This window comes from Podarcis tiliguerta (assembly GCF_965153285.1).
Source record: "Podarcis tiliguerta genome assembly, chromosome: 10".
Taxonomy (NCBI): domain Eukaryota; kingdom Metazoa; phylum Chordata; class Lepidosauria; order Squamata; family Lacertidae; genus Podarcis; species Podarcis tiliguerta.
This window is the reverse complement of record NC_139543.1, coordinates 4,414,487-4,663,229: the sequence shown is the minus strand read 5'-3', so window position 1 is coordinate 4,663,229 and position 248,743 is coordinate 4,414,487. Positions and strand designations below refer to the sequence as shown.

Sequence of the window (248,743 nt, the reverse complement as noted above, 5' to 3'; positions counted from 1 at the left end):
TAGGTTCACCTTTAAATGTGCAAGGAATCCAATTTATCCCCTGTTGCTGTGTTGCAGCCATGAAAAGTAGACTCTCTAGCATATCGAGAACTTCTCTTCACCAGATATACTGGTTGCAATAAATAAATAAAATTAGCTTGATTTGGAAAAGTCTTACAAAATTCTCCCTGGCTTTGGGTGTATGTGGCCAGTGCAAATATTATTGGGAGGTATTAAATCTGGAGGTGGCTGCAGGTCTAAGGGAAGGAAGAGCAAGTGTCAGCGGTGAAAATACCTTTCCCTGGTCACCCCTCCCTCTGCTTGCGGGCTAAGAAATACTCTTGAGGCCAAGGATTGTTGCCTCCTTTGTTTCAGACCACTTACTCCTCAGGTGCACCTATATAAAAGTAACCTCAATAAAATACTCTTAAAACACTCTGCTTTTGTTTTCCTTTCTGTCTTTGTGTTCATGATTGAATGTCAGACTGGATCCAAATGGCATCCATTGGACTAGCTGTGTGTTAGCTCTCAAAGTCCCCATCTGTGCTGCTGCAGACCTTCACATGGGAAGGTAGGGGAGCCCAGTGTTTCACATCCATTTTCATATACATACATCATCTCATAGGCTGCTATAAGAAGTGGGACACTGCACTTAGATTCGCCTTTGGTTCTTGCAGCAGGCCTCTTGTGTCTGGTCCTCAAAACAAACCCAGTGATGGTTCAGCTACAATTGCCATATTGCAAATGGCAGGGCTGAGGATAAAGAATGGAGTTTTTATTTGCTTGCTTACGGTAGTTCTCTTGGTCGTCTACTAACAGATCTGGGTAGATCACAAAGATAAAATAAAAACAGGATATTAAAACTATAAGAAAGTTGCATAATAAAAATATCCAGCAGAAAATGCTAAATCCAAGTTCACCATTGAACTGTAAAAATGCAATTTAGTGCTAAATGGTAGACTGACAGGCATCCCTTATCTGAATAGGCTTTGTTTATGTTCTCAGGACGTCAATTGCATGAAGCATATCTTACTGCGTTGTGGGCAGTATGAGCAAGCGAGGGACCAACTGATCAAAGCCCTACTGGCAAATCTGCCGGGAAAGTCTGAAGCCTCCCATATTAAATATGTGTTGGAGGACAATGATATTACACTGGCCGTGGCAAAGTTTCTTTTGGAAGTTAAAAGAAACAAAGATCATCATGCTTGAGACATAACAAAATGACTGCCTCGGTTTCTCTCTCTCTTGTGGTTGGCTGTCTTAACTGTATTTTGTTCTGTACTTGTTCAATGGGTCTTTGGACCACAATAAAGATTTAAAATAATAATAAAAACGCAATATACAGGCAGTGGGATAAAAATTCAGATTTCACATGGTGTTGAGATGACTGTATTTAAGGTGCCAGACAAGCTTCTCTGAGGAGGTTTATCCATAAGTAGGGTGCTATCACTGAGAAGGCTCTGTCCCTGGTTGTGATGGCTCCCCACAACCTGCGCAACCTTAGTGGCTAAGGTGAAATTTGAGCTGCCCATCTTCTCCACCTGGTCCTGCTAATGCACAACTATAATTCACTTCTGTGCAGGACAAGTAGACTTCATTTTTGTTGCCTGAGATTCTCAGGGCTTGTGTGTTGTGGCTTGTACGCTCAGCACCAGAATCAAATCTTGGCCGTGGCAAAGTAATAAGACATGTTTCCATTTTTAACTAGCCGCAACATGAAATCAAGGCATCAATTAATTGGAACTCTCATTTCCACGTTATCTGGGAAGTGTGAATGTAGAATATGTGCAACTTAAGCAATGACCGCCAGGTGGCAATGCTGCATTTCAAAGTCAACTATTTTCTTCCATACTAGTTCAGATGAAATCTTGCACATTTTCCAGAATGCTGAACACCATCACCTCAGCAAAATGATGAGGTTGAAAGATTTGGAATACTACATGCCAATGGACAGATTCCAAAGGAAGTAAAAGATACAGGATTAATATTGAGAAGTAGTTAAGTAGTAGTTAACACAAGTTAAGGCTGAGCCAGTCCCTGTTTCACAGCTTAAGTGAAAATGCCCAGGACAGAACCAGTAGAACAAGCCAGATTTCTCTGCCATAATCTCACTAGGCTGCATCCAGAATCTCAGTATTTTGTGGGAGGAGTTCAATTGCATGCTTTAAATTTAGGGTTCTGCAATTCAAGTGGATTAAAACTCTGGCACAACAAATCCACTTTAACAGAAACAGATTACTGGTAGTTTGCGGAAGTGATGCACCATAATGTGTGGGTTTATGATTGATAAATGGGGAGGCATAAGATCTCCAGGCAAACTTTTCTGAACAAATGCTCAATAAAGCGTGGATGCTGTAAGACAGTAGTGTCCAAACTTTTTTCAAAGAGGGCCAGATTTGATGAAGCGAAGGGCCGTGAGGGCAACCTAAGGTTGTTGACCTTTTTTTAGGATTGAAGTTGTTGAGGGTTTTTTTAGGATTTTACCCCAGGAAATAAACTGCCACAGGGGCCAGATTAAACTGGATTAGGCCCCCAAAATGGACTTTGGACATGCCTGCTGTAGGATTTCCCCATAAACATTCTGCAAGCCAAGCAGGATGCTGACTTGACTCCAACAGAGGATTGTAAAGATTACCAGGGGATAAAAAGCATGTGAGGGGTTCAAAGCGCTACACAAATGTTGTGATAATATTTGGAGGGCTCCGTCACTTTTATCATGTCTTTTTCGCAAGATATTAGAATCCAAATACAGGCTGCCAATATTTGTGTATGTTTATATTATAATCTAAGGGACGCGGGTGCCGCTGTGAGTTAAATCACAGAGCCTAGGGCTTGCTGATCAGAAGGTCGGTGGTTCGAATCCCCACAACGGGGTGAGCTCCCATTGCTCGGTCCCTGCTCCTGACAACCTAGCAGTCTGAAAGCACGAAGTGCAAGTAGATAAATAGGTACTGCTCCGGTGGGAAGGTACACAGCGTTTCCGTGCGCTGCTCTGGTTCGCCAGAAGTGGCTTAGTCATGCTGGCCACATGACCCGGAAGCTGTATGCTGGCTCCCTCGGCCAGTAAAGCGAGATGAGCGCCGCAACCCCAGAGTCGTCCGCAACTGGACCTAATGGTCAGGGGTCCCTTTACCTACATTATAATGTAATCCAAGATCAGGTTCGTGCAAGTATTATGCCTTTAAAGGTGAGTGTCGAAACAGTATGTGGTCCTTCATGTTTCATTTTGAACTAGTTCCGCCAGCCAACAACTTTGCCCCAATACTGAAGGCCAACCTCTTGCATCTGAAGTCAGCGCAATTAAAGGTAAACTCTACTTTTAAAACTTAGGCACACTGAACAGCTATGTAATATGTTGTGCAACTGGAATTTCTGTAGTGGAACTATTTGTGCCATAATGTGAGTTTTCCCTTTCTGATCAGAGTTTTGAATTTTCTGCTGAGAAACATGAAGAAGTCATGCTGGCCCATTAACTCTACACTTGTCCAAACCCCAGATTATTCAAAGCAGTTGGCCTGTTCTTGCCTGTAATCATTTTTATTCAGAAGAGTTTAGGTTCCTGGGTCTCTGTTCTATTCGCTCCATAATCACCTTTCTACTGTGTACCTGTTGTCTGCAGCACATTTTATGGTTCAGATCTAGGGAAAGGCTTCTGGGTGATTTTTGCTATTATTATTATTATTATTATTATTATTATTATTATTATTATTATTATTTATACCCCACCCATCTGGCTGAGTTTCCCCAGCCACTCTGGGCGGCTCCCAATAAAATGTTAAAAACAGTACAGCATTAAATATTAAAAACTCCCCTAAACAGGGCTGCCTTCAGATGTCTTTTAAAGAGAAGATAGCTGCTTATTTCCTTCACATCTGAAGGGAGGGCGTTCCACAGGGTGGGTGCCACTACCGAGAAGGCCCTCTGTCTGGTTCCTGTAACCTCATTTCTCGCAATGAGGGAACCACTGGAAGGCAGTGGCGTAGCGTGGGGGGTGCAGGGGGGGCCGGCCGCACCGGGCGCAACATCTGGGGGGGCGCGCGCTCGCACTCGTAGCTCTCTGCCCCTACCTGGCTTACTCACTCTCTCTCACTGCAGTGCTGGCTGTGCGAATCCGATCCGAGCCGCCGGGTCGCAGCCCACTGTGGAGGGGAGGGTGCCAGGCGTGTGGTGCTGTGCGGAGAGAGAGCAAGGGACTATCTGGGGGAGGGACAGTGCAGCAGGGGGGGCGCACAAATTACTTGCCTTGCCCCGGGTTAGGGGGCGCAAATTACTTGCCTTGCCCCAGGTGCTGACAACCCACGCTACGCCACTGCTGGAAGGCCCTCGGTGCTGGATCTCAGTGTCCAGGCTGAACGATGGGGGTGGAGACACTCCTTCAGGTATACAGGACCGAGGCTGTTTAGGGCTTTAAAGGTCAGTACCAACACTTTGAATTGTGCTCGGAAATGTACTGGGAGCCAATGCAGATCTCTCAGGATCTGCCAATAGGACTGTTGAATTTTTCAACTTTCAAATTCCCAAAATGAGGGGTGCTAAAAAGTTGTAACATGACTTGGGGATTCAATAGATATTTGGGTTAAATGAATATAATTCAGTTTTGCTTGGCAAGTAAAATGTGTGTAAAATTGCATAGAAATTATTAAAAATGATTGCCAGTTATGTTATTACCTGACACTCTCAGAAGGTAAAACTAAAATTCTTTGGTTTTCCAAGAGCAATTTATTTGCTCCTTAACCAAACAAAGACATACCAAGCTAAATGTCCAGTCACAAAAATAATAGCAGATTTGAATCGCTCACACCCAAAGGCATGTTTTTAAGATCCCTTACTGAAGGGATGTGCAAAAATTGAGTTTCACCCCCTAAAATCACATGCACTGCTCTGCCAGTAATGACCAGATGGTCTTCTAGTTCTTCTCCAATGCTGCTTCGATGAAACTATGGATTATCATTATCTAAGCAGATGCCAATTGATTTGGGGGCGAGGAGAGATAGTGCAGAGTATATTTTGGTTCTGCTTTAGCTAGTGATGCTTAAAACGCCTGGCACTAAGTGGTTTAAATCTGATTGCTTGCTGGCATTTGCTAAAGTGCAAAATAACACTCTGGGGAAGAATTGATTCCTTCTGAGAGCTGCCTGCACTTTTGTTTAGTCCTGGATTTATCAAGACACACCATCTTTGAGCATCTGGAGTAGTAGGAGTCCAAAACAAATTGTCCGCTCCCCACATTGTTTCGCCCTGGCGTGGTCATTTGATTCCTGAGAAATGAACACATTCGGCATGTGCAGAACAAACTCTTCACCTCCAAGAACGGCCGTCTAGCAAACACCAGCTGCAGAGAGCGTTGAGCCAACTGAGCAAGGAGGGGGGAGCCCAAACCCTGTGTTCACAGCTGCATTAGCACTTAATAACCGGGATGCCTTTTAAACACCGACCGAAACTGGCCAGCAGGAATTAGGGGATTTGGGTCTTAGAACAGAAGAACATGACCGGGTTTTGTGACAAGCCCACTTGGATCACTGGGCCAGCAGCCACCCTTTCATATGGTTGCATCACCATCCCAAAGGGATACTAAATCCACCCCCCCACACACACACCTCCTTGGTTTGGACAGAATGGATTATGCAGTGCTTTCAAGTAACAGCCATAAGGTCAGACAGACGTAACGATCTTGCAATCTGTGGTGCAAAGTGCGCCGAATTCTGAGATTGGCTTGTCTACATAGCTCTCCTTGGATAGTTATGGATAGCAAACTTCATTCTATGAAACAATTTTGCTTTCTTAAACTGCCCCAAATTGGCCTTTCTAGTTAATAGCCACTGAAGGTGATGCCTCAGAGATACGGCTGTGATGAGGGGACATTGGACAACTGCTTCATAAAATCCACACAAGGCAACCATGGTCACCATCTTGGACGGTGTTCAAAGAGGATTAGCCAAATTCACAGAGGCTAAGTCCGAGGCAGTGGGAATCCTAGAAGGGGAGAGGGAAGGCTGTTGCCCTCAGGTCCTGTGAGAACAGGATGCTGAACTAGATGGGCCATGGGCCTGATCCAGGAGGCTCCTCCTAGGTTCTTAAGCCCTGCCGTGGCTAGCCGAAGGACATTGTAGTAGTAGTAGTAGTAGTAATAGTAGTATACTGCCCTAGGTCTCAGGGTGGTTCACAGGATAAAACCACAATATAAAAACACAAAATACATAATCAAAATAAGAACAAGAACAACCCAATAACTCACCCACCCCCAACACATTTTAAATGGGCATTGAATGTCAATTAACCAAAGGCCTGGTTGAAGAGAAATGTTTTTGCCTGGTGCCTAAAGGTGTATAATGAAGGCACTGGAGTCACTTGTCACAGAAACCTGGACTGGACTGTTCTCCATTAGTGTGCCCACAGCCTATGTAGGTTGTTTAGGCAAAAACTCATCCTTCCGACCCTCCAAGTGTCAGGGACAGTCTGAGTTTTATAGACGTTGCCTCACTTTCTGATTTGCTCCCAGAATGTCTCATTTTTCCGTAGGACATCCCTATTTTCATCAGAAAAATGTTGGAGTGTATGGAGTTATGTGGTGCCTGAGCCAAGGATCTAAGCAACTATACAACCTTTAGAAGACATCTGAAGGCAGCCCTGAATCATTTTGTTATGTTTTTATAGATGTTGGAAGCTGCCCAGAGTGGCTGGGGCAACCCAGTCAGATGGGTGGGGGTATTATAAGTATTATTATAGAATAAAGGTAAAGGTAAAGGTACCCCTGCCCGTACGGGCCAGTCTTGCCAGACTCTAGGGTTGTGCGCTCATCTCACTCTATAGGCCGGGAGCCAGCGCTGTCCGCAGACACTTCCGGGTCACGTGGCCAGCGTGACAACGCTGCTCTGGCGAGCCAGAGCCGCACACGGAAACGCTGTTTACCTTCCCGCTAATAAGCGGTCCCTATTTATCTACTTGCACCCAGGGGTGCTTTCGAACTGCTAGGTTGGCAGGCGCTGGGACCGAGCAACGGGAGCGCACCCCGCCACGGGGATTCGAACCGCTGACCTTTCGATCGGCAAGCCCTAGGTGCTGAGGCTTTAACCCACAGCGCCACCCGCGTCCCTATTTTTATAGAATAGGACATCCCTATTTTTGTCAGAGCAATGTCGGAGGATATGCATCCTTGACAGAGGAAGCAGGTGGGAGGTTTCTGAGGCAAAGGGATGAGGAACGGGCCTTTGGAAGTACATCTGAGTGACCTTGTTTCTAGCTGTCGGAAGAGTGCAATGTTGAATTTCTCCCACAGTCTATATGGCACTCAAAAAGCTCTCCTCTTCCCTGCCAATAACCACCAGACAGTGAAGCAGCTGCCTTGGGACAGCAGGTGCTGGCCACCATTTAAAAGCCAGCATGCTGTTGGTGCCCTTCCAGCGAGAGTTACATTTTCTGGATTTTCTGCCTTTGGGGTGGCCAAATCTCCCAGTGACCTATTCTGTACGACTCTCTTCAGGAACTGCAACTGGCTTCCTTTCTCGCATGTGCATGGCAGACAGAGTCAAGTCTTGATTCTGAAATGGGCTAATTCTCTCCATGCCCATTCTGGACTAGGGGTGAGGAATGGGATCTGTCCAGTGTCAATCACCCACTGTCAGGCAACCTTTTTGCCTGGAAGTATTTCACGGAGAGCTTTGAAAGGGGCTTCTCATGATTGCCTGTCAGCTGATTGTCGGGTCCTCCTGAACGCCTTGCAAAACACTTTGCAACTGCCTGCATTCAGCTGATTGGCAAGGCCCACACACTCCCTTTTGGTTGAGCCGGGTTTTTACCTGTTTTACCCCAGATGTCATACACAACATCAGGTGCAGGACAGTGGGCAAGACTTGGGCAAAATGGCCTTGTGGGCCAAATGGGGAGACCTAGGAGGTGTAATTTGGTTCCTGGGACAAAGGTTCCCAAAGCTGAAGGGTTTCAACACCTGTGTTTTGGGCTTTTCTTCTTGACCATCAGCTGCTTCCAGGATTTTTAATTTTTTAGTTTTTGCTTGGAACTAACATGATGAAGACAGCAGACAGCAATCTGGACAGGCTTTTTCTTTTTCCCTTTTTTTGTGTGGCAGTGCTAGGAAAACAAACTGAACATGTGACAATCCACTTAGAAAACTTCTCTTAAGGTCTCTCTTCATCTTACAGGCCTGCCAACAATATTTGCTTGCTTCCCTCTCCCCAAGCAGCTGGATGTTGAGGCAGCTGTCTGTGGCTGTGAGGTTTATGGATCAAAACCCCCAGAAAGGTAATTTCTTCCTCTTTGAATTCTTAGATATAAATGTTTATACCACAAGTTCATACTGAAGATTAAAGATGTACATAGAGAATGACATATAGACTTCCTTGCATGTTTCTCCCCTTCCACTTTCTATCCTCCAAACAGTCCTGTGAGGGAGGTCAGGCTGCCAGACAGTGATTGGCCCAAGGTCACCCACTGAACCTTGTGGCTGTATGGGGATTTGAACTCCGACCTCCCAGGTTCTAGCCCAACACTGACCACTGCACCACACTGGATAATGAATGAAGGATGACGCAGAACCAAATACAGATCTGGCTGAGGTAAAACCATGAACAATCCTTTTAAAGCACGTATCCCCAAACTCGGCCCTCCAGATGTTTTGGGACTACAGCTCCCATCATCCCTAGCTAACAGGACCAGTGGTCAGGGATGATGGGAGTTGTAGTCACAAAACACCTGTAGGGCCGAGTTTGGGGGTGCCTGTTTTAAAGTCCTGTGTCAGTCTGCTCGGAAGTAAGTTTGGCTAGAAATCAATGGGGCTTACTTCCAAGTAAGTGAGCATAGGGTGGCAGTTTAAGCTTCTTCCAAAAATAAGGTATTTATTATTTCTTTATTTTATATAATGATACGGTATTATAAGTAATAGTAATCTTAATCATTAAATTGAAAACAAACAAGCAAATACCAAGCAACACATAATTCATTCTTTTGGAATCCCCAAAGCAAATATATGTACGAGCTCATTTAATGTCTCCAAAATAACCCCCTACCACTTTTAAATTGCTTTAAAATTGTTTTATATTGTAAACCACCCTATGATCCTTAGATGAAGGTGGATCCCCTCACCCTCTGCTTTGTATGGCTGTTTGGAAATCTACCTGCTTATTTTTTCAGAACTGCTTTGGAGCATTGGCAAATCATTTGGCACCAGCCCCATCTAGAGACTGTTTCAAGAATCACACCTCTGAACTTGAACTGTTCTAAAAGTGTTCAAAGCAAACTTCCTGCTCTGTTCAGCAACTCATTTCTACCAGTGCTGCATCCGAGTTGGCTAAGTGGCTATGGACCTGATCCGAAACTTGGGTGGAAGACTATTGCAAAGCCTCTGTGTGTAACAGAAGTATAATACTTAGTTTAATTATACTTTGTTGCTATAAAAAAAGTTTTTAAAAAACCATTTCACCCAATTGTCCACTCTAAATGCCTTGCTTGTGTCTGGTACCCTCAATAATCACGTTCTTTCTAATCTACACTGTGTGAGACGGATGTATATCCATAAATGGCATTGGGACAATTTATCATGAATCCCTTCAGCTGTAATCCATGGGAAGCAATAAAACATGCGAGGCACTCAAAAAAAGAAACTTGAATTAACCTTAGAAGGGACCTTTGCTAAAGGGGATTTACTAATGGGACACGTTATGGAAGCATCTTGGTCACAATGAAACACATTGTTGGATAATATAGCCATATACTGTGTGGTGTGTGAAACCTTCAGAAAGTTACAGAAATGAGAAGGTCAAATATCACTACTGAACTGAACACGAACCAGTTGGAGAGTCAGTTCAGTGGTTGCAGAACAAGTGAATATGTTCCTGTCTCACCCAGCCATAACATGATGTGAGCTGTTCTTCATGAGCAGCTGTCCCTAGACAACAAATTGGAAACTTGTGGCCCTCTAGATCAGGGGTCAGCATATTTTTTTCCAGCAGGGGGCTGGTCCACTGTCCCTCAGACCTCGTGGGGGGCCATACTATTTTTTGGAGGGGGGAATGAACGAATTCCTATGCCCCACAAATAACCCAGAGATGCATTTTAAATAAAAGCACACATTCTACTCATGTAAAAACACACTGATTCCTGGACAGTCCGCAGGCTGGATTTAGAAGGCGATTGGGCCGAATCAGGCCCCCAGGCCTTAGTTTGCCTACCCATTCTCTAGATGTTGTTGGACTACAACTCCCATCACTCCTGTTCATTGTCCGTGCTGGCTGGGGCTGAGGGCAGCTGGAGTTCTACAACAACTGGAGGGCCAAAGGTTCCCTCCCCTTGCCTTGGACCAATCTTTCTCATTTTTTCACCCTGATAATGAAGATTAAAAGGATATGGTGGTGGTCAGATTCTTGATATCCTTTAGGGGTCCAATCTGCTCCTTGCAAAGAAGTTGTAAACTTCACCAACTTTGTCTGTGGAGTTAATATATATGGCCACTTGCACCCCTGCTAATGTTGCTGTGGCCTGGCTTTGGTCCAGAGCCTCCCATCTGAACATAGCTGTTTAGAAACAGGCAACACTTTCATCTTCCCTTCAGGCTCTTAGTTTGTTTGGCAAGCGAGAGATGTGGGCTTATGGCTGGTACTGCCTACTTGAGACAGATCCAGTTTCAGCATCAAGTACCAGTTTAATTCACAATGATTAATGTAAAGATATTTGCCCCGGGGTGGTTTTTATTATTATTCAAAAATCCCAACTCTTGGCATTGTGCTATGAAAACTCTCAGGCAACGTTACTTGTATGATTTCCAAGGGCGTTGCTGGCTTGACTTGAAATCGGTTGGGAAGATGTAGAAACCATTTCTGTTCACCTTAGAGCATTTTTCTTTCCCCACTTTCCCATTCCACAGTATCATGCAGTTTAGCTCTTCTTGACTTGCCTTGTTAACAGCAAAGAATAAACAAGCCTGGTGGTTCTTTGCTAGACTAATGGCAACACTGAGAAATGATGTGTAATTTTCCACCCTTTGAGGTGAAATTGGGATGAGTCCAGTGGAAGCAGGTAATTTTCAAGGCTCTTGTGCCTGTGGCCCCCTCCAGAGTGGTGGGGTTGTTGTTTTTTGCTAGCATTGTGCAACATGTTGGTAGAATAATTGTGCGTCAGTGGTGGACTTATTCTGGATTGTCCACACATCATTCTGCTTTATTAGTTCTTCTGTGATGCTTCCCCAATGTTGCTGCTTTATTGCCATCTGGACAGGCCCTCTTGGCACTATAGCGCAACAGAAGCAGGACAGAATACAGAACATCTGTGGTATAAGGCGCAGCAGAGACTGTATTTTTTGAGAATACTAAGGAAAAACCATCTTCCGCAGAAACTGCTGCTTGCCTTCTATCACTGTGCCATTGAGAGCGTGCTCACTTATGGCTTATGTGTGTGGTATGGAAGCTGTACTACCCAGGACAGGATGGGGTTGTGCAGGGTTGTTAAGGCAGCAGAGAGCATTGTTGGCTGCCCACTCTCCACCTTAGAGCAGATTTATGCCACAAGGTGCCATAGGAAGGCACTGGACATAGTAAAAGATCCATCGCATCCTGGTCACTGCCTCTTCGAGCTCTTGCCGTCGGGACGGAGATACAGGACGATGAAGACAAGAACAAGCCATCTTAAGAACAGCTTCTTCTCCAGAGCGATCTCGGCCCTGAATGGGAAGCCCGGACTTTGAAAGTCATCTAATCTCCCTTGCTGTATTTTACTATATTGTTTAATTAGTGTTTTTATGGAGCAGCCAAGTAATTTCGTTGTCCCCGAAGGGGGCAATGACAATAAAGATATTAAAAATAATAATAAACAAAAAATTAAAAATAAACTGTTACAGGATTTCCACAGGAAGTTTTGCATACCCTCCAAGTATCCCGATTTCCCTGGGACATCTCAGAATTACAGAAGCCACCTCAGCTTCTGATCTGATCCTAGAATGTCCTGTTTCCTCCCTCCAGCGCTGCCGCTGTTGAGCTCGGGGAGCAGTATGAGTCAAAGCTTGCAGTGGTGCCACATGAGCCAACTGGCTCCCACAACAGCGCTGTACCAAAAGGCACATGTCCTTTTGCACTGCGCTGCTGCACAGGTCAGCTGGTTCCCGCAAGAGTGCCACACCAAAAGACACGCGTCCCAATTTTCAACAGGCTAATTTTGGAGGGTATGAGTTCTGGGACACGTGCCTATGGGAAATGAAGTGGTATGTCGGCCCTAAAACTCTTGCAGGCACACAGAGTATTAAAGTGAGATTGCCCTGTTCCCATCACAAGCACAAATGGTCACGAATGCCCAAGGAAAAGGACATGTGGAAGAGGTCTGTGTTCCTTCCAGCTCCAGCTAGGATACTGCAGCAATATCCCTTTTGCTTTCTTACTTTTGTTTCCTGACAGGCCAGCAGCTAAGAGGTGCCAGGTTCCACTCAGACAGCAGAATTACTGTACAAGGTACAACTTGTCATCTCAGCCTGCAAGAGATGACATGTTTGACTCCTCCTGTATATTAAAAAATTCTCATTGAATGTGGAAAACGTGCATGTGGTGAGAAGGAAGGACCAGAGGTTCCATATGTGTCATGTGGTATAGTAAATATTTAACTCTGAGACACATTATGGTTACGCTTTAGCCTCTTAATAGGCTTTCAGACCTTTGAAGGCACCATGGGGACAGGCTGCATCGCATCTGTGTACATGCGCTTGGCAAACACTTGTTCATAGGCTCACTTCAACCGCTGAAATGAAGATGTGTAGTTCAGGGGCAGAGCCTGCCACTGCAGTGCTGATTCTTTATACCACCAGTGCGTTCATTTGATATAGCTGGTAATGGGCTTTGGTAGCAATAATCGTGAATTCGGTGGGCATCGTGGTTCATACATCTTTTGACTACAAATTGCAAGGTGCAGGCCACAATAAACTATTTAACTCCCATGACCACACAACCTGCCCATATGAAGAACAACATGGATGCCTTACTGGATTTATGCCTGGATACGTCTTGTGTGCATTGGCTGCTATGCTGTAAACAGTGGACTTGAAGCATGGCTCTTTGGTTGAGATCAAGGACCACAGCCTACCTTGGCTTTGCCCAGCATTAGTGATGGGGCCCCTAACTACTGTGATGGTCTTTACTTGTTGACACTTATTTGTGGGGAATCCAACATGGCGGATGCAGCAGTGCGGCTAACGTGAACAGTTGCGCTGTGGTTTGATTCCAGAATGTCCACCAGCAGAATTTCTGAGGTTGAGCAGCTGCTAATTTAGCAAGCTGGTCATAGGGAGAAACAGATGGTCATCTGTGAGAAACTTTTGAGAATTAGTAGTGGTCTTTTGCTCCAAAGGGTTTGGGAATGGTGGGGTAAGAGTCTCAGTAATTATATGCATCTGATGAGAAACTGCGTGGGACAAATCCGATTGGGCACTGAACAGAATTCATTTGGGGAGTTGGCTGAGCTTTCCTACATCCACCTCTCCCTTGCTAATCTTGGTTCTGCACAGCTGCGTCTGATTAGAAAGATTAACTCTGGTGGAGATGGTGAAATAATCCTAGAGAATCAGCACAATTAACACGCCATTGCAGCTTTATCCCAAGAGAAACACACCCGGATTGATTAATTCATTTGATTTCTCAGCTGCCCTTCATGATGAGATCCTAGAACAGATTACAACAATTTAAAAATACAGGATTAAAAATGGTTAAATCTGATTGCGTGCAATGAAACAGGGTGGACCCTAAAATGTACTGTATATATCAGGTACCAAAGGTCAGAGTAACATCTTCGGCATACAACGAAAGCTACATAGTGAAGGTGCCAGACGGGAATTCAGCGGCTGCCGCAGGGAATGTCCTCTCCTGCGCGGCTACCCCCAAAACCTGTCAGGGTGGTGGAACTACTGGGAAGCTCCCCCTGCTGATCTCAACACTTCAGAGCGTCTGTAGGGAAGGAGGCCCAAGTCATTTAGGGCTTTAAATACTAATTACATATCCTGAATTAGGCCAGGAAATGTACTGACAACTAGTGCAGCTGTTTTAAAACAGGGGCTTCATGAGTTCTAAACAGAACCCTGGCCAGTAGTCTGGCTGCCACATTTTGGACAAGATGAAGTTTCTGAATCATCTTTAAGGCCACCCCGCATAAAGTCCAGTATGAAACTTACCAGAGCATAGGACACAATGGCTAAGTCACTGCTTTTTCAGGGATGTTGAAGAGCCCATGGTCCTAGTTGGTGTGAAAAGATACACTACCCTGGACTGAGTTTTCTACTGCATTGTGTATTTTAAAAACACACACACCTGTGTGTGTTGATGTGCCCGTGTGATTTTAAAAGAACAGGGTGCAGAATAGTATACCATTCTGTTGGGATTTCTGCAACATTTGCATTAAGTGCAAAGAGAAAGAGAGACATGGGTGTCTTCTGATTCAAAGAGCCTGCACTCTCTCCCCCCCCCCCCCCAATCTTGCCTCTTCCAAAGAGGAAGATCAGTGTTTGATGTGGAAAGAGTCCAGAAATGAGTTGCAAGCAGAGGCCAAAGGCTAGGTCATGAGTAAAACAGATCTGAGGCCAAGATGCTTAGAAGACTGTCCACCACAGGCAAGAGGCTGAGGTTTAACTCTATATGTAATTTTCCTTCATTGCTACAAGCTGTCCATTTCCTCTTGACACCCTTGTATACATAATCTCTTAATATGGTAAATATGTTTGCCAAGGTTTAAGCATCTTTTAATTTGTGCCAGTTGGCATGTTTCAACTTGTTCTAGCGTACTTAGCAGTGTAGAATTTTGTTTCAAATCCCCCTTGGCTTTACACGTTAGGCCTACAACTTCCTTTAATGCAAGGGCCAAGGTATCTTCTGGTTCATATTTAAGTCTGGCATTCGGATCTGATTTAATGAAGCGGATACCGTTCGAAGTGCTCACAAAATGCTTATTTGCTCTGTACATTGACTCCAGTACCAATCCCTGAGACACAAATGCAATCCCTTAGTTGACTTGTTCGTAAGGCAGTTTTGAGTTGAACCAATTTTCTTTGCTTCCCCAAATTCCAAATCTCAGCCTTTAACTTCTCATTGGGTAGAAAAAAGTCTGATTGTACATCAATTTATTCCACAGACCTAGGTTAGGAAAGATCTACTTCTCTTTGAAAACTGACAGCTTCTATGCAGAACACAAAAGACCGAGGAAGAAGGCAAGTTATAAAGCTGTTTGGTTGCTTCCTTAGCCTGAAGCCTCTAATGTTTGATTCAGTTGCCATGATAACTTAAGACTGTATTCAGACATGGGGTTTATTGCGCTAGTTTTCCTACTTTTAATGCTAGTGCTTCTGTCCCAATTTCTAACATTCCCTTTGCAGTACCTGTCACATTATGGAACTGTGGCTTTTTGACTAATATGCTGCCATGTCCTTGTTAATTTTAAACAGTTTGAAAGAAGTGTATGCTACCTCATAGTTTATCACATGAAATTACAATGCAAAACTCCTAGAATTTTACAAGTTAGCTGGTTTGCAAATGGATTTTATAATATATATTTTTACAATTAACACAGAAATGAATTCTAAACCTCCACTAGATTTCCAGGACTGGCTTTTGCATCATGTGAAAGGTGGCATAAAACACAGAATTTGTCAGGTAAGGAAGCATCAGGAAAACAGCATAAGCTCTGGCTCATGACTGAAATAGGCCTGAATGCCTATCTTGAAGGCAGAAATGTTTTTCAGTCTGGACTGTGTGAGAAGCGCAAATGTTGACAAGGCCTTAATCAAGCTAAGATAATGCACCAGTGTGAAGAAGGTGCACTATTTGTTACTCCCTATGGCTAGCAGCACTGAGTGGCCTTCATGCCTCTCCCTGTATCCCAATAAGACTTGGGACCATGTCCACCAATGGAAAGCTGTTTCTGCAGATGTTTGCCCCGTGGCCTTTCATTTGCTGATAGAAAGAAGTTACGTTGTGATAAAAAGGAGGAATTAAAGGGAAGCAATCGGTGAGAAGCAAAGGGTTTCTGAGATGTTTGGTAATAGAGAGTTAAGTAGTAGTTAATTTTAATCTGGCATACTGTTCTTCTGTTCTATTTTGCATTTCCATATAATCATTATTTGCATATGCTGTGCATAATTTCTCCCTTACCCAAGATTCATCACCGCATAATGTACTTTTCTTTTTTCTTTGGTATTATGCTTATATCTGAAATGCATTCACTAGTCTTCTGTTGAGGGATTTAAAATGATTATTTCCAAATCGATTTTAGCTGTTTGGTCCTGTTTGGCCGCCATCCATTGGAACAAATTAAGAACATAATTTCTGTCTCATTTTCCGCTCTGTATTACATGTGGTCAAATGTTTCTAGCAAAAGAGTTACATATTCCCCCACAACGACCCCCCCCCATATCCCCCCCATGGAAAACCATTCATAAACTTGATCGAACACCCTTTATTTTTCAGGCAAATAACATTTGGGATATTCAGTTAAATAGTATTGTGTTACTTTTATTTTTAATCCAAGGGCTACTGAGTATTCACCGTAATGGGTTTCATCATGCTAAATTTGTACACATTACCATACTTGGTTGAAAAAAAGGGGTGGTTGGGTTTTTTTTTAAAAAAAATGAAATACACATATCTACAGTAGCAATTATCACAAAGAACACATGGTTGAATGAAGATTTCAATCCAACTTTACAAACGACAACAAAGGCGTCATAAAACAAATTTCGTGCACACCGATGAATAGTATTGACTTTCTTTACATTTGGCAAAGTTATGACCAGAAGACGGCATTTAAAACATTTTTTAAACAAATGCAAATATATACAGGGGGTTGCTTCCAATGCCTCTTTTCTGTTCATGCAGCAGAGTTCCACGTGCACAACAGAACTTCCCCTTCCCTGTAGCTCCCTTCACACCCTCAAAATCTGCTCCAAACAGTTGCAGACACGCCCCCCCCCCCCCTATAGAGCAGATTTTGGGTGTGTTCAGGAAGAGGAGAGGAAGGGGAAGTCATAGAATCCATTGGATACAACCCTTTTGTCAGTATCCTCAAAACAGGAAGACATTAAATAGCAACAAACAAACAAACCAACCAATATTATAAACATAAGTGTTCATGTTACGTATATGGGGATAAACTCTGAACATGTAAAAACTCTAACGGAAACTACCCTGTACATGTAAAAAATAGGTTTGTTCATCACATTTTAGCAACTCTGTGTTCGGAGGTAAACCTGGTGGTAGGGTCTCAGGACGGAATAGGCCAAATATTCCTAAGGTTTGTTGCCCTTAATTCCAAATGAGAACAATGACAAATTAATCATCACATGAGTTCAGTTCAATTGCTTCCAGTGGGACTCCAGCTTGAAGCGTCTTTGTGGGATGGTGTACACACTCGCTAGGAACAAAAAAGAAAAGGTCTGGTTTTCTTTCCATTTGGCATGTGTTGATGGTAACTTGTTAAAGAAGAGGAAGCAGAGAGCAAGAAAAATGGTTAGTTCCCATAATAAAGGGATGTAGGAAATCCTCCACTTGCTTTTTAAACTTGTTCATAAATGATCTGAAGTGAGGGATGAACAGTCACACGACCATTTTTTTGCAGTGGCATCAACTTATTCAGGGTGGTCAAAACAAAAGTGGATTGTCAAGAGCCCCAGAATGATCTCTCCAAGCTAAGCAAACAGGCAATGAAATAGTAAATGTAGTTCCAGGCAAGCAAATGCAATTATCATGCACACTGCACCAAAAAATCCTAATTCCACATATCCACTGATGGGGTCGTGGTTGGCAGCTTAACTGAAAAGATTGACCCAGTGTGTGGAAGCTGTGGATTCCGTGTTTGGAATCATTAGGAAAAGGGTTACAAAACAAACCAGCAATACTGTAATACCTTTATACATAGCTATGCATTGTGTGACAAGACTTGGAATACTATATACAGATCTGGTCACCACATATCAAAGGAGATCTTGTAGAGATGGAAAAGGAAACCAAAATGATGAATGGGTTGCGGCCATGACCACACCTTGGGTTACCTACCATATGTACATATAAGACTTACTCCTGCTATCCATCTCTGACAAAAAAGGATAAACACGTTACTAGATTTGGGCCAAGCAAGCAGGCCTTGCCTCGTACAAGATGGTGAAGGAAGCTAGCATGAGCACAAGACTGGCTTCCAAGCAGGACATTTGGTTTATTTCCATGACCCTCAGGTTGGTCTGCTCCTCAGGCTACTGTAAGCAGGATGGATGAACAAAGCCTTAGACACATTATTGCCATCTAGTGTAAACTATTTCACAGTCATCTATAATGATTATATTTAGCTGAAGACCTGGATTTCATAAATGCTGGAGATCTGTTGCAGCTTGGAAGGCTGGAGTGGCTACAAATCAATAAAAGGTCTTTATCTAGATACATACATTTTTCATGCAGCAGGTGTGTGGGGGAAATGTTTAAGTTTTATCCCTTTGTAACTATATATAAAGCAGCTTTAAAAATATTATTAAGGAAAAGAAAGCTCCACTGATTTTGCTAACTGAACCACACATATTGCCAACATTTTGTTTTTAATAAAGCATGTTAACTGTTGTCATTCCTCAGGCCTAATGGGCGCCTAGTCAGATACAACCATACTTGGCTGTTAAGAGAAATAAATTGTGCCCTTGAAAGCTTATCAGCTGCTGTCCTTCATCTGGAAGCAATTACAACGTTATAAATGATATTAAATGTTGTATCAACTGTACTTTGAATGTGCTTGGGAGAAGAAGAAAAAAGCCAAACAAGTAACTGCAGCACTCAGAAAATAGGACCTATAAAGGACCAGCGTTCAGACTACAGGAGGTAGCTTCATTTTGTGAAGGCCCAAAATATTTTGGTTTTGTAACTTGGATGTCTCTGTGACATTGTTTAGTTTTATACACACACACCCCATGATCCCATCATGCCATAGTTTAGTGTCCCTAAATGTTGCAAGGGAAAGGAGGACAACTCACAATGTGGATTCTGTTTTCAATAGCATCTCATGAGACGCATCAGGCGCACCTCAGTCCTGTGCTTTCCAATTGACAATTTGGGTGTCATGTCTAAGGCTAGAATGCACTGAGGAGCTGTGATGACTGGAAGGCGGATGATGTAGTTTGGCAGAAGTGGTTTCTTCATTATCACTGGGAGAAGAGCAAAACCTCTGGTTGACAGAAGTTATTTGAAGGTAGAAGGAAAGAGTCTAAAATGGCGGCAGAATGGTGGTGGTCTTAAACAAACGTGCTTACCTAATGGAGGCTGTAAATTCTATAAAGTCTCATAGAAGTTTTCAACTTCAAAATTATCTCTCCCCTCATTCAAATATACAAAGGAGGGGAGAGGTGGGTGTGTTTTGATACAGGGGTGGGCAGATGGTAGATCAGTGGGTGATTTGAAGCAGATCAGCGAGGATTTCTGACACTCCATTGCTTAAAAACAATGGCAACAACAAAATGATTTTCCTCTTATAATTATACTGCTGACATGAGTAAAAGGGTGTGACCAAGTCAATTTTTGAATAGGAGGACTGTGAGCTCTGTTCAGTTCTGTTACTCAAAACAAATTCCCGGGCTCTTTTAACTCTAATTCTTTACCTACGGATCCACTTGGTGTGTCTCAGTGTTCCAGTAAGAAAATAAGGTAGATCCCACAAACCTGAAGTCTGCCCTCCCCCATTTTAATGTGTTCAATCTCCAAGTCTGCTGGAGTCATCAAAATTACAACATTGCCAAAACACAGCTGCACTGAGTTCAATAGGGCTGAATCTCAGGTAGGGATGGGTGAATTTATGCATTTGTATGCATTACTTGGTTGTAGAACTGCATTGCAAAATTGTGAGAAGTGCAAACTTTGAATGATGCCTGTGTATGGCTTCCGAAAGTGTGAATTAGGTAGCTTCTCCTTTCAATGCAAACTGAATCAAATTCCTCCCCCATCCCTACTCCCAGGTAAGTGTGGATTGCAGCCTCAAAAGTGCTTAACTTTGGTCCTATTGCCCTCCTGCACCCACCTTTGCTGGTTTCCCAAGGCAAATGCCCCCCCAAAATTGAAATACCAAAGGGCACAGGACTACCAATAGCAGCTCAACACCACCTGCCTCTACAGCCCATGTGATTTTATCCTGGTTTTAAAAGGTATAGTAGCTGCCAGTGCTCTATTCTTGCATTCATAAAGTATATTCATTGCCTACAATTAACTGGCTACATAAGGATCAAATAACACATAGCACAGTTTGACTCCTGAAACCTAACAGTTCTGTCCCTGGACTGGGAATCCAAAGGTAAGCTGCACTGAAGCTTTCTGAGGAAGAAAAAAAATATTGAAAAGCAATAGAGTCACATGACAGAGAGTTTACCATGTCAAAAAAGATTGGGAGTGAGCTGTACATGTAATGAACCCCACTAAGAGGGAAGGAGATATAATCATTACCACTCCCACGTTACATTTGAGAAGCCCTGAGCTGTGTTTTCAATACTAATACGAGAAACGGACTTCTAAGTGCTTGCTTCAGAGCTTTTCAATGCAATGTACCATAAACAGAGACATATATGGAAGAGACGTTCGCACAACACTTAGTACGTCCCTCTTAACCCAAACGCTTCCTTTGCTTTGCCACCAAATTTGAGATCTGGCATGTCTATTTCTGTGTCCCTTCTCAGGAAAAGGAAGATGGCATCTAAACGTCATGCAAGAAAGTGGGTTAAGGCAAACCACCTGGTGTTAAAGTTAAGGATCTATCTGGTTTCAGTGGGCACTTCGCAAATAAATCTCTTTGGATTTGTGGTTTCCCGCCTGCCCTCCTCTTTAGCTTATGTAGGTTGCATTTTGTGATCTTTTATCTTTTTTCGGGCTTGCTTTGCTAATGTTTTGTCTATGCTCTCAGCAGGAAAACAAACACCCCCCCCATAAAAAACCCAAAATCCCTTGAGGGAGGGTATGAAAAAAAGTTTGATGCTCCAAGACGAAACCTTAGGACCCGGGCAATTGATTTCTTCGGTTCCTGCTTTTCCTGCTGTTGATGAGAGCCTTCAACTTGCCATAATCCCCTCTCATCTTCTGGGAATCTTCGGCCTGCTGGCCAAGCTGCCTTGTGTCTTTGCAATATTGATTAATCATCTGCAGTTCCGAGTGGCTGAAGGCTCCCGCCAAGTCCTTTGGATGGAAGGGCAGAGACTGGAGTGAACTAGCCCAGGTCCACGGGGACCACTTTTCAGTCATGAAGGCCACCGTGTCTGAATCTAACACCTTGAAGTTCACCTTTGCTATCGTTTGCTTGAAGCCATTTTCCGTCGCGATGCAGTGATAAAGCCCTCGGTCAGCATCCTGGACAGAGCGAATCAAGAGCCCTTGTTCGGTTGATATGATCCTTTCATTAAGTTTGACCTAGAAGACAGACAGAAAGCATTTGCTCTAATGTCATGGGTTTGAATATGACCAGTATACTAAAAGAAAAATCCATATTTATCTAGATATACAAGCCAAGCAAGCCATTTTCTTTCCACTAGACAGAGACACCCTGCTTGAAATGTATTTCTAAGGGAGAGCTATTAAACACAGCAGTGCCTTTAATATTATTAACTAATAAGTTTAGTCTTGTTTTTACATCCTCATTATTATTTATTAAAGTGATTAGTCACTTTTTTGCCCTGCAACTTGAAGTGACTTACAATATTTTAAGCAAACAAACATTAAAATTGTACATTAAAAGATTTCACCCAAGCAGACAGGCCTGATGGTTAAAAGCCAAGTTGGTTAAAAACTTGGTTAAAAAGGAATGTTTTGGTTTGTCAGCTGAAGATATGTAATGACGGCGCAGAGGCAAGCCTCCCCAGGGAGAACATTACACAAGCAGGGAGCCACCACTGAAAACCTAAGACCTGGAACATACTGTTTCTCGTGTTGTATTTCTGTGTGTCACAGAGGCCATTAGAAAGAAATTGACAACACAGACCTCATGTCCTGGCGAGTCAGGAAAATCATGGGACTTGAACTCACAACTACATACCTCACTGGTGAGGCTTAAACCATAAAAACACATTTTCCAGAAGACAATTTCAAACTGGGGGTGTAAAGCAGAGGTGGGCAACCTATAGCCCTCCAGACATTTTTGGACTTCAGCTGCCATCGGCCTCGGGCAGCCTAGCCAGTGGTAAAGGGTGACGGAATTTGTAGTCCAGTGTTTCTCAAACTTGGGTCTCCAGCTGTTGTTGAACTACAACTCCCATCTTCCCTAGCTAGGAGGACCAGTGGTGAGGGATGATGGGAGTTGCAGTCCAACAACATCTGGAGGGGCACATCTTCCCCACTCCTTTCTGCTTGCTATTATTCAGACTGGTTTATTCACAAAGAACAGGAGCATTTTTCCTCCTGCAGAGACACTGCCTGAGATTTGTAAACAGCAATAATTTCATTTTTTATTTATTTAAGGAAGGATAAATATGGATCCAACTTGGATCCATATACACAATTGCACTGTATATCATAAGAGTTGAAATTTGAGAGCTTTGGAAAGGACAGTAATGGAAAATGTGATTACACAACGGTCAGGAAAATTCTTGTTGCTGCGAGTATTTTTAGTTCAGGCTAAATCCTTGCTACAAAAGCTTTCCATATCATCTTCTCTCTCGGCTCCTCAGACTTAACTCCTCTGTTACGCCTGTTGTTCCTTTCTCAGATTGGCAGCAGGTTTTAACTGCTGGAGACATTCCCATGCTGCATACAGAAGGCAGGATCCAGCCTAAGCCAAGTCCCCACTGAGGTTAAGCACATTTAGTGATAAGAGGATGCCCCGGGGTGGGAGGAGAATAATTCTATTTATTTATTTATTTTGCAAACTGATCAATTTGCATTTCCCAAACCAAAACACAGCTATGGATTTTGTGAAACGGGTCTCCAATCAAAAATGCATACCAGAATTATCTATCTGAGGAAAGTGCATACAAAAATGTTTATATTAGTGAAAGTAATGCACAAAAGTTTATTACATTGAGGAAAAGTGTTTGCTTTGAAAGAGTTTAAAAACATATTATGCTGGTTGTGGGTATATGCTGGTTGTATGTCTAGAGTCTGAGCAACTCAGATGAGTTCGGTGCCTTGTATTTTAAGTTTCATGCTACACTGCCATGGGCATTTGGACACTGGCGTAACTCGAGAGAATATTCTACATGGACAGAAGACCCAGCCTTTATCTTCAGGGTTCCCAGTTGAGTGCACCCTCTTGCCTTCAACCCTCCAATGCTTTTGAGTGAATTTCTCACCTCTTTCCTTCTGTCATTGTCCTTCTGCAAGAGCCATTTAACGGAGGCCTGTGGCGATTTTGGCGTACACTCAAGGAAGGTGGTGTTATTCTTTACTCCGTACTGGATTACCTCTGCTGCATTGCGGTAAGCTGGAATGTGAGAGAGGCCAGATGAGAATTATGCTTCCACTTGACTTGGAAATGCATTGCACTGTTTATAAAACTGGGAAGTGCATGATCACACCTGAAACAAGGAGGATCTCAGGAAGACAATATTCAAGAGCAAGAAATCTGGGGCAGACAGAAACATAGAACTGGAGCTGTTTTAGGAAAATGCTATTTTATTCTATTAATAGCGTGGCTACAATAGATGGTTTAGTCCCGTGGACTAATTCAGGATCCCATTTCCAACACTGCCCCTGTGAGTGGGATGGAGCTGGTAGTAGACCACATAATTAGATGTTAAAATATCCTAGCCTAGATTCCAAATGTATACCAGATAACTGAAATGCAAAATATCCATTGAGTTGTTCAGGCTTCCTAATAGTCCAGTTTAGACAAATTATTCCTGATCACCCCTCTTCCACAAAAAATTCACTCTTCCATTATTTGCTTTAACCATTTATTTTTAATATTGCTTGACAGATTGCATTTTTATCCTGTTCTTCTTCCAAGAAGCTACATTTCACACCCACCCACCCCAAATCTTATCCTTTTCACTCTCAAAAACACCCTGTGATGTGGGTTAGACCGAGATGAGAGTGACTGGATTTGTGGCTGAGTAGGGCATTGAACCCGTATCTCCTTGATCTTAGCTCATATTAGTATAAACATGATTAAAGCAACATGATTGATTAAAGCAACTATGGTATGCAAATCCACTTCAACTCATGAACTCACAGTTCAGGTACCATTGCATCCTGGTTTGCTTTTACCATGGTCACCAAGAAACATGGATCCTATTCTTCACTATGGTTAAATCAAATCATGGGGAGGGGGAGATTTAAGATGAAGGATACAATCATAGTTAGGGGGACAATATATGCATGTACTGGATTGTAGTATCCAGAAATGGTTAGGAATAGCTTAGAACAGCACAAACAGAAGGGTGGGAAGATATTTTGTCCCAGATGTATCCAGAGGCAGGCATTTGGTACATCCTTAGTAAAAAAATAAAAATGTTTTTTTTTTAAAAAAAAATAATTAAATATTTTGGAAGCCAACAGTAATTTAGCATTCCTAATTGTCTTTGTGAACAGAATGTTTGTGTGATCATTAGCAGCCTCCAGCATTCTATTTTTAGAAATTTGTGCTCATTAAAGTCAAAATGCTACAGCTTTATATACTCTTAAATATGGGATCAAGCACAGGTTAAGCATCACAGTTAAAATCCAAGGCTGGGGAGAGAAAACCATAGACTTTGAGCAATAAAAGTAAATGGTGATTTTAGTTTTTGTATTTGTCCATTTAAATTTGTCCAATGACCACTCCAGGATTTTTGGGAGCCTCAGAGAAGGAGCCTCTCATGGTCACCTTTAACAGCAATGGGGGGTCTCTAAAAATGGCTGATCCTAAATCTGAATATATTATCCAGACGTATTTCCCAACCATTACTCTGGATTTACCTTTTTGGGAGGATATCCAATTTTTATTTTTAAAGTTGCCAATTGCAGTATCTCAAGGACCTCCTTCCTTACAGTATTAATTATTCCCCCCATATATATATATATATATATATATATATATATATATATATATATGGAAACACTAAGGAAAATAACAGCAGCTGTACTCCATGTGACCATGGACGTATATTCATTTGTGATGCTGTGATACCATACTGAGACAACATTATAGTCACAGACTATCTCAGGATTAAACCTTTGTTTCTTGCATTGTTGTTGTTTAAAAAGATCAACATTAAATCTCCCAAACAAACATAGCACATGAAAAGGAGAAAGGAATGCTAAAAATACATGGCTACTGTACTAATTTTTACCACTAAGCCACAGGGATATTATGATTCACTTATAAGAATGACCACATGTGTTTATAGCCCGTCATATTTCAGTTCAAATTACCTTTTAGGTTAAATCCTCGGCACTGAGTCATAGGGTTTCCATGCTTCACATCTTGTCTTCGGCTTCTCCTAAGATATTAAGGGAAAGGAGCAAGATGGAATTGCAAAAATGACTTTCAGTTCCTAGGTAGCTTTAAAAGGAAATGCAGTACTCAGGTTATTTCAAACAGTAAGGTCAATGAGCTTCCTATAAATAATTGCCCAGTCTCTATGAGAAGATAAAGTCTCATTAAGCCGCTTTATCCAGATCACGATGAACCCTTACAAGTGATTCTATACAGTGGAAAGAATGAAAGTAACTTGCATTTCATCCAAACATCTGCCTTCAGGTTTTGGGGTTTCAACAAAATGTTGTATTTTGAGCAGGGAAACTAGAAACTAGAGACTTTTGTAATACACCTAAATGTTGCCACTCTTCCACTTTTATGGAGCATAAGCAGTAGCAGCAGATTGTTTACTTGGGCTTTCCATATAGCACTGTCGTTCTGAATCAATGCTGTAATGTTCTGATTGAGTACCACCCACCCACATGTTTACTTGGTGCCATTGCAATTTATGCAGTTCTCAAATACGATGGTAGTCTTTGAACTCAGTGCTCAAAAAGATCCCCATTGGTTTTCCTGTGCCAATGTTTCACCCTCTCCCCTGTGCACATTGTGCATTCTTCCCCACAGCAGTGGCCCAAGTTCTAGAGTGGGAATGGGAAAACAAACCAATTCAGGACAATAGAACTAAACATTACCGAAACATTATCGGAGAAGTGGGAGGAATGGAAATGTCACTTTTGGTAGAATCTCAGTGTCACTTGCAATGTGCAGTTCTAAACTGATTAGCAATATGAAATTTGGAGGAGTGGAACTTAACAAAATTGAACTTAAAGCACTTATGAACATAGGAAATTGCCTTCTATGGACCATTGTCCCATCCAGCTGAGGACTGTCCACTCTGACTCAAACATCTCAGGAAGAAGTCTTTACAAGCTCTTTCTCTGGAGAGGCTTTTAAATTGGCGATCTTGTGGTCTGAACATGGAAACTTCTACGTGCAAGGTGTGAGCTCTGTGGCTGCACAAAGCTACTATACATAAACAAGAAACACAGTGCTATGTAAATATTAGCACCTCAGAAGAAGGATGACAGAATTTCTCAGCCAAACCTTAACTGAGAAAGTTTCTACAAGTTGAATGTTACTCAAGGCTGGCTCAAGATTTTTTGCTGCCTCGGGTGGCTGCACTACAAAATCCATGCAGCTTCCCTATAGTCTTGTAGATGAACTTAAAGCACTTACGCCCAACTTCATTCATGCTCCTCAAAATATTGCTGTCCCAAGTGTCACCTGAGTTTGTGTGCAGTTAGCTGTCACTATATAAACTACATATCTGTGGACTCATATAGTAAGACATTTAGTTGTATTTCATTATTGTAGTCTGTATTATGTAGTCCATATGATTGATAATATTGTAATTATGTATTTTTCATGGAAAGTATCCTCTTTATATGGAAGTGTGGTGATTTCCCTTTCGTTGGGTTGCAGCATCAACAAGCTTACATGGTTTGAAATGCCATGTCTCCTCCACTTCACTTTATAGAAAACTGTCAGAATTATAGTTATGGATCTCCAACACAGTTCTCAGCAGTGTTACAAAACTATAATTCCTACTGTTGTTGTTGGGGAGGGGGAAGATGACAAAATAGTTAAGAACATAGGAAGAACCTGCTGAATCAGGCCAGTGACCCACCTTGTCCAGCAATCAGGTGCCAAGGGGAAGGCTGCAAACAGGAAGAACCCCTCCTGTGGTTCACAGCAACTAATTTTCCGAAGCATATTGCCTCTGACAGGGAGGGCAGAACATGGCAATCAGGTTTAGGAGTCACTGATAGCCTTATCACCCATGAATTTATCAAACTCTCTTTTAAATCCATTCAAGTTGGTGGCCATCACTGCCTCCAGTAGGAGCAAATTCCATAGTTTAACTATGCAATGTGTGCAATGATTAGGCAACTACACTTTCTTTCCTTCAGGGTGGTCATTCTAAGGATTCATCCCATAGAAGGAACCTTTATTTATCCATTCATAAAACCTTGCCTTAACAGAAGCCAGATATATATGGTTCGTCATAGACAGAGTAAGCCCACTGTACTTGACTAAGAGGCCAATTAATTTCAAGGGGTGTGCTCTGAGCTGAATTTACTTGGATACAACACACTGGCTCTTAAAAGAAAATTATTGAACACAAATACTTACATGCTGAAATACAGCATGCTGATCCATGATCTTTAATACTAACAGTCATAACTTGGCTGGGGTTCTCTGATCATCTCAAGAGAATATTGTAAGCAGAAGAAATGAGATGCGTCTACAAATTCTAGCATTGCTTGCTTGTCCCCCCCCCCCCCGAAGTTCCATGCACACACTAATTCATGGAGGAGGGGGCTAATGACAGCTGTTGTCCATGATAACTATGTTCTGCCTTCAGACTTAAGAGGCTCTTGTGCTCAAATCATGCTTGTGGGTTTCTCATGGGCATCTAGCTGGCCATGTGAGGATGGTGGTGGACTAGTGGAGCCATCAGACTGCTCCAGCAAGTGTTTATGTTCATACTGAAATCTGCATTTTAAAGGCGCCTATAACCCTGGTGAAGAATGGACAAGTAGAAACATTTGTTAAGAAAGATGAGTCATGAGTGTATTTTGGAAATAAGGACATGATCAGATATCCTGAATTTTGTTTTGGGAACAAAATTTAGTAGGAATCCAAAGGGCAAAGGAATAACAAATGCAGCCTACATAAAAGCTACTACTACTGTCTAGACTTTGAGACTTGACTTCACTCCAATTACTGATGTTTTCTCAATCATAATCTGTTGTGTTTTTTTAAGATAAAGGAACAACTTATTTCCTAAACATATGAAAACCAGACTTCTGTTTCAATATGCATTTATTTTTTCTCCCCACTATAAAAAGCAAAGGATATGCAAAACATTATCTCAACTAGATGATGTATTCTGCTAACATGCTGGAGGTATTAAGAAACCCATAGGCTTTTGTAAATGTTTGGCTAGATTCAGTCCACACCTATACTGTACTTGACAACTGGATAAAAACATCTGAAACCAGCAATTGCCATATGTCCCTTGTAGGAAGGACATGTTGCCTTATTCCAAAGCACAAGAGCACTGCTGGGAAATAAATTAACTATAATAACACAGGGAACTAAAGTAATGCTCTGTGTCTTAGCTTCCAGAATAGACAAGGCTTTATTGAGCCTTATTTTTTATATGGCTTTAATACCACTTCCAAATGCTGGCAGAGAAAAGAACTTAGTATTGATGAATGCGGTTGTTCATTGGCAGCCACAAATTCTGTTTTTGCTCATTTCAGAATAGGATGTAAATGAGAGGCAGTGATGGCTGGCTGATGAGAGCACATCTTTTGCTCACCAAATGGAGCCTATCAGCCACCAGGTAAGATGGTTCCCTAGGGACTTGTGAAATCACAGGAACAAAAGAAGCTTCCTTATACTGAATAAGGCTAATGATCCAGCTGGCTTAGTGAAGTCTATACTGATTGGCAGCTGCTCTCCAGGATTTTAGACTGGGATCCGTCAGGTTGAAAACTCCTCAATAAAGCAGAATCAGGAAGGGTTCAAATCTGCCTAAATCATCTTCCTTGGCTACGTATTAAAAATGGACACTAGTATTAGAAACTGATGTCCTGTAACTTTAGATACTCCCTCCAGATAGTGGCAAATGAAATCACGACAGCAGCAAAAACAATTTCTGATAGTCTTTTTTTTAAAAAATGTGATCAGTAAACTATTCTGTTGTGTTGATTATCTGTCAGTGAAGAGTCTTCTATGGTTCTATCCAATGCTGCATGATCAGCGTTCCACTCATGCAACAAGATTTGCCCTTGCCCTTCCTCTTCGTCCCCTTCCCTCATCTCCCTGCAACGCCCAAAAATCTGTACCACTGAGGCCCTCAATACTATGGAGCAGATTTTGAGGGTGCCCAAGGATTGGAGCGGAGGGGCAAGTTCTGTTGCACAAGGGGACGAGTGGAATGGCAGTGCTGGATACAACCTCTATATGGAATCTGTTTGGCGGGGAGAAAACAGACCCTCAGTACATTCAAGGAAGTGCAACACCTTTGCAACGCAAAGACTTCAAGTAGCAATGCTTTGCCAATAAAAATGGGTGGTATTTTTTAGCCTTTAAAACATTAGCAGTGAAAAACACTCCATTCCAATATCGTATTAAATGCCTAGCAAAGGTTAAATGTTGTCTTGTGGGGTTTTTTTTTCTTTTTCTTCCAAAGACAATCTAACACTTTGTCACCTTTTCCCTGTTGGGTAGAACCTGGAGCAGGAATTGCCATCCCAAGCACAGTAAGGGTCTCTGGCAAGGCAGCAGTCGGCACAGGCCGTCCCGTAAATATGACAGCGGTGCAAGGAAACCTGGGTGACCCCTTCGTCCGAGCTCACGTACAACTGTTGCTGTTTGACAGGAAAGGGAGAGATTTATTTCAGGCACTGAGATTAGAAGAGGAACTTTAGCCAGGATGCAACTAATAAAGGACTAAGCTCTCCCATTCTTTAGGTATTAACAGTGAAACCAAGAGGTGAGCTACCTATGGGTAAAAGGCCAAAATAAACATAAGAGATCTGTGTTATAATATGCCTATAACATTATACCTTCCTGTTAGAAAATACTTAGGGGAGAATGTTAATGCTTTTGAAACACTGAGGGTCATTGTTCTCCTTTGTCAGGCAGGGGCTGCACTCAGCTTTGGAGATCTGATATGCTACTTCTTTCTAGGTAAGTTAAAGTTCTTGGGCCATTTTACCCAGAATAGACCCACTGAAATTAATGAGCATGGCTAAGTTAGGCCCATTAATTTCAATAGGTCATCCTGAGTAAAACTTACCTGAGTACCACCTATTGCCCCATAAGAACCATTATGCTGCATGTGGTCTTCAGCTCCTACTCCCCCTCCCCCGAATAACATGTCAAAAGAACCACTTCACAATATGAATGATGAATGCACAAATGAAGTTGTTGCCCACAAGCATTCCATAGTATATATGTACAATAGAATGGGCACATGTAGCTGCTTTGGATATGACAGTAAGTACTATGCGTACAATCCAGCCACCTCAAACCACTTTGAGCCCCCCTTGATTTCAATGGCAGAGAATTAAGAATGCATTTTTAAGCCAATGATGTAAAAGAGGATGTAAAAGTGCTCATCTTTGACTGGGTTGTGTCCCATGTCTACATCTACGGAAATCCCTTAATCTACAGCATGGTGACCCACAGCAATATAGTTCAAATTGTTTGAACACGTGAGAGTCTGTTTTAAAGTCCTGCTCACATATGGAGCTTTTTGGCAATCATAGAGCAAGTCACTTTCTCTCATCCTAACCAACCTCATAGGTTGGTGCAAATATAACTTCAAAGAGGACACAATAAAATGGGTTGAGCCCAGACTAAGCCAAATGCATATGCAGTTGAAATCAATGTGGCAAGTTAGTCATGATCTACAATATCTGCAAGTTATACATCTATAGAGATGCATTTAAAATGACATTAACCCCAGACCACAGCTGCTGAATATTATTCCTTTCCTTACCTTTTTAGATGAAATGGCCATTGTTGTTATAGGAACATTATTCTGCAAGACAAAAATAAATGATAGCTCCAAATTCCAGTCTTCTATTTTGGTTAACCACAGTCATAACATTTTCCAGTACATAGAACAGCACCCCATTCTTCTAGAAATACTTTCCCCCCCCCTTCACAGTCTCATCGTTTGCCCCTCACCATTCTCTTTGACAACGTAATGTTTGACATGGATAAAATATTGAGGCAATGCGCATGAGCCCCTTGTCTTGACAGCTTTGAGCCCCTCACCACAAACACTTGCAACTTAGACAATTCGAGATGAAGAGCCCATCAATAGCCACCTCAGGACTGAAGATAGCCAGCTTATGCCTTCAAACCATCACGTTCTGTTTGCAACAAATCCTTGTATTTATGCTTTGAAGATAATAGTAAGGAACATTTTATGCCACAGCTCATATTTAATTAGCACATGAGGAGGATGAAGGGGAATATCTAACATTTCCTGAATGCAATACCTAACGTTGCACACTATTTCATGGTGTGAGCTTTAGATTATCGATGGAAAACGTCAGCATTAAAAACGAAGTGTTGCTCTGTTTGACGTTTTGTTTGCATTTGGGTTATTCAAAGGACACATGGAGTTATCCAGCACATTGCTCTCTTCTGCTCCACTGGCCTTCGGTTGAACACAAAAAGGGCAAAAGACTCCACCAAAGTGTTAACAAGCATGTCATGTTGAATTAGAGAGACAGTATGCACTCTATTTGTATATATAATAGACAAGAGTGTGAATCATTATTCTGGGGCTCAGGGATTAACTAGAATGAGAAAAATGAAGTTATGGCAGATCATGTTGAACTAGATCCAGCTGCATGGAAGTGGAACAGACAAGGCGGGCTAGACAGAAGATAGACTTGTGGTGGCCCATTGGCCAATATTTTGACCACTTAGTATCTGCTGGTTGTTGGGATTCTTGCAAAGAATGCTAGGTGGGCCTGGGTCTGATTCTGCATTCTACTTCTTATGCATGCTCAGGATCACTGAAGACAAATTAGTTATGTCTTAATTGTTAGGCAGCTCTGTGAATGCACTGTTGCTTGTTAAGCAACTCTGTTTGTTGGATGAGAGGGTTTCTTTCTAATAGCTGTTCCGCTGCTGCTGCTGCACAATACAGAAGACTGAAATGGGTCCATGTCTGAGGACCATACTGGGGAACACTTATTTTGACACGAATGATCACATTTGCTGTTTTAAACCTAACATTGCAGGTCATACACAGCAAATGCTTCACGTTGCACCATGGAATATCCCCCTCAACAAGAAAGGCCACAACATTTGTGACTCTCTAAAATGGCAAGTAAGCAGGGGGGTGACAAAAGTTTTTAAAATTTTGTATGGTGTTGAGAAAGTAAACAGAGAGAAGTCTCTCTTCTTCACTCATGACATTAGAATCTCATGAACAGACAAAAAGAAGAACTGCACCAGCCAGGCAACTGAGGGAGGCTCTGGTGAACTCCAAGGTTTGCAGAAGTACAGTGGTGCCCCGCAAGACGAATGCCTCGCAAGACGGAAAACCCGCAAGACGAAAGGGTTTTCCGTCTGCAGAGGCGCTTCGCGGGACGAATTTCCCTATGGGCTTGCTTCGCAAGACGAAAAATGACGGGAAAAAAATCGAATTTTTTTTTTGCTCCAAAACCCCTTATTCTGAATCGCTAAGCTGCTAAAAGCATTTTAGCAGCAAAACCGCTAATCCCCCCCCCCTAAAAAAAGCTGTTTTTAGCCCTTTTTTAGCCAATAGCGCTAATAGCGCTACTCCGTCAATGGGCTTGCTTCGCAAGACGAAAAAACCGCAAGACGAAAAGACTCCCGGAACGGATTCTTTTCGTCTTGCAAGGCACCACTGTACGGTACAAACAAAACCCCTCCTAAACTGTCTGTTTGGGGTGGAAGATGGGGAATATGGAAGCAGGCAGAGAATGGAAAGAATCATCCTGCAAAATGACATAACCAGCTGGGACCTTAAACAAGAGCAGACCGCATCACAACATTTTGTTGTGGAACCCACTTGTTAACTTCTTCTGAACAGTCAGTGGAGTGAGCAAGGCCTACTGGCTTACTATAAACCACTGTGGGGGGAGGAACAGGAGTGGCTCTCACTGCCCTTGCCCCTCTACTGATCTGATCTTACAAAAGGTAGCTGCTGCTGGACCAATTCCAAGCATATCGGCTCCAATTCTGGATATCTATCACAAACATAACAGCAAGGTGAATTCAGGCTCTGATTTAAGAATCCTAAAACCTGCCCCAGACAGAAAGGAAAGCAGAAGAGGATCAGATAGTGACTATTCACCTGCCTCTCGGTTATTTATGCTTATCTTAGATCTCATTTAGATGCATATTTTCCTTAGGAACTAAGAAGAGGAGTGGCAGGGATAATTAGCTGAAAGAAAAGAAGGCTGGATAACAAACTGGTAGAAAAAGGTTGCCAAATGTTCTAAAATCCCCTCCGGCATTCTCTACTCATCTCTGGAAGAGCTTTCAGAAGACTTAATAGTCATGCCAATGAAGTTGTCCAAATTCTTGCCTGGAAACAAGCTTTCTGTGCTTATAAAACCCGCCTTGAAATGACAGGTGAACTGTACACGCCTCAACATTCTTTTGTGGTTTGGATGAAATCCAGGTCAAAGAAGAAATCCTAGTTTCCCTTCCACATCTGTATCCACTGCACTTCCCATCTCAAAAAGCTGTGCCCCACCACACATATGCTTCCCTCTCCCTCAAAGCTGGGAAGTAGCATCCAGAGTTGGGGGGGGGGGGGCGTTGCTTGGCTTTGTTTGTTTATTGTCTCCCTTCCCCCTCCCCACCATTCCATCACACTGGCTAGCAGGATGTACCAGACTGTGAAAGAAGCAATTCTCCCAAGGGCTTCTGATAGGTGGGATAGGTCAAATTTGGATTGGCTCAAAGATAAGCAGAGCTATGTCCTGATTTGGGGATGGGGGTGTTAAGTCCAATTCAAGCAGAAGGAGGCTATTAGTCAGATCCTGGCTTACAAGTAGGTACATTCTGATGAGAATAAATTATAGCCAGGATTTTGTTCTACGAACTGCCCTGAGACCTCAGAGTATAGCACGGTATATAAATATAACAACAACAACAACAACAACAACAACAACAACAATAATAATTATTATTTACAAAGGCAGTCACAACTGCTGAGAGTGAGCTGATGGGAGGCAGATAGTGCCAGATCATCTTCCCTCCATGAAAGAGAATGAGGCAAGTGATGGCAATCTAATAAGCTTCTCTTCTCCTATCAGCTGTTCAGAATGATGATCAATAGGAACATGTTGATCTATTCTGATTTCCAAACAACTAAAGGAAGACTCCTAGCAAAGTGGTGGAACAAGTATACACAAACTGGGATAGGCATTTAGGAACATAGGTACACAAGAAGTTGTTTTATACTGGGTAAGATCATCGATCCATCTAGCTTATTATTACCTACACGATCTCTCCAGGGTTTAAAGGTAAAAACTTTCCTGTTTTGCTCTAATGGAGGAGCATGTCTACCTCTCAAGAAGGGAGCCGTTAAGAAATAATTCACAAGGTATCAGTGAAGTTAACTTTTTATTCCAAGAAACAAAAACAGCTCACCTCTTCCCAGTAGGTCTTGCCCCAATGAGGCAGCTGTGAGAACTGAAGGTCCCTGCTTCCCTACAGCTCCCTATGTCTCCTTCCTTTGGTCCTCCCCAAGTGACCCGAGAACTCCGCTTTATCTGTCTTTGCTCTGCCCTCGTCACACCTCTGCAGGTTCTGGGAGACCGGGGGTGAGGGGACTTGTTCACAGCAGGAGGGGGAGACCTCCTGGCCTCTTCAGTAGCCTGCCACATCTCTACCTCTTGGCCCCTCGTCTCCAGCCTCTGATTCTGGACTGTTCTCTGCCACAGGCCCTTCCTACTCATTAAACCCTGTTACCTCTTCGGTTTCCGGCACCTCCTGCTCCTAGTCTGCTCCCTCTTCTGCCTTGGACCATTCACCATCATCCCACCACCAATCCCTAGGCTCTGAGTCTTCTTTTCTTGGGGGTTCCCAAGCTGGTGCCTCCCACCACTCCTCTGCAACCAGCCAGACACTGCCCTGTTCCATTACATTACGTTCCGTTATAGAGGGATTCAGCAAGATGATTATTTATTTATTTAATTTGTATACTGCCCTCCATCCAAAAATCCCAATGCGGTTCATAGCGGAGAAATACAAAATGACTGACACGGCCTGGTTCATTTCCTTTCTCAACTATTTATCCCAGGTCTATGGTTTTCTAACACCAGGAACATCTGGGCTTTCAATACATACAGGAGAGCAAAACTAAGCTTATTTTCCTTAAGATTTGTAGCTTGCCATCAGAAATCCTATCAGATCAACAAAAAAGCAAGAGAATTTGGCATTCCTCCGCAGGCGGTTGAAAGAAAAATAACAATATAGCAAAAAGGGCTGTTTCTGGAAGCCGTTGTATCGTGGGGAGGGGAGGAGAAACAGTTATCGAAATCCTTTAAGCCAGGATGACAACGTAAGAAAAACAAGCAATTTAAATGCAGTATAGAAGATTTAAGACTCTTCACTTGGAGAACTCCAGCCTCAAAAAAAGTTACACTGTTCCTCATTTGATCTTTTATCGAAGACATTTCAGCCAAACCAGGCTATATTAGATCAAAGTGTTTTGTACAGATGAAGACACCCGTGAGACAAATAAGGCCGAGGGAGAGAGAGACCAACCTTAAAAACTTCCAGTTCTTCTAAGATGAGTTCTCCAGTTGCAGAGGAGTTCGTGGGCAGGACTACAACCTTCTGCACTGTACCCTGGTCTGGAACAGAGAAGGCGTAGCAGGAGAGGGAGGAAAGGGAGAGAGAGGGAGAGAACAAAAAATAATTGAAAGGATGCAATGCTGAAAACAATAGATGAGAGAGCTGTGGCTGCCCTGTGTCTAACAGCATGCAGGGACTTCATGATAAAACCAACGTCTTCCAACCGAATATCTTGCAACTGCTATGGATAATATCTTCCATCATAGTTTTAAAAATACTAATGTATTTATATCTTGCATAACAGGTTGTGTGTGTGTGTGTTTTAAAAATTATTAATATTTATCTCATGTTCTTCCAATGGAAAAGTCCCGTCCCCCCAATTGCTAATTGTTGCATGTGTGGCTAGCATTGCAATTTCCCTTCCTCATACACTGCAGCCCTGACGACAACTGCTCCCCACCCCACAATACTGAACATGACTGCTAATAACATCATCAACGTTAAGTGTAGTTGGGCCCTAAGTTTTTGTGAAATAGCAACCTTTGCAGGCTAATTTGCAAGGCTATGTTCAACCAGGGTCCAAAGCTACAAGAATCATGAACACTGCCAAAAGGAGTGATACTTATAAATCATGCTTTTCAGAAAGGAAAAAGAGTTGGATCAAACATACTTCTCTGCATGCCATTTCTGCCTATGCTGCCAGTGGAAGGAGTCATATTTTAACTCCCCCTCTCACGCCCACTCGGCCAATCCAATCACTGAGGCAACCTCACTAGTATTACACTTCATGGGACTGGTACATAGGAGAGTGTGGTTCAAACTAGAAATGTAGCAAACGCCTTAAACATAGGAAAGCTCCACCACCTTTCCTAAATTTCTTGGTTTGCCAAGGAAGAACCCCCAAATTCACAACCAAAATTCACTTTAGCCTAAAGGTGGTAGTGCCTTTAGACCAGGCATGTGATAGCCTTATTCTCTGTTCACCCCCATGCAATATGCAGACACTCCCAAATTTGCGTACACAAAGCAGATACGACATAAATTGGGGCTTCCCCTGAAATGCAAAGAGTAGCGTAGGATAGGTGTTTTTTTGGGGCTGGGTGGGTGGAGGACTGTGGCAGGGAGAGAAACAGTTAACATTTCCCACCCCCAACCTGCATGATCCCAAGGCTGGTCAGGCTTCTCTGTGAATAGTTTTGCACAACAAGAAGCTAGGCACGTTACTTACTTACTTAATTTCAAGACCACTTTCTATCCATAAGGATCACAGGGCAGTGGCGTAGCGTGGGTTGTCAGCACCCGGGGCAAGGCAAGTAATTTGCGCCCCCTAACCCGTGGATTTGTGCCCCCTAACCCGTGGATTTGCGCCCCCCAACCCTAACCCCCAGATGTTGCGGCCGGTGCGGCCAGGCCCCCCTGCACACCCCACGCTACGCCACTGTCACAGGGTATTCATTCATACTAAGGCACCAATAAAACAGCATTTTAAAAAAACCACACAACACCCATAAGGTCATAACTGAGCCAGTTAATACAACTGTATCATTAAAATGACAACCATTTCTGCAGCAACCTGATGATTTCATTTTCAGATGATTTCATCCCACAACTCAGCTCTCCCATAGTCCTGGGTCTTAAGGCAAGGGTAGAAGAAGCCCACCAACAAAGGTGTCATGTGTGCTTCCGGGGGTGGGAGTTCTACAAGGTTGATAAAATGAGAGAACGAAATTGACAGATTCATCCATCCCTACTTGCAGATGTTAGGACTACATCTCTTATCTGCTCTAGCCAGTCAAGGCTCCCAGATACCATTTGCTCAGTTACAGTCAAAGAACTATGATGGTTTACATCAGGCTACGGTTTGCATCACACTATACACAACACTTAGGTGGTATGGAACACCCAGATGTTTGGCTGTTTATGCAGTAAGTTCAACTTTCTAATTCAAGGGAAAAGTTCAACTCTTTCCATATATTTGTAATATAAGCCAGCCAAAAGAGAACGTTCTAGTCAGTATCTTCAAAAGAGAGACTTCAAAACAGACCTATAAAAGCCATTCCCTAAGAAAACAAACAAACAAGTAAGCAAAAGACAACATCTGAAAGGACAAGCTAAGCCACATCATAAAAACCACCATCAGCACCACAATGGTAAGAAGTGCTGACCCGGGTGGCAGTTTTATGAGGGAACCTTCTCCTTTGTGGTGGTCCCAGTCCCCCACCTCCCAGCCCAAGGATGAGACAAATTACAATTGCAGTTCTGGCTCAGATATGCATGTCTGACCTCAAGGTCAAGAAAACAAAAAGAAGAGAAAAGGGAAAGCCTAAAAATAAAAATAAATTCTGCTTGGAACATTTCTGTCAAGTGAAAGTACAGGGATCCACTGGGATGACAAACGATGCCTCCAGAATCTTCTTGCTGGTCTTGACAAAACTCCCACTCTGCTGCCCTCGGGACTGTTCAGATGTTTCCCATCAGGACCATCCAAAAATTATTTCAGAAACTTGGTGGCAATTTAGGGAGACTTGTGCTCCTTTGTGGAATGTTAATTTATTAAATTTATATCCTGCTGTAGCAGATCCCACCTTCCTGACTACCAGTGGCAGCAGACCCACCGCTCTGTATACCACCACAGGTTTCTGTGCAAAGTAAAACTGATACATGGAGACTCAGGCAGAAGTTGAACAATTACTTTGAATATATAACAGACCCAGGGGATCCCCACTAACTGGATTGAGAGTCTTCTCTTTCTAAAAGATCTCTCCCCTCCTGACTGGAATGAGACCCAAGGAGACTCACAGCTTCTACATCTCCTGCTCAGACTCAGCCCTCCAGTTAACTCCTGTCTCAATACTCTCCGAAGACACTAAACACTGTCTTCCAATCTAAGCTCAGAGTCTCTTGTTGTGGATGTTACACACAGATCAGCTCTAACTCTCCTTCTTTCCCACCTTCTCTCTCTTCAACTATCTCCCTCTCTGAACTCTCTCTCAGGGATGGCTCATTTTACACCCCCCCCCCCAGTGCTGCTCCAGCCCCCTCCATCTTGGTAGCCAATCAGAGAGAGGCTCCAGCCCTCTGGTAGAATCCCAAGTCACTGCATCACCAGACTCTGGTCTGGCTCAGCTGTCCATCACAGCTGTCCTTCCTCCCAAAGTTGCTCCGGGCAGCAGACCTTATCCAAACCCTTTTTTGTTTCCAACTTGACACATGCTGGAAGGTTGCTGCTGAGGCAGACAAGAACGTTATATGGAGTGAAGCAAAAAGGGGGTTTCAATAAGGCCAGCACATTGTTTTTGGCAGGCAAATGTACCTGGTGATGAGCCTTTATTACGCAGTTGCTCCATTTTGCCTCATCCCATTTTGCCACATGAGGTGAATTGATAAGATTCCTCTTTCCCCTGCTGCTACCCCCCCCCCCACACACACACCAAAGCCTTGCTTACTAGGGTTGCACACAGCAGTGAAATTCTGGTAGTTTTATTTTTCATTCTTTCCCCAATGATGTTCTTTGGACATCTTTAAGCAGAGGCTTGACAGCCATATGTCAGGAGTGCTCTGATGGTGTTTCCTGCTTGGCAGGGGGTTGGACTCGATGGCCCTTGTGGTCTCTTCCAACTCTATGATTCTATGATTCTATGATTCTATGATCTTGTGCATGGAATGAGCCTTTTCCCCATCTGCCACACACTTTTGTAAAAGTTATCACTAATGCCCCGCCACATCCCAGCAAAAGCCTGCTTTGGCGTGGGAAAAATGGTCTGATCAACTTGGTGAGCACTTGAACAGCACACTGTGAGTTGACGTCTGCTAGACCGAGTATTTTTTAAATGCAATGGCAAAAAGTGTGATTCACCTTTGGCCAGAGAATCACAGAGTGTCTGTCTGCATATGCTGATGTCTCTGCTTTATTGTCTGATCTGTAAAATACACTTTTGCAGGGCCATGGTGAACATTTCTATTACAGCTTCTCCACCACTTACTACATCTAGTGTCAAAAAATACTTTCCACACCCCGGAGGGACAAGTCACTCCTCTTCCTGTTGCACAGATGGACGCTGAGGCTGGAACTGAACATTTCTGTTTGTTGGTGCTGTGCTGAAACCTCAAAATTTCCTCAAAAGATTTATTCTCCTGCAAAAGATGCTTCTATTTTTCTCTCTCATTCTCAAGAGCACTTTTAAAGTTCTCTCACATTCCTTCAGCATTTTGGGAAGTAGAGGATTGATCTTACTTCATCGTTGCAAGGTGGCCACGGGTAGCATATGTTCCCCTGAACAGCTCTAACAAACCTCCACCTGCAGCTCTGTCCATGAGATTTATCTGCATGAGCAGAGCAAGTCCTAAAGCTACATGGGAGGAGGTATTTCTGAACCTGGCAGGCAAACAACCTAGCTGGAAGAATGACTCACTTCTTAGACCGACAGAGACAGAACTGGCAACATTTCTGTCCCGCTTTGTAACTCATCCATGCTGCCTCGTGTCACCACGCTGCCAATTCCCTCTTGCCCTTGCCAAAGGGATGCCGGGGCCTGTGCCACCCGCGATCAAGCCTGCCAGGATCACACAATGCACTTGTCAACACTCGTAAGAAGGAAATTTGACACAAATCTTTTAATTAACCCATGATCCCCATTCCTTTCGCTCGCTTGCTTTTTGTTGGTGATTGCGTCCTCTGGCAAATCCCTTTAGTCCTATTGAAAGCACAAAACACTGGAACAGAAGAAAAAAATGCCACACCCTTGGGCTTCATTTATTTTTCATCAGTTATTGTGTGCCACCCATGTTCATGACATGAGAGACATGGTTGGAGGTGACATGAGAGCCCTTTTGTGGCTGCTCCCTTCCAAGGCTCCCTCCTCGTTATCCTTCTGCCAGAAGACTAAGACCTTCCTACTCAGACAAGTGTTTGAAAACTAGGTGCAGACTAAATATCTAATATAAATGAGATTACTTGACAAAAGCAAGTTCACACATCTCATTCAGCTTGTATACATACTTAGGGTACATATGTAAGAGGCTTGTTTATAATTATATTTTGGAAATGATTTGTGTTCTTATGTAGCTGCATTGTTTTATACTTTCTGGATGTTCCACAAACATATTATAAAGTAGTTGTGTTCTATGTTATAAATCAAGCACTGCTAGGAGTTGTTTCCTTTTTTTATCAATTAAAAAATTAGTGCGGCATGAGCAAATATTTATTCTGGAAGTGTGGCACAGAAAGAAGAGTTTGAGAACTGCTGCTTTAAATAAATGACAGCAGCAACAATTTTAAGAAAGCAAAGCCAGAGAGAAGAGTAGGGACCTATGAAAAACACTTCCATCATCAGTCTGGACTGGAATATGGATGGACCAGTTCAAAGAAAGAGGAGCCCTTTACTGGTGTCAGGGCAATAAGAGCTAGGGATCTTCCCTGGCTACCAGCAATGCAAATCATGTCAGAGTGTGTGACGTCACACTGACAAGCCCCACAGACCTTAGTCCTGTTTACATCCTTCCATGAGTTGGAGTGTGAATTTGTGAGGGGCGGGGGTCATGCCGGGGAAACAGACAGTGAACAGCCCCCCCCCTTACATTTTGGCAGATGTGTCCAACGCTGCCTTAACCTGATTATTAGGAGAGAAGCCTTGTTTAGCCACTGGTGCTCTGAGAGAATGTTCTTTTAACGGTTGTTAGTAATTATCAAAATGATGGGCAGCGTGAACAAGGAGGGAGGGCTCAGACAGTGCAGTGGATGTAGTGAGGAGGAGACAGGTGGCTTTGCTCTCAAGCACACTATCTCCACGTGCAGCCTTTTCTCTTCTCCTTTCATGTAGAAGAAGGGAAATACCTTGGGCTGGGCTAAACTTGCCCTTGGTGGCTCTAAGCACTGAGAATCATGCATTCACCTTCTTAGCCCCATCTTGTCTTCTTGCAAGCGCAAGTGGTGTGATGTGTGACACAAAGCCCCTCTCCGCAGCTAAGGGCTGGCACACCAGCAGCAACTTCTCCTGGGCAGAAACACATCAGCCAACATTAACCATGCTGTGGCAATGTCTAGGTTAGACTACCACTGTATGTGCTATATTTGAATGGGGCTTCCTTTAGTTATCATAATAGGGCTGTTAGTTGCTGACTGGGACCAGCCAAACAAGACCCCATTTTGCCAGTCCTTAAAACAGTTGCACTGGCTGCTGCTTCCTTTCTACCTCATCCGCTGAAATGGGACAGCTGTGTAACGAAAGTATAACATTTGTATAGACACCATAAGATTCTGCTCTCAGCTGACCAGAGTATTGGCATGTTTGAACACTGGAAAGCGTAGTTGTTCCTGAAAGAAGATCAAGAATTTTCTAGGAGGCTACAGTGTGAAACTATGAGAACGCTGAGCTGGAATGCTGGTTTAAGATTTCTCCAGAGGTGACTATAGTATTAATCGGACTGTATTTTTAAGAAAAACAAATCCAAAGCCTTAAATATGAATACAACTTTAATTCAGAGCAGATGACAACAATCCCCCCTTTAAAAAACTTATTTTAAAACACTTTTAGGAGATCTATAGTATTGATTAAGAGACCTAAAGAATGGGAGGATAACTTTCTAGGCCTCTTTACCTGGCATCCATAACTCTTCTCAGGCCACACCCTTCACTGGCCCTTGCTTTGCACCCTATCCCCCCCCCTCCCTGCAATGTGTCCTTAAATTCTGATTATGCCTGTTGTTTGACTGGATAGAGGATAGAGATGGGTGAGTGCAGAAATTACCTACTGCACAAAGGTGAAATTTGCACCCATTGACAAAAGTCCCCCTGACTACCGTATTGGTGGGGATCGCATCCATATAACAGCAAAGTGGCAGCGGTTGATCCTCAGGCAACCTGTTGTGCAAAACAGATGCCTGTAGATTACTAAAACAGCAGGTGTTTGTTTGTCCTACCTGTTCCAAGAAACAAGACGTGGTATTTTCCATCTGCCGCATTGACACGGTCGACAGCAATCTTTGTATATTTGTAGTCTGTGCCTGTGCGGATTATTAGTGGCCTCTTATGGACTGGATAGATGGGATTAAACATCAAGGGATGGTTCCTGATGAAGGTGACCACATCATCTGGAAACTCCTTGGTGGTCCGTATGTTGGGTGTGAAGGCTCCTCCAGGACACTGTAAAAGAGGCACTGGAAGTCATCACTTAGTAGCTATACCAAGGACCTTTCAATTCCCAGTTCTTTTAAATACCCCCTGAATTGCAGAAATGTGCATTAATTCTCCTTTGTCCTTGGGATAAGGCAGGCAAATCTAAATCAATACGAGAGCATGAGCTGGCATTCAAGCGTTTCAAGGTGTACTTAAGCTTACTTCATCAAAATATGATTTCATTCCCGTGCCCTTAAAGCTGTGTTTGAAGAACCGTAACTACAAAATTCCAGTGAATCCTAAAACTGAATTTGTGAAGTTCCTGCAAATAATATATTTGTGGTGGGAAAACAAACAACCTACTGCTAAATGATACCGACTTGTTCCAGTAAGAATATTAATTAACCTGATGTTGATGCCTATCAAAATGCCAACCTAGTCGCCATTTAATTTGACGGATGCAGAAAAGGCTGCACATCCCTTTACGTGGCTACTAATCACCCACAATAATGTATACTCAAAAGCTGGGCTGGGGCCTTTAACTTGTCATTTGCTCCAGAATGGTACACCAGGACACATAACTGACCACAGATGTACACATGTAACGTACTGAATCTCAGAAGCGATCCCTCTTGCTGTTCTGGCTTCTGGGATAGCTGCGCAGCCTGCATTTGCTCCATAAGACGCACACACATTTCCCCTTACTTTTTAGGAGGGAAAAAGTGAGTCCTATAGAGCAAAAAATACGGTACATCATTTTGGGGAATGGGCTGTTTCTAACACCAGAAACGGGAAGGAAAGGACAGGCCAGGGAAGGACTGCTTTGTTGATCTATTCTGAGGTTTATTATACTGCAAGGACAGTGACAAATCTTAGTGCAGCTGCTCATCTGACTGAGTCTCAAACAGTGTGGTGACCAGGCCCGTCATAGCAACGCTGCATTTTAACAGCTTCCTGTAACTGCTGTAAGAAGGGAATGATTGCAAGATATGTCAGCACTCACTGGGAAACCACAATACAGGCTAAAATGTCCTTGAAAGGCAATGTCAAAGTCAAGACAGTTTAACAAGGTTCTACATTTTGCTTGAGCAAATTATCTGATTGCCAGCAGCTGATGAAAGTATAAACTTCCAAAATAAGAAAGAAAAGAAAGGCAAAAAAAATAAAAATGCAATCCTGTTAAGCATCAGATTGTCTTGTTTTTGTTTTTTTCCCCACCTGTTGTGAGGATTGGAGGTGCAGGTTCCCTACATCCACGGCCACAATTCTAGCTGCTGTTTTAGCATGCTACTTCTGACCCTCTGACTCCTTTCTACTGTTTCAGTATGAACTGGAACAGCCCAAGTAAACCCATCTTATTCATAGAATCATAGAATCATAGAATCATAGAGTTGGAAGAGACCACAAGGGTCATCGAGTCCAACCCCCTGCCAAGCACCTGATTTACACTCCACTTACTTCACAAAACCTTTCCTGGGCCATCATAGCCCCACGGACTCACTCATTACAATATGCTAGTGGCCTGGGAACTGCAGTGACACCAGTCTTTCCTGAACCATAGGGAAGAGATAGCCAATGTGGCACCCTCCAGCTGTGGTTGGACTACAACTCCCACCATCCCTGACCACTGGTCCTGCTAGCTAGGGATGATGGGAGTTGTAGTCCAACAACAGCTGGGGACCCACACTGCCCTAAAACTAAACCTCAGTTGTAAAGGACATGTAGGGGGGTCAGGAAAAGGAGGGCCTTCCAGGTTAGAGGCTGAGAGTCACAGTGGGAGTGCAGACTCAAGACAGAGGAGTCAGAGGTTGTCCTTGCTACCCGGCAGCAGGGCAGTCCGAGCCCTGTTGGCTCGCCTCCTCCTCTGACACCCCCCTCGAGGAGAGTCCTGCACGTTGCTGAGAAATGGGCCAGACAGGCTCATACTCTTGACGCAGCCTTCGTCTGCTTGGGAGGGATCCAGACTGAGAGGCTAGAGGGGGAAGGGAGGAGGGACCAGTGGTCAGTTTCAGCAATGTCTCAGTTGGATTAAGATGTGTTGCTATTTTAGGTTAATAAAATGCTATTTGCATCCCATGCTTTCCTGCCCTGTGGATCACCTGGGCTCACTTGAGAGCTCCTTGACAGGCTAGTCTAACTCAACAGAAGGCAACTTCATTTATCCAACTTTTACTTTACTTTCACATTGAGGGACCAGAGTGGTACTGTACCCGATTCCCTCGAGACAAGTTCCAACAATGCTCAAGAGAGAAAAATCTGTTCCATCTATTTTATGCACACAGAGAGAAACATCACAATCCATGCCAGAAATGGCCAACTTATTGATCACACTTATACATGATGTAAACAGCATTATTAAATGTGATTCCTTGGCAGAATTATTTATACATTTGTCACGGGGCAATTAATACACCAGGGAGACAAAATAAATGGGCCTCAGACCATGAAAAATGACGAGCCTCTTGTACTACTTCAAAGCTACACCTCTATTCTATTCTATTCTATTCATAAATGCAGAATTAGAGACTGATTGATGTAGGAGTTCAGCCTTGGTATGAAAGAGAAGTAACTGGCAGACATAGACACAAGGTAGAGTGTTCTAAGATGGTAGGACTTTAGTTGGTAAGTTGTCGTCTCATGACTGAGTTATCTCATTCATGTCACAAGCACCATGTCTGTGGAAAGTTAATATGCCAAGTTTCTAATGTAGCTTTTTCCTGGTCCAGCTATTTTTCTGCATTTAGTGAGTTATGCACACACTAAGAGGTGTGCAGGAAATATTCAAATATGCAATCCCTTATTTGCTGTACAATTCTAGGAGGACTTGAGTTACTACCTAATGCTTTATCTACACATATGGTTTGGCCGTAAACTGCTCATTTAGGACAGGGATAACTAATATGATGCTCTCCAGCTGTTATACTGCAGCTTTCACCATCCCTGACCATTAGTCATGCTGACTGCGCTGAGGAGCATTGGAGTCTAACAACATCTGGAGGACTCCTATCTCTGACTGAGATGAGCAAACTGGCTTTGCTATCTTTTTCCATAACAATTAATAATGGCTCAATTAGGTCCTTTGGCAACGGGCTGATGCTTTGTTAATGTAAAGAAGAAAGTGCTCTCATGAGCTTTTTCAGAGGCTTCTGCTCACTGAAATGGAATGGTGAACTAGGCAAAGCTCAGGCTGATTCGAGAAGCCAGCACCAACCTCCTACTCATTTCAGCAATAGTTTTACGTGGATTTGAATATGTAACATATTCACTGGGCAAAAGCCAAGCCTTGCAGACTTGGCATTCCTGCAATACATACCAGTCATTGCAGATATTTCTTCGACGATTGAAACATTAATGATGTAACATACTGGTTCATGCTGGGCTGGCGGCTGTGTTTTAAATCTTGTTAGTCAACTGGACTTTATACAAATCATGTCATAGAATACGTTATGAGCCTTACATCATTCCTTGTGTAAGGGAATATTCTTTGCGTCCAGTGACTATATAACTGGTTCATTTCTTTAGGGTATAGAAGAGTTTGCTGCCTCCAGATAGTGATTATTTCAAAGTTGTTTTACGTCTGCAATAAGCCATTCTTTCTGCCAGTTAAGAAATGCAAAGCCAAATAATACAGGAACTCATCTCGGCTGTAACCGAATAACATACCTTTCCCCGGCCAGTTTGCCCTGGGCATACCCACATGCTTTTCTTGGAGATGAATGCTATGTTGCAGTTCCTAGGAGAGGGCTGTTTTTCGAATTGAACAAATACGGGAATGTTTTATCCTCTTCCAAGCATGACCCCCTGCTTAAGATGTGACCACAGGAAAAGTACAGTGTTCTTAACCGTTAGTCTTCTGTCAAACGTAAGAACCAAACTGCATATCCTAAAACCTCACATAGCACAACCTTTCCCAGACTGTACCACTTTGGAGGGTCATGGGTTTGAGCCCTGCGTTGGGCAAACGATTCCTGCATTGCAAGGCATTGGGCTAGATGATCTTTGTGGTCCCTTCCAACTCTACAATTCTATGATTCAATGACCCCAAGGCAGTATATTGCTAATAATGTCTGTGATATTGTGTCAGAAGCTGTTATTCTAATAGGATTACTCTATTTAAAATATTCATAGAGCACAAATGTAACTTTAACATGTAATTTTGTTATGTATATTTGCTTTGAAATTGCTGATTTTATTCATATTTTGATAAATTCCACATCAATTTGTTTTACTTTTCCTGATTTTTTAAAATGCATATTATATAGTAGTATCTCAGTTTACGAACTTAATCCGTTCCGGAAGTCCGTTCTTAAACCAAAAGCGTTCTTAAACCAAGCCGCGTTTTCCCTAATGAGGCCTCCCGCCGCCAGTGTCCTTCCACCATTCGGATTCCATTCTTAAACCAAGGTAAAGTTCTCAAACCGGGGCACTATTTCCGGTTTTGCGGAGTTTGTAAACCGAATCGTTCTTAAACAGGACTGTTCTTAAACCAAGGTACCACTCTATATCTTTTCTAGGTAAACTGCTTATGGGTTTTTTGTTTTGTTAATGTTGTTGATCAAATAGTCTCTCAAACTTTTCAAATAAATAAACAAATGGATATGTGTTAATTATTTGCTTGCATAAAAATGTCCCAACACACCAGTCCTAGGCACAGATATGGTATACATACATAGTATCTCATTGCGTTCCATTCCTTCTGAGCTTGGGAAGAGAGTGTATTTTAGAAGCTATATTCTTTCATATAACTCAACTTTAACTTTTGCATATGGAACATCTGTCTTTTTCCGGAAGCATTTGAACAATCCCAGGCCCACTAAACTTCCCTGCAAAAGGAGTAACTTGATTTGTATATCCCAAGAATACTATTAAAATAATGAACCTCTGCAATGCAAGCTATTCGTTACTATGATCCTTCATTCACCTTTTATCTGTTAAAAATGGCTTAAAGTGTAACCTGCATTCATCTTTATGTAAAGCCGCATTGATACGCTTGGCGCTAAAGGGAATTCCATTTCACTTGTGTCTAGTACTGCTCGCCGTCAAAAACCCCAGATGCAGGAATCGGATCTGTCTAAGCTAATCAAATTATTTTAATCATCAGTGCCATTAACAGCCATTACGCTTCGGTTACAAGTTTATCAGCAAAGCTCTCATTGCTAATCAGCAGAGTAACTGATCTTTGCTAACAAGGCTGCTGCACTTTCTCTATCTGAAATCACTGAAATGTTATTGTAAGTTCCCCCAGGACCAAGAAAAAGGAAGACAGGATATTGAGGAATAAATTGGCCATGACCTTAGTAGAGAGCTGCAATGTCATTCATTTGCTGCTTAAGGAAAACCAGTGTAAGCTATTACCTTCTCCTGTATCTTGGGAAACTGCAGTACATATGAGGTTGCCCTCTGAACACTGATCCGTTTAACCCAGCGCTACTTCAACGGGCAGTGGCTCTTCATCTTCTCAGGCAGATCTCTGAGCCAATCTAGCCATCACAATGAATGGTGCTATCCTAAGAAAGCTTGTGGAGATTTGAGTCTTACAGAGCTGGCCATGCATAGGATTTCAGTCTGAAAGATGGAGACTGAACTGCATGCCCTACTGCTGAGCTCCTTGCTGTTGTCACCGCTGTGTCTGAACATGTAATTATTTCCTATGCGCAAGGAGGAAAGCGGAGTAGCTGGCTGGTTGGCTGTGGCCAGGAGAAAATGCTAAATGAAGGTTGGGGAGCCTAAGCCTCCGCAGATGAGTGTCTCTTTCCGGCCCTTGAGACCACACCCCTCATTAGCATTGCTTGGCACTCTCCTCGGGTGCAACCTGGTTGCAATGTGTACTTGACCTCTGATAATGCCTATTGCCTGCTTGGATACAGGACAGAGAGGCCGTGTGTGATTGTATGCAGAAACTATCCCACTGTAAAAAGGGGACACGGGCCTTCATTGTCCACTTTTGCCTCTGGCCGCTGACTGCCATTGATGGGTAAAGGTAAAGGTACCCCTGCCCGTACGGGCCAGTCTTGACAGACTCTAGGGTTGCGCGCCCATCTCACTCAAAGAGGCCGGGGGCCAGCGCTGTCCGGAGACACTTCCGGGTCACGTGGCCAGCGTGACATTGCTGCTCTGGCGAGCCAGAGCCGCACACGGAAACGCCGTTTACCTTCCCGCCAGTAAGCGGTCCCTATTTATCTACTTGCACTTAGGGGTGCTTTCGAACTGCTAGGTTGACAGGCGCTGGGACCGAACAACGGGAGCGCACCCTGCCGCGGGGATTCGAACCGCCGACCTTTCGATCGGCAAGCCCTAGGCGCTGAGGCTTTTACCCACAGCGCCACCCGCGTCCCTGTGCCATTGATGGAACTGCCCTCATAAGGTCAAACAGAAGGTACCATGGCTCTCAGGCTGAAGAAGGTTCCCCCTTGCACTAAATCAGCTTGAAATCATAGAGTACCACAAGAAAATTGTCTCAGTTCCTCCCCCTTATCTATTTTATCTTTTCTTTCAGTCTTGTCACAAACAGATAGCCCACCTTTTCCTAAGTGAATCCAGAACTTTTAAATGTTTTTGAACATTCTTCAATGTTTTAAATAGGTTTTTATTTGACTTTAAATTGTACAGTTTTAACATAGTGCTGCTTGCCGCCCCAGGCTCCTTTAGGCAGAAGGGTGGGATAAAAATCTAATAAATAAATGAAACTTCCCTAGATAAGTCACTTCCATTAGCTAAATGTTTTTACAGGGCCTTAGTTTGCCTCCCTATGCTGTAGATGACTGTCTTCTAAAAACAGCTATCTTCTCTCTAGGCTAAACACACTGCAGAACTATCCACTTCCCCAATTCTGTCAAAATCACCCACAGCTTCCTTTTATCAGCTTTACTGCCTCTTAATCCTGGCCAATTTGTCCACATGCCTTCTGAAATGTGGCCAAATGAAATAAAACCGAAGGGAGCAGTCCGGGAAGAGACCAAAGCGATGCTGAGTGAAGGATCATGCCTAAGGCTGAAAAAGATAACACAAAGGCGAGTTGGACTTGTAAAGCCATGTTTAGATGAGTACTTACAGTCCCGGGTCGTGGATAAGGAATTCTTCCCTGATAGGGAATCAACTGGTGGTTTGGCCCCTCCTTGTGTGCAAACGGCCCATTGAACACTCTCTGGATATCAGACAAGTGATACACACAGACTGCTGAACCTTTAAATACAGAGCTGGGGAAGAAAAAGATACAAAAAAAAATCTGTTCATGCTACCTTCTTGTTATTGTGCACACAAAATCATTGACACCATTCTAGCTTGCTTACAGAATCAGTTGCAAAATGAAGTATTTAAACTGGGGCGGCCGAAGGTAGCTCTCGGTCTCCTCAAAGGTCCTGAGGTGACTTACTGTAGGCTGGCGAGGATTTCTGGCTCCTAGTAGCAGCCACAAAATGACTCTTTCCTGGCCAAATTAGAAAGAAATGAAGAAAGCTTTGGGGAACCTGGAGTGGAAGGCTGTGAGCTACATTCCGGCATTCCGCTCTGGTACTCAACTTCCTGGATTCAAAATTATTTAATTTTAATAGTATATCTTTTGCACCCAGTTCCCATTGGTGGATCTCAAGGTTATACTAAAATCATCATCATCATCCTGCAAGCCCCAAGTCTGCCACTCTTGCTTTCTACTGTTTTTGTATTCTGCACTGCATTCTGTATCTAGCAACATGTCATATCATTGTGGTGAGTGTTTCCTCTGACTGCACAATATTTTATTTTGCTTTGCTCAAGACTGTGATAGGTCAGTCTTTTGAGGAACTAAAGAGTGGGTGGTCCAGCCTTGCAGTAAATTGGACCGGGGTTTTTTAAAAATGTTTTTTCCTGGTCATTGATTCTGTAATAAACGTTCCTGGAGACATCCCACTGTCTAAGTGCAGAGTCACTTTCAAATTCTGTTGGGAGAAGTTCTTTAGCAGCTGATAGAACCATTAAGCTCATGCTGTGATCCAGCACCACAGCTTCATCCAACCTGGGGCACTCCAGTTGCTTGGATTCTAACGCCCATCAGTTTGAGCTGTGCTGGCCTTGGCTGGCGCTGGTGAGAGTGGTAGTCCAATACATCTGGAGGGCACCAGCTTGGCAAAGGCTGCTATACCCATTTATGTGGGTATATTAGGTTGAACTCAAGGGAACTTACTTCCGAGCAGTCATGTATAGGACTGCACTTTTGAGAGATTGAACTAGATGATGTTATGAAGTCAATTGCTCCACCTGCAATATTGGAATTAACAGTAACAACATTTTTGGAAGATTGGGAAAGGTTATGGAAAATTGATTTAAAAATTACAGATTGTTCTTTGCTGAAAGAAAATTATATGAAGATGATGTATAGATGGTATACGACACTAGTGCAGTTAGGAAAAATGTACAAAACCAGTTCAAATTTATGTTGGAAGTGTAAGAAAAATGAGGGGACATTTTACCATATGTGGTGGGATTGTAATGAAATTAAGAAATTTTGGGAAATGATATACAATGAATTGAAGAAAATGTTCCATCTAACATTTGTTTTAAAACCTGAAGCATTTTTGTTAGGGATTGTAGGAAAACATCTGTAAGGAAGCTGAAAAACATCTTCATGTATGCGACAACAGCAGCGAGAGTCTTAATAGCACAAGGATGGAAGACTGAGGAAATCCTGACTCAAGAATTATGGCAAGAGAAACTGATGGACTATGCAGAACTGGCAAAATTGACACATAAACTACGGGACAGGGATAACTGTGACTTTAAAGAGGAATGGGAACCTTTTACAAAGTACCTAAAGACGCAACAAAGTGAATTGGACTCCTTGGCAGGCTTTGAATAAACACTCACAAATTTTTTATTGATAATAATAAGTTAGATAAATTAAGGACTTATACAATTCTGTAACATGCAGAGAATAGCATTCATAGAGAAACCAGAGACTGGAACTGAGGGAAGTCAGGGGTGGTGGCAGGTTGTTTATGGGGGGAAGGGGGGAGGGGGGGGAAATGAGGGGGGGAAATAATGATGATATGTTTTAAGATATTTTAAGATATTTAAGATGTTTTAAGAGTGTCTCCACCCCCATCGTTCAGCCCGGACACAGAGATCCAGCGCCGAGGGCCTTCTGGCGGTTCCCTCATTGCGAGAAGTGAGGTTGCAGGGAACCAGGCAGAGGGCCTTATCGGTAGTGGCGCCCGTCCTGTAGAAAGCCCTCCCATCAGATGTCAAAGAGATAAACAACTACCTGACATTCAGAAGACATCTTAAGGGAAGTCTTTAATATGTAACACAGTATTGTTTTTAACACTCGATTGGGAGCCGCCCAGAGTGGCTGGGGAAACTCAGCCAGATGGGAGGGGTATAAATAATAAATTAATAATAATAATAATAATAATAATAATAATAATTTGTTTTGTTGAATTACCTAATAAAAAATTAACAAAACAACAAAACAATAACAACATTTTGTTGTGTTTTTCAAGTGTCCAAAGCCCTTCGCCAGCACTATTGAGTTGTAATTCTTACAACAACCCTTTAAGGTAAATCAGCATTATTATCCCCATGCGAAGGATTGAGACTGAGGAGAAGCATCTTGCCTAAGGCCACCTAGTGACTCTGTGGTAGATGCAAGATCCATACAGGATTGTTGTAAGGATTAAAGAAGATTATGAGGAAATACTTTGAATGCTCTGAAGTATTACATTTCTATTGACTATTGACAGCCGCTTTACTTAGAAACAGGGATAAGTAAATTCTAAATAAGATTAATGAAATGTCGATCTTGGTAAAAAATAATATATATTTTTTCATTTCCCCCCAATTTTTCTGAAATAGATTAAATTAAAGCCGAGGCTGAAAAACACGAGAACCCAAAAGGAGACCTGAAAGAATGCAGAGTAATAGAAACCCCTGACTTTTCAGTTGCTTCCAAATGTCTGCACACAGAATGGCTAAGAGGTAAATGGGCTTCATTAAAGGGGTAATTAGCTTTCCCAGGTTGATTACAGAGTTAAAGGATGCAATCTTGGACTGCAGAAGAATTTCCCACCATGTTTTTGATGCATCTTGTTTAATCTTCATTCTCCAGTTTATGCAAATATATCTGCTGAAATGCTTATCATGGCAGCTCGAAGCTAAACACTACAACAAAGTTTTTTTTTAAAAAAGCAACTACACTTAAGCAAATTAGAATTTAATTAAGGCTGCACTCTGAATGATTAGATGCAAATCTCATGCCACTTGGTGATTCTAGACGTTAATAAAATCAGCGATATTGAGTTGGGAGTAAGTGCATTTGAGACTGGAGTTTAAATGTAAAACACATAGATATTTATGTTTGGTAAGACAGTTTAAGATGTAGGACCTTGTGGGGGGAAGGGGGGAGGGGGGGAAATGAGGGGGGGAAATAATGATGATATGTTTTAAGATATTTTAAGATATTTAAGATGTTTTAAGAGTGTCTCCACCCCCATCGTTCAGCCCGGACACAGAGATCCAGCGCCGAGGGCCTTCTGGCGGTTCCCTCATTGCAAAAATTTACATTGTATCTTCCTTACCACCCAAATATTCCCTTCTCTGTACCACCACTGAAGCATGAATATGTCCATGCTGTACAAGTGGATATGTTCTGTGTGAGTCCTTCTTCAAATTTTATGGGAAATGCTGCCAACAGAATGCGGAAACAGAATGTGCATTTTGCTGGCAGTGCTTATTCACTTGTAGCCACTTTGCTTTTCTAAACATTAATCAAATTTTACATAGTACGGTATGAAGCTGTGTGGAGGGGGCTAAAAAATGTCTTTCAGAAATGGAATGGAAATTGGCCCCTGCAGAGAGGAATATAATTGCTCCCATAGTGTTGATGGGCCTCCAGAGACCTAAAGCAGTGAAGTGGCTGCACATCACAGAAATTCCCTCTTTAGTCCAAGGAATAATGTGCTAGACCTGGAGGCATATCATGTAGGCAGATGGAAGTGGCAGGAAAGCCTGCCTCTTAAGGAGGGCAATTCATGTTTCCGGAAGTGGCCTCTTCATGCCTTGTGGAGCAGCTAAGGATCGGAGGTAGCAGGAAGCTGTCTTGCCGACAAGCAAGTGCAAATGATTGCAAACGCCAGTCCTCTCACAGTGTGTGACATGAGTAGCTGCTCTGTATCAAGGTGCTGGTGCCACAACTGGGCATTCAGAAGAGCAAGACCCTTTGAGTAAGGCGGCTCCATTTAGCTATCCTAGTTGATAGTCATTGACAGGCAGATCCATCGTGAAATGGACAGTTCCTTTTCTAAAGCCACCTGCGTGAGAGGCCATCCCTGCAAATTGTGGTACAACTGCTGTAAGAATTACCTATTTTCTCTCTGTGTGAACAGCTGCTTATTTTGTCTTCTCTGGATGCCTCTCAATACAATCCTTAAGGAGGAATGTTGTAAAAGTGCCGCAGAAATAAGTGCCCAAAGGAACCATCTCAATGGCTCTCTACCAGCACACATACATGCATTTGGTGACAGTAGGACATGGCCCAGCCAGGCCAACTAAGCTTCCCACTCATGTGACAGAGACCAATGCCCATGTATACACCTTGGGTTCCTTCACACTACTATGTTCTACCTCTGCAGGCAGAGGCCAGTTGCTGAGGACCACAAGTGGGGAGACTGCTGTCTCACTGAGGTCTTGCTTGTGGGCTTCCTATAGGCTTCTGGTTGGCTACTGTGAGAAAAGGATGCTGAACTAGATGAGCATTGGGCCAGATTCAGCCTCTTCTTAAGTTATTACCTCTGAATCGGTCTCAGGGTGGGTACGACCAGAGGGTCCTAACCCACTAGTTTCTCTGCACATCCGCTGTGTGCACTGAAGAGGGCTGCTGTGTTCACAAAAACAGGGTTTGGCCTAAAGTGCAGCCTAGCTGGAACCAAACAAGCATACGTGAAATGGAAGGCTGTTAACATCCTACATGTGAGATAAAAGAGCTTTTAATAAGGTGCCTAAAAAGCCAAGTAATATACGATGCACTTAAACACAAATGGCGCTGCCATTATGTTGTGTACATGAAAGCAGATGGATCCTAGGCTTATGTTGGAACAGACAGGAAAAAGCAATAGGAATGTACATTGCCTGCACTTTCTTATGTGAGAACCAAAAACAAAAAGAAAGAAACAACTAAAAACACCATTTAAAACAACAACAACATGGGCTCAGAAATGCAGAATATTTACCAGACACTGGACTATGTCCTGCATTTCAGTGCCATACAAACCTTACATCAGGTTCTAATCTGATATTAAAGTTTTCAGCTTACTGACCCTTCCCTTCCCTCTCTGAAACTTGCAAGATGAGCAAATCTGATTCAACATCACATGTGGGTTCCAAGGAACAATGTACCAGGATCTATTGTCCTAAAATCACTGTTCCGTTGCTCATAAAAGTGTGAGCATAAACCAGGTACAAAATGCATTAATCACTTCAGGCTATGCACCCTATGTTGAATTTATTATGTTTTCTTCAGCACAAAAAAAACCTGATTCATTTCAGAAACACCCATAGAAACATGGTCTTCAATTAAAACTAATTACAATCCTGTGTTCTAACATGTATCTGCTGTTTGGAGCATGCAGAGGTTGAAAATAAAATAGGCTCTGCTGCCAAATGAAATCCATTAAGACCTTTAGTTTTAATTATACTGCATGTTTGGAATGGTGTGTGTGTGTGTGTGTGTGTGTGTGTGTGTGATAAGAGAGAAATCCTTAGGGTCTTGTGGAGAAAGAAACGTACAGCAGCATAAACTCCTCCACACAGGACAGGAAACATCTCCAGGGCTTGGAATAGAGTCAGTGTTCCCTTGCTTACCACCTTATATGGCCTGCCTGAGCCTAACCCATTTTCCACTTCGCCATATGCATTAGGCAAACCAATTTCTAGCTCACACATACTGCGTATGTAATCATAATTGTGGTCTTTCTGCCCCCCTGCCTCTACTCCTGCTGGTAAACTTTATTCTTTCACTGTTGACAGTTGCTCAAAAGAAAAAAAGGAGGCTCAGCTTCTTAAATGATACCTTTTTGATTGCCAAGCAATTAAGAAAGAAAGAAAATTATCATATTTATTAGTCTGATGACAACTGAAAATGCATGCTACCAATGTAATTTGGTGATGTGCCTAGACAGGGAGCAGTTTCAGATTATTCAGTACACACACATATAGTACAAACCAAGCTCAATGAAAATTGAGCTGTTAAAGCATTGGGCGGTGGGTCCTTTCAATTTGATTTGTCTTTTGACAGTGAAGTGTCTTACTGTATTTTTTGAGCCCAAGGGACAGAGTGAGTTAGAATTTAAATTATAGGTTATAGATCACATCACTAAGAGATACCTAACTGTTCTCTGTTGTCAACAAAACAGCTACAGTGTTGGCTGATACAGAACAACAGGTAAGAAGGTAGGGAAAGGTTCATCTCCAATTTTAGAACGACATTCATGAAAAGCAATGAGAAGATGGCAGACAAAAATGTCTTCCAGTTAACAAATGTGTGGAAGCCATTTATCTGACCCAATGCCTATTTAGAGACGTCGCTGGAGCACGTGAGACCAGACACATGGGAAAGGTTGAAATGCTGCTCCAGTATCGTGTGACTGGACCAGAGGGAACGTACGATGAATGGTTTCAGGGGGAAACCTCATAAGAAGCTTGGAGAGGTGTGCGCGCAGAAAGCTCTCACTTTTTTCATGGCTGCAATGCCACCCACTGTGCGGTCGAGGGGTCTGTGCTTCCCACTCTTCTCTTTGCTGCATCTCTCGCTCTACCCCCCATTGCCTCAGGCCCTGTGGTCCCCAGAAGTCAGCGAATGAAGAAATACAGTCCTGGGGCTGGAAAAGGTCCTCCATCCCTGGCCTAGGGCAATCAGACCACCACCTTCAATGTCAGGATGCAGCTTTATTGTACAGAAAGCCTTTGGGTGCTGCTATTCCATGATAAAAGCTATACTGTAGTTAAAGCTTTTAGTTAAAGCTCTGGTTTTCCCAGTAGTGATGTATGGAAGTGAGAGCTGGACCACAAAGAAGGCTGATCGCCGAAGAATGGATGCTTTTGAATTCTGGTGCTGGAGGAGACTCTTGAGAGTCCCATGGACTGCAAGAAGATCAAACCTCTCCATTCTGAAGGAAATCAGCCCTGAGTGTTCACTGGAAGGACAGATCCTGAAGCTGAGGCTCTAATACTTTGGCCTCCTCATGAGAAGAGAAGACTCCCTGGAAAAGACCCTGATGTTGGGAAAGATTGAGGGCACAAGGAGAAGGGGACGACAGAGGACGAGATGGTGGGACAGTGTTCTCGAAGCTACCAGCATGAGTTTGACCAAACTGCAGGAGGCAGTGGAAGACAGGAGTGCCTGGCGTGCTCTGGTCCAGGGGGTCACGAAGAGTCAGACATGACTAAATGACTAAACAGCAACAACAACAATTCCATGATAATTTAAATTACGGCAGTATTGGAAACATTTGCTTGCCATGTTATATAAAACCCTGAACTATTCCTTTGTGCGGATATCCCCTTAGATGAGAGGCAATTGTAAAACATGGGAATCGCCTCACCACAACTTCTCTCAGGCGTAATATTTAATCTGTGGATTTTCATTCACAAACGTGCAAGATTACCTGGATGTTGTGAAAATGCCATATATCAGCGTTGTTCTGGGGTTATCTGTTTCTAGCAGGAACACATCCTCTGTGGGAAAGAAGCAAAACAGAGGCTGAATATATCTGAATGTGATTTCCAAACTGCGCCACGCATACCCTGACCTTATTCCATCTGAAGCCAATGGAATTTTTTGTTTAGGCTACAAACCCATGTTGCACAATACTTTTATTATGTCACTGACAAGATAGTCTGTCTGAGGGAAGGAGGAGAAAAATGTTTAAAAGTGTATGTAGCTTATATGATAACCAAATTGGTGCAAGTTTTAAATGGATGACTCCCAATCCTTGATTGCCCTGAGGACATCACTTGCTCTATGATCCTGAAGGCACCTCAGTGCAAATGCAAAAATCAGAGGGAAATTAGAGGAAAAAATATTTTTTCTGTTTAGAAATTGCTACAATTATACACTTTAGCCTGTAATGTGGATGTATCTGAATCTGTCATTTTAGCTTATAATGTGTATTATAATGGCTGATTTTGTTCATGGTTTGATTCTGATTTTAGCACTGACTTTCATTGACAATTTTAATACATATTTCACATGCTTTGTAAACCACTTAGAGGTTTTGGCCACAACAACTAAGCAGGAAATAATAAATTGTACCTAATTCATCAAAGTACGTTTCTGTGCCATCGTCATCCATTACTGAACACACAAGTCTTGCTTTCAAATAAGTTGTCCACTTGTTCACAAGGCTGCGTTGTCCACCAGTGTCATTCTGGGGGTGGGGGGAGCAGAGAAGAAACCACTTACTAACTCCAAAAACTACGCAGACATCTACTAGCACTTTCAACATTAGTTAGTGAGGTGTTTTTTTTAAAAAAATATAATAATCATGAAAATACACCAGCATTTTACTGTCAATTTCTCCTAAAACATGCATTTTTGCAAAGCAATCTTTTTCACCACACGTATATATATTCTAACACACGAATTTTTGTACATATTACTTGGCTGAAGAACTGCTTTGCTAAATCTGGAGAAGTGTGAATTTCAAAAGATGACTGTGTTTTGGTTCTGTGTTTACCTCTTACTGTGAGTGGAAGCAGAACGATGGGGGTGGAGACGCTCCTTCAGGTATACTGGACTGAGGCCTTTTAGGGCTTTAAAGGTCAGCACCAACACTTTGAATTGTGCTCGGAAACGTACTGGGAGCCAGTGTAGGTCTTTCAAGACCGGTGTATGTGGTCTCGGCAGCCACTCCCAGTCACCAGTCTAGCTGCTGCATTCTGGATTACTTGTAGTTTCTGGGTCACCTTCAAAGGTAGCCCCACATAGAGCGCATTACAAAAAATTCCTGTTGCTGACTTCTAGTGAGGTCATCAGATACAGAGCATCACGCACATCCATCCCATGTTCTTTTGAAGCCTGGTTTTGCAAGTTTTGGCATAGACAAATGCAAGTGGAATTGTGCCCCGGGACTTTTAGCAAGTCATCTGGGTTTCATTATGACAATAATGGTTTAATAATATTTAGTGTTTTCTGCCTCTGGGTGCCTTCACAGCAACAACAACAGCAACAACAAAGAAGAACCAGATAAAAGCACAAGAGGCCTTTTCCATTGCTCAGCCCCACCATGGAAATGAAAAGACCCAACTCACCAACCAGTTAGACCATGTGCTAGGGAAACTGTTTGTACCAAGGAGATTTGTGATGCCCAGAAGAAGGACCCTACAATATCATCAATACTTGCTTAGAGCCAGCCGGCCCTGGGCCTTAGGCAACTAGCTCTGATTAAGAATCAAAGATGAGTCTACTGGATAAGACCAATGGCCCATCTAATTGAGCATCAGGCTTTCACAGTAATTAATCCACTCACTAGATACCTGTGGGAAATCCACAAAAAGGACTTAAGCACAAGAGCACTTCCCCCTCATACAGTTTGAAGTAAAATCGACTCATTCCTGCCTTCCTTCCTAAAGGAAAGCACAGAACTATATCTAATTCCAGCCATTTCCAGAGATGTCTGTGGATGCTGCTCCCCCCTTCTGTTGAAACATCATCTCTAGTTATGCAAGGGAGAAGTGATCAAGCAAGTCAATAATGCTAAATAGAAGCTCACGGTAAATGTAGACTCGAGCAGAATAATTTTGCTGACTCAGGCAACTACTCCACCGCAGGAACACTGTGCAAAACCAGGCACAGGGTATTGACAGCTGTCCTTCCTACACCACTCCCTGCTTACCGGGCATATTCTAGCAATCATAGAGTGGATCTGCTTGGTGCTGCCACTGTTGTCCGTCAGTTTCTCCTTGAAAAAGAAGTATACTTTAGCATCGTTGGGGTCAGTGCCATCTGGGATGAGGTGGGCATCCACAAACACAGGCTCTGAAATGACACAAAAACATGCACCATGGAGAGTAAGTATCTACACCACAGACCAACTCTGCAGAAGCCTGCAACAAAATGGGACTCCCTGTGGTCATACTGCTGTTGCCTGCTGTGAGCTGTGGGGAATGTATATTCCAAAAGTCTGATTTGTTACCTGCATGTCAATTATTAATAAATTTATCGAGTCTAACTCAAGAGTCCTGGAGAAAAGGTTTGCTTCAAGATACATTTTCCAAGCATCTTTTTGTCTGAGAAATTATTAATTATGCAAAGTTTACTTTCTCTCCTCTTTCTCTTGTGTAAATTGATAGATTATTTGATTGAGTGAGGCACATTGCAAAATAGACTTAAATCTTAACTTTGAAATCCAAGAAATTTGAAAAGTGTTACTTAGTTTCGAGAGTACTACCTTGGAGTTTGGCTTGTCACACAAACCACATTGCAGATTACACGTCACCTGAACAGAAATGTGTAAAAAGACATGAATACATAGTGTTGGATAGCAGATCAAATACCATGGCTGACAAATCACATGCCTGATATAGTCTGATGACCCATTTGAAAAATTGTATATATTGAAACTTCTCAAATTTGCTAATCAATTTGTCAAATGTGCCAAATTAATCTCTTGTGATTTGTAGTTCTGTTTGCAGAAAAGCCAACCAAGCTTACTTATCTGTTTATAAAAGCATTTCCATGTCACCACTTACGTGCTGCAACATGCACAACAATGAAACTCAAAACCTCAAAGCCTCTTACCACTCAGCCATTTGGAATTGTGTTGGTCGGTCCTCACAGCATTCCGTCTGGTTAAACTGCGGAAAATGGCAGCGTCGGTCCCCATGAAATCAATGTACATCCCTGAAAATAGTTCTTCATCTGCAGAAAGGGAAAAAGAGGGGGGAAATAAATGCATCCTCATTTACTTTGGGACAAATTCAGCAGTCATTTCCTATTTGATCCACGCACACTTTCTAATTCTGTCAGAAGTGGGATGAGAGCGGGGCCTTCCCTCTGACTCACGATTCCAGGTCTGCAACGGAGCATCCCATCCTCATGGAAACCTTTGGGCAACCATATAATTAAACAGAATAGCGTAACCAACCACAAATGTGGAGGAAATGTTTCGCGTGGAAGATCGTTTAGTGGTTGAAGTTGCCGGGGGAGTCAGTTTCGGAAGATGGAAAAAATTAACATGATGCTACTTCCAACAGAAACAGCCATCCCAGTTGATGTGCTAGAAAAGTGGCAAAGTGGGGTGAAGGAGGCTCGAAATAGTTTTGTTTCTGGTGTGGGTAGGCAACGCAGCAGACCAAAGCCACACCCTAGTTCAGTCTCATGGGTGATAGAGTCTAGAGCTATAATCAGGAGTACAACCCGACCCTCAGCATACTTTGCGTTCCCAAGGGCCCCTGCGCAACTGTGCACCCTAGCCACTTACTGTGGCAAAGGCAGAGACTGTCTGACTGTTTACTCCAAGTGACAATCGTAGCAAGGGGAGATGAAGAAGCAAAGATGAGCAAATAAAAGCACACGGCTGAGGTGAACAATGAGGAGGCCGTACCAAAGCTCCTGCTACTGGAGTTCATTAAATACTTGAGTTTGCTAAATACACTGGAGTTCATTAAATAAGTCACGGCTTGTGTTCTGGTGTTCATAGCTAGTGGTCAGAGATGGGGAAGCTCAGGCTTGGGGGCAACATATGGCTCTCCAGGCCTCTCCCTCTGCTCAAGACTCTCCCCAGGTCACAACCCTCCCAAGCCACACTCCCTCCCCACCGGTCACATCCTTCACCATCCCTACTTTGCCCCCTCCTTGAATTTTTTCGCCTGGCTGGAATGTGTCCTTGAATTTTGATGAAGAATCTTGCTTGCCTGCATGGGGGTGGGGGTGTTTAGAAACCAGTCTGTTGTACAAAGAAACATTCACATTCATTGCTCTGCCTGTTTTTGCCTCTGGCCCCACCCATCACATGGGCCCCAAAAGGGTTGTCCAGAAAGAAATGTGGCCCTCAAGCTGAAAACTTTCCTCTACGCTTGCTGTAGATGTCTTCCTCCATGGAAATGGGGGCCAGATAGGAAACCTTTGTAGGCAAACAGCCAATCTCTGTGGTGACCAACACACAAGGAAGAGGATTCAAGAGTCCTGGATCCCGAAATGAGAAATTCTGAATCTGGGCCATTTTGCCTTTGTTTCCCTTCATGTATGATGAACATCTGACAATACCACTGGCCCTTCCGGTCTTCTCAAGGGGCAGAGGCTTGAGAAAGAACTGTGAGCAGAGGGCTGTCCTTTTTCCATTCTCGGGACCCCCTGGGAAACTCACCAAACCCACTGCACCCAGAGCTGGGTGTGGAGAGTGCAGCTGCCTCTAAGGAGGCACAGCAGTGGGCATCCTGAGGATACACCACCCAGCTTGCTGCCTGCCCATAAAAGCAAACTCTGCCCATGGGGTGTTAAAGAAGCTGAAGGAGAAGCAGGCAGAGGCCAGATAAAGAACAATGAGCAGAGGGGGGCCTATTTGTATTAGCAATGTACTAATGCAATGTTTTTATATGTTAACTGCATTTCTAAATATTTATGTTTCTTTAAGTTGTTGGTTGTTGTTTCAGTTTTCTGCACACCGCTTAGAGATTTTTTAATATATATGTTTAGAGATTTGCGGGGGGGGGGGGGGGAGACAGGGACACACATCTCAATTTCAGTGTGGCACTCTGCAGACAGATGCCACAGGAAAGATCTAGCCTTGTAACCTTCAAGTTTCAACCAGCTAATAAGACTGAACAAAAGCTGAACATATTAAATTGGAGCCAAAGTGAATTTCAGTCTCAAAATGTTTCCGTAAAGGGAATTAGGCCTGTAACCTTCACTTGTAATAACAGGATTATGGCCCAAAATTCTTTTGCGCTGAAGGATTCGGCTCATGTATCACAAAGTGTGTACACTGTTCATAGGTATGAATTACAATTCCCCTCCTGTCTGGGGCCCTCAACACAAGTCTGGTGGGTTGGCGAGGCAGTTCACAGAACCAAACCATTAGCAAAAAATAATCACTCACTTTTACGGTTACTGTGAAGAACTGGCTGAATTCCCTCCCCTCCAATGGTATCTTTTTTACTTTGGTTTGCAGATTGCCCACCAGCAACAAGAAATGGCTATTCATCCACTTAACTATTGTTAGTTGCTGTCAAGATCACCAACTCAACACCCACTCTTCAGGCAATCATGGACAACTTTCAGCCTCAAGGCACCTTCCGTTTTCTCTCTTTCAACAAAAGCAGCACGGAACCTGTTGCCGAGAGACAGGGCAGCAGCCGAAAAATGAGCTTTGCTTCTTTGCCCAGGTACATAGAAGCAAGATGGCTTGAGTCATATTGTACAGCTTTAGCACCAGCCTTGAGTGCAAGTGAAGATGGAAAGTTTAAAGCAGCTGCAGCCAATGTGGTGCCTTTCAGGTGTTCTTGGGCTACAACTCCCAACAGCCCCAGTCAGAGTGGCCAATGGCCATGTATGACAGGGTCCAACAATATCTGAAGGTCACTCACAACAACATCTGGCTGCCCCTGGCATAGAGCCTGAGTTCAAATAACTTGCCTCTGCCAGAGGCTCACCAGTGCCTTCTGTAGATCTCTGTAAACTGGATCTCTGTAAACTGGATCTCTGTAAACTACGGTTTGCAACCATGAACCCGTCTTGGGAATAATGCTCCCTTTCCTCTTCAGCACATATCCCATCACACTTTAATCAGCTTTAATCACAGGCTAGCTTAATAGCCAGGCATTTATTTATTTAAATGTAAGTCAATGGCCTGCCTCTTTCCCCCATAAAAGCCTAAAAGTGGCTTATAAAAAAACAAAAGCCTAAAAACCGCAGTAAGTGGGATGAAACATTTCAATTTAGTAGGACTAGTTAATATACAGGGAGGCAGCAGCAGCATACTAATGTCAGCAAACTCAATAGCTACAGAATATTTGCCAATTAGTCATCTGAATTGGCCTGTCAGTTCTTATTGTGAAGGCAGCTCCATAGCAGAGATGCCACCATTGAAATGCTTCTGCTCCTGTTAGGCAGCTACTAGCTCCAGGTGATCTTCCAGTAAAAGTTTCCAAGCTGTCTTAAAACCACAGATATGGTGGCATTTGAACTAGTGGTATTAATAACTGTATCATAAATTGGTATTCTCATAATGAGGCTATTACTGGATTGTAATTGAAAACTAATCAAAATTATTATAAAATAAAATAAAACCACAGATATGGAGAACGACTTTTAGGTCTGATAATGCACACTCCTCCTTGACGTAGGAGATCTATAGGGATAACATTCCCAACCGATGGCTGTTCAGTCTCTGCCTGAAGGTCTCTACCATGTGAGAGAGTATGGCACCCAAGTAAATGGTTCCATTGTCAAACTGCTTTTCTGATTAAAACAGGGGCAAGGAACCTTTGGCTTTCCAGAAATTCTGAAACACAGTTCCCATCATCCCTGGCCATTGGCCATAGCTGCTGGGCATGATGGGAGTTCAGCCAGAGAGGAGTCCAGACTACACCTCTCTTCTGCATCAGCCTAGAGCTTGTACAGTGAAAATTAAGTGCAATATTTCCCTCCTCTTCTGCCCAGGTGAGCAAAGGCACTAATGTAATACACATGATGTCCTGTTCTGTCTTGCTGCTCCCTGGCTGGGAGGTAGGATTGTTCCCTTAATCACTTGCCTACCGAAAGGGGGACAAGTCACTCAACTGGTGGATGGAAAAGATGTGCTCTGTCCATAACAAGGCCTGGATGTCTAGCAAAAACACTGGGACCAGAGCTATTGCCAAGCTCTGAGCCTGCTGAGAGGGAACAGGTTCATCTTCCATCTCCAGTTCAACCATCAACCTATCCATCTTGTCTGGATTAAACATTAGTTTCTTTACTCATTCTTAGGCAAGCAGTTTCTCAGCTCTAGCAATTATTCATAGCGGACCCAGCCATGGGAAGAGGAGACAAAACCAAGGAGCCATCGGTAGTCTTAGCTATAATTAATATTAAATGATGTTCCTGTCTTAACCATTTGCTTATGTTCTCATGTGAAACTAGAGTTTGAGGCAGATTTACAGACCATGGTTAAGAAAAAATCTAGTTAATTGCTATAATCCCTGGCCCTTGACCATTCTGGTTGGGGTTGATGGGAGCTGTGATCCAAAGATCTGGAGACCACCATGTTGGTTAAGCCTGGTGAAAATGCGTATCTCAACTATAGATGGATAACAAGGGAAGGAAAAGAAGATGTACCCTAGATGGATGGGTGGAAGGAAGGAATGAAGGAAGGAAGGAAGGAAGGAAGGAAGGAAGGAAGGAAGAGGAGGTATTGTATGTTCCTGAAGCTGGTTCCTGATTTGTATACCATAGTCTGCCAGTGTTTTGTCTGCAATGAAACTAGATGTCCTTGTTCAAGCTTCTCAGTAGGGCTCGCATCTACAATCTCAGGATCACTCTACTGACCTACAGGTCCTACAGAGTTGTTGTAAGGATTGTTGTAGGAGAAGGGCTTTGGACACTGAGAAAAGGCTATATAAATCTGAAACACATTTTAATTAACCTTTCCACTGCAAACACAATTACCCCATATTTTCCTGTCATTGATTTCCTACAGGATTGCCTGTTACAGCTCAGCTTTATAGTTCTCACAAAGCTCTTATGTTTATCTCTGATCCAGTTTTTTAATATAAAAAATTAAACACTGGAAAAGAACGGTGCTATTCTTAATCCCACTGCATACCAGCTTTATTAGTTATGTCTTAAGCATTCCAAGAGCCTACTTGTCTAATCAGGCACCAATAATATCTGTCAGCTCCACTTCCTTTTGGCTTAATTGTTAAATTCCCCCAAACAATTTGTCTTAGTGAGTGCAGTACCAGCTCACACACTTTGGTATTGCTTCTCTCCAGTGCATACCTGATAAAATCTTAGAATCATTTGCGGTGGAAGAGAAAGAACACACAATTAAGTTTTTGGTTTTTTTCCATTGCCAAAAAGATAGAAAACAAACCATAAACCAGTATTGAAAACCATAGTTTGAATATGGATATGAGGACAACCTGTTAGTTAACCATGGTTACCAATGGTGCACATATTACTCTACACCAGTAAAGGAAAGGAGACCAGAGGAGGAGGAGGAGAAGTTACATGTTATGGTAAACCATGGTTTGCAGGAAGCCAGCATTATATTTGCACCAGACTGTACTGATATATATGTTGAAAAGGTTTAGCTGTTCAAGATGCAAAATTATAACTTGTATTTAAAATCATGTTGATGTGTTTGCATTTGGCTATGACGGATTTTAACACAACTTTCATTATTTATCCTGTTCCCAGTGAACTTTTAGGGTTTCATTAAAAAAAATTCAGTTGACCACCAGTGAATCCCTATTTCTTCATTAGAATAAACGTACATATTTCAGAGTGCTACTGTTGTTGTTGTTTTTAAACTCCTAGGAATAGTGGGAGCTGCCACTCTACAGTATCCCCCCCTTTTCCTTTCTTTTTTGAAATATTCATCTGGCAACCCAGTGCAGAGGTCAAACAAATGATCCTCTTCCCGCTGCCAAACGCCTGTTGATCTTGGTGTGAGCAGAAGGCCTAAAGCTACAAGACATGCTACACTGAAATCACAGAGCTAAACAGCCTCTGCAGTTTGTTTTCAGTTGCTACGAAGGACAAAAACCGTATGCTAAGGTCAATGGCATTCTTTGCTTTGTCCAGGAGAATCTGAAATCCGGACAACGACGGCTTTCTCCTTTGGCTAGGAACGCCAGCGTGCTGTGCTGCTGGCTTAGGGACGGTGGGATTAGATACAGAGTCATGATCCTAGACTTTTGAATCAAAGGTTCTTCCTGCCCCCTGCTGAAGACAGTGCAACTCTTTGCATCCATAGTAGAGAAAGTTGCTGCTGATACATTCATAGGGATGGGGAGGAAATTTGATTCAGCTCACATTTAAAGGCAAAGCTACCTAAATCGCACTTCCTGAAACAATAGGTGAACTGAAGCAAAAGACAGAACTGAAGATTTGCAAAATTTTGCAATGCAGTTCTCCATCCGAATGATGCACACAAAAATGTATATGCTAGTTAAAGTCACGTGCCAAAAAATGCACTACATCAGGAGAAATCCCTTGGTGAAAGTGTGTACTTTGGGCAGAAATTCACACTAAAAGGCTGATGAATCTGCATGAGGACTTTAAAATAATGGCACGCTGATATGTAAACGTGGAGAACTGAACACAAGGCAGGAAAAAAATGAGCAAGGAAGAGAAACTGCAATTTACAGTTCTGCCCATCCCTATTTGAAAATCACGTGTAGGCAATACTGCTGTGGGAATAAGTACACAGCCATTTCCAGCCAAGCAACTAACACAGCTCTGATGATAACTTGAGAACTGTGAACAGCCAAAGGGGAAAAGATTAGATACAAACACACCTGTTTATATAATCATTTGGATGAAACAAATAAATTCAAGATATTATCCAACCTCCAGAGAGGTCTATTATGCCTCAAAGCTTATCTTTCATCCCAAAATAAAATTCCTATCATTTCTTTCTTGGGACATCAGTGAGGGATGAGGTCACAATGCAAATGGACCAATTTTATTGGGAACATTTCTTTTACTAGACTAACCCGTCCTGGGGCCTTTGATCAGCTGCTCTGAACTCTAGTACAAAAGCGAGGTATGTAACATTGAAAGCAAGCCCTAGTTTGACTGAAAAGCATATGGGTGAAAGATGGGGAGGGGTGAGGGACATGCCTGAAAGCCCCACCCACTGCTGCCCATGTCTGCTCCACTTTCAGGCCTTCTTGTGTCTCAAGAGGGATTCTAAGCATGTTTGTCAAGGTTCCTGATCTCAACACAGGAAGGTCTGGAACTCAGGGCACACAGGGAACATTGGCGTCAGGACCTGCACACATGCCATTACCCTCCCCACTTTTGAGCCACACAATTTTAAGTGAACATCTGAATGCAACTCAAATGAACCAGCATTGATGAGCCAGTAGAACTTGGTCCAGTTCCAGCATCTGATAAAGCGTGATGGAACTGACAAAGTGGGCTCTACTCCAAGACGATCCTGGTGTCTCAGTAAATCTGTCACAATAAATATGATAATCTTTATAGCAGAATAGGGCTTACTGTGGTTTGGACCAAAAGATTTATACCTCAGCTTTATAATAGGGTACAGTTGGAAGCAGAGGAAGACCGCTGGGAACAGAGGAGGAATTGCTGAACGCTTGAATTCAGGAGCCTTGGATTCACCATGAAACTTTTAATGTGTGGCAGATTTAACCAACGTCATGATCCCCAGGCCATATATGGCAGACCAGCCATATCAAGCTGCAAAAGCCATGTGCTGTTAGGTGCTTTTAAACTTAGAGTTGACATGCTGTCAACAGGTAACAAGGTAGGCTTGCCTTACAAAGGCCATCAGGCTAATAGCATCTGTGTATAGAGTATTTGCAGCAGAAGAAAATCTGGGGGAAATTCCTTTGGGAGGAAGGGTGGGATATAAATTCACTCATTCAATAAACCTGAATGTGAATTAAGTTAACTTTGCAGAGGAACATGGGGCAAGGTTCAATTCATTTTAACTTTAATTTTAGTGCAATAATTTATGAACATATAAGGGTTTCATTAAATTAAGCTCTGTGGCCATTGCACTGACAATTTTTACTGATCTTAAAAGTTGGATTGCTGTTTAAGTTTAAGTATCACAATTATTGGGAAGAATAAATATAGCAAGTGCTTATGTTACACTATATGTGTGTTTTGATATTTTCTCAGCCTTCTTAAGTATATTTTATACTTTAGCAGAGCAGAATTCTGTAGAATTCAGAGGGCTGGGGGGAAATGCTATGGATCAGGCATAGGCAAACTCAGCCCTCCAGATGTTTTGGGACTATAACTCCCATCATCCCTCACCACTGGTCCTGTTAGCTAGGGATGATGGGAGTTGTAGCCCCCAAACATCTGGAGGGCTGAGTTTGCCTATGCCTGCTATGGACGTTGTGAACTGAACTGTGAATTAGTTCCTTTTTGGAAGGGATGAACTTGAGCTGAAATTAATGTTACTGGCCTGGTGGTGACTGGAAGAGCTCTGTCCTCCCTCTGTATTTCTATGATGAGTGTGTGCAAAAGCCCATTTGGGTCTGTACTGTGCTCAGAAAAGAGACATCCACCATTCAGCCAACAGCCCACTTCCATGTGGGCATGGAATTTTATGCATTCACCTCCATGCTTCCTATGGCTACCAGGCAAGTGCTTGAATGCCTAAGGGGGCAACCACCTTTTTTCCCATAGAATGTCTTGCAAAGGTATCATGGATATTGTATGGGGTAAGATGCATGCCCCTATAGGGAACTGGGAGCAGTCATCTTTTTCGCCATGCAATCTCAGGGAAGGGGCTGCATTTTGAGCCATATATTTTACTACATGGCCCCAGAGGAGGCACTGGTGTTCTAAGCAGCCGTAAAATGTTAGAGAAAGAAAAGGGCAGTCCTTGGTCTACCTTTCAAGCACATAAAAAAACCAACTGCATTGATTTTGTGGGATTTTTCATTATCAAAAAATCTGCCTGCAAAAAAGGACAACATTGAGCTTGTTTGTATTGGAACTAAGTTAATCCACTCTTTCCTAGCAATACATTTTCCTACAATTCTAAAATCAATCTCTTAAAATCTACTGCAACCACTAAAACCTAGTCACGTCTCTTTCCTTACTTTATTAAACTAAATCAAATATTCTTTTATAAACATTAAGGTTGGAAAAATTACGCAAGGCAATCTTGTTTCCCCCCACCCTCAAATTACACTAAAGTGCCTTTGGACCCACATATTATCTGCTCCAATAGACAGCTGAAGATCTCTAACATATTTCCCGAACTCAGCAATCACTTTTACATGGAATTCATCCTAAAATAATGGAAACATGTTGCTGGAAGTGGCCTGTAGTCCAATTCCCTTAACTGAGGAAAGATTCACTAGAACTAAACAGTCACTGACAGATCATTTTTTCCAGTTTCTTCTCTTACCCTGTGGCTCAATTTGTTTACAACACCCTCTCATTTCACTCTCGGCACCTAATGATTTAAGCCCCCAGAAACCCTAGTTGTTTTCACTTACTGATCATAACAGAGACGGTATTCACATTAGGGTTGAAAGAGCAGCGGCCCTTCCCAGATTCACATTTGGAATCGATCTTGAAAACTTGCTCCTGCAACAGAGAAATAACATGCAAATGGTAGGGAACAGTTGAAGGTTAATTTTAAAATGCCTGGCTTGGGTGGTGTACTGTGTGGAAAAGCAGTTAACGACTACCATAAGACCTGCAAAAATAGTGCCTGAAACAACAACAGGTCTTGTGGCATCTTAAAGGCTAAAACATTTATTGCAGCATACAGCAACCCCAGCGCAATTGGTGCTTGTTATTCTGAATTCTCATTTGATTCCGTGGCTATAGCTGAATATTGCACCGAAATGAAGGAAAGAATGGTTCTCCACTTTTCTGTGGAATTTTGCCTGATCCAGCAGACCTCTTCATTTAGGTCCACTTTCAATTAAGAATGGTCAAGTCAGCTTATTTCCGTTCTGTGTCAATTTCAAATGCATCCGTTAGTAAGTCCATCCCATCCTGTTTTCTGTTTATATATCTTTAACTACATGAAAAATCCACACTTTCTCCTAAAATACACACTTTGTATGCTTTTCATTCACTTTTACAAGCATTTCCTCCATAACATTAATTCTATTTGCTTTAAAATGTGGACCAAATGAAATTATCAGTCACAAATAATCATTTATTTATTTGGATAGATGAAACACTTTATTTTCCAGATTCCCAAACTGAGATGCCTTCAGACTCCAGTACTAAGAGCTGTTCCACAGCCAGGCTCCCATTCCAGGTCACAGAGTGACTGTGTTTCACGATATCCACATGTGACTATAGGCAAGGGCTAGAGAGCCTATGGCCCTTCAGAGCCTCTCAGACTCCAGCTCCTATCATCCCACACTACTGGCCATCTTGGCTGCACCTGATGGGAGCTGTAGTCCAACAACATAGGGGCAATGGTGATGATGATATCAAAGGTCTAAGAAAAACTAGAGCTTGGACCCAGAAAGACTTGGATTGGAAGACAGCATTGGTACCCAGCTTGAATTCTGTCAGCCTGGTTCGAACTTTACAGCACTGGCTAGCTCTGTGAGTCCTAAAATGATATACTGCCAGTAAAAGTCTATTGAGGAGTCTTGTAGGAAGCTGTGAAAGTCAATGACCACCCTAGCAATCAATCATTTATGTGTTCCCTGCAGGCAACACCGTTGTAAACACAGCAATACACCTGCTACTGGAGCTGAATCCTTGGTCACAATAATGTGATATGAATGAGGCAAAAATAATAAGGCCTAGCCTTCTCTAGCCCACCTTTGATGGTTAGATGTTCAGTGCTAGCTGCCATGCAGAGACATGTGTTATGGCTAGGAATGGAAGAATCTGCCAATTTTTTTCTCCCCTTTCTTAGTTTCCCAATCCTATACACAGTTCTCCACATTTGGCAGCAGTTTGTGTGTGTGTGTGTTTTTCATCTCCATGAAAATTCAACAGCATTTTAGTGTAAATTTTCCCAAAGAAACACATATTTATATGCAGTTTTCACAAATGTACACATTTTTGTAAGCACCTTTTCTTAATATAATGAACTTTTGTCTGCTATTGAAGGCTTCCTTTTTGTGCACCCTTTCCCCTAAGACATGTGTTTTTGCAAACTTTGGTTGGAAAGCTGCATCACAAAAATTTGGATAAGTGCGAAGGGTACTTATGCATTTTGTTTTGGAAAATGCACATTTGATCAATTTGGCTTTCTGTGTATACTGCATCAAATTGCTTCCCCGTCCCTAGTTATGGCAAGGTGGGCTCTCAGCCCAGTTTCATACAGGAGATGAAGGGAGGTGGGCAGTAGAAAGAGGAAGCGGCTGAAAAGGGGTGACAGAGAGAGAAAAGGGGTGTGGGAGAAAGAGAGAGAAAAGGAAGGGGCTCTGCCCACTGCTGGCTCTGATCCTGCCATTGCTGGCATGTCCCTTCCCCAGATAGATTACCCTCAGGGAAAAGGTGGCCTTCAATAGAAAAAAGGTTGCCAGTGTTATAGCGTTAGGAGAGATTCTAGCTCTGCAGATAAAGCAAAAGAAATTGCTTTTCAGCCTCTTTTTCTTTCTCTCCCTTTTCACCTGGAAAAACAGCCTTTCACCTATGAAAAACGATGGCATTACTTGCTGATAAGCAGTGCAATTTTCTCACTAGTCTTGCTAAAAATAAATCCCCTCTGTTCTGCTAATTAGGCCCATACATGCAAAGGGGGGGGGGGAGGCTCACATTAAACCCCGATACTCCAAGCGGCTTTGCTGTTGTTGGCCTGCACCATCCCAGCAAGGAAAGTGGAAGGCCTGCAGTCCAGTGCCTAACAGACTCCAGACGCCTGAGGCAGCAGTTTATTTAATCAATGGATCACAGGCATGCAGCTCAGGAGACAGGCGCGCTGAAGCTCAATTCCAGAACGCTCAAGATGCGTATCTATATTTTGCCACTTAAGAGCACCGCTATGTCCTCCTCACTGCAAAATCTTGCATTTGATTGTAAATTAATTACGCCAACAAAAAGTGTCTGCTGGGTGCAAGCTTGTTGAAGAATAAATTGAAGGTTCCTTTAAAAATGGGGCAAGATTCCTCTCACATTAGTCTCAAGCTGCGATGGGGAGGGGGAAAGCAATGCCTTTCGTCACCCAGTGCAAAGCGCCCCCTCCGTCTTTTCGGCAATTTTTAACAGAGGTGTTGAGAAAGGGGTGAAAGTATTTGCAGGTGGGGGGGGGAGCTCACCGCTCAGTGCCAAAGCAACTGGGCAAGTCTTGCTGCATCGCACTGTGCTGCTGACAAAAAGAGGGGCACTCAAACCACCGCAGAGCAGCACTAGGCAGTCTTCCACCCAGCCAACTCACACACCACTACTTGACTGGCATACTTACCTCTGCCCTTCGCCCTCTGTTGAGATATGCACACACAGGGCTAAACGCACCACTTCCACAAACATATAAATGGGTGCGGTTGAATGTCTGTATCACACGGACAAAGTTGCCGCAACCGTGCTGCAGAGGGAACAAGAAAACAAACAAAAGGGGGTTGTAAATCTGCTCCCAGAGGTGACTGATTTCCACTGGGACCATAGGAGCCAACTCCCAAAGGCTGTGGGGGCTTCAGCCCCCACAAAAAATATTTGAGGGGGCTGGGCCCCCACAAGTCGATGGGCATTCCCATCCAAACGGCATGCATGCGCTGCATCATGTGATCGATTATGCGGGGTGTTGCTTACCTGGGCCCCCAAAATATTTTATTCAAGCTGGCAGCCCTGACTGGGACTGATGGGTGAAACATTTGGGAGCCCACCAGCAGGAGGAGCCAGAGCCAATGGCAGACAGAGCCAACTCTAATTTTGCCCCTGTCCTCCTCCCTGCTGAATTCCACAAGTGGCATCACTGAGAATTCCTCCATAAAGGAGGAATGACTGGTAACAATACTGCAAGTTTTTAATGGGCTTCTGCATTAGGAGCCATCAGGACTGGGATTCATTCCCCTGGCTCCTGAAGACACATCAGTTTAGACAAGCATTCCCCTGAACTCAGACTTCCAGTTCTGATTGTTTTAATCAGTTTGTAACTGTTTTAAATTATGCTCTTTAAGTGGCTTGTTTTATTATAGATTTTCATTATGGATTTTCAAATGACTTAATGGAATTGTTTTATTGTGTGTTTACATTGTGTATGTATTGCATACTTGATTTGATACTTATAAACTGCTTAGAAGGCATTTCGGCATGTAAGCAGTATATTACTTAGTTAATTGATAGTATTGATAATAATTACATTAAGAGACCGTTGGTGTTCTTCCCTTTGGCTTTTTTATTTTTTAAAAAAACCTTCCAGCTAGTCTCTGTTGCTCCTCAGCATCTCATGCATCCTGGAATGTCCACAGACAAATGTCCATTAGGACATCTTCTATGGGTATTCTGTGAAGAATGGAAGGCAGAAGGCTGCCTGGAGAACACCAAAGGGCGGTGAGGATCTTATTTTAAGTTAAAAGAAAGCTTTAACTTTACAACTTGTTTTTTTAAAAAACAAAAAACATATCCACTATTCTTTGGCACCCTGCTGCCAGTCTCCCTGCTAGATGCACATAGCATCCTCTTTGTAGAAGTGCCACTTAGCCTCCCAGAAGTTTGCATCATTGACCCCCAGTGATTCTTACTTCTGGGAAAGTGTGTACAGAAATGTAGCCTAAGTCTCATGCAAAATTCAGCCACGTATTGCTCTCCCTTGAATATTGACATCATTAATGACATACAGCATACCACTAGATTCAAATAAACATTCTTAATATATAAAGTACACTGCATTTTGCACAGTAGGGGAAATACTGGAGCTTGGTATGTATGATGTATTAGACTGTTATAGTCATCTGGGAAAGGAAGCAGACACCATGCTAACATTTTCAACGCTAATTTAATTAAACAGAAATCACTTGAATCCATTACTGGTGACATTTTAATGGAAAATGCTACGCTCCATTATGCTCTGCAGATCCAATATTTTTTTCCCTTGAGAAGTATGGATCAAGATAAGATCAAAATGGAAAAAGTATTTGCCGTATACTCCTTTTAATTACAAGTCCACAACCAAATGAACCCTTATTAGAACATAGCATAATATGCTATTATTTAATTATGATTAGAAATTGTGCACCTTATTCAAATGCTGGTGGGGAAAAAGACCTGATACAACACCTAGATATATTTAATGGATCAACATAGAAGCCCTTTCTGAGCTGCCACCTAGATGCATCACAAACAATTATTTATTTGGGGGCTGGAAAACTTTGACCAATCAAGTGGAATTTATTTGTTACTATTTCTAAGTCATAAATAAGACGCAGGTGGCGCTGTGGGTTAAACCACAGAGCCTAGGGCTTGCCGATCAGAAGGTCGGCGGTTCGAATCCCCGCGACGGGGTGAGCTCCTGTTGCTCGGTCCCTGCTCCTGCCCACCTAGCAGTTTGAAAGCATGTCAAAGTGCAAGTAGATAAATAGGTACCACCCTGGCGGGAAGGTAAACAGCGTTTCCGTGTGCTGTTCCGGTTTCGCCAGAAGCGGCTTAGTCATGCTGGCCACATGACCTGGAAGCTGTATGCCGGCTCCCTCGGCCAATAAAGCGAGATGAGCGCGCAAGCCCAGAGTCATCTGCGACTGGACCTAACAGTCAGGGGTCCCTTTACCCTTTACCTAGTTCTAAGTCAACCCTTTAGCACCAAAACAGTCCTCTAGATAACTTACAAAATATAAAAACAACAATCCAATCCATGGAAAACTGTATCAACAGATAAAATAAGTTGGACCACTCCAAAGGGCACAGTAAAAGACTATGAGAGGGATCAAAAGTCCCATTCAGTCAAGAACTTCAAATGTGTTCCCAGGTGGGCAAGTTTTAGTAGTCATCTAAAGACAGCTGTGATTGCTGCTGTTGATTTGCAACTTCATGGCTCCTGTTCTCCATTTATATACTGATATATTTATTTAAATTATTAATTAAATTTGTATACCACCCTTCATCCAAAGATCCCTGGGTATTTCAAAGCAGAAAGATAGAAAATGAGAATACAAAATACACAATGAAACAAAAGCAAACCAATAATTCCCCTCCTACAAACACATTTTAAAAGCCATAGAATGTTAACCAGCAAAATGCCTGGCTGAAGAGAAACGTTTTCACCTGGTGCCTAAGGATGTGTAATGAAGGCAGCAGGTGAGCCTCCATGGGGAGAGAATTCCACAGATGGGGAGCCACTGCATAATTTTTCATTCAGTTGATAAAATCTTTGTACCACTCCATCATCAAAATCTATGAGACCTACTTACAATATAAAATAAATTAAAATTGCTGATATTTAAAACTGTTAGCCTATTTCCTCTCTCAAAAATGTATACAAAACCAAAAGCTGCAAAATATACATTATAAAATAACACTTAAAAATCCAAGTCAAATTTACATGCCTGGGTAGGCTTGCTTGAACAAAGAAGTTTTGGCAAGTGCTGAAAACAGCACCGTGAAGGTGCCTGCCTAATATCAATGGGCAGGGAGTTATTTTCTTAGGGTTCCTTATCTTTGAGCCAGACGGCCTCCTTAGAGTTCTTTCTTTGTCAGAGCAGTCTCTCAAATAGAGGACAGCTTCAGATCGAGAACTGCCCTCTGTAAAACTGGCCACCCTACTTGCACTTGGCACACTGAAATCATTTATTGTTATAGCTGCTACTAATATAATTTCCAAGTGCCTTTTCCCAAGTATTGCCTGAGGTGATGTACAAGTTATTAAGCTCGTAACAATTAAAGGAGTGGTTTGTTCGTTTGAGCAAGAATCACTCTGAGATTTGGAAGAGGTAATTGGCTCAGCAGATGGTTCTCGTGCAGGATTCTTGCTTTGACTCCAGCAACAGTCGTGCCACATTTACCTGCGTTAAGGAAGTTCTGCTTTTTTTCAGGCATCTGTTCAAAATGTTGCTTTATAAAACCAATAAAAGAGTCTTTATGATCAAGCAGTAAGTGCTGTTGGAATGTACAGGGATTATTATTTTTTTCCATACAAAAGGCTGCCTGTACCATCTGGGAGTCTGTCCAGGCACTTACATTAGCATTAGCTCAACAGTCTGCAATATATTCTCTAGGAGATATGCAGAGCAAGCCTTATTAATGATATCCATCACTAGCAACAAGGTAAGCAAGAAATTTTGGTTTCCTTTTTTAAAAGGGGGGAAAAATGTCCTGAACATAAGCAATGTGCTCATTTTTCCAGACATCAGGAGGGAGATCCAGACTGTGTCAATATCTTGCTTGTTTCAGAATTTTGCATGACTGTTTCTGCCTGCAGAGTATTCAATGAAAACACGCCTCTTCCGCTCTGCTTTTGGCTGCACCCAAGGCGCTCTTTCTCGGTAGCCAAACATTTAATTAAAAAAGGGAGGGGGGGGGATACTTACTGTAGGATCTTTGCCAGCCATTTTGCACTCATCAACTTTGGTTGTTGATGCTGGCCAGAATATCTGTGTGGAAAGAAAATACATACATATACAAATATGAATTACATAATATTCAATGCACATTTAAAGGGGTTGGGGAAATTTATCATTTCCACCTTGTTCAAACTGCCACACTGCCTGCAAGGCATGCCTAAACTCGCAAGATCAATATTTTCACAGACCTGTGTTGCTGGGGAAAGTATTTTATCCAAGTTTTTCTTACTCAGAGAAACTCTGAGCAAGCAAGCCTCCCACAAAGCTGGGTTAGTGCAGTAACAACTGGTAAAATGCATCCCAAAAAGATCGTTTCAGTTACAGGCTGGTGTACGTTACAGCCTTCCAGAAAGCAGGACTTTTGAAGTTAATGGGTTTGTCATCTGAAGCTGGTGCAGGCCTTGCAAGCCTGTGCCATGAGGAAGACACTTGTTGGGCAGAGGATCCGCCTTAACATTTGTTAACCTGATTACAGCAAGGATGAAGGGTTCCCAAATTGTAGCATGGGGCCAGTTCACATCCCCACCCAAATATGAATTGTTGTTTGGGGTGGAGGGGGTGGCGCACACCTTCCACCACCTGCATGTGACCTGGGTACCTTTCCCCATCATTCAAGGGTTGGGTGAAAACGTGTGAATGAAAACTATGCATGCACAATTTTTGGCTTCTCGTTTCTTGCTCTGTAACATAGTACCCACTGAGACAGTGGAATGAAATTTGGCACACACATTCAGAACTCAAGCTCTCCATTTCAAGATGTATAAGCTCATACAGCGCCTATAAGGTCCTTCCACCATAGGACAATGGGATTGTTCTAGCTGGGTAAGTGAATGAACCAGTCAATCGGAAGCCTCCTCGGGTGTAGGAAAGATTGTGGACTGTGGCACTCAATTTCACCTATCAACAAAATCTGAAGTAGATTGGAAGATCCTTCCAAGTTGAAACGACTGCAGGGATTTCAAGGGAAACTAACAAGAATTTTTATCAGCTCTCTGGAGTTTTTCAGAATGTAGAAAGAAGCTATATCTTGGTTCCAACAAATGTGACCTAAAGCACAAAAGCTGTGCCCAAAGTTCTGCCTCATCAGAACATTCTGCCTAGCCAAAACATCTGTGGGGGAAGTCAAAGTAGTGATTAGATATGGACTTTTTAAAAAATGGGAACTAGGTCAGGATATCTGTGCTCTGAAGCATAAAAATGTTGATCAAATAAAATGAGAAAGAAAAACTAGATGGGTTGGCAAGAACCTTTACGGCAGTGATGGCTGAACTCAGTCCTCCAGCTGTTTTGGGACTACAATTCCCATCATCCCTGACCACTGGGCCTGTTAGCTAGGGATGATGGGAGTTGTAGTCCAAAAGCAGCTGGAAGGCCAAGTCTGGCCATCACTGCTTTAAGGGTCTTCGGATCAAGCACCCTTCAAAAGCACAAAGCTCACAAGTATGACCTGCAACAAAATGTCACATGTGGAGTGCTGTTGTTAGGATTCTAGCAACTCCATTTCACCCCCAGCAGCCAATTTTCTGTGCTCCCCAGCCCTTTCATCAGTTGAGACCTGTGTTCAAAATACCCCAGGCGCCAGGCACGTTTTGTGACTGGAGCAGGTCCAATTGCGACCATGTGGAGTTCTCTGGATGCCACGTTGGTGACGGACATCTCCATCTGGCTGGCCTCTCCAGAAGAGTACACGGTTCACCTCCCTCCTCCGTTAATCCCTACAACGACCCTGTGAGGTAGGTTGAGAGGCTGTGACTGGCCCAAGCTAGATGGAAGTTACCTCCTATGTGTGGTGTGCAAATGCCATTTTGGCTACAGCATGTATGTCAGAAATAGAGGGAATGATGGTATCTCTTCTATTTATCTCTCCAACTGCAATGGGGACCTTCTGCCCATATCACACTGACTGTAAGGATGTGTTTTGGGTGTTCTGTTTCCTGCCTTTTAAGATAGTCATGAAAAGTAAGTTGATTGAAGCAATGGAACAGCTTGGACCTCCCTTGAAAATGCCTAAACCTCCTCAGGGAAGCTGACCTCCCACATTGAGAATCCCAGAAAAATATAAAGCTGCCCTCTGACCTTTGGTGTTGTGAGGAGTGGAACTGAAGGCAAATGAGAATAATCAGACATAAATATGTTTAAAATGATTGCACAAAAATTGGTTGTTGTTTTTAACATGGACGCTGCTCATTTCTTTCAAAGTCTAGATCAACTATGTGCAAAAATGCTTCAAAATGAGGCTGATGTCGAAGAGTTTCTTTTTGGATGCCAAAGTATAACACAGGGTGTCACATAAGAAAATATGCTCCACTAAGCTTCCAGCTGAACTGAGCCCAAGAGCTTTAGTTAATTTCTAGATAAACATCTCAGCTTCAGAAGAATCCTCAACCAGCACACACCCAAAATCAGAACAATGGAGGGTTCATCTCTCTAGCAGGCTCCAGTTTAGACAAGCAGTAGAGAAAAATATATTTCCAAGCAGTCAGAAGGCAAACTCTTCATGTCATGCACATGATAATGCTTGCATTTGATGAAAGAAAGAAAGAAAGAAAGAAAGAAAGAAAGAAAGAAAGAGTTGTAAAAACGGCTTTTTGTATTTTATCTTATGGTACGCCACTTTGATAACCACTAGCTGTGAACTGGATTATAAATTTGTAAAGCAAATAAGTAGTAAATAATAATAATCCATTGTCATAAGCAGCATGACATGTCTGCTGTAGAATGCAGCAACATCTGGAGGTTCTCCACACCTGCTATAGAAGGAGACCTTAAAAATCCTTTTTTGAGGGTTCTATGTCCTTTCTCAGCAATCTTTATACCAAAATCTGTACTTGATCAGGCTGATACTAAAAGGACAATGTCTACATTTATCAAATTCAATTTTAATATTTTCTCTACCACTATCATATATTTTATCCCTCAGAATGGTAGATTTTTATTGTTGTTGTTGATTTATTTATTTCAGAAGAAGAAAAAGATGACACCCGTTACCCTCAAGCTTGAAATCTAAAAAGACATGACACAAAGGGGGGAAAGAGAGGAAAAATGAAAACTGTGGCCTTGGTTGTAAGGAACACCAAGTAAAGAACAGTTAGATAGGATGTGAAAACAGACAAAAGAGTAGCAAAGAAGCACAGTTTCCATGAATAATGAGCAAGTGTCAGTTCTTTATGACTGTTGGACATATTCCAGTGTGTAGCAGTCAAATGTCTGGTGAGGGTATACCCTGCCAATAATATACAGAGCTACAGCTTCATTTACTGTGTCTATAAAGTTGGATAGCAATTATCTGGATTCTGGTTCACTCTGTGATGTTTCAGCAAATTCTGCTCAGACGATTCCACATAAAATAAATCCCTAATTTCTTTAATCGATTTAGCACTGTCAGTGTGACAACATTTTTTCCAGTGAGATGTTAAAGGGGGATTAGTGAGTGCAGTAAGGACCTGCATGTGGTTGTTCCAAAATCCAGATACTAGGATACAGCCTTAAGCAACACATGTAGGAGACTGGATAAGGAGCCAAGCAGCAGATTATAGAAAGACAATTTCTGTGCTTAGGAAGTCAGGAAACTGCTCATAATTGCCAACACTGTCTTTAAAAGTCAAGACTCCTCTTTGTTCCATGGGATTAGTTTGAGTGCTGTACCAAAGCATTTCTTGAAAATTTTCCTCCCCTGCTAAATAAACTTCTATGTTTCTGCTATATTTTCAGGGAAGCATCAGAGTTTCTTTATAATCATAGGGGATGTAGATTGTGGGAACAATCCCTATTTTTGGAAGACTTTAAAGATGCCTTTTTAAAATGTTGCTGGCATGTCCATTAATGTCATTTCCGCCAGGCGTCCTCATTGCCAGATAACACATGTTGATGAATTTGTTTGTAATATGTGCAATCAGATCCACCGTGGGGTTAAACACTGTTAACTAAAAATAAAGAAAATAAAGAAAACTCTACTGCCAGCTTACTAACACTCCCTGCCTCAGAAGCCAGGGCAGGACATGGTACTGCAGAGCAAATAAATATAGTGTGATGCAAAGACATGGGAGGTGGGTGGCACTGTATTCTAAACCACTGAACCTAGGGCTTGCCAATCGAAAGGTCGGCGGTTCAAATCCCCTTGATGGGGTGAACTCCCAGCTCCTGCCAACCTAGCAGTCTGAAAGCACGTAAAAGTGCAGGTAGCTAAATAGGTACCGCTCCGGCGGGAAGGCAAATGGCATTTCCGTGTGCTGCTCTTGTTTTGCTGGAAGCGGCTTAGTCATGCTGGCCACATGACCCGAAAAAACTGTCTGCGGACAAACGTCAGCTCCCTCGGCCAGTAAAGCAAGATGAGCGCTGCAACCCCAGAGTCGTTCGCAACTGGACTTAACTGCCAGGGGTCCTTTACCTTTTTTAAATGCAAAGACAAGAGCCTTCAGATGTGTGCAACAGAAAGTGAGAGACTATTTTGGCTGCAATTCTTGGTGTGGGAATAGGGTGTTGCAAATACACAAATGTGCACCTGTTTTGCATCTGTGAAATAAGGAAGAGTATTTTCTCTGCTGCCCATGATATGATTCCGTAGCCCAGTGAAGAGCAGTAGGAAAAAGACCCAGCATCTTCGCAAACTATGGTTGGGCTGCTCTCAGGATGCAAGCCACCTGGGATGATCCATCTCCTGCTGCCTGTCCTGGGACTCCTTTTAAATTAGTTAAAACCATGCTGTTAACTCTCCATCACTGATGATCTGGTACTGAGCAGTTTCCAGTTGCCATCTATGTTTTGCCTTAAATGTTCCTGACATTGTCATTTCAGAACAAGGGTGGAAGATGGCCACCGTCAAAAAGCATAGCAGCCACTATACTACTGAGTTTACCTCTATTTGGAGTCTGCCAGTCATTTTCCTTCTCATGGCAAGATAAGCGGAGGTAAAAGAAGTACCAACTTTGTTTGAAAAGGTGGAGAATGTGCATTCACAGGTTGTACTTGGAAGAACTGGAGAGCAAATTTCCAGGGAGGAATTGCACATCCCCAGGGGGGAAACTGCAATTAAGAGGCCATGTGCTTTTGCCTCCTACAAGTTTCATGGACTGGTTGGACACAGAAGAATGGTGGGAGGAACCAGCAGGGGAACCACCAAGGTCCAGGGGCTTTTTGTGCAGGAAGTAAAAGGCTCAGAGTCTGGGGAATGGTGGTGAGATGATGAGTGGCCAGAGGGAGAAGACTGGGAGGAGGTGTCAGAAGCTTAGTGAGCTGGGTGAGTTTGTGGCAGGGAGAAATCTAGAATTAGAGGCAGAAGCTGAAGCAGGGGAAGAGAGAGGCCAATAGGCAAAGATGAGTCAGGCTAGTGAAGAGGAATGGGTGTCTCCCCCTCCTTCTGAGAAAACCTCCCCACTCCCCTGGTCTCCCAGAACCAGAAGAGGCATGAAGAGGGTGAAGGATAGGTTGACTTCATGCAGGTGCAGTCTCTGATTGCTTGGGGAAAACACTCAAGATGAGGGGACTTTCAGTCTCAGCAACCGATCCATTATCTGCTGTGCTCATTAGGTGTGTCCGTCAAATCTGTACGAATAGGATTCTTGCTAATAAAGAGTTAACTCCCACTTGCACAGTGTGATTTACTGCAGGCTCACTCTTTTCCCAGATGCAGCTGAGCTTTTCAAAGCAGCATTCTGAGAAGCCAGTAGACATGTTTACTTGCTAGCTTACCTCAAGAGCTCCTTTAATGAGGTGCACTTGGGGGGAAAAGACTGCTGCTGAGAGACATTCTTACACAGGGATCCTCCTGCTCTGAAAGGCTTTCACCCTCCACACTCAGCAGCAGTTTCTCTGGCCATGGCTTGTCTTCACCAGCTGCTACCTCATCCCTTTCCCCCAAGACTAGGGTCCTTTTTTGTTGTTTCGAAGAGGAACAAGGTAGCAGTCAGTGGTCAGGTATGAGTAGACTTAAGGAGATGAACCTGCTGAGGGTAGGCTGTCCTTGCCTGGATTCTGCTTATGATAAGCTGAGTGGGGTGTTCACATAGCCAGCGACTCCTACTTCTAATTTTTGACCCATCACTGGACAATTTGTCAAAAGCACTGGTTATAAGTCTAGGTTCACTAAAATAATAATACCCTAAATACCAGGCAAACATATTGTCCAGCTTTGGACAGGAGTCCCCTCTCCAGAGTGGATCAGGCCTACCAAACTGCAGACAAATAGGTCCAGGGGCTTCTTGTGCGAGAAGTAAAAGGGATTCGTTTTCCTCCACCGTCCCAAATGAGGGGGCGGGGTGGGGAATGAGGCTCCGTCTTAAATATGCTGTTTGAACATATTGTTCTGCTAATGTACAAGCAGCAACTGTTCTGAGCAGGCGTGGAGCTGGCATGTTGCCTGACAATGGGATAATGATGAAACACCCTCCTTCCTCTTTTCTTTGAAAGCAGAAGCATGCAGTAAAACGATCCCAGCTTCCCAAAGCGCTTTGTGGACTTACACTCAGAGGGTCCTGGCTTATATTATTGATATTCAAAGACAGAATGTGATCTTTGCTGCCAACGTAGATGCGGTCCTGATCTTCATCCATCACCAATATCCTGTAGTCTAAGGGGTGGTGGGAGAGAGCATAAAACTGAGCGGTCTTCGTTTCCTGCAGTTCTGTGAAAGAAAGAGGAAGCATAGCTTAATAGATGCATTCATTGGCTTCCCTTGCTTGTATAACAGCATCTTGATAAAAGATGTAGCGTGCCAATAAAAATGCAGATTTAGCTGTACCCTCAGCAACTTAAGAATTTAAATGCATCATTCTTAGACTGAAGTAAAGCATCTGAAATAGCCTTATTGATTCATCCAAATGTTGTCTTAATGGAAATTAATATTTACAGCTGTGCCTTCTAAAGCACATCATATATCAAATTAATCAATGAGAACTTTGCATATTATGGCCCACAGAAATAAACTTCATCTAACATAACTAAGATATAGATTAGCTAGAATCAATTGAGACTTATTTTCTGGGGAACTATTATGTCACAAAGAAATGTTTTCCCTAGTCTCTTAACAGCCCAACCCTGCGCATATCTACTCAAAGGTAAGTTCTATTGACTTCTCTGGAACTTGCTCCAAGATAAGTTTGCACAGGATTGCAGTATAAACTGGTTTTAACTCTTTCATGTATAACTTTTTTCAATTTTAAAAGTGCCTGACTTTTTAAAAAAGGAACAAACACACACACAGAGAGAGAGAGAGGGAGGGAGAGAGAGAGATGTTTGTGTGTGCACAGAGACATTTAAGAGCTATGTTCTTATTTTCTTGCTAACTAGGAATCATATTCAGATTGTCTCACTTTGCACACCATCGGGCTACTACAACTCAACATTATGAATATTGCTAGAGGACAACACTGCTAGCATCAAACATAGCTTTAGTGCTTCAAAATAAGCCACCAGCATTTTAGTGTGTATTTCTTCTAATAGGCACATTTTTGCAAGCAATTTTCCTTAATAGAAAGAATTTGTGCATGTTATTTTTGCAAAAGCAGGCATTTTTATAGACATGTTCCCCCTAATATGTGCATTTTTGTGGAAATAATTTGACTGAAGCACTGCACTACAAAATTCAGAGAATTGTAATTTCAAAGGAGAGCTGTATTTCTGTTCACATATTCTTTCATGCCAACCATGCAAACTGCAGCATGACAGCATCCTTAGGATAATTTGTATTAGGACAGGTGTAGGGAACCTTTTGACTTGCAGATGTGGATGAGCTACAACTCTGGTATTGGCCATCCCTGGTCATTGGCCATGCTTGCTATAGCTAATGGAAGCTGTAGCCCCAGCAACATCTGGGAAGTTAAAGGTTCCCCCCTCCAGCATTATGATTTTCAGTGGTGGTAAATTTGTGGTTGTTCATTCACACATGCCCATGTTCACCGATGAATACCCCCTACTTCCACATAAGTTCAAGTGATCAAAGACGAAGGATCTGCTATCATTTCATTAGAAATAGTATGTTCTTTTTTAAAATAATAACTTTTAGTAATGACTCTCTCTCTCTCTTTCTGTGTATGTGTGTGATGGCCAGATCTGCAACTTTGATCTCCTGAAAAACAATCCAAGTCGCATGCCTTATGAATCTGGGAATGTCACCAAGGAAAGCATTCAAGCCTAGATGTTAAATGAGCCATTAGAAAGTAAAGCCTCTTAGCACTTTTGCGAGTAATATTTTTGCATGCCGATCAAAACAAGGCTCCAGTGTACTCCTTCAGTAAATAGCTACTGACCCTTTCTCTACAAGAGTTACCTTTGTTCTCTCTGCCTAAAAAAGGTCAATGAATAAAGTCTTGGCTGTCCTGAGGTGATTAAGTCAATACCAATGACAATCACACACTCAGAAATCTGATCTATAACAAACCAGTTACTTAGTGCTCCCATTTCTTTAAATAACAATAGATTATAAATATTTGCTCTCCAGCACACTCTGAAGCTATTATCTGAAGGCAAACTGGAGTTATACTGAGGCCAAACCATATGATGTGTGAAATATGTGGATACATGTTGATGTGTGTGGGGGGGTGTGTGTGAAATAGCAACCAACAGCGGGAGGAAACAGGTCATCAGGCTTGCGCAAAACAGGAAGTATGGGTTCAGTCTTTTTGCTCCATACCATTGTCCTCACAAATAAGCCCCATAGCAGCTTTTTACCCTAGGAAGGTCTACTGCAGCCAATGGAAACATCTCTCTGGAAGCAAAAAGCAGCTTGAGAGGAGGGGATTTGTGCTGGAAACTCAGTGTCGAGAAAAAGAGGGTTTTTTTAAAATAATAAACCTTCCCTACAAGGCTTGATCTCCGTCTCCCAGATGTTATTTGTGTTTGTTTTCTTCAAAAAAGAACAAACCACCACCAGCTTGGCCCATTGCCCACTGGCTTTGCCATAACACCAAGATCCACATCAACAGCTGAAAGCAGAAGATGAAATAGAAGTGGCAGACAATGAAATCTGCATTGCTCCTCAAGGTTAGCCATCTCGCCATTCTTTTTGATTTATCTGGAGTCTACATCAAGCAAGTTCACATCTGCACATTTAGAGCACAACAGTAGCTTGCATGTGTGAATGAGCCACCGTAGACCTGACACCAGAGACAGCCTATTTGTATCACACACAATACTTCTCAGCAGAATTGGCTCATGCAGCCAGCAGCAAATTATCAAGTCCTGAGTGACTCCCATGGCAGTGAGGATAGGCTTGCAGGCATTATCTTGCAACCAAATTTGGGCAGAAAAAAATTGAGACTTAAAAGATAAATGCCAATATAGAACAGAAGAGGGAAGATGGGAAGATAGATAGATGATAGATAGATGATTGATAGATAGATGATAGACTCCTTTTCTAAAAGCACGTAAGACATAGGGCCAATTCTTATTTGATTGTATTGATTATATTGGCCAATATTTTGCAAGTTGCTAGCTTTAATTAAAGGAGGATGTAGAAATTATGAATTTCTTTAAGGGCTCCAGTGGAACTGCAATCTAGCACACACACAAAACCCCCACACCCACCATTTACGCAGTATCATTCAAATATAGACCCTGTAGAGAGTGTGGTGACTGGCCAGGCCGCCAAACGCACCCCTGTAGCTGCCAAGCAGCAGTGGTACCATCAGTTAAAAATACCCAGAAAGTTTACTGGTTAATTTTTCCAGTAAGGCTCTTTACCGTACTGTTTGGTACCATTGGTCCATGCTTACTCCTGACAGGTCTCTCCAGTGTCTGGCTATGATGTTTCTGGCTGCTGGATGCATACAAATCAATATGGCTAACCTGATCCAAAACACCCACCCACCCCACTCACACATGAAAACAAAGACCACCACAGCCAACCACAAATGAACAACTACACCCTAGGCCAACCCCAACCTCTCTCACCACCAAAGGAACACAAGTGAACAGCAGAGAACCCGCACAAGCAACGCTGACACAAAACCCCACCTATATTAAGTAAAATAGAAACATCACCACCCGACCCCACCCCCACTCATCTCCCCCCACCACCTCTTTCCCCCGTTTCTTCCTAATGTCTCAACAAATGAAATTGATTTGTAAAAATGTTACATGGGGGGGGAATACAAGAGAGAGACATTGCACACACATCTTTAATTAAAAAAATGAAAACACCCCAGAAAGCTCACGGTGAGGAGTCCCATTGGAGAGGGACATTTTTAGACCTTGTCCTAGAGTTGAGCTGAAAACACTACCCTACTGGGGCTGCAAAGGGGCCCATGAAAGTGAGGCAACATTTTCTGCTTAGTATTATTAGCATGATGGAAGGATGGGCTCTTCCACTGACTGATGGCGTCCCTCTGGCCTTCTAGATGTTGTTGGACTCCAACTCCCATCAGCTCCAGCCAGCCTGGCCAGAGGACCCAAAGCTTCACAGCATTTTGAGGGTCAAAGGTTTCCTATTCCTGCTCTGTTGCCAACTGGCAATAACATGTGGCTCAGAGCCAAACACACAAGGGTTGATTCAAGTGAAATTCTTTGTTCTTTGGAGGATTGCATAAACTGAGCCTGCATGCATCCGTGCATCCATGCCACACACTAATTTAAACACACATTGGGATATTTGCATCCCTGCTATCCTTCCTGATGTGGAAAAGATCCTGTGTAGGCATGCAAACAAGTTAGGCTTATTATATGTGTGGGAAGAAAATTATAAAAGGCCACTCACTCATATATTAAAAAGGAAGACAAAAAGCAGTAAGCAAGGGTGTCAGTCTGCAGTTACGCACCATGTTTGATTAAAGACTTCTCTGAGTCCGTATAGTGGCAATATGCGTGTCAGCATTTTGCCCCTTAATAGATTGAGTACCCTACAAAAATCTATTTCTTATTTATTACAAAAAGATTGCTCTATTGGCTTTTTAGCCAATAAAATATACAAACACTGGAGCTTAATTAAAAAGGTGTCATGATCAAAGCTTCTGCTGTATAACAAAGGAATGGATTTTAATTCCCCAAGATGCTGTTTAGAATTAAGATTTATTGTCCCAGTGTAGGGTATGGGCTTTCTCAAGGTGCCCTTGGCAGTGGGGGAGAGGCCGGGGGGACATAGATGTGGAACATTTTCTCCTTAACTCTAATGGTTATAGAAATATTTATTGTGCAGTAAGTTTAAACAGCAATACAAGGCAATAAATCCATGCCTGTCGTGGATTGAGAGGGGACGAGAGCTGTTCATAAAACAGGAGGAGGGATCCAACCATCCTCCAGATGATGTTGGACTCCACCTCCTACCACCTCTGGTGAAATACCACAGTAGATGGGGCTGATGCAAGCTGAAGTCCCACAAAAGCTGGGGGGGGGGGGGACAGGTTCCCCATCTCTGCTGTCTCGGACAAGTGCTTTGATATGACACACCTTTTCAAGCATCTCTTTGGCTTGTTTGCAATGTGCATTTTTGGGTGTCCAGATAAAAAGTTCTTCACACAGAGAGAGAGCGAGCTGCAATGAGAATGAATATTTACACAAATTCCTTAAATCATCCTAGGATCATGACTCAGCCAAAGTTAGGTGCTAAACTGCCTAATCCTATGCAGGTCAAATCAGAAGTAGGTCCCTTATAGTTGAATGGAACTTACTTACTCCAGACCCTCCAAGGGTCCCTATTTTCCAGGGATGTCCCAGATTTGATCCCGGAATGTCCCACTTTTCCTTAGGATGTCCCTATTTTCATTGGAGAACTATTGGAGGGTATGGAGTTATCCAACCCCGAGCCGTCTGAAGGCAATCCTGTATAGGGAAGTTTTTTTAAAAAAATATTGTGTTTTCATATATGTTGGAAGCTGCCCAGAGTGACGGGGGCAACCCAGTAAAATGTGTGGGGAACAACTAATAAAGCTGAATTACTGTGTCGTGAAATGATGCATGTCTTAAAAATGTGTCAACAACATGGGAAATTTGGAAAGCTCTGCTCCACACCATGATCCAGCCGACATGAGCAACTTTTCTCATGTTTTCTAGGTGCTGCACAACTTTTGACACATTTACTGGTTAGGGCACGATTCTAACCTTCCCCTGGTTGGCATCCACCTGTCTCGGGAGACACCGAAGCAGTCCGCCTTTGGGGGTGAGGTCAAGCTGTTGGAAGGTTGCAGCACCTGCTGTGGCTGTAGAGTAACCTTCCCCTACGCCACCCACAACCAGATGGTAGCAGAGGGCTTTGCAGCATTGTGGGTTCATCTCCATATCCATGGTTCTGTAGCTCGTGGAGGCCACAGTGGAAGATGGGAGGGGCAGGAGAATTGGGTCAGGCCCCATGCCTTCATGGGATGGCAGCAAGTCTAGCTCAGGATCCAGCAGAATCCAGACTGCCCCCGCACCAGAACTGCCCCACCCTCAGGATACCCTGTTTGGGGATTTCTGCTGACTCCTGCCACTGCAAATCCTACCCCTGGGCCTCCCACCTGCCTGCACACCTCCACTCATTTCAGCACCTCCTCCAGAAGGGTGTTTGCATTGCTCTGTTATTCAGTTAAGGATTGAAGAGCCTGAAGTGAAAGTTCCTTTCTCACTGGATACAGCAGCTATTTTGCCCCCATGTCTGGCTTCAGGTTTGGTCGCTAGTAAGGTTTTGTGGTGTGTTTTGTTTTTTCAGTTAACTGCTACCAAGCTGTTCATCTACCCCATGCTGAGTGAATGTACGGAACAGGAAATTGTTAAAATGCTGAAGCTCTCCAAGTCACTGGGGATACACAACTTCTCAACAACAATTCGAAGCTTTAGCCGGCCCCACAGTTATGCATTTGCAAGTCTCATTTGTTTCAGTATGACTTTCTGTTTGTGCCTGTGTGCAGGTCAAATATGAACATCACACTGTAAAAACTGTTCCCCATCCCCTTTCCAGCCACTCTCTTCTCTACTTGTACATAATCACAGAGCCCCACACAGACTTCAACAGTAACAGCTTCCTCCCAAGAATCCTGGGAACCCTAGTTTGTTCACCACAGAGCCATAATTCCCAGCACATTTAGCAATCTACAGTTCCCAGGATTCCTTGGGGGAAAGCCATGACTCTTAAGGTGATTTAAGAGTGCTTTAAATGTGACCTTAGAGTGGCAGGACCTCGCCCCTTTCCTCCCCTCCACCCAACACATCCATCAACAGGTACTTATGAACCGGGAATTTTGTGCACATGCCTGCACCTTCTGCAATACAACTTCCTTTCTTGGTGAGGAAAGATGTACAAACTGAGCAACCCTGTATAAAGCCAGGTGAAGCACCTTCATCACACACTCTTTATCAAATACGTTAATAGTAAGGTAAAGGTAGACCCCCAACAATTAGGTCCAGTGGTGGACGACGCTGGGGTTGCGGCGCTCATCTCACTTTACTGGCCGAGGGAGCCGGTGTACAGCTTCTGGGTCATGTGGCCAGCATGGCTAAACCACTTTCTGGCGAACCAGAGCAGCGCACGGAAACGATGTTCACCTTCCCACCGGAGTGGTACCTATTTATCTACTTGCACTTTGACGTTCTTTCGAACTGCTAGGTTGGCAGGAGCAGGGACTGAGCAACGGGAGCTCACCCCGTCATGGGGATTCGAACCGCCGACCTTTCGGTTGGCAAGCCCAAGGCTCAGTGGTTTAGACCACAGTGCCACCCGCGTAGAAGTACTGTGCTAAAACCTCTCTTCCTGTTTCTTGAAACTTCTCTTGCAAAAGAGGCTTCTGTTTTTCTGCTTCATTTGCATGCTGCTTTGGGATTTCTAAATCCCATAGAACAGTAAGGTTCTTATCATTGCAAGATGGTGAAGGGTGGGGTCTGTTTGTCTTTCCATTAACCATTTCCCCAGTGCAGCCTGGGTATCCTCCCCTGAGCTATAACTGAAGCCCAGGAAGCCCAGGAGCCTGGCTACCAAGTACCTGAGATTAGGGTGCTTGCTGGGTTTCTTTTAAGAGGGAATTCTTCCTTTGACCTTTATAAAATACATCTTTCAGTACTTCAGAAGTAAAAAATAATAATAAAAGAAAATTAACTGTCGGGAGCATGGTGTCAGGGCTTCCCTACCATTAGGCATACTGAGGCAGCCTCCTCTGTGCCCTCATTTGTGGTGGGCCATGCTGTCCTATTGCCAGTGCTGAAGCTGACTTTGGTACATGGAATGGGGGGGGGGGGAATGCCACCTTGTCCTTTGCAGGTATTGGGATGCTCTGAGAGGCAGCCTAGCCATCATTTTGTTCACAGCATAGTCCAGCAAAGGAGCACCTGGGAGGGCTGCAGAAATGCAGACCACCAGGCGAATTGTGAAATGAAAAGAAAAAACACTCACAAAACAACTTGGCCACTTCAAGGTAAGCGCAAAACCCCCCACCCTGCTCCCCACTCGTAAGAATTTTGTCAAAAAAAATCCCCCTCCTCTTTCATAATTTTTGAGCGCAATTTCTTTTCTCATTAATTGATGGAGTACAGCCAGACAAAAATTAGAAGACTTTTTTTTTTGGCAAAGCAATAATTAATAGACTTTCTGCACCTTTGAAAGGGGTGATTTAACCCGTTTTAGTCCTTATCCTGTTCAACCACCCTCCTGCCCCAAAATCTCTTTTGATGGTGAGGGTGAATGACACATTTAATGCAGCATAGAGTTTGGCCTTGTGTCAAAGCATTAACAGAGCGTTTCTGAAAAACTTCCAAGCACAATGGTGTTCTTCTGACCTAAATAAACACCCAGAGCGCCACAGAATGGGAGCGTATAATACCTGTTTGCACAAGAAAAGTTTCCATTTGCCTTTTGCAAATAATTTTGAAGCATTCCATGTACTGATCTGTGTTCATGACAAATGAGTATGTCAACTGGCTTGCAAAGTTTGGAGCGGACTCAGAATACAACTGTAGCTCAGGGGCACCATGGTTAATGCGAATTGGCTCCTTATTGGTTCCTGTTCCACATCCCAATGAGACATCATATTATTACGCCACTTCTACCCCTCACAACTGTGAAAGAGAACCATAGAATCCTAGAGCTAGAAGGGACCTCAAGGAACATCTTCCAATCCAACCCTCTTCCATTGCAGAACATTCAATACTATAGCCTCCATGAACCTCCTGCAAATAGTTTTGAAAAGGAATGAACTACTTTTATTCCATGCTGTGTATGAAAGAAGCACAAGTCCGCTGTCTCTCCTCTCCCCTGACTCCCCCGAAAAAATATCTCAACTTAGGTTTAGCCAAAACATTGGTTAGGATTTAAGAGATAACTTGTGTGCTTTTCTGTTTAGGTTTCATCCGAACAGAGAGCAATTTAAATAAATAAGCCATCTGCAATCACTCACACCATGTTTAAACTAAACTTGCCATATTTATTCAGAGGCAGCAGAAAAGCCATACTTTGGTCTAGAAAAAAAAATTAAATGGAATTTACTCTTCTCTTACCCTTTGATTAAGCATAAAATTGCTTCAGATAAGAGCCACTGTGTTTAGAAATCAAACCTTACGAGTTATTTTAGCATACACAGTGTTTTAAGCAATAAGAGTTACTCATATTATCAAGCTATTTCTCTCCTTGGTTGTAATAATCACAAAGAATGCAATATAGAGTCCTTTTTTATGATGCACTGGCATGGACATTAAGGTAGAACATAAAGGGAATGGATTCTTGAGAAGCACAATCTGCGAGCCAGCATATCCATCAATCAAGGGGACAAATTAGATGTGACCCATTCAGCACCTTCCTGACCTCCTATCATCAGCATTACTCTAGCTTATGGGAGAGATGGAAGGATGAAGAGGCAGTTAGGTGGACACAGTGAAAACACACAGAGGAAAATAATCTATTGGCACCAACCAGGTATTCCCTCCCAACACAAGCAGCACTTTCGGAGAAGAATTTTTCCTCAGGACTCTCAAAATTCATTAGATATTTCACCCCAAAAGGACCTGCCATTTTATAATTAGTAATTGAGTTGTGCAAGGCCATTCAGTGAATACATTCGTGAGAAGTCCAAAGGCATGTAAAATAGCATGGTGTCTGCACAAAATATTGTGGCAGAACTAACAAGTGACAATTCAAGCCAACAGTGAGTCCCACTAGGACAGTGATGGGCAAACCTGGCCCTCTAGCTGTTTTGGGACTACAACTCCCATCATCCTTAGCTAAAAGGACCAGTGGTCAGGGATTATGGGAACTGTAGTCCCAAAACAGCTGGAGGGCCAAGTTTGCCCATCACTGCACTAGGAGAACATCTGAGAAACAGCTGCCTTCAAATAGTGGTTCCCAGGCCAATACAGGCACTCCAGTGTTCCTTAAAAGCTGGTGAGTCAGGTGTTTCTCAATGTGATGAATAACAATTGACATTCTTCCCTGAAAGTCTAGCATTACAAAACACTTCTCTAAAAAGCACAAACATGGATGAGTGCTGGATATCCTGTTAGCTTGTACAGATCAGCAGTGAAGCCTTACATGGGTTTGTGCCCCATGTAAATGGTGTGTGCTCTAGAATTTGCCCAAGAATAGTGGTTGTCAATGTGGGACTCTCCAGCTGCTTTAAAATACAATTCCCATCAGCCTCAGCAAGCAGGACCAGTTGTCAGGAATTATGGAACTTATAGTCCAAAACATCTGGGGGTACCATGTTGGGGACTCTTAGCAGAAAAACAAGTGTGTCATGAGTTCTCTGAAGTTAGGGTGCCCTCTAAGACACAAATCAGAATATGCCCTTTATATATGTTTTCTCTCTTTCTTTCCATGAGGCAGCCTGACAAAACATACACATCTGTTGCTAATCCTGTTTCCTATTCATTACTGCCTGAAAAGGTCTCCTTCCATCGACTTGTGTAATCCTGGGCATTTCCCCCCATCTTCCTGGGTCTCGATTGTCAGTAGTGTTTATCTGTTAGGTTTATTGCTGGCTTAAGCTAATAAACGGTTAAAAATTTCACACGCAGAACTTCAGGTGCAAAGCACAACATTAACTCGCACAGCCAGTAAACAGTCGATGCCTTTGGTTTCACTTCTGCAGATGGGACTGCGACTTTCTTTCCAGGGAATGCCAACTATTCCGAAGCCAAGACTGCATTTAAATGCATTAAACAGGCATTGCAATTACTTGAGTAGGGCAAATGCTTTCTTCGCCCAATTTAAACCTATCAGATGCATCTGCAATAGATCCATATAAATCACTCTGGGATTTTTGCAGAGGACAAAAGGGACATGCTTTGCTGTTGAGCTCAGTTAAAATGTTTTGTTTTTCAGCCTTTCCCATCCTTTCCTCTCATCTCTTCTCACATCATTTACAGTTTTCATTTTTAGAGCACAGGCGGCAACCATTTTGTTCCATTCCCGGCCCCCACACGCATTGATGTAGTGTGTATAAGCAAGCCCCTTCCACCCCAGGACCAGTGTGTTGGCAATTGTGCATCCAAACGCACCTAAATGGTCACTGCTCTGTATATTAAATAGTTGGTAGTGCACAAATGTTATGCGTCTCTTTGGAGACTCCAGGCAAAAAAGGAAGGTGAAAAACTATTTTAGTTCCACACTATTTATAGACTGCTTAACATCAAAATGGTCTCTTAGTGGTTTACAAAGAAGGAATAGGAGAATGGCAAAGAAAACAAAAAGCAAAAAATGCCACCAAGGAACCCTGCTGTTGCTAGGTATGCTAGGAGGCTTCCTGTGAGACACATGCGTTCTTAAGTATTCCTGCCACATGCAAAGCAGGGATAAAATGTGATTTAAAGCTTGAAGTGTGTGCATGAAGGATGAAGACTAAGATCTCCCAATGTCTTACACTTTTCCCATCCCCAACAATCTGTTGCTCAAGCGAACAGTGATTTCATCCCAATAAATACAAGAAATGAGCTTGGTTAGTAGAACAAAATGGTGGCGTGGGATGAAATGGGCGGGCAGCCTAGCTCATGCCCCCATTTCTCACTTTAAATGATGCCATCTATCCATGAACATCTATGGGGGGCCAAGGAGGACATTTACCTCCATATGAACCATAACCCCCAGAGTCCCAACTTTCAATTTGACAAAAGTGAAAGTTGCCACCATCTGTTGAACCTGAGACATCAGGCAAAACATACATTGTTCTTCTCATTTCTAGTAAGAAACTAGCTAGCTCCTCCCTTACACTGTCTTGCTTCCCTGGTGCTCCTGTGGAAAAAAAATCCTGTGGACGCCCTTGCCTCCACATCTGCCACTGTAATAAGCTGACTTTCCCTCTACCCCATTGATTTCAACAGAATTAAGGACGGTTTACTTTCTTTCACTTTATAGAGCACTTCACTTTCATTGAGTTATGCCCTAACTTTTTTAAAAGTCTATACTATATTATTTAACAAGGATTTACCTGTGCCAGCGGAAATCTTCTCAAAACATTTATGTTCAATCATCTTGGTTAATCAGTTGGTTCCTTTTGAGCAAATAAAATGTAGTCCACACTGTTTTCCCTTTGCTGTATTAATCCTTCCCACCCTCTGCCTGCCAATAATCACAGAAGGGGCTTCAGAGTGATCCCAGTATCACTGAACTATGATCTGATTGGTATGTGAACTCTGTGGTGTAGATACTGGTAATCGTTATAATGGTGAAAGGTTCCTGAAAACAGGTTTTCCTGTTTAAACAATATCTTTAAATTATGCAAAAGGTTAAAATAAAATCTTTATCATAAAATATTTGCCATTGATCAGATGCGTTTTAAATGCTATAGAGTCATTTCAGTAACTTCATCACAGTTTAGATATGGCTTATCAGTTTGCTCACAATGGCTGTTTGTTTTCTGGCTAACAAAATGTGCCCTAGTACATTGCCAACCATGAATGATTGATTGTTAAACTGTGGTACTGTAGCAAGTACAAGGTGAACAGTACGAAGTGTGTGAACTAATTCTCCTGCGGTGATATTACTGCTTACTCTGGGGCTTTATCATTTGCATGGGAACAAAAGAACGCTCTGTTAATATCTTCAAGGGAAATGTTCTAATCAGAAATGAGCGGGGTTTGGGGAAGACTGTCAATGCAAAAGCCAGAAAAATTAGGCAAAGGACCATAGCTCAGAGATAAGAGTATCTGCTTTGCATTCAGAAGGCCCCATCTCAATTCCTGGAATCTCTAGGTAGAACTGGAAGACACCAGTGCCTGAAATCCTGGAGACCCACTTTCAGTCACTGAAGGCAGTTCTGAGCTCAACAGACCAATAGTCTAACTCAGTATAAGGCAGCTTCCTATGTTCCTGCATTGCCATATTTTTTTGTAACCACTTAATGACTCAAGATAGCAGTGCTAGATAGCATCTGGTTAGGAAGGTTTTTATAATTGGAATACACCAGATTTCTCCCCCAAAGAGGATGAAACAGGACTCCTATCTGCATGAAGTTTATGAATGTTGATTAGTATGTGTTGCTATCAATATAGAAATAATTGCTGTAACTTCAATAGAGGTCTAATCCATCTCATCATCGTGGGGGAGACCTGGAGACCTGTGTGCCTAAGTCAGTCTGCTGTCCAGGTGTTCTCTGTTGATGGACAACTTCCAGGCTCCTGTTCTCCCTCCGCAGTGGGTCTTTCTCTTTAAACCAGACATGGAGCAGACAGGGCTTCAAACAAAGGACATTTACAAAAAGGGGACTGTCCCCTGAGAGAACTTCAGAGAGATCACTGCCCTCTGTAAAGAAGGACACGTGACCACTCTAGATTCTCTTATCCAACAAGTAGCTTTACTGAAAAGTTTCTTTTGAAATAAAGCTTTTGGGGCTCATGGAAGGGACTTACCTAAATTAAAAAGCAACCACAAAGTTCTGACCTGGCATCACTTGCGGTTAACAAACATCCAAGCCCACATTTACAGACATATGGTGTCACTGATGTCTGAATCTGTTTATTTCGGCATCTCAGAAGTGTTTATTTTCCCATCTGTCTTTCCTGAATGCATCTGGAATTTTTCTTCCACCTTCACTGATGGTATACAAAACATTTTTCCTACCCGTTTCCCATTATTACAGGCATGCATGATCTTCCTAATAAAGTGGAAGAAAATAATGCCCATCCTCTAAAACCGTGCCTGCTTCCGGGTCCCCGTCCTATAATAAATTACCATCCCTACTGCTGCTACTGCTAAGAATAATAAAGATAAAAATAATATCCTCATCATATTTCTTAAACCTACTCCTTCCTCTCAGGAGAGCCCAGTGTGGAGATTCTGCTTTAAATGTTTTTAATACTCTATTTTAAATTGTTGCAAGCCATTCTGGGACCTTATGGAGACAAGTGGGTAAGAAATCAAATAAATAACAACAATAAAAATTGAGTATTAAAAATCAAAGTAGATAATTGACGCAAAATGCAATGATCTAAAGGCCTGTCAGAATAAATTGGTCTTAAACCACCCCTGGAATTAATACAGTGCGATCACGGTTGGGACGGAGGTCCATAGCCGGGGTGTCCCTATAAGATCACATCTTTAAAAGTCCCCAGGACGTTTTTCAGGTTGAGAAGAGATACCACCAACATGGTAGCTTCTTTCACAGTAACAAGAATCAAGCCCCCCCCCCCCTTCTGTCTTGACTGTACAGGCCCACAGTTCCATTCTGTTCTTCTTATGCTTACTTCTGGGTAGTTTTAGTGTAATGAATGGATGCCATTGTGAAACCAGTCCCTAATAAAGAGCCTTTTGATTGCATGTTCCAGTTCAAGATTCTTACAGCACTTAAATTTGTTGTGCAGCACTAAGTAGGGAAATCATAAACACCAGCTTAAGTGTATACAGGTCTTTGTGGGCCCTTAACAATATTCTACCTGTGATTAATGGATGTCTGCAGACTATATAATAGCATGCTTTAATTAGTATGTTAAGGCTGCATGGAAAAATCACCCCTCTTAATACATAATAATTTTGATTCAACGGTACTACAGAATGGCAAACCTTTTTTTCATTAGATGGTGCATTGCACCCAAGTAGCAAATAAAGGTTTGCAGCAACTACAACTAGACCAATAAAAAATGCATCCAAAAATCTGAGCAATAAGGCTTGATTCTTTAGCCTCCCAAATAATGAAACATTTTTTTGTTTACACCAGTTAGACAATGACTGGATATTTTAGCCCCTAAAAAAGGATTCTATTGCTGCTTGAACCCAGAATAATTTTACTTATCAAATGAGCCATACAATGCCTGTATTACTAAACCACTAAAGATGGGGGTATAATAGCAAGAACTGAGCATTTACAGAGTTGGTATTGTAATAATCAGCCATTGTTAGGGAAGCACCAATGCTTCAGAAAGCTTTTTACCTTTCTTCATTAATGCACGTCTCCAAAAAGACCATACCAAACAGAGCTGACAAATGTTCCATTAATAGAGCAGCATTCTTGATATCTGAAAATGTCACTCATACACACTTTATTATTACTTAATGCTTCAGTAGATTTGAAATGTAGATTTGAAAATCGTCAGAAATATTAGGAAATGCCAAGCCATGCTGGATAACAAATCAGCAGCTTTGTACAATTAGATTTGGCAAGGCTGAATACAAGCCTTAGATAAGTGCTCACAATTAACGTTGATTAATTGGCTAAATGCTAATGAAAGAATGCTGCAAATGGCCAGAATTTACAACCAAGGAAAATGCTACATAGCTCTAAAATCATTTCAGGCTTTGTGCTAATTCCCTGCATTTTCAGATAACAGAGAAGGACAAGGGCAGGTTGTGTCAGGATCTACAACCAGGAAGTTTCCTTTCTTCAAAATATTTATTTATAAGATTATTTATTTATTACTCCCTCCATAGTTTCTGCCCAAAATGGCTGCCACTGATTAGCAAAACACAAACAAGTAAGAAAGTGGGCAAACTCCAGACATTTGGATATCTGAACATCCATGTTGTGAGGTTTGGGTTGAATTCTTCGTGTTTCTGTAACTCAGGTTTCAAATAACAAGAATTCTGATAGTGGAGACTGTGTGTATACATTAACCCTCTGGCAGCTTTCTCCTCCCAGTACAGTAGATATAATAATAATAATATTATAATATCATAATAATTTATTATTTATACCCCGCCCATCTGGCTGGGCTTCCTCAGCCACTCTGGGCGGCTTCCAACAAAATATTAAAATATAGTAATGCATCAAACATTAAAAGCTTCCTTAGAAAGGGCTGCCTTCAGATGTCTTCTAAAAGTCTGGTAGTTGTTCTCTTTGACATCTGATGGGAGGGCGTTTCACAGGGCGGGTGCCACTACCGGGAAGGCCCTCTGCCTGGTTCCCTGTAACTTGGCTTCTCGCAGTGAGGGAACCACCAGAAGGCTCTCAGCACTGGACCTCAGTGTCCGGGTAATTAATTTAATATTCATTAAAGCCTGTTCCAACATTTAGAAAGCCACTTTACATTGGACTTAGGAAGCCTTTGTACACTGTCAACGAACATTTGAAAAGTAGGGCATGCATGGCACTCAAAGGGGTTGCACAATCTAGTTGCACATGGCACCCCCATGAATAGGGCTAAGCAAAGAGCCCAGAATGAGCAAAGGCAGAACCTTCTGGTTAAGAGCAGAATCTGGAGAAATCTGGCTGGAAAAATAGCGCTGCCGGGAGGTAACACATACAGATTCAGCCGTAGGAAGCTTCATCAGTGTTTGGTCCATCATCCTTATCCTCCTTGACTATGTTGCCCTGAGCCATTTGCACCTGCCCCAACCAGGCAGGGCTGGATGTCTCCACAACCTCTACCTGTGCCAATTAGGGCTCCTAATCTGGGGAAACCAGCCCCAGCTGGGCCACCCTCAAGGGCAGGAGTGCTCCTGCGAGGACACACAGGAAGGGTTGGCTGCACAAGGCCAAACCTACACCTCCTTGAACTTCTTGCAAGTTTCCCACTGCAGCTGGTGACCATGCAGGTCCGGCTGGCCGGGAAGGAGGCAGAGAGTGAAGGTCCAGGGAAGTGGTGAGCATTCGTTACGTGAACAAGGCCCAATGTGGCTCCACAAGCCTAAAGAGCTTGGATCCCAGGTCCTAATGCCTGCTCTGTATCAGTAAAACCAATAAATAAATGATAACATGAGATAACTGTGTGCCTCTGCTCATAAACGTTGGCATTTTATACTCCCCTCTTCCCCCAATGTGTCCTCCAGCAAAAGGGTGCCAGGCACTAATTGGGCCACCACAGAGATGCTTCAAGATAGCACAATTATTAGCTTATGGTATTGTTGACACACAGCCATGTGCAGAGGATGCCATCTGTTGCAGGGAGGGAGACAGTATACTTGTTGTCATGATTCAGGCGGCCTCAGTGAGTATCACTTACATCTTTAGCTGCCAAGTTCCTGCCCATGTTAGTCCATAGTTTTCAACACAGACGAGGGGCAAAACTGACCATTCCAGGACAGGAGAGTGAGAGCATGTGAACGGAGGGATTTCAAGTTTTGTCAGGAAACACTCAAGCTTCCAACCTCCAAAATTGTGCTCTTATTTGCAAGACTGAGTTTTTACCTCACATGCACTCACAATAAATCATCCCTGTGGACGCCCTGTATATTTACTAAGTATAAAATAAAATTATACACCATCTTTTATCAGAGATGTCAAGGCAGTCTGCAAACAATTAAAATAACTAAGTAGAAGAACAAATATGCTCAAACCAGCCAGAGGATAAAAGCAACACAAAAAGACAAGAGTCCTTGGTTGGGATACAAGGCAGAAAAATGAGGTGCATTCAAAAGAAGGTTTTTAAAAAATAAACTGACACAGAAGGAAATTCTCCTCCAGTCCATTCTCAGCAGCTACACTAGTCTTTTTAATTAAAGAGGATTCCCCCCCCCAAAGTGAGCATTAAAAAACCAGGTGCTCCACCCATTTGAGTACCTCAGACTCTGCCACATTATTTACACCTCCGTCTGTTGCAGGCAGAAATTCTGACAGGTAGAAATGATCAACCACTCTAACTGAAGTGGAGTAGGTGGCCTACAATAGTCCATTGAGTCTTAGCTGTGACTTGAACAAAAGTGCTAAAATATTGTGATACCTTAAAGTGTTAACTTTAAATCATTCTGCTCTGCTTGGGGTCTCAGAGCTGGACAGCTTTCTCTAGTGGCTGCCAAAAGGATGCTGTTAAATTTATCAGAAATGCAAACAAAAGTTTCTTCTTCAATAGGACCATTTTTATTACAGGCAGCCCAAGGTATTTTGCTGCCTGTATCCAAAAATACAAAATAGTGGTCAAAATTATATAAATAAAAGAAACGACAATTTGCTCTCTTTTAAGGCACTCTGATTCCATTTTGAGATAGGCTGCCTCACTCTGCTTGATGGTAGGACTTGATGATTACTAAATGCAAGGAAGCCAGCAGGCTTTTCTGGGCCTGGTACACTGCATGCGGTCCCCTCCCCATTCAGAAAAAAGGGAACAAATTTGCATAAAATGCACATAATCGTTGTGTTGCATCTCCATCCTTTTTTTGCAGGTGCAGTGTAGGGCCCCAAATCAATTCTCTACTAGGGAGGACAAAAAAGCAGCAGCAGCAGCAGCAGCTTGAAAATGAACCGGGAAGCCCCTTCTAAGCAAGCCATTGTCTAAATCTACACACCAAGAAAGACCTGAAAACCAAATCAATTTTCTTAGTCATTTTGAAGTCATTTTCAGGACTTCTCTTGGGATTGTATGGTTGTAAAAGTCTCTGTAGCACTCATCAGTCACAGCTCACACTGAAGGACGGGAGCAGGCTCATAATTCACAAAGTAATTGGTTCAAATGGTAATTGCACATTTTGCTTCGTAACTTTATTTCTAAAGGAGGCAGAGAATTACCCCCTTTTTAAAGAAACCTCTGAGTCTAGGCTGCTGCTGGCCGTGGCCCCAATACAGCAGCACCCCTGTACAGTGGTACCTCGGGTTAAGAACTTAATTCATTCCGGAGGTCCGTTCTTAACCTGAAACTGTTCTTAACCTGAAGCACCACTTTAGCTAATGGGGCCTCCCGCTGCCGCCGCTGTGCAGTTTCTGTTCTCATCCCGAAGCAGAGTTTTTGAGGTACTATTTTTGGGCTAGCGGAGTCTGTAACCTGAAGCGTCTGTAACCCGAGGTACCACTGTACCTTTTCTTGGCATCCCTGTCTACATGTACTACACTAATGAGAGTCAGCATGTCTTATTTATTTTGGTAGCTTATCCAGTTTTCCTACTTTGGTGGCACCATTATATTTCTAAACTGGAAGATTCAAAATACTCCGAGAGCTTCTCACTGTGAAGCCTGAACAGGGTCAGCAGCTATCCCTGAGGTAATTCGCACTTGGCCATGGAAAACTGCCAACAACCACACCCCGGGCTTTCTTTCTGTGAAATGGAAGGTCAGTTCCAAGAACAGCTCCTCGGCTACAGGCTACATATGTCAACTTGGAAAATCAGATCTGATTCTGATCCAAACCAGCAGCAAGCGAAGGAAACCGCAGCGCCTCAGATTCAGCAGACACGTCTCCTTTGATATCAAGTTTGCTATCTTATAACATCAGGGGCACAATTCTTTTTTGGTTCCACCACACACACTCCAGCAACTATTTCAAACAATAATTCTATTATGGGGGTTTGGGAGCAGGCAACACGGGCCATTTTATATTTTAAAAATTTCAGTACTGTATGTCATATACCAGCATGCAAAGACACCCAGCTTGCTCTAATAGGGAGAAATGAAGGGGGTGGCATTATAACTTGAGAGCTGTGCAAACACTTCCACTTAATGCTAGGCTCTAGTAACAGACAGGGATATCGCATGTGTAAAGGAGATCCAGCTATTGTTGGAGAAGGAATCAATTCAGTCTGCTTCTGGCTGCAATTTGACCCAATTCAACATTTGCAAACTTGGTTGCAGTTCAGGATAAAATTATGAGTCAGATGATGGATTTCAGTCCCAAAAAGTACACCCCCAAAATATGGATTTTACGTTGTTGCTATTTTAAAAAGAATGCAAAATGTGTCTTTGTGGGGAAGAAATGCATAGATATTATGAACAAATGCATGCAACTTTATATGCAGATTCTTTGTGTATTCTTTCAGAAAGTTTGCAACCCGAAAAAGGGGGCTGGAACAAACCTATGACTAAATGCCAGCAAATCTGACACAAAACAGACATGGGTTGTATCAGTTCATCCCTAAAGCAATACAAGATAGCACTTGTACATCTTCAACAGTTGAAGAGAAGGCTTGTTATTGGGAGGCTTGTTATATAATATAAGAAAAACTTATTTTGCTAAAAATCTCCTCTACAGCAGCTCTGGCCTTCATAGCCAGAGGTGGAAGGGAGGAAACAGGCCTGAAGCAACTACCCAATGTCTTCAGCATTATTGAGATAGTGAGAGATGGTCCACGCCTGACTCTGTGGATCACATTTCCACATCAGGAGAGCCTTTTCCGCGGCTGCTACTAAATCAAGGAATTTCTTCCCTTTTTATATTTCCGCTGGCAGGCTAAGACTTCCCTACTCAGATAGCCCTTTGGAGACTAGATGCTGCTGTCAGGGCAATTGTTGTTTTAATGCTGGCTGTTGTTGTTTAGCTGTTGTAAATGTCTAGTTTGCTTTTGATGCTTTGCACTTTGTAAGGGTGTTTTTAGTATGTTGTAAGTTGCCTTGAATCCCTAAGTTGGGAGAAAGGTGGGATAGGAATCCAGACAAAATGACAATCTCAAAATTACCTCATAGTCAATAGTGAATCATAGTAAATTTCAACTTTTTATTTCAGTTTGGATGGTTGTTGTACGCACATGTCTACTGAGAGTAAAGCATGAAGCCCTGATCTAAGGTAGCCCAGATCTTTGATGTCAACTATAAACACATGTGTGGCAGGAATAAACGCAGGAGCGCTAGCTTCGTGCTGGAGGAAGCTTTCGCTTGCCTTAGAACACCCTTTGATGTCTGTCGTAAATTTGCAAACCAGATGCCACAGGTCCTTTTAAAATAAAGTTCAAATGCAGCATGGCGGGCATAAATGTAATTTGTAAAGCAAACTGTTTAAAGACTTGTGGAATAAATAAACAAAAATTATGGCAGATGCAGAAGGGGAAAAGTCTAGCCGAGTTATGTCAAAATGTTTTGACAATGCAATATTTAGTTCCCTTGAACTACACAGTAGACCAGGGCTGAAGAAGACTACAAGCTACAGCAGAACACAGACTGGGGTTTAAAATGGAACTCTCGCCCACCAGGTTGAAAACGGAATACTGCAGGTAGGGCACACACATTCAAATAAGGGTTGCAGATTATCGAACAAGAGTGGGAAAGGGGCTGTCATGTCAGCTGATGGGTGGGCCTTGCTCAATGAGGTGGAAGTGGCTTCCATTCAGTGGACCCCACTTCTCTACCCAGGACTGCTCTTTGAGGGGGAGACTCAAACAGAAAAGCATCTTGCAAATCAGGACTCCTGAGCTCTGCTTCATCTGATGTCACCATGACATCAGATGATTGGCAGGTGCGGCCATGTACACCTGTCAAATTTTGCCCACCAGACAATAGGGAGATAATCATGGGGAAATAATGAACAGATAGAAAATGTTCCCAGCCCTGATATAGGAATCAGAGGGTGAGGGAGAATTACCCAGAAAGTGAACCATGGTGGTCCTCACTGCCCTGGAAATACTCCAGCGTATGAGGAGGAAGCCATCTTGTCAACATCTCTCCAGCCTCAGGAAGGATGTATTGCTCATTTCTGACCCTGAGGACTTCAGTCCAGCAGCTCCAACAGAAACACATTCTTCCCTGCGCCATAGGAGACTACAACCGCTGCAATGCACAAGGCCTTCTTAACCTGATGGGTCTCTTTTAACTACCCAGACTGAGCTACAACCTGACGTAAGGGTCAGACAAGGGATAATTGTTGCCGAAGGAACATTCTTAACTTGCTCCAACTCATACTCCACACAGAGCTGCCCAATTTGAATGCCTTGCCTTATCTCTTCTGTGTACCAGAGCTGTTAGGCTAAGGTCTTTCAAATCCCTGCTTCTCAAAACCCTTTGAAGAGACTGAATCCAAGACCTTGCAGATATGCAGCACATCCTCAGCTGCCGAGGTTCGTTTCCCTCCACCTTCCATTCATGAGTGGGCCTTTGAACCTGTCTGCTTTCTTTAAATCTCCTGACAGACACCCTTGTGACCGAAATCCAAAGGCGCAACCCTTTAAGCATATGGACACAACTGCTCCATACACCCATAACACGCGAGAACAGCTTGGAAAAGAAAAGGCAATGTGAATTGGAAGCGTTTCACAACTGCCTCTCAAGCAAAGCCAAGTAGACAGTCTGCTTTCCAAGGAACAAATTACACTTCTGATTATGGTTACCAGCTTCTTTTCATTTTCATTTTTTTTAACAGCCTGGAGGAATAGGTCATTAAAAATAAAGGGGCCTCGGCATTCAAAGGCCAGCCGGGCTGGTCAAAAGCTGCCCAGGTGGCAACCCTACTTCTGATTAGCCCTTATGAGGATCCATCTTTTTGTTGCCCCCATTCAAGCCACAAAACCCTTTCATCTAAATGAGTTGCTGTTGCTGGTTGGGCTATTAGCAGAGAAAACCTGCTGCTGTAAGCATCCATTACCACCAAGCTGCTTATGACATATTGATTTCCAAGCTGGAGTCACTTCCCTCGAGGCTGCAGAGCATATGGCTGTTTGCTCAAACCTGCTGGCGGAAGCATGGCGAGGGTAGGGAAAGGAGAAGGCAGCCCTAAATGCAGGTGCATATTTCCATATTTTGCACACTTTGATTAATTAAATGGCAAATCCCTGCATTCTCTTCGGGGAGGGTTCAGGTCGTCTTTGTTACTTGACATATTACAGCTTCGTGCTGTTGTGACATTTGTGTCATAAATACAAAAGTTATTAAGGGGGGGGGGGACATGATTTAAATGTGGGTTGCTACCCACATTTAATGTGGGAAACGCTAATACAAAAATTAAGAGCAGCACCAGAAGAAGGTGGTTTGTGGTAGCTTTAGATACTTCAGTATTCAAAATGCAGTTGTCGTGACTTCCTGGCCTGCCATCTTCCTTTCAATGGAAAAAAACAACAAATTATTTATATGTGCAAAGGAAGACAAGATGTCCTGAAGTTCCCTTTCTGTTAAAGCAAATGGTGATCATCAGCACAACCAGGCCTCCATGTGGGATCTTGAAAATGTGCAATGCTTTGGACTGAGTCAATGAAACAAGCAATGTCTTACTTAATGGGTCGTGGATTCTTTGTAAGAATAGAAGTATACAAGTTGTACAAGTGACAATAAAGTATTTCAATCAATATTTCAATTTCAAGTAGTGCACTGTGCTAATTTTTTACCTGTTACAATTTTCAAAGCAAATGCGAGGGGGAAGCATTTGTGTGACAGGTTTCTTGCCACACAAACCTGATCCTTATTTTATCCCCTCTTTGCAGCTTCTTCTCCCCATGATCTGCAGGGAGGTTTTTTAAAAGAAAGAAAATAGGGACTTCTCTTTGAGGCAATCCCATCTCTCGGGGGATCATTTAGGAAGCATAATTATTTTATGTCATCATACAGCTAATCGGATTTGGCTATGTGACCGGTTCCTTCAGACACGGTGCTTGCAGAAAGCATTGCCTGATGAGACCGCACCATGCCTCAAAGTCAATCATATTTGGCTAAATGATCATCTAATGAAGACACATCAGAAAGAAAGTGTTGCTTGCTGTCCTCACTCTGAACAGGCAAACATTTTCTCCCTTTTGCACCCCAACAATTTCCCCCAAAACAGAAAGTTGATAATGAAATGCACTTTCAACCTCCTCTGTTTAACTCAGCTTTAAAAAAGAGGTCAGGCTACCAACATAAACACACATTAACAGATGTGACAACAAAAGAGGTAGCCCCCAAGGTGTAATGAAAGCTGATTGGGCCCAAGATTTTTCAAGGATAGACTTCATCAACCACACCATTTTAGTTCCATCCCTGGAAGCTATATATTTCAAGCTATATATTTCTTGGAGGCTTCCTGTTTTGTTCTTTTCAGCTTTTAAAAAGAATTATTATTTATGCAAGACACATGGAATAAACTAAAATGTTGGCATGAGTGGGCTCATTGCATAGTACTATAAACCAGGACTGATTTTTTCAGCCTTCTTTATTTTTGTTAAACAAAATAAGCTAAAGAAACAAATGAAGTCCTCCTCTACTGCAGAATATACCAAACTGGAAGAAAGATCAAACCAGTTAAATCCAAAACCACCACAGTGATCATATACAAACCCATGTTTAGCTATTATTAACTGAGCTGTAAGTCAAGGGTGGGCCTCTCCACCTGGCCTTGGGAACTGCCTTTGGGGCAACACTGTACTCGCCTTGCCCATGCCCCAGTTGCTTTTGCGTGGCTGAAATGCATCCTTGAACTCTTCTGAAGAAGAAGAATTAGAAGAAGAAGAGTTTGGATTTGATATCCCGCTTTATCACTACCCGAAGGAGTCTCAAAGCGGCTCACATTCTCCTTTCCCTTCCTCCCCCACAACAAACACTCTGTGAGGTGAGTGGGGCTGAGAGACTTCAGAGAAGTGGGACTGGCCCAAGGTCACCCAGCAGCTGCATGTGGAGGAGCGGAGACGCGAACCTGGTTCACCAGATTACGAGTCCACTGCTCTTAACCACTACACCACACTGGCTCTCTGATCATGCCTCTTGCTTGCCCGGACAGTGGATAAAGAAGAGCGTGCGAGTGTGTGTGTGTGGAAAGTAGCCATCCTGTCTAAAGGTAAAATTTGCATTTGTTGATCTGGCTCCGCCCACCACTAGCATGTGGCCCTCAGGAAAGGAATGTGGCCCTCAGATTGAAAAAGGTTTCTCACTCCTGCTGTAAGTCATTTGTTCATCATCTGAAACCTGCGCACACAAGTATCAATCTGTTTTTAAAAGGTGCAGATTCTGTATCATTTGTTCCACTGGGAATGGGGGGGAAATCAAGATTCCAGTCAAGATTCCACCATCAGCCATATGATTTATTCACATTCACTGAATGTCAAATAGGACAGATTTACAACTGATGAATATTGCATGGAGAGGTGTGGGGTGCTGCAATCACTAGGCTATTCTCCATTTGCATTTATAGGGCAAACGTTTAACCCTTCAATTTTAACAGGAAGAAATGAACATTAAGAGAAACTTCACATAGGCAATGAATGGGCATCTGGCTATTACTTTATTACTATTATTGCTCCTGTGCCTTAATCATTTAAAGTAAATGTGCAGTTTCTGAACATTATAGATTGTTTTCCAAGCTGTACAATAAGGTAAGGCAGATCAATCATCTGAAGAAAATTAAGGCTTAAAAGGAAGTAATAAATCTTCACGCAACTGAAAGTACAGTTGAACCAAGCATGTCAAGACAATATAGCTGCATGCACACAGGACCTCTAAAAGTTGCACAGGGCATCTTTGATTCGGGTCTGATCAGCGTCTGGATGAGTGGCTAGGAACCACACATGCTTTGGGTTTCATGGGAATCCTGGGGTCCATTAAGAAAGAACCCAAGATGGGCCCAGCTGGATCAACCCAGTAGCAAATCTAGTCCCGGGTTCTGTTCTCACATTGGTCAGCCAGATGCACATCGGAAGCCAGGATAGAAAGGCAGAACAGGAAAAAATAATTAATTAATGGCGTGTGGTTCTTGATTAATCTTTTTGTGTTCTGGAATAATCCTTTCAAAATACCAGCTTGATTTATTTATTCTAATTGTTTTTATGCAGGGGGGACCTGGTCCTTGGGACTGGAAGAAATAAATCCAAATGCATGATGGCAAAATGTTCCAGTGAGGTCCTTGATGCCAAGCAAAGTGTTCATCTTGACTTAAAGCTACAGCTGTTGACCAAGTCATGCAATATGTAGCTGTACTTCTGAAGCCAATTTCTTTCAATGGCCTCATTGTGGACACGGGATACAGCTGCAGAAAACTGCTCCAACAATCCCAACAACTGGTTGTAGGTTTCAGCAACGTGGCTACAAGCAACTGTTTGTGAAATGCTTCTCTTAAGTTCTCTCTAACATGAAGTAATCATGGCAGAATTCTGAAAGGTCCAAGGAAAGGAAAGAGTGCCCGTTGTTGGTTTAAATAAGCTCAAGAATCAACAACTTCCCCTCAGGTTTGTCCCTATGGATCAAACTTTATACAACTGAGAAATCATCTTGGTACCACCGAGGCTCCATGTCCAGTGCAACCGAACTGGTTGCGGTCCCCTAAATCCACCTCTGTCATGGGGAAGTTGTCTAAGCCTCAAAGGATCAGATTAAAGAGTTCTATCATCCGTGTGGGGACGCACGTGGCGCTGTGGGTAAAAGCCTCAGCGCCTAGGGCTTGCCGATCGAAAGGGTTGGTGGTTCGAATCCCCGCGGCGGGGTGCACTCCCGTCGTTCGGTCCCAGCGCCTGCCAACCTAGCAGTTCGAAAGCACCCTCGGGTGCAAGTAGATAAATAGGGACCGCTTACTGGCAGGAAGGTAAACGGCGTTTCCGTGTGCGGCTCTGGCTCGCCAGAGCAGCGATGTCACGCTGGCCACGTGACCCGGAAGTGTCTTCGGACAGCGCTGGCCCCCGGCCTCTTGAGTGAGATGGGAGCACAACCCTAGAGTCTGTCAAGACTGGCCCATACGGGCAGGGGTACCTTTACCTTTTTATCATCTGTGTAGGAGGGGTAATTAAGACTTATCCTAAGTAGATAACATTCTTCAGCCCTTGTTTGCTGAGGCCAATGGATTGTCCCTGGCCCTCATCAAAAGAGGGAGGCATCAGAAGATCTCCATGTAACTGAGCTAAGAAGCCCAACTTCTTCAACCAAAGACAGTTGCACATGTGGCTGAAAAACCATCAGTCAGATTTTTGGGAACTTCAAAAAATGCACAAAGCAAAAATGCACAAAACCTGTTAGACGTATGATATTTTGAGTGCCATGGTTTTATTTTATTGTTTAAGCACAAAATCTCCACCATTCTTTTCTTAATAGAATTTTGGTATGTTCTTTGAAGCAGGTGTTGAAAACTGTTGACAGTGTTAGGTGCCTAAACTGTACACATGGTAAATATTATGGTTAGATACTATAATATTAGTTTAATAAAAGTTACTGTATTGGGTGTCATTGTTTGACTTCTGTCTTGATCTACTGTTAACTTCATCTTTTTTGTCTTTTTCTCATGAAAAGATACTGCCTGTTCACCTTTCTTCGAGCTCTAGGCTATGCACTAATCCGTATATGTACTTTAAGAATGCAACCCTATGCCCACTTATCTGGGATTAAGGCCCACTGTGGCCGCTGTCACATGCTGACAGCTTCTAGCAGCCACAGGTGAGAGCTCAGTGCTCAGTGGTGGGGATCAAAGGTGGACAGACTATTCCAGAAGGAGCATGGCATGCCTCCCACCAAATGTACTACTCTTCCCCTAACACCCCGTAAATATTTGCCACCCACTCACTCAAAAAATATTTGCAGGCCCTTTCAAGCTCCCTCCCTCCCTCCCGACCCCAAACCCCACTCCTCAAATTGCCTGAAAATGTTTGGTGCATCTTTTGAAGGACATGAAATTTCTGAATAGCTCTCACACAGGAAGACCTTGAATGGCCCTTGTTACCCAGGGTAACCTTATTTTGGAAGCCATGCAATAGGACGAGACTGAAGCTCATGGACTTTTGAACTTTCCCAAACTAGTTTGGAACATCTTTCATTATAAAGTTCACGGCCTTCCAGAAATAATATCGTGTCTGAAATGCAGCAGCCCAGTATCATTTTGCAGCTCTCCTGCCACCTGTAAATGTCGGGTGAGCTTGGAAAACTGAAGGCGTTAGAGGCAACTGAGTGTGAATCTGCCAATAGATCTGGCAGCTGAAACAGATCTAGGCTAAAGGTCACAACCTACATTTGTGAACAGTGTGGAGTAGACAAAAACTAAAGTTGCCCATTCTGGTTGCCTGGTGCCACAGCACAGAAGAAGCAATGCATGACTCAGATCACCTCAGCCATCCTTTGAAAGTCTGAATTTTGCAAGGCAATTCTCCGACCAAATACTGCTGTACAAAAATGCATATTCTAGGCTAAGTTTTGCATTAAAATGTTTATGTTTTAAAGTATTTTTATTGTTTTATTGCTTGGTGTTTGCTAGCTTGCGCTTTGGGAGGAAGAGCAGGATATGCATTTAATAAATTCTATTACTGCTGCTACTACTAATGATAATAATAAAATAATATATTTGTGAAAATAACATAGAAAAATGCTTATTAGGGGAAATTTCTTGCAAAAAATGTGTGTATTAGGGGAAATTTCATACACAAATGTGTATATTTGAATAAAGTTACACTAAAATGCTCCAATGACTTTGGGAAAATCAATGCCCTGTTACACGTATGCCTAATGGGTCCAAGATGTGGAGGAACTAAAGGAAGTTGGTTGGACTACCATTACCCTTGGAGGTCCCTTCCAACTCTAAAGTTCTATGATCCTCAGTATCAACCATCTTGGACCCTATGGTCAACAGGGAAGGTCTTGTCAATGGTGTTGCTGGTGGGGGTTGTTCAGCTTTTGCTGAACTGTGATGGGGTCTTCATGTGGTGCTTTCCTGCTTGTGGAAGGCATTCCCTAGGGATGGGTATCTGTATCCCTTCTTATTAACATTTCAGAGGAATTTAAAATAATTCCTGATCACTTAGGCATTGGATGGCTGAAAGAGTCTGTTCCTAGAAACCTTGAGATTTTTAGCTTTGAGGATAGGTGGCTTTTGTTAAAAGTTTTCAATGTGCGGGTTTTTAAAAATTGTACTGGTTTGCTCTTTTGTTGTTTACACGCATAAATCATAGTCCAGCCAAGTCGATGTGGCTGTAAGATTAACAGAGAAGAGGAGGAGGAGGAAGAGGAGAGATGCCATGATCAGAGGATCTGATCACATCTTGCAGGACAGAGAAGCCTTATTCTGTAAAATTCAGGGTGAATCACCAGCCTCTCTTAATATGAGCCCAGCAAAACCTTCCATATATGGCTGCATACAAGGCCAGGCCCACTGAAGCCACAAGACAAGAACGTTCCTTTCAAAGAGCTTCCCTTAGGCTCTAAACTGCTTGAAATGTTTGGCAACATGCACCCATTAAAGCTGCCACATGAAGCTTACGTTTACAAGTGCACCGTAGGGCTTGGCGACCTTGACAGACCACACGGTTCAAATTTCCATGCATCAATGGTCTTGAATGATTCCCCAACCCCAAAGGGGCAGACAACAAATAAGCTTTCTTTCTCAACACAAGGTCTCCCTATATTCTATAAATACTTTTGCTTCCTGTATTGCATTTCACTGTATTCCACAAATTAAAATAACCAACACACTGGGTTAATGTTACAAAAGGGGTGATTCCCCCCCCCTCCACCCGTCCCTTTGTCATCCAAATGCTGCACTTTTTACAGTTCTCTCTCACTCCTTCCAGTGACCAGGGGCTCGTCCACACTTCAAGGAGTTTCCCACTTGACCTGCACTTTCTAGGCATGGATCCAAGTGGTTTCCCCCTTGACCCACTCCTTCCCCAAGGAAATCCCACTCTTTGGTGCTAAATTGGAGCAAACATCAACCCAGAGAAAACCTGAATTGCCATTTTCTCCGACTGAGCTCTATAGAACACTTTTCCCCAAGAGAAAGCAACAGGACAAGAGGAAGTGAGGCTGAACCCTAGGAATGCAACAAATACACACAACCACCAAAGATAAAATGCATATCCACAGCTACAGAGTTCAGATCTCTTAAAAGTAATAGTAACCCAGCTAATTAATGTCTTCTTGTACAGGATGTTTCACTTTTAAGTCAATTGCACAGAACAACACAGGAATAGTCAGGTGTTTGGGATACAGCTCAGCAGATACCTGTCTATTTCAGAAAAATCATTTGCTGTTCCAATGATGAACAGCAAATGTTGTGGATTTAAGCTAATCATTGCTTGAATGATTTCCCGTCTTGAAGCAACTACCAAACAATTTCACTGGACAATCCGAGTGAAAACAACCATGCTATTTTCAGAGGCAAGAAAACAGTTCTCTCCATTCATTGTCTCCATGCTGCCCCTGACTTTGTAATTGTTTATTATGATTTCTCACTGTTACCGTAATCATCACCCCCCTCAACCTCACAGAGAGTCTGAAGAACAGAAGCTGAGAAAGAGAATGGATGCCAGCAAAAATGCAGTCCTGTTCTCAGACACTAATGGATGTCTGGCAGTTGTTAAGTAAAGCCAGAGTCTTCCTTTTGTGTTGTCTCTTTCTTTCCTAACACGTTTCAAGGACACAGGTTCTGCTCTGACAAGTGTGGGTAAGCATCTGATCATCTTCCAAAAACTTTCCGGCAGAGTCTAAACAAATTTGCAATGTTACCAGCCTTCCTTTTCAACCCTGCTCTCCTCTGGTTTCCCTTGCCTTCTGTTCCCAAGGACACACCTAATGAAGAAGATTGTTCTCCGGGCATACAGCACATCCATCAAAAGAGGACAGGAACTATTTGCTAATTGGCAAACATGCTCTCATTGCCAGTACACATAAGCATCTGGCTGGTCATTGTAAACCAGAGTGCTGGACCAGGTGAGCCCAATCTAGCAGGGCTTTTCATAATGTTCTTTAAAAATACTAGTTTATTTTAGGGCGACCTTGTACATTCCTTTTCTAATTTTTAATGCCTACACTTAAACCCTTATGAAGACCATGTAAAGATAAATAAAGTCTGCTAACATCTGCCTCATTTCAGGTTCTGTGCACAGTTTGAAAGCTAGAAGGCTGGATCCTGATCAAGTCAGATGCCCTGAGGTTCTATGGAAATCCATGGCACCAGTGCTCAAAGTTGGGGGGAGACTGGAGAGATGTCATCCCACTTCTTTTCGAGTGGAACTAATTGAGTGTGACGGCCTAACTATCTCATCTTCTGTTTTTCTCCCACTTTCTTCAAAGCCATCCCACTTTGGGCACTGAGTGGGACTTAAGCCAGGAAATGGAAGCTAAGCATGTCTAACTCAATAGGTCATCCAACCCATAGTCTCTTCTTTTGTCTCTGCTTTTCCATTTTCTGAACCACTACCTCACACGAACAAGAAGACAGGAACAAGAAGGCATGGCAGCTGGGAAAACAAGATGACTCTGTACCGCTCTGAACTAGGGAACCCCAAGTTAATTCATGAAAGAAGATAAATGGTTGGGCTTGGGCTGATGTTGAGAAATACTTTTTCCAGAGTAAACACTGGTAACAATTCAGCCTTCAGGTTCATCATTTCTTCTGGGTGTACCATTTAAATATTGCATCTCATTAATATTATATCATTCCTAGTTCTTTTCTTTTTTTAAATGCTCATATTCTCTCTCTCTCTCTCTCTCTCTCTCTCTCTCTCTCTCACACACACACACACACATAAGTACCTCCAGCTTCACTGGAATTTATTACACTAGGTAACACCTGCTAGGAGCCTTCTATCACAAAGCTTTCAAAGGCAGATGGGAGCACCATGCTAATACCCTTCAATGACTCTGGGATTTAAACCTACATCCTCAGGATTAAGTAAGATCAACTGGAAATGAATAACTCTTTATTGCAAATAGCCCTACGTAATTCACCATATGGAGAATGAACCTTCTTCGAAAGGGGGACCCTACATCAATCCATCATTTCAGACAACACTTTCACACCCTCTTTATATAGATTTAGTTGGGGCTTCTTCTTTTTCTCTCTCTCTCTCTCCCGCCTTCCCAGTTTTATCATCCTCATATGTTGTGATGAAACATTCCCTTAGCAAAGCTCTAATTAAATTTCAGTGCCAGCTCCAGTTTCTGGGGATCTTTGGGCAAATTAGCCTAGAAAGTCCCCTTCACTGGCTAGCTGCTCTCTGTGTGCATATCCACAACTGAATGGGGAAAGGGGACATAATAGGAGGCTACTGCCTAGACATTTCCTAAACCACAAAAGCCCCATATAACAGGTCAGATTAGCAGAAACATTTGTTTGTTGCACACATTAGTCACTCAGTTAACGCAACATGCTCTGCCATGAAGAACAAGTAAAAATTATTTTTAAAAAAGAAAGGAAAATTGAACACACACACAGAAAGAGAGCCAAATATCACAGCACCTCAAACAATGCAAGCACAAATAACAAGCATCCCTTTGGCATCACTGGTATGGGGAACTGTAAAGACACCCAAGGTGTCATGGGTTTTCCCTTTTTCTGCCCATGAAGAAAGATATTTATGTATGTATGTATGTATGCATTTATTTATTTATTTACTTACTCACTCTTCTGTGGAAGAGCCCAGAGTGATAAATGCATCTCAAATATGAACAAGTACTGGTCCCTACCAATATGATGTTATCATTGCTTTTATGATTTTTTTAAAAAATCTTCTGCAGGGGGTGGGAAATTATTTCTCTTGATTCCAATGCCTTACGTAAGTTTTGATCTGCTTTTAAATAATGGCTGGACCACATCTGGAGAGCAGAGTAGATAGTAATAGGCCCTTGGGTGGGACCACCACCATCATTAGTGTTGGGATAGAAGTGATAGTGGTATGGTACAAACTTTACCTTTAAAGCACATTCGAAATACCTCCCCCCCCCCCAATGAATTCTCTGAGAGAAAGAACATGTTTTGAATATGATTTAAAGGTGTAGTGTGGATACAACCTAAAGGGCAGCTCAGTAACAGATTTAACCCTGGATGCGTAGGAAGATCTTGAATGAGTAGATGAAAAGGTAGGATTACTCTCTCCCAGTTGGACCCACACTGACATCCACTGGAATAGAAGGAACCTCGGACACACCTTAATTTGCCCAGAGTGCATTTGTATTCTAATTAGAAATTGCAAAGTTAAATGCTGTCTCCAGTTATTGTTGAGCGGGAGATAAGACTCCACCATTCAACTTGATCTTGTAGTTACTGTCACTTCTCTGTGTTGTCATATGCTAGCCTGTTCATCAGTAAACAGCCTTCTGTTCGGGGCCTACAAAATGAGTAGTTTAATAGAAGAAGAAGAAGAAGAAGAAGAAGAAGAAGAAGAAGAAGAAGAAGAAGAGGAGTTTGGATTTGATATGCCGCCTTTCACTCCCTTTAAGGAGTCTCAAAGCGGCTAACATTCTCCTTTCCCTTCCTCCCCCACAACAAACACTCTGTGAGGTGAGTGGGGCTGAGAGACTTCAAGGAAGTGTGACTGGCCCAAGGTCACCCAGCAGCTGCATGTGGAGGAGCGGAGACGCGAACCCGGTTCCCCAGATTACAAGACTACTGCTCTTAACCACTACACCACACTACACTCTATAATTACTAATTACTATCCTAAGCAACTTCTTGGGTTGCTTGTGCAGGTTGGATAGGCACTAAAGTTATTGCAGAGTTTTGTTCCAGATAAGCATATTTGAGATAAGTCACTTGGTTGTCAGACATCCATATTTCTGCTTCAGTTCTCCTGCCTCTTTCAAACGGTCAGCCTTGAGGACCTGAGCCCAGATTGCTCAGATCCAGCCCTAGCAAATATGCTACACTGGGGCCCAATTCCTGTACATACATATTGCAGACATATGTTAGCCGTGTGTGCAGCATTCCTGCTATATAGTCACACATTGTTAAGTGCCGTTGATTGAAGTGGAAATCTAGTCAAATCAGATATAGCTGGAAGGCAAATGTCTAAAGCTTTAAGTGCAAATGTTTATTGTAAAAATGTGAGCTAATTGAAGAGCATGTCTTGATGTTGAATGGGGTTGAAAGCATGTAGAACATATACTACACAATACAGCTACAATGGGGTGTGCTACAGAGGGTGGCCTTTCAATGCCATTTAATCCCTCAAAATTTAGCTTGCAATGCATTCAGTTTTTCTGTCAACAAGATCACCAAAATAGCAAAGATAAAACCCCCTCTCTTCCATTTGAATGAGACAGCTATCATTGGCGACAGCACGATTTCGTCTAGCTTTATGTCACTCACGGCACAAAGCATCTTGGACAGCAATCTTTGTCAGGATGGAATTGTGTTAGGAAAAGAAATGGACACATGGGGCATTTCCCTCTCTTTGGGCTGAAAGGACCACACTGTCTTGTAAAATAAACAGAACTGGCTCCTGACAATGTGCAATATGCCAAATGTTGGATTTCCTAGTGGAAAGAAAGATCCTTTCTCTAACACACAAACAGCTGCCCTTAAGTAATTAGGCTATTGTGAACACAAAACTCAGGGTGGATCTAGATTAATTCCAGAGAAGACAAAATACTGCCATGTTGTAGGAACCACTCACAAACACTGGCTAGGACTGCCAGCTCTTGAAATAAAAAAATCTGGTCACCTTGGTTGGGTCTGGAAGCACAGCCCATTGAAGGTAGCCAATGTGTTGTCCTCAGGCATGTAGTTTAGGGGGCGGGGGGGGGCATAGCCTCAGGCACATGACTTTGAGGGGGTGCAAACCAGGTGCCCCCATGCAGGGAACCCCATCCTGCCCTGCCTACTGCCAGGGGCCTTTGGGCCCCGGAGCCTGTCCTCATCTTGCCGCCACATCCCCGGCTCCCTTGCTCAATGGTTGCCTGGCCAGAGTTGGGGGCATGCGCCTGCTAAGGGCCACGTCGGCTAGCCAGGCTTCCCCCTGAGTGGGCGGGCAGTGGGCACAGTGTGGTCCCGTGAACCCTCCGTGCCCCACACCTCCCTGGCAGCATCGGCATCAAGGCTGGGCTGGCGCAGCAAATTCTGTTCACCCTCTGCACCCTGCCTTCACTCCTGCTCAGCACTGGCAAAGCAAACAATGCTACTGGTTGCCTCCGTATGTTGTTGGAATCCAACTCCCATTAGCCCCAGTCAGCATGATCCATGGGGAGGGATGGTGGGAGTTGTAGTCCAGAAACATCTAGGAGGCTCCATATTGGCTATCCCTGGTCCAGTGCAAAAGCTGCCTAATTCACCTACGGACAGTGTAGCCAACATACCATGCCCAGTAGAGCTACAGCTGCAACTCAAAGAAGGTCGTTCTCAGCAGAGGCCCATAGATTGTGGAATGACCTCCCTTTAGAGATACAACGGGAACCTACAGTACAGGTCTTTCGGTTGGTAAAATGTTATTTATTCATGTGGACATGCCCAGGCACCTTAGCACCAACTTGACTGAACTCCAGATATTCCGCTGTATGCTTTATCGTTCTTTTATTGCATTGGTTTTATTTTATAAAATGTCTTTTTTAATTTTTTACAGTTAATGATGGCCTATAAATTATATTCAATCAAATAAATGAATGCAAATAGAGTTATTACTGACTGTTCCCTGCTGAGAGAACATTCTGTGTTAAACCTGGTTTGGCCTTTTCTGGTCCATCTAAGAAAGATTTTGCTATGTTCAGAATTATAGTATGTCATGTAGCTCAAAAATAATCATCAGGCCAACTCTTTTCTGAGCCGCCTACAAATTAAAGCCCATAAGATACAATCTACAAAAGTAAGGGGAAATCCCAACACAGTATCTGGTGTGAAGGGAGTATGAGCATCTCAAATTGACCTTTCGTGGCAGTGTCTGACATTTTGGGCATGTATAATACTTGCATTATTCATATGGTCATCCTTGACCCCAACACTGCCTGTTGCTTAATGCCATGCATATATAATGCAAAGTTTATGGGAGTCAAATCAGTATCTTCACACGCGACAAAGCCAAGATTTCTACTGAGCAATTCTATGTGACTACATAGACAACCTGCCATTTCAATATGCAATGATGATAAACTCATAAGCGTAGCAGTCACACAGCCACAACAACTTTAAGCTTGCAGAGATGTTGCAAAATTGCCATCTTAGTCCTAAGACAATTTGCACAAGGCATGCCAAGTGGGAATTGCAGCCCCTCTAAAGCTTTGCAGGAAATGTCACTCATTCTGCAAATGCTACATATTTGACTGAGGAATCTACACTGCGCCTTCCACGTGGCACTTACAATGCTGGACTACCCAAACGCAACTCCTGGTTCCACCCATATTATATAATTTGTCCGTATTTCCTGGAAATTTGGGCACAAACACTGCCTCCTTTTCTTCCAGTTCACATCAGAAGAAACAAGACAGTTTGGTTCAAACCCAGCTTCTTCTGTGACCTCACAGAGTGGTATTCACACAGGTTTTTCTCAGAGCAGACCCACTGAAATTAATAGATCTAATGTCATTAACACCAATGGCTCTGCTCTGAATAAAACTTAACTAACTACCACCCACTAGGACTAGGTGGTCTTAGGCAACCTGCTTCTCCATTTGCAATATGGACAATACTGACTTACTTACAGAGTTGCTGCAAGGGTTGCAAGGATGACACATTCACACTTTGCACACCTGAAAGCACTGTATCAGTACTATCATCATTCACACAAAGCCAAGGACAGACATGCAGCCTTATTCCTCCACCCTTTCAACTTTCAGTTCCGTAAACTGAAAATTGTCCTGTCACCATAGTACCCCATCACCAGAGTCCCCCACCTCGACCTTATGAATTCTAAGTGTGCAAGCCATAAGAGCCTCATGCTGCAAATCTCATCACCATGGATCTCATCTGTGTGGGCTTTAGCTAGGGGTCTAGATGTGCTGTGATAAGAAGCTGAGTTACCCACACTCTGAACTCAGTCATCCCAAGATGGGAGGTGTGGCGACAGCTTTGCCATTCACCTCCCACTAAAAACAAAAGGGGGGGAGGAATTGCACACATCAGTTCCTGATGGAAAGTTATGCTGTTGTTGGAAGAGTGTTGCCAAAATGAGAGGGCTTAGGCTATGCCATGCTTACATCCCAATCTGCTCTGCAAGTATAGCCTCTCCAGTGGAGCATGCATGCCGCCATACGGTGGGAGTTCTGCCAGCTGAGCATCATTCCACTGATGTGACTCCATCTCACAGGGGAGATCTCACCATCCCCACTGCTTCCTAAGGCTGCTCAGCCAGTATAACTGTGGTGTCAAAGCTGGTCCCTAAATGGTGCAGTCTTTCTTCTTGTACATACCATGCTGGTATCTAATGCATCTCTGTCTCGATTTTCTTGCAATATGGGACACAGATAGAGAATTAAGGTAGGACTCACACGCCTTCATGTCCCCAGGGCACCCAACCCAGTAGCTCCAGAAGTTTCAGAGGAGATGCAGCAGTGGGGCCCATAGAATGAGATGGAACAGAGGCACTTTTCACAGTTGATCACAACGTTATGGTGCATGATTAGCACTTCATAAAGCACATAAAGTGTCTTATTGTGCATGATCTGGAAATGCTCTCCATCACTAAATCCAGAAAACATACGCTGAATTAAAAGACAATAAAGACTAACTAAGGGATGCCTTTAGTCTTAGCAGTAGGTTGCATGCATTACAGAAATGGTGCATTGGAAGCAATTAGAATGAATTCTTGCTAGTGGCAGGAAGTGGGTTTATAACAGAATCAGCTTAAGAAATTCCAGCTGTGTTCGCATTAAACACACCCTCAAAAGATCTAAACCCAGGATCAAGCTTTCCATGCCAACTAAGCCTTTATCAGGCCTCTGAAAGTGACTTTTTGAAGGAACGCCAACCATGAAAACAACTTAATTGGTTCATATGAATAAAAGCGGCAAATGCCACTTTCCGCAATGACAGTGCTGGCATTGTTTCCTGCTGACTTGACATTTTGATTTCCAAGAATGCCGTGCATCTGTACAAACTCCAAAAGACCATTCCCTTTACTGAAATGAGGACCAATTGGTTAAGTTGGGATGATGACAACAGGATGACGAAAAGGCTTTTTATAACACTACATGGTCAGAAAGTATCAGATTTGGACAGGGGCAAGAAATCTAAAATCCCACAGGTAACAGCTACTTGCATAATCAGCATTCTGTAGAGTAGGACACAACAGATTGCATAGATGGAAACATCATGCATTAAGGACTCTTTTGAGCAGTGCTTCAATCATCCCATGCATGCACCTGGGCACAGCGGCGTCATGCCTAGCCCTGACCTGGTGTGAGGCACGGAGTCCTTGGAGGATTAACCAGACACCTCACAGGTCAAGGACCTTGGAGAGAAAGGCACCCCAAGCCCAATGCTGATGATTCCTTTGAGGAGCCCTCTGAGTTGGTACCTTAGCAAGAACCTTAGTACATTGGAGGAGTAGAAGGTGGAGCTGCCCCATAGTTCACACTTTTGGAATATTCACACATCTCTGAATTTTGCAATGCTGTTCTCCGAACCAAACATTAAAAAAATGTATGTAACAGGGAAATGCACACAGAAATGCATACGTTAATGAGAATAGCACACAAACATGCATTGTAAGTTAAGTTGCTTACAAAAATACTCACAGTAACAAAGATTAGCTACTCATCCTACCCTTGAGCCAATTATTATTTCCACTGTAAGACTCCAGACTGGAGCTGCCAGAGTTCCTCCTTTTCCTCCAAGCAGGCAGGCAAATTGAAGGAGTGGCTGGCCCAAGGACTTGCAGTGGGGCTTTTCACTTTTGCTGGGAGCAGTGAGCCTCTGTAGCACACCCTAAACTGCTTTTGAACTTCCCTTAAGTTTCAAAATCAGTTTGTCATGTGGTGTGGGATGTTGTTGGTTTAGAAAGTTAAGTAGAAAGCACAGCTGGGGTTATGGAGCTAGATGCACCGTTCTCTGGATTGTGCCTTACAAGTACATTTTGCCTTGGTTTCTGGCAGCATCTGATCAGGTCCATCAGCAAGATGAAAATCATATGTTTCTTCCCTCCTCCCTCCTCCTGTGATGTGGTGTATCCATTGCAAGCCTAGAAGACCAGTGTTGATCTAACCACATTAAAAAGACCAGATATATATTGTTTTATAGCTAGACAATCTGATCCAACCAATCTATCAGGGTTAAACCATCGTTAAAACCACCTAACAACATGCTGGATTTAAATTTGCAAATCTCATTCCCTTGCTCATTTCAGCTGGGCCACAAGCATAGTAGCAGCAAGATTTATGCAGATGTTCAAAGAAGGAAAATATCTGCCAAATCGAATCTCCATCTATCAGATTATTCTGCTACTTGCAAAAGCTGCTGCCATAACAAACATTTTTCAAAAATATGAAGAATAAGGGAACATTCACCACAGAGCCATGTTCAGGGTCAGGGGGAGAGAGACAAGGAGCCGAAGAAGACCACTTCATCCACATGAAAGATGAGGTGGTTTTATTTCCATTATTCTTTTGGAAACTCCTGGAATATGAAAGTAATGAATCCACAGCCTGAAAGAAATGATTTCTCCAATAAGAGACCACAGAAAACACTGAAGAGGAAAAAATGTAGAGTTTTGAATGTTAGCATAGTGCATGCAGTATGATAAAAAATAAGGCAAGTCTTTGTAGGATATATAAGGTATAGGTAAATTAGGAAAATGATGCATCTTGTTCCTTTGCCTATGGCTCAATAGCAAAAGAAAAAAAGGTAAAGGTAAAGGATCCTTGGACGGTTAAGTCCAGTCAAAGGCAACTGTGGGGTGCAGGACCAATGGAACTCCTATATGCTGTTCTTCCAGCTGTCAATCTTCTGCACAGCCTGAGCTATCCATGCCTTGTCACTTAAGAATATAAAAGGAGCCCCGTGGGATCAGAACAAAGGCCCATCGAGTCCAACTTCTGGTTTCCCACGATGGCCTTCGAGATGCTTATGGGAAACCCACAAAGGTGATATGAGGCCAATAGTCCTTTCTCAGTGATGATTTTTTTTAATTGAGTGGTTTCAATCATGTTCACATGAAACTCCTGTTTTGAAAGGTAGTCCAGTCCCATCTAAAGATAAGGAACTCTAAGAACGAAGAACATAAACAGTTAGCACCTGGGCAGCAGACTAAGCAGGTATGGGGATCACCTGGTTACAGTCTTCCTTGGTATGGTGAGATGCATTGTATTTCTATTTAAATGAAACAAACTAAAGGGTTTTTTTAATAGTTTTTTTTAACTGAAGTGTCATACTCCCCTTCCAACTCCTTTCCATTTCAGAAGAAACTTGCCTTAGAATTTGAGGAAAAAGGGAGCCGCTGTTTCAGAAACACAAGCTAAAGGTCCCTGGAGCAAAGCAGAGTAGCACTGGTCTTTGGATCCTAGCCTACAAGTGTATAATGTTGGATATGCAGAACAAGGGATTCTTATACAGGAAATTCATGGGGGGACCACAGATCCCCCTCCCTGCATTACATGAATCTACCCTCCATTATGCATAGGATCAGCCCTAACTGGATCAGTACAACCATGGCCTGGCTCCAAAAGGGACCTGCATGAGCAAAAGGCTCTTCTGTCAATAGAAGAGACAGTCTCAGATTTCTGCTTACCCCAAGAGGACATTTGAATGAGCACTTATACAACGCCAACAGCAATGCCTTTTGAGCATTCGTTCAGGATGCCGTAGTTTAAAAATCATAATTAAGTGACTGCTCTGAAAGATTTTTTTCCCCAAAACTCCTGCAATAATAAATTACATTGTTTACTTGTATTTTTCAAAAAAAATTAGGAAAACGTAATCAATTTGCAGACTTATGGCACCCTCTGTAATTACAGGTAACACACAGTTCAAACCACTCTGCAGGGAATATAATACTGTATTCTCTCAGGGCTGTGCATTTCAAGTCATTAAAGATGTATCCTACTGGAAAGTTGTGCTTGGCCTGTGGTCTGATGTTTACTGCAAGATGGTCTGATCAGCAAGGGAAGGGGAAGGTCTTCAGTTCAGTTTGCATTTTCACAAGAAACTACCTAATCTGCACTGCCTGAGCCAATAAGTGAATTGAAACACAGAGATAGCTCAAAAATTGCTCTTTTCCAGATTTTGTGATCCAGTTCTTCAACCAAAAACATACACCACCTGCACATTAGTGAAAATAATGTACCAAACAAATTTATATTGGGGAAAATTGCTTGCAAAAATGCTTGTGTTAGTTCAAAAATGCATATATTAGAATTCTGCACAAAAATGCATATGGGTTTTTTATTTTGTAAAGAAAAATGCAGATTGATGAACTAGGTGAAGTGGACTTAAAAGTTGGAAAAATGAGAAAGCAACACTGGCAGATTTTTACACCCCCGGTACTGGTTTACAATGCCAGCTCAACAGGAATGTGTTATTTGTCACATAGAGCTGTGTTTTTCCCCCTGGGATATACACAACGGCTTCTGTGGAAGTTGTCAAAATAAGCTCTGAGCTCTTCCAACATGTAGACTTTTGTGCCCAGAATGTCACCGTGAACACGTCCTGCTGTGAGGCATTTATTACCAATGTTCACAGTGTAGTCAGAGTGTTTGGATATTAGGAACGCCTCTGACCTTTGCCTTTCTCCTTTAGAAGGGAAAGAGAAAGAACTATTTACCCGAGCCAGCATGGCTTTTCGCTGCAAGGCCCAGAGCCTCAGACAGGGGGGAAATGAAGAATTCAGAAAAGTAACCAAGGTACTTGTTTCATCAATAATTAGAGCTTTCTTCACTTTAGTCTTCTGGTCAGACTCAGGAATGCCATGGAAACTCTAAATTTTCTGGAACTAAATCTTAAGTTTTCCCTGAGAAAAATGACACACACACACATACACACCCTTTCACTGAAAACATCAGGATAGGTGCTCAGGAACATAAAGCTGCAATCTAACCAGGTCCAGTGGGTTCTCCCAACTCTATGGGTCTTCAGAAGGAATTCTTACGGGCGTATTGGTGCAAGAGGAGGTGGACACCAAATAATGTTGAAAATGTTCTTCTATTTTATTTATAATCCCTATCCATGATGCCAGAAATTAGATCCCTGAGGAGTGACTACTTGAGCAACAGCAAGATTGTAGTTGTAAATCTGGAACCAGCATACATTACATCAGATATGGGGGAACTGGGGACCTCCAATTGTTGTTGGATGAAAACTCCCAACATCTCTTAGGACCATCAGCCGTGCTGGATGCCCTTCAGCCCCAGCCACATCTATCAGCCACATGTGAATTACTCCACCATTCTGCGCATGAGCAACCCTAGCAGGATCAGGATGGTCACGGCTTGGATTCAAAAAGGTTGAGCACAAGGGGCAGTCTCAGATTTCTGCTCACCCTTCATTTGATTTCATGCCACACACCCCATCAAGTGCAGAGAAGTTTTGGTTTTTTGCACCTCTGGGGGTTGTGACGTTCCTATGAGAAAAATGAGCTGGAAAAGTTGTTCTTGCGATCCTAGCCTGCAAGTGTGTACAGGCAGACCCAAGGTGATCCCAAGCAAGTGTGCAAACACTGTGGATTTTTTTATTTTTTTTTAAAGGAATAACTTGATTTACAGGCTAATCATGCCCATTATTATCTGGATTCGTTAAGCAGAGCTATACTATGCACAGCTACAAAACAGCAAGACAAAGGAGCAGATTGGGGGGGGGGCAAGATTTTTTTGGCAGAAAAGAGCTATGTGTATGGATTTTTGTATAGTCCAGTGTTCTAGAAGAAGCAAAGACAAACGAAAGGGGAAATGGTTAGAACTAAATCTCCTGGCTAGAGTTTATGTGGATTCACTTGAGCCAGCAGAAAGCCACCAAGATTTTAACGGGAGAAAAATCAGATAATTCAGAAGATGGACGCTTCATGACACTGTGCACAGACAGTAACAAAGAATGGTTGTCTGAATGCACTTTAAAGACACGTCCTTAAAATTTAGATACAATTTTAATCCAAATATAAAGCTTACTCAATAAAGCAACATGCCTCGATTTAAATGTGCTTTTAAATTGACTATGTAATTTACAATATTCCCAACGAGCCATCAAAACAAAAAGAAATGTGCATTTTTAAAAACCCCTTTATTTCCTTCACAGCTCAGCATTCTGATTTCTTTTGGAAGCAACTTTAAAGGGGGGAAAAGCTTGACCACAGTCTCCCTGACCTTTTCAGCAAAGAAAAGCTTCTACTGGCTACTGGCTTGTCATCAACACAAAGTGCCCCAAATAATAAATGAATGCTTTATGAGCTGTGGGGCAACATTAGCATTACAATGCGGGATTGTTTGGGAAAGAGGTATATTACTGTTGCTCAGGGAGATAAAAGAACGTCTCTCAAGGGTGAATTAAAAAAAAGAAAAGAAATAAAGAATGATCCATGGGGGTTATATTAAATCTTTCTTTAAGATGTTGACACTTGGGAAAAGTGCTTCCCTTTGCTCAAGTGACCTTCCCCGATTTTTAATTGCTTTTAATGAAGTGAGTGGGTTGCTTGGATTTTTTTTTTTTAAATGCTAGGTACAATCCAACTGAAGCCAAGCTCTTTAAAGTTCTCTTGGTTTCAATTCAGAGTCAGTAGCATTTTTAAATGGTTGGATTGTCTCACTGTTTGCTTATTTGACAAGGATAATTGTATAAAAATGCTTTCACATATTTAGAGCTGACCTGGCAATCGTTAACTATTTCCTGTGCAGAACTGAGAACAAAGATAGAGCAGTAGGTGGAAAAGCCGCTCAAATCAAGATGTTGCGGATAAACACAAATGAAATGCAGGCTATGAAGCCGAGATCACGGAAAGGATGGTTTTCGAGTCCGCAAAACATTTGAAACTAGCCTGTGTTGCTGAGGAACCAATCAGGTTCAGTCATACAAAGGGCCCAGGGTTCATATAACTTTTAATCCATCAATTTATTAATTTATTTAATCAAATTTCTACACTGCCCTTCATCCGAGGGTCACAGGGTGGCTTACAATATAAAGCACTAACATGCATACCATAGTAAGAAAAGAAACAGTACCCCCTCCCCCCAGTTTTAAAAACCGTAAATTATTTAATTAGCCAAAGGGCTGGGAGGAGGAGACTATTTTTGCCTGGCATCTAAAGACATATAATGATGGAAACAGGCAAGCCCCTCCCTGGGGACAGCATTCCACAAATGAGGAGCCACCACAGAAAAGGCCAGTTCTTGTGTTGCCACCCTCCAGACATGGGCGAAGCTAGGGGTGTTGGGGGACAGCTGCCCCCCTAAATCTAGCAAATAAATAAAAATACTTAACTAAAAGTAGAAATAATCAGAATATTTGAAATTGAAATGCTTGTTGCGGTCACTTGGATGATGTTGTGGCGCATTCTAGCGATGCAACTGGCAGCCCAACTGAGTGATAGAAAACTTGTTTTAGTTTAGAATATTATAAAATAAGGTGATTTTGTAATTTGATAAAATAAACTAGTTAACCACAAGGGAAGCAAAAAGGAGAGTTTCTTAAAGAAAAGTATTGTACTGTACATTTGAGCAGCATGATATGACATTGTTCTCATAGACGCTGTTCTTACCATCTGGACAACATACTTTAAAAACAGCATCTTAAATTTTTCATTTTACAGGAGACACCTGCCACTTCGTGTTCCAGAGAACACCAAACATGTTCCTTTTCAAAAGTCTTTCACAAAACTGTTAAAAGCGTCTCCCTTAACTGTTAAAAAAAGTCTCATACTCCTCTGTGAAAATGGAAAAGAAAATTGCTCTTGGATTGACATTTTCATGTACACAACTCAGATCATGTTCAAGGAAAATCTTTGAACATCGCTAATAGCTCTCCTCAATTTATGGCACAGTTAAAAGAAATCCAGCCTGTTCAAGAGAACTCCTTTTTCTACAATTCTTCCCACCTTTTTTCTTTGTCTCCTTGTGAATTATTATTTTTTGAAGGATACCTATGTTAAGAGTGTTTACATCATCAATATTTCTTAAATACCAGGATGTCAACAGCTCTGTACTGGGGCCAAACAACAAGGTGAATCAGGGTTATTTCACCCCTCTCCAAGTCAAACTAGAAAATCAGTGTCCTCACAAAGCCTCAAACTGCCATGTGGTTCCGTACTCTCTACTTTCTGTACATTTTCTCTCTGTGTTTTTTCCTGTGTCTCTGCATTTCTCTCCTCTAGATCCATGGGCTTTGCGCAAGGTGAAGTGGTGTAAATACTTGCTCTGGGCTATTTATGTTGCTGTTAAAGCAGAGCTTCATTTTCCTAAGCTCCTGGGTCCTTTGGACCCTCCTTCATCTGAGCTCCTGAGCCCTCGGCCAGTGCCTGACCTGGCCAGCTGCTGCTGCACCACAATTAGGCTTGAAAGAAGTGCTATTGGCTACAGCAGAACACTTTTTCTCAAAGTTAGTTTCAGCAGGGTGGGAACGATACTGCACTGACTGGGTGGGGAGTCCCAAGGTTTTCTCCAGGGCATCAGGACACAGGGCTGATGATCCCTGAATTACAGCTCTGCATCTGCCCAAACTGCAGCTTGCACCAGTTCAAGCCATCACAGAGTGTTCTATACAATCAATTCGCACTGCCTTTGTAGCTGATCATCCACTCCTTTAAATTCTGATCACTTGGGGAAGCCTATCTTTACATATGAATGTGTTATTGCATGACGAATATACAGTTCCAAATTTTTGTGGCTGTGATTTTTCTTCTATGATAAACAAGCCCAAGTCCTCTGTGGTGTGCCAAACCTTTTTCAAAATTGAATTTCACAGATACACTAGTAACTGGGCATCCCAACTCTACTGATACCCTATACTTGTACACAGATACAGTACAGATATGCTTAAATATGCAATGACCAGCCAAATCTCTCCCCCTCCCCACCTGAGGCCTATCTGGAAATGCTGGTACCTTGTGCATCTAGCAGAATGGACCAAGGAACTCTGCCCAGATATTTCTGTTGAGCCAACAAGATTACTAACTTGAGTTGTTAAACATGATATGCTTAAGACATAAAACGTTGCTGGTTCAGGGCAAAACACTATGCAAATATAGTTCCCAGTGGCACCTACGCCAGTTGCCAGATGTCTTCTAAGTGTGCAGATGGGGATGAGGTGTCAGCGTTGGACAGGGGAAATTTGGAATCAAATCTCCACTCAGCCATGAAGCTCAGCGGGTGATCCTGGGTAGTCACAATCTCACATGATTGTTGCAAGGATAAAACGGGACCGATGAACAATGTAAAGCACCCCAGGCAGTCAACTGCAAAGCTAAAAATATACTAACTCGGCTAACTAGCTAGCAAAACAGACACACCTTGGGTTTGGGCTGAAGCAGAGACACACCATGAACACTGGCAAGAACTGCCCTCTCGTTGCCATCACAACAATGAGTCTACACAGCTCAAACGTTATGGAAAATGTAAGAGAAGAAGCTGTCATGGTGCCTAGACTTGACACCTTCAAGGTAACCTACCTTTCGCACAATGACTAGAACAAAAAAGGAGGAAACGAAGGCAAATTTGCTCTTTGCCCCTTGAAACTGTGCTTGCTGTTTGCATGTAATGAACAGAATTTATATAACAATATTGAGTTTGAAAGCATAGGAGTATATGAGGCTGCTTTACGTATACTGAGACAGACCATAGGTCCTTCCAGCTCACCACTGCCACCCTAACCAGAAGGGTTTGTGGTGGTTTACTTAAGGACATAAGACATAGGGTCTTTCCCCCACTCTTTACTGTTAAAGAAGCCTTGCTCTGGACTTGTTCCCTGCAGAAAATAAAACCAAACAGGGTCAGTTGTACACCATTGTGTGGCTGCACCCTAATTTTGGAACCAGCTTCCCAGAGAGGCCTTACAAGCATTACAGCACCCCTCTAAGCATGTAAAACGGTAAAGGTACCCCTGACTATTAGGTCCAGTCGCGGACGACTCTGGGGTTGTGGCGCTCATCTCGCTCTATAGGCCGAGGGAGCTGACATTTGTCTGCAAACAGCTTCCGGGTCATGTGGCCAGCATGACTAAGCCACTTCTGGAGAACCAGAGCAGCGCACGGAAATGCCGTTTACCTTCCCGCCAGAGCGGTACCTATTTATCTACTTGCACTTTGACATGCTTTCGAACTGCTAGGTGGGCAGGAGCTGAGACCGAACAACGGGAGCTCACCCTGTCACAGGGATTCAAACTGCCGACTTTCCAATCTGCAAGCCCTAGACTCTGTGGTTTAGACCACAGCGCCACCCATGTCCCTCCTAAGCATTTTTACCTCTGCATTCAACTTAATCTCTGGTTAAGGGCATTTAGAGTTGCAGCCTGAAGCGCAAACATAACTCCCTTTTATTTTCTTGTGCATTGCAAAACTTCAAATTCCGTGATGTAATTTTCCACTTCCGTTGTCTCAGTTACCTACAGCACATTCCTATACATGTTTATGCAGAAGCAAGTCCCACCATGTTAAGTGGAACCTATGTCCACGTAAGTGCATAGGATTGCAGTCTTAGCTTTCTTTAGAAATCAGCTGAAATGTATTTTTAAGAGAATGGCCATTTGCAGCATTTTATAAAGGACATGCATGCATTAGCGGCTGAAAACACAAAAGGGTCATTTTCCCTCCGCTACATTTCAAGCTGCATTTTACACTGCCGTACACCCCATCACTCAATTACCTGATTGGTTTCCCTACACCTGCAACCGCTGTAAACGCCTATTAAATGAAGCTGTCCTCTGCACATGTGCAACGGTTGTTTCAAATGGACACACCTCAGCTTCACTGCAGCTTACATTCTTTTAACCTGATGGAAGCTGCTTTGAGGGTAAGAACATCATTCAGAAGTATTTCTCAAGAAACTACAGGATACCTACGGACTGGGGCTAACGTCATTTGCACTTAGTTTCAAACACCAGCAGTGGGAGCGCACGGCAGCCGGAGTAAACACTAATGTGTATACAACAAAAGGAATGAAAGGAAAAGATAAATATGCATTCCTGGGTTTCATCTAGATTTTGCTATCAGCATACAAGTCAGCTGGGGTGGCAATTTTAAGCAGAGAATAATGAAGCACAAGAGCAGCCTTCTAGACACTTGGGTGACTGTAGCAACAGGGGAGCAAACAGCCAGTAATTAAAATGGAATGGGGGTGGCAGAGAACCTGAATGGATTGACTGACAGAAAGCCTTATCCCATTTATTCCTCTTGTGCTTCTTTCTGTTCCGTTTATTACCTCTGGATTTTCTTTTCTTTCTTTTTTTCTTTACAAGCTGAATGACTCACACATTCATTCCACTTAACAAGTGGTTTGGATTGTATGGGCTGCTGCTACATGTGCTTGGCAGCTTGTGCTTTTAAAATTCGCCTGAATTTTGTGATCGCTGGTAATTCCTTACATGCCCCAGAAGATACACATGTAAAACAGAAAGCATATTTGCTAGCCTTACGTTTTATTCACCCTGAAATGCAGGCGTTGGCAACAAAGTCGAGAGACACCACACACACACACACAACCTTTTTTTTTTTTTTTTTTTTTTTTGCAGAAATACAGACAATTGACTACTCAAATGACACATGGGATCATCAGTCTATTGGCACACAGCCAACATGCTATTTGAGACCTTCTAAAGAGAATGCTTCAATGGTTAACACACAGCTAGACACTAATTATGCAGTTTTGCTCTGTAAGTGGGTAAGTGACAAAAATCAACAGCAGCGTTTGGAGTCTATCCAGAATGTGCAGCAACCCAGGCTTAAAGATGATGAAAGATTCGGTTTGCATCCATGCCCAACACAATGTTGATAGGAAACTTTCATATACATGTTCCCCCACTCCACATGGACACCTGGTTCAGGGTGACCCTGGCTGCCCACCAATATTAACATGCATTCAGCACGTTTTGATCATACCAATATACTCGCTCCCAAAGACACCTGATTAGCTTCAAAGTCAAGAGAATCCATGGACATAAGGACCTGCTTTAGATCAAATGGGATCAGTGGTCCATCTACCTCAGATGTCCATGGTTCACTGGTCCCAGAAAGAGCTCTTCACTGGTCCCAGAAAGAGCTCTTGACTGCTCTCACAAATGGATGGGGATATTAATATTCAAACCTAACACTCCTGCTTGGTTCAAGGTAAAGACACATTCCTTTCTGACAGTTCAGGATCTTTCACATTTAACATTTTTCAGTCATAAAAGTTGCCACTTCAAAAATGTGCTGGGTTTTGTACATAGATAGCTTCATTTTTCTTTTCTCAAAGCATGCAAACCGCATGTTGTATACATATTTCTTTTAGAAAATCCTGCAAAATAAGGGCAGTCAACAGCTGTTTTGAATTCTGCATTTGTCACTGCGTCCCTCCAAGGCTTTCAGGAACAAAAGACCACATAAATGGACCAAGGAACAGCATGAACAAGGAGACCAGGGGGTGATGACAACAGCATGAAAAACCCTTTCTAACATGGAGAAAAATATTTTCCTCTGAGCACAGGAGAGGGAGCAGCAAAAAAATTGTTTTGAACCTCCCTGGGATCTTCAGATGTATGGCAGTATACAAATTTAATAAATATTAATAATATTTATTATTAAATATATGAGGGAAACTCTCACCTCAGCTGATACCCAGATGCTTAGACAGTTGAGTTGATTTTAATCTGTTTTAGTATTTTAACTTTGGTGTGTTTTTAAGTATAGTTGTGCATTTTATTCTTGATTTTATCATTTTACCTTTTTGGAGGTTGTTGTTGTTGCTTTTTACAATCAAACAGTGTATAAATGTTATGAAATAAAAACAAAATGTGCAGGTGACCCTCTTCTCCTGCCCACACACTCCAGACTTGTGGCCTCAGGCCAGCGGATTTTAAGTGGCACATCAGCAACATGGTGTGTAGAAGTCATACTTAACATAACATGTAGACAAGGGGTGGTCAACATTGGGTCCTTCAGATGTTGTTGGACTCCCATCTACCCCAGCCAGCGTGGCTGAAGATGGAGGATGGTGGGAACTGGAGTCCAACAACATCTGGGGGCCCAGCTCCCATTTATATTCTTGGGAAGCCACTGACAACTGCGGCTTCCTTGCATATGTGCCTTCAGTGAAGCACACAGTTACTGATGTTTGCCAAGTTTGCAAGTATTTTCTATTAGGGATGTGCTGCTCATACAGAGGTTTTATCATCTCAGAAGCAGCTCTACCAGCCGCTTGAAATGCCTCTCTGTATATCCTCCTGAAGGCATTCCCATTTCAAAAAATAAAAGGATCCAGTGAATACTCAGGATTACATTTGTGCTAAAGTATCTTTAAACTTTTCAAAGTCAAAGAACATGCCCCCCTTTAACCTAAATACCCAAGCATGCTTTATAAACGTTGGTAAGATCAGACCTAAGGCAGAACATTAAACTAAGCAGATCAAGCAAGGCAAGTTAGGAAGATGAAGCCATAATTTCCTTTCTTGCTTAGTTACTGGCGTAAAAGGAACGAAGACAATGTTCTACAATAACATTTGCCTAGGAATGTTTATCTGCTTTCTTACCATTGAATGTTAAGAACACCCTGGCCTGCGGCAGCGAAGATCCGTTTACAGTGCAAAAGAAAATAAACAGCCCAATCAACACTTGGAGACTTAGAAACGCCATTATCTTCAGATGCAAAATGTAATATCCAAGATATGAAACCTAAAACAAAGCACAGGGAAAGAGAGAGAGAGAGAAAGGTCACTGGAAATTCTACGCATTTTGCAAGATACAACGTCCATAGTATGCAATGTCATTGGAAAGCATGTTTGTACCATTTTCTCTAAAATGAGAAAAGCTTGGCACAGGCAGCAGCAAAATAAAAAAGCCCTGGAAGTAAAAAAAAAGGGGGGGGGCTGCAGTAAGTCTCAGTTTATTTCAATAAGGATGATTCCCACCTGCTGGAAAAATAATTACGTTAAATGTCAAGGCAGAGCAAATCAAGGCCAAGAGATCAGGTTTCATGAATGAAAACGTCTTGATATTTTTAGACCTGTCTTTACTGTGCTCTTTTTCAAACATATATATATATATATATATATATATGTCTAAAGGACCTACTCTGCTTGAAGAGACCACAATAAAAACTTTGGGGTGGCGTTAGCATTCTATAAAACAAAGCACAGAAAATTTGCCTCCAGGCAATGCATGCAGCCCAGTTCTGTCTGGAGAGCTGGAGCAGGATGGCTAACATCTCAATGCTTTTGCACAGGGTACAAGTGACACCTGAGAAGGCTGGAGGCAGAAGGAGAAGATTCTTGGCTGGCAGGCTGCCTTTCACCCAGCAAAAGGCACCGGTTAAGAGGCCCTCCTTCAGGATGCTTTGCCTCCCAAAGCCTGGAACTGAAAGCGTGCGCTCCTTTAAAGCCAACAAAAGGATGAACACAAACTTTAAGAGCAGAGAGATCATATACTCCAGGCTTGTCTCTTGAGCAACCAGACATCCACTGTGGCTTTGGCAAGATATATTCTTGAACAGCTCAGCTAAAGACCAAATGTTGCTTCTGCATAAATAACCCCATATCAGTGAAAACTGAACAGCAGAGCCATTTATCGGTGACAAGTATTCAGGCTACTATAATCCATAATCCAGATTATGCACATTGCTGGGTAACATGCAAAATGTACATGCAGACTATACATGTTTATTGGGCGATGTACAAAACACCCTGCTGACTGGGCAGAATCCCCTATAGAAACTGTCAGGTTTTGCATAGTCTCTAGCAGCTTTGATATCTACTTTCTAAACAATTATTTTACACAGTGTAGAGAAGCTACTTTGAATGAACATTATCTATTAGCTGCGAACATTTTAAAAAAGAAATACAGAGCATTTTCATCCAATAAATAGACCATTACGGCCTATATATAAAACAAGGGTGCTAGTTCCTGAGGGCCCAGCCCTTTTGGGGCCCCAAAATATTTTGGGTGTGGGGTTCCAAAAAGCACTGAGGCAAAGCCAAGCATGGAGTGGCTCCAGTAGTTGTCTCCTTCTCCTTCTCCTCTTGCCGCAGAAGGGAAAGAGGGTCACAGCAGCCTGCCATCAGTGGCGGTGCCAGGAGGAGGCGGAGGAGGAGCTGCCAGCCTTTGAACCTTCACGGCCCCCATGTTCAGCTCTGCCCCCAGCTCCTGCCAATGTCCTAATGTCACACGCACGGCACTGCCCCACCCCAGTCACCCTCATAGGCTGGCACCTCTGATATAAAATATTGCATAGAGCCAGAAATGGGTGGTGTTGAATGACTCATTCATGGATTTACTCATCCATGGATTTACTCTTTTGTTTGTGGGTTTTAAAACTCAAAAACTGTAAGCCAAGCAGCAAACGGACTGAAGTCATAGTGACTGCATATTAGGCTGAAGAGCAAGAAAGAAATAACTTACAGCCCTAAGAAACCGACAGAATAGATGCCACTTTGAATTCGTCACACTGGCAGCTAGCTCTTTCATTTGGGCTAGTTCACCACATCAATCAGGGGGACTTTCTTTGTCACTGACAACCAGCACAGGGCATGATTAAACCTGCCTCTACGTGGTCACTGTATAACATGTGCTGCCCTCAATGCCATGTGACTGAAGCAGGTCGCATCCCCTGCAGATAGTACTACTATGAAACAGGAAATGGGTTTCTACGTATTTAGAGAAAAAGAGGTGATGGCATAGAGTCTTGGGAGTCTTAGAGCAGAAGTTTTGCTCATCCATAACGCTTGATGGAAACGTCAGTATGTCAATCACTACCTCTCAACCTGATGTGCTTCACCAGTTTGTTACCAAGAAAACCCTCAAGTACACCACTCTTGACTGCGAATGCTTTTAGGACTGATATGGAAAAGGAACAGTTTTTGGCCAAGGTTTTAATCACCTCTTAGAAGTGCCCCCAGCCATTTCTTCCACAGGAGCAGCTGAATAACTGCCTACCATGGTTGCCTATTGAAAGAAGGGCAGAATTGCCTGGACTCTGAACTGGCTTTATGATGCTATCAGATAGCCAACTTCCAACAGGCTGCATTCTAACTCCATGCTGCCATGCTATTATCAGACCACGTACTTGCTCCCCAACTGGTTGGGATTGCAGAACTAGGAAGAAATTGTGCAGGTTTAAACAGAAAAACGATGTTGAAGATGTGCTGCAAAAGACCAAAAAAAATGCTGAGGAATTTCAAGGGATGCTATAGTCCCCTTAAAACTGAGAATTTAACACCAAACATGTTTGCATGTGAAACTCTGGCAATGTTCTGGAGGACTTGCAATGCTTGGGACATTGTAGAACATGTGAATATGGAATATGGAACTGGCCAGTGGTCTGTCTCGTGTCTTCAGCCAGCCGCTTCTCACAGCGACCACCAACTAGTGCATCCTACATGCAGGACCTATGCAGCTCTTGCTCATTTCAAGAGGGCTTGAGCAAGAGTACTTTTTAGAATAAGGGCAGAATTGATCTCCATTTCACTCACCACATTCCCCTTTGTAATTCACATGCATAAATCAGGCATTGTACACATAAGACCAATGTGTGAGCAGGAATTGGGGCCACACGGAGTAGCCACTCTCCTAACGTTGCACTTCGTTGTTTAAACCTGGGCAATTTCTTCCCCAACCAACTGGTAAGCAAGTACCTAGAAACTTAACAAGGGAGTCAGCCCTTTGGTCCTGAAATCAGTTGACTTTGAGGCAAAAATTACTTCGGGAACAAGCCCATTGATTTCAGTAGCGTTGTTGCAGAATGCGCTGTTTAAGTGCCCTAAAGTTTGCACCCTTTGCTGCACAGTATTAACTTTCCACTGCAGCATGCGGGAGCAGAAAGCACTCTGCACCTGCCCCTTAACACTGTGAACATTATACTCCTCAGAGTGTTGACAGCAAGCCATAAGCTTTTTATCCTCATATTACATGGATCATTCACAGCCTCCGAGTTCTACTGGGGCAAACTCAAGGAGATATATTTCTCCCCTCTGTGCACATTTAGACTTCACTGTCCTTGCTTCAAAAGAACCACAGCAAATCCTTTTGCACAGCGTGGCCAAGGAGGGTGGACTGATGTGACCATGTCCAGTGCATGAGCCAGAGCCACAATTTAGGCTGCAGTCTTAATCGCCACACTTAGCAGCGAATGGGTTGGGGAGTGCGGGGGGGCTGAAGCGAAAGGCTCATAATCCCACTTTCAGACAGCAAATCGCCATGTGCCCTCCATCATTTGAAAGGAGTGACAGGCTGCATCAAAGTGACCTGGAGAGAAATGACGCCTGACACAACCATTTCCAATTGGCAGTGACTGATGGGGACTCCCAGCGGCCCTTGGACCTGCCCATTCAAGTCAGTTAGAGTGGGATTTCTGGCACGCCCTCAAAATAGCCCTGCTCGTTTCCTCCCATTTTATACCTTCAGCAAAAGCATCCATATGGAGTGCAGGTCAAGTTTCTCACCTTACTTTCAAATAACGTTATCAGAAAAATGCACAAATATCACAAGGAAGAAAAAAATGTCTCAGTGCCAGTATTGACACGTTTTCCAAAAAAAGGGTTCAGCTTCGTCGTCACCACACACACACACACCCCGCAATTTACTTCTGGCATATCCACTAGCTGATAGGAGATCCTTCACTACCATCTTTTTGTCTTTTCTTTCTTTGGCAAGGGAAGAAAATGCTATTAAGTCCCATTAAGATTGCTTTGTTCGACCCAAACAAATGGCCAATTACGCTGGACTTGCAAGTTTAATAGAAGCAACAGGATTAGTATTCCACCGTTGTCAAATGTATTCCTTTTCATATATTAAGGGAGGAGAGTGATGGAGTTATGCAATGCGCATTCCAATTATATTGGAAAGAAACAGTCACAACAAGTGCTCTTTCCAATTTATGTATTCTAATTTAATTTAGGGTGTGTATGACCAAATTTTACTTGTTATTTTCTATTTCAGCTTTGCTATGCTCCACCGACGATCCCCTACGAAACCAATTTTTTAACAAACAAATAATGTGGGCAAGACTGCAATATCAGGCACAAGTTGAAACCGAATGGGGCTTACTTCTGAGTAAATATGGATAGCATCAAACTGAAGGCTGCAGTATTATAGGCATTCACTTTGGAAAAAGCCATATTTAAAGCACAGTGAGATTTACTCCTGAGTAAATATGCAAAGCACCAGTCTGCACGTGACACTGCTATGTTATTACAGCATTGTGTGCCATGTGAATTTGAGGGCGGAAACAGAATTTTTGAAACAGTCTCTTTTAAAAATTCCATTCTTTCACAGAAAACCATATCGTTTTAATTCACAAAAAAGAAGCATCGCTTTTGAGCTTGTAGCCCAAGTGAGAACTTGATCTTCCCCAAAACCAAGGCAGTAAAATATTCGCATGTGTCTTAATAACGCACGATCTCTCCCGGCAAGCAGGGAGATCCTTGCAGAAGCAGAACGCCCAAGAAAAGGCAGAGCCTTCCTGATCCCAATGCTGATTGCTCCTTGAGGAGCAGACCATGAGGAGGAGGAGGAGGAAGGGATCTAAGGCGCTGAAGTTCAGGCACTGCTCTAGGGGAAGCGGAGGGGGGAAAGCAACCTTTTGCCTGCTGCTTTTGGAAAGCCTTTTACAGCTTCACTGGGAAGGCAGGTGTCATGCGCTCGCGCCGGCACTAAGCGGGGGGGGGGGGGGGGGAGAGAGAATTAGTCTGTGGAAGGAAGATAAAAATATTCACACATTCAGCGGCTGTGAGAAGTGTGTGTGTGTGTACATACACACAAATATATTTGCACATACACACATTTTCTACACAAACACAATATTGGCGTCCACTAAGAGTTAAAAAACACACACCGATAATCAGTCATCAGTTTCCTCATCCATTTGCCAGGCTGAAAGGGAACTTTCGATTGTACTCACCGACCCACGGAAGGACGGAGTCCTGGAGGTGCCCGGAGGTGCCCAGCGGTTCCGGTTTGGGGCAGCGAAAGAACACTTTTTAAAATCCCAGGGCTCTGAAACCACTTTTTCCTTTCCTGGGCTGCGCCAAGTAGAGTCCCAGCTGGTGCGCGTGTTGAGAGAGAGACGCGACTGGCGGAGTCCTGGCAGGTCGGCGGAGCCTCTTGCGCGCAGAGCCCTTCGCCGGAATGGGCAGGAGCGGCGGCGCGGCGCGCTGGAGGCTGCGCTTCCCCCGCCCAGGACCCGCCTCACTCGCCCCGGCGCTGCCCACGAGCCTTTGCAGAAATCCCCGGCGGAGCAAATCGGCGGGCTGAGCCGGTAAAGAAACGCCCGAAGCCCCACCTACGAGGAAGGAGCCGGGAGCGAGGGAGCGCGCGAGTCCCGGGCGCCTTGGCCGGCGGGCAGGTAAAAGCGCCGCCCTCGCCGAGAGCCAAGCCCTGCCCAGAGGGGGAAGGAAGCGCAGGAGCCCCCCTTCGGGGACGCGGGGGCTTCAGCCCTCGCAAGAAAACGCTTGAGGGGCCGGGACCCCACCAAGCGGAGGAGCGCTCCCATTCCAACAGTGCGCGTACACTGCATCACGTGAAAGATGGCCTGGGCCCCCACAACATTTTACTCAAGTTGGCACCCCTGGATGGGACCCCAAGGACCATCTAGTCCAGCCCCCCCCCCCCAATGCAGGAATCTCAGCGAAAGGAGAGTCCACAACCTCATGAAGGAGTCTGTTCCACTGTTAAACATTTCTTACTATCTTTTTTTAAATAATATTTTATTAAGATTTTCACAAAGTAACAAAGAAGATAAACAGAAAAAGAAAAAAAATACCAGAAAAAATACAAAAAAAACCCAGCAATTAAAAATAATTCCCTCTTTCAGAACATATCTTACATTAGCTTGTTTCTCAGACTTCCCCACACCTCCCCCCTTTGTATTCCAGTTCGATTGTTTATTCAGCAAATCCTTTCCCTCTTTACCTTTATCTTAATTTTGGTCTTAATATTTTAACTTTACCTTTCCCTCTATTAAGATTCCATTTTTTCCTAGTCTTTCAAACATTATTGCTATAAACCCCTTAGCCTCAATCCAACATCATTCCATCATTCATTAATTTTACATTGTTTCTGTAAATAATATTTAAATTTCTTCCAATCTTCTTCCACCATCTCTTCTCCCTGGTCTCGGATTCTGCCGGTCATTTCTGCTAATTCCATATAGTCCATCACCTTCATCTGCCATTCTTCCAGAGTGGGTAGTTCTTGTGTCTTCCAATACTTCGCGATGAGTATTCTTGCTGCTGTTGTTGCATACATAAAAAAAGTTCTGTCTTTCTTTAACACCAATTGGCCAACCATGCCCAGGATTTCTTACTATCAAAGTTCTTTCTGGTGTTTAGTCAGAATCTCCTTTCTTGTAACTTGAAGGATTCGAGTCCCCCCCCTCCAGAGCAGGAGAAAACAAGCATGTTCCCTCTTTCCATGTGACAGCCCTTGATATATTTGAAGATGGCTATCATATCTCCTGACAGTCTCCTCTTTTCCATGCCATGCTAAACATCACCAGCTCCTTCAACTGTTCCTCATAAGGCTTAGATTCCAGACCCTTGATCATCTTAGTCACCCTCCTCTACACACATTCCAGCTTGTCAGCATCCTTCCTAAATTGTGGTGCCCAGAATTAGACACAGTATTCCAGGTGTGGTCTAACCAAGGCAGAATAGAATGGTACTATTGCTTAGGATACCGCTGCTGGGCTGCAAACCCCTGGAAGTAAATCCCACAGGACTTTAGAATTCCTATAACATCCTTAGGAATGGCTTGTTTTCCATTTGTTATTGGCTCAGAGATACAGCAGGATGGGTTTAAACCCAGCTGCCTGCAGGACCTTGAAAACAGACAGATTCACTTTCATCACAGACTCCCGCTGATAATTGTTTGGGTTTTTTCCGAAGAAAAGATGGCTTTCCATTCCCACCCCCCATATTATTTCAAGGCTAATCTGTTGTGTTGAGACCTCTAAATAAATGTGAAGTTCCGCTTCCAGCAGGCAAGCCTCTGAAAGCAAAACCACAGAGTAATTAAGATGAGCCATTATGGCCAGTGTGCATACAGTAGCATGCCTCTCCTGGAGACCCTCAAGCACCTCTGCCAGCCATTCAATCCTTCAGTCAATTCGCACCTCCCAGCCACTGATTTCTGCAACCAGATGCCATTCCAAACAGTTGCAGAGGACTTCCTTGGATCCAGGGCTCCTCTCCAGAACTTGATGCTATTAATGCTGGGACTCAATCTTAGAAGAAGCGAAAGAAAGAACACAACTGAGCATGTGCAGAGTACATCTTGCTCATTTATAATCAGCAACCAAGTAAGGGTCAGTGCCATCAAAGGCTTTCAACGCTTCAAAGAGTTCCCAGAACTTTGAGCAAACTCCTGCCTTCTCGCTCCAATAGACCAAAGGGCTTAAAGTTGGTATGGGAAACCTCTTCCACTTTGGATGTCATCAGACTCCCATTCCAATCAATCCCAGCCGATGTTGTTGGCATCCCTCTGTTTCATGAGACAATGGAGTGCACCTCTTGGATGAAGTCAGCACTGAAGTGACCCCCCTCCTGGGCACAAGCCTAGGCAGTAGGTACGGCCCTGAGCTGCCTGGATGACACAACCTCCCTCTTGGCTTTGCTGATGTGGTCCAAAGGAAAGCAGAGCAATACATTGGGTACCAGCTTGGCTGCAGCAGTTGCTGGAAGGAGGCATACAAGGCACCATCCAACTACCTTAGGGACTTCACTCCAGATTCCCACGTCCCTCTACAGCATGTGCAGAAACTACCTTCTTGACTGTTGGACCCAATATTGGTCCCATCCACTCAATCCCCTGGAGCCTGTCTTCTCATGCAGGGGAAGGTCGCAACTCACTGAGGGTTTGAGACCTATCGGCTACACTCACCTGGTTTAGCCAGCCACTTGAAGCTGTTTCCTGGGGTGTGACTGCTGTTGCATGCTGGCAGCTTCTAGGAACCACAGGTGAGAGCTGAGTGCAGGGTGGGGACCTAAGGTGGACCAACTACCCTAGAAGAAGCATGACATGTCCCCCACCAGACTACATTAACAACTGGAGTTCAATAGCATCTTGAGGGAACTATGTTGGCTACTCCAGGTTAAATAATGCCTTCTTTTACCCATGGATATGGTCTTAGGGATGCACTAATAGGATCACTGTCAAATATTTATTTGAGTTTGGATCCAGAGAGGCCCTGGATCAGAAAGTCCCTGACAAACTAGAGAAAAACTAGGCCTTATTTCACCTGGGTTAAAGATCCAGTTTGGCACACACCTCAAGCACATTTGCGCACACACACACAGAGACAGACAGAGAGAGAGAGAGAGAGAGAGGCTGGGAGCCTCAATGGCACCCCCCAGGAGGCTTCACCCGGGGCAAAAAACCCAGCTAGCCCCCTCTACCCATAGCTACGGCACTGATTGAAGGTTCTGGTTTGTTTCCATGGAGGTTATGTAACAATGAGGACTCATCTTGATTTGCTTAAATTATTTGAGCAAATAATTATTTGCTATTAGTCATTCACTCATCCCAGATTTTTTAATGCATTTCTCTCTCACTTTCCTAGTTGCAAAATACTCTTTTCTTTATCTCAAGCAGATATGTTGTGCTATGATGACGGATTGCTTTACTCCACTTAATCACACAAAGCTAAATTTCCTGGTTTGTATGTGAATCTCTCTCACAAAACACTGACATGCTGGAGGTGTGCTCAGTGGGGAAAGAAAGGCACCGCACATGCTTAGAGGCACTCCAGTCTTTCCTGATTTTTCCTGGGAAAATGTTATTGCAAGGAGGGGTTGGGGCTAAAATCTGGTGAGCCTTGATTCAGATTAATGACTGTGGGGCAAGAGGAGGGGACATGGAGCATCACAGTCCATTTGTTGTCTCTGGAGTTCATATCTCTGTGATTCTCCTGCGACTCTAAACAATAAATCTGTTCTGTACTACATTTGTGAGAGCCGTTGTCTCCTTGGCAATATTTTCTTCCCAAGTCTCTGGAAAGTGAAAACACATACTTCAATGGCATGCCAAGTTAGATAAGTATTGCCAAAGTAGAAAGGGACAGGCCCTCAGTCCTCCCAAAGCTTGCTCACTCCTTCGCTTGGCTACAGTGCTTGAGATTGTGGGCTTATCATTGCTTGCCTCAAAAGAGCAAAGCAAATTCCCCAGGCATCAAAAGCCATCAGAGTGCTAAGAAAAATTTAATCTTGCACTAAGTGTTTCTCTTCTCTCTCACTTTTACAGAGGTAGTAAGAGAGAAAATCCTAGCATGGCCAATTTCATGAAAAGCCAACGTAATGGGGACAAGCCCTGGATTTTCTCATTAGGAAGAGCTCCATGCCTGCCTTCTATTAAATGCTTGAGATGAGATATCCCCCCATCAGTACAGAGGAAGGACAAGGCTTCAATATATTATGATCCAGTAGATGTCACTACACTGTGAAGAGAGGGTAGATGAAGTAAAGCTGTGCTTACATGCAGAGAGCAAATCTCAAACCTGGTGTTGACTGTTTTTTTAAGTGACTTTTATCTGTAAAGCTTTCATTTGTGTGTTTGTGTATCCAGGGTGCATACAGGATGGAACAGGATTCCTAAGCATTTCAGAGATTCCTAGGCTCTTTGACACCCCTTGGTCACAGGAAACTGTGTTATACAGAGTCAGACCAGTGATCCATCTAGCTCAATATTGTCTGCATTGGCAGAAGGTGTCCAGTTGTTTTGCAGCCCTACTTGATGATGCCAGGGATTGAACTTTGAATCTTCTGAATGCAAAACAGATACACTACCAACAAACTATGACCTTTCTGCACCGGTTCTAAATGTTCTGCTGCTTTGTTGAGAGGTGACCATGTCAGAACTCTATAGACACTTTTCTGGATCCCAGCTGGAGACATACCAGACCAAGGATGCAGAGGAGGGCAGCACTAGCATTTATGCACACAGCACAAGAAGTGAAGGAAGCCTTCCAGGTACATTTTGTTTTTCCAGCTCCCACAAGGATCTGGAGCATTTCTGTTGTAGCAGAGGAGGGGAGGTGCTGATCCTAAGCATTGCATAGCATCCTTTGGCCTTCTGTGGGGTCAGAGAACTTCACCCTCTTGTTATAGATATAGAGGACAGGGCCCCTACTAAACCTCTTAAGGGTGTCATCTTCTTCACTCTTCTGCTTAAGTGGAAGGTCTGAACTTTCCTAAAGATGATTGCAGTGGCAGAAGGGCTTGCTCAACCCCTAAAGCTCCTTTTTCAACATGAGAAGTTAAGGGAGACAAAAGGAAGAGCAGCTGCAGCAGAAAAAGTGGGAAAGGGTAAGGGTGAAAGTGACTTGAGCACACACACACACCCCTTTCCTGCCCTCCATCTGACACATCATGGTTTTCTACCCACTGGCGGAGAAAGAGGAGTGCGGGGGGAGCGCATTGCCCCCAGCAGCGCGATCCTGATGCGATGCCATCGTGGTTTCCCTTCCTGCCCGCACTGGGCACCACGCCCCTGCAACCGGCATGCCACACCCCCCAGAATGCCCACCAGCCCCGGCCCCGCCTGCTTTCCACCCCCCCCCCCGTGCCAGAATATGAAGCTCCGCCACTGCTTTTACCTACTTATAAAAAGAGTTAAAGCTGACTGTGCTCTCATAATCACAGATCAAAATAAAGCTCACCTCTCTCTGAAGTTATCACAAATTTCCATAAAAAAGCTTCTTTCTAATGTCAGCCTGTTATCTTACATTAACTGACTGCTGTTTGTATTTTTGGTCATAATGTTACATGCAATTTGAACAGAGAATGCAGTCCTTTCCTTTCAAAGTAGCCATTTGTGACTGGCTAGATGTTATGCATAGCTGACTAACTGTTTACATTGTGCAACACACCTAGGAGAGATTTCTGGAGGCTGGTCAGTTCACTCATGCACATTACTTGATTACTCAATATTTCATTGCTGAGCATGTGAATTGACTCTACTGAAAGCCCAATGCTGGAGGTAGTGTGAGATAATGTGAAAATGATAGGCATCCGTACATGCAGGTCACAGCTTGATGCAGCCATCACCTATCAAGCAATAACCATTGGTGTGTGAACCAGCCCCTGCAAATCCATCATACTGAACCATCAAAGCATTTTGCAGTTATTATGGCAGCATCATTAACTATGACGTTCACAGAATCTTGACTGGAAACTTGATATAGAACAGAAGTTCTCACTAAAACCTCAAGATCCTTCACTCAGAGCCAGCTGCAAAAGTCATACAGTTAAAAATGAAAGCATTCCAAGCCCAGGAATTTATTCAGAGTACCAGAACTAAAACAAAATTCAAAGTCCTTCCCCACAAAAAACTACTTCCCTAAAGTTTCTTTATTTCAGCAGTCTAACTTAGGATGGCAGCAAAGCAGGGAGGGTCATTTTGTTGTTTAAACAATTGATAATCAGAAATACTTGCCAATCTAGTGCACATCACCTCCATCACTGGATCCCAATCTAACCTTTGTCCACACCTGATTTAATGTGACTTGTCAGTCAATGCACTCTAATATTTTCTCAGCTGAGTAACCTTATAATAGATATGCTATTAAAACTTGCAAAATAATCATGATCCTTTTATGTGCAAGCAATATATCAACACAGCCACATCTAAAATTTAAAGGCATCACCTTTCTATGCCTCTTAGTGCTCTCAAATCAAGGGTCTTAAGGTTTTAGATGTCATTGTGTTGACATATTTCTCCCACATAAAAGATTGTGATAATTTTGAAAGTCCTGAGCACAAATAATCCTAATAATCTGGGCACATTTATTTTATTTTATGAGCAATAAATAGTAAGAATGTGAGCTCATGCTATATTTTCAACATTAGACATCTAGCTTAAGCAGCATGCCTCAGTTTTCGTTTCAGTTGCATTGCAACAATATGAGTTAATGTTAAACCAGATGTATGATTAGTTGTCCAAAACCTGAAGTGGAGTTTCGATACAAGCAGATATCAGGCTTGTGAGTGAAGGAGTGGGGAGCAAGATTTGCTTCTGGCTGCAATTTTTAAAGCAATCCAAGAAAGGAGAAACACAATAACCTTTATCTGAAGGCAAAATAAAATGTGTGAAAGCCCTGCTGAAAGGAATGAAGGGGTTAAAACTAGAATTAACTGGCTCTGCCTGTCATTGGCTCTGGCTCCACCTCCTGGTGGTCTCCACATTTTCCACCCTACGGGGCACCAACCACCACTGGACAACCACCTTTCCCATCCCAGTCATGTAAGAGACAGAAGAGCCTTATAAGATCCTGTCTAAAGGGGAAAGAATTTTGGGCCAGAAAGCCTCAGAACGATATTACCGAGAAAAAGATGAACAGCAGGTTCCCTTGTTTTATTGAAACTGCATTAGAGCCAGGTCGTGTATCCACAGCAGTGACCAGAGGAGAAATGACTGCTGGGAAGAGCATAGAGAGAAGAAATGCCATGGTACACCTGCATCAGCACAACCGGATGCCTTCATCTACCCCAGATGCAACAAAACATGTCTCTCCTGCATCTGTCTCTACAGCCACAGCAGGCACTGCAACTCTCCAACAGTTTGACTTCACACCCAAAGGTGCACTCCTCCATTGTCTCCTGAGACAGAGAGATGCCAAGCACTCATGGTGAGCCCAAGAGAACGGCAGATTCATATAGATGCAGGCAGTTCTTCAAATCACTTGGTCCCAAATTAGTCCTTATTTCATCTTCCTTATTTACATTTTTTTAAAAGTTGATCAAAGATACTATTGTTCCAATGACATCATGGAAAGAGTGCAGATGCCAAAAAGACAATAGACAAGATATAGTGAGAGGGCAGGTAATAGTAACAACAGCAATGGAAAAAACAGTTTTTAAAAAACAAAACAAAACCCTGTTTCATGACTCCCACTTCAAGCGTTCATCTTGGCACTTGGCAACTTGCTTGATAAGGGTGTGTATTGTGAAGGCACCAGTTAATATAATAATTGAAAGCAAGTTGTGAGGAGGCGTTTGGGACCAGGATGGATCGTGATGGTGGAAGAAGTTGTGGCTCTACAGTTTAGTCTGCAGAGGATCTGAGTATGTACTCATGTGCTGCAGAAATCCTCTGGGGCCAGTAGCAAGCCAGGCCACTGTATACAGGTGCCCATCATTCCTCTTACACCTTGAGTCAGAGTCCTTCAAAGCAATACCACATCTTTTGCTCAAACAATCTTTTGCTTCACAGTTTCTCATCCCATCTCACTAAAGATGCCAACGGATTCATTAGGAAATGACACAATAGTGGTGGAGTAGAAGACTGAAGACTTGGATGATAAATCTTGAAGAATGCCCTCGGCAAGAGGCAGGGTTTGGGAAAGGCAGCAGAGCGGATGTGTTGGCAGCAAGGCTTAGTCTTGGTGTGCAACTCTTTGGAGCGAGTTGTCTACTAACTTGAAGCTCTACTTGAGGTCTCCAACTCTGTGCTTCTTGTTGTCTTACTGATTTCTGACTGGCCTTTGCTGCCAGGAGGACACCAAGTGGACCATCCTTACCCATTGCATCCCAGCCACCCATCTTCAGGTGGGCTCTGCTTAGTCCTCCCACTGTGCTGGTTTTGTCCTGATAGGACTAGACAAATCCACTGAATTGTGCTGAAAATCTGTCTTCTAAGATCGTGAAGGCCCATGCTAAGGTCTGATCTGACACTGTCACAAACCACATGCAGAAAGGATTAAATAAAGTAGAGCAAAGTTTTTCAGATGAAAAAATAAATTTGAGAACAGGGGGAAAGGGAATGTGAAGTGGGAAAGTGTAAGGATAAGCAGCATGGCTACATGAAAGGGAAAGGTGGGAATTTATCTAATTGGAATGTGAAGCCCTTCAGAAGATCAAGGGGCACAGCAATGAGCTTTGTGTGCTTTGATTGTAATCAAACACGTTTCTGATAAATTGTGTAATTATTGGCTCTTACAGATGCACTAAAATCAACATCAAACATTAGCTGCAGCACAAGAGGAAAAAACCTTTACAGACATAGCCAATATACTCAGACCAAGGTTTGTATCCAATGTTAGTCCTATTCAGAGGAGACCTATTGAAATGAATAAACATGAATAACATAGGCCCATTCTTTTCAGTGGGTCAGCACTGAGTATAACTTAGTAGTACACAATAGAGAGGAGTCTATTCAGCCTACATGCTGCATTTTTTATTCTCTGATCTAATTATGCCTTTATTACTTATTACTTATTTTTGCTCCTTGTAAGAAAAACAGAGAATCAGGTTGTTTCTCTAGTAACTTCAGCTCTTTTTTCATTTCAGGAAAGGGGGCTTTGGAAAGCATGTTTTGGATATGGGAGTCATTGAAGTCTCAATAGCAGAGCAGTACCAGGCAGGACTTTAATATGGCAAGGTCACACCCAGTGCTACTCTTACATATAGGCTGCAATATGTGAGACAAACCTGGGGCTGTCCACTAATGAGGGATTGGAGCTGAAGAAGAAGAAGAAGAAGAAGAAGAAGAAGAAGAAGAAGAGGAGGAGGAGGAGTTTGGATTTGATATCCTGCTTTATCACTCCCCTTCAGGAGTCTCAAAGCGACTAACATTCCCCTTTCCCTTCCTCCGCCACAACAAACACTCTGTGAGGTGAGTGGGGCTGAGACACTTCAGAGAAGTGTGACTGGCCCAAGGTCACCCAGCAGCTGCATGTGGAGGAGCGGAGACGCGAACCCGGTTCCCCAGATTACGAGACTACCGCTCTTTACCACTACACCACACTGGCTTCCCATGACTGAGAAGTCATGGGTGGAAGAAATGTTCCACACTTCTTTCTGCTCCTAATTCTGACCCACAACCCATTCCGCTGCTACTTTCCTCACTCCCTTCAGTCCAGAAATAAGTCCAAGCTGGCCAAGTGAGCTAGGACAGGTTTACACACTCATTCCTTTCCCCTGATTCTCCCAGAATATATGCATGTCCTTGTGTTACTGGCAAATTAAAGCTTGCCCGCATGCCATAGAATCCCATGCTAATTAAACTGTTTTGCAGACTAACAGAATGGTCTTTCAAGCACTCTTCCAAAGACATCCTTTGCAAATGGATGAAATGCTTGCAGTGCTGGGTAGCATGACACCCATATAGCAAACTATGCATTAAAGATGTAGAATCACACTGTAAATGAAAAATAAGAAATGTGTTAGGTTTCATTAGCCTCACACATATCAGGAAGTCAAAGCTGACGCTGTTTAAAGAGGGGGTTTTAAAAGTCAAATGCACAGTGATCATCTGCATTCAGAAGAGCACATCAGCACTCATAGGCTGTCATCTATTCATGTATTCAATTTTCAGATAAAGCCAATTAGAATTTGCTGTTATTTTGCAAGCTTGATGCAGCGCTCCATGGCAGATGAAGTAACTATAGGTTTAAGTGGCAGCAGGTTTTTGAGCAGGAGTGTGTGGCTCACGTCCTATGTAGTCCTGTATGTGTAACCTCTTGCAATGTCCTTTTAGTTCCTGGGCTATATCCCAAGAGAATAGAGAAGAAAAGATATAAAAAGATAGGGAAATAGAACAGAGAGGAACTGCAAGAAGACTGCTGTGCTCTATTGATCTGTCTGCAGCATCTCAGCTACTAGCTAAGGATGACTGCAGACTTCTACACATCCAGTCCTGAACCCTGCAGCGATGATGAGTTAGACTAGCTGTCCCCAACCTGGTGCCCTCCATAACTTTTGGACTACAATTCTCGCCAGACCCAGCCATCACGGCTGTACTGGCTGAGGATACTGGAAGCTTTGTGTTCAGCAATGTGAATAGTCAGAAAGATCTCACATTAAAATATGAAAAGGGTTAAAAATCAAGGTCTATTCATAGTCGTTCTAAGAAACATGAGAATGGATCTTTGTTCTTTTTACAGTTGCTTTCTGAATAATTAGCTATAGCCTATGTACAGCATGCAAAAAAATGTTGATTTCCCTGGAAAGATGCCAAAATACACATTTGCTTTTGTCCCATTTGTGCTGATGTAAAATTTGGAACTGATAATTTTCTTCTTCAAAAATGCCAATTTCCCGCTCTTTCCTATTAACAAATGTTAGAGTGACAATCTGGTCTTTCTGAAAGATATAGCCAAGACCTACCCATCCCTACCCCAGCCACCATTATCTTTTAGCCTTGTCGTTGTTCATAGTCTTCAAGTATTCTTCTTTGGTTGCTTTCTCATGCAATGCTACTTTTCCTCTTAAGCTTCTTTATCATTCTTAATGCTTAACAGAAAAGCAGACTTAGGAAATTGATTTGTATTGTGAAAACCATCTTGGCAGACATGCCCTGGACTGTAAGCCAAGTCCACTGCAAAGTGAGTAGCAATCATGTGAATGAATCCCAAAACTAATACAAGGAAGTATGAGTGGTCTCCCCTTATCATCATGGCTCCAGAGTGATCTCTGTCTCCCAGACAAAGAAGAAGAAAGTGTTATCAGTGTTGAAAGTTTGGCAACAAATAAGACCTCTAACAAACTCTGGGCTAAATTGTGGGAATCATGAGTGCGTTCACACTTGATCAGGAATGCTACTAATGTCAGCCTGGATACGGGATAAGCGATAATGTCACTCGCTGCACACCAGACCTTTGCAAGAGAATGCAGAAGAAACTCTCCAGCTTAGGGAAGACCCAAAACTGGAGAGGAGGGAAGGAACATGGCAGGGATTTGGTTTGGCTCATATTTCGATTTAAACCTAACCAGTGCCTTCCCTCCCCCCTAGAAAAAAGGTGGCAGTACGCACAATGAAGTTGTTACAGTAGGTGCCACACTTTTAACATATCCTCTGATGTACCCTCATCTTCTCTAGATCATTTCCTGCCTTTTGGATCAACTGCAGAATGACATCCTTGTAGCAGCCATTATTCCACACATTTGGAAGGGCAAGATAAGCTCCTACCATCATGATGAACGTCAGCGAAGATGTTGTCCATATAAGCATTGCCATTCAAATGGTGTGCATGTACTGTATCTTGTGATTGATTATGTGGGCTGGGGCTTAACCCCCCCCCCCATATTTTATTCAACTTGGCAGCCCTGGTTTGGACCTTGTTTACTTTTTGCCCGAGGTTTCCACATGCTGCAAGTGTCAGTAATGGAGAGTGAGAGATGTTGCCTAGAAAAGAAAGAAAAATGCTGATTAACACCTTTTATTAATCTAGCCTTAGTTAAGAACAAAAGAATGCAGAACTCACACATCAACTCCCCCTACCAGGACTGAACTTCACATAACAGCATGTCTTCAAACAGCACTTGTGCAGCAGACTAAACAGTTCCTCAGCGAGTGGGGCTTGGCCAGGAATGCAGCTTTTGGAGCCTTCTGCTTTGCTGATGGACAATTTACAGAAGAGCCCTGGCTCTCGCCTTTCAGTCTAATCTTAAACAACTTTAGGTATTCCTAGAACATCAGTGGGCCTAATGATTGACAGGTGAAAGCATGCTTCTTTTTTTGCAAATACTTAGCAGGAACCAAAACAGCTCACCAGCAAGAAAAACCAAGAATGTGAAAGTTTCTTTCTTGGGAAAGGTTTCGGGAAAAGACTGGCTGGCATCTCTCAAAGATGCTCTAGATCAATGCCAAAGAACATTTTTGAACCAGAGGAACTCATTCCCTTCTGGACTGTTTTACAGGGGCCATGTACTTGACACGCAGCGTAAATTAATAACGCAAAGGTTTTAAGTGAAAGAATAAGAGTTTTACTGAGTTAAACTGCTTCATAAACAACATGGTTCCAAACAGGTTGACTGAGATTCCATACTGACTCTGCTCACAACTGAGGCAGACTGACTCTGACTGAAATCTTACAGAGAGCACAAAGAAAAAATGGCTGCTAAGTCACATGCCAGAGTGACTCCACAGTTAGCAGTTAGGCCTGAATAACTTTAGTAGCCCCAAATCATTGTGCAGTCCCAGCACTTCCCAGCCTGCTTTGCTGCTTCTGCTCTCATGTGTCTTTGTCACATGACAGAAACAGAGGCAAATGGGGTGGGAGCAACACCAATTTTTTTTAGTCCAGTGGAGTACCGTATTTTTCACTCCATAAGACGCACCTGACCATAAGATGCACCTAGTTTTTAGAGGAGGAAAAACACGGGGGGGGGGTATTCTGAATCAAATGTTGTACTAAACTATTTAAAACAGCAAAGCAGGTGGCTCCTGTCCCCTTTGCTTCTTTAAAGCGAGCCATGGCTCCCTTTCCTTCCCTCCTCTGTGGCTCGCTTTAAAGCAGCAAAGGGGACAGGAACCGTTTACACATCCCTCCTCCGCGCAGCATTCACTTCATAAGACGCACAGACATTTCCCCTTGCTTTTTAGGAGGAAAAAAGTGTGTCTTATGGAGCGAAAAAATACACCAGTGTGGTGTAGTGGTTAAGAGCGGTAGTCACGTAATCTGGGGAACCGGGTTCGCGTCTCCGCTCCTCCACCTGCAGCTGGTGGGTGACCTTGGGCTAGTCACACTTCTCTGAAGTCTCTCAGCCCCACTCACCTCACAGAGTGTTTGTTGTGGGGGAGGAAGGGAAAGGAGAATGTTAGCCGCTTTGAGACTCCTTAGGGTAGTGATAAAGCGGGATATCAAATCCAAACTCTTCTTCTTCTTCACACACTCACACACCCCTCTCTGGCCCCCTCCCAGCCAAGCTGCACTATCCTAGTTGAAGGATACATTCCACCTAGGCAAAAAAAATGGTGAGAAGCAGAGTCCACGAGGACTGTGGTCTGGGGAGAAGTTGTGGGGGGGGGGCGTTGCCAGGAAGAGGCCTGGAGGTCCACAATTGGCCCCCAAGCCCGAGGTCCTGCTGGTGTATACAATCTGTTTGAAACGGGACCACAGCTTCAAAACTGTCTCTGAAACAATAGGGAGATGGCAAGAAAAATTGTGCTAGCAAATGGTCATGCAGAAGCTATCGACTTACCACATTCCTGAAGGTTTTTGCTCTTGCTCCCCCCCCCCTTCTACTTCTCTCTGCATGTCACAGCCTGGGGCTCTGCACATCCAAAGCGGGAAGATAAAAAAAATTAAGAAGGTCAAAAGTGATTAATAAGGAGTCCTAGCATTCCATCTCTTCACATGAGAATAGAGGGGGAAGCCCTGCCAAGGGCTCTCAGGCATGCAGCTTCTCAGGGACAAAACAGTGCAAACAGGTGCCGAAGGAGACGGAGAACTGCCCTGGGAGGCATCTGTATAATTCTAGCTTTACCGTGGTGGGTCAGGCTGCCGTGAAAGCCACAGGAGCAGCAGGGCCAATTAAAAAGAAAAGAAAGGGCACTGAAGCACCCTAATTAGTACAGAGGGGGACACACACACATGTAAAAACAAGCATTTCATTACAGCCCTTTTCAGGTGTTCTAGCCTGCATTGCACAAAGGAAGGTCTGGAGCGGAGACCCCCCACCCAGAACGGGTGAATCTGCCGATTTTCGTTGCTCTCCATTTCTCATATCCCCAGTCATAAGTTTCGTTCTTCACATTCCTTCATCAGGTTATTTTTTAAAGGTCCTCATGAAAATTCACCAGAACTATAGTGAGGATTTCTCCTAATATACATGTTTATATGCTATCTTGCCTACCAGGCACAGCTTTGCACAGCAATACCCCCTAATATAATTCATTTTTTGTCCATTATTCTCTCCAAGATATGCACTTTACTCTACTATATGCCTTTTGTGTGCCATTACTGGGCTGGAGAACTGTATTGCAAAATTCAGAGAAGTGTGAATTTTGAAGGAGGAGGCTTTTGCAGAAGGCTGCATTTTGGTTCATGTATTGTTGTGGAAAGTGCAAATTAGGTAAGTTCTCCTTTAAATGCAGACACAATTCCATTCCATTTGCATTTAAAGGCAGATCTACCTAATTTGCACCTTCTGAAACTTTATGCAAACCAAAGCATAGTCATCCTCCAACATTTGCACATTTCTAAATTTTGCAATGAAATTCTCCAGCCAAGCAATGTGTGCAAAAATGCATATACTAGGTTAAAGTGTGCATATAAATGTTCATATTAGTAAATTAACATCCAAAACCACATTATATTAGGTAATTCCCACCCCCACAAAAATGTGTCTATAGTGGAAAAAGACAGACAAAAATATGTGTATTAAAAGAAAAACCACAGAAAACTGCCAATGAACTTTCAGAAGAACTGTTTTTCAATAGAAAAATTTAAAAAACCTCAAACCAATGTGGAAATGTAGATATCCAAATTCAAGACTGGAAAAAATGAGAATCTGGGAAAAGCTTATATTGAAATATTCAGGCATTCCTACCTGGATGTAAACTTCATTGGACAAAGTGGGGCTTACTTCTGAGTAGACATGCATAGGGTGCACTGTTAGCAATTTCTTGGCAATTGCAGCTTGGAAACTGCTGTATGTGGTGTCACAGAAGCTGCCCTAGTTAATAATAATAATAATAATAATAATAATAATAATAATAATAATAATAATAATAATAATAAATTTATTTGTATCCCGCCCTCCCCGGCCAAAGCTGGGCTAACATCATACAAATAAGCCGATATGCCGAATACAAGCCATCAATCAATTAAGGTACATCCCACAATTAAGTCAAACAATTAAAATTAAAACTGGACAAGTGGCAATCTTCAGTTAAGAGATTTCAAATTGCCACATTTGCATTATAGTCTTAACCCCAATGATCATTGAAAGCAAGCTCTAATTTGCACAAAATAAAGTAATTCAAACCTAGGACTGTATTTTAGATCAATAAATCCAATATTCCCATGTGCATGTTCCTTGACAACAGTGACACGTAGCTGACACACATACAGTAGACTTTGGAAAACAAGTAGCTGGCCTCTTATTCTTCTGCTACACGTTCAGGATGACTGTGCCAAGGACATGTGATTCAGTCACCATTGAAGTTGATAAATATGTACATAGGTCAAGGCGACACTCCCGAGAGCTCTACCTAGGAGTGTCTTAACCTCAATTCCCCATTTTGCCTGAGGCACAAAAAAGCAACACAACTTTATGGCCTTACAGTGCAAATATGGGATTATTGCTTACACTAAGCCATCATCGTGGCAAAGTCCAAAGAGTAACTGAAATGGCTGGTATGTCAGCTTGGGTTTTAAAAAAAATAAAATAAATGAAAACATCATAAAAGCAGAGTGTTTTACAATTAGGTCACTCAGTCAGTTAAATCATTTTTATTTATGGATTCATTTATTATATTTCCCTACTGCTTATCTATTCTCCGGGCAGTTTCCATAAAAATAAAACACAAAATTCACAGTAGCTTTGTCCACACTTAACCCTAAGCACAGGTACAACAACCGATTGTGCACACAAGTACCCAGACTGCACACTCACCGAATGTAATGTGTCAACAGCCCTAAGAGAAAGGCCAAAATCCTAAAGAAAATGAATCAGGAAAACACTCTGGGGGGAAACCAACCATAACCAGCAACTTTAACAAACTGCCTTTTAATGAAAGAAGTGGTTCATTTTGAAATTCTATAGTGAGGAGGACTAAACACACGCAGAGGTGTGCAGAAAGGCACCCATGGGAACCTTTGGGAGTCTCGATGAATGGGGTTCCAGGTTATGTGCGAGGAGGCCTTTAAAGGTAAAGGTACCCCTGCCCGTACGGGCCAGTCTTGACAGACTCTAGGGTTGTGTGCCCATCTCACTCAAGAGGCCAGGGGCCAGCGCTGTCCGCAGACACTTCCGGGTCACGTGGCCAGCGTGATGAAGCTGCATCTGGCGAGCCAGAGCCGCACACAGAAACGGCGTTTACCTTCCCGCTATAAAGCGGTCCCTATTTATCTACTTGCCCCAGGGGGTGCTTTCGAACTGCTAGGTTGGCAGGTGCTGGGACCGAGCAACGGGAGCGCACCCCGCCGCGGGGATTCGAACCGCCGACCTTTCGATCGGCAAGCCCTAGGCGCTGAGGCTTTTACCCACAGCACCACCCGCGTCCCTGCGAGGAGGCCTTTAGGTGCCAAGTTTTTCTTTCTATGCATATTCATACTGAATGCACAAACATCATGGCATGACTTAAGCCAGCGTATGTGATAAAGGGTGGGTGGCCTTTCAACACAGCCCAGCTCCCTCGTACATGTGAGCGTTCTTACTAAACGGGGCTTAGGGTAATTTGCAATTTTGTAAACAGAAAGTACCCCCCAGTGTTAGAAGAAAGAGGCGTTATTCAGATTCTCTTTTTTATTTCATGTTATAGTAACAGAATATTATTATTTTAAACTTAAAAAAAAAACCCGAGAGCCCTTTTTCACAGCTCCCCAGATTCACCCTTGCTAATTAACCAGTTATGAATGAATAGGTTTAATGGGCAGACGGAGGCATGTCACTCTAGCGATAATGCTCTGAGTCCTCAGCATTCCTCCCATTCAGAAACACCACATCAAGCTTCCTCCTACATCCTCTCAGCCAAGGATTGTATTTCAGTCGATTACGCTGCTGCCTGCCACACCTTCCACATTTTCCAGCTCCAGAGAAAGAGGCGTAGCGATCAGCGGCTGCTCATTTCAGAAAGTTCAATGCCTCCTGCCGTAAAATCAGTTTCCTCTTTCATAGACCTTGGACAACTGGCTTGACTCAAGATGTAACAAATGTTTGCAGAAGAAAAGCAAACTGTAATTTTCTTTCAGCAGTAGCCAGAGCACTGACAACAGATGCCTGATTAAGTAGACGAGGGGGTCAAGGAGGCATTTAGGATTCCAGTTCTCGTTTCAAAGAGGGAGTCAATTTTAGACATCTGCTCTTTCAGCACCAGAAGGCAAATGTATCAGTGAATTAGGATCTATGTGGTAGACTGAGAAACTGGAGTTCTTGGTTACCACTCCCTCACAGTGGAAAATGTCGAAACCATCAGCGGCAATAAAAGAAGCAACTAATACCCATGATTTTTTAAATAAAAAATTGTTTTTCAACTTAAGATTTTTCAGAGAAAAAGAGCTATAATCTCCATATTTGTTTGCTCTTATACTTCAAAGTTTCTCCAATTTCATATGGCTTCTCACATTTCTTTTCAGAGTAAATGAGCTGTCTGGGGTAAAAAAACCAAAAACCCAAACCTTTTACATCCATCTATAAGTGAAAAGCGTAATGCCGGCTAAAGTATTTTGAAGTCCCACTGATTTAAATGTTAATTCTCTCCAGGTGCAATAAGTGGGGATTGCATTTCACTTTGGCTGGACTATAGTGGGCCCACTACTTATGCAAGAGTTTGATTCACAGGAACCACATGTAAAGGGAAAAACCTTAAACAACCTGAGGAAATATCTCTGCTTTTAACTTTCCCACCAGTAGCGGAAGAAGCTGCCTTGCTCTCAGACTGAAAGTCTGCTTGATCTCAGACCACCTCCCACTTGTTCAATAGGAGCCAACTCCTAGAGGCTGAGATTCCTCCCCCAAAAAATATCTGAGAGGGCTGGGCATTGCCATTCAAATGCTATGTGCGCACTGCATCTTGTCATTGATCATGTGGAGGCTCACTTGCCCCCCCCAATATGTTATTCAAGTCAGCACCCCTGCTCCCCTTGCTCTCAGACCACCCCTGCTTGTTCTCTGTGCTCTCACTAGACCCTATCACACTCTGACATTCTGACGATGCCCAAACACTCTCCCAGGGTGAGTGCAATGGCTGATGGGAATGCCAAATGTTGTTTCTGCTCTCCCACCACCTTCTGACAGTTTCCTACTGCATATTTTGATTTCCCCCACATTCCTTGCCCTGTTCCTCCAGCTGGTCAATGGCAAGGGAACTGGTGGCATCTCACCGGTACTCGGGTACTGCAAATAGATTCAGTAGAGGGAAGAAGAAGAAGAGTTTGGATTTGATATCCCGCCTTTCACTACCCTAAGGAGTCTCAAAGCGGCTAACATTCTCCTTTCCCTTCCTCCCCCACAACAAACACTCTGTGAGGTGAGTGAGGCTGAGAGACTTCAAAGAAGTGTGACTGGCCCAAGGTCACCCAGCAGCTGCATGTGGAGGAGTGGGGAGTCGAACCCGGTTCACCAGAATACGAGTCTACCACTCTTGGTTCAGTGGTAGAGCATCTGCTTTGAGTGCGCAAGGTCCCAGGTTCGATCCCTGGCATCTCCAGGTAGTGCTGGACAAAGATTTGTGCTTTTGAGCCTGGAGAGCCACTGCCAGTCACTGTAGACAATACTCAGCAAGATGGACCAATGCTGTGACTCAGTGGGAGAAGTGAGCCAATAGTCAATCAATCACATGGAGTTATTAGCAAAAATTGGATCTGCACAGGAGTGTCACACCTAATGAGCCCAGTGACTCATCTCCAGTAGGGCTTGCCCCATGAAACAGTTGCTGAAACTGAAGCTCCCCACCTCTCTCTAGGGTTTCCCCCAAGCAAGCAGAGACTGCGTCTGCATGCAGCCAACCTCTCCTCTGCCCTTTTCATGTCTTTTCTGGTTCTTGGAGACAAGAGGGTAGGGGAGCTTGTTGCAGCAGGAGGGGCAGACACCCATGACTCCTCACCAGCTTGACTCATCTCTGCCTCTTGGCCTTTCTCTTCCTACCCTCAGGCTTCTGCTCAGCCTCTGACTCTGGACTTCTCTCTGCCATTGACTCTCCCAGCTCACTAAGCCCTGTTACTTCTTCAGCTTCCAACACCTCCTCTCCCCATTCCCCACCCTGACCATTCATCATTGTCCCACTGCCTGGGCTCTGAGTTGTCTTCTCTTGGTGGTTCCCCAGCTCTCACCATTCCTCTGTGTCCAACCAGCCTCTGACACTCAGTTTAAGGCATGTGATGGGTAGTCACAGTGGAGGCAAGGGGGTGTCCATGCAAAATGACAACAACAATGGTGGTTTCTTAGAATATCAGTGAGCTGGATCCTGGCTTGCTCAACAAACCATCGACAAACAACAGCAATTGTCTAGCATTGTGTCCAGACACAGCCAACCCCAACCTCTTCTGAATCTCACTAATCTTGTTCAAACAAAAACTCACTTCCCTTGAAATTCCTGCAGACATTTATCCTGGGAAGGACCCTCCAAGTGTAGTCTGAATTTTACTTTAGGAAAACTTCAGAGGTAGCTCTATTTTCTTGGTCAGAATTTTAAAGTATACTTGAAAACGAGGTGCAAAGAAAATCAGCCATCCGTAGCCAGGAGATGAAAGGTCTACTCCATTAGAAGCTAGGCCAAAAATGTTTGAATAAAGCTTCACTGAGGCAAAACTACTGAAGAGGATTTGGTAACTGTGCAAAGCAAATGAGATATGTATTTTAACTATATCATCAGAAAAGTCTTTTTGCACCCTCCTCCACCTGCCAAGATCAAAGCATATAATACAGACAACTGCCTTTTGCAACTGTTAGGACAAACGCAACAATGTCGGGCACTCAGTTCGATACCAAAGCATTCCTGCCAAGAGACGCAAAAGTGAGGAATGTAAGCACGTTCATCACAGCTGTAAATTTATTGTAAAACCATTTCTTTATCCCAGCATTCTTGGCATTTTTATTCATCTTGCCTGCAACCTAATGCTGACTCAGATGCAGCAAAATCGTTCTATGGCTCACCATCAACACCAATGAGGAACAAGGACTCCATTCTCATTGTCACTGTAAACCCTTAATTTTTGTCAGTTGTTACAAAGCAATCAATATGGCTGGCGGACCAAAATATGGTCTTTAATGTCTTGGCGTTAATGCCTTGGGTCTTAATCATTAATGCCTGTGTTGACCATGCCTCAACCAACTTTTTTTATTCTCTCTCCAGAGTTCAATAACAATTCTATTCCCTGCAGAGTTCATTTGCTTAAATATATGGCTTGGGAATTCCAGAGGAGCATTGGGGAAATGTAGTTAAAATATGCTTTGTGGTTTATTACTAGGAGAAATTCAGCTCATGAAAACAAACAAAGAAGCCCAACTTTATATGGCAGAGAGCTATGCCTTGCAGTCTCACCTATGTCTTTATATTGTAGTCTAGTACTACACCAGTGTGGTATAGTAGTTAGAGCAGCCTTTCTCAACCTTGGGTCCCCAGATGTTGTTGTACTGCATCTCCCACCATCCCTAGCTAGCAGGACCAGTGGGACAAGGATGACTGGAGTTGCAGTCCAGCTTCTGGGGACCCCAAGGTTGAGAAAGCCTGTGTATTAGACTAGGACCAAAGAAATCAGCATCAAATTCCCACTTGGCTGTGAAACTGGCTGGGTTTCCTTGAGTTGGTTGCTGCCTCTCAGCTTCACTTACCTCATAGGGTTGTTGTGGGGATTAAATGAGGAGAGGGAGAATCATGTGTGGCACCTTGAGATCCTTGGGGGGGAAAGGTGGGATACAAATGAAAAGAAGCAAGCAAGCAGCCCTGGCTCATGGGTTGGATCAGGATGTGAGTGTTGAGCAGGGCACTGCTCATTACGCCTCCCCCACCATGGCCTGCTCTGATTGGCCCCATCCTGGTCAACCACACATGGACAGCTTGGGCGTCTGCAGGGAATGTGGATGCTTTGGCTGCTACAAATGACCCCCTTTCCCTTTGTCTCCTTCTGCACAATCTTGCCTGTCCACTCAGGTAATCAAGGAAGGTCCTGTCTGAAGTCCCACCACTATTAGGCGAGTGATTGGTTGGTAGGTGTAGCAGACACAACCTTCCCTACCAGACTATGGAATTCCTTGTCCTAGAAGATTCAGTTACTTGTCTCCCTTCCTTATGGTTTTCAGGCAACAAAATAAAGATGATCTTAGCAGGAACATAGGAACAAAGGCACCCTCCTTGCCCTGAATTGCTCAGGGTGACTGATAGCATCACTTCAGGATTTCAGGTGGGATCCCTTCCTGCCCTCCTTGAACCTGGGACCTTCTGCATGTGACATGTGTGCTCTGCCACTGAACCCTCAATCATGATTGCTGAATACTTACCTTCCTTTGCTGATTTATTTGGTGCCTCTGTTTTGTACTTTTAAAATTGTGTTTGTTCTCAACTACCCTGGAGGGTTGGGCATTGCAGAACTGTGCTTTAAACAAACAAACAAAACTATGACAATGGGCAGTTATGAGGCATGGTGTGTCAGATAAAAATGATCTTTCCATTCTTATATTATTGGGGGTTGGGGTGCGGGTAGGGAGAGACCCATAATCTTTTAACAGAGCAGTTGGAGTTAAATAATTCCAGACTCCCTGAGTAGCTCATGAGGATGTTGCCTTTTGTTTGTGTTTTTTAGGAAACTGCTGCCAGCTCAGAGGTCTGGAGCTTATTACAATGAGGCCTATGATAAATATATATAAATATATTACAAAAATGGGCCGACTGAAGTTTTAACCAAAAGCAAGAAGCACAAACTGCCTGGATGATCTCAGACATAACAAGCCATAACAAGCATCTCTCTGGGCAACCAATGCCTTGTAAAAAGGCAGTTACAAATATATCAGTTCAATTTGCACATAGTTGAGATTCAGTTGTGAGAAAGAACAATGGGAGCCAGCTTGATCCGATGCATGTTTATCCAGAAGTAAGTTCCATTGAGACCAGTGTGTCTGGGGGGTTTATATCTAATTAAATGTACATGAGATTATAACTTAAAATGTGCTTTCCTTGGGAAAGTGCCAGTTCTTCATCAGAAATGTTGTATTCAATTTTTTTAAAAAAAAAACTTTTCATTTATGCATTAATACTTATTCTTAAATATTTTTTCAAATTAGTTTTGGTTACAGTCACTTTGAATTTTTATTTTTGTCTCAATAAAGATAAAAAGGGAGAAATAAGGTTAAAGAATTACGAAGCTATTGCTTATAATAGCCTACTTAAAACATTTCAGAAATTAGCATAACATATTCTGTGAATCATTTCTAAAAAAAATAAAAGTTGTATAATATATAGAAAATAAACAGTTGTATTCACATTGTTAAAAATCAGTGGAAGCTAGAGCTACTGAGGCACAGTCAAACATTCACTTCTGGGGCTGCCATATTTCAAAAAGTGAAAATCCAGACAGAAAAGTTAGAGCTTTTTTGACTTAGGGCAACCCTAGGACCAACCCCAAATTGTATACTTCCATTTGAACTCTGAGAAGGTCTAGAGATGTTTCTGCCAGTGTCCTGTTCTCTGTTCTTCTGCATCTGGGCAGGAAAACAATCCACATGAAATTTGAATGTTAGGAGGACTGCTGGATATTCAGCACCTGTTGTGCAGCTTCCCATTCTCTTCAGTTGTTCTCAGGGCAATCCAGCCACTGTTTAATGCTAGGCAGGGCTGCCAGTCCAGCAGGCCTGCCTCTCTCTGTTTTGAGCATGCACAGAGCTCTTTCCTTGAAGGCCACATCTCCTCGCAAATCTTAGCATGTTCTGGTAACCAGAAAGGAAACAGGGAGTGTTTCCTACTTTGAGAAGCGTCTTTGTTGTCCTTTGTTTAGTCTTTGATGACACAGTGACTGAGAGAGAATTAATTGACACAATGTGAGTCTCTTTCTTTAATAAATATCTATTTTTCACTTAATCATTTTGCATTTTATGTGAATTGTATTGGGAGAAGAAATGGGAGATGACTTGTATATGTGTTGCAACAAACTCTGTAATAATCTGCAGTGGACTGATGTGAGCCTCGTGCAATTCCAGAGTATTTCCTGGTGTATTTCCAGAGGTCAGCCCTGAGTGCTCACTGGAAGGACAGATCCTGAAGCTGAGGCTCCAATACTTTGGCCACCTCATGAGAAGAGAAGACTCTCTGGAAAAGACCCTGATGTTAGGAAAAATTGAGGGCACAAGGAGAAGGGGACGACAGAGGACGAGATGGTTGGACAGTGTTCTCGAAGCTACCAGCATGAGTTTGACCAAACTGCGGGAGGCAGTGGAAGACAGGAGGGCCTGGTGTGCTCTGGTCCAGGGGGTCACAAAGAGTTGGACACGACTAAACTACTAAACAATAATAATAATAATAATAAATTTTATTTATACCCCGCCCTCCCCAGCCAAAGCTGGGCTCAGGGCGGCTAACAACAATAAAAACAATCCAACATTCTAAAAACTTTTCACCATAAAATCAATCAACAACAAACAAATTTCCAGAGGTGTGTGGCTCTGTTTGCAACAAGTCCCTCCCCTAGCTTATGTTAAGAATATGCTGAATACAGAACGGCAGAAATGCTGCCGCCATTATCTCTGGCTTGCTTTTTTGTGAGTTTGTCAATTAATTCCTAAAATGAAAAGTTTGTGTTCTGCCTGTTTGGATATCACAGACCCTCCTGGAATGTCCCACTTTCCCCTAGAATGTCCCTATTTCATCAGAGAATTGTTGGAGGGTATGGAGTTATCCAACCCCCAAGCCGTCTGAAGGCAATCCTGTATAGGGAAGTTTTTAAAAATGTTTAATGTTTTATTATTTATGTTTTTATATATGTTGGAAGCTGCCTAGAGTGGCTGGGGCAAACCAGTAGGCTGAGTGGGGTATAAATAGTAAAATTATCATTATAGAATGGGACGTCCCTGTTTTCATCGGATAAATGTTGGGGGGTATGATATCACACTGACTGACTCCACATCCTTACCCATATATTTAAGACATTTTCCCTAATCTCATACATAAGTAACTGATTGTGACCGTTCTGGTGTAATGAACTCTGTACATGAGCAGAGACTATTATTGCACATTTTCAGGACTGAGCAACGCATTTCAAATATTTTCTGTTGTGCTCTGATGTGCCCTGGATCATTTGGAATATTTTTAAATCAGGGGGGGAAAGGTGGTTTTTTGATAGCAAAAAGTTAATTTGATATTTTTGAGAAAGAAAACTGCACGCAACCAGAAGTGAATATTCACCAAATTTTAAAAAGTCATTTTTTGTGTTTATTTTTTTTAAAAAAATTTGCATATCCAGCAAATCCTCTATGTTCATGAGATATATATATATATTTAATCAAGAGAAAGGTACAGTGGGGAGTATCTTGTGCATACTATGTAGGCCTCAGAATATGCAGAGATTCTTCCCATCCCACCTTCAGTCCTTCAGATTTCATGTTCACCTTGTGAACTCAGAAGGCCACTGTTGAAATAGAGCACTCTTCTGATCTGCCATGGCAGTACTGTAACTGCATTTTAATTAGAAAAAGAAATGGCAATTTGTACTGAAAGTAATAGGATTTCTGTGTGTGCAGCTGTGTATAGAACTGCAATCTATGTATGAGATGCAGGCAACGTTCAGCACTTGCCTCAAACTCTTCAGGAATGGAGTGTTTTATAGACACCAAACAATGGAATATATACATTACAAATGTCTCTAGTATGATCTAATAGTTTGATTCAATACAGCAGGCAAACCAAAGATCCCAGGTTTAATCCCTGGGGTCTCCAGTTGGGGCTGGGACTCCCCCTTGCCTGCAACCTTGGAGACCCACTGCTGGTCAGCGCTGACAATTCTGAGGGAGAGGGATCAATGGTTAGATGTGGCACAAAGCAGCTTCTTAGGTTCCTAAGAAACACAGCCCTGTTCACTGTCTGTGGTTGCTCTCTCTTTCTTCTTGAGGGGTATTTTTCCTGCTTTGCTACTGTATATTCCAAAGACGGTGCCGCTGCCAAGTGTGCTTCTATAGTTTAAGCAATTCACAAAAAGGCTAAAGTTTAATCAAAACCACATTGCAGTCTGATAAGATGACAAATCTTAAAGATGAAATTAGGTTACAAGAGATTGGTTCCATATTCATTTTCCCTCTGTTATTCTGTTGGTTCTATCTTCCCACATGTTTTGCTTTGCTAAATACATGAGCGCACTACATGTTGTGAGAGTCTGTGGCAAACACAAGGGATCCTCCCGGTTATGCTCTGTCCTTTCTGAAGCTGGCCTCTGATAAGACTGCGATTCTGTAACTGTTCCAAGCATGAATTCTTCTATGGTTAGCAATAGCTCAGGCACAAGCCAAGTTTGAATGAATGAACATGGATTAAATCAAGTGGTGTGATATCACCGAAAACCTTTCCCTTGATAATTGTAGGTAACACAACTTTGCTATAAATTAAACTGGAAGGGAACTTCCATTTTTCAAAGAGATTGGCATGAAATTCATGTTAAAACAAAATAGTCCTTTGTGAATTTTGCCATTCCTGGGACTAAAGTCAACAAAGACTGAATTTGCCAGTTAAATTGGTTACAGATTTATTATTATTATTATGTAGCATTCCTACTGGAAAGACTTACAGCACCTCCAGAATGTCAGTATTTTGTGCTAGGGATTCAAACACATACCGGGTGTTATGTATTAAGATTAGTGGCAGTTCTCACTCAGGGCCACCAGTATGTAAATGAAGGATTGAAAACTGTTGCTCCTGATTGGTTAGCTAGTTGTGAGTTGTTACTGTTGCAAGTTGCTTAGTATTATATAAAGCAGCCAGCTAGGTTGCAGTCAGTCTGATTCCAGGAGCAGTTCTAACTGCTGCAATAAAGAGCTGTGAATCCAACAGAGCCGTGTCCTTCTCCATCTTTTCCACTATTCAACACTGGGATTTGCACAATTAAATTGTATTAAAACACTCTTGTCACCCAAGTACTGCAAACTGACTGTAAAAAACAGGTTTGCTTTTTTTTTTTTTTTTAAGTGATGTGAAAATGCATTGAAAACTTTAGAATGAATGATGAATGAAAAGCTGCTTAAACACCCTGTAAGCAATTCAGGATGTATGCTTATTGTCATATAATCTCCCCACAAACAAATCAGAATGCATTGATATAGTCTAATAATTCCCCTTGCCCTCCATGATCTGATGGGGACAGCCCCTCATGCTGCTTCCTAGGCAGCAAAGGTGGTTGCTGGGCTGAGCTTGCTGCCCAGGAAACAGATCCTGCCCACTCACCCAACTGGCCTACTGCAAACGGGCATGGGGATTGCCACTCCCGGCAGGTGGCTCTGCCAGCCCCTTGACATATAAGGGAAGCACTACAGTGTGCACTGTTAGAATTCCTGCCCCGTGATTGCAGTCATGGGATTTTTGTCTATCACATGACATGGTATGTTTTGACTCCACAAAGCTCCTGACATGCACTACAGCCACTTCCTACAAGAACAACAATTTATTTCTTACACACTTTCCATCTGACTGGGTTGCCCTAGCCACTTGGGGCAGCTTTCAAAGAAATACAAATAAAACAAACAAACAAACGTAAAACATCAAGCATTAAAAGCTTCCTGCGTTCAGATGTCTACAAAAATTTATATACAGTGGTGCCTCGCAAGACGAAATTAATTCGTTCTGCGAGTCTCTTCGTCTAGCGGTTTTTTCATCTTGCGAAGCAACCCTATTAGCGGCTTAGCGGATTAGCGCTATTAGCGGTTTAGTGGCTATTAGCGGCTATTAAAGGCTTAAGGGATTAGCGGATTAGCTGCTAAAAGGCTATTAGCGGTTTAGCAGCTTAGAAAAAGGGGGTGGGGAGCGAAAAAAAATCTCAAGACTCGCAAGACATTTTCGTCTTGCGAAGCAAGCCCATAGGGAAATTCGTCCTGCGAAGCGCATCGAAAAACGGAAAACCCTTTCGTCTAGTGGGTTTTCCGTCTTGCGAGGCATTCGTCTTGCGGGGTACCACTGTAGTTGCTTAACTCTTTGACATCTGCCAGAATGGAATAAAATAGTCTTCATCTGCCAAAGGAAGAACCACAAAAAGGGAGTGAGTCTATAGCTTCTCTGGGAAGGGAGTTCCAAAATACAGTATGAGAACAGCAACCAAGAAGGCCCTCTCCTATGTCTCCACCAAACATACCTGTGAGGGTGGTGGGATTGAGAGAAGGGCCTCCTCAAAGATCTGGAGCAAACTAGTCAGATAGGTGGGGTAGCAAAAAATAATTTATCATTATCATCATCATCATCTCAGAGCCCATGCAGATTCACATGGGAGCATACAGTCCTTCAGGTAGCCTGAGCCTTAGCCAAATACAGCCTCAATATTTATACCATTCCCTGGAAATTGTTCATCAGGTTAGCATTTGCATAACAAGCAGCAATTTCCATTGATTCCTATGGGGAAAATTCTAAGGCTTTCCTGACCAAAGAATTTTGATCACAAAAAGAAAAGAAAGAGAAAACCCAGAAAACAAAACAAAACAAAAAACTTGTGGGGAAACCCGGGGCGGGATGCTCTTTGATTTGTCTGATTGTTCCCCACTCTGCTTTCCTCAGCCAATGAGCAAAAAGCAAAGAAGGAAGCAAAAAATGCTCTCTGTTCAGATTTGTGGCTTGACTACTAGTTCCTCATGTTCAGATAAGCGAATTTGCACATAGCCAATGTTCATAAAGAGGGACTTATTTTTTGGTGCCATATTTTTGCTCTGGAATATAGCTTGGTTTACCTGCCTGAATTATCTGCTTTACGAATACACCCCTTAACCTGCAAAGCTGCTTTTTTCTTGCTTCTCTTCCCCTTCCTTATCTTCCGCTAGGTTTTTGTGACTGCACCACTTCCCTGTTGGTATTTTGTAATTTGGTTAAAGAATAAAAGAAAAATTTCCTTTATGCTCAGATCCTGGTTTGGGATGAGTACTTTGGTGAGAGAGCCTGAGCTGATTTATAAACACATATAAAAACATGCAGTAAAGTGTGGAAATATAGGCTGTTCAACCCCTTCTAGGTTGCTTCCAAACTTTCCCACTTTCCTTAGCCTAGAAAGAGACCACATGTTTGATAAGTTTAAAATTGTTTAGTTCTAAACTCTTCAAAAGTCAGATTCATGTGCTTTTCCATACAACAGCAAGAAAAGACACACAGTACAATTTTGTTTCAAAAAGGGGTAAATGTTTTAAAATTAAATTAGCCCAAAAATGGCTTGCTAAAGCCATGCAGTCTAAGCTTGGAGCATCCAGCTTAGACACTCTTACTGATTGAGTTCCCACGGTGGAAGAAAAACGTGTTTGGTAACCCTTCCTCCCAAGGTGATTGGGTGCAACCTAGCTAAGCCTGACAGAATAGCTTTCTCTATTGTCTTAACCCCTTCATGTATTAATTAGAATTAAGCATGTTGAGAGACTGATTTATCCCATAGTACCTTCATAATCAGTCCTGTGCCCCCAACCTTTGCTTCCCCTCATGTTTCTTTGCTCTCTCTTCCTTTCTCCTCCTCTCCTCTGTCTTTCTTTGCTTCTGGTCCTGTCGCCCTCCTCTTTCTGTGGGATTCTCACAGCATCCGCCACAAACTCTCAGGGTTCTTACCCCCTTGGCTGTGGGTTGGGTCAGCCATGGAACTGCACAGGGTGTGACACCAGAATCCCTTATAAATGCTAATTGATTTAATCTAGTATGGCAGTTCTAGTCTGAAAATACCAGGATGCACAAGAGAGGAAATGAGAGAGGAAATCATTCTTCCTAGTACTACTGATCTGACACGTTCAGTGCAGTTATGCCAGAATTGGTTTCTTTGATATTTTAAAGTCTTTCCTCTCTCTGCTCAGCCAAACATATCACAAGCACATTTTTTTGGCATTTTGGTTGTTTATGTGGGCTACAAAAGCCCAAAGAGAAGCAAAAAGGATATTTTTAAATAATAGGTGACTTACAGTCCTCCCAAATTTCTTTTTCAGTTCATACTCAAATATTAGAGGAAAAATTAGGGGCTCGGTGAATCTATATCACTTTCACATGTGTTGATCCAAAATTCCATTAGGGCTCCTTTATCATTTCTACCATTACTCTGAATTTAAAAAGAAAGAAGAAATCTGCACAGAAATTTGCATTTGAATACATATTTAAATATGTCATTTAATCTCTGCAGTATGCATTTCTATTTTCTCTCAAAATACAGATTTTAAAAAATTTTATGTGTTTCTTGAGTCAAGAAATATGTCAGAAGGTTCAGGAAGAACAAAACTGGTAAAATGAAAGATGAAAGTCTATGCTCACTTACTTGAGAGTAAGCCCTATCAAATTCAGTGGTGCTTATTTTCTAAGTAGACTTGTAGAAGCTTATGCTAGTTCCAGTCTCTGCATTTCAGGAGGTGCAAACTAGTTCCGTTTATACTGGAAACTGCAAAGGTCCCCAGTTCTCAGTGCAGTAGTCCCAAAGCCATATCTTTTCTACATGCAAGCCAAGCTGGATAGATCTGGGCTAGGCAACCAGTGGCTCTCCAGATGTTGCTGGACTTTAACTTCCACCAGCCTCAGCCAAATGTCTAATGGTCTGAGTCCAGAGATGATGTAGTCCAGTAACATATGGAGAGCGCCAAGTTCCTCATCCCTGAGACAAATTCATGGATAAATTAAAGCATCTTGCCACTATAGAAGGCATATGGTTGAAAGCTATATTTTACTGCATAACATGAGTTCCAAATTGAGTGTAAGAAGCTTGCTGGGAAATTGTGGGAAGCTTCAATTCCACTTTGAATAAGAAAGTGGAAAATAGCTGTCCAAGATCGTCTCCTCAAAGTTAATAGCTTCAATGGTCACAATTAGCAAAGAATAAGAGTGCACTAGAAGAAAAGTCAGAAGCCGAGGACCTACAAGTTCAACAGCCTGTCAGAAAATGTCATGTCCTTTCAGGCTTTTGACAGAATTCAGCCTTTTACTGAGCTCTCACAGGAAGAGATGCATGGTACAGTTTCCATTTATTTTCTAATGAAATAGAGCATTGCAGCCTGGCCACACAAAAAGGATGCTCTTTAACATGAAACATCAATGCTACAGATGTTTGAAGAAATCACATTCTGGGGGATCGTTAGACTACTTAGTTGTTTCTAATTAAACAACATCTCAACCCTCCTGTTTTGTATTTTTGTCATTGTTTTGTAAAAGGGTACCTCCAGTAGCGACAGTGAGATATTTCTGCTGGGAACTGAAGAGTCATTCCTACTCACCCAGGTGTTTCCTGACTTGAGCATTGACACCTTGTGTCCTGGTGAACATGCTTGTGCTCTCTCACACCCACACCTCCCAGTTTTATTGATTGCTTTCAATGGAGACTGAGTTGCTTTTACCATGCTTTGGTGTATATATTTTCCAGAAATGAAAAGTGGTATATAAATTCTAGTAACAAACAAATAAATAATTACCGAAACTCAGAGATGTTTCAGAAAAAGAATGCCATGCTTAGCCCACACCACTAACTACCAAAAAAATTGGAGGTTTCTGCACAAAACACACAACTCTCCATCTTCCATCCCAGCAAAAAAGAGACATTATCATAGTTCCATGATGCATTCCCACTACTAGGCAAAAACACTCCAAGTCTATGAATCTTAATACAATATAAGGTAAAGGTAAAGGGACCCCTGACCATTAGGTCCAGTCGTGTCCGACTCTGGGGTTGCGGCGCTCATCTCGCTTTATTGGCCGAGGGAGCCGGCGTACAGCTTCTGGGTCATGTGGCCAGCATGACTAAGCCGCTTCTGGCGAACCAGGGCAGCGCAGGGAAACGCCGTTTACCTTCCCGCTGGAGCGGTACCTATTTATCTACTTGCACTTTGACATGCTTTTGAACTGGTAGGTTGGCAGGAGCAGGGACCGAGCAACGGGAGCTCACCCCGTCGTGGGGATTCGAACCGCCGACCTTCTGATTCTAGACTCTGTGGCTTAACCCACAGCGCCACCCGCGTCCCCAATACAATATATCAGCACCTTTATGTGGAATCCAAAGGCCGTGGCAATCATTATTGGAACACCATTCCCATTTTACAGGTGGGAAACAGGACCATAAGTAACTGTCGCAAAAGCAATCTCTGGAAAGAAAAAGAAAAAAGGAACATGTAAATAATAGCAATAAACCAAATAGTGGCATAGCAATGGCTGCAAAATCAGTCTGTAGCAGAGGTTAATTTAGCTTGCTCATCTCTATAGCTCAGTTTCTGTCCCTTGGATCATATCGATTCAGAAAACTCCAAAGGAGAATGCCTGGGTTTCTTGTTGCAAGATCATTCCATGGAGCACCATGGATTTTTCACCTGAGTTTTTCAGCAGTAGATGAAATGGAAGGGAAAGTCCCCCACTACGGTGCACAGCCAACCAATCCTTCCCCACTAAAAGAGGAAATAGATCCTAATAAGGCCTCTGGATGTCCAAATGCACAGCTTCAGTGAGCACCACATTAGATTATCATTACTTAAGCAATCTTCTTTCAATAAAATTAATGAAAGACACATGAAAATATGCTTGAGCAGAGCAGAGTTATTGTAGAATATTGTGTGTGAAGGCAGCACAGGAAGCCTATAGGACTGCTGCCAATGGAAAGGCCTTCCAAATTTCCATCTGGGAGACTGGAGTCTGAAGCAGACATGGGAATTCCAGACCTCGGAATAAATGTGTTGGAGTGTTGGGAAAAGAGGTCACTTTCGGTAACTCTATATAAAAAAGAGCTCACCACTTGAGTCTGGGCTTTCCTCATAGAGTGAAATTCTAGCATCCAAGAAACTGTTGCCAATGTTGTGCATAGGTAGTACCTTGGGGTGCTTGAGGATTTTGCGTGGTCCACATTGAGAAGCAAACAAACCTGATCCACACCTCCTGGACCAATATGCAGGTTGGAATGCAGTTACCCGTCAGTTTTGCCACTTCTAATTTGAGTTGCAAGTCTCAGTTTACATAAACTGTATAAAAAGTATTCTATCATAAAATACACTTTAAAATCCATAATTTATGAGAATATACATCAAAAAAATACATATTTAAATAAACATTTTGCAAAATAATGCAGAAGTGATAACTGAGTGGATTTATCAGTGAAAATATGTGCAGCCAGATTAAATTAACAAGTCCCACTAGTGGCAGCCCACACAAAGACTTCAGCTGGTGCCACAAGGCTGGCCACCTCTCCTTCACCCCGTGCCCCTCAAATTGGCTCTGGGAGGGTCAGGAGGGAAAGTGGGGGGGGGGGGTCATTCCATTTGGCAAGCTTAAATGCTTGCACTGACAGAACAATTGCCATAGCAATTGTTGAATTCCTCCCAAGGGAATGGTACAGAATGGACTTATGTGAAACTGACATGGACTAGAAAAAGACATCTCCATCCCTAGTGGGACCGTGCTGTAGGATTTGTTATGTCCTGGAGCAAGATGTCCTCAAATAGCCTCTCCCTCTGGGGAGTAGCATGGATTGAGCCTTAAAATATCAGAATTCAATGCATCACTTACTCAGACCTTTAACAAAACTTGCTCCTGCCTGGTTGAATTCTGGGTTCAGGTTTAAGAGCTCAGTCTTCAATTTAAAGTGACATACCCAGATGGTAAGTCAAAGTTTGAAATGTAAAATTGGGACAGGATTTTCTAGTTCACACCTAACAATATAATATTGTTTGGTGCAATGGCCCTTTTTAACAGAGTTGTATTCTGAGACTTACTGTGCCAGGAACTTCTAGGTTTGTACAATGTTGTTTTCCTTGACCTCCCCCTCCTTTATATTTTAAAGGATAAGGCGTCAAAGCAAGAGATTCTCTCTTCCAAGGCAAAAGGCTAGGTGCAAGTCCCAGAAGTCTCAGTGCTGAAATTAACCTCTGCTCCCTTATGTTGTATCAAGAGGACCAAGAAAAGAGAAGAAAGATGTAAGCCATGAAATATAGTTCTACCTTCAGTTATTTGTGCTTGCCCTTTTCTGAAGTCTTGGTGAAAAACAGATCAATATGAAAAGCAAAACTGTACTGATCTTCCACTGGAGTACAAAAAGAGCGCAGCCAGCTCTTCACGGATAAGAAAGGTGAACATAAAGACACAGAGGTCACGAGACAAAGCAGAGCCTCTTTATGTGATCCTGTCACTTTAACTCCACCCGGAAAGCATCCCACATTACTCAGGAGATCAATTTCAGCCAGCATATTGATTTCAGCTCTCATTGACCTTATTAGCCTCCTGAACCAGAACCAAACCTGGCTTCTCCGTGAACAACATATCAAGTGACCGGCCCACTTCAGTCTCAGATACATGAGCACAATTTGTACTCCTTTCCAACCATTTATTTCACATTTTTGTAATTGACCAAAACTGTTTGGCTCAAAAGGAAAAGTGTGGGAACCACACCACTATGGTTGCTTGAGGAATTTGTTTTGGGGTTGTGTGTGTGTGTGAATTGACCTCATTCATTTCTTCCAGACTAATGTACAACTCACAATTCACCAACTTTTGCACTCCCCTCAGCCAACAATAATAATTCATGAAAATGTGCATTTTTTGGGGGGGGGGGAACATTTTTTAAAATGCATTTCATGTGGATTTATTTATTTTTAATCAATATTAATACAGAAACGGGATCAAACTAATGGACGAACATGTATGAAAGTGACAGATTCATCCTTTCCAAAGGCAAGATGTTAAAAATGTACAAGTCCAAAGCCTTGAGCATACTCAAAGTACTCTTTGGAACTCAGCTACTATGTTTGGGTATAAATGTCTTTGTTTGCAAAAAAACCAACAACATTTCTCCCTGCCTGCCTTGACTTTCCATAGACAGACAGGTAATAAATCTCTCAAATAGATTGACGACCAAAGTTCTCATTTTGGTTTTATTCCAGTGTAACCTTGCGGATGCTAATTTAAATTCCTCAGTAGTCTGAAAACAATTTGTATCTGAAACATAATTACATTTTAAAGGTGGAGGTGGGGCAGGAGAGTGGTTTCCTCACTGTTTGTTTTGTTATGAGCTAATGGTAAAATTTAATGGGTCTTTTATTGGCCAGAAATGTTTCCCTCCTACTGCCGAGCAAAAATACAGTGTTTATTTCACAAGCCAGAGAAAGGCCTCACTGTTCAGCTCCAGCCTTCCCTTCTGAAATTATGAACTCTAATTATTGCAGCAGAAGTATATCATATTAACTAGCACAGTTGGCTTATGGAGTACGAAAAGCAAGAGTCTGTGAAAGATTTCGGAGACCTTACCTCACACAACAGCTATGAGACAAAGACCATCTATTGTCATTTGTTCATCCCCTCCCATGTGGAACTCCCAGGACAGGACCAGGGAGGCAGTCAATGCAGCCATTCATGCCACAATTTAAACAGATTTATTTAAAATGGCCACATGTCACAAGTGGAAGGTCAAGCAGGGGGGAAAGTTTGTTTCTTTCGGAACGAAACAAGACGAGAAAAGAGAGTCAGCACCCGCTTGCGATTAAACAGCCCCACAGCTGTAAAATATACTTTATGATTTGAGAGTTAAGGTATTCCATCTGATAAGGAAAAGCCTCCTGAAGCGAGTTGCTAGACAGCATGTGTCTGCCATGATTATACTAGGAACAGCAATTTATATAGTGCGTATCACATGCCAGCAGAAAACAATTTCCCTTTCAAAAGAAGGAAAAAAACATGCTACCTTGAGTGAGAAAAATGCTTTAATAAGCTCAGCCAATAAAGATTTAGCTCTGTACCAGGCTTATAAATATTTAGCTTTACCAGGCCTGGATACAGCTAATAAATATTTAGCTTTGCCAGTTTTGTGAAATCACACTGTTTGCTAAGTATTTACAGGATTTGCCACACACCCTTTTCCCAGAGCACTAACATTTAGAAATACAACCCAGTTCTCATTTCTGCCATTTCCACATCATGGATCTGGGGTTCCAAAAGCTACATGCAGCCTGATCCCATGAAAGTTTACTCGTAAGTAAATCCTATGGAGCTCAATGGGACTTCTTCCTTGTGTGATATATTGAAGCTGTGAAGCTTGAGCTTGGCTATGTCTGCTCAAAAGTAAATCTGCATGCTTTTCTGAGAACTTACAGTGTAAGCCTAACCATTTTTACCCCGAAGAAAGACCCATTGAATTCATTGAGGCTTGCTACCAGGAGAGAAATTTCATTCAGTTCGCATATTGCTTCAGAAAGTGCAAATTAGGTAAGTTTGTATTTAAATGTGAACTGAAACACAGGCATATTTCAAAATCCACACGTCTTTGAATTTTGCAATGCAATTCACCAGTCAAGTGCATAAAAATGGATATACTGGGGAAGAATGTGCAAAAAAAGAGAGGTTTATATTAGTGAAAGCAACATACAAACATGCAATATTTCCAGGATAATTGTGTATGTTAAACAACTTGCATATGAACATGTATGTAAGGATAAATTCTGTTAGCTTCTCATGTGGTTTTTTTTAAAAAAGAAGAAGACAGATGTAAAAATGTGAAGAACTTAAGACTGTAAAAATGAGAAACTGGGAGATACCAAAACGGACAGATCCACCCAACCCTTCTCCCAGGAAGTAGGGTTACTGCTGCAGTTTTCTCCAGCATTGCAGCATTAGCACACTTGCACAGGTCTTGCATAAACCCAGTGAAATCCATGACTTTTATTTTTCCTATAAGTGTTCGACTCCCCTGTCATATCACAAACTGCTTTTGAAGCTCACCATCATTTCAAAAAGCCATTTGCAGGAGAAGGGGTACTGTTAAAATAAGAACAATCCTAAAGCTCCCTTGGCCTCACAGAACTATTTTCCTGGTTCTTTGGCCCCGGTCCATGGCGTCCCTCTCACACATTGGCTGAGATGCGCTAATAGCAGTGGTAATGCATTTTGCTGCTGCCAAGATGAAAGCAGGAGGAGAATGAATTCTAACAATGGTGCTCTCCAACCTTCTATTTATTTGTAGAGAAACTGAATGTTAAGAGAATCTATGGGAATGGATTTCTCAATGCTTTAGCCTCACAGTCAGAAGGTCCTTTATAGAGAACATTGACCTAAACGACCAGGAGCACAACCTACAGTCACTGGGGTCGATCCAGTCCTTCCTGCTTGCTGCTTCAGCTGCTATGGGATATGAGAAAGGGCCTTGTAGCAGCAGCTGAAATGACATTGTATGCTAGGCAGGTGGGTGTACAGCCAGTTGCTCTATAAATCACATGGTACATGAGTGCACCTTCATTCCTGTCCAAATTAGAAGTCTTGTTTCAAACATAACTTGTCAGCTCTGTGCCCTGAAACAGCCCCATTATTAGAGACTGGTGAATCTGCTAGTTTTCCCTCTGTTTCTCATTTCTACAGCTCTGCATCCATTTGCATTTTTTAAAGACTTCATTAAAATTTACTAGCATTTTAGTGCGAAATTCTCCTAATATACACCTTTTTACAGGTAATTTTGCTTAATATGCACATTGTAAAGCACTGCAGGCTGTATTAGCTTGGCTGAAGAAATGGTGGTCTACCTTGGTTAGACCACCCTTGGTTAGATCCCTTGGTTCTGTAATATTATAAAAAAAATTATGATTGAAATCACTAAATGTAATGACTAGTTTGTTTATGGAAGTAGATTTTTTCCTCTATGGGGACCATTCCAATTATTGCAATCACACAGCAAATATACCATGCTAATACTGGAATTATATCATTAATCATGACCACTTTAAAAAATTGACCGCAGAAAGCACTACAGCTGTTGAATGTATCTGTAAACCACCTGTTGACATAATGGGCTTGACATAATGTGCATGATAATACTGTTGGGTACCTCAGTAGATGAGTCATCCCAAAGAACAATCTGAATTGGACTGTAAGGAGACAGTGAAATAATTTACTACAGTTTTGTTTTGCAGTGCTTATGACAGGCTTTCTCAACCTCGGCCCTCCAGATGTTTTGAGACTACAATTCCCATCATCCCTGACCACTGGTCCCGCTAGCTAGGGATCATGGGAGTTATAGGCCAAAAACATCTGGAGGGCTGAGGTTGAGGAAGCCTGGCTTATGATTTCAAAGCTTAGTGAACAATGTGCTTGGCTAAACTGGGTGCCCATAAAGACCCCATGTTCTTGGTTGTCTCAATACTAATGCAACATATGAAAATCAAGGCATAATTTGATGACTGGCAGTTGAAGCAGACTCCCCAATTTTGCTGTCCTATTTGGAGGTCCATTTCTGCTTCTTTTTCAGAGTTGGGGCAATAAATGGCAAACATGTTTCAAGAGAGAGCCTTGCTATAGCTCTCCTGCCATCGCATTCTGTGGGTGGTAGCACTTTCTGTATGAGAGAGACAGGCCCCATCTGCATTATCCCACTTCAAACAGTCATGGCTTCCCTCCAAAGATTTACACAATTACAAAAGCACAGTAAAACACAAGCAGTCATAAACAATAAATGAAAACATCTCAGTTAAGTGTGCAATAAAATTAAAGACACCCCTATGTAATTCATAATAATATCTAACTGCATAAGATGAAAAAACATAATCCAATAACTGCAAAAAATAAGCATTTCCATAATTAATTATTGACCCCAACAAAAACTCCTAAAGAATTCCTCACCCCAAGTCTCTCAGCATCCTGAGAAGCAAGTTTGTAGGATCCACATCAATGAAGACCTTTAGTCTTTTCTGCAGCTGCAGTCAGTCAGTCAGAACCTCACCCTTCTAGCTCAGATGGAAATAGGCCACCAAAGCAGGGAGCAGGTCTTGAAGGACTTGCAGCAGAGGTGGTCTCAAAGATACAGACAACAAGGGCAAAGAATGAGGAAAATGGGGGAGTAGTTTGGACCCTAGTTTGACTCTAAAAGCTTCTGCTGCAGTTTTAAAACCAGTAGTTCTCTTGGAATAATTTTCAGCCTGCAAGAGCAGCCTCTCCTTATTTTTTATTTTAAATAGTCTTTAAATGTGCATTCACATGGACACCTGCTCTCAGCAATATGGAGGGCAGTGAGCTTTCAAGTAAAATAGAAATGTTGCAGATTCTGAAGTAGACTTGGAAAAGTGAAATGGTAGAATGGAAATGGTGAATGGTAGAACTCTCTTAGCCTTTTTTCTTTATACCCAAACAATACAGTGTGTTGGTGCAGTGCTTGTTGTGCTTATGCTTTTCTGATCAAGGTTGATCTGGAGCCCCCATGAACTCATGGCATCCAGGAGAAGTCACAAAGAACTGTTGAGGAAGACCTTTGAGGGAGATTGGCATGGGTCCCTCCACACAGAAGGAAGCTTGGCCTCTAAAGCAAAGGCTGAACACCCAAGTGCTCGTGCCTCACAAGGTAGAGCAAGACTCTCATAGCCAGGAGAAGTGCTTGGTTGCAGAGAGGACTCCTCATGAGTAAAGGGCCTTCAAGAGTAAAGCCCTCCCCAAAAAGAAGGCTTTCTGCAGAAATGCCTATGGGACTTCAGCTGAGCTCTGGCTGAGGGTTCAGGCTTTTCTGGCTTAAAAGTCTCAATGTGAGGCTGGGAGAACAAGATCTTCCAACCAGCCGGATACTTTGCTTGAGCTACTAGCTCCATATGAGCTGTCTGTGGACTGCCTCTTGACCTTGCCTTTGCCTGAAATACTGCCTTTGTGTGACCAAATTGTGGACTGCATATTGGCTTTGCTTTCACCTGTGCCTTCACCTGAACTGCTAAGCTAGGCATTGCTGTGGATTCTTGCCAGACAGAGCCTGGCCTGAAACAAATTCATATGTTCATCTGGCATGCCTAAACTTTCTTACAACAGCGGTTTTAATATGCTCCTTTGAGGACAACTTCCAGCCCTGCTGTGCCCTGCATTCTTATGCATGTCCGCATGGCTCCATTGCAACAGGACCATTAAAAGTTTCCTTGCCTTCCTTTAGTGGCAGGTTAACAGTGGTCTGCCATTGGAATGGCTGTAATTAGACATGCACAGTAACACCACTGGAATAGAAGTCGCCTTAATGTGTATGGAGATATGTGCCAGTTTAGGTACCTCACGGAAGGTGCATTAGTGTTTATCATTCTCCACACACACACACACACACACACACACACAGCACCATAGAAGGAAATTCTGAAATAGTTAAACATTTGCTATGAGCTGGGAAAGAACTATATGATTGTTTGAAAAGTGACAAGTGATCATCTTATTTAGTTGAACAAGACATATAACAAAGATGCTAGGAGATTTAACAAAAACAACCCCATCAAAGACATTCATTTGATTTAGTGCATACAAGTCTAGGAAATTAGTGTGTGATCTGGCATAACTCCACTAAAACATTTCACATCAAACAAAATTAGTTGTTGCTTACCAGTGGCAGGGCTATGGTTTAGATTTACATCCTTGTTTTATTCGGGTGTGTGGTTTTGGAAATGATCTGAGTATGTGCTGAACAGATCATTATTTATTTCTTGCTCTGTGTGTAAATGCTCTACTGTATAAAAGCCTGAAGAAAATATATATTTTCTTCCAATTGAAGCAGTCAGCTTTTTATTTATTCACATATCTGGTGGCAGCAGGTAGCTAACAGGCTGGAAGTCAGGGAGCCAAATAGCAGGTGAACCCAAAGTCAATGATAAGCAGGGCCAACTAATTCTAGTTTTGTCCCATCTGCCTGAATTCTATGAGGACCACACTGAGACCAAGGAGTAGGACTGACGACCAGGACAGATCCCTGGACACGTCAGCAAGAAGACAGGCAGATGGGACTGTCTGAGAGCAGACTGATATTACCGAGGCAGTGTCCCACTAGCCCTGTTGAACCTGCCTCCACCACAATGTCCAGATATTTAGCAAAGTGGCATATTCTGGCCCAGATTTTACTTATCAGTTCCACTAGTTGGAGCCAGCACAATGACTCCAGCTAGCGCAATGGGGTTTCCTCTCCACCCGTTCTCCTGAGGCCCCGCAATCACTTTTGAGGGGGCTGGAGATCCCCCAGAGCAGCAAGGGAAAAGAGGGGAGGTGGTTCCATCTGGCAAGCAGAAACACAGGTGCAATGACGTGAATTCCTTCCATTGATGAGGGATAGATAACTCTTCCGGTTTTGGTTCTCTCTGTTTTTCATTGTTTCCAATCTTAAATTCAGTTGCGTGTCGAGGTCCCCAGGTCCACCCCAAATAACTCACACATCACACAGAAATTTTTGTTTAAGATTTTTGGCATAATTTTGGCCACAACTTTATTAAAATACAAATTTGTGAGTGGTTGCGTAGGCATTGGTTGCGACTATCTGCCCCCACCATGGGGGACAGACTGACATTCCGCACGATGCGAAAGTCAGAATGGGGGAATACACTTGGGGGTTACGCGGAGCAGGGAACCTGCCCTCACCCCAAATGCAACCAGGAGCTCATTGCTATGGCCCGAGCCCCCTTGACAGAGTGGACAAGCAATAGTTAGCTCCCAATTCCTTTAACGGAATCCCTTGCAGCAGCAGCATTAGAGGGGCAGGCACAGCCAATCCATGCCCCTCAACCAACCAAACCATAAACCAATGCCTAACCGCGAACCTTACAAGTTGTGACGATTTGCTACGTAGTAGGCAAAACCAAATGGCCCCAGCCAATCAGCCAGATGGACAAATTCCTACCAGGCCCCTGCTTCAAAGCAGACGACCCCATGACAGGCAATAGCAAGGTCAAAGCGAACAACCCTAATTCTAGGGAGGGAGGGACGGGCAATCCGATGCACTGGCGAAAAGAGGAAGCCCTAGCCTCGTGCAAGGAGTTTTAGTATTTCTGGCTGTCAATCAATAAATGGCAACATTAACTTCTTCCCAACAACAAGGGAAGCCCAATCGCATCAGTGGTCAACAATCAATTAGCCCGCCTTCCAACTTTGGAGTGTCCTGAAGGCCCCCACCGCAACACGTGCTCTCCATGAAGGAGAACACGCTTTCTCCACATTTTCACAGCAGGTTGTGATTCTTTTAAAATCCTCTGAAAATTTGTTAGCATTTAGTATAAATTTCTCCTAATTAACATATTTTTACTTGCAGTTTTGAAAAAGTATGCATGTATTTTTACAAGCAATTTTGCCTAATGTAATACATGTATTTTCACGAATACATACATTCTAATGCATGTTTCCTCTAATACATGTATTTTTGTAAATGTTGGCTAGACAACTGCACCACAACATTCATAGGAGTATAAATTTCAAAGGATGGCTGTGCTCTGGTTCACATACTGGTCTGAGAAATGTTGGTTAGATTGTTTCTCATTAAAAGGCAAACAAAATCAGATTTCTCTCCAAGCCCAAATTCTGTTCCAGGCATAGCAAGTCCAGTGCAACAGCTAGGAAGAACAGTTTTATGGGAAGTTTGAAGATCATAAGACAATAGCAACGCTAAGGCTCATTTACAGTATGAGACTTTTTAATATTGTTTAGAAAGATGCTGTTAGTTTAGAAGGTGACTGCACTTGTGATCACAAGATATCTGAATAGGTTTTCCCATCAATGTGTCAGAAGTTCCATTTCCAAAGGGATTTTGTGATGGTGATGTGTCACCAGAAACAAATATTGAATGTTGTGCAGCCTAATGCCTGTCAGGAAAGTCATCATTATGAGTGAGTTAGAGGCTGTCTTGCCAAAATAAAACCAGTGAGACCACCATGAAATTTTAGGAGCGCTTTATACACTCAGGTACTTTAGACATCTTCATACACATCTCATGGTACAACCCGCTACATAGACACTATTATATTGGAGACACTAACTGAACGAACTGGTGACAACGGGTATAAGCTGAACATGGGGGTTGTAAAGGTAAAGGTAAAGGTACCCCTGCCCGTACGGGCCAGTCTTGACAGACTCTAGGGTTGTGCGCCCATCTCACTCAAGAGGCCGGGGGCCAGTGCTGTCCGGAGACACTTCCGGGTCACGTGGCCAGCGTGACATCCAGAGCCGCATACGGAAATGCCGTTTACCTTCCCGCTAGTAAGCGGTCCCTATTTATCTACTTGCACCCGGGAGTGCTTTCGAACTGCTAGGTTGGCAGGCACTGGGGCCGAACAACGGGAGCGCACCCTGCCACGGGGATTCGAACCGCCGACCTTTCGATCTGCAAGCCCTAGGCGCTGAGGCTTTTACCCACAGCGCCACCTGCGTCCCATGGGGGTTGTACATATCATATTATTTATCTTTATTTATTTAAAATATTTTTGAATCTAAATCATAGATCACTAAGCAATTAGCAATTAGCAGCAAAATGGAGATTAACACACATCCTAAATAAAACAGCAGAGTATTAAAAGTGACCAGATAAAATTAATGTTTTGAAATGCTTATTGAAATAAAAATGTTTTCACGGCGTAAAATCCATTCAGTACCAACATCTGCCTCACCTCCACAGAGACCACTGCACTGAATGCTTTCTTTTGAGAATAGAGAGAATAGAGAGGACATACGGCAGCTCAAGAGTATGGCTGCCATACGTCCCATTACCAGAATTTCAAAGGCAGAATTGACGTCTGGAAGGAATTTCCCAAAGGTGGAAAGAAAGAAAGAAAGAAAGAAAGAAAGAAAGAAAGAAAGAAAGAAGCTCAACAATTTTTGGGGTGTCCTGGTTTTTACTTTTTGAAATATGGCGACCCTAGAGGCACCTCCAAGAGCTTAGCTCCAGACTATCTCATTAAAGAGTGAGATATTCTCTAAGGTACTCTGGTTCCAAGTTGTTCAGAGTTTTCTCATCAGTACTGAAACCTGGAACCTGTTCTAGTAGCATCCAGGCAGCCAGCACAGTCCTTGCAGCACAGGTGTTATATGCTGTCAGAAAGTTACTTCCATCAGCAATTGAGCCAGTACATTCTGCAGCAGCTGAGACTTCACAACCCACATGGCAACCATCAAGTCTTGGACCGAATGATGCCAACTACCCCAATCCAGGAATGGCCATAGACTCGACTGGGTTGGCCCACAGAATCTCACCAGTCAAAGCTGGTAAAAGGCTCTCTGAACCATTGAAGACACTCATGCCTCCAATGGTAGTGCTGGATCTGGGAATACTCTCCAGATTATAAACTTCTTGCTCCTTTAAATGTGCAACCCCATCTAGAGCAGATAGTTTACCAATCCCTGACTTGAAGAACACTCACAGTGCCTTCATCTTGACAGGTTTCCAGGTCAGTGTAGTGGCCCTTATCCAGTCTATCATGGAGCCCAGACATTGAGCTAAGGTTTATTTTTTAATAATCATCAATCAATCAATCAATCAATCAATCAAATAATTAAGATTAGCGACATTTTTCAGAGGTTCCCACTCTTCCATAGCTTATCACCAGATTTCACCTAAAGTGAAATTCAAAGCACATTTAAAGAGGTTGGCTTTTTTTTTTGCAAGTGGAGGGGATCTGAGAAATGTCATGGGAAGCCAGAAATTTTTATAAAAACTGTCTGTGTCTTGTGGAGGGTGGAGGTATCAACAATCCGTACTCTCGTGGCAAATAAGCTGATTTTATATGAATGCAGACTGAGATTGAGAGATACAACAATTCACTCTTTCCAGGGGTCAAGAGGAAGTTTAAGCGCTCCTTTTTATCTTCAAAAGATGTTTCAGTTCCTGGACTCCCCTTATTAAATGTCTTTATTCTCATAGCAAGTGAACAGAATGTACGGTCTTGTCCCAGATTGTGGGATCTTTTGGCACAAAGATTCAAGTTTGGCAACAAAGCCACTTGTGATTTTTCTCAACAGGATGGCAATCTGTGCTCTGTAATTAAATTAGGTTCTGTCTACGTATTGTTTTGGCTTATAAAAACAGAAAGCATGAGATCAGATCCATCCACTTGGAGGCTCATCAACACAAAACATCCCCAATTCATTGAGGCTCTTTGGCTCTGGGAATACTAGTAGACAACACATTAATCAATAAAGCAATGATAGAACAAGGGCAGATTCAAAACACATGTCTGTAGAGGTATCTGCAGATTGGGGGCCTTCAATGTTACACCCGGTATAGATTAAACATCTGATTTGATTTTATCCATTTCGGCTCTTTGTGGGTGATTTAAGTCATCATGAACCTTGTGACAGACAATTGCTCCTCAAACATTGTAGAGTTTGCAGAAAGTCCTAAAATTGTGTATTGGCCACACAAACATAATCTGACAGAAATCAATGCATGTTTACAGTCTGCATGCACACATATTCGCTCCTTATACCGGATATTATGATGTGGACTCAATTTGTTTACTAAAGGAGCTAATGATCTGTGCTGAGTTGTAGTTCTTGCTATGCAATAAAGTGTTTAGGAACAGGGTTGGCTTCGATGTGTGGGAAGGGGGACACCTAGGGAGGTATGCTTGAGGAATTTAATAAAACTTCTGTAATGCAAATGACCTGATACACATTTCTTTGAGCAAATTGGAGTTTGGCTATCCACTGCATTCCACACTATTTTTAATGCCGCAGCACAGTTATTATCAGTTTAAGCACAGTAAAATATACTTTTTGAAAAATGCATTTTGAAAGAAAATGACAAAAAATACTTATTTTGAGAGAAACAATTAAGAAGTCAGCAGACTGATGAGGAAATGGGATAAAATTATGGGCAAATTATTTTTAAAGTGGCATGAACTGGAAATAAACATATTTCCTCATTCCTACATCTAGGTAGGTCAGTAGCTAAGATGTACTCCTGTGACTATAAATGGTTTTAACTGTTTTAAATTCTGAATTTCAAATCGTTGCAACATACCTTGGGATCTGCTGGTGAAGAGCTGGTAATAAACTTATTATTATAATTATTACTGCAGTTTTAACCCCACTTACCTGGATTTAAGCCCCATTGAATTAAACAGGATATACTTCTGAGTAGACATGCTTAGGAAGGCAGTCATTACAATAATGCGCCAAATCCAATAATATATGGCATGGATAAAGTGTTTTTTGAGGAGCCAGGCTAGAATTGTGTGTGTATGTATGTATAAAGGTCTCCAAAGTGAGGTAGAACAACTGGAAATATAATAAAAGCAATAAAAAAATAAAATGTGCCATAATGTGTGTATCATTGTATTTTAATATTCTGTTGGAAGCCGCCCAGAGTGGCTGGGGAAACCCAGCTAGATGGGCGGGGTATAAATAATAAATTATTGTTATTATTATTAATCTGAGCAGCAAACAAAAAGCAAACAAACCAATCTGCATAGTTAGAGCAGGTACATGTGCTTAGTAAGGGAAAGGCCCTCAGCATTATCAACTTCTATTTCTAGTAAGGTTCTTCTGTTCCAACTATGATTTCCTTACTTTTAAATGCTTTAATCACGAATGTCCAAATCACACAGCGCAATATGCCTTGAAAGAGCACATTTTGAGGTTGAGATGTGAAAGGGAGGCTCAGCTGTTGAGTGCAGACTATTCATGCTCAATGAGGAAACGCTTGATTTTCCTTTTCTTCTGCAGAAGGGAGGGGGAGCGGAGGGAGAAGGTCTGTGCTGATTAAAGCAAAGAAGAAGAGTTGCGCCTTCCCCAACAGGACCCATTCGGAGACAAATTGAGATTGATTCAGTCATCAGCTTTCTGACAAATGGCAGCTATTAGCTCCCACTTCCTCACCTCCCCACCTCAACTGCTACAGCTGGGCTTCATTTAAGGCGTATCAGGTGCTTTGGTAACCACTCGGCAGGAATAAGGCGGCAAAACATGAGCAATATGTCCTCTTAAAGATGTGGTGTGAATGAAAAAGTCTTGTCAGACATGGGAGAGGGAGATTGAATGTGGCGCATATATATTCTTCCTAGTTCATTCAAGTCAGGCAGAATTGAAATAAATGGAGCAAGTCTTTCCCCAGACCATATAAGAAAGCCACCAGAAATTAATTCCTGCTAATAAATTTACATGAATATAATACAGAAAGCAACATTTAAGACTTCATGTGTCCTTAAGAATATATATATTCAGACATTTCAATAAATGCTATTATATTTAACGAGTAGGGACTTGACATTCATACAGAAAACTCAAATATCAGAATATTCCTAGATGTCTTATCAACTAAATCAGTGAGCAAAGGAGATCTTTCATGGATTGATCTCAAGAAGGAGTGCATTAACCGGCTACATTAGTAGTTTTATAGGTTTCTAAATGGAGTAAAGCCTGGGTGATCAGGATTTTGCTTTTAGTCATGACTGCTTTTACTGCTAAAGGGACAGTGTGAGTGGCTAGGGATTTGTTTATTTTTTACTAAGAGAATGCTGATAAACCAAACAATTTACTTAGCATATCCTTTCACTGTATCTTTATAACAACTAGATATGGCTGTTTTCCATGAACTTTTGCCTTAATGAGATTAGCCTTCCTGCACAGGAAACATCTGTCAATAAATCATATATTTTTATGCATCTGTGGGGTTTTTTAAAACCTTAAATTGGTTAATATTTCATGTCAACGTAAGTTATATTATCTTGGGAGTGAATTCTAATCCTCTTTAAGTGGTTGGTTAGGAGAATTTGCCCAGCTTATTCCAGCACAATTGGAGATCGGTTCACACAACCCTTGTAAATAAAGACTACGGATTTTGAACATCCTATTAACTTTCCAAATGTATGTTGGAAATTAGCAGACAGATTTGCCATCAGATCCTATGTATACCTACTTTATCCACGTGGATAGCATTTACTTTCATAGGATTGCAACCTTATGGCCAGCCAGATAATCTGTTCACAGAAAACAAAAATGCTAACACCCAAGTAAGAAATTATCCCGTGGGCCTCAGGAAATATCTTGCACATTCTCTGGTCGTTATGTAATCTCCAACTAGCTATACAGGTCCCCCAAGTCCTGTTGGGGACTCTGCATATTGGCCAGAGAATATGCAGAATTCTTTCTCCATAGGCAGGCTATGTGCACATTCTCCACAAGATCTGGTTAAATGTGCGCAATGGGCTAGTAGTTCTTACTCACAGCTACCATTCACATGACTCCTATTTTACATATCCTTCCCTTCTTCCCCACCCCCAATCAAGCAGTTCTACGAAAAGCTTATTGGTTCTAAGGTGGGTTTTTATTAGCCGGCTTTTCTAAGCAGGATAAAAGAAAGATAAAGCTTTATATCAGGAAGTACAGTTAAAATGTGGAAAAAGCTAATAAAAACCTTAACTGGTTAAATCACCAATGCCTTCCTGCTACAAGATTCCCTTCTTGTCCTCGTGAGAGATTAGCGAAGGTGATAAAAACTGCGGTCTTGTTATTATTGAGATAACAGAAAAGCAATGAAGAGACAACAAGTGATTTAAGGAGATTGTGTCTAAGCAGGCCATACAGAGGAGTAATTGTGGGTCTTCAAAAAGAGGTTGTTTGGCACTGAACAATTTTATCTGTGTTCTGTATCCATCTGCCTTCCATACTGTTGGCCCAAAGCAGGGATATAACTTACAGTTTGTAGCAGTTTCTGGTTGAAAAATAAGCTTGAATATAACAATAAAGAGTGTTAAATTGTTTCACCTTCAAGGCCAGCAAATGTACTGCGCCACTTGGTTAGATGCATGTGGTGTTCCTTTCAGAAGCCTCATTTGTGTGTGTTATGTGTTCTTTTTCCATATCAATCTAATGAGCCAAATTCCTACAAAGACTGACTTCAGGCCCTCCAAGTGTTTTTCAGGAATAGTCCTGGATTTGCAGAAACTGTCCCAGTTTCTGATTTGATCTTGGAACATCCTGCTTTTCCTTAGGATGTTTCGATTTTCATCAGACGAATGTTGGATGGTATGGGAAGACATCCCTATTTTCATTGGAGAAATGATGGAGGGTATGGACTTATGCAACCCCTGAACCAAGGAGATAAGAAACTATGCAACCTTTAGAAGATATCTGAAGGCAGCCCTGTGTAGGGAAGTTTTTAATGTTTATTGATTTATTATGTTTTATATATGCTGGAAGCCACCCAGAGTGGCTGGGGCAACGCAGTCTTATGGGTGGGGTATCATCATCATTGAATAGGGCATCTATTTTCATCAGAAAAATGTTGGAATGTAGACTTCAACCACAGTTGGCAAATCAAATGACAAAACCAATTCAGAATAGCATATCCAATACGCTGCAACAGATTCCCCTTTGATAAACTTTCTAAAACTGGAGTTAGTGGCAGGAAGGAGGAGAGGTGAGGCAGAGGACATGGCTGGGCCAGTCTTGCAGCGGTTTTGGCTCCAATAGTTCACACTCTGACTGGAGGAAAGAAAGACAGTGTCCATCCCTGTTGCCCGTGGAACTAAGACAATGGCCCTGGCCTTACTCTGCTGCATGAACCTTTTCATTGCCAGCCAGGAGTGCAGGTCTGCTGTCATCACCCAGCATGGCTCTTGAGCCCAGTAAGCTGATGTGTCACATCAGCAGTGAAAGCAGTGGAGGGGTAATGAACACGCCTTGCCTGGATCCCTTCAAGGCAGGGCTGACTTTCATCCTGATCCCTCTGTGGATCAGGGTGATGAGAGATCACTGCAACAGCCTTGGCAACATGGACGTAGTCCCTCCCCTCCTGAACACTTCCCCTTGTGAACAATTTTACACCCATTGGGAAAAATCATTGGGGGGGAAAAGGAGTTGTTTGATGGGAAGCAAAACATTTGCTAAATGTGTCTCCCTGTTTCAGCTCAGCACTAACATTACGTCCATCTATAGTTTGTAGATCCAAATAAGAAGGAATTATTTACTTAAGTTAATGGGTTTCCTGTTTTTATCATCCATTGAACTGCACGTAAACAAAAGGCAATGTTAACAAGAAGGGGAGTGGAGAAAGGGAGATTTAAGTATTATGTTTATGGAGGGTATATGCGACCTCAGAATTGAAGGCTTTAATAGCGGGTGGTGGGGTGAGGTCTGGAGTGATGGTAACATCCCTACCCCATTGCAAGCAGATTCAGTTTCTCTCTTGGCTCAAGGCCTGTGGAAAAAGAACAGGGCAAAGGGAGTGTTGTGTTGAGAGTGTGGTTCTTAGTGCCTTAGAGAGAATATTGTTCAGCGGCAGTACTTAACAAATGCAGGTTCTTCAGGTCACATCACCTCTTCGTTAATGCTGAAATCATCAGCATGCAATGTGTCTTCAGACAGTTTGGTTCTGCCCTCAAAAGACCAGAAAGAGCAGCAGGTGCAGCAGTGGAGCCTGAGTCAAGTGAATGAATCAGAGCCATGGATTGCATACTCTGGGGATGGGCTTGGTCAAGGCCTTCTTAGATTTCTGCAGAGTTCAGCCTTTCTGCGATGCTTTAAATCCAAGAGCTGATGCCTGAGGGACTTAACAGGCACAGACTAATTAATCTGGTTTACATAAAAGTTACACTTAGGCTTCAGATTCAATCAGATCGTGAATCATTTCAGTCAACAGCATGTAAGTGCCTGCCTCTCCCAAACCAAAAGCATTCTAAGGATTTTTGCAGGGACAAAAGGCATTGACAGCTGAACAAAAGAGTTTGGCATTCAGCTGATTCTACATCTGCAGCACAAGCATTCCTGGAGTGCTGTGATGACTTTGGGAGAGTGTTGCCTCTGGATGTCAAAAAAAGAGAAGGTTGCCAAAGTAAGTCCATGGGCAATGAAAAATGAGTCGCTTTGCGCATTGAAAGGCACAATTTCATAATATGCCTTATTATGCTCACAGTGGCCCAATTCACCGGGTTATTTTTTAATGCAGTAACTGAATAGCAGTTTAAACAGGATGGGTTAGTCTATATGGGGACATGTCTTCTGTTCATGGAAAATTTGGTTTACGTCACCAGAACACTGGTGCAAATGTTCTGCATCAGAAACTAAATCCAAGTATGTTCCCTTTTTGTACGCATTTGCGGGATAGTCTTAATGGCTATTCTGCTCATGTTTTTCTTGATCTGATTGAACACTTTCTATGGGTAGCAAAGCTGAACCACGTGTTTCCATGATTGTGTCCCACATGAATTCCATGACATTAAACCAAATTCAAATGAGCACCAGGCCATAAAAGTTTCACAGATCTGTTCCTCAGAATTAAAATTCCACATTTCTGAGGAATTGTTAGGAAAGGACTGGCAAACTGCTCAATTCTTATGAGTGATCCCTGATTGACTGGGACCATCAGGGTGATCAATGTAGGAAGATGCTTTCACTCATGGAATTAACAATATCAGTGCATGCCTAAATTTGACTGATTGCAGGTGACAGCATCACATACTGTATAGTATATGCTCCCTGAGTATCTGAAACTATTTGAACTGATAGGAAAATGGCTAGTGAGGCAACAGCAGATGAGGAAAACTACTGGGAAGCTACTGTGAACAGACTTGAACAATTGTGAACAGTTAGGGGAAAGATAGGTCCCTCCATGAAAAATGAACACTAAGTTCTGGGCAAAAATCTGACTTAGAGAACAAGCTAGGTTCAGCACTATCCTGTATGCATGCAATTCTTGCGTACCAGAAGACGTCGTACACATATGGGTAGACTTACAAGGTAAGAAAGGGACGCGGGTGGCGCTGTGGCCTAAACCACTGAGCCTCTTGGGCTTGCCGAGCGGAACGTCGGCAGTTCAAATCCCCTCGACGGGGTGAGCTCCCGTTGTTTGGTCCCAGCTTCTGCCTAAGTAGATAAATAGGTAAATAGGTACCGCTCCATTTCTATGCGCTGCTCTGTTTGTCAGAAGCAGCTTAGTCATGCTGGCCACATGACCCGGAAGCTGTACGCCAGCTCCCTCGGCCTATAGAGCGAGATGAGTGCGCAACCTCAGAGTCGTCCATGACTGGACCTAACAGTCGGGGGTACCTTTACCCTTACAAGATAAGAACCTTTTAAATATTACAGTAGCTACATGGAACACTCCTTGTCAGCTCCCCAAATATGTTGTGCATATAATATTATGAATAGGCAGCTGTTGTGATTGTGAAAAGTGCATGTTATGCATATAAGTGTCTTCACCATCAAAAAAGCTCAAGGAAAGAAGTCACTGATTATAGAAACTGATGGGCAATACATCCAATAGTGTACAAGATGTACAAAAATGAGTCACACAGTATCCTATGGTTCTCACTGCTTTTGAATGAGGAACATGATGCAGTTAAACTGATAGTATACCTGCAATGTGCAGCAATGACGAGACCTGCACTTCAAGGCACATGGACTCTCATAGCATTTTCTATGAATGCAACTACAAAAAAAGGTTAAATCAGTTTTTTACACAGGATACTGACCAAAGAATTTAACCACATAACTCAATTTGACTCTTCATTCTCCTCTCCCCTTGAGATGGTAGTTCAGCAAGAGGCCAGTCAAATAAAGATCTCCTGGTTGAATTCTGCGGTCAGACCTTTCCTGAAATTACAGGGTGGGGTTGACAATGCAAAAAGCTATTATTTCCAGGTTTGATAATCTCAGAACAGATGTGCAGGGCAATAAAACATTCTTAAAGGGGGGGGGGGTTGCCCTTGTTTAGATGCACTTTCCAGAAGAGATTTTCTAATCATGACAACATACTTCTGAGTAGTTCAGAACTGAGCCACAAGCTCACCTTCCAGACTCTTTTGGGAATCATACTTTAAATGCAGTAATAAATGGAAAATGTCTGGCTATTGCCAGCACTGCTTTGCAGGATGTATTGTCTTGTATTTTAATGCATTTTGAGCAGTAAATTCAAATGGGATAAAGGGTACTTTTCTACAGACAGACATTCTAGGTGGAGACAATTTGATGGAAGTGGTTTGCTTTTCATTTTGGTCTTGATTCATTGAGCTGGATCTGATTACTGGATTTTTATTCTAAGCCATCTTGATGGGGGATGATTTGTGTATTCTTTGTTTGTGTTGCTATTGCCACCCCTTCAAAGGCTATTCTAAATGTTATCTTTTGTTATCAGCTGTTAACACTTCTGTTATCAGTTGCATTGCTCTGCATCCCCCCCCCCCTCCTTTTAAAGCAGCATCAAGAAAGTATGTATGTTTTGCTATTACAATGTGCCAAGCGGGGAAATGAATAGTCAGTTCCTTACTTTTAGCTAATTCTGAGCTCCTTGAAGGAGAGTGTAAAATCCACCCCCTTCCTTTAAACCACTGTAGTTTCTAAAGGCAAGGTTGTAGGATTAGATTAGGAACACCTGAAGCTGCTTTAGGTCAAATCAGACCATTGGTCCATCTGGCAGTGGCTCTCCAGGATTGCAGACATGGCCTCCTCCCAGCCCTACTTGGGGACATTCTGCATGTAACGGAGCTACAGCAGCCCTTCTCCCTCTTGTCACATGTGTCAGATCCTGGCTATGCAGGAGAAGAGGTGCCACTGCTGTTCCAGTTTCACAATATCAATCTCTTGGCCACCATCAGGGCATGGAGAATTGTACCTTCTTGTGCTGAAGCAGTGATGCTCTCTCTGCGTTGCTGCACAACATACTTTGCTAATGGGTACCATACTTTGACAAAACGCCTATGTCATCTGAGACATTAAAATGTCAACATGTGTCTAGATGCACTGGTGATAGATTAAAATTTAAAATGGTGACATAAAACTTTAACGTTACTTCCGATCCAGAGACATAGTATGTAGGGAAGTGGTTTTAACTGCCTTGCCCATTACCGTTTGGCATTTTCATCCTTTTTGGTTCCGCTGATATATGGAAGTGGCCTGTCAAGTAATTTATGTCAAGTTCAAATGTTAAGGGGATCCTGAAATGAGAAGCAAAGAGTGTAGATAAAAGAGTATGAAAACCCTACAATCAACTAGATATCAATGAGAAAGAGATTCTAAGAGGTATTATTCCTTTAAGGCAGTTGTTATTGCAGACCTTCCCAGGTTATGAAAGCAACAGTCAGAGGCTCCAACAGGTGAAATGATGACATAAAAATAGATGGCTGGCTTTGTCAGGGCTGGCAAGCAGACAGGAAACAGTCAGTCAGTGAAACTATTGGGTTGTCAAGCTTGTCAGTAGGTAAAAAGGCATGGGCAGATCAAGAGCCACACAGTCCATTTTGTATCTGATCAGTGAGTAACTCAGAATGAGAAGTCAAGCAAGAATCAAACCACTTCATGCGTTACTTGTGCGAAAGCACACAAATAAAGGGGCGGGGGGGGGCACAGCCTGGTGTAGCTTCCGTGGTCCACCCTTGAGTGGGTGGGTGTAGTGGGTGCACATGTGCATGCAGGATTCTCTGGGAGCTGCAATCCTTTCCATCAGGATTCCTGGTTCCCTGGAGGTCTTTGCAGATAGCTTCCCTGCTGAGCACATCCATGCTCAGTGCATGGACATTGAGGACTGGAAAGCCTTGCAAACTCAGGGGTGGTGTGAGTGGCACAGCCCCACATCCTTAGAACTATGCTGTTATGGGTTTGTGAGCTCCTTGACTCCTCTAAATTCCTAGATAACAGATCCTCCCCTAAATTCCTCAGTCTCGTGGGTGTTGGAGTTTAATCAATGCACGGAGTATTAAGATGGGCTGCCATATGCTGAATTTAGCAATGTCAAAATAAAGGCCAAGCTAGTTTTTTTGTGCTCAGGAAATTGCCTGGGAGAAGAGCCATCATGGAAAGCAAAAGGAAGGTGATGGGCAATTAGCAAAGCAGATACTCTGTGCCGGGTGGCAGATGGGAGTGAGTCCTTGCTTCCATTGAGAGATCATTAGCAGAGAAAAGGAGTCAGTCTGTAACAGAGCAGAGGGACCGAGAGCCCTGTTTGGTTTCTTTTTGGATCCAAGGCCGCAGCAATGGGAGAAACAGGATCCTCTGAGATGGAAATGGCAAAATCACAAAGGAGGCATGGAAGTACAGCAGAGAGCACAGTGGGACTATTATAAAAGCGCCTAGGTATCCCATTGCAAAGCCTATTTGGACACTCCAGGCAGTGCCTTAACTCCCTGTACAGTTTGATTCAACACAGGACCAAGCAGATCAGAAGATGCAAGTGACCAGCACCACGACACTTACAGTGCATAGTCCCCATCCAGCAAAGTATCGATACTATTTGATCTGCATTTTGCTCCCCAGACAACACTGTTTTGTAGTGCATAGAAGCTGAGATTTCTACTGCAAACTTGTGATTCAGTCCTTCTACTCATAATCTGGAAGGCACAGGGCCCCCAATTTCTAGATTCTTATGCTATTTAGGGCCAAAATGAAATGTGATGAAGACTGCCATTAACATGTCTGTAATATTCATGCATATAGTGTGGGGTTGGGGTCTAATCTTTATGTTGAAATGGGTCCATTGGTGGGAGGAGAGGAATTCTACTTCTCCCACACCTTCAGGAACACAGTCAATGTGGTACTTTCCAGATGTTTCTAGGTTCCCATCAGCCTCCGCCAGCTTGGCCAATGACCCAGGATTAGGGCAGTTGCAGTCCAACAGCAAATTAAGAATCTAAGGTTCCCCATCCCTCGTCTAGAACTACAACACACATGATGGACCATCCCCAACTTTCTGCATGGTGACGATGACCAGCCTTCACCAGCATGTTACCTCCCATCAGCACCAGCCAGCATGGCCAGGGATGATGGGAGTCGTGGTCCCAATGTCTGGAGAGCACCAGTTGGGTTTGCCCTGATATACCCAAATGGGCAAAGGTGAATAAGCAAATGCAGCCCCCAATTCAGTCTGACTTGGCCCTGAAAGGTATTCTTCTTGGTCGAGTAATATACCTGAGTCCCTCCTTTTGTCCCTACAGACTGCCACTCCCCTCCTGCCCCTATTCCACCTCTTTGCCTTCTCTATCCTTTTCAGTATGGATGGTTTGCAAAGGAGGGGTGGGGTGAAAAGGAAATTTCTAAATGTTGGATAGAAATAGCATAGGTGGGGATTGTTGGAACGCAAGCTGGGACCTAGAAGAGTACTGTACCCCCTGACTTAAATATAATACAGACCTATTTATGGCCGAGTTTTCTATCCATAATGCAAAAGAAGATGAAACATTCATGCCCCAACATTACATCAAAGGCAAAACCACTTAAAGCAACCTTCAGGGCATTCCCATCATTAAGGAATTCTTGAGCATTTTTCGGGGCAAACGTCTTTTCTGAATCTGGATTGCATTTTAACTTTCATGCTACATCAGTTGTTGAATGAGGGATCACTTTTTATTGCTCCTTACGATGAGTATTGCCCTTGATTGCCCACAAATGTTGGGAGTTGAGAAGACATGCTGAAGGCAATCTGTCTTAAAACTCTGACAAAGGACATTTGGAATTTATAGATACCTATAGGCCTTTTTTGAGATTTGAAACATGGTGTCAGTGTGAATTATTTGGGGCAAGGAATGGATGTACACTTACCTTCCCAATTTTTTTAGGTATTGTGTGAACAAGCCATGGATCAAGCTGTAATTAATTACTGGCAAATGCTACACCTCTCCTAGGAGGATTCCAGGAGCAACAACTAAATTTCACAGGCAAAATAATTCATCCTCTTGATGGCTCTGTGATTCTCCTTTTTATATTATTTTTAAAGGGTGTAATTATTTAATACTGAGGTTGCAGAAACCTATTTAAATAAGGAGACACCACTTTTTAACATTGCAGTCTTTTTAACAAACTCATGATCCATGGGAATCCGAAAGACGTTAAGAATGCTTACTACTAATAAGAATTTCCTATGCCAATAACTAAAGATGTTCCTGTGCCTTTAATAGCCACGTGGAAACAGGGACAGATCTGGGTGGGAGGTAGTCTTCAGGTAAGATTTTCCCCACAACTGCAACTGTCACAAAGACATAGCTGCTAATCCCTTCCTGATTTTCAGAGCAATCGTAACCTGCTGCTGCAGCAGCAGCAGTTGAACCCAGTTGGGCAGACAAATTGGGTCTGACTCTGTGGCAGCTTCAGGTTAGCTCAGCAATCAAGTCTAGTGCAGGCTTAATGGATCAGGTCTAGATCAGGCCCAGAGGTCTGGTTTAGCCTTGCCCTGACCCCAGAACGCCCTGTTTGGGGGACTTTGCCAGGCTCTGCTGGTGGTGCGGAGACCACTGGTGAGCCTTCTGCTGATACATTTGGGTGATCTGTGCCAGCAGAGTGATGAGAACAAACGGCTATGGAAATTTGGAGACTGGGAATCTGGAGAGACTAAAATTGACATATTCATCCGTCCCTATGGGCCAGGCAGGAAGGCTTCTCCAGTTGATCACAGTTATCTGGCTGGTATATAGGAAGAAAGCAATGCTCCAGGCAGCCTGGTCCAAGGCCAGCTACACATGCAGAAGCTGTCAGTATTAGGGCAACAGAAAAGTTCACCCATTCTATGTTTTGAAAATAATATTAACATTGTTCAATATATCAGAGGATGGGAAAACCATTTTCTTCTTTCTTACAAATGTTAATGAACCAATAAGTAATTTTAAATTATCCTAAATAATGCTGCCTAACTGTGAAAACCACTTGTTTCTAAACAGGCCAGCTTGTTAATATGCAAAGCATATTTTATGCATTTCTGTTTAATGGCTGGATCAGTAGTAAAAAATGCAAATGTACCACTAAAAATTATTGCCATAAACTAAACTTAATCTCTTTTAATTGTGTTGTTCATAAGTGAGAACTGTTTGCATTTTAGTGAAAAATGTAGAAAAAACATTGCTTCTCATCAATATAAAGGAGATGGGAGTGTGTGACATCTATATTTTCAGAAAATTTCATCCATATATAGTTTTTGGTGCAATATGCAAAAATACAGCAAGATGGCCATGTTTGCTGATAACGCCATTTTTTTCAGAGTGGTGAAACAAACAGGGACTACATTAGTCAATCTCAGAGTAGACCAATTGAAATAAATTGAGCTACTCTCAAGTATCACTAATGTTGGCCATCACCCTATATAATCCTAGCCTAACACAGCACTTTGCTATTCCCAGAGCCATAAAAATGGGGCAATAAAATATTTAAAGGAAACTAAAGTGAAAGTTGGGAAATGAATCAACTTTTGCCCAAGAACACGAGGGCAATAGTTAAGATGAATTGACGTAAGCCAACATTTTCCCAGCAACACATTTTTAGAGCTTTGGTATTCTGGAGAATGAGACATAAGATGAAATGATTAAATAGAGCAAACAAAATAGGTGTGTAAATGTAAGAAAACCATTGGTATGGGGTGAGAGCTAAAAGAGATCTGTTAAATCAGAGATCACACCTACTTTTTAATTTCCTGTTCTAGCTAGCTGTGATCTGTTCCCCATTTTGTCTACAAACAGGAATAATAGAATTCCCCCCCCCCTACACACACACACACACTTAAAGCAGAGGTTAGCAGGGACTACACATTAATAGGTATCTGTGTATATTTTATGGGGGAAATATGCCGTGCAATTGTGGGGAATAAAATTGTATCGTGGAAGTTTAAAGTTTCAGATATGGCCGCAGTGCATAACCAGCCCTTTGCTTTTAAGCACACACACAACCCCAGATGGAATGGGTATCACTGTCTGATCTGACTTATTAGATCTGCATGCCTTGGTTAGAGGTGTACTGCCTGTGAAGACATGAAGTAGAGAATTCATAGCAGAATTGCCACTAACATTTTTGCCTAAAGCAGAGTTTGGTTATAGGCTTGTTGACCCCTGACACTGAACACAGGTACAAGCTGTCTCTCATACAAAAACATCTGTATGTGACTTGTTTATTTGTTCATTGCTTTTATATCTTGCCTTTCTTCCCAAAAGGAGTCCATGGTGTCAGATAGGGTGTCTATATAATATATATAAATAAATATACAATAATAAGTTGTGATTGTTTGTATGTTTTTAATAGATTTGAGAGATTTAATTCTATTTATGCTTAATTATTCTTTTTCTATGTTTTTAGCTGTTCTTATTTCATCTGTAAGGGGAAAAGGTGGGGTATAAATACATAATAGTAATAGTAACAACAACAACAACAACAATAATATAATTGTATATGTGAAAAGAGTATACACTTGTTGTTCAGCTACTGTACACACAGGTACACAGATTGTACGCTCAATGAATGCAGTCTGCAAACACCTCTTGCGCGTGTAGGTCCCCAGGCCACCCCTCAAATAACTTCACACATAACACGTAATTTAGTTTTGGTTTTTGGGCACTATTTTGGCCACAACTTTATTAAAATACAAAATCAGTGAGTGGTTGTTTAGACATTGGTTATGACTATCTGTCCCCCCGCCTGGGACAGAACTGGCATCCCGAGGTCCGATCGGTAGCCAGTAGAAGAGAAAGTCAAACTGGGGGGTCACCTGAGCTAAGCGTCGGACCCACGCCGCTCTCCCCAGCAGCTCCCCGAAAGCTTGCCTGCCCGGTCCTATAACAAGGATTCCCATAACAGGGATTGGGCGGCCCTGGTCCCATAACAGGGATTCCCATAACAGGGATTGGGCGGCCCTGGTCCCATAACAGGGATTCCCATAACAGGGATTGGGCGGCCCTGGTCCCATAACAGGGATTGGACGAAATCATGGCAAGCCCCAGGATTCCTTTAACGGAATTCCCTTCATCGCAATAGGAGGGGCAGGCACCGCCTGTTCAGCCCCCTCCACCACCAGCATATTATAACCAATGCCTAACCGCAACCTTACAAGTTGTGACGAATTGCAGAGTAGTAGGCAAAAACCAAATGGCACAGCCAATCACCAAATGGCAAAATTCCTACTAGGCCCCTGCGCCAAGGCAGACGACCCCCATGACAGGCAAAGCAAGGTCAACCGGAAAAGAGGGCGGGTGGGCGGGTGATCCGATGCACTCTGCAAAGAGAAAGAGAAACCAGAGTGCACCAATATTTAAAGACTATGGTCCCACCCACTCAATTTGCAACATACAATTTGCCCCAGCAACCCGGTTATCCAATCGCAGATGCCAGGCAATAACTATTAACCAGCCTGGCAACAAGAGGCCTGGCCCGGTGGCCCACACCGCAACACGTGCTCTCGTTTATTGGAGAACACGCTTTATATGTGGCCACGTCCAAAGAGACTGAGGACCATAAGAAAGAAAATCCCCATAGTTTTCGGTACCCATGATAATAATTTTATTACGTATTTAACCCCACCCATCAGGCAGGGTTGCCCCAGCCACTCTGAGTGAATTCCAGCACATACAAAAACATAGAAAGCAAACATTAAAAACCTCCTAATACAGGCGGCCTTCAGACGTCTTCTAAAAGCTGTACAGTTTTTTTTATCTCCTTGACATTTGATGGGAGGGCGTTCCACAGGGAGGGCACCACTGCCAAGAAGAGTAACTTCACTTTTCACAGTGAGGGAACCGCCAGAAGGCCCTCAGAGCTGGATCTCAGTAGCCGGCCTGAACAATGGGGGTGGAGACACTTCAGGGAGAAGACTCTCTCTTTCAGCTATAGAAATAGAAATTGAATACACATTTAAACAGTGCAGGAGATTGGGCACAATCAGCCCACTCACAGCTGAAGAGCAACTTCATTGTCCCTGTTCTTCCTTCTTATCTTTGTTTATCTTAAACCAGACTTTGACTGGGCAGCCCTTCAAAAAGGAGAATATTTTCTAGCAGCCTACGTCAAGTAGGGCATATGGCCATCCTAGACTCTGTGTATGTTCATAGTAGTATATACGGTCAGAGTATATACCCCCAGTATACACCCCTCACCTTGGTGAGCTAGGAAAAGGAGCAAAAGGAGAATGCCAAAAAGGGCATTCAGAGAGCGCATGCTTCTAGGCCTCTGCTGTGACAGGACCAAGAACCCTGGCCAATAATTTACAGTCATATTAGTCTTGGATTTCCCTCCAAATGAATAATGATTTAAGGAGATTTATTTCCTGTTGGACTTGGGGGGACACACCCATCTCTTTGAACCTTGCAAAAAGATAAGCTTGTATTAATAGCTGTTCTGTCATTATATATTGACTGCATCCAGCTGTTATTCTGCATATATTAATAACAACGGCTGAAATCTTATTCCTAGGCTGCCTGATGCCCATCGACTTTGAACAGATTTAAGCCAAATTACAACTGAGGGCTTGCCTCTTGTGAATAATTTGCACCCCAAACAGATGAACATGGATAGGATCAGTCTGCCCATCTGCCTGGTATGAGGAACACACACATCCAAATATGAAACGGCATCCTTACAAGTAGTTGTGCTGACTCCAGTGTCATTTCCTGTAAATGGCTTCAGGAAGTAACTCTGCTTTGAACATTGGGCTGGTCATAAACATTCATTAGGAACAAAACCTGAAAAACAAAACAGTTTATCTTATAATCAACTAGATATGGTAAGCAGATACTCTGAAACTTTGCTTTCAAAGGTGATTAACGGGAGGGTAGGAGGATCATTTTCATACAATCTACAAAGATGTAAATATTTGAGAAAGGAGGAGCAAGCCAATAGGTAGCTCATAGGCTATCCTGTGTTATTTGAACTTTCATCTTGAGCAGGGTCCTGATCACAGCCATTGCATGCCAGTCTTTCTCCATATACAGGACTAGGACTGGTTACAGCCCTGGCTTATGCACCAGTTATCCCAACAATTACATAGGGGGGATTACCAGGAAATGAAGAAACCTAGTGGGACTTGACATCTTTCCACAGGGCCTGAAAGACAGAGCTGTTCCACCAGGCCTTTGGCCAGGGCACAGCCTGACTCCCTCCTTCAGCAATCTTCGCGGAGCTCTGGCCCAATGGTTGCCATTGGTTTGATTTGATTTAATTTTATAATGAATGATTTTAGAGTGTTGTGTTGTGTTGTGTTGTACTGTTGTACTGTTTTATTGTTGTTAGCCGCCCTGAGCCTGGCTTCGGCTGGGGAGGGTGGGATATAAATAAAATCTATTATTATTATTATTATTATTATTATTATTTGCATAACCTGTGTGTTCGCTGGGGGTTTTGTGGCCCTGTGGAACTTTAGAGCCTCCTGGTACCTTTTAAAATGCTCCCTTGGACCTACTTGCACAGCTCTCTCTAAGCCACATAGTTGTGTGCTGGGCTTGTATGAAAACCAGCAACTAAAATTTTAGATGACAAATGGGTTTTTCAATGAGAAGGAAACTGAAACTACAGAAATAATTTCAGCTGAACTCCAGCTCTTTCCAAGCATTCTCAGTCAAGGATGGAGAGCTCACCCCCAGATCCTGTTGGGCACCCATCAGCCCCAGCCAGCAGGACTCATGGATGTTGATGAAGGAAGCTTCGGTCCAGCATTATCTGCAGAGAACCACAGCTTCCCTATCCCTGCTCTAAGGGAATGTGCACAGCTGAATGGGTCTGGAGGGCTCTTTCCAATTTAATGAATGCATCTTGGCCAGCTGCCATGGTCTCCTCCTCCTCCTCCCCTCCCCATGCCTTCCCTGTAATATTCAGAATGTCTATAAAGGCTTCTCATACTTCAACAAAACTTTGGCACTGGCACCAAAAGTGGGTTTCTCAAGATCAGCAGAATATATGAAACGGCGAGTGACTTGGGAAAGGCTAATTGTCTCCTTGGAAGGAAATCTGAGGAAGCCTCTCTCCCACTGCCCTCCTATCTGACTTCTCCAGAGTATTTGATTTCCATGGTATTGAAGCAAACGACCCTACAGACATTTGGAGACAATAGTTGCACAGTGGCACAGCATTGAGTTTCGCATCCGTCAAGCATGCAAACATACCCTTGAGTTGATGTAACTCATATACCTTGAATGGGGTGAATTGGTTCTCTTTCATTCAGGTTTGATTCCCCCCTCTACCCATTCCCTGCATCCTGTTGCCGTATTCAGGACTTCTTCCATCAGTCTTCCATTCCTACCACCACCACTTGGCATGACAATACCAAGTCAGCTTAGTAAGTGGCAAGTTACCACTTCAAAAACAATTGCCTGTGTTCCCCCGCAGCAGGGCCTGAAGATGTAGTTTCAAATCAACCAACTATACTTTTCTTAAGTATTTGTCATTCAGCTGTTGGATCCAATCATTCTATCAATGTTAATTGACTTTTTATGACCTGGAAGGATTTCCATGAAACTCAGACTCCTTTTGTAGGATGGAAGAGAAATTCCCCTTAAAGGCAAACCCACCAAATTCACACTTCAGTACATGAACAAAAACACAGCTAGCCATTGAAATTCACGCTTTGCTTAACTTTGCAATGGAAAGGATGTATGAAGGTAAAGGTAAAGGACCGCTGACAGTTAAGTCAGGCCGAGGGAGCCGGCGTTTGTCTGCAGACAGTTTTTCCAGGTCATGTGGCCAGCATGACTAAGCCATTTCTGGCAAACCAGAACGGAAATGCCGTTGACCTTCCCGTCGGAGCGGTACCTATTTATCTACTTGCACTTTGACGTGCTTTCGAACTGCTAGGTTGGCAGGAGCTGGGACCGAACAACGGGAGCTCACCCATCGCAGGGATTCAAACCACCAACCTTCTGAGCCCTAGGCTCAGTGGTTTAGATTACAGCGCCACCCGCTGTATACACTGTACACTAGTGTATAGTGAAAATAACATGCAAAAGGGCTATTTATTATGGGAAATTGCTTTGCAAAAATGTGTCTGTGAGCAGATGCGAAAAACCAAAGCTGACATATTTACCCATCTGTAGTAGAAATCATATTGGCATAAATGTTCCATCTAGCAACAGTGATGACAGGATAGTTTCTGTCTCCTACAATAGATTATGTTTCTTTGGGTTTGGATTTTAGCAAAGGCACGGAGGAATTTCGAAGCCACTCTTTGGTAAGTAGAAATCCAAAATAGCAGCATTCATAGCTTAAGATTTGGAATTGGGCCTGGTAAATTAGATTTGCCTTTGCTGCAACCTCCTCTGCAACTTCAACAAAACCCTAGTTCTTCCATCAAGATCAGAATTTCCCATGGGTCCCCTAAATTTAGTAAAATATAATCACAAGGCTTTTAGCAGCTCTCTTTGCTCACTGGGCTCGCTGTACTGATTGCTTCCTCAAGTAAAGCAGAAAACTCCCTGGGGAATGGCTTTTGAAAAAAAGGAAGAAAGCCCAATATGGTTGCAAGCTTGCTCCCCTAATTCAAGCTGCCAGAGCCAGCCAACTTGGAGGGCTCCATCCAAACTCAGAGAATAAAGAGGCAATTGTAATCGAGGTAGCCAAGGCAAAGCATGTCACAGAGCTGCATACGTTTAGCAAGATGCTAAACCTGAGGTAGAAACTTCTAACTTTAATTGTTTTCATTATTTTTGCACAAAAAGTTTTTTTTAAAGAACAGAAACTCTATATAGCTTAAATATAAGAAGTTGAAAAAAATAAAATAATTATGAAGTTGTGTATGAAATAAACAGGGACCAAGATCAGAAAAGTAAATAGGTGTGGATCTGTTAATATGGCGGACATAAGTGAGCACATTTAATGGTGAAAGGAAACCACAGAATCAAACTATAAGGTAAATATCACGAAGTTTAACAAATGTATAGAGTTTTGTATTGTCTTCAGTCTGTGCTGCTGATCTCTGGCACACAGGTAATGGTAAGGAGAAACCCATAGTAACCTGTTTCACTCTGATCATATCTATCCTATCATTATAGACATACCCAATTCTACACATGCTGGTCCTTATGGAGGCAAAATGACTCCACCCATGCAGAAGAGCAGGGCTTTTTTTCAGCCAGAACTCACCAGAACTCAGTTCCGGCCCCTTTCAGGTAGGCACCATTGCCATTACAAGAGAACAAGTGAGGTGTTCACTGTGAGTTCCAGCACCTCTTTTTCTAGAAAGAGGTCAGGCTTGAGTGGTGGGGAAACCCTGATTTGTGGAATTACAATAAATAAAAACTTAGAGAGAAGACAAAAACAGCCCAAAGTGGAACGAGCATGTTCAGTGAGCATGGAATGCAAGGGAGCGGACAACAGAAAACCCGAGGAAAGGAGGAGTGGCCAGAATCCTGAACTGTAGCACTTCTCACTTCAACCTTTTGTCCCCAGTCCTGTTTGTCCTAACCTATTCTTCTTTTAAAGACACTTATAATACCAATGTTTTCCAAAGTCTTGCAGATGAGCCTCCATCCAGAGAAAGACGAAGGAGGCAACTCCCTTCAAGATGGAGATTTGCGATTGAATACCTTAATCACATGGTCAAAGGTTAAACACTCATGTGTAAAGAGCAGAGAACATTAATCATTAACTCAGTGAGAGAGCTGCTTCTAGCTTACTATACTCCACTGGACTATTCCAGTGTTCAAACCATAGAGGTATTCTTTATTTCAGTGTGAATTAAACAATTATACTTAACAGGGAAAGCCTGCTCCATTTTGCAGTCCTTTCTTTTTCTTCTGCTTTGGTTGTGACCCCCATGGCAGACATTTTGTGACTGGCCCCCAGAGCACTTTCTCAAAATTCCAAACATGCCCACAGGCCCCCAAAGCTTGTCAATATAGAAGTCTAGGGGACAGTAGATAATTCAGTTTGTACTAAAATAAATAAATAAATTGTACTTTGAAATCTTGGTATAAATAAAGGCAAGGAAGGTTTTTGATGGGGAAAGTAAAGGGGATGAGAAATATAACACCATGGTACTCCCAGAAAATATAATTACGTCAGGGGAACCTTTCCTTGGAGTGCAAGGGCCAGAAATGCACTCTTTTAATCCCCTCTGCTTCAATGAATTAAGCTAACCTGTTTTATTGCCAATACATTTTAAATCATATTATCAAGGAACTGTGAATGGAATCTTTATACAGCTTCAAAAGATCAGTAAAATCTGCCAGACTTTTGGTAGGCTCTCATTTCCCCTACCTGTGGGGTCTTTCAGGGAATATGTGTGCAAATTAGCAATTAAAGCAGCTGACAAGAGCTACACATGGTATATACAATAGGGACAGGTATTAATGTGCCGAGATTGGTTGCAATTAGCATGGTTAGAAAACCCAGCTGAAACATCGCAGCACATCTATAAAAGAAGACAGCTAAACTAAAAATGAAACCTTTCACTGAGAGAGCACGGCAGTATGGCCCAGAATGTGGTAAGTAGCTCTGGCATGTAACAAAAGAGCCAAAAATATCAGCATTAATAGTTTAACAATAAAACCTGAAATGCTATAATTAACACAGTAAGATAAGAAACAGGCCATCGTGGATTTGCTAATGGGTTCTCACTTTATTGGTACAATTAAAGCTATGTTTATCCATCCAGATTCAGAATTTTGTCCATATTTTTTATTTGTGTATTATGTACTTCATCCAGAAGCATCATAAACTCTGTGGGAGATATTCAGTGTTAGGCATATGTAGAGTAGACAATTGGAATCTATGAACTGGAATGTGCTTTTCCAGAGAATGGCTTTATTGGATATCAACTGAAATCTGGGGTTGCGATCCTAAAGCCCTCCTTGTGTTGTTGAGCTACAATTCCCATCCGCCCTGACCATTGGCCATGGAGCCAAAAACTCTCAGCTGAAGGCCCACAGGAGGGTACTATATTTTAGCGTCCAAATGGGACCAGCTTGGGACCAGTTTACCTGCAAGACCGCCTTAAACTATATATGCCCATTCAACTGGTTGAATCTGTGCAACTGGCAGTCATGCAGCTGCCACATGAAACTTGTTCTGCATTTGTAAGAAATTGGTCTTTTAATGTGATAGCACCAACACTTTGCAACTCCCTGCCTATTGAAATAAGGCCGGTTCCTTCACTGTATGTTTTTCAGCACCTGCTAAAAATATTTTTGTTTAGGCAAGCCTACGCAGATATGTAGAATTTTGACATGTGTTTTAATCTGTGTTTTAATCTGAAGATTGAAGAAGGTACTAACAGAGGAGATTCATAAAGATCAAGCAGGCTTTCTCCCAGGAAGACATCTATCAGAGAACGTAAGAAATATAATTGATATTTTGGAACTTTTACAGGAAAATATAAATACAAAAGCGGCGCTGATATTTGTGGATGCGGAGAAAGCCTTTGACAATATCTCTTGGAGTTTTATGAAGAAGAATCTCCAAGGCATGGGGGTAGGCCAAGAATTTGAAAATGGTATAGGGGCAATCTATTCTGAACAAAAAGCTAAATTAATTGTAAATAATGTTTTGACAGAAGAGTTCAGAATAGAAAAAGGAACACGACAAGGGTGCCCAATTTCCCCACTACTTTTTATATCGGTCCTGGAGGTGTTGCTGAATACGATCAGAAAGGACCAATTGGTTAAAGGGATACAGGTCGGAGCCAAACAATATAAATTAAGAGCCTTTGCAGATGACCTGGTTTTGACGTTGCAGGAGCCAGAATCTAGTGGAAAAAAAGTTTTAGAACTGATTCAAGAATTTGGCCAATTGGCAGGCTTTAAATTAAATAAAACAAAAACTAAGGTTCTGACAAAAAATCTGACAGAAATTGAAAATGAAAGGTTTCAGAAAGAAACAGGTTTAACAGTAGTGAAGAAAGTTAAATATTTGGGAATAACTATGACAGCAAAAAATGGGAACTTATTTAAAGACAACTATGAGAAATGCTGGACGGAGATAAAAAAGGATCTAGATACGTGGTCTAGCTTGAAACTCTCACTACTGGGGCGTATTGCTGTAATTAAGATGAATGTATTGCCAAGAATGCTATTTTTGTTTCAGACACTGCAGATTATTGATAAAACTGATTGTTTCAAGAAGTGGCAAAAAGATCTATCTAAATTTGTCTGGCACGGCAAAAAGCCAAGGATAAAATTTAAAATATTAACAGACGTTAAAGAAAGAGGGGGCTTTGCCCTGCCAGACCTAAAACTCTATTATGAAGCAGCAGCTTTCTGCTGGTTGAAGGAATGGCTACTTCTTGAAAACACAGACATATTGGATTTAGAAGGGTTTAATAATGCATTTGGCTGGCATGCATATCTATGGTATGATAAAGTTAAAGTGCATAGAATGTTCAAAATTCACATTGTTAGAAAAGCACTGTTCAATGTCTGGATCAGATACAAAGATCTTTTGGAAAACAAAACCCCAAGGTGGTTGTCTCCAATGGAAGCTAAGGCAGTAAAGAGACTCAATATGGAGGCAAATTGGCCGAAGTATTGGGAGATCTTAGAACAGGATGGTGACAAACTGAAATTGCAGAGTTTTGACAAACGAAAAAGTAAAGTCCGAGATTGGCTTCATTATTATCAAATAATGGAGGTATTCAAAATGGACAGAAAAATTGGCTTCCAGGTGGAAAAATCAAAATTGGAAACAGAACTATTAGAACCTAAAACAAAAATATTGTCTAGAATGTATAATTTGCTGCTGAAATGGAACACACAGGATGAGGAAGTGAAATCGGCTATGATTAAATGGGCTCAAGACGTTGGCCATAACATAATGTTTGCTGACTGGGAAAGGTTGTGGACCACTGGAATAAAGTTTACGGCATGTAATGCCTTAAGAGAGAACATAATGAAAATGATATATAGGTGGTACATGACACCAGTCAAGCTTGCAAAAATGTATCATATGCCTGATAACAAATGCTGGAAATGTAAAGAAGCAGAAGGTACCTTTTTTCACCTTTGGTGGACGTGCCCAAGGATTAAGGTTTTCTGGGAAATGATTTATAATGAATTGAAAAAAATATTTAAATACACATTTAGAAAGACCCCAGAAGCCTTTCTCCTGGGTATGGTAAACCAACAGGTTCAAGTGAAGGACAGAACTTTTTTTATGTACGCTACAACAGCAGCAAGAATACTCATCGCGCAATACTGGAAGACGCAAGATCTACCCACGCTGGAAGAATGGCAAATGAAGCTCATCGACTATATGGAACTTGCAGAAATGACTGGCAGAATCAGAGACCAGGGAGAAGAGATGGTGAAGGAAGATTGGAGGAAATTTAAAGACTATTTACAGAAGCATTATAAAATTACGAATGTTTGAGGTTATCAGATTGAATGTAAAAGAATGTTATTATAAAAATGACAATGTTAAAGAAAGTATATTTAATAAGACATAGGGAAATGTAAGGATAAATAAGACAATAATATTAATCTGAACCAAAGATACGCCAGAGGGAAAGAGTTTACTACCAGAATATAAGACCTAGAATACAGAGTGGGAAGGCATGGGGAAGTCGCAGACCTAAGTTAATGCTGAAGAATACAATGATACAATATTTGTTTTTAATTCTTTTATTCTTACCGTTTTCATTTTTCTTTTTGTCTTTGTACAATGTATGTATTGTTTTTCTTTTGGTTTTTTTTTCCTTTTGATGTGTTTGTCGATTTGTTCTTTTTTTGTTTATTGAATGTGGAAAATAAAATATTATTTAAAAAAATAATAATCTGGGTTTTAGCCTACTGTTGATCTTAATTATTTTTTGAATGTTTTAAATTGTTTTTTACTGCTAATTTCCTTGTTTTATTCTTTTCATTAACTGTTTTGAAGTTATTTTTACAATCAAGTGGTATATAAAGTAAGCAAGTAATAAATACTGTAAATGCATTATGTGGCAACATGCCATGCCAGTCTGAGTAGAGACCTAAGAAAGATTCCTATGCATCTCCAGACTGCAAGGAAATGTGTTTGGCTATGTCATAATTCCATATTGATAAAGCCTTCATCCTTCATGGATCACTGCCTTGCCGTGGCGAAGGGGCTTGAAGAACTCAGAGAAGCTATGAACTATGCCGAGCAGGGCACTCAAGATGAACAGGTCATAGTGGAGAGTTTTGACCAAACGTGATCCACCTGGAGTAGGAATCGGCAAGCCACTCCAGAATCCCTGCCAAGAAAACTCCATGGACAAAGACAACAGGTATATAAAAGTTATGACGCTGGAAGATGAGCCCCTCAGGTCGGAAGGCGTCCCACATGCTACTGGGGAAGAGCGGAGGACAAGTACAAGTAGATCCAGAGCTGATGAAGCGGCTGGGCCAAAGCCGAAAGGACGCTCAGTTGCGGATATGCATGGAAGCGAAAGGAAAGTCCAATGCTGTAAAGAAAAATATTGCATAGGAACCTGGAATGTAAGAACCATGAACCTGGGTAAGTTGGATGTGGTCAAAAATGAGATGGCAAGAATAAACATTGACATCCTGGGCATCAGTGAACTAAAATGGACGGGAATGGGCGAATTCAGTTCGGATGACTATCATATCTACTACTGTGGGCAAGAAACCCGTAAAAGAAATGGAGTGGCCCTCATAGTCAACAAAAGAGTGGCAAAAGCTGTACTGGGATGCAATCTCAAAAATGATAGAATGATCTCGATACGAATCCAAGGCAGACCTTTTAACATCACAGTAATCCAAGTTTATGCACCAACTACTGGTGCTGAAGAAACTGAAATTGACCAATTCTATGAAGACTTACAACAGCTTATAGAAGTGACACCAAAGAAGGATGTTCTTCTCATTATAGGGGATTGGAATGCTAAAGTAGGGAATCAAGAGATAAAAGGAACAACTGGCAAATTTGGTCTTGGAATTCAAAACGAAGCAGGGCAAAGGCTAATAGAGTTCTGTCAAGAGAACAAGCTGGTCATCACAAACACTCTTTTCCAACAACACAAGAGACGACTCTACACATGGACATCACCAGATGGGCAGCATCGAAATCAGATTGATTATATCCTCTGCAGCCAAAGATGGAGAAGCTCTATACAGTCAGCAAAAACAAGACCTGGAGCTGACTGTGGCTCAGATCATCAGCTTCTTATAGCAAAATTCAAGCTTAAACTGAAGAAAGTAGGAAAAACCACTGGGCCGGTAAGATACAATCTAAACCAAATCCCTTATGAATACACAGTGGAAGTGAGGAACAGGTTTAAGGATTTAGAATTGCTGGACAGAGTGCCTGAAGAACTATGGATGGAGGCTCGAAACATTATACAGGAGGCAGCAACGAAAACCATCCCAATGAAAAGGAAATGCAAGAAAGCAAAGTGGCTGTCCAATGAGGCCTTACAAATAGCGGAGGAGAGAAGGCAAGCAAAATGCGAGGGAGATAGAGAAAGATTCAGGAAATTGAATGCAGAATTCCAAAAAATAGCAAGGAGAGACAAGAAGGCCTTCTTAAATGAGCAATGCAAAGAAATAGAGGAAAACAACAGAATGGGAAGAACCAGAGATCTGTTCAAGAAAATTGGAGATATGAAAGGAACATTTCGTTCAAAGATTACCATAATAAAGGACAAAAGTGGTAAGGACCTAACAGAAGCAGAAGACATCAAGAAGAGGTGGCAAGAATACACAGAGGAATTATACCAGAAAGATATGGATGTCTCGTACACACCAGGTAGTGTGGTTGCTGACCTTGAGCCAGACATCCTGGAGAGTGAAGTCAAATGGGCCTTAGAAAGCATTGCAAATAACAAGGCCAGTGGAAGTGATGGTATTCCAGCTGAACTATTTAAAATTTTAAAAGATGATGCTGTTAAGGTGCTACACTCAATATGCCAGCAAGTTTGGAAAACTCAGCAGTGGCCAGAAGATTGGAGAAGGTCAGTCTACATCCCAATCCCAAAGAAGGGCAGTGCTAAAGATTGCTCCAACTACCGCACAATTGCACTCATTTCACACGCTAGCAAGGTTATGCTTAAAATTCTTCAAGGAAGGCTCAAGCAGTATGTGGACCGAGAACTCCCAGAAGTGCAAGCTGGATTTAGAAGAGGCAGGGGAACCAGAGACCAAATTGCAAACATGCGCTGGATTATGGAGAAAGCTAGAGAGTTCCAGAAAGACATCTACTTCTGCTTCATTGACTATGCAAAAGCCTTTGACTGTGTCGATCACAGCAAACTATGGCAAGTTCTTAAAGAAATGGGAGTGCCTGATCACCTCATCTGTCTCCTGAGAAATCTCTATGTGGGACAAGAAGCTACAGTTAGAACTGGATATGGAACAACTGATTGGTTCAAAATTGGGAAAGGAGTACGACAAGGCTGTATTTTGTCTCCCTGCTTATTTAACTTATATGCAGAATTCATCATGCGAAAGGCTGGGCTGGATGAATCCCTAGCCGGAATTAAGATTGCTGGAAGAAATATCAACAACCTCAGATATGCAGATGACACAACCTTGATGGCAGAAAGTGAGGAGGAATTAAAAAACCTTTTATTGAGGGTGAAAGAGGAGAGCACAAAATATGGTCTGAAGCTCAACATCAAAAAAACGAAGATCATGGCCACTGGTCCCATCACCTCCTGGCAAATAGAAGGGGAGGAAATGGAAACAGTGAGAGATTTTACTTTCTTGGGTTCCATGATCACTGCAGATGGTGACAGCAGCCACGAAATTAAGAGACGCCTGCTTCTTGGGAGGAAAGCAATGGCAAACCTAGATAGCATTCTAAAAAGTAGAGACATCACCTTGCCAACAAAGGTCCGTATAGTAAAAGCCATGGTTTTCCCAGTAGTGATGTATGGAAGTGAGAGCTGGACCATAAAGAAAGCTGATCGCCGAAGAATTGACGCTTTTGAATTATGGTGCTGGAGGAGACTCTTGAGAGTCCCATGGACTGCAAGAAGATCAAACGCATCCATTCTTAAGGAAATCAGCCCTGAGTGCTCACTGGAAGGACAGATCGTGAAGCTGAGGCTCCAATACTTTGGCCACCTCATGAGAAGAGAAGACTCACTGGAAAAGACCCTGATGTTGGGAAAGATGGAGGGCACAAGGAGAAGGGGACGACAGAGGACGAGATGGTTAGACAGTGTTCTCGAAGCTACAAACATGAATCTGACCAAACTGCGGGTGGCAGTGGAAGACAGAAGTGCCTGGCGTGCTCTGGTCCATGGGGTCACGAAGAGTCAGACACGACTGAACGACTAAACAACAACAACAAAAGCCTTCATTGACCATTTCCTTCACGTCATCCTTATTGTCCTGAACAGGTTTGTTGTTTGTATTGCTTCAGCCAGCTGGCTGGTCCACTGAATGCCCAATTATTTTAAAAATTACTTCAAGAGACGTCTTGCTATAATGGTGTCTTACTGAAAACGAAGTTTGAAATATGGGAATACACATGGATTTTGTGTGCAGAGAAGGTGATAGCCAAGGTTCTATAAATAGTCTGCTAAAATTAAGCAAAAACACTACAGGTACAGTGGTACCTCAGGTTACATATGCTTCAGGTTGCACACTCTGCTAACCCAGAAATAGTGCTTCAGGTTAATAACTTTGCTTCAGGATGAGAACAGAAATCGTGCTCCGGTGGCGCAGTGGCAGCAGGAGGCCCCATTAGCTAAGTGGTGCTTCAGGTTAAGAACAGTTTCAGGTTAAGAACCGACCTCTGGAACGAATTAAGTACTTAACCGGAGGTACCACTGTATTTTTTGGGATTTTTGGAAGTGGTCCACATTTTGATAATGTTCAGTAATGCCAGTGAAAAGTTTAACCATGGGTTTATTTCTCTCTTTCTTGCTTTTTCAATGGGCTTAAATTGTCCTCATTGACATCCTTATATTGCCTGATTTGGTACACAGAGTTGTGACATCATTCCATCCCTGATGGGCTGAGATTGACATATAAGAGAGACAAAAGAATTTTAAATGGGGGGGGGGAATAGGGTGCTGCAACAGTAACAGATAAGCAGGGAGGCAGGGAAGACATGGGGGGCAGGGAAATATCCAGAACATGTAAACAAGAAAATCTGATACTAATCTTTGATTATAATTTGCCACATAAGAAACTACATAAGCAGGTGAACAAGCCTTTCACTGATTTTGATTATAGTACTTCTTCACCGCTAAAATCACATGATTCATTAGCATAAGTGCAATTCATTCTTCCTGGAATAGGGATTTGTACCCGAGTAAAGGAATGTCAAATGCATGTCAAAAAGAGCTTCGCCACCTAAGATGAAGGGCGACAGCTCATATGTCAGTTGCTTGCACTGCTGCTGTGACATGAGTCTGTCTTGGATTCTCGATTCATAGTGCAGCTATTTTTCAAATAGCTGGCCTGTCTGAAACGTGAGGAGCAAGGGGAAAGGTAGGAGATATATATATATATCTGGCACTAAGGATTTATGAGCCTTGATTAAATTAACTGCAGTGGAAAAACATCAACAAGATGAAGAGCTCAGCCTAGGAAAACCAGGTTGCTATACACAGCACCTTGTTCCTTGTCGAACACATCTACCAAAATGTAAATGTAGGGATGGATGCAGCATGGCAACTATTTCCCCCGCAGGAAGGCCACCCATCATGTCACAACAGTATCATCGCTCATAAAGGAATTGATGTAATGTCAAGCTAAGCATGAAATATGATGGGGGCATAATTCCAATGATGATTCCAAAAGGCCCAAGGTTTGAAACATTTCCGTTTATTGTATTTGGCCTTTTAAAAGCCACAGCCCTTGAAGGAGGGCAGTGTTCATGTAGTACCTGACAGGATATGCTTTTTAAAAATCAACGTAGATCTCAAGACCTGGGGATGGAATGGCTACCCACATTCTCAAATAGCTGAAGGGTATCAACAGAAATGGAGCCAAAACGAGGCCACTGGGATGAACTCTGTTTGGATGCATGCTTGGATGAACTCTGAGGTTTTTGGAAGTACAGTGGTGCCCCGCAAGACGAATACCTCGCAAGACGGAAAACCCGCCAGACGAAAGGGCTTTCCGTTTTGGAGGTGCTTCGCAGGACAAATTTCTTTATGGGCTTGCTTCGGAAGACGAAAATGTCTTGCGATTCCTGGGGGTTTTTTTCCGCTCCCCACCCCCTTTTTCTAAGGCACTAAGCTGCTAATAGCCTTTTAGCAGCTAATCCGCTAATCCCTTAAGCCTTTAATAGCCGCTAATAGCCGCTAAACCGCTAATCCGCTAATGGGCTTGCTTCGCAAGACGAAGAAACCGCTAGACGAAGAGACTCACGGAACGGATTGTTTTCGTCTTGCGAGGCACCACTGTACAAAGAACTATTCTTTTTTAAAAACCACCACCACCTAAGATGGCAATTCCACCTCCTGCAAAATAAAATAAAAAAAGCAGCCCAATGAGAACTGTGCACTCTCAGTGGTCCGATTCAATAAAACAGGAAGTGTTACTAATTATGTTATTCAGGCATGGAATTCTAGGTGACATGCCCAAAATATGGTAGGAGCTGTCCCATCCTTCTGGCCTGGACATGGTCACCATGGAAGGTTTACTAGTACAGTGGTACCTCTAGTTATGAACTTAATTCTTTCTGGAGGTTCATTCTTAACCTGAAACTGTTCTTAACTAGAGGCATGCTTTCACTAATGGGGCCTCTTGCTGCCGCTGCACCGCTGGCAAACGATTTCTGTTCTCATCCTGGGGCAAGGTTCTCAACTTGAAGTAACTCTTCCAGGTTAGTGGAGTTTGTAAGCTGAAGGGTTTGTAACCTGAGGCGTTTGTAACTTGAGGTACCACTGTAAATTGTGTGCACTTTGTGGAAGGGTGAGGAAACCTAGGTTGAATCTACACACATATAAAAAAACGCTGAGAAAATGCTTTTTAAAAAACGTTTTAAAAAATATTTGGAATTTGCCATCTAGTGTCACATTTGTATATTGCACTTTACAACACACTTTACAACACACTTAGAAACGTTTTATTTGCAGCTGCACAGCTGAGTCCCTAGTGCAAGGATCCAAAGCGCTGACCATTTGAGTAGTGTGATTAAAGGCAGATGTCCTATTCCCACTTATCTAAGAGAAAGCACAGCCAAACTCACTGAGGTTACCTCTCTATAAAGGTAAAAGTACCCCTGCCCATACGGGCCAGTCTTGACAGATTCTAGGGTTGTGCGCCCATCTCACTCAAGAGGCCAGGGGCCAGCGCTGTCCGCAGACACTTCCGGGTCACGTGGCCAGCGTGACAAAGCTGCATCTGGCGAACCAGCGCAGCACACGGAAACGCCGTTTACCTTCCCGCCAGTAAGCGGTCCCTATTTATCTATTTGCACCCGGGGGTGCTTTCGAACTGCTAGGTTGGCAGGCGCTGGGACTGAGCAGCGGGAGCGCACCCCGTCGCGGGGATTTGAACCGCCGACCTTTCGATCGGCAAGCCCTAGGCGCTGAGGCTTTTACCCACAGCGCCACCCGCGTCCCCCTACCTCTCTATAGATATGTATAATTGTTTTGTGTGCAAAGTTCTCCACAGAGGTAAGACTAAAGTGTGAACAGGCAATGCAGAAGGAAGGAATCTAAGCAGTAGCGGCTGCACCAGTAGGGCTCACAGGGCACTACCCCACCAACCTCAGCCTGCCCTCATCCAGTCCCATCCATCTTTCTTTATTACTTGCAACCAACCCAGAAGTGGCTCTGTCTGTTATTGGCTCTCCCCCCCCATCTACGGTTGGTCTCCCTCCCTTCCCAATGGACACCAGATACTGCTGAATAGAAGGGACATTCATAATATTTAAAAACTTGAGACCATGTTTTTCTTCAGTAAGTGCATGCCCTCTCATAGCCCTGGGATAAAATTGCCACAGCTCACCAATTTCAATATATCAAATTTCACCTTGAAGTGGCAGATCATCATCATCATCATTTTTTTATTTGTATACCATCTTTGTATCTTACAATACTCAAGTCGGTTTACAAGCTGAAGAAACAAAAAATTTACATCTTATAACAATCTAATGCAATACAAAAATGTGATAATAAAACTTTAAAATAAGCAACCTGCATCAAAAAGTAACATTCAACAATTAGAGTAGTATAAGATAATAATATCAACATATAAAAGTTAAACAGAAATCCACTCAAGTTACAATAAATAATTTCTAAACTATAGTCAATAAAACAACGGCAAGCCACAGTACATAAAAGAATACAATACACATTGAGAAGCAGAGGGTAGAGCAAGGCAGGTGGAAGAAGGCCTTGCCTGATGGAGTCTCTCCCCTCACAGTTCTTCCTCCAGGAACAGCTTCCTTAACAACAACAACAACAACAACATTTTATTTATATCCTGCCCTCCCCAGCCAGAGCTGGGCTCAGAGTGGCTAACAACAATAAAAGTAACACTGTTTACATAAAATCACAATCAATTAATTAAAATACATTCTAAAATCAATTCAGAAAATAATATTTGTTTGTTTGTTTGTTTGTTTGTTTGTTTATGAGGAGTCCCAGGGCCGGGGGTGGGGCAAGGCAGGCGGAAGAAGGCTCCCCCCCATACCCAGTCCAGACCATCACCCCCAGCCCATGTTTTCCTTTCCCCTCTGCACCCACCTTTGCAGGAGTGCTTGCCCCCCTGACTGCTCCCTCCCCTTTCCCAGCTGCCAAGGATCCCACACGACTCCAGCCCAGTCTACCTCCCCCATTCCTCCACTCTATGCATCCCCCACGCCCCTCTCTAGTGAATGCTCTGGCCACCCACCCGCCTCCCAGCTGCCCTAACCCCTGGAAGACGGTCACCCTTCCCACTTCCTTCCCTCCACATTCTGGCTCCAATATTTGCTTGCTGCCCCCCCCTCCAGATTACGTTCTCCACTATCCCCCTTGTAGCTGCTATTGCCATTTGCCATTTGCCTTGCCTGCCTGCCACCACTGAGCACCAGCTCCCTGCCCACAGACCTCCAGAGCAACCATAGAGAGGGGAAGGTGGAGCGGGATGCCTGGGCGCCATCACATTGACCAGAGGTAAGGCGGGGGGAGTCTTTGTTCTGTTGGCAGTGTCTGGGACATTCTGGGATCCAATCAGAAGCCGGGAATGGATTCTGTCAATCTGGAATGTCCCAGTCAAAATGGGCCAGTTGCGGGGTATGTAAGCGTGAAAGTGTGAAATCATACTGTTTTAGCAACCCTGGTAAATGACCCTTTTCAGTGAACTTAAGAATGAGTAAGAGAATCTGAAGGAAGAATAGAGACCCAGAACCCCCAACCCTTCCCAAAATGCTTTGGAATAAAATTAATCTGTTTCCCAGGGCAATCCAGAATGATATTGCGTTGCACTCCTCACAGCCAAAGACAACACTCTTTAACTTCCTGGACTAGTAGGAGATGACTGAAGAAAAAGTTCACAACTTATATGTCTTAATTATTAAATTAACTCTATTCGGAGCAGCTGCTCTGTGATTCAACAAATATGGTTTCCACAAAGGCAGCTGTTAGCAAGTGCTAATTATTAAGTTTCCACAAGACCTTTTTCCCTCAACAATTTTTCATCTGCACATCAGGCCACTATAAACCGGTTCCATTATCTTAAATTTCACACAAAACATTTTGTTAACTAGGACTGCAGTCCCTGACTACACATACCACAGAATAAGCCTCCCTAAACATAGTGGGACTTACTTCTGAGGAGGCTGGAGAAGAAATTCAATTCAGGACTTATTTTAAGCCAAATCTATCAAATTCACACTTTCTGAAACAATATACAAACCAAATAACCTCTAGTCATATCTGAATTTCGCAATCTAGTTCCGCAGCAAAGCAATGTGTACAAAAATGCATATAGTACGGCAGAGTGTGCTTAAAAATAAAGATATTAGTGAAAATAAAGTAAAAAATATACTCCCTTAGAAGGAAGATGGGGAGCTTCAGTCTTTGCAACTGCCTCATTGGGGCAAGACCTACTGGGAAGCGTTGCTGGGATCACAAGGCCTGCCCTGGCTTGGTTTCTTTGAATAAAGAGTTAATTTCACTGACACCGTTGGTTTTTTTATTGCTGACCTACACCTGACTCTGGCTCCTGACCCATATTAGGGCGGTTCCGTGATTCTCATAGCCAGGAAGTCCTTTGCTACTTCCGAGAAGACAGTCTTGTCATGGATGTTGAGATCTCCCAGGACCACCATCTGAGGGGTCCTTGGCACTAGGCGTGAAACCACAACTGTGAGTTAAGCTGGCAAAACTGTTGGGCAATAGGGCCTAAAGGGTTGCAGCTGCAAGAGATCAACTTCTCCCAACACATCCAACTAGGACTTGATCATTATTCACAAAACAGTTCACCACAATAATTTCTAAGCAACATGCATCCTCTCCCAAATACATAGCTTTTCGTTTCAGAGGGGTTTCCCCATAGAGCTTTATTTAACAGTCCCCCCTCTGTCCTACAGTTAGATTCTTGTGTGCCTCTCTCAGATAGACCCAGTGGCACCGTTCTGAAGCTGAGATCAGGAATTGCTTCCTGCAAACAAGTCAGGATTCACAAGCCTATAACAAACCTTGGTTTAAGACTAACTAGCAATTCTGGCTTGTTAGGGAAAAACAAATTCTGAACTCTGGTTCAGATGCAACCCTTTCTGGTTTTTTTTTACCTGCTCAGGTGCTCTGTGTGCACCTATGGAGAATCCACTCTCACACAGGAAGAGCTCAGCTTCTCTTCAGAGTTCTGTACCGGGGTTTCTCAAACTTGGGTCTCCAGCTGTTTTTGGACTACCGTTCCCATCATCCCTGACCACTGGTCCTGCTAGCTCAGGATGATTGGATTTGTAGTCCAAAAACAGCTGGAGACCCAAGTTTGGGAAACCCTGTTCTATACCTTTAGAAGGACGGACTTTGCTTATGCTGAATAAACTGAGCAAAGTCTTTTAGACAATACCACGGCCATAGTTGTAACATAAACGGCACAATATCCAAAGGTGGAAGTCAGAAGGTAGAGAACATCCATCCTGCTTTTAATCAGTCATCACCAGAATGGAGTCTGCAGTATAACTTTAGTTAATTAAGGCCACAAATTCAAGTGCACTGTGAATGTTATCAGTGAAACATCTGCTCCCTGAAGTACTTTATAGATTTCCCCCCCTAGGCAGGAAAAGCCTATTGATTTATTTTATGTTTAACGTATTGCCAACAATATATTCTCAGAATGGGGACAGACTACTTTCCTTATGTACGCTGAGCTGATATAACTCTTCATTGCTGTCAGTTTTATATTAGGAAAACAATAATTAACATGACACAGCGTGTGGAGTGTTAGACACTGCTCAACGGTCTGGTCGTTAGGTGATATTCTAGGTGGACTATCCAGTTGCTCAGGTCACATTAAACTGCGGTTGCTTAATAACCTAGCAGCAGAGCAGTCGACATGACCTAATCGCTTGGCACAAAAATACACTAAACTGTATTCAATTATGAATGTGTATATTTCACATTGCGCACAGGAAAGTGATGGAGCCCAAGTCATTTGGTGCTTCAGGGGTTAGTTAAGCTGACTATGGGTCACTTGACTGAATCATATCTAGATTAGCAATAATGAACAGCAAGAGCTATCTGCTTGATTGCTGATGAGACCCAGTTCAAATCAACTCAGTTTCTCAATCATAGCTGTAAATGGAAAATGCAGCATTTCACCACTTTGATTTTAAATGCACCTCTGTTTCACAAAGATTATTACAGCACAGAACAGAAAAAGGGGCTTCCTTGACTACTTTTACAATGTTCAAGAGGACTCAATTCAGAGTCCACAACACATTTTGCATCTTTCCTCCTCCTGTTAGAAATGGGTGCAGAGGTTAGGCTCTAAATAGAGAAATTTCAACAGAAGTCTCTTATTAACATACATATTAAGTTTTACTGTGAGATCTTAGTGTCCAAGAAAAACATATTCCCATATTTTTAACACCCTTAAAAATGGGTGCTATAGTCAAGCTGGATTTAAAACATGATACACAGATTTGCATTCTGAACATGCATACCAAGTTCGAATAGAAAGAAAGGTCTTCAACAAACATCTCAAAAGATAAAAAAAGGTTTCCTCATTATCAATAGAATGGATTCCCACAATTCCAGTGAAACCACACTAAAAGCCTTGCCACTGGTAACTACATACCCAACACATGGCACCATGTCAAGGACACTCCCCAGCTAAAGGAAGGCACATGGCAGATAGTTAACTCTTTATTTTCAAAGCTGACAGAGTTATTTCTATGGCTCCAAATCCCCCCATCCCAGTCTAACATCTAGGCAGCTATTCCAAGGTTTGTGCTCTATGGAGCAGTTGCAGCAACAAGAGGCCACTCCACTTCCACCAGTTTATGCACCTCCTCCTGGTGGGCTGTATGCATGCAGTTGGAGACTATGCCTGCATGGAAGCTTCCTCTGCTCATCCCTTTTCAATCCCCTCCTGGTTCTGTGAGACAGTGGTGCAGGAGAGGGTGGAGAAGCACCTGGCCCTCCACTTTTCTGACCTGCCTCTTCCTCCTCCTCTCCTTTTCTGACCCATCCTGTGCTCCACCCTCTGGCGCTGAAGCTTCCCCTGCTTCTGACTCTTGCCTCCTGGCAGGAACAGTTCCCTACAAATCAGAGTCCCCCTCTTCCCAATCAGACTCCAGCCTGCTTCCCCTAATACACACTCGTCAATGCCCTTCCAGTGCCTGAATGCAGAGATCAAAGAAGGACGAGGGAAAGAAGGTATTGAAGATAAGCTTCCCTTGAGTTATTGACTTGAAATCTGGTGGTTACCTAAGTTCTGATCATGGACTTTGAAGATGCTTGAACTTAGGACAAAAGGAAGAAATGAGCTAAGAGGAAGGCACATTTGGCAAACCCTCACTGTGATCAACTTCCCCCCAGAAACCTATGTCCCCTCTGTGGAAGAACGTGTGGATCCAGAATTGGCCTCCACAGTCACTTACTCATTGTTAAAACCATGTTCATGAAAGACAATCTTACTCAGCCACAAGTGATCACCAGAGAAGAAGGAGAAGAAGATCTAAACTCACATTAGTCCAAGAGGTATTGATTGGGTCATTTCATATAGAAATTTGCAAAGTTCAAAATATCTGAAACACTCCTAGCTTGCATTGAGTTCCCCTGTGTCTATTGGAGACTCTCCTGTGTGCAGGAGAGAATCCTGTGCTCAAGACTGCAACACAATGCTCAGTTCCACATCTGTTGGTCCACATTTATTTTGATAGGACTTAACATGAGCAATTGGGTGCCGAACTGCAGCCAAAGAAAGCAAACCAAATCCCAATAAATCAAGCTAAAAAGTAATCCATTGCAAAAGTATAATAAATAAAATTGATAGTGTTATAGGTGAAGTAATTAAAGGTCTCCCAAACTGTAACAAGGCCAAAGGTTGTACTGCTTTGTAATCCAGTGCTATTAAGTATTGAAATACTCTGACATGACAGCTCATATCATCAGAGCAGGACTTCCCAAACCTGTTGGTTGACCATGTAATCCTGTGCATGTCTTATTTGGGAACAAGTGCCATCAAACTGAAAAGGATCTGCTCCCAGGTAAGTGGGCACAAGACTGCAACCTGAGACACACAGAGACACACATACATGCCCCTACTTGAATTAACAATGAAGGCATTCGCTGTTAAAACCACAAAAGATTACTTTTAGGGTGGGTAAGAATAAGAGCTATCTACCCTCAGCCCGGACACGGGTGGTGCTGTGGGTTAAACCACAGAGCCTAGGGCTTGCTGATCAGAAGGTTGGCGGTTCGAATCCCTGTGACGGGGTGAGCTCCCGTTGCTCAGTCCCTGCTCCTGTCCACCTAGCAGTTCGAAAGCACGTCAAGTGTGAGTACGGTAGATAAATAGGAACAGCTCCGGCGGGAAGGTAAATGGTGTTTCCGTGCGCTGCTCTGGTTCGCCAGAAGCGGCTTAGTCATGCTGGCCACATGACCCGGAAGCTGTACGCCGGCTCCCTCGGCCAATAAAGTGAGATGAGCGCCGCAACCCCAGAGTCATCCACGACTGGACCTAATGGTCAGGGGTCCCTTTACCTTTTACCCTTAATATGTGTCTCTCTGCGACTCACTGTTCTAGGTGGTTCATCTGACAAGAAGCCCAAACCCTTCCCATTTGGCTTGCAAGACATTTTGGACCAATATATGCCCACCTACCCTGAACCTGACATCACATATATGGCATCAGGCAGGTAAAGATGATGTCACAGGACCAAAAGGGAGATTGCAGGCATCACTCATGAGCTGATTGGTGGCACCTGCAAAGCCCTGTACATGATGCTTTGCAGGTCCTGGCAATCAACTGATTGTTGAGGCTTGCAGAGCAACTGTACTGCATGATGGCAAACCACACAAGCAAAAAGGAGTCACTTGATGTCATTGCGACATCAGATGATTGACAAGTGGGCATCACTGGATAGCTAGCAAAAGACCTTTCTGCTGCTTAGCATCTCGTTCACTCCAGAGAGGGAGAAGCTTTTCTGGCCAAATTTGACATCACTATGGGAAGTTTGAAAGCTCCTTTGCAAGCAGCCCTGCACTGCTCTTTAAACCTTCAAAAACAAGGTTCAAAGAGTAGGGTAGAGTGGCTTTCAAACAGCCCCACTCTGTCCATTGAACCTTCAAAAACCAGAAGTTAAAAGAGCAGTGTGGGACTATTTGCAAAAGGATTTTAAAACAGCCCCATGCTGTGCTTTGGTTGTGCACACCAGCTCCCAATGGGTTGGAGGCTCCTCGTCCCTGATTTACCACCCGCATCACCTCAAGTGAAAAATCGGCTGTTTGCGCCGAGTTATTGTCAAGCTCTTGCCTGCTACTTGCGAAAATCCTACAATGCCTGGTGTTACCCTGCAGGAATTACAGGCCACACTGAGAGGTTTTAACTATTCTGCAGCAACAGAAAAGTGAGCTGTTTTGTTTCATAGAGAGAATTGCAGCATTTCAAAGGTATGCACACATGTCATCATTGTTTGCCAGTTTATCCAGCCTATTGAATTATTTAAAGGGAATTATTTATCATGGCCAATCTTTCGCTCAGTACGGACTTTAAAAAATCACATTAAAGAAAATGGCTGTTTTACAAGCCCGAGTTGTGACCCCCTTAGTAGGTTACAAATTACTAAGGAGGAAAAAAGAATTTATGCTTTTATCAACAACACATGTAACCACGGGGGGGGGGGGGGGATACTGATGTTGGATATTGAGTGACTAATACCTTTTATTATATTTCACAAGTATGTGTTTTCTGAATAAAGAATCAACTATGCTATTAGAGTAGGCCTATCTACAATAATGATAATTCCAACCTTAGCTAGACTACTTTCATCATCTCCAGAACTTAGAAAGGTATGCATGGGAGATGTGAATACTGGTGCAAGTCTAGCAGCCTACCACAGAGGCTCTTTTCAGACTTCTTTTGCACACCCAAGGGCTTTCCCCGCACGAGTGGCCAGCTTTCTTTAGGCCTCTTGACCACTGCCATGAAAAGCCTGCTCCACATTTGTAAGAACTCCGTCGCTTAGTGTGGCCGCACCTCCACTTTGAAACTCCCTCTCTATTGAGATAAAGTGGGTGCCTTCACTGTACTCTTTCCAGTGCCTGCTAAAACATTCTTGTTTAGAGCAGCCTACCCAGAGACTTGGAAAGTTGAGGTCATAATAGAGCCATAGAGTTGGAAGGGACCACGAGGGTCATCTAGTCCAACCCCCTGCGATACAGGAATCTCTTGCCTAATGCGGAGCTCAAACCCACAACCATGACATTAAGAGCCTCATACTCTACCAACTGAGCTATCCCAATTTAAACCTCCAGTGTCTCAAAAATCAGAGCAGTGGATCGCACATAGAGGCTTCACATAGTATAAAATAAAATCTAGCCATTGAGAACACCTTGTCAAACTCCAGATGAAGATTGTCCAGCAGGCAACCACACCCACTCCATTTCCTACTAAGATCGTGAGCCAGATTGGAAAAACTCAAGAATGTCTCTTCTGGCAACATATCACTGCAGTCCATTTAACTTTATTTTCCTTTAAAATAGGCATAATTTATACAACTGTTCACAATTACAGAAGGGTTGTAAATCCCCCCTTGCTATTATCAATGTGTTACAATAACTGTGGTCTAAGCAATTAGAAAGTATGCATCCGTGTAATTCTAGCACTGTCTGGGAGGGATTTCCCCCCACAAGCTAAGGCTAATGCTTTGTAGAAATTGCAGCTAAACTCATTGATGGTAGAATACAGTCTGCGATATTGACTGAGTGGAATAGTCAGCAAAGTTCTTTGGTGATGGAAAATATTTCATCTCAGACAATGGACAGGTCACACATGCATGTATCATTCAACTCTGGATGACTCACAGCTGAGTGTGTGAAGTGGCTCAACTAAAACCCATTGGCTCTCCAGTGTGATGCAAGGTGAAATTAACATTCTCTCTGTAGTTTGATCTACATTCACAAATGTACTGCTGCCCTCCAAAGCCCTGTTGAGACATTCTAAATCCCTCACAAGATGTGGGAGAACAAGGATGAGTGTGCTTTGGCACCACCACCCTCTCACAAGTTGAAACTCCCACAAGTTTGAACTTCTGAAGCTTTACTTATTGCAGAGCTCGTCACATGAGTTGGAACCCTCAAGTCTTGGTAGAGAAAGCTCCCTGCTGCAGAAATGATTGCTCCAACTCAAGAGCAACAGGGACACAATTGGGGTGAGGGTACAGCTGGCACACTGATTCTCATTCTACCTCATTTACAATACCTGAACAGGGCAAAAGTGGTAGATGCACACTGCAACAAACCTGTAATACAAATTCCCCTTCCCCAGAATTTAAACTGAAAATAAGGATGTGCTGAGGCGATGCGGGTGGCGGTTCGAAACCCCATGACGAGGTGAGCTCCTGTTGCTCGGTCCCTGCTCCTGCCAACCTAGCAGTTCGAAAGCACATCAAAGCACAAGTAGATAAAAAGGTACCACTCCGGCAGAAGGTAAACGGCGTTTCCAGGCACTGCTCTGGTTTTGCCAGAAGCGGCTTAGTCATGCTGGCCACATGACCCGGAAAAACTGTCTGCAGACAAACGCCAGCTCCCTCGGTAAAGTGAGATGAGCGCCGCAACCCCAGAGTCATCTGCGACTGGACTTAACTGTCAGGGGTCCCTTTACCTTTTTAAGGATGTGCTGAACTCCCTCAGACATTTCTATCTTGACCAATGAATACTCTTTAATATTATGCATTGGTTTATTTGCAAAAAAATTATATGCTGTCTTTTAAGCCAGCTTTGCAGTTTATGAGGGAGCCAATGGCAAAATCCAACACATTGTCAATATGCTACAGCTGCCTGAAAAAAGTTCCTACAAGTGCAGCAAGGCCATGTTTTCTGCCTCATACACTTAAGCAAAGCACAGGTGGGGAACTATGGCTCCATTGATCATTTCCTTTATGGTAAGGTTACCAGATTTTTTTCAAAGAATCCAGGGACACTTTTCAACTTCCTACTAAATAGATGGATTTTGTCAGGGGACTGATTTGTAAATCCGGGGACTGTCCCCGGGAAACAGAGACGTCTGGTAACCTTATGAGCTGCAGCCATAGAGCTGCTCCATCTGGGTGAGTTACTATATATATCTCAGTAATTATTACCAAATGATAGTATTATTGAGCCCATATTATGGATGGATGGATGTGTGTGAGAGAAAAAGAGGCAGAAGCAGACTGAGATTGTGGCAACCTAAAACCAACAAGTCTGAAATTAGAGACTTGGTGGATCAGAGCACAGGCCCTATACCTTCAAATAAAGTCTTGCACCCAGGTGGCTTGTCCCCACACTGAGACAAGTTGCTAGAGCAAGGGAGGCACAGCAAGAAAGACAAGGATCAAGCACTACACAATGCAGGAAAGCTGTGTCCCATCATACCTGACCATCGTCCATGGCTGATAGGAGTTGCAGTCCCACAATGACATGCCTGGAGGGCCACAGATTCCCCACCTCTTCACTAGACCAAGGAAGACACAACAAGAGGGTCTAGGGTCAGTCTTTTTATTTGGAAGTAATTTATTCATATGAATGAGTGTGGATAGTGTCATTGTAATGTTTACACATCAGGTGGACTTGGCTTTTGCAGCCAGGCAGAGTTAGGAGTTTCCTGTGTCTACTGAGAGATGGTAAAAGTTATTGTCTATCTTCCTAGTTGGTCCTACAGCCACCCACATGGGAGTTGACATGCACAGGACTGTATTATAAGTCTACCAAAAGCAGAAGATTTGGATGGAAATCGGAAAGTTATTCCCATTCAAAACCAACTGCAGGCAAGACACACAAACCACAAAATGTGGATGTCACACACTAGCTGTTTCTCCTAGGACATTTTACTTAGACCATCCAATGCATGTTCCTTATTTAAAATAATGCCACATGTCACATTACGTTCCTGTAAGCACATTCAGGAACAACTATTCTGGCTAGTGAACAAATGTTCCGGTATTTCTCTGTTATCTTTATCTCTTCCAAATATGCTGTTATACTGTTTTCTGACAAGGATTCAGAACAGATTTGCTTCTCTCTCTTGTGCTGCTGTATTAATTCTTTTCAAGGCACCCCTCATTATCAGTCTTCACATGAAACTCATTGTATATTAAATCTACTAAGAAAAGGCAGTAAAAAGCAATTATACCTCTGCAATCACCACATTTTATTAACTGTCAATTACAGAGCAAACAGGTGGCCTATAAACCATTGTTAGTAAATTCTCCTTTCAAAAACCACTTACTCAACAATTTCCTACAGTAAATGCTACTTGAAGACATTTATTGAAGTGCAGAAAAAAATAAAAACAGGAAAACTGAAATTCTAATGGGTAAAGCAGTACAATCCAACAGATTATCAGTCCCCAGGCTACAGTAACCTACTTTCTTCTTCTTTTGCTATCATTTACTGGTCTGTAAAGTGAAGATATGAAGATGTCTTAGACTACTAGAGCAGCCTTTTTTGATCTGATGCCTTCCAGAGGTTTTGGACCACAGCTCCCATCAGCCTCAATCAGAATAGCCATGTGATGGTGAGAGGGGCTGATGGGAGATGTAAACCAAACATCGGGGGGGGGGGGGCGCTAGGCTGGACAAGGCTGGCTTGGACTGAGTCAGATCATTGGTCTATGTCAGGCCCTCCAGATGTTTGGAACTACAACTCCCATCATCCCTAGCTAACAGGACCAGTGGTCAGGCATGATGGGCATTGTAGTCCCAAACATCTGGAGGGCTGAGTTTGCCTATGCCTGGTCTATGTAGTTTTTTGTTGTTTTTTTTGAAATAATTTTTATTAACAGGCCAATCACATCACATTGTTCAAATCACATTAGTTCCAGATTATACAGCCAAATTTTAATTTTTTTTGGGGGGGGGTACCCATACATCAAGCTCCGCACGAGTCCAAAATTCCAGATGACTCCAGACATCACTTATTTGCTGCTTTTATTAGACAGTTCCATCCAGTTCGATTCGGATAGACCTTTATTACTTTCTTTCTCTTCTTGTTGTTATCATTTATTCCTTTCTTTGCAATCTCTGATGATTTTCACAAACAGATTGAAAATTTGGCGTCTCTGTGTGGGTTTTATGCTCTTCCAAACTCATATTATTCAGGAACAACCTCTGTTAAATACTTCCATACACAAAGTTAATCTTCGGTCTGTCCATTTTTTCCCCTCAGGCTAGCCCAATAAATCAAATAAATTAGGGGGCTCTGTCAGGTCAAACTTGCATTCCAACATTCCTTCTCTTTCGCGCAATCCTGATTCTCCCCCCCCTGTTTTCTTCTCCGGCCAGCCTGTCTTGGCGAGACGCCTTTTTTTTTTAACTGCGTCATAGAAATTTTCCTCTTTCTCACCATTTGATCTTCTCTTATTATATTATATTTTCCCCCACACAGTTCTTAAAGTTCTGTTTATGATTATTAAAACGCGACGATCTTATTTCTTTCTGGGGTGGAGGGTTATTATTATCACATCATGCAAGGAAAAAAAGAGTTTTTTCCTCCACCCCCCCTTCGTTCCAGCCATACATTCTCCTAGTGGTGGTTCATCAAAAGATTTACTTATCCATCCGTCGCTCCCGGTCACAGAGATCCATTAATCAGCAGTCTTATCGTCGAGCTTCACTTGATATATGTGCTTCAGCCTTCTTTCCAATCCTATTATTTGCAATTATAATTCCAAGCTGAAGCAACCAGCACGCGCTGATTGGAATCGGCGTCGGGAAGATCTGACTCCACCGAGGGCTTGTGCCAAGTGTTTGGCATCCCCATCTCTCGGATCAGGGGGTGCACTATGAACACCGCTGGCAAGGCAGTCCCCCCCATCCCCTTGGGGGGGCCGGGAAGGCTGCCTACTTCCCATAGCAGCCCCTTAATACCTCGTATGGGTCAGAGAGTTGTTATTGTCAGCCATCTTCCAACGCGCCACCTAGTGGCCCCGCCTGGTCTATGTAGTTAGGGAGGCTTTACCTACTCTGACCGACAGCAGCTCTTAAAGGCTTGGGGCAGCAGGGTGTGTCATTTTAGGGGGGATACTTAATGTTGGCAAATTTCTTCAAAATATTTTTTCTCAGAAATATATTTTTGGGTATTTTGAGGAATCCAAATTTGTTATTATTATTGTGACCGGAGAACATTTAACTTGATAAATCTACGTGTGATGAAGCATATAAATTACTTTTGGAAAACCAAAGAATTTTACTGAAAATGTCATTTAATGCTAAATCAAATAATAAAATAAATAAATAAAATATTAACATATAATTTAACTGCAAGCACTTGGCAGTCATTATTAATCTATGCAATTTTACACTCGCCTTATTTACCAAGCAAAATTATATTAATTCAACCTCAATATCTTTTGAATTCCCAAGTCATGTTACCATTTTTTAGCATGCTCATACTATGGATAATATGGATAGATATAAAATATAGATTATGAAATAATATGCAGTTGAAAATGTTGACAATAGGACACATGGAGGGGGGTGGGGGAAAGTCTCTGGATTCAGAGAAATCTCTTTATATGGATATGTATTTGGTATTGTTATAATTTTATATTTTTAAAATCAAATAAAAACGATTTCAAAAAAAGAAAAATGAAAAAATGAGGATGCTCTACTGAGGCAGAGATCCTTTTCCTCACCTGGTTACCTAAGATCCGTTTCAACTGGATAACAGACATTGTATCTGGAGACTTTTACCTGCAAAGCAGAGGCCCTCCTTCTGCGTTCCGGTAGTCTTTTAAAAAGGTAGTGCTAAACATTTCCCCCACTTAGATATTGCAGTCTCTATGCAAGATTATAACATATAAAAAGGAGCAAGACGGTACATGTCTTGCATAGAGACTGTAATATCTAAGTAGAGAAAATGTTTAGGAACTGGCCTATTTGTGGGACTTTCTCTTTTCAAATGATAGAGGTGGGGGGAGTTTAATCTCCTAGGCAGGCCCCACTACAGGTACCTTAGAATGGCAAAGTCTTCTTGTGATTCCACCAGGACCTTCTCTATACAGTGGTATCTCTGGTTGTGAACGGGATCTGTTCTGGAGGCCCGTTCGCCACATGAGCACAATGCAACCCGCAGCGGTACTTCTGCGCATGCGCAGGTTGCGATTTGCCGCTTTTGTGCATGCACGTGGTGTCATTTTGCGTGTCTGCACATGCACAAGCGGCAAAGAGTGGCAATACCCAGAAGTAACCCTTTCCGGTACTTTCAGGTCGCCGCGGGACACAACCTGAAAAAACGTATTATGAAGCAAACGTAACATGAGGTATGACTGTACTGACATTTATTTTCTGCCTCACCTTTCCTCCAAATGCAGCTCAAGGTGCCTAAGGCTGGAGTACTAAAGGAGGGTAGTGATGAAAATGGAAGTCCATAGACCATGGGTAGGCAAACTAAGGTCTGGGGACCGGATCCGGCCCAATTGCCTTCTAAATCCGGTCCACGGACGGTCCGGGAATCAACGTGTTTTTACATGAGTAGAATGTGCCCTTTTATTTAAAATGCATCTCTGGGCTATCTGTGGAGCATAGGAATTCATTCATATTTTTTTTTCAAAATACAGTCCGGGCCCCCACAAGGTCTGAGGGACAGTGGACCAGCCCCCTGCTGAAAAAGTTTGCTGACCCCTGACAGGCCTTGCAGCTTTTCAGAGTGTTTCCACTTAAATGGGGGGACGGGGGACGGACAGGACTGTCTGTGGATAACCCTGGTGACTAGGACCTGATATGTCACCAACACAACTCTTCCCCAAATTCCCAGAGAAACTTTGCAACAGTTTTTAAAACGTTAATTGCTTTTAATAATATATAAATGTATAGCAAATGTATACACCACTAAATTAATAATTAATTAATTCGTTCCCCTGAAGAACGAAGGGAAGGGCAAGACTGATAGTTTGCCCACCATAAAATTCACTGTTACGTTCCTGGAAAGTTAAAGATCAAGAACAACATCAAAGCCAAGTCTTTGCATCTAGTCTCATTGGGTGGATAGCAGAGTTGTTGAATAATTTTTATTTTATTCTATTAGAAATATTCAACCAATGAGAACATATATAGATGTTTATGGAAATGAACAAGTCTTGGGGAGGCAGATAGCGGTTCCTATCTTGGAGATATCGGAGGCTGGTTTCTTTCCAGCCAAATCTTTAAAACATTCTCTCTCTCTCTTCAACCCTGAATATAAATCTGCTGACACCAGTTGTATTTAGGGAGAAAGCAAAGGCTTTATTAAAAGCATTCTGATTTTCTATTGATTCCAGAAGATTCTTACTCTGCCTTTTTCTACTGCATTGCCATCCACATGTCCATTTCCTTTGTTTCAGATTACGTTGCCTGAGTCAACAGATGAACAGATACCTATTTCTTCCTCTTCCTTTCATCAGCTTTGCATAATTCAAACGTCTCTACTAAAAACACTTGTCAAAAGATGCACCATTTCCAACCTTCTAGCAGCAAAATACTTTATCCAAATCAAAACCTTATCTATTCAGAGGAAATTGAGCAATTTCTTTAGCTGGGATTCTCAGCATTTCTGGGAACTGTTTGATGAGATTTCTATGGAAATTGTAAGGGCCAAAACAATATTAATAACAGTTCTGTGAAAGAACTGTTGAAATTTTGGACTTTTGTTGTGATGACCCATATGTCCTGACCACTGGAAGTCTGCAACTAATAACTTGCATTTATGAAACTGACATCATCATTATAACTACGTATGTTGGTCATTTCTTTTGTCAAATGGCAAGGAGATTTTTTAATGCCTTCTCTTCCCCATTTCCAATCCAGTAAGGGTGTGTGGTAAAATTCTCTATACCACTTCATAGGACATCAAGGTGATACTAAGTGCTAAGCTTAGTTGAAGCAGTGGGCAGGAATACATTTGTCTCTTAACATTATTAACTAGAGCCTTAACATCACACTGCACCACACATCCCTGTGTAGAATTTCGGTTCTTAAACTTAAATTTAAAAAACCAACAATGCTGTACTTCTGTGTAACTTTGTCAGTTAAAAATGAGGAGCAGCCTACATCTGTAAAGAGTAAGCGGGTTGAATCGGTCACAGTCTGAGCATGTCGAATATACAGCTTGCCAGTAATTGCATAGGAAATTCCACTGGCTGGTTGTTTGCAAAAGAGACCCTTCATTGACAGTTAACAGATACCATTCTGAAGCAGGCTTGCTAAAATTCAATATTTACAGTATATGTTTTCAATAAACATTTGGAATGCAATTAGCCTTACAATAGGTTTTTCTGGTAGAATAGCTCCACAAATGCAATCTTGTACATTTATCTTTGACACTGAAATCCCAAGGCTCTCTTAATATTAATAAATTGCTAATGTTTACTTATTTGTCTCTTAATGTTATTAAATTGAGCTTATTCTCTAAACATGCAGGAGTTAATAGATATTTATTATATTATGGCAAGCAGGGCACACTCACACAATTACTAGAGAAAAAAGGCTGTTTCATCTGCAGCCCTCAGTCATATAGAGTTCCTTCCTAAAGATAATTCTCTTGAATTGGATTGAAAAGAAACTTATTCCCCAAATGGAAAGAACTTCACAAAATGTCATTAAGTTTGCGTACAAAGTATGCCTTTTAAAATAAGAATATAAAGAAAAGAGGTAGGAATAAAGTAAAATGTAGATAATTTTGATTCAAAATTCACATTCCCTTGAATAGTTATGACCTGGTTTTGATGGCTACTACTTGGCTATATTTCTGGAACCTTAGACTTGGTGTCTGCCATTAAAACCAAAACGCAGAATTCACCTGAGTTCCCAAACTATAAAGAAGGTACTGGGGAGATAAATTGGGACTTTAAGATTATGTGAAGGAGAGCCAATCTCTTTGTTCCTTCCTCTGCCTTCTGAAAGAAGAAGCTGTCAGCAATTCATGTCGGCAAGTTGCTGGAGATTCCATGCTTAGTGGAGTCTCTCACCCAGTCAGCCTCAGGGTAGCTGAAGTTCTCCATTGGTACATTTTCTGCAGGGCCGTCTTAAGCATATCTGGCGCTGTGGTGCAGAGATCCTTCCAGCACGCACACACACACACACACACACACACACACAAACACACCGTTTCCCAGAGTTGTTGACCTTTTCCCAAGCCTCTGCAGGGATTGCTTTCCTCCCATAGGGGCTTGGGAAGGAAGCTGCACACCCACCAGCCATATGGTTAATGAGGTGCCGCTAGCTGGCGTGCAGGGAAAGGGGAGGCTGCCGTGCAGCTCCCCCACTTGCTGGGGCGCGCCTGAGAGGCTGGCATCCTGGCGCAACGCGCCTATAAGCCCAATGGGAAAGGCGGCTCTGATTTTCTGGCTTCCTTGAAACTTGTGAAGCAACATATCTTGCTAACAAAAGCAGTTACAGTTCTGTTTTATGTGACTAGAGGGGAAGGGCCACAGCTCATTGGTAGATAGTCTACTGCTATCTCCCTGTAGGGCTGGGAGAGTTCCCTGCCTGAAACCCTGGATAGCCATTGCCAGTTAGTGAAGACAATACTTTTCTAGGTGGACCAGGGGTCTGACTTGGTCTAAGGCAGCTTCTAATGTCCCGGGCTGGTGGCAGCTGAATTAAATGCAAAGATTTGTAAAGAACTTCATTCACAAGTCATTTAATTGAGACAAAGGATGGTTCTAATCATTAAGCTGTTGGACACCTGAAGAAATGGAAACCATTTAAAACTAAAGCAGAGGCATAGAAAATGAATTGTGAGGATTTCTTCCCCTCTTCATCAAATTACTTACAAAATATATACAGTGGTACCTTGGGTTAAGTACTTAATTTATTCCGGAGGTCCATACTTAACCTGAAACTGTTCTTAACCTGAGGCACCACTTTAGCTAATGGGGCCTCCTGCTGCCGCTGTGCCGCCGGAGCCCGATTTCTGTTCTCATCCTGAAGCAAAGTTCTTAACCCGAGGTACTATTTCTGGGTTAGCGGAGTCTGTAACCTGAAGTGTATGTAACCCGAGGTACCACTGTACTCACAAGTAATTTAACTGAGGCAAAAGGTGGTTCTAATAACTAAGTATAAAATATATTGGTCAGCTGAAAAAACTGAAGCCCTTTAAAACTAAAGCATAGATATTTCAGTGTGGAAAATGAATTGTGAGGATTTTCTCTCTCCTCATCAGCTCCCTTACAAATCCTCATCAAATCACATATTTATGCACCCAAGAAAGTCAGTCCAAATGTCAGTCATTTTCCATATGTGAACTCAACCAGGAAGGTCAGACTGATATACAAGTATCTCTTTACCCTCAGTATCTGACTATTTTCAATGAAACATTGGCACCCTGTTAAGGTATTTGGCCTCTCCTCTTTACATCTGGCAAATGATAAGAATACCTCTCTTCTTCAGGGGAAAACCCAGAAAATTAAACAAACTGATTAGAGACAGTGTGGCCAAAGCAAGCAGAGAAACAACGTATCTGTTGCTCTAAATAATAATAAAGACTCACTTTTTAAATACCGGGTTATGGAACTTAATAGACAGCAAAATGACCTCCAGAGAATGGGAGAGGTTTGCTGCAAGCAAGGTAACAAAAGTCAAGAAAACAAATAATAATCTGATTTGGAGAAAATAAAAGTCAGGTTTTGGCAAGCAGGGTTGTGAACATTGGACTAACACTTGCATTTTTTACAACCAATTCAAACGGAGGGTGACTTCTTTCAGCTAACCATGATTATTACTAACCAGTTTGTTAGTCTAAAACAGCATGAGACCACAACCCCAAGGTGATCTGAGAATTCACTCTTTGTATCTTCACTGATTCTGATTTTACAGCAGTGGTCATAGGCATAATGTTCACATGTTCAGTTTCTAGGTAAAATGTGGGATAAATTCTCATCCAGTTTGGAGAAGCTTTCCTGTTCAACTGCCTGGAGGTGACCCTATCACAAGAGAGCAGCTATTACATGTCTGTTCTTGTAAATAATCAATAGAAATCATTTTCACATTTTCACTGGTCATAGAGCAACATTTTTTTCCTAACATCTTATACACAGGGCAATGCAGAGTTACAGTCACTTCCTACAGAACCATTAAACTGAACACATTGAATAACTAAAGCTGAGGAGGGAAACAAAATCAGTTTTTAGTTCTTAAGCTTCTGAGACCCATTGCCAAAATAATTTAATATATCAGGATGGTTTTGAGTGCAAGAGATTAGTTGCAAAGTCTCGGCCCTGGCAGATGCTTTTGACTGTTCATTAGAACTGTCTCTTTTACACTTCTATTTTGTTTTTTTCTTTTGAGGGGATAAATTTAACAAAATCAAAATGTATATTTAATTTCTATATTACAAGTAGCTTCCCCTTGCATATATTAATAGAATGTTAAACAAAGGCTGTATATCAGCAAACAATTCCTTCCAACAATTTTTAAATGGGAAAAGGTGTGAAATCCAATGAGAATTTATAGAAATGCATTCTTTAGAAAGCTGACACACTTTTCCTAGCATATTAGATTTACAACACATGCCAAATCACGGTTTATTATTTACACTCTAGGATTTCTGATGCACATTCTAGAATATCTATGCCTGATGTTTAGAATCATAAATGTATTTTATTTGGTGTAGCTGTTGCTTCAAATAGTTTCTTGTTGATATCACAATGACAAAAAACTTCAGAATTACTTTAAATTCTAACAGCAGATTGCCTGGTCTGTTTGGGCTATCTGGTACCACGTTAATTAGAGTTGGGGATTGTTGCTAACAGAGAATTCTATAGAAAACTCATGCAGGCAAAAGGAAAGGAATATAGCATACATAAGTAATGATGATTTGGAAAGGTCAAAATTACAGACAGAAGTATGTGTTCATGTCATTTCAATCATGTTTTTCACATGACAGCCCTTTATATCTTTGTATTATTAAAATATTTGTTCATATTGTAGACCTATCATTTTATTCTATACATATTGGTGTGTATGGGGTTGTTTGGGGTGGCTTGGTACCTCTGGTGGTGGACACACGTGCTCCTTCGAGGGTAGTTTGTTGGGATTAATTGGGATTAAGGGATTTTCTCAGGACAGTGGAGGGTGTGGGTGCTCTGTCCTGTTAGTCTGGTGGTGGTGGTGACACTCACCCTTCTTCTGCTAGGAAATGCTCTGTGGCGAGGGGGAGAAAAAATGGGCTGTGTGTGAGAGAGAGTAGAGTCAGTTGGGAGAAGTGAAGGATGTTGGAGGGTATGGGATGCTGGCAGTTTCTCCCTCCCTCTCACTTTCGAGACCTACCTGGTTCAAGCAAAATCTATCCAACTGAAATTCGGCTTGGTGTGGTCTGCGCTCTGTTACTGTTACCTTCAGTTACAACGTCAAAATCTCCAGTTTAAGAGGGCACAGTGTTTACTCGTTCCCTGCAAAGGAAGCCAGTAAAATGGTCTAATTCTGTGCCCGAAGACATTCAGTTCAACATCCCTGTAAACAGTGTTCAGTGTGATCTGACAACAGAGAATGACGGCGGGGAAGAAAGCCTATTTTTCAGCAGTGAGAGATGTCCATTTCTTTCATATTCAAATAATGAATCCTAATGATTAATGACTTTAGACAGCAAGGCAGTAATCCTGAAACAGGAGAGTATGGTGCAGTGGTTTGAGAATTGGACGAGGATTGGACTTGGGAGACCAGGGTTCAAATCCCTGCTCAGCCATGAAGTTCTCTGGGTGACCTTGGAGTCAGTGACAGCCTCACACAGCCTACTTCACAGGGTTGTTGTGAGGATAAAATGGGGGGGGGGGAGAACCACATATGCTGCCTTGAGCTTATCTATCTATCTGTCTATCTATCTATCTATCATCTATCTATCTATCTATCTATCTATCGCTATCTATATCTATCTATCTATTATCTATCTATCATCCATCTATCTATCTATCTATCTATCTATCTATCTATCTATCTATCTATCCATCCATCCATCATCTATCAATCTATCATCTATCATCTATCTATCTATCATTTATCTATCTATCTATCTATCAATCATCTATCTATCTATATCTATCTATCTATATCTATCTATCTATCTATCTATCATCTATCTATCCATATCCTGCTATTTCCCCCTCAATCCTGACGTGAAAGCTAACTTAATCATCCTCCAATGTATACTGAACGACCTGTGGTGCTTCTTTTTCTGAACTATTTCCAAACTTTTTGCTGTAAGAACATTTCACACTGTTGCCATTCACGTCCGAAGCATCAAAACATGGAATTACTTATCAAAGCTTCTTTGGGGAAAATCTTCACTCTTCCAAAGCTAATTCAACCCTTCCTTCCTCTGCTTCAGTTGCTGCAATTTATTTTTCCCATTCAGCTAAAACAATTCCTCTTACTACCCGTGCGGCTAATAGCTATTAGTAGTTGGTAACTAGGTTGCAATTGACAAGTCACAATTTCTTTAGAATGCCTCTGCCCCTCCCTAGAAAGGGCATCCGCTTTTATCAGTGTTTACTTCTCTTCACCTGGTGCTGATGCCTAGGATTTCTGTAAGAAACTAAAAAATAAAAGAGCAGACTGGTCTTCCCACACATGTCCTACGTGAACACACGTACTGGGAAATCTAGACCATGCCCACCAGCCCCACCTCTGCCTCCGTGCATGCACAGGCTCTGTACATGTGACAGGTACACTTGCAAAACAGGGATGCAGTCTCATGGACAGTTTGTATGCATGTGGGCACTTTTCAAAAGCAGTGAGAAACGAGCATAGGCAGGGCTAGCATGTAAAAAACAAGAACAACTCGTTCTCTCTATGTACAAGTAATATATGGCATATGGATAATGGCAGGAGACCTCAAAATGTATTCGGTACTGCATGCATCTCTTTCCAACAATAAATCATACACAGCAGATTTCTCAAGGGTATATTATGAATATCCCCACAATTACGAGATGGAAACATTAGATGAACACAGATCGGTTTGATTAAATTGCTAGAAGTATATTTCCTTCAGAATTCCAGTGACACTTTAAAGAGAAGTAGTCATTAGCAGAAAGAAATTACTTTATTTTAATTAAAGTAAAGCTTCGTAAACAATCCAAGCAATTGGAAAATGCATGAGCTCCAATGACAATAAATTTATAGGCTGAATTGCCAAGACTTTGCTTTTGCTCTGTCTCTCTTACTGAACATCCATCCTTAAAGGAGGTCTTTTTATGTTCAGCTTTGACAAAATTAAAAATGTTCATATCCATTTAAATAAATGAGGCTTCCTCATCACGAAGTTAAAAACCACCGTATTTAATGGGAAATCAGTACATTAAGTTTGCAATTGTATTCCTTATCTGGGACCAATCTCAAGTGAAGTCAATGGGACCTGCTTCTGAGTAAATAAGTACAGAATTGCACTGTTGTTGTAGGTGGAGGGAATTTGTGAGACTACAGCTCCCATCATCCCTTACCAATGGCCTTGTTGGCAGGGGCTGATGGGAACTGGAGGCCAATAACACCTGAAGGCCACAGGGGTCCCACCTATGTTCTGTGGTTTAGCTCTGTGTCTACAGTCACATATTGAGCCTGATCAGAGGTATGGTGATCAACCAAAAGAAACCAAATCATCACCCAAGAGCAAATTGATACATAAAAAGAATAAATCAGTAATGAAAAGAAAAACATTCAGGAATATTAGTAGGTGTTATGATGACCCAACTCCAGAAGGCAATTTATATTATATTTGGTGTGGCAGCCCTGTCAAATACACAATCCCAAACTGAGGCTAGTGACTGTGGAGGTATTCAGATGCCTTCTAAAGTGAAGCAGATCTTCCCCAAAGTGGTCTGAAGTTAAACGGGCTTGTCCCAGCTTCTAGATTCATTTATAGCTTTTAAATCATTGGGGCATCTGTGAAAACCACAAACCACTTAGAAGGCTATTCTGGCAATAAGCACTCTAAATGAATAAATAAAGCATACCTTTCAGAGCTCACACTATCACCCTTCAGAGGTGATTCCATGCTGTCTGCATTGTTGACCACTCTGTCTCTGCTGACTTGTTGGGGGATAATAACTGATCCTCTGAAAACGGAATCCCACCTGCCAGCAAGCATCCAGGGACCTATGGGCTGGACCTCCCCACACACATATATTTGGAAGTGCATCTCCACTGACAAAGTCAACAAAAGCAGTAGATCTGTTTAGCTGCATACAGCACCCCCCCCCCATTCCTGCCAAGGATCCAGTTGCCCCCAGATGGGGAAGGAAGTGGGGAAGGGCTGTTATGCAGCCATTTTTAGAAAGGCAGCTCCTAATCCCTAATCCTGTGGGTCAGTGCATCTGGCTGTAAACCAGAAGGTTGGTGGTTTGAGGCCCTTGCAGTCCCTTTCAACTCTATGATTCTATTATTCTCTTCCCAGGAAAGCAAATGTAAAATTCTTCATTGACTTGCATGTGAAAAATGGCTGGGGGAGGGTTCGGCCTTCACACAGCCATTCTTCAGGGGCATGCAGTCTTATTTTCCCATTGGCTTGCCTAGGAAGGAAGATGTCTGAAGCTTTGGGAAACCAAGGCCAGGCTCTTGCTCGGATCTGCCTCAAAGCAAAACTGGCCCAAAGTGCGCTGAGGTAAAGCAGCCCCCATCCAAAGCAATTTCCCCCCTGTGTCTATGGGGTACAGCAGCAGCCCTAACATCCCCTTCGCTGTGTCCAGAACAATGGCACAGAACTGGTGTGAGGCTCTTAATCACTCTATCTAACCATTACCACATGAACTGTTCAATTGCCATTCTTATTCATAACTCTTTCTCCATTTCCAGGAATCTTAGGTGCATTAGTTAGTCTAATTAAAAGGCAAGCCAACAAATGAAATCACCCTGCTCTCCCCACGGTGCTCCATAAACCTGTATTTAAAAGAGTGCCAAATGATTTATCTCATCAGAAATCATCAGAGAGAACTATTAAGGAGGGACGTTCCTGCTTCTAGCTGAAGTCATCCGGAAAGCTGACAGCTGAAATAAAAATTATTCAGTGTGACAAATCATTGAGCAAGATCCAGCCACAGTTAACACTCTGATGCCCCATTGACTTCTAAGGGTTTAACTCTCTTCCACTAAAATCCAGTGGACTCTGAGGCCTTGTACATATTAACGTTCACTCCACTGCTGGTGTCTGAAGTGACACATGGCATTAACTACAATCCATCTATATCAAGGGTCAACGAGGTTTACCTTGTCTGGGCCGGTTCACTCCAGCGGAGATCCCTCCGTGCGCGATTTCCGGCGCCTGTGCAGACGCAATTTCCGGCATCTTTGCATGCGCGTGCATGATTTCTGGTGCCTGTGCAGATGCAATTTCTGGCATCTGTGTCTGCACAGACGCAATTTCTGGCATTGCGGAAGCAAGTCCCCATGTCGCGCTGTGCCGGTTTAGCGCAGTGCATGGGTACTCGCCGAGTGGGCAGCTCGGTTTGGGGGTGGCTCGTGGGCTGGTTAAACGATTCCTGTGCGCTGCTTGTGGCCCAGGGGCCCAAGTTTGCGTACCCCTGATCTATATCCTATAGCTTCTTGAGAAATGCTCCTGTGTGGTGTGTTTTCCCTCAGGCCAGCGTACATCCAATCTGAAAACACAGACCTCAGTTATGCTGAGGTGTGTACAGCTTAGATAGCCATTGTGCAAATGAAAAGGAGTTTTGGGTGGGAGGGGAAAACAAATCAGGTAATGCATATTGGGTGAAGATAACCTCACAACATTTTAAGCTCCTCATGTGTCCACAGCATGAAACACATGACTGGATCATGCAGTTTAACTTACAATGCTCTCTCACACATTATTATCCACAATAAGCAAGTTTCAGATAAGGTTTAAACTTGGACTGCTTAGGTAAGTTTGGAACCGTCACCAAGAATGGTTGCCAAATCCTGCAAATCATGCACCAACCTTCTAACTCCAAAAGTTAACAAAAACAGAGTTGTTATCCAACATTCAATAAATATATTTGTCTTTCAGCTCAAGGAACAAGAGGTTCACTGCTGGTCTTGGCTTATTATGGGCCTTCCCGTACTTTATAGTGGAATAGTTGCTGGTGGGTTCTCTTCCAGATTTTATGATATGTTGCCACACGATATCAGCACCGTATAAACTAGTATTCTAGAATAATGTACTTAAATGTACTAAATGTATTAAAAAGGCCACTTTGGTTTTTCCTGATGTTTGTGAAAGATCAGTTGTGGATCCTCAATATTTTCATTTGTGAGGCATGTGTACAAACATTGCTACAGTTTCTTTTTAACCCCCACCTGAGCTGCTATCAGTCAAGCGCAGGTAATGCTATGTTATACTATCCTAGTACAGTGGTACCTCGGGTTAAGTACTTAATTCGTTCCGGAGGTCCGACTTAACCTGAAACTGTTCTTAACCTGAAGCACCACTTTAGCTAATGGGACCTCCTGCTGCCGCTGCACTGCCGGAGCACGATTTCTGTTCTCATCCTGAAGCACTATTTCTGGGTTAGTGGAGTCTGTAACCTGAAGCGTATGTAACCTGAGGTACCACTGTATGGTAGAGAACAGTTTCCTATGCTTTCTCCAGTTCCTCAAATCCAGGTTTTAAAGCATCTTGAACTTTCTGGCTGTTACCTTCTCAGAGCAGCTCTTTTATGTAATGTGTGAATAATGAGTAATGTGTGAATAGACTGCTAGATTATCTACCATGGTGTGTGGCGGTCATAACCATCACTGCAAATTGCAGGTGCTGGTGATACTCATCTAAAGTGGACCAGCACCTTCTGTGTGTTATGTAACCATGCAGTCTATGCTGTGGGTGGACGGACCAGCCTCATTCCATCCAGTTTTGGTCTCCCATAAATCCAATTTTGAAAGAATGCACAAAAAGTATGCATCTAAAGAGCAAACATTATTGACATAAAATGGGCACTTTTCAATGCATTTGTCTGTATACAAGTAATCTTGTATGACACACACACACACACGCATACACACATTTGTGTGTGTACTTTTCGTTTGCCAAGACTGCTCTGAAAAATCCAGAGAAGTGTACAATTCCAACTGGAAGTTGAATTCCAGTCCACAAGCAAGTTTGGGGCAAAGCCTATAGGGACCATGATGACTACAAATGGATGCAAAATACAGAAATACAAGAGAGACAACCAGCCCCACCCACCAAATATACAAGGTTGCATTTATAGACAGTAGCAGCATCCTCACTCATAGAATCACAGTTGGAAGGGCCCCAGGCTCATCTAGTCCAGCCTCCTGCAGTGCGGGAATCTCCTGCTGCTCTCTCTCCAAACTTCAGCTCACATCGAAAGGTGGGGACAAGATTACAAACTCCCCTCTCCCCAGAAGCATCCACAATCACTCCTTCCATAAAGGAAAATGGAGTGGGGGTTCCCTCTGTGCTTCCCAGAAGTATGATCTGCAATGCCACTTCTTTGACATTCATGAACACAAAAATTCATTTATATAAACCAATTATGGAAATGCTGGCTGGAAATATTCAGAAGTCCTCTCTGTTTCGGTTCTCCCATTACAGTATGTGGGGATAACGCAAAGACTGATAAAACGGTTCCAGTGTAAACAGCTTTTTGAGTTGCCCCTTCAGAAATATGACTGTTGAAAGTGAAAGAACCAAGATTTTGAAAACCAGATTAATAACCTGCAGGACTTGGAAGGGTTTTCTAGGCAAGATTTAACTATGCTGCCATGTCCAAGGCATAAGAAGATATGAATCTTGAGTTTCCAAAGCAGGGAATGGTTCTTTAGTATAAGCAGTGTAGTGTATATGTTTATTGGGTTAAAGCTTGGTTAAATAACTTTCATAAGCCTCAAGAATTAAGGACTAATAAAAATTAGTTACTTGTAGTCAGCATGCAGCCAAGTGGACAGTAAAGTGTATACGGTATACTTTATGGCGGACAGCCATGGCTGGCTTGAAACCAGGTTCTCTATACATCAATAAGCTGCAATTACATTTATTGCCTTATAAAGATGTATTCTTGTGTTTATTCTGAAAAGCTGAGAGCGTAAGTACTATTGAAAGGCCTTTTTAAAAAAGCAGATTGACCTCACAACCACCACCACCAGTTCTGTGGCTTTAAGGCAGGCTGGGGAGAACAAAGATTAACAAGGTATACTGCAGGCAGCTTTTAATTCTGTGGGCACTTGGAGGATGACTTTCAAGTCTTAAAATTTGAATAATATCAAATTGTGGACCCTGGAGCTGATCTGCAGGAAATGAAAGCAGGTTTGCATGATGTGATGCCTTTAAGTCTGTGAAAGAAAGACTTTGGCAAACGTGAAATATAGCACAAGCAACTCTACAACTGTTCTGAAACATCTCACTTTATACTGGGGAACCAAGCGCCATGTTTGTATCAGCATTCATACGGAGCTTTGGTGTGATCAAAGTGTTTCATATTCACCTTTTTATCTGGGTATTTCCCAGCCTTTACTGCTGGGCCCTGAAATCTGTATATTATTATGAGTTTGGTGGGGAGGCAGTAGGCTGTTTGCAAGATACGTCTAACTGCTGGATTCAGCAAGTGTTAAAATATAAGCCAGGCTAGATTTCTGTGTTGAGGTGATTGCCTGGTGATGGGCTATTAACGGAAACAAAGGGAATGGTCTCTGTGTGAGACAGCAAAAGGGTAGGGCCCCTCCCCCAGCTCACGGTTAGTTAGAAGGACAAAGCCTGTGTTCAGTTGCAGTGATGTGGGCCAGAAGCCAAGCAGTAAGCATAGAGAGACTGCCATGCCAGATCTCTACTTGAATCCAAGGCTGTGGCTATGGGAGAAGCAAGACACTTTCTGGGCGTTAATGCTGCAAACCCCTCCATAATAGACTCAGGTTGTAAAGGTAAAGGACCCCTGACAGTTAAGTCCAGTCGCAGACGACTCTGGGATTGTGGCGCTCATCTCGCTTTACTGACCAAGGGTGCCAACATTTGTCCGCAGACAGTTTTTCTGGGTCATGGGGCAAGCATGACTAAGCCACTTCTTCAGGTTGTATATGTGTGTAAATAAACCATATAGCCTAAAGACACCACAATCTTTGCTGTGCCTCAGAGCATCAACTCTGGGTAATAGCCTGGAACCGCTAGAATTTTGCAACACTTGGAGATTGGGGTGGCATGCAACAACATATTTTTTAACTGTTGCCCTATATACAGTGGTACCTCTGGTTACGTACTTAATTCGTTCTGGAGGTCCGTTCTTAACCTGAAACTGTTCTTAACCTGAAGCACCACTTTAGCTAATGGGGCCTCCTGCTGCTGCCGCATGATTTCTGTTCTCATCCCAAGATACTATTTTTGGGTTAGCAGAGTCTGTAACCTGAAGCGTATGGAACCTGAACCGTATGTAACCCGAGGTTCCACTGTATGTCTGTATCATCATACATTTTACAGTAACTTTTATATTAGGAGTGGGTTAATACTTCTGGCTGGTGGACCACTTCATTATCTCTCCACCAACACTTCCAGGCTGCCTACCTGTCAATCACCTGGTGTCAAGTGATTCATTTTTGCCTGCTCCAACAACCAGCTGATTGTCATGACTTGCATAGCACAAAAAAGACAGCACACTGATTTTTTTTTTTTTTTGCAAGCACCAACAATCAGCTGATAGTTGATTCTGGCAAAGTACTGTGCACACCTTTCTGCTGGACTTTCCAGGCACAAACCTTATGATGCCAGGTATAGGACAGGTGGCAAAAACAACCTCACAGGCCAAATCAAGAGGGTAGGTGGGGCTAACTAGGCCTGAGGAACAGAGGTTCCCCAATACTATTTAATATTGTACACTGCTTTGAGATTTATTTTAATAATTGGCTTATAAATGCTTTTAAAGAAAATTACTTAAATAAATAATAAACTCATTCAGCAATCCTTACAACAGCAGCCGCCACCCACTAAAGCGAGGCCAAGGTGTTACCTCTTTTATTACAGATCAAGGGCTGAAGCTGAGGGCATGTCAAGTCTCTTATTGCACTCACAGCAGGAGGAAATAGGTTTATTAATAGATTTGCGGCTTGCTGTCTCAAAGTCACCATATTACCCTAGTTCTTAATCTTAAATTAAGATTAAATTAAGCAACCTGCTATCAATGCCATGGGGTGCTTTAACATGCCAACAAGAGGAAATGTAACTGTAAACAGAAATAATAGCCTGGGTGGCAGGACACAAGGGCGAGTGAGGATCTTATCAGTGTTTTGAAGGGAGAGATCTGCAAGTGGACTGAACACATGTGACAATGGAGAGAGGTGTGAAACACACACACACACACACACACACGTAGCATAAGATCAGAATGGGTAGGCAGTGGTTTTGACAGATACAGAAAGCAGACAAGAGGAAGTGGTGAACATAGGAAGCAAGATGAAATGTCACAAGTCATCTTGGCAAGTGTTTCGACAGCCATTGGAAGTGTGGGATGGGATGGAATGAAAATGATCTAGGATATTGTAGACCCTTGGTCACTGACATGTTGGTATGTGGACCCTGAGAAGGGAAAGCAGTGAATGGGAGAAATAAGGAGAGTTTCATCTCCCTAGTTCCACATGCAGAAAAGTACCTACAATACCAAGCGAAAAGCCTCACCCATTTATGTGAGCGCAGCAGATGGCAACCTAAAGTTTTGCAAACTATTCTGAAAGTATGTTGTTGCTGTTTAGTAGTTTAGTCATGTCCGACTCTTCATGACCCCATGGACCAGAGCACGCCAGGCACTCCTGTCTTCCACTGCCTCCCGCAGTTTGGTCAGACTCATGTTTGTAGCTTCGAAGACACTATCCAACCATCTCGTCCTCTGTCATCCCCTTCTCCTTGGGCCCTCAATCTTTCCCAACATCAGGGTCTTTCCCAGGGAGTCTTCTCTTCTCAGGAGGTGGCCAAACTATTGGAGCCTCAGCTTCAGAATCTGTCCTTCCAGTGAGCACTCAGGGCTGATTTCCTTAAGAAGTGATAGGTTTGATCTTCTTGCAGTCCATGGAACTCTCAAGAGTCTTCTCCAGCACCATAATTCAAAAGCATCAATTCTTCGGTGATCAGCCTTCTGTATGGTCCTGCTCTCACTTCCATACATCCCACTGAATTACTTCCAAATGCAAGTGTTTATTAGTGAAAATGTTTTGAACATAACACTGGAAGTTATGGCTGAGTAAGTTAAGACAGAGAGAGACTCAATTAATATCTACCTTTCTGCCAAATCTCAATCTGCAGTTAACATTCCATACAGGGAAAGTTAGAGAAAGGAAACAGCCAGGCAGTAAAAGCTGAAGCTTCATCAAAGTAGTTAAAAAGGAAGTGTTTAAGGCACTTCCTCCTTGCCAGCATTATGGCTATTTATTGCACCAAGTGTTTTAAGGTAGCAGACAGCACCTGCTGAATTTTAGGAATAGCCAAGTAGTGGCAGATGGGCAAGAATTCACAGATTTTATTTTGGGCTTACTTCCCAAAACCCAAAGGGGAAAGAGGGCAGCATCAACATTAGCAAGGGAAGCAAAAAGCAAAAGGAGAGGAGAAGAGAAAATTGATGGGTTCAAATTTACTGCCCAACATGTTTCTTAAGAAGAAAACCCCCACTGGGTCAGATCAAAGGCCGTCTCTTCCAGCATCTTGTTGTCACAGTGGCTGACCAGTTGCCTATGGAAAGGATGTGAGTTCAACAGCGCTCTTCCCACCAGCAATTCCCAGTAACTGGTATTCAAAGCCACACTGAGTCTGATGGTGGAGGTAGAACATAGAAACTGGGGCTAGTTGCCATTCATAGACTTATACTCCATGAGTTAGTCTAACCCTCTTCTAAAGCCATGCAAGTTGATAGCCATCGCTGCATCTTGTGGGAGAAAATTCTCTGCATGGTGTACTTTCTTTCATCTCTCCTGGATCTTCCAACATTTAGCTTCATTAGATGGTCCAAAGTTCTAATATTATGAAGGGGGGGGGACATCACCCTTTCCACATTCTCAGGGGGGAAATGACAACTGCTTCTATTTCAAAAGTGCATCCTCCAAGACCTAGTCCACTCACATAGGCTGTGAAATGAGAAACCTTATTTCTCTGCAGTAAGGAAGCACCAGGCACTGTTTTTCAAGCAACCAGCCCCTCTCAGGATGAACCACTTTGAGCCTCAACTCAATTCTGCTTCCTTGTCTTGAGACAAACCAGACAAGGCACCTGGAGATGGGCCTTGATGATTTGTTTGCTTCCTACTGAAATGTGGAGATGAAATCAGTTTAGTTCACATTTTAATTAGAATCTAATTTGCATTCCCAGAGAAATAGGCAAAAGCAAACTCAGCTATCTTTCATAATTGTACTTCTCAAAAATGTGCAATGTAGCTGACCAACCAAACATGGTATACAAAAATGTATTTTGGGGGGTGGTGGATATATTTGTGAAAATCACATTAAAACACATAATATTAAGGGAGAATAAATTGCTTGCCAAAATCTGTATGGGCAAAACTGAATATAAATATGCATAGGAGAAATGCACATGAAAGTGCTGATTTTTTGGGGAAGATTTCTGCTATATGCATTTATGAACACATGGGATGGAAAACTGCACCACAGAATTCTGAAATTGAAAATCTCAAAGGATACTTGTGTTTCAATTTGCATATTGGCTTAAGAAATGAAAATTAAATAACTGCCCATTAAAATGTAAACGAAGTCTGATTTCACCTCCATTCCTACTTTTCAGTGGGCAATGGAAAAGGAAGAATCAACAAAAGAGATCTGTTGCTAAGCTATCAGGTCACTGCATCCAACATATTTACTGTAAATGGTAAAGCATCACTGCCTGAAGCATAATACTGAACTGTAACATATACATATGCTAAATGCCACTTAAATAAATCAAAGTGCAGAAATAATCCTTTGACTTCTTGCACTACTTATTTTATACAAATCTGCATTACTCCTCCATTTGTAAAAATAATCTGGCAATGCCAAAGACTTTCACCTTCATGCAGACATCTGCAAAAATGTGCAAATTAGATCACAGAATGTTAAGAGACCTGTTAGAACTGGTCATTGCCTTGTTGGATTAGAGACTGGCAATTTGCAGTGTGAGTAGCTCAGATCCAAAGAGGCTCATTGTGCAACTCAGGCACCACTCAACTTTAAATTTCTGGAGCACAGTTCTGTGGAGAAAATAGCTTCTTGCACTGGAGACAGGGATGTATAGAAGGCCCTCGCGAAATGGCACTAGTGTTATCAAAATCATACTACTAGTATGATTTTGATAACACTATTAGTAGTAGTTGTAATAATAATAATAATAATAATAATAATAATAATAATTTATTATTTGTACCCCGCCCATCTGGCTGGGTTTCCCCAGCCACTCTGGGCGGCTTCCATAAAAACAAAGAATACAGTAAAATATCACAGATTAAAAACTTCCCTGAACAGGGCTGCCTTAAGATGTCTTCTAAATGTCAGGTAGTTATTTATCGCTTTGACATCTGCTGGGAGGGCGTTCCACAGGGCGGGCGCCACTACCGAGAAGGCCCTCTGCCTGGTTCCCTGTAGCTTTGCTTCTCGCAATGAGGGAACCGCCAGGAGGCCCTCGGAGCTGGACCTCAGTGTCCGGGCAGAACGATGGGGGTGGAGACGCTCCTTCAGGTATACTGGGCCGAGGCCGTTTAGGGCTTTAAAGGTCAACACCAACACTTTGAATAGTTGTATCTGTAAACTGCTCATCAACAAAAATCCTCAGATGTTGTGCCTGAATAGGAAGAAGCAGAACACCCGCTATCTTCGCGTATTCCCTTCAGGGAAAGGTTTGGTAGTAAATCTAAAGAGGAGGCCAGTTTGCATGATTCTCTGACTTTCTTGAATGGCTTTTGCAGGGCATGAAGAACACAAAGAGAAGGTGGGTGGAAATCTTCTTACAGAACTTTGGATCTCAGTTTTGGAAGCTTATACCAAAACAGTGAATATACACTTCAGTCTAAAACAGCCTGAGAACTCAGAAACAGGACACTCTTCCTGCATTTCTCCCCTAAATCTTAATTTACGTGAAATGGGAAGAAATGTGGTGGGGATTTCATTTGACAAAGTAGCTCTGACAAATCACTCTTCATTCCTACACTCATTCTGCTGTGCTTTTAAACTCCATTTCCCCTCAAAAGAAAATAATCTTAGTAAGCACATCCTTTAGAAAGCAGCTGAATGCTTTATTATCTGACTGCAGATACCTGCTTGGGAGCTGATAAGTGGATTTGTGAAGCTAAGGTATTGATTCCGCTTGGTTAGCAAATGATGGAAAAACGAAAAGAAAAGGTCCAATTTTCTGAAAGTCATGCTGAATAAAAACCTCACTGGGCCAAACTGTACACTGAGCATCGTGTGACTTTTCAAGAATATATATGTTTAAATCTGCTTAATGTGAAGAAGCACATGCGTATTCAAAACGAGTAAGCATATGGTTCCACATCTGTACTGCATTAGGGGCGAATCAAAGATTTTATATTGTATGTTACACTTGCAACCTATTAATAGGAATAGCAGATTCTGATATATTGCTTAGATTAGGAGGAGTTTTGTGGCCTAAGGGGTGCTGGAATAAACAGTTCATTGCAGCTGAATCTAATTCCGGCTTTAAATGCAAAGAATGAAAAGGCAGAGATGAGGCACATTAGAAAAAGGCTGTGATTCATTGCTGTCTGTCCCATATATAAAGCCTCATTGTATGGTGCACACATCTTTACTCAATATATATATTCCAATCTATCAGCCTATTAAATAAAATAAAAAACTGAATGTCAGGTACAACAGAGAAAGCTGCTGTAGGCTCTCTCCGCATATTCCATACTTGCTTAATCTTCCTTAAGGGATTGTCTTCTCAGATCACATCATAGCTGGCCATAAGGTTCAAGCACATTTAAACATATTTCCCCGAAATGTAATAAAAGCATTCCTGTGGTGTGCGTGCAAAGGTATTGGATATAACCTAACACTAGTGGGAATTGTAGGAGTGCAGAGCATTCTTTAGCTCGTGTCCCAATTGAAATCAAGGAAAGCAGAGTCAGACCAAAATGGAGAGCCTATGAAAATTATGATGGAGTTCATCAGAGTGATTTCTCAACATCTGTCTCCGGCCAACAAAGTCTCCACCCATCCCAGTCTCCCCAAGTCCTTTGGTTTGCACATCTGCTAGTATGATCACATTTGCAACAGCTGCATCCATTCCATGCAAGTTTAGGAAATAAGCATCTGTCTAGAGCTGCGCCTACATATTGAATTCTGTGCCATTGCAAGCCAAACACTGCAAGGAGACTATAGCAGCATCCCTGTGCAACTAGGACTGGAGGCATCCCAGCAGTCACAACTTCTGCCAGAATTCTACCCGGATTCCAAAAATCACACTGGCATGTGGTTGACAAACAATATATGGTTTAATAAAGCAAATAGCACAGGAAAGCTTGCAAGTGCCTTGCCACCTGAGTATCTGCCAAGGTCAGATTATTTTTACTGCTGCCAATATTTAACTTGTTCTTTCTATTCCATGTTTTGCTGCTATTGTGGTTTTAAGGTTGTTTCAATAGCAAGCCTTGAACAGGCAAAGGGAGGGCCACCTGTTGTTTGACACTGCCAGCAAGGCCAGTGATCAGAGATGATGGGAGTTGTAGTCCAGAAACACCTGAAGAGCCACAGGATACCCAGCCCTGGCCTACATAACTTTGTGTATTTTCTATTCAGATTTTTGGCTAAAAATAATAATGATAATC

General features: G+C 42.6%; 1 protein-coding gene and 2 long non-coding RNA genes across 5 annotated transcripts; 1 reads left to right on the top strand and 2 right to left on the bottom strand.

The window, feature by feature from the left end:
* Window positions 1–16,392: 16,392 nt before the first annotated feature.
* On the bottom strand, window positions 16,393–138,872 carry SEMA3C (semaphorin 3C). 2 transcript variants are annotated; one of them, XM_083399641.1, is made up of 19 exons: window positions 138,484–138,827; window positions 133,124–133,265; window positions 83,434–83,594; window positions 76,943–77,005; window positions 72,889–73,008; window positions 70,001–70,091; window positions 60,609–60,728; window positions 59,704–59,846; window positions 58,122–58,236; window positions 57,475–57,544; window positions 49,896–50,040; window positions 42,649–42,871; window positions 35,701–35,789; window positions 30,932–30,973; window positions 29,638–29,795; window positions 25,305–25,372; window positions 23,243–23,373; window positions 19,928–21,368; window positions 16,393–19,750 (listed from the first exon to the last, which is right to left on the bottom strand). In XM_083399641.1, the coding sequence occupies exons 2-18, from the start codon at window positions 133,224–133,226 to the stop codon at window positions 20,955–20,957; spliced, it is 2,256 nt and encodes a 751-aa protein (XP_083255767.1). In that variant the 5' UTR covers window positions 133,227–133,265; window positions 138,484–138,827; the 3' UTR covers window positions 16,393–19,750; window positions 19,928–20,954. The 2 variants fall into 2 exon arrangements, with proteins under 2 accessions (XP_083255767.1, XP_083255766.1); XM_083399640.1 differs by having other exon boundaries at window positions 16,393–21,368; window positions 138,484–138,872.
* Window positions 138,873–161,493: 22,621 nt separating this feature from the next.
* Window positions 161,494–164,984, top strand: LOC310658356. Its single transcript, XR_014502268.1, has 2 exons — window positions 161,494–162,176; window positions 162,604–164,984. It is a non-coding gene; the product is annotated as an uncharacterized lncRNA (long non-coding RNA).
* A 33,154-nt stretch (window positions 164,985–198,138) lies between these two features.
* Window positions 198,139–237,001, bottom strand: LOC310658328. 2 transcript variants are annotated; one of them, XR_014502237.1, is made up of 3 exons: window positions 236,969–237,001; window positions 199,107–199,219; window positions 198,139–198,352 (listed from the first exon to the last, which is right to left on the bottom strand). It is a non-coding gene; the product is annotated as an uncharacterized lncRNA (long non-coding RNA). The 2 variants fall into 2 exon arrangements; XR_014502238.1 differs by having other exon boundaries at window positions 198,139–198,365; window positions 199,118–199,219.
* Between the last annotated feature and the right edge of the window lie 11,742 nt (window positions 237,002–248,743).

Coding starts and splice junctions, on each gene's coding strand:
- SEMA3C (XM_083399640.1), bottom strand. CDS start 133,226: ATGGCGTTTCTAAGTCTCCAAGTGTTGATTGGGCTGTTTATTTTCTTT. Junction 83,595..133,123: donor GGTGTTCTTAACATTCAATG/GTAAGAAAGCAG, acceptor TTTCTTTCACAG/AACTGCAGGAAACGAAGACC. Junction 58,237..59,703: donor TGATTGCTAGAATATGCCCG/GTAAGCAGGGAG, acceptor CCCCACCCCCAG/AATGACACTGGTGGACAACG.